Genomic DNA, 279010 nt, shown 5'->3' on the forward strand with positions numbered 1-279010 from the left:
GGCAACCCACATGATTTGCGAATAAAACTGTCAGAAACACAAGCTAGAAAGATCCACAGCACACACGACCACATCTTTTGGAAAAATATTATTGTATTGTGAGGTTTTGAAAAAGGGGGGTGATTTATGTTGTGATTTGACTAAATGGATGTGGTTCACAACCCCGCTGAGGCAATAGATGCCAGTTTACTACTTCACCATCAGTTTAGTTTGTTTTATTCTCCTCATTCTGTGTTGGTTGCATGTTGAGTGTAGTTTGTAACCTGTTTGGCTTGAGGACAAGCCAAAAGTTAGTATGAGGAGGTTGATAGTAGTAGTAAACATTTTCATTTGATCATGTCTCACCTGGGCGTATCGAATTGGCAGGTAAACTGGCTGGAAATCGGAAATCGGAGCAAAGTGTGCCAACAAGAAGTTTCGGGACAGAAGAGACGGCGCTCGGGCGGTGAAATTCTACCGCCCGAGCGCGAGAAGCGACTCAAAGGAGTAAAACTACAGAATATGTGGCGCTCGAGCGGTAATTCTCTACCGCCCGAGCGCCGAAAGATGAACTCCGCACTTGTTTTACAGAATGTGTGGCGCTTGAGCGGTAATTCTCTACCGTCCGAGCGCCACTTAATTTTGGCAAGATTTGGCAGCCGATTTTTTTACCTTATTTTGGGATGGTGGCTGATATGGCAAGGAGAGGGTCGAGATTTGAGGATTATTCAGACATTGTTGAAGATTTAAGACAAGCTTTGGAGAGGATTGAGCGCTTGGATTGAAGATTCGACACTTTCCGGGCACCGTTCTTTGCGTTTTTCGTCGATTCTAGTATTTCTAACTTACTTTTTATTTTCTAAACTTTGTTTTGTTGATTTCAATCATGATTGCTAGTAGCTAACTTTCATATTTGTTGGGATTTGAGGGGATCCTACCCCAAAACGTTGAATTAATTGAATTCAGTTTCGATTTCTGGTTTATTCTTGATTATACTATTGTTTTCTTCGTGTTGTTAGAACATAGCTAATTTTAACAACGTTTTCATATTGCGAGTGAGTTCGAGAGAATAACTTGTGATAGGAACGAGTAGTATAATCCGTGGATCTACAATTTACATAGATATATGAAATTGGATACGCGTCGATAGTCATAGTCCGAAGGGTCGAAAACTAGGGGATTTCATAGATCGAAATGCGATTCACTCTTGATAAATAATTAAAGATATTTAATTACTTCATTGAGTCGAATTAGTTTGGCATAGCTCGAGAGAGTGTGTTCAATTGAATAGGAAATCCTGTCGGAAGCGTAAACCAATATCGAACGAATTAACTAATTAATGAGGGGTAGGTGAATCGATATTCCCAACAAATCCATCTTGTCATTGAATCTTAATCAACCATTTTAGATATTATCTTCGTTTAGCATTTATTGAATCTTTTTATTTGCATTTCTTGTTTAAGAACAGTAGTGTAAAACAATCAAATCAATTTCCGTTGCTAAATGTTCAATAACTGAAAATATTAATTGTTAAATACAGTCTTCAGTGGAACGATACTCGTACTCACGTACATTATACTATTACTTGACATCGTACACTTGCGATTAAATTTGAGCATACAAAACCATATTTTTATTAAGGATTTCACAGTGCAAGTTTTGCTCGATCAATAACTTTTTATTTTTTTTAAGAGACAAAATTTTTTGAATTTGGGCAAAATTTTCGAAAGATAAATTTATTAATATTTTAAAAATAAATAATTTTCTAAATCATTGGTCGGCTCAAATTCATTAATTTTTTTTAAAAAAATTAGATCAATACACATGCACAACTTCTTCTTTAAAAAAAAAACTATTCAACATATATTTAAGTAAATAAAAGATTGATTTTAAAAATAAAAAATTACAAATTTAAAAAAATTTATAAATTAATTAATATTTTACAAATAAATACTTTTTTTGAAAAAAAAATTGGATGACAGCTCATCATTTAAAATGATCTATTTTTAAAATTATTGAACTTGAGTTTCAACTCTATTTTTTGTATGTAGTATTCATATCTTTATTATAAGATATGTGTCTAAATTAATATGAGTTTCAACTCTATTTATAAGATATTGTAATGACCCATTACAGGCCCAGTGGACTGCCCATACAGCCCACTGCCCCGATCGACCCAAGGCTAATATATGTGGATCGATTGGTACCAGGACTCTTGATATCAATGTACTTATCCTATAGGTCATGGGATCGAGTCCTGGGGAGGTGAAAGAAACCCCTTGGTAGGGAGGGGGAGATCCTATGAGTAACCCGTACGACGCCTATGGAAAGCCCGTGAGGGAAAAGGCCCCTTGAGGGAGCCCAAGATCGTGATAGCCTTGGGTCGATCGGGACAGTGGGCTGTATGGGCAGTCCACTGGGCCTGTAATGGGTCGTTACAACCTCAATCACTTCTATTTATAGGCGTTTCTCATACCATCAACGAGAAAAATCGTGAGTCTGAATGTCAAAAGAAGAGGCGCATGCATTTTCAATTGTCAAAAATTTGAGGCTGCATGTACTGTTCGTAAAAAATGGTAGGTTTTTTGGCCGTCGTCAATTCCTACACGCTACTTCTTTTAATATGTGTCATATTTCTTACATTCTCCCACTTGACACATATATCTCATTTACCATATGAAAAAATAAAATACATGAATCATGGCGATAGGTCATCTAAAAACGATTATTATCTTCTATGTATCACAATATATTATATCTCTCAAATAACTTAATGAATATACCTTATGTTTATTCGAGATTCAACTTTATTGATATTTATCGAATTAATGAATATGTGCACAACAAATATGAGAAAATATCACATCATAGTTTCATTAAATTTGTTCTTACAACAAAATTACATAAAGGAACCAAGTCTCATTCTTTCTGTATGATCCTTAAATTTCAATGGTTGCATGCCCTTAGTCAAAGGATCTGCAATCATCAATTCAATGCTAATGTGTTCGATAAGTAACTTCTTATCTTTAACACGTTCTCGTATGGCAAAATACTTAATGTCGATGTGCTTGCTTTGACTACCACTTTTGTTATTTTTAGCCATAAAAACAGCAGTTGAATTGTCACAATATATTCTTAATGGCCTAGATATAGAATCCATAATTCCAAGCCTCGAAATGAAACTCTTCAACCATACACCATGAGAGGTTGCCTCAAAACAAACTACGAACTCAGCTTCCATAGTGGAAGTAGCAGTCAATGTCTGCTTTACACTTCTCCAAGATACAGCTCCACCAGATAGCATGAAAATACATCATAGAGTGGGTTTTCGTGAACCAATGCAGCCAGCGTAGTCTGAATCAGAGTAGCCAATTATTTCCAAATTCTCAGTTCGTCTGAACATAAGCATATAATCTTTGGTCCCTTGAAGGTACCTCATGAGTTTCTTTGCAGCTTTCCAGCTATCTAAACCTGGATTACTCTGATATCTTCCCAACATCCCAACAATAAATGCAATGTCAGGTCTATTGCAAACCTGAGCATACATTAAGCTTCCGACAGCAGAAGCATAATGAATGTTTTTGATCATTTGTTCCCGCTCTAGATAATTCTTTGGGCATTGGCTCAAATTGAATTTATCGCTTTCACAACGGGAGCTATACTTGGTGCACAATTTTTCATATGATATCTCTCTAAAACTTTGTTGATATAAATTTCTTGAGAGAGACCTAGAATACCTCGAATTTTGTCTCTATGTATCTTAATGCCAATGACATAAGATGCATCGCCCATATCTTTCACATCAAAGTGTTTAGAGAGGAATTGTTTTACTTCATATAACATACACTTATCATTGGTTGCAAGTAATATATCATCCACATATAGAATAAGGAAACAATTCTTGCTCCCACTGACCTTCTGGTATATACATTGATCCATGGGGTTCTCAACGAATCCGAATGAAGAGATAACATCATCAAATTTTAAATACCATTGACGGGAAGTTTGTTTCAATCCATATATTGATTTCTTAAGCTTACAAATAGAGGTGTCAAAATTAGACACGACCCACCAACCCGACACCATTCAACCCAAAAAAATTAGGTTTGGGTTTGGGGTTTTCGGGTTCTGGTCAGATCGGGTTGGACCCGATAGCTGACCTGAAAAAAATGATCGGGTTGGGTTGGGCTGAGTTGTCTCAAAAATTTTAAATTTTTTTTAAAAAAATATAATTAATAAATATTGCATACATTTTTATATATTGTATGTTTGAAAAAATATTTATTAATATTTATATCATAAATTTTCATAATTTAATAATTATTTTGAACATTTTTTATTTTCTAAACAAATGTTTATTTTATTTAGTAAATATATTTTATTTTTCTACAATTATATTTTCAAATTTAAATCATATATATGATGGAGATTTTGTTATTATTGTTTAAATTAAAATATTTTTTTTGAATTTTATTTAATTTTCTTTATAAAAATTTAAAAAAATCGAAATCAGGTTAATCGGGTTGATCAGATTGATTCGAGTTGGGGTTCGGGTTGTAAATCTTTAAAAAAAAAAAGTTAAGTTTCTTAATATTATTACGTCCAATCTTTAAACTTCAAGTTTCTTACGTAAAACTTAAATTTTTTTCCAAACTTTCATGATATCCGATTTTCAGAAAATAAAAAAACAAATATTTTCAAGGTAGAGGTATTACGTCTTTGATACCAAATGTTAGATATTTTTTTCAAAATCATGTTTTTGCACATATATAAACATGATAATCAATATGCTGAAATAGATCGAGCATTACATCCGGCCATTGAATAATTTGTAATTATTCTGATTTTTCTCTGATTGAAGTTTTCTAAACACTTACGCTCTCTGTAGATGATGTATATTTCTTATGAGATGTGTGACCTTAATCACATTTATTTATAGGCATTTCTCATACCATCAACGAGAAAAGTCGGGAGTCTGAATGTCAAAAGAAGAGGCGCATGCCGTCTCAATTGTCAAAAATTTGAGGATGCATGTACTGTTCGTAAAAAATAGTAGGCTTCTTGGTCGTCGCCAATTACTACACGCTACTTCTTTTAATATGTGTTATATTTCTTACAATAATAATATATATAAAAACAATAAATAAATGATAGAAAAATCTATCCCGATTTGGATCATCCGTCGAGTAACAATGTGTCACATTCAATTTTCATGGGGTTGTTTTGTCAAACGTATTAGTAATGTTGTACTGGCGTTACATTTTATAACATATTCGTTCATTGAAAAAGAATCCATGTGATATTTTTTTATACACTAAAACTTTTATGAGATCGTCTCACGGCGTAATTTTCTGAGATATATATCTTATCTGACTTGATTCATGAAAATATATAATTTTTTATATTAAAAATAATATTTTTGACTCTAAATATGGATCGAGTCGACTATTGAGTATGTTCGATTTAAATATTATTGAACCATTCGAAATCTTACGTCCATATTCCTACTCCTTCCTTACATAAGCTTTGATAAAAAGTAATTACGTAGAAACTAAAAAGACTCCAACAATCACTTTCCTTGCGTATATATTATTAATTATCTCATGTCCTATCACTAATTAAGATACATTAGTGTCCCATTGTATGTAAATTTTGTATGTTTACGTTGAAATATTTATCTAAATATGTTAATTTTTGTTATTTCCGATCTCTCATGAGACAATACTCTCATTAATATATATCTGTCAGACGGGTCGATCTGGTCAATATCTATAGCGAAAATAATATTTTTGACGTAAAAAAGTAATAATTTTTCATATGTTGGATTGAATCGGAGATTCGTCAAACAAAATTGATATGTGAGCCGATTTCATAGAAGTTTTTGTGATTTTGAAATTAATATTTTTTCTATATATATATATATTTTTATTAAGAATGATAGATTATCTAAAATTTTAAAAATATACATAAAGATATAATTGAAGATTTAAAAATAATGATTATTTTGAGAAAATAAACAAATTATTTCATCAATAAAGTATAACTCATTTATTTATTTTATTTTTTATTTTTTTATTTTTGGAAAAATAATTTATTTATATGGATATGATAAGATCTAAATCTAAAATAATAAAATTTGCAAACGTAATAAGATTATTTTCCCCTGTTGAAGATAAGTCATATTCGAAGTCTGCTGCGCTTGTCGTTCATCGGTTTTCTATATATACTCCATTCGCACCTCTTCTGGAACCCTACCAAATCAAATTTACAAAACCCAGATAAAAAATTGAAAGATGGAAGGTATTCCATCTGCTACGGATCAGCAGATTATGGTGTCCTCGTTTCTCGAGATCGCCGTTGGGCAGACCGCCGAGACGGCTCGCCAGTTCCTTCAGGTGAATGGGGTTTTGGTTCAGTTGTTTGCGATTGCAGTTAATGTGGGATTGTTGATGTATGATTGAATTTCGCAATTTACTGATTGGTTCCTGGCCCATTGCGTTCTTTGCTACTTGCTATGTATGGTTATGCTTCTCAGAGGGGAGGTCTGCGTGCTAACTTCTGGTGCTTACTGCTAAATTATGAAACAGGCTTGTTATGAATTATTATGACTCTAAGATACGGATTTGACTCTGTATTTGCATTGGAAAATGAATGGGATTGGGAAAATACTTTAATTATCATGTTTTCATTAAGTGTTTACATAGCTAGTTTTTGGAACCATATGCTTATAATTTTTACCATAGCTACTCTACAATACTGCTGAATTGATTATTAATTTTACTACAAATGAAAGCACGTGTCAAGACTAAATTTTGCCTTAGAGATCAAATATTCGTTTTGGCCGTGAAAGAAGAACTATAAGAACTATAAACGCGTGTTCAAATTTGGAGCTTTGTTGGATGGCCCAATGACTGGGATTCCTTCAATTGAAATGAGACGGAAAGACGATAATTGTATCACTGCATTCGATTTCGAATTAAATAGGAAAGAGATGGATAAAAAAGTCCATCGCTAATTTTGGCGAAAGAATAACATAAAGACTTTATGAATCTTTTCTAACCTTTTAATTTACAGGGAGTTTCTATTGTGCAATTTTTGAGAAACCAGGGTTATTACCTGAACTTCTAATAGCGAGAGAGTACAAATTGGTTTGCTGTGTTCCTATCAATCGTTGGGACTGAGAGCTAACCTTATAACTTAAAAAGCACAATTTGTGATGGTGGAGGTATTTTTGTTTTAAGTAAGTCTATTATTTGTAAAGCAGTAGCGACTGGAGGCTAACCAACCTAACCTTGATGTGATTTAAAAGCACAGTTTCGTGGGGTGAAAGTTTTTGTGGTTATTACTTTACATAGTTTTCTCCCTCTCGAATCATGGTTTACTGTAGGATGGCCAACTGCTGTTCATCGATGGGTTTGTTTGACATCTTAAAAATATTGGATCTAAATCCTTAAATTATGAAATGTTATGTAATGTCTATATGATGCAGGCCTCTAGCTGGAGGCTTGAAGAAGCCATTCAACTTTTTTATGTGGGAAATGATGGTGGAACAACTGCATCTTCAGTATATTCTCCACCTGTGGAAAATGATCTCCCACCCCATGACTCAAACTTAAGGTATGTCATTCATATGAATGTTTTAAAAAAAAATTATTTTAGTTTTTTGTATGTTCCAGTCATGCCTTACTTTTTTCATGTTGGAAACCACAGTGATTGGGATAAAGATTTGACAGATCAAGATTGGGGACAAGGTGAAGGAGATAACATACGACCACCTTTACCTGTGAAAAGGGATGTTCTTTATGACAGTCCCTCTGTCTATGGGTATAGTACTCTCGTGCTACACTTTTAAACTAGGCTACAGTTATAACTTTGCGTTTAAAGAAAAAAATTATCCGTTTCAAAATGTATCATGTATTAGAGGCAAACAAAAATGCACTAGATTTCCGGCTTAATAGTTAATGGCACATGTGTGGGAGTACAAATTAGGACTTTCTAACACTATGAAATTAAGTTATCTTACGATCTTTCTGTTCTAACTGTGGGGACAGCTAACTTTGTGAATTCTCTTTGGTTGAATTTTGAATGTTTTTAATTGAGTGGACAATCCATTATCCTCTATGTATCCTGTCATCAATTTATGGTTTTCTGACAAATCTTTCGTATTCAACCTACATATTCTGGAAATATCAAGTTCCTTCATTTGAAACTAGCTCAAGGCTTGTTAACCTGATTATGACTTACGGGACAAATATTTTTTGTCAGTTTGCCCCTATTCACTTTTTTATGCTCTTATTTACTGTTGATTATCGATTGCAATTTATTGTCGTTAAAGCTTATTTTGTCATATTCACCAGAACAATGAGGATGGGTGGTTCATCGCATGGAACTCATTCTGTAGTCCCCTTCCGCAATTTTGAGGAGGAAATGAAACGTCCTAGAGTCTGGGAATCAGAACAAGGCTCATCCTCTTCTGTAATTAATAAAACACAGGATAACCTTGCATCTTTGTACAGGCCTCCATTTGCTCTGATGTTTCATGGACCATTTGAAAAGGTACGTCATGTAGGTATATAATTTGGAAAATATTGTGCTATCCTGTGAAAGAACTCTGGTATGCTGACCGTCTCCTTCTGATTTTCTCTATCAAGAAATTGCTAGGCCGCCTTGGTGTACCTTTACATTTGTCTTTGTTTGAATTGCTTTCTGTTTCCATTGTCATTGATCTCTGTTGACATGTATTGATTTGCTTGTTAAGAGATAATTGCAGCAGCAGACGAGCTAGATTTTTTACGTATGTTTTGTTCTTGAAACTTGGTGGGAGGATATATCATTTGCTAATCGGAACTAATGAAAATATCCTACTTTCCTTCTCTCTCATGTTCTTCAACTTTGAAACCTCCATACTTTTTTCCTCAATGTTGCACTTATTTTTTCTTGTGATCTTCTCTGTAATTGAATGAAGATGCTTATATGCTTGTTTTTATTCCGGTGACATCTTTAAGATCGATAAAGCAAAAGCTAAAAAATCACGTTGAGGGTTCCTTGTTAAAAAATAATAATTAGTGGGATTGATGCACATGAATTGATTTATTTATTTTTACTATGTTTTCACCATGAATTCAAATAATTACTTCCATTACTTGTTTTTTTAATGCCAGGCTAAAGATCATGCAAAAATACAGAATAAATGGCTCCTTGTAAACATGCAGTCAACCAAGGAATTTAGCTCCCATATGGTATTATTTATTTCTCTCTTTCATGCAGCAATAGCTTAAAAATTAAAACAACTTTGCTATCAACAAAAGTTTGATTCTATGTAATACCAAAATAACAAACCCATGGAACTGATAAAATTATTGATTTTGCTGCCTTCTATGTGAACCTAGTAAACATTGATCGTTGATTGTCCAAGTTTATTTCCAAGTTAAGTTTGTCCAAATTTGAGCTCAGGACTGAAAACTCGCGTGTTAATCTAATTTATACTCATCTTCTAATGGACGATAATCTAATAAAAACCTGGACAATATGTCTGCTTCATGTGTCCCAGATGACTGAGTGACAAACATCCCTTGCCAATAGAAATAAAAAATTAAGTACAATGCTACCAATTTAGAATAACTACACAAACTCCTTTTTGTTTAGAGTGCCTTTTCTCAATCACTGAACGTCCCTAATTTTAGCGTCTAGCTGTCCCAAATGTTTTCTGAATGGCCCAACTATTGCGTTACATTGCACAACTATTTTTGATCAAAAGACCATCACCTTTCTCACCATATAGGCTTCAAACTGTATTTTCTTGGTTGTATCTCTCTCTCGTGTGCTTTGTCTGATAAAAATTTTCTCAGGTTATTGCATCACATTGCACACTTGTTTCTCATCAAAACACCCCCTCTTTTCTCGCCATATAGACTTGTAATGTTTTTTCTTGGTTGTGCACCTCTCTCTCTCTCTCTCTCTCTCTCTCTCTCTCTCATTTGCTTTGATTGACAAGTTTTCTCAGCACATGTCCTGACTTTCTCTTGAACTGTCTTTGCTGCTTTGAAGCTAAACCGTGACACATGGGCAAATGAAGCTGTTGCTCAAACCATCAAAACGAACTTCATCTTCTGGCAGGTTTGTATTATTCTGCTGCTGACTGTCTATATTATTATGATTGTTGTGATGATTTTTGTTCATTGTGTTGATATTTCAATCATATGTGCTATAGGCATATGATGATACAGAAGAGGGCAGCAAAGTTTGTACCTATTACAAATTAGACTCTGTCCCTATCATCCTTGTGATTGATTCAATAACGGGTCAGAAATTGCGCTCTTGGAGTGGAATGGTTCAACCAGAAAGTTTGCTGGAGGTATATGAGCTGTTCATGCTAAATGCAATTGCACTGAAATATGCATTGTTTGTTTATTCGTTTTCAATATCAATGCACACTTTCACCTGAAAGATTTCAACTTTTAGTTTACTAAAAATTCTTTCATATCTCCTGACAAGTCTTTCTTCCTTCTGCTCTAGGATCTGTTACCATTTATGGACGGAAGCCCCTCAGATCATCATATTAGTCTATCTCATAAACGTCCCAGAGAAAGTTCTAAGACACCAGTTTCTCATGTTCATTACATACCAGGTTTTTCCCCATATTTCTGGGACTGCTTGGCTCTATAGCTCTTTCTTGTTTAGCTAATTCCACTTCTGACACTTCAACTTATACGAGAGGCAATATAAATTCATAAGGCAAAAAACCCAGTGGCTTATATTGAACTTGGAGTTCAGGCATTTATTTGGCATACTCTTAAATTTCTTTTGGCTACTAAATGGCAATGAAAGCCCTTGTGCACAATAAGATATATGTGTGGTAAATGACCTTTGAAATAACACACAGGTGCTTGATAATTTCATCACCTAGTATGACTTGGTATTGCTTCATTTTTTAATAGTACTGTTTTCTTCCTTCACCTTCAATTTTTTATTATCAGCGACTTGCTCAACTCTGAAAATGACATGGTTGTCTCACATGATTTTAATTTTAAAAATGCTTAATTGGATGCAGATGAAAGTAATGACGAGGATGAAGAATTGCAGCGAGCACTTGCAGCCTCGATGGAGAATAATGAGTTCGATGGAGGTGCCGTGACTGAAGCAAATGATGCCAATGTCGAGGATAAAGTGAAGAAGCCTGCTTATTTACATTTACCCGAAGAACCCAAGGGCGATAAAAATCTGCTTTGCCGGGTTGGAGTTCGTCTCCCTGATGGGCGCCGAGTTCAGAGGAATTTCCTTCGGAGTGACTCAGTTCAGGTATAAATGCCTTCTGATCATTTTCTGTACTTGCTTGTAGATTAAGTTGAGATTTACTCTCTAAAGAAGGAAATTGCAGGCATTAATATTATGCGGTGGGGAAATGATGTAAAACTGGTCTTTGATGTAAGAGCTAAACAGTTTTTTCCTCAAAAAGAAAAGAAACCCCATTCTTCCTAGATCCCATCTCTGCTAAATCGATGAAGAAAGTCATAATTATGGGATTTTTCAAGGAACTATATTTCTTGCTGCCCGTATCTAATGCATTTTTATTTACAGCTGTTGTGGTCATTCTGCCATTCCGAGCTGGAGAAAGATGGCAAAGGCACGCAGGCATTTCGCCTGACTCAAGCTATTCCAGGCGCTTCGAAAACTTTAGACTCTGGTTCGAATTCAACATTCGAGGAATCGGGTCTTGGCAACACAATGGTATCCGTTACCTGGGAATGAAGATGAGTTGCTGCTGTATTCGGATTGCGGAATTTTCATCTCAACTGCAGCAAAACAGTATTTATGCCCCTTTTCTTGTCTGTTTTTTTTAGGGGTGGAAGAAGGCAAGAAAACATGATACTTGCTCAACTCATCTATCATATCTTGTATATATTATACCATGAACTACATTTTACCGTTGGCAACTATGTAATTGGAAGCCTTTTTTTTTTTTTTTTGGGTTTTCAAGATTAATTTCAATCTTTATTTTGTTATTCTCACTTTTATTTTTATAGCAAAATCTGTCTAGTACGGGATAATTCAGCACATATAGCTTTATACTTTTATACCAATTTTTTGATAATTTATTTTTACTCTTTATTTTCTCGTTGTATTAATAATTACTAAATTTCGATTTTTTATTCTAGGGTATTATTTATACCTCATTTTGGTTAATAATCTCCCACCTTTAACTTTTACTATTGTACTGAGGTTTGTATAATATTTTTATAATTCATTTGATTTATATTTAAATAATGATTAAAATATAATTATAAAAAATAATGAGATATTATATTGTAATTTTGATACATGAATTAAAAAAATAAATAGAAAAAAGAAAAAGAAAAAATGATCAAAGTATGAATTAAACTTATNATTAATATAATAACAATATTTGTTTTAAAAAAATAAACAATATCATAATAAGTAAAAATTTGTGTGAGACGGTCTCACGAGTCGTAGTTTGTGAGACGGATCTCTTATTTGGGTCATCCATAAAAAAAATATTACTTTACTAAAAATATTATTTTTTTATTATGAATATCGTTAGAGTTGATTGATTTTACGGATAAACAAACAATATATTTATTCGTGCAAAATGGGTGTGATTTGAATTTTATAGTTACCACAACACTGCCCTTTCGTCCTCCTTCTGCTAAGCCTCCGTGTAGGGCCAATTCCAAGGCCGGCAACCGCAACCGCAATCGCCGCCGCCGCCGCCTCCGCATCCATTGTTTCCGCTCAGACCAGATTCAACCCCCGTACTTCCATTTCTCCATCTACAATCGTGGAATCTCCATGGCAACCCTTTACACTTGCTGCAGCTCTTGTTACAATTCCACAAGCAGAGTTTCTCGTTCGATCAATTCCCGTGCATTGTTTCCCAAATCCTCGTCCCCTTTTCTCATTTCATTGTTGAGAACGAAACCCAATCGTTCTTTGATGGCGAAAGCATCCCGAAACAAGTCTAACAACACCAGTATTCCCACTAAGAAGAATGAACTGGCAAAGGAGGAGGAAGAGGAAGTAGAGGAGGAGCTGCCATGGATACAGGATAAGGCTCTGGATTTGGTGGAATTCACTGGCTCCGTCACTCAGGCCATTCCAGGTCCGCGTGTCGGCAGTAGCACCCTTCCATGGATACTGGCTGTTCCCTTGGCTTATGTCGGCATCACTTTTGTAATTGCCTTTGTTAAGACTGTCCGGAAGTTCAATTCCCCGCGGGAGAAGCGCCGCAAATTGGTCAGTTTTCTCATCCCCCCGCCCCCCCGCAACCAAAAAAAAAAAAAACTCTGTAGGTTTTTTCCAGACTGTTCCTTGCTCTGATTTTGTGGATTATATGTGTTGGAGCATTCATGATTGTGCTTTAATGTTGAAATAGTACATTAAGAATGATATGAGACTAATGAGAGGAAACTTTTGACATACTTTCGTCATTGTTCAATTCGCTTTTTGTTGAATTCGCTATAATGGCCTCTATTTGGTCTGAATGAAAGTTTCCCTGTTCAGAATTGAAACAGGGATGGTGATGTAGGAATTACAAGCGTTATATGATACCCGAGTAGCACAAAATATTGATGCCGCTAGTTACAGTTTTTGATAAATATGCTGAGTTTCCTAATGTGTTTTTATGGCCCCGAAATAAGTTTAAACCCACACAAAAATACATTTTTGGTGACTGGACGAGTTAAATTTTTTTCAGGTCAATAAAAATGCTGTGCTTTGCAAATCTATAGATGAGCTGTTTGAGAAGGGAATCAATGAAGCAGGCCCATCAGTTTTAGTGGAACTGGCACAAAAGGTGAGTTATACATTAACCTCTGTTTCTCTTTTGATGATAATCTTGGAATAACTCACGCTATGGAGTCATAAGTTTTATTAGAGATTTTTTAGCTTCACTCTACCCAGGCATCTTAATAGGTTTGACGTTGTAGAGTTTGATCAATGGCATGTCATCTTGCTCCAAGTTTTGTGGAAAAAATGTTCTACTGTAAACCATTTTACTGGCGGTATATTGCAAAATTTTCTATTAAAAATGCTTCTCAGGTAAACTTTCATGGTGAAATTGTATGAAATATATAGATTTGAATTGTTGGAAATATTTGTTCTCTTCAGCAGTGCATTTTTTGATTTCTTTCAGAATTATTTGGTGCGGCATTTAATATGGTAGCATCTATTTGGGAAAGATGAAGTCATGATTTTATAATTTTGTGAAAAGATTTGGGGTGTACAGATTTGATCATCCTTCTATTTAAAAAATTGAGGGGAAAAAATAGAAAAATCGATTATTTATTACTGCATATATGCACACCATTAATTGTTGGGAGAGGCAGCGGGTAGAGGAATAGGGTTGTTAGAAGATATCACTTCTGAGATGCTGCTAGAGGATTAGGAGTGATTCCTGTACCACAATTCGACAAAGTTTAGTAATCCATCAATTTATACTTTCCATTGGTTCTTGCTAGCAGCAGTTGCTTGATTCTCACTTTGTTGATTTATACCGTGTGGCATGTGTTTCCTTTTTGACTCTTTCCTTTTGTTCCTTGTAGATTGAATGAATTGTCTTCATGCAACTTGATCTGACCACGTTGTTCTATTTCCAGACAGGTTTTAACATGGAGGAGATATTGCGCAAATACATTCGGTACGTGTTGAATGAGAAGCCTTTTAATCCAGATCTGATAGCAAATTTGATCCAGCTCAGGGAAAAATCAATGTTGGATGATTCCCAAGTGGATGGAATTTTGAATGAGATTTCAAAAAGAATCGTGGCAGAAAAAGGTAGCTCAGAAATCTTATCAATTACTTTGGTTAAAAACATCCTCCTATAGTAAAACCAGTTGATTCTTAATATTTCGTATAATTTCATTAAATTATTCTTAAATGCAAACTATGCAACGTGAAGATGTGAATGCCGCAATTTAATGGTTCGTGTACACGATCTCACATTTTGTGTAGAAGATAAAATTGCCTTAAGCAACTTGAATGACTGGTCAACAACTGAGCTAATTTACTTGTGTAATCGAAGATAAAAATTCTTTTAAGCAATTGAATCACTGATTGAAAAATAAGAACTAATTTTAAGAAATATATCTAGCGGGTTTACTCACTGATATGGAACGTGCCTGCATTTTTAGGTCCTGTTGTCATGGATATGTCTGGATATTCTGAAAAGGGGTTCAAAAGAAAACTCGCTGTACAAGCTCTTTTTGGAAAGATTTTTTATCTGGCTGAGGTATGGACAGCACTGATTGCAAATGTTATTTTATTTTATTCTTTTGAATATTGAATGATTTGTTGTTTAGAGTTTATGCATTTATTTTGTCAAGCGTTTCCTGATGGTTGTTGAATAAAACAATGTTGTATCTAGGGTTCGGGGAATTTTTCTGTCAACTGAAAATGTCTCCCTACTTGTATTCTGAATCAAAATAATGAGCATTTACATTATATCTCCTCTTGTACCTGTGTTCAAGTGAGTATATTTTTTGCTTCCATATTTTTACAAATGTTCTTCATGTCTCACTTAATTCTCTCGTGCTCTAATGATTCTACTGGTCTGTACATTTGACATGAGAATTGCAAACAATCTGCTGCATCAAATTTCCTCTTCTTGATATGTGTTTTGCCATTATGGACAATAGTATTATTTTTAATATGCATAGTGGCTTTGCTTGCATATATAGTTCGTAGACAGAAAATGCATGAATATAAGTTTCCACATCATTTTTCAACCAAATAAGTTCCACTTAGTATGCCACAGCCCTTTGCTCAGATTTTGCATTTGACCCAGATAAATTCGATTTAGTTACAAAGCTATGATTGTGCCATAGTATACATGTATAATTTCGGAGATATGGAGTTGATGTAACTGAATGGGCTTGGGTGATATTCTTTGATGCTCATTATTATCATTGCTAGAATTTCAGTTGATCTCTGTTATTATTGATGAGCATTGCTGATTTTAACATTAGTATATATTTTGTTATTTGATATTTATTATTAAAGACCTCAATTATGTCTCATGGAAGATTCCAATTATATAGTTGATTTATTGTTGAAAAGATCACCTCCCTGGAGCCTCCTCAATGACAGTATAGTACTAAGCTAGAAGGTGGCCTGTGTAGATTATTCAACACTAAACCCATGATCTATTCGGCTTAGTACTGTAGCTTTTAAATTTTTTGTTGTACTGTTCTTTTGACTATTGTCTATTGTCTTCTAAGTCTTGGAATCCTTGCTGAACGCTTCCCTTTTGATGAAGTTTACTGTATATTTGTGTTAAAGTTGTGAAATGTGCTCAAGTATTGTTGGCGCCATGTTGTTGTGGGTGAGTTGGCTTCGGTTAGTTTCTTCCTTTGATTTCACAAAACTCAACGCGGACTCAGAAAGCCGTCATCTGAAAACACCCTTTTTATGTTCTGCTGAATATTCGATGAGAAGGTTTCATGTGTGAAGTAATGAACTATTTACTAAACTTCTCTGGTTAACATATTTTAGTATCTTAATGCATTTCTTGATAAGTTCTTTTCTTGTAATGAACTAGCTACCCGAATTCTGTGCAAAGGATAGCTCCCTCACCGTTAAAGAAATTTTTGGAGTAGCAGAGTAAGTTCTATTATTCACAACATCATTGACGATTGATGCTTTATGCAATCTTCACAGGTCACCAGGTGACTCATTTTGTTGTTTAAATATTTTTCAGTGAGGATGCTGAGAAGCTTAGGTTACACACAGTTTCAGATGTCGGGGATCTGGATTCATTAGAGAAGATGATTGACGACGATTCAGATGAAGAGGATGTGAACAATGAGTCGTCTGAAGTGCCTTGATACAACATCTAGCGTGATAAAGAAATACCCGAGACAAAGTAATGTAGGTGACATCAAGTTTGATTCGGATATGTAGCATACACCATCTGTGAGATCAGTTTTTGTACCTCATTTCCTGGGGAATGTTTTGTCTGAGGATTCTTTAGTTCTTGTTCATCAAGTTCTTTGCAGCTGTATCTTAGAATCCAAGCTTGATCTGCTGATTTATAAATAAATTTTTTTGACGGTCTCCCAACAATAATTTGGTGTTTAAAGTTTGGTCCAAATTTGAATAATGCGAGATTGTAACTTCGCTAATCGGCTTCAATTTAAGATTTCCAATTAAAAAAACCATTACCTATTGCATGAGTAAATTGCAATAATTTGCTCGAAAGTTTTTTTTTTCCAAACAATAAAGTCAGGAGACTATATTAAGCTAAGAAAGCATTAGTCTTTTAGTTATCATTAATGTTATAATAATTTAATATTTTTAAAAACATGATTGATTATTTTCTTCGATATGAAATTCATGCATTTAATTGTAAATTTATTATGCTAATACATTATTATTTTATCTATTATTTAACTCTGAATATTTTTTTAAGGGCAATATTTTATTTATATTACAAATTAAATACACATTATACAAGCTTTAGAAAATTTGTCGATTACTTAAGTACTTCTTTTGTACTAAATATAGGGGTGGACATTTATTTTCGGGTATCGGGTACTCGATCCGATCCGGTCGGGTCGGGTATTTTTTTAAAAAATCGGGTTCGTCGGGTACCCGCCATTATCGGGTTCGCGTTCGGGTTCGAGTTCGGGTAATTTTATCGATACTCGATCGGGTATCGGGTACCCGGATTATTTTTTACTTTTTTTTATGGGTCTATCCGTCTATTCAATTAAAAAATATATATATATTTTTTGTGGCTAATCATAACAGTATATAATGACAAATGAGTAATCATAAAATGATGATATGACATGATTTTTTATGAAATTTGAAAAATACATGTGTTTTTTTAATTTAATAGTCATAATATGATATAATGACTAACCATAACTCGATATAATGACATGATTTTTTGTGAAATATGAAAAATACATATATTTTTACAAAAAAAAAGTAAAAATTTTTTTTAATATGTTTTATTTTCAGGTACCCGAAAATAAACGAAAATTTCGGTCGGGTATTGACATGATCAGGTTGGTGTCGGGTAGTACCCGACTTGCAACTAAATTTAGAAAATGAATAAATAATTAAGAAGTAATATTCAAGTCTTGAAATGAATTATAACGATACCCAGTACGAAGAGTACAGGCGACGGAGATTCCAACGGCTGGAACCCACATCGCTGCCTCGACTCTTCCGCCATAAATCTTGTTTTAGCTTGCATTTCAGCTCGATTTCGTATCATTTGAGCGAAACCCAATCCCAAAAATGATGCACCAATGTATCTTCAAGACCCCTTCATCTCCCCTGTTCACGTTCAAAACTGCGCATCATCATTCAACGAAACCGAAATCTCATAATTCTACGATTCGGTGCGAATCCCAGGTCGAACCAAGGCCTAAATCGATGACCCTTCACACGGGAAGAGACCCGAATGTGAAGAAGCCCGAATGGCTAAGGCAGAAGGCGCCGCAGGGGGAGAAGTACGAGGAGGTGAAGGAATCTCTATCAAGGCTCAAATTAAACACCGTCTGTGAGGAAGCTCAGTGTCCCAATATCGGGGAATGCTGGAATGGTGGCGGCGATGGCGTTGCCACCGCTACGATTATGTTGCTAGGTGACACTTGTACTCGCGGGTGCCGGTTTTGTGCTGTGAAGACTAGTAGGAACCCTGCCCCGCCTGATCCGATGGAGCCTTACAACACCGCGGAGGCTATTGCCAGCTGGGGGTAGAATTTGCCATTTCCTTTGCAGTTCTTTTATTTACCTTGCTTTTTTAAATTAATTTATTGCAGAAAGTTGGTTCATTCTTATGATTTGGGAATTGCTTTAAATTTGGTAGCTGATTATGTGAGTTAATGTTGAACACACTACAAGATGAGCCATGATAATCAAGAAATTATGAGCATTGCTGCGATATAAGCTTATTTACTTACAATTGGCGGTGTTCTATGGTCATGTCCTGAGAGAAAGGGGAGCTTTAAGGTTGCTGTGCCGAGAGCAAAAAGATTTTGTGTAGGCTGAAAAATCTAATCGATGACAGCTAAAGAAAACTTGAATCATGACATAATCAAGAGTATTCTGATTAAGTCTAATAGTCTTTTGATGTAACATTTTTCTGTGACATTCTCTGCTTGCTGGTCTCTCTTGAGAGCATAATCAATAGAATATACCACATGCAAAAACGTTAGAATAATCAATTATGAAAGCAGTGACTTAGATCACATTACTGTCTAAGAGGAGAATTAATGGCAGTTTATCTTCGGCTGTTTATTTTTGTTTACATTTTGCAGCGTGGATTATATTGTCCTGACCAGTGTTGACCGTGATGATATACCAGATGGTGGCAGCGGTCACTTTGCTGAAACAGTCAAAGCCATGAAGGTTATTTATTAATCTTGAAACTTGATTTCTTCTCTGTCTAGACTGAGATACTTTTCAGATGTATGTATGCTTAAATGCGTCTTTTACTCCTTGAAAAGTTTTGGATTATTTTATTGTCTAAAACTCAAGCATGGACACATTTATGTCTGTGCCACGATGACGGTAGTTACCTCATCTAACTTATTATGAACTTCTGTTGGCAGAGGCTGAAACCTGATATCATGGTCGAGTGTTTAACTTCAGATTTCCGAGGTGACTTAAAGGCTGTCTCCACTCTGGTTCACTCAGGCTTAGATGTTTTTGCTCACAATGTTGAAACTGTAAAACGACTGCAGCGCATTGTTAGAGATCCTAGGGCTGGGTAAGTTGTTCGAAGACGGGACTGCTGTTCATTTCAACAGTTGCAATGATTTTAAGCCTGTGCTGTTTAATCACTCAGGAAGAGTACTAGAATATCTAAAATGACTTTTACTTGTTGAAGGTATCAATTAAATCTCTTTCCTGTGAAATTTTATGGTTTAGTGCTTGTGCTGACCGGAAATCTTCCATATTTAAACATCTCTTGTTTCAATTAACTTTTTTGTTGGAAAACTTTGATGGCTGTTTTTCAGAAGTCATTGAGGGGCTGAGAACATTTTCCATGAGGCGGACATTCAAAAGTATTAAACTTAGTAAAAATGTCATGCATGAATTACCTCTGATATTAGCTGGACATGCAAACTATATCACAAGTTCGATAAAATAAAAATTTGTATCTCTATTAAACACAAGAAGCATATGCCATCAGTTTCTTTATTGTCATGCCAATCTTTGGAAACCTGCTGATTTTCATGTAATTGAATTTTCAGTATTTAGGTCCCTTTTTGTTTTTAAAAAACCTGGTACGCAGGAGATATGAGGCAAATTTGACCTTCAGGCTCTTCTTGAGTGCTGTTTGGTTCCTTGATACAGGTATGATCAAAGTTTGTCTGTTCTGAAGCATGCTAAGACAAGCAAGAAAGGGATGATAACAAAATCATCTATTATGTTGGGACTTGGCGAAACTGATGATGAGCTGAAGGAAACCATGGCTGATTTAAGGACCATAGATGTTGACATTTTGACTCTAGGACAGTATTTACAGGTGAGTTTTTACGAATTGTGCTTTTGTGACAATGAGCTTTTGGAATTGAATTAACGTGCCCAAATTTTTGTAATCATTTCCTAATCCCATCCGACAATATTAACCTTTTCATTTTAGAATTTTATGATATCGACATTTTCATTTGGCCTTGCAAATTGTATTATCTGATGAAGAATCATATCCCCTAAAGAAGGAAAAACCAATATTTTTCTTTTTCTTTTTCTTCTATGAGGGTTTTACCTCAGATTCAGTCAGTTATTTTCTTTTATGAAGCAAGTAAAAATTTCTAATAATCTTAATTGACTTGTTTCCATCTATTACATATGCAGCCAACTCCTTTGCATCTTACTGTCAAAGAGTACGTGAACCCTGAAAAATTTGCTTTCTGGAAGGAATATGGCGAGTCCATTGGTTTCCGCTACGTAGCCAGTGGACCCTTGGTGAACTTCTCTTCCTAACTACTTTCCAAGTTTCTTAAATATGTGGAAGTCGTGTTCTCCACAGAATTCGGGACTGTAATTTTTTGTTTGGATTCATTCGGCTCTGTTTTCAGGTCCGATCTTCGTACAGAGCTGGCGAACTGTTTGTTAAGACTATGGTGAAAGAGATGGCAAGTAACACGTCTTGACGTTCATAAGAAAATGCACGGTATAAGAAATTTCATTGCTATGGTCATCCGATGCGACGGTGACTTTCTCCACAGGAGTTCCATTTATCAAATACGAATTTAAACTCTATAATCCATTCTAAAATCTCGTGTATTCAAGAGAAAGGGGTTCATTTTTTGGGGACAAAGAGATACCTATATATTAATTTATTGATTGATAAAATTAGTTGTTACACTTGTAGACATGAAATTTAACCTTGTATCAAGATGTTACGTATCTTTCCTCCTTGTTAGGCAAATTTAGTCAGAAAGTCAGGCAACTGTGAAGGGATCTTACAGTCAAAAGAAATACGCAAGGGCAAAAAATTTGTATGTGCAATTTAACCTTATTTTCATGTCCTGTGGACTATGCATGTGCTCGTGGCCCAAGTATCCGAGTCTCACAAGTCACAACAATAACTTGTACGTGTTGGTGAGTAAATAACCAAATCTGAACCAAAGTATTCGAAAGAGAAGGCAAAAAAACTGTTCATTGGGGAGGAAGGAGCTGGTTTGTCTAGATGAAATTCCAACGACTAAAGCAATTTTTCGACATTTCTAATCGAGGGTCGTTACTTGTCCAATTTCACCATTTATGGCACAGGGGAGTGTGTTCAACACCACATCAGATTCTGCAGAAAGTTCAAGTTCTCAACAAAGGGATAAACGTGAATTATGACTCAACAACTTTAACTCCCTCTATATTGCATGATCCCAATAGTTAAGATCCACGACGGACTGAAGCGAAGCGGAATTTGGAAACAACTAAGTTTGCAGTTTCGAATTATGAACTCAGTCAAGCATCTCTTCCCCTTCCCATGCCAAATTCGATTCACCATCCAACACAAGAAATGTCAAGATAGTCTCCGAACTTATAACATCATTGAAAGTGGTTTTTATCAATTAATCGAAATTTTTATCTCTTACCCAAAATCAATTGAACAAAACAGGAAACACAACCCACACATAAGGAGGAATTAAACATGTAACCAGATTAAGATTCACTAACATGCATTAACAAATGCCAGCAATCTAAATTCTAAAATGCTAGAGAAGGGATGCATATTTGGGTTAAACCATCATCAAGATCTTAGCTTTAGAATGTGATGATAACTTCTAGCCAAAATGGATTACCGTTCCACCCTCAATAATCTTTCCAACAATAATCATCGTCTCCGATTCGAAGTCATCCCTTCTCCTTTCTGGCAGATTCTTGAAGCAATCCACCTCTCTTGCTCTTATTCCCAACAACTAAGTCTATCTTATCATCGTCTGTCACCAACGCAGGCTGATAACTCGTAAATAGGCAGCGCCACGGAGTCGGAAAACTTCAAATGAAAGCATTTGATCCCACCCCATTTCTTTGGAACAATCTCTATCAAACCATCAACAGCTTGAAACACATTTTCGACAATATCATCTCTCTCCATAACACCCCATCTCCCAACTCTAACAGCACTGCAAGTCCCACCACTCAAACACAGTAAACTAGAGGAAAATGCCTTCTCCATCTCCTCCTTCCAATCACCATCAACTCTCAAGTCTACTGGTACAGGAATCTTCTTCTTTTTATTGTAAAATACCCGTCCTAACACCTTGGGAAGTAAAGGGATCACACCCTTTACCGCGAAAAACACATCGAATGAATCGTAAAGCTTTTTCTTGGAATCAAATGATTTATAATCAGACTTGAGCTTCGAGAGCTTAATAACCTGTGATATGGGTATGCCTTGAGATTCCAAAATCTTGTGGGCACCTTCGGAAGTGATTCTTTTCCCGTCGATAATGAGGCAGGTGTTCGATAGGGAAGATCCATCGTGCGCGAAAAGAGAGTGGCGAAGACGGATTCTATGAGGTGAGAGAGTTAGGGATTCAGGTAGGACTTTTCTCAGGGTCATGGAGAGGTACATAAAATCATCGGTTTCTCCTTCTCCTCCTTCTTCGTCTTCGGCATTTTGCTGCGATTTTAGTTGCAGATTCTTCCACTTCAGAAGGGCTTTCACTGCCTTTAGAACAGTTTCTTCTTCGATTCTCTTCGTAGAAGCAGCAGCCGCCATAGCCGGAGAGCTGAGCGAGTTCGGGGAGAGACGCTGTGTCTGGTGGTAGGCTTAAAAATCAATCGCGGCCCAAACCCAGAGACACTTGGGTCCTCCAGGTCGAAGGCCCATTTACAGCCCATATANCCTTTTCCCTCATTTATGTTGTTTTCTGCATTAAATTGTATTTATATATGCTATCTATATTATTATACTACTTACTATCAAGTAAAATTAAAATAACTTATTGATATGCTGGTGAAATTTTTTATATTTTCAAATTATAATTTAATAATCAAACTTTATATGTTTTGTTTCTCTTTTCATCCTAATTTTCTTCAATTATTTTAATTTCAAAAATTGATAACTTTTATTTTAAATTTTAAAAATATTTGCTTCTTACTGCATTTTTTTATACGGACCCACTCATCGTATGTGCTACAACTCATTGGTTATTATAATATATGAACTTATTAGGATAACCCAAAAACTCATATGAATCTAACTAACAGATCAAATTGTTAGACGGGTTTCCGACCCTATCCGACCCGACACATTCAAAATATTTTTTTTATTAAAGTATTATTTTTACTATACATATGAATCGGATTGACCAGTTTCATGAGAAATTTTTTCTTAGGATAAATGTTTTTGGTATGACATGTGACACCAATTTTGTATTCCAATTTTTCGTACATTATGTTTTGATATAGATATTTAAATTTCATTGTGTGTGTAAGTAACTTGACAATATCTCATCAATTTTTTTCCCACTTTGTTTTTGCTAACTATTAAAAATAAAATAAATAAAATTTAATATATTTATCATAATATTATATAAATAAAAACCATAATTAATTCAAATATTTGAGACAATCTTTATTTTATAAAATATCAAACTAATTGACTTGTTTGGGAAAAAAATAATGTTCATAAATAACTTGATATATGTTATATTATCATAGTCGTGATCCTAGATGTGAAAAAATATATTTTAAGGAAAAATACTTGTTATTTTATATATTTTTACGATTATATAATATTTGATCACTTTAGAGTAACTGTTTTGGTATGTGACACTAAAGTTTATTTCAAATTTTACTCATTTATAATTTTTTTTAATGTAATTTCGATGGTGTGAGAGTTTATTTAGAAAATCTTAATACTTTTCTCCAATATTTTCCTTTTTTTTGTCTTTTCTAAATTCTCTTTATTTTATTTCAAAGTTCACATGTTTATTTTTTTATATATATAAAAAGGTTTAATTTATTTCAAAATATAATTAAATTATGTAAGCAAGTGAGAACTTTGTGTGATGGTTACTAGTAAGATTAAAAATTAGATGCATGCTTAATACTAAAAAGATCATTATCTTATCTTATATTAGTCAAATATTTGTGCATGTGTGGTAATATATTGCAACTTTGAATTTGAATTGTTTTCTTGACAAATTAGAAGTGCTTGATAACTATATAAAATATTATTATTTATTTGCATGAAGTTAAAAAATTGACCGGGATTGAACAAAGATGTACCAATTAATTAAGCTAAATAATAAAAATTAAAGATAATTAGATTCATATCACCAAAATTTCGTCATGATTACAAAAAAATCCAACGCCAATTAAATATTACATATATTGTTGAAATATTTCATGTTTGCAATCTTGATTTTGATGTTAACAAAACTTGTTATTGTATTTCAAACATATTATTCACGTGTGAAGTTGCAAACACTCTAAATTTAGCCAAACTGAATTTCTGGGAAGTTTTAGTATTTTGATGATATCTCTCATTTGGATGATTCAAATAACAATCCTCCAACTTGAATGATCAGAAAACTCAATTTGGGACAAGTCATATTTCACGTCAGTTGGGCGAAATCGGATGTTATCTAGGCCAAACCGTTCGCCGAATGACCAAACTGATTATACGAAAACAGCAAACAGTTGGGTATGAGATGTTGTGGTGTTTTGGTCATATTTCTCAGCTCGGTTATTAGAATAAAGTGATTCAGTATGCATTGGAAAGATAAGACGATGATCTACAAATCATCTTTGAAAAATCAAAGTCTGAATCGAAGCTTAAAATGCTGATAAATCAATATGAAACTACATGTTTTGCACAAAGTGAAATCAGCAAGACTGATTTCAGCACACCGATCGAACTGTTGAGCAGATTTTGCTGCTGACCGGTTGAACTGCTGAGCAGATTGAACTGCTAACCGGTTGAACTGCTGATCGGTTCAGATGCTGATTAGTTGACCAAATTTGACCAGTTGAAACTCAGGAAAATGTCCAGCTAGTCAAATTTGATAGTTGCAATTTCAGAAACAGTACAGAAACTTTCCAAACGGTCATATTCTTGTGTCTGACGTATATATCATTGTTAGGGCCTATAAATACAACATCTTGAAGATCAAACAAAATTTTTTGAAGTGGAATCAAAGCATGGGCAGTTGGCATGAAGAAATCAGCTAGTTGAAAACAGAAGCACTTGTATGAGGATACATTTGAGATGAACACTGTAAATGATAAATTCCTCACACACAATCACTCACACATATACAAGAGAGTTGAACTTCAAATTTTAGTTGAGTGAGTCTTCACACAAAGACATTGAAGATTGTGTTTGTAGTTTTGGCATAAGAGACGTTAAACATCATGTGGATTGTGAGGTTGCGGCCTACAATCGAGAGTGTGCTAAGAGTTTCAATTAGGCAAGAAATAAGTTCTAAGTTGAAATAGGTTTGTACAAGATGTTGTATAAATCAAAGTCTTCTAGTAGATCATTCCAAAAGAAAGAAATGGTGACGTAGGAGTTGTTAATCTCCAAACATCCATAAACAAATTCGTGTCTATTTATTTGTTGCATTTACTTATCCTTTCCATTGTTTTTAAAGATACATCATTGAAAGATTTTATGTGTTCTCCAAATACCAAAATATTGTATACCAAATGTTTGATAAAATACTTCAACCAAAATATTTTTTACTCATTCAACTTGCATATATTTAAAATGCATTACAAAATATTTAATCGGTTTTTACGAATGATTATTTTGAGTATCTTTCGCTTGGTTTGAAATCAAACTCGATTTAATTCATCAGTATTCAATATTTCAAAAATCTAGTTATTGTAGCTCAACAATAATCCTCTCGATCGATCCTGTCATATACATCTCTTAAAATTTGTAAAAAAAATTAAAAAATAAATCCGATAATTTCTAAAATCACACTTTCCTCCAACTTCTTCCCATTTTTTCTTTAAATTCTCTTTATTTTATTTCAAAGTTGACATGTTTGTTTTATTTTAAAAAAAAAGTTTAATGGTGGATTCTTGTAAGTTTGGAATAAAAAATAAAAAATAAATCCGTCAACTTCTAAAATTACACTTTTATATATTAAAATAAGCTAAATCGAAAGTGAGTGGATACTTGTAAGTTTAGAATTAACTGGATATTTTTGTTATTATTCACAAACCTAATGGAGGTATTTGTAATATTTAAATATAATTATATTTTTCTATACAAATTTGTTGTTTGATAAATAGTTTGTGTAAGGAAAAATTTTTTACTCAAGAATTTATTATATTGTTCAATATTTTTCTTTTATTACATTTATTATTTCCATCTTATCTTATCTTACCATTCAAGTGAACCACAAATGTTGCTTTTTTCTCGTGTGGTCTGCCAAAATTAATTAATGATCACTCTTTTCCCCATTTTCAGAGTGAAATATTTAAATGTCATTACTGCTTTTTAAAACTGTCTTTATTATTATAGCCTGTAGCCATGCATGTCTCATGAATTTTTTTAATATACAAAATAAATTATAATATAAGTCATTTAAATCATGCTCTTTTATTCAATTCCCCCCAAACAATTAAAAAAAAAAATAGGAAAATTTCAAGATTGCATTTATTTTTTCATGTTAGAGCATCCACTACAATGGTGAGTTTTACAGGTTTTTGCATAACTTGGGACTGGTTTATCTCCTAGCTCGCCTTTTTTGAGGATTCAGATATTACCGACTCAACTCAACTATTTTAGGTGACGGAGCTGTGTAGGTTGGGTTTGTCATTTGGTAGTTGAGAAATTGTCAACCCAACCCACTTATTTTTATATGGAGTAGGTTTCTTGTGAGACGGTCTCACGAATCTTTATTTGTAAGACGGGTCAACTCTACCGATATTCACAATAAAAAGTAATACTCTTAGCATAAAAAGTAATATTTTTTCATGGATGACCCAAATAAGATATCTGTCTCACAAAATACGATTCGTGAGATCGTCTCACATAAGTTTTTACCTTTTATATGATAGGAAAAGGAGACCATATTAGCACGTGTTTAACTCATTTTTTATGTATCTACTTAGGGCAATATCTCGAAGATCTAAAAGTGAATATTTATCCTCAAGTGTGAGTCCATTGAAAAAAATATGGACATCACATATAGTAATAAATCCGAAGAATTATTATTAAACAACATAAATTATTATTTAAATATTATTACTTATTTGAATAAAATATTACTTATAATGTTTTAGAAGTGGCTAAAATCATCATACTTAGATAATTCTTTTCATTTAATTATCAAACAATCTTACAAAATGTATTTTCCAAAGTTTTAATCTTAAAATCATCCCTTGATTTTTACAGAAAATTAATTAACACCAAAAAATGTTATATACGAAAATGCAATTTAATACGCACAAAATGTGTAGATCGGGATAATATGCTTATTTCGTCACGGAACATGACGGATGTAGTTAATTCATACATTTTGTTGTAATTTTTTTATTCATTATTTATCTCACGTTAAACGATAAAAAATAATATTATTATAAATTATATATTTTATTTTATTTATCTTCATTTATGGTTGAAAAAAATATAATTATTTCAAATTCAATTAATCAAACCAAATATATTATAATTTTTATATAATATTTAATATCTTACTCATATGTTGTAATAATTACAGTATAATTTATCTACTTAGTCCTATTAATCCATTTAAACATACCTTTATATGATATAAATATATCGCAGAAAGGGTATATTATAATTTTTTGAAAACCCACTTCAACAACCTTTCGAGCTGAAACTTCTAGAAACTAGTCAAAAACTTCAATATGTTTAGAAATGAGATTTATGACAGTTTCAAACTTTCTCACTACAAATCAGCTTAGTTATGCAAAATATCAATGGGAATAAACAAGTGCACCATATGATCCTAAACCGATATGATAGACTTTAAGCGTGTGCAAATCAGCTTGAATATATAACTTGAGAGATGTTGATATAGATTCAGAAATTCTCGTCACTATGTAAGATTCAAAGTAAAAGTTGTTTTTGACATTTCTTATGCATTCTCCTTTTTAGATCATAGTTCCAACGACAATCTTGCAAAGAATGTCAAATTTCATTATAGTATTTCCAAATATAGTACCGAGCAATTAATTTACTTGGACACTAGCTATATAAGACAACCAACATATTTTATTATGTTACATAGAGATAATGCTCGTCATTGCTTATCGAATTTTAGGACCGAGTGTTTGTTGTTTTATCAAAAGTTATAGCTGTTGGTAACCGTGTAACTCAAATATTTTAAACCATAAAACAGTTCAAGCACCACGTTTCGATTGATCTACCTAACAAGAACAATTATTGTACCCAATAATCTACATCTCAACAATTACACTAATCAATGGAAATCAATATTGTTCAACGTACATTAGTTCAATACTTCAAATTAGATTTATTCCGTGGAAGATATGTGTCTAATAGTCTAGTCTTACCGAATCATTTTTGTTTTAATCATCAAAACTTAAGTCCAAATTTTATCTTGATAAATTAACAAGATAATAATTTTTTGTAAGATTTTATATACATATATAGTCGCATCAATATCACAAATAAATAATTATCTAAAATTATAAATATAACTAGGACAATTTAGTAAAATATGATTATAATGTTGTTTTGTCCTCAAAATTTAAATATTATTGGATTCATCTATAATTTTTTCTCATTACATCCAAAAGCTCAGAAATTGGTTCTCAAATTGCACCAAAAATTTGTGAAGAATTATTATTTCATGACTCCAACATATGTTGATCTGAACTGATTTGTGGATCAGTCTGTTCACCCGCATCAATTTGAATATGTTCGTGTTAGGTAAACGGTTTTTTCGTGTCAAAAACGCAGCGAAAGTTTAAAAATTTTATTTTGACATTCAAAATATTATCTTGGAAAGTCGTATGGTTTAAAATAAAAGAACATATATAGGGAGTTTATAATTTACCTTTAGTGACTAAATCAATCGGCACCAACTACTCTGGTATTAGCGGATGTAGCTCTTGTTGAATTTTCTACAAACTTTCTTCAAAATTTTCTTTCTTCAATCTCCTAATCTAGTCCACGATTGGATTACTTGTTCCTCTTTTAACTTGCTTTAGAAAGTATAGAAGATATTTTTCATATTGGAGAGCAAAAACTCAAAGGGTAGCTCAAACACTTGAAATTATTCAAGGTGTGGTCGAAATCTTGAGAGAGAATGGAGAGGAAGGATTTCAAAATCATGCAACAAGATTAATGGAGTCTTACTTGGAGGCTAGGGTTATGGCTCTATTACCTTAAAACAAAAGCCATAACCTAATTTCTGTAATTCAATATTTAGGTTCCATAACTAACATTAATGACTTGATTAATTAATTTGACTAATTCAACTAATTTATTTAATTATATCAAAGTTCATTAAGAATTTTAATTATTTAATATGTTGGACTTGTACTCCTACAAGCCCATTAAACATACTTCTCATTATATTTAATTTAATAAACTCAATTTTTGAGTTAAATAAATTAAATTCTAAAATTTTATAAATTCAACCATTTGAATTTATTCTGTCCAAATTTTAAATATCATACATTTATCTCCTTGAATTTACTATCTCATAAATTCAACTCCTTGAATTTATTTTCTCAAAATTTAATTAACATAAATTCAACTCCTTGAATTTAATATCTCATAATTATATATAAATTCAACTTCTTGAATTTATTCTCTCAACGGGAACAAATGATCAAGTGTTTGTGTGACCTTCAATGGTTCAGGGATACAGCTAACCGTTTGTTCACAACTCTTTGTGATTTAGGAAAATTTTTTTTTATTCGGGTTTACCCTAATTCGCCCACATTCCATGCACCAACATTTGATCATGAGAATGCCATAAACTATTTTTCTGATTAAACCCATCGAATCATGGTAAGATCGTCTAATATGATTCCCTAGGTATCATTGGTAGTGCCTGCAAGAACCAGTCGGTTATGATTAACGTATATTACGGTCCCTTCATCTCATATAACACGATCGAATCTGCAACCATTGGTTCATCAAGGGTTACATATTAGATTCGATAGCTATGTGATACAATCATGAAATATTCATAGTATCATCGCATGCACAACTAGGGAACTCTTTCCCTAATGTACATCTCACACTCTTGCCACCTTGTGATCCTCGCGGAGTCGGTAAACGAGTCAAAACACAATCCTAGTATGTAGAGCCTCAGCGTTGTCCCGGGTCGTAAGGACTAATCACGTACAATCACAACCACAGACTTTTCCTCTCGATGAATTATAACCACTTGAAAAGTTCGAGGGAGGGTTGTTCGGTACAATTATCTATCTGTATGATTGGACATCTCTATATCCTTATCATGAAACATGATACACAACATCACAGATGCTAGTCTCAATCTCAAGCTCAAGCTCAAGCGGCATTTATACTTATTTTTGGCAGCTGAATCGACTAGAAACGAATTTAGAATATTCAATGTGTTGGATCGTGTTCTCGGCACCGAAGGTGTTTCAAATAAATATTCTCCATGAGATGCAGTAGCTCGTGTTCTAAGAATGTATAGACCGATGAATTAGATCGAGTTTGATTTGCAAACCAAGCGGAAGGCACTCGAAATAATCCTTCGTTAAGAAAACTGATATATTTTATATACTGTGCAACTGAATAACTGAAAAAAGTTAGATTAGTTTTTGCATTCACCAATTCAGTTATGGTGACAACTGAACTGATGAATACCCTTGCTAATCCAGTTAGTTTGAAAACAACAGTTGATCAGTTAAATACAAAAGATATGTTTATGGATGTTCAGAGACTTCAACTGCTCCTACCTAACTGAACTCCTATACTAGACTGAAGGCAGCACCTTCCAGCCAACACTTCTTTAACGTCTATGTGAGAAAGACTACATACACAAGTTTATTGTCTTTGTGCAACATTTTATTTGAGTGGTGGTGTGTGTGCGTGTGTGTGAGAACTGAACAATAAATATACCCGAAGGGTGTTCTCACACACTAAGGGAAAATAGCTTCTGTACTAAGCTGATATCTCTTGAATTATTCTCTCGCAACTGGGCGTAATGCTTCTTGAAAGCTGATGAATAATAAGCGTGCCCTTCTTGTTTTTCACACTCTCTCTAATTCTTTGCTGATGGTCTTGGCCTGTATTTATAGCAGCAAGATGACTGTATGCCAAGACTCAGCGCATATGACCGTTTCAGCTTGAATGTGTTCCTTGGAGTTTGTGTCTCGTATTTTTCCGACATCTCTTCTGGAACAACTTGTCTTTACGCTTAGCTGCTCGGTCCATTATTGTATTTTGACTGGACAAAAGCTTATGTACCTTTGCGCACAGCTGGATTCCAATAATGTTGACTGTCGTGTTCCGCAACTGATTGCTCCTGACTGAATTTCTGAACTAGTTAGTTGAACTGGTCCGCATTTGAAGAGGTGAAATCAGTTGGTTCATCAGCTGAACTGATTTCACCGGTTCAGTTGAACTGATCAGCTGGGATCTTCATCAGTTGAACACTTCATCAGCTGGCCGAGCTTCTGAAGGTTTCCTGCTGAACTACCTTTCAGCTGGTTAGTCAGTTGAACTGATTTAAGATACATCAGTTGGATTTTGTTCATTTCATAAGATCAGTTGGTGCGCTCAGTTGGCGTATCCGATAGTCTTCAATTTGGGTTGACAACTTATTATTTCAGTTCCAGTTTTTTGTGCACTTAAGGTAGATTATTAGAAATACAATAACAAGTTTTGTTAACATCAAAATCAAGTAAATATTGCGAACATGAAATGTTCCAACACAATGTTTACAAATGAGTTTCAAGATCGAATTACGAATCATTTGTATTAAAACATAATCAATGACTTTATCTATTCTGATTGCATGGGTATACAGATAAAGTAAAATGAAACCATAAAAAGTTAAATTATATTAAAATAAAGATTGATTATTACACTTGAGTCAATAAATTCATTAGCCAACCATTGGCTTGCAGGGCATCTACCCTAACAGTTCGAAGTGGGGTGGCTGATATGATTGGAAGAGATTGCCAAACCTATCTTCAAATCTTGTTTCTTGTTGCTGAGGAGAGTTGCGTTGTACGGGATCTTCAGATATCTCTGCAGATTCAATCAGATGAGGAGCAAGAGAGACAATATCAATAGATTCAGTTGTCTCAAGAGAAAAAATGCGAGCCACTTCAGGGACAACAACACTCTCCAAGATGTCAACATTTCAGCAGTAAAAGTAATAGGAACTTTTGGAAGCTTATCCAAATGAATTGGATCTGAGATTGATTGAGACACGTGCAACGTTTTAGTTTGGGCATATGTCTGAATTTATTCTTGAGGAGACTGTTCAGAAGAAGCTATTGGAGTCAATCAGGTTGGTATGGATCTAGCTAAGCAATTTGATCTTCCAGATCGAACTGATCTGGGTAAGATCGAACTGATCTGGTTTATCAAGTGTCGGTTCTATCAGAGCCAGAGGCAATTGGAGATATTTTCTCATGGTTTTTACTTTCATAGAAAGCCCAAGAGCACCCATCTCGAGTTGACATATCACAGTAGCATCATCTCGTACTGAAAGACTGTGGCGATTAAAGTTTTCCCTCTTCTTGTTCATCAAAATCCTCAAAGTGCTCTTACGCATCATCATTGCTATGAATTCTCTTCTTTCCAATGCTTCGAAGATGAGATATATTTCAGTACATTTTAGGTATTGATTTTCAAGATTTGTCATTGTTTCCAACTTTTTCATAGTCTTGATATGTGAAAAATGAAAAAGTCTTATGTGACCAACCCATTTATCAAACTTCTTTAGTTTGATTTGAACCCTTCGTTCCACCTCTTGTAGAGTCAGTGTGGCTTCCCAAATCTTGTCGCATAATCATACAATATGTGACATAATATGTGTATAAATTTTATTTCTACTACATAATAATATAATACATATACGACAAAATAATACAAACAATACATTATTTACATAATTGTATTAGAGACAATATAATAATTACACAATACATAACTCGAATACTACAATAAACTATATTGCCTTTGTCTACTATAAACTACATGACTTCTTTGAATATACATACTTAGTATTTCTTCTATATCATGTCTCAGTACTAGTCTTATAATGGCCCGAAAATTCGTGTTTGAAAATTTACGGAAAAATTAAAAATTTTCTTTTTAAATAATTAAAATGCCTCATTCACCAAATAATCTGATAAATCAAGTTTAATGTTTAAAAATAGCAGCGGAAGAAATCATTACTCGCCAAAATAACAAGTTAAAGTATCCAACAACTGATAAAATTGTTTGAACATAAAAATGGCAAGTGCTGTAAATGAGGTCCTCGGGTTCCACTACTGCCGACCCAAGCTAGCTCACTGGTCCCCACCCTCGGCCCTGACATCATTCGTACCTACAACAATCAAGTCTAGTGAGCCTAAAGACTCAGCATGCATATATCGTGAATAACGAATAAATAATATAATAAAGTTGCATGGGAATAAAAATATCATGTCATGAGGCATAATGTGAAAATAACTTGTCATGAGCAATTATAATACGTGCATAACTGACTAAAAATCATAAATGAAATGCTTGCTCAACCGAGCTCTGTCATAAATAACATGTCATACATTTTCTGTTGAGATTATGGTCTACGCAAGTAGCCCCTACACTGAACTGAAGTGACCGGTAACTGACGACCTGACCGGTAACTGGCGACCGGGTGAAGTAATGATTTGAACCATGGCTAAGGGCCCTAGGCTAGCCACAATTCGCATCACACCCTAACTCAACCGAGAGTCACACCCGAGAGCACCCTTGCATGCGTGTGGTGTTTTGCTACGTTTGCTGTCATGGATCGTCCCAGTGGCTATTTTATTGACCATGGCACAATATAGACTTCATGGGGCATGGTGTGAACCGTGGCTAATGGCTAAAGAGCCAACCAAGATCCACACTAACACCATACAACTCAACTACACTTGCTGGAAAATAAAAGGGGCTGAGAAAGGGGAAGGGCTGTTCTAGTGTTTTGATTTTAAAACCGATGCAACCATGGACCAAGCCTCAAAAGGGCGACTTGGTCACAACTTAGACATGATAGGGAGGTGTTCAAACCAGGGTTACAGGCCCAAGAGCCAACCAAGGTTCGATCCATCCATAGACAAGCAAAAACGGAATTTTCGAACCCAATTTCTGCACTTATGGGGAGGTTGCTGTCATTTTGATTTCCAGCAAGCATGGGGCCAAACTAATAGACCAACATGGTCCTAAACCATTCTAGTACATGTCTAGGAGTCGCCTTGGGAGCCTGGAATCGAACCAATACCTGAAACCATCAGAAACGGGCAAACCGTGAAGCATGAAATGGAATGAAACCGAAAATCTGCACCTCCTTTTTCGAAAATAATATGGAAGGATTTCGGTTTTTAGCTTAAATAAATCATGAGTATGATGTTTTAAAATACTAATATGGCTTGATTGAAGAGTCAACAAAATATAAACATGCCTGGTTTCGTTTTGAAAGAAAAACGAACGAGGCGACGACGCGGCGCGGAAGAGACGGAGCGTTTTCTTTTCTTGCTAACTACTCGATTTTTCTCTATATTTATTGGCTACGTGGCTCACGATTTTTGCCTCTGAAATGCTCTCAATTCGGTGATGGGGGAGAAGGAAATGGTGGTTAAGAGAGTGAGGAGAAAAGGTAGCAATATAGGTGGGGGGTAGCAAGACCAAGTCTCCTCTCTTTTGAAATTTGAATTTGGTTTTCTATCAAATCTTCTTGGGGGAAATGAGGTGACCGATTTTTACATGCTAGATGTAGGTTGATTATGATCTAATATTAATTAATTAAGGATGAATAATAAATGAAAAGGTTAACATGCTAAGGGATGGCAAGGAAAAGGTCAAAGGTGAGTTGGCATAGAATTTATTAATCACCTAAGGGGCCGAAATTTTAACAATTAAATGGAGGGAAAATATTGTTTAGTTAGTTAATTTAGAACCTTAAGAGCCTTACCTATCCTTTAAATAATTTAGTGAATTAACCCCAAAAATTAAGGAACCTAAATGGACTTATTTCCTACTTACCTCAAGTTGCTTAAATAATTCCTTAAACCTCCTTTTAACTTAAATCAACTTATTAGCTAGCTAAATTAAACTCTGGAAATGATTTCTTAATCTTAAATTTTATCTCAAAACTCCAACTCCAGTCCGGCCTCACTGAAATAACTGTAAAGATAAAGATTAAACTACTACGTAAAATAATTAAATTTAAATACTCATGCAATAAAAAAATAATTTTAATTTAAAATACTAGAATTTTGCATGGCTTATACGTAGTCTAATTTACGGGTTCTACAAGTCTTATAATATGTCTAACAAAAACAACCCACAAATGATGAGTATACGTAACACACATCACCACAATAAAAATCAGTTATATGAAGAACAATATAAAATATAATTGAAATCATAACAAGAATACTACATTCTCTGTTTTTGGACAATGTTTCTGGACAAATATCGATATCACAACAAACAATATAAACAAATCGCTCCTCTACTATTGCGACAAAAAACATCGACAATACTTCGTTCCCCTAATACTACGAAAAACATCATCAATAATACGTTGCTCTCCTACTATTGCGACAAACATCATCAATAATACGTCACTCCCCTACTACTACGATAAATCATATCAACAAAGTCGCTCCCCAACAACTGCGACAAAACAGCAAATCACTATTTAGTAACCGACAGCCAACAACATCAATAATAATAAATAACATCACATATAATATCAGATCACTCATTTTCAGTGATTTATCATCGTTCAACATAACATTATTCATCGATACTAAAAAATAACAACATATACTCGTACGTATTCACATACCTAATAATCGGGTATATAATAATCTGACTATTTCTTTGATCCCGAAGATTGTAACGTATCTAAATAATTCAACAATAATTATCATATGATCATCACCACATCAACACATTCATAACAGCCTCAATATACAACATCAAATAGCCCAACAACAATTAATTCACCAAAAAATAAAACTCGATTATAAATATAAATCGCAACAATTAATATCCTTGTGTGTTTAGTTCACAATACTAACATCAAATACATCTTAAATAAATTAAATTCAAATAATAGACTATATCAAAATATTCGTTAAATTACAAAAACTCTATATCAAATGATAGCATATACTTCGTAGACTCCGAATATATAATCTGATTTAATAACACTCGAAAAACAACGCCCCAATTTCAATTTAACGGTGAAAATTTCTCGTTATAATAAATCGAGAAAATTCCAAATAACTCAACTATAATTTTTAATTATTCGTTAAAATCATATCTCAAATCGAGAACCTCGTGCCAACGATATCAGACCTAAAGTCGGTTTATCGATTGGATAAACCTATAAGCTACAAAGTCGATAAGAAAATCAAACCCTATTTAATTATATTATATTATATTATGTTATATAATATAATATGTTTAACATTTTAAATACCGATATATCCATCTAGACCACTAAAACGATCATATTTGTAAAAATTCAAAATATAAAACTTTTTATATTTGTAAGTTTTCTTCTTCCTCTACAAATTTCAATTCATTTGAACTTTAGTCGGGTTTAGAAACTCTAACAATCTTGATTTTGATGAGAACAAAATTTATTATTGTGTTTCTAATATATTTACTCAAGTGTGAAGTTGTTAATTCAACATGGAAGCTGAAACTTGAATTTAGCCAAACTGAAAATCTGGTAAGCTTCGGTATTTTAATTCTATCTCACATATCAGTGATCCAAATGACCAGCAACTAACATGACTAAACAGGAAACCCAATTTGGAATAAGTCGTATTTTACGTCAGTTGGGCTAAATCGGATGTTATCTAGGCAAACCGATAGTTGAAAGACCAAACTGATAGCACGAAAACATCAATAAGTTGGACATGAGCAGTTGCGGTATTATTCAGCTTGATCAGCCTGGTTATCCAAATAAAACGATTCAGTATGCGTTACAAAGTTAAGATGATGATCTATAACTCATATTCACAAGTCAAACTATGAATCAGAGTTTAAAATGCTGATAAATGATGACAAAACTACTGGTTCTGCGTAGACTGATTTCAACATACCCCATCGGTTTAGTTCAGTTGAGCAGTTTCAGTTGAGCGTGTTAAGTTTACCAGTTGACCAGAACTGGACCAGTTGAGCAGACCAGAACAGGACCAGTTGATCAGTTGACTAGGAGCAAAACTTAATACATGTTTAAGCTGGAGAAAATGTCCAGCAAGGTGAATTTGATCGTTGTAATTTCAGAAATAGTACATAAACTTTTCAAAAGGTCATATTCTTGTGTCTAACGTATATATCATTGTTGGAGCCTATAAATACAACATCTTGAATATCAAACAAAGGCTTTTGAAGGAGATTCATTGAATGTGCAGTTAGCATGAAGAAATCTGCTAGTTGAGAGCACAAGCCCTTGTGTGAGGATGCATTTAAGATGTACACTGTAAATGATAAATTTCTCACACACAATCATTCACACATATACAAGAGAGTTGAACTTCAAATATTAGATTAGTGAGTCTTACACAAAGACGTAAAACAATGTGTTTGTAGTCTTTGCATATGAGAAGTTAAACAATATGCTGATTGTGAGGTTCTGCTTCCAATCTTGAGTGTTAAGAGTTCTAGTTAGGTGTTGTTCTTCTGGATCAGGTTTGTACAAAGAGTTGTATGAATCAAAGTCTTCTAGTAAATCTTTCCCAAATAGAAGAAGGGATGACGTATGAGTTGTTAATCTCTGAACATCCATAAACAAATTCGTGTTTATTTGGTTATTGCGTTTACTTATCATTTACATTGTTTCAAAGATGCATTGTTAAAGTATTTTATGTGTTCTTCAAATAACAAAATATTGCATATCAAGTGCTTGATAAAATGGTTCAACCAAAATGTTTTTACTCATTCAACATGCATATATTTAAAATGCTTTACAAAATGTTTAATCGATTTCTACGAAGGATTATTTTGAGTGTCTTCCGCTTGGTTTGAAATAAAATTCGATTTACTTCATCGGTATTCAATATTTCAAGAACCGAGCTATAGTAGCTCAACAATTATCCCCCAAATCGATCATATTAGATTAGTTAATACAATATAATATTGTTTAGTTATTACAAAATAAATATCATTTACTTATTTTTATAAATAAATATGAAATGAGTTTTGTTTTTTATATTAATTTGTGATATGATACTTAAATTAGTAAATCATAATTATTTTTTATATAATTAAATTCATTTTTACTGACCCGAAAAAATAATCTTTAAAATAATAAATTAATAATTTATCGATTAATCAATTATAGAGCTTTTACTCTCCTTTATCGATGTATTATAGGGTTTTTTTAAAATAATTGAATTTTAAAAAATTAATTCAAAAATAATTTATAAAAAAAATATGGCAAAACTACTGCAATTCGCGCTTGGTAAACGCGGAAGCTGGTCCATGTGTACAGAGTCCGTGCTTCGTAAGCACGGACTTTGTATATTATATTATTTTTTTTAAAAATTTTTCGATTTTTGTTAGCCGTTCGTTTATTTCGCTTTATTACGTTTCCTGACGAATTCACGTGAAAACTTAACATCTGAAAATTCACGTGAAACATGAACTTCAATAATTCAAACAGTATTCACAAATTCTCCTACATAACAAATGCAAAATTGAACGAATGAGTTATCAATTTTCTCATATATTTTCTCTCAATTTTCGTTGGCAAAATGTCTAACATCGACGTACTCTTATATTTTGATGGTCATGTAGTTAGCGATAATGGATCGGTTGAACATAGCATTCCATTTGTTAGACCAATACGAGTATTACGATCTATTAATTTGATGGTGTTAGTTGAAGTTGTGCATAAAATGTTAGCAATCGATCCAGCGAATTTTTCTCTGAAGATGTCAACAAAGTATTCGTTCATGGAGAGAGCATCTTGGCATGAAATTCAAGTCAATCTTGTTGATGACAATGCTTTACAGTTTATAATGCAATGTGACAATATGCATATTTTACATCTGTACGTTGAAGCAAATTCAATTGAGCATCATGTTGGATTTGATGATCCTGAATCCTACGTTCCACATGCATCCGATTCCGGTTTCTATAACCAACCCGGTACGTCTACATATGGTGGTTTGCAGGAACAAGAATCTTATGTTCCACAGGTTACTGAAGGACTCGGTAATATGAGTTTCGATTATGTAAGTGGGCCTTGGGATCAATATATAAATGTTTCGTTGGAACAAAATAATGCTCCATATTGGCCGAATCCAACATTAGATACGAGTGCTCGTTGTCCTGATCAGGCCAATAATAATGATCTTTGGAGGACTGATTCTGAACCCGATATGTCATACAGCGAGTCTGAAGAAGAAGAAGTGAATGTTGATGATGAAGTGAATACTTTTACAAATCCTGATGAGGGGACATCATCTCGACAACCATCACGCGACACATTACAGAGGCAGACTGTGCCATTTCTTTCAAACACTTCTGAAATGCCATCATTTTTCAATAAATTTTTTGGGGAAGAGCCTCCTGATTCTGCCGATGTTCCTTGTGGAGTGCAATGAAGCTATTACAATCCGGATAGAGGTGAATTATGCGTTAATATGTTATTTAAATATAAGAATGATCTTATTGCATCTGTGAAGGATTATTCAGTAAGAGTTGTCATGCGTGAGTACCGTGTCGTGGATAGCACACACAGTTTGTGAAAGTTACGTTGTAAAAATAATTCTTCTACGATCATTTGTCGATGGGGACTTCGCGCTTCTTTGAAGGCCAAGACTGGTTATTGGAAAAGAACAAAATATGGCGGGCCTCACACATTTATATCTACCTCTGTTCGTATAGACCATAAGAATTTGAACAGTGATATGGTGACACATACGCTATTGGGAGTTGTTCGTTGTGATCCTTTGTATGAAATTAAGTATATCATCGAAAATGTGAAAGATAAATATGGATATCAAATCTCGTACACGAAGGCATGGCGAAGTTTGAAACGTGCTATGGAAATTGCTTATGGTACATGGGAGAGCTTCGTTAAATTGCTTCCAAAATATATATGTGTTTTGTCCAAATATAATCCGGGAACAGCTGTGGAGTGGAAGCATATCAGAGCCAACACTGAAATTTGTAAGACACTGAACTATGTTTTCTGGACATTCAAGCCGTGTGTTGATGGGTTTCGGCATTGTCGGAAAATAATAAGTGTTGATGGTACACACTTGTACACAAATACAAGCATAAAATGTTGATCGGTGTCACTCTGGATGCGAACAATCAGGTTCTACCGCTAGAATTTGCTATTGTGGATGAAGAGACAATAGATTCTTGGAAATGGTTCTTGGAGAACCTAGGAAGACATGTTGTTCGTGGTGAAAATGGTGTGTGTCTTATTTCTGATAGACATAAGAGAATCGTGCGAGCAACTGAAGATCTACCATATTTTCAACCTCCTGACGGTGTGCATCATTTTTGTTTGAGACATGTGTGTTCAAACTTTAACGCTAAATTCAAAGACGTGCATTTGAAATATTTATGCTTGGCGGCAGGCACACAAAATCAAATTTGTAAGTTTGAAGCAATAATGGAGGCAATCAAGCAAAAAAACATTTTGGCGCACTGATATTTGGCTGGAATTGCTAAAGAAAAATGGATTTTGGATCATGACGGTGGTTGGCGTCGTGGGGTGATAACAACCAAATATGTCGGATTGTTTAAACAGTGTGTTGAAGGGTGCTCGTAGATTTCCTATATCTGCCATAGTACACTTGACACTTCTGAGGTGCGTGCAATATTTCATTGAACGTGTGACAAGAGGTGGTCGTATGGTTCAGGAAAATCTGCTGTGGTAAGATTATGCATGTCGGAAATATGAGAAATGGGCGAGAAAATCTAGTGAACATCGTGTTTCCAAATACGATGTACGTGAGCTAACTGCTTCTGTTGCAACGGTAGGAAGACCAAGTCGCGGCCGACATATGCAGGTCGTCAACTTATCAACGAGTGATTGTTCATGTGGTAAATGGACGATTTTTGGCATCCCATGTTCCCATGCTATTTGCACAGCTAAGTGGCACTCCTTGGATCCCACGACACTTGTGCTGCCATAGTATAACATATCTGAGTACTTAGCAACGTACGAGGGCAGATTTCAACCTCTTGCAGATGAGCGATACTGGGATCCTGCAAATTTTGAGTTGCGCCACAACCCGGTTAGACGTGAAAGAAGAATAGTTGGTAGAGACAGAACAACTCGAATTAGAAATGAGATGGACACACCGGGTTTAAGAGAGAGAAAATAACGCTGAAGCCTTTTTTTTAATTTGTATTAACGTCTGATATGTAATCAACTTATTTGTTAACAAAAAAAGAGTTGAAAAAAATTCTTCTTATTTATCGCGTTTGCGTTAAAAAAATTTTTTATATAGGGTGACTGGCGCCGAGACGCTCATACAAAAGCGCCTCGGTGCCAGATTCGCCTCAGCGCTAATGTGCGCCTCAGCGCTAGATTTGCGAAAATCTGGCGCCGAGGCGCTAATGTATGAGCGCCTCGGCGCCAGTCACCCAAGGATCTAGGTCGATCCTTAAAAAAAAAAACCCCCCTCTCCCCACACTCATTCCTCATCCTTAACATCACCAAATCCTCTCACTTTCTCCTCCTACCAAAAAAAAAATCAACTTCCACAAGTCGATCCCGGTCGAAGTGCAATACAATTTCGGTTCTAACATAAGGTAACATTATTCGTGTTATGAATCATTCATCAATTTCATGTCAACTTTTGAATTAGCAAGCAATGTTATAGAGTTTGTGTATATAACGTGTTCGATAAAATGCTTCAATCAGGTAGTTGCAATTAATATGTGGATTTTTGCCTTGTACGTACTAGGGCAATTTATGTGTTTGCTATGTTTTCGTTTCTGACAAGTTCTAGGTTATTAGCGCGATTTTAAAAATGCCGTCGAGGAAGAAAAGCAAGCAAGTTCAGTCTGGGGATGGTCAGTCGTCTAATGCTGGTTTTGATAGACGACGTTTCTGGGATGCAGTTGCAGTTGAAAATTATACTAAATTACAAGAGAAAAACATGCAGCGAGAAAGAGGGATGGATCAGAGTCCCCAGGGTTGTGACACATTAAATCTGGCTCGTTATTTGCATTGGGCTGAGTTTGTGAAGCCACCACCTGATGCTGTGATGTCAGTTGTCCGGGAGTTCTACGCTAACTTGATGGTTAGGCATGAGGACTATCACGTCAGAGTAAGGGGGCATATGATTGCCTTTGATAGCAGGACTATTGACTCGTTGTACTCCATGCCTGACTACGAAAACGACGATTACACAAGATTTATGAGACAACCCTATCCCTATGAGACGATAATCAACACACTTTGTGACCCGGGCACGGTTTGAAAGCTAAATAATCAACGAGCTCCGGTCACATTTCCTGCGACATGCATGCGTAGGGAGGCATATAACTGGTACCATTTTGTCGCAACGCGGTTGATGCCATCTGGTCATGTTTATGATGTCACAAAAACGAAAGCAACATTGGTGTATTGCATCATCACCGGGAAGAAAGAGGATGCAGGTCGGGTGATTATGAATTCGATTCTGCATGCGGCACGGGGCACATCCACAGTTAGCATGCCCCATTCTTCGACCATCACGGAGCTCTGCCGCCTAGCTGCGGTTATATGGGATGATAGTGAGCCAGTCTTGCACAAAAAAGGCGATATTTTAATTTACGGAAAGATCGCGAGAGATAAAAGACGAAGGCAGATTCAGAGTGGTCCGGGCAAGGCTTCAGGGAGTGGAGCACAGCCACAGCCCGCCAGAGATGCACCACGCGCAGGACAGGGACGTGCAAAGAGGGGACAGACTGCACACCAGCGTCTTGATGACCTAGAGCGCATGATGAGGAGACAATGGCAGATGCCACGCGAGCAGTGGGATTACGTGCATGATTTTAATCGTGTGCTTGCGCAGCGCTTCCCTGCGACTAGCGCCTCCGAAGAGCCATTTCCACACCACCACCACCCCCAGCATTTTAACATCGATCCGTCGAGGATGATTTTGAGTATGATGAGGATGACGAGGTTGAGCAGTCAGGCGAGGACAGCAAGTCCTGATGCATTTTCTGATTTGGCATCTTACCTTTTCGTTTCTGTAATTTATTGTTTTGCAATGTGAAATTCTTCAAACATTTGACATTTCAAACTTTCGTTTAAATTTTGTTATTAAATAATATTATGGATCACATGTTTTGTATGACACGATGAGTTAAGGTGTATGTTTTTATTATTGAATTTCGTTATGGTTTAACTATGTTTATTTTTCATGCTATATCTCAATCGATAGAAACAACTTGTATAGATAAAACAATTTAGACTATGCAACAATGCAAACTGTACAACAATAGAAATTATATAGTTACAATTAAGTTGATGAATCATCGTCATAATTAAAATGAAAAAAATGGCTCCCTGTTCCACAATCAGGTGGATTGGGTCTTCTCGTCCCTCTACGCAATCCTACATTTTCGGGAATTTCCTTATTTGAGTAACCTGGATAAGTGATAGGTGAAATAACATTCTTCTGTGGTCGAGTATCATGCACAATATGCTGAGGTCCAACATTAAGCAAATTCGTAAAACTTTAAGTGCTCGACCAATAAGGAGTTTGAAAACCCGGCTGACCAAACGAACATAAGTCAGCAAATCCTGAATCACTGGAAAAACCAGGTTGAGTACTAGAGGTTCCTGCAATATTCAATTCAGCTGACGTAATAATAGTAGAGGTTCCTGCAAACCCAGTTGATTGCGTAACCATGTCACCTCCCCACCCGAGCGATGACTGATGTGAAAATGGAGAAGGCGTACTGAAATTTTGTTGAACATTAAATTGTCCAACAAACGTATCGTACGGATATGGTTGAACACCAACGACAGAAACAACAGGTGATATGGTGCGCACAGTTATTCGATTATACCATTGGAAGTAGTCTTCATCAGTTTGGATCGATCGCCCGTGTCGCACCCCTTTAGAAACATATCTCAGCCTATTATTCCACAACTCAATTGAATTTCTATGATAATCTCTCCAATCGATGTTTCGTGTCCTATTCTCGTGATATTATGCATATCGTCATTGTCAACGGCAGACCCTGAAATTGATTGTCGTCTTCCAAATTGTCGCATTACCCGATTAGGATGATGCATCTCCACGATGTCAAAGCATATAAGGGGACAAACACATCGCCATATTTTGTTGTCGTATGAATCAATAATGATCTTCATATCTATGTCATTCTTCTAGTAAACGATCCAATTAAACTGTACAAATTAAATATGTTAAAATTAAATATTAAATTAATCAAAACAAAATAGTCTTCATTTAATCACTATTAAATATTAAAATTCTATAATACCTCATTATTATTCATACGATCTAGAGAATCTCTTATAATTCTTACAGCATGTGTTGGCGAATGTGTGTAACTAAATCCAAATTTCCACCTACAATTATAAAAAAAAATTATATGTAAAGAAAATCTACAAGATATATATGATATTACCAAAATAATTTTTAAATATTACTGTACACTATATGGAGAAACTGGAATAAAAACATCCGTATCAACGGGAGGTACAACTAATGTTAACCCATCTCGATTAGGGTTAACACATTTAATCCTGCTTCATGCCCATATCTGCTTATAATAATTAAAATTGTTCAACAAATTTAACAAAAAAATTGTGTTAAATAATTACATCATATTAATGATACCTGCAGGATATATAAAGGTCCAGCCATTGTAGTCTTCTCTATACGTGATGCGTACACAACTCACGGTATAGAAATGCTAAAACTACGCTATCCCAACTATAAGACTTCACGTTATCAACATCTCGTAGCAGTTGCAAAAATATTAGTTTAGCAGAGCCTCCTTGATAGTCAGGGAACATTATTCTTCCAATAATCATTAACGCAACACAATGAGAAAATTTCACAACATCTACTTCTGAAGTATTATCATTAACAAGGTTAGACATGTAATGATCGTGTAATGCAGTCATAGACAGATGACCACCTTTCAAATGTTTTGATGCTGGCAAAAATCCCAACATATCCAAACATATGTGTTGACATTCCTCAACTTTATGTGACACATCTACTCCATTTACTGCTTCACCATCAATTGTTAGACCCCAAATTATTGAAACATCCTGTAACGTGACTGTTGCTTCACCACATGTAAAATGAAACGTGTGTGTCTCGCGTCGCCAACGTTCAACAAGCGCAGTAATCAAATGATTATCATAAACTTGTGAGCCACATTCTAAAACTCCATAAAAACACATATGATTTAAATATGCCAGCACACGACTGTGTAAGTAATTATCAGTATATAACTTCCAAATCAAATTATCTGACCTCTTCACTTTGACAATATCATCAACGGTTAAGGAAGAAACTTTTGATGACATATGTGTTGCTTGTAAATAGAGGACACTGGGATCTTCTAGATTTCGATTATGTGTCATTCTGAATTATGTTGTAGATCTTCTCAACTTCGTCTCAAAAAATTTTCGGTGAGGAAAGGAGAAACTGAGAAATACAAAAATGAGACGGCAAAGAAAAGAGGAGGAAAGAAGAAGAGGAGGAAAGAAGAAGGGGAATCGAGGAGATAAGGATCCGACGAATGGAGAAGCTCCATATGAAGCGTCCGTGTTTGGTAAGCGCGGACGCTCCTACGTGAGCACCGTCTGTGTTTACTAAGCGCGGATTGCAGTAGTTTTGCCATCTTTTTTAAAAAAAAAATTATTTTTGAATTACTTTTTTAAAATTAAATTAATTTAAAAAAACCCATGTATTATATTTTGGAAATTTTAAATATCTACTCGTAAATATCAATCACACGAGGATCACTATTAAAATAATTTAATAATATCGATCAAATCAACATATATTAAAATGATAAATTATATATATCTCTCCTGGGTTTTATCATAATTACAAAAAAAAAAAACTCAACCAACTTTGAAAGTTACATATATTTCTCATCAGGTTTGTAGCAAGCTTATATTTACACTTTTTAATTTTAAAATTACATGTATCTCATCTGAAATATATATCAATGTTACAATTTACATAAAATATGAATATTCAAGAAATAAGTTTAATTAGTTTTATATTCAATATATTTAAGTAAAATGTTTACAAAAAATTAAAATAAAAGCAAACAACAAATTAAAAATTCTATATAAATATATTTTGCTTTATTTTTATTAATTTTAAAATACATAGATTAAAGTATAATTTTTTGAATTTTGACATTTATAACCAAAATAAAGAATTTCATTTGGGTTTAACTTTATTTTATATTAATTTTTTGTACCTTTTTTTATTAAATTAACTTTTAAATGTTCAAACTCTTTAATATTTTTGATATGCTGCACACCTACCGTGCACACTTATGTGAGCACCGATGAGGTGTCACTCACCTATTGGATGTGATGAAATATAGAAAAATTACGCATCCAATAGGTGAGTGACACATCATCGGTGCTCACATAAGTGTGCACGGTTGGTGTGCATCATATCTTACTCGAAATATATATATATATATTTATTTATTTTTATTTTTTTTTCGAGTAAGATATATATATTTACTAAATTGTTGAGCGCAATACCGAAAAAATTATAAAAATTAATAAATTAAACATTATAGAAAAATAAAAAAAAAATATTAGAAACAATTTATGATGATGTCATTATACAACAAAAAATCATCAACTTTATAATAATAATTTTTTTCATTCTATTCAACTAATATTATTCAGTAAAAATATATTAAATAACTTAAAAATCATATATGTAGTATTAATTTAATCGATATCTTAATCAAGCAAAAAATTTCTTCCGTATCTCTTTCATTCTATTCAAGTGTCAAATTCTCCGTTAGGAAATTGTCATCAAGAAAGAAAGTGAAAAAGAAATAAGAAAACTAAAAAGTTATATTTGTCAGTCAAGCCTGAGCCAATTCACGTGATATTTTTTCAGGCTTGGGTAAGAAATTCAAGAAAACCCCATTAATATCCTTGCCTTTCTAGCTCCCATTTCTCTGATGACGATGGAGAGAGAGAAACAGTTGAGTTCACAGCTCTCTTTAATGAAGAAAAAGGAGAAATAAACTTCATTACTGAAAATACACAGTGAGTAGACGAGTTGTCATAAATTATTCTCCAATAATCTAGACTCTTGGTATGGTGTCTTTGTCTCTTTGCATTTCTTTCCTATTTCCTTGAAGAACCTGTCTCAATAAAACACATATATTTGGTCAGAATTATAGGCGTTGATAGGGACACTAATTGGCGCCTACTTTACATTTTTCATTGGTCATAATGATTCACATTTAATCTTATGTTACCTCTTTTCCATTGATGGCTCTAGATCTGGAGATTTGTGTTGTGAAACCGACTGTGTTGAGGCTGAAGACAGAAGCCCGTTTGTAATTTGGATGTCCCAGCTTTCAAGATTCTTGTAAGTGTTAAGTAATGATCAATGCTGACCCTTGTCGGCCTTTTTCGAGAATGGGAACGGAATAAGACTCCACTTTTGGTTTTCTAGTTGTTTGTTTTCTCTTCTAGATTTCAAATTTGGGGTATAAAATTGTAGAACTGTGGTTGTTGACTTCATCAATGGGGAAGATTGCTCTGTTGTGTAGGCACAACGTGTTCTTGTTTCCATGTTTAGTTTTAGTTTTCGGTGCATTTCCACGAGTAAGATCAGGAGATGCTGAGTCTCTTTTAGCGTTGAAAGCATCAACAGACCCATCGGATTTGCTTCAATGGGGGAGAGGAAGCGATGTGTGCGAATGGGTAGGTGTTAAACAATGCCTTAATGGTAGAGTTATGAAGCTTGTGGTTGAAAATTTTAACTTAAGTGGCACGTTAGATGGGAAAAGCTTGAATCTTTTGGATCAGTTAAGGGTTTTAAGTTTCAAGGAAAACTCACTTTCTGGGCAAATCCCAGAACTCTCTGGCCTCAAGAACCTCAAGTCTTTGTTCCTCAGTGATAACAGGTTTTCAGGTGGAATCCCGACTAATCTTGCTCTCCTGCATCGCCTAAAAATCATTGACGTATCTGGTAACCGAATATCAGGTCAGATTCCGAGGTCCTTAGTTGATTTGCCTCGATTATACATGCTTTATTTGCAAGATAATCAATTGATTGGTGATGTTCCGGCCTTTGATCAGAATAGTTTGAGATTCTTTAATGTGTCTAATAATGCACTCACCGGGGAAATCCCGAATACCTCATCATTGTTGAAGTTCAATAACTCTTCTTTCAGTGCTAACATAAATTTATGTGGCCAACAAATTCAAAAACCTTGTAATACAAGTCCATCTCCTAGTCCGTCAAGCCCGATTGCACCAACCAATACTTCAAAGCATCATAAGAAGAGGAAGAAGCTTATCTTGATAATTGTTTTGAGTGTTGGTGGATTTGCCATGTTATGTATTGTTACTGTACTGTTGATATTCTGTTTGAGGAAGGGAAGTAAGGAAACCGAGTCGGGAAATAAGGTGGTTTCACGAGGGGTGGAGGAGACAGCTACTAGTGTGGATAGGGACGATAATAATAATAGCAAACAAGGGGGTTTATCATGGGATCAAGGGGGTGATGGACTTGGGAATTTGGTGTTTCTTGGACCCGGTGATCAGCAAATGAGTTATAGCTTAGAGGATTTGTTGAAGGCCTCGGCCGAGACGTTGGGAAGGGGGACTATGGGGAGCACTTATAAGGCGGTGATGGAGTCGGGATACATTGTCACTGTTAAGAGATTAAAGGAGTCTAGGTATCCGAGGATGGAGGAGTTCGGGCGACACATTGAGATTGTTGGTAGATTAAGGCATCCAAACTTGGTTCCACTCAGGGCCTATTTTCAAGCCAAGGAAGAACGCCTACTTGTATACGATTATTTTCCGAATGGAAGTCTCTTCTCTCTCGTGCATGGTACGCCATTTTGGCATTTTGTAAACTGTTTCCATGTTTACTTGTGCTAACGCCTAATGCTGATAAGTTTTTATTTTGTCATCTTTAGTTGAATTTTTGGTGAAATTTTTGACTTGATTTAAGTACGAGGGAGAATTCAATAGCATCATACCATGAACTTTTATTTCTTAAATTTTAGATGATAGATTCTGATCAGGAGATAAGAAACGCCAGAAACTTCTCCTTTTCATCTAAATCTCACAAGATAGGATAGCTTTCCACAAAGTCCGTCCTTGCGTTTCGATAATGGTCATAACAGCCTTAGATAGCTAATCCTCTTCGGGTTTGGCTCCATCGTGTTTTGTGCAGTGCCTCACATATGTCTGGTTCTTTTACTAAAAAATGATACAAATGTAAATAACTTCGTGTTATAGTTTTGGTTCAGCCTGTAGATGGGTCAGGCCCATTCTTTTTATATTGCCTTTTTTGTTGCAAGTTAAAATTCGGAACTTGAACTACACATTGAGATGTTTTTAAAACCGTTCAATGTGTTACAGAATGCGTTTACAGGTCTTCTTTCTGTTCAACATATACATTTTAGAAATCTTAACTTGTACGCATCAAACAAGTTAGGGAATAAACATTTTTCTATCGAATACCAGAAGGAAGTTAGTTTGTACTTTCAGTTTAGTTTTTTTTTAAAAAGGTTCCCCAAATTTAATGTCATAAAACAATGTGGTTATTTTTTAACATAATAATGACAGGGTCAAGAGGTTCAGCTGGTTCAAAGCCGCTTCACTGGACATCTTGCCTAAAAATAGCAGAGGACTTGGCCACGGGACTACATTACATACACCAGAATCCTGGTCTAACTCATGGGAACTTGAAATCCACCAATGTCTTGTTAGGGCCGAATTTCGAGTCATGCCTGATCGATTATGGACTGACCCCATTCAGGAATCCCGAGTCACTCGAAGAATCAAGTGCCGCTTCCCTTTTCTACCGAGCCCCCGAATGTCGTGATTTACGAAGGCCAACAACACAACAAGCTGATGTCTATAGTTATGGAGTCCTCCTCTTGGAACTTCTGACTGGTAAGACTCCATTTCAAGATCTTGTCCAAGAATACGGCTCAGACATACCAAGGTGGGTGAAATCTGTCCGAGCAGAGACGACAGACTCAGGTGACGAACCAGTATCAAGTAACGAGGAAAAAATGAACGCTCTTTTGAACATTGCTGTAACATGTGTTTCTGTCACGCCCGAGAGTCGTCCTGTAATGGGGGAACTTCTGAAGATGATAAGAGAGGCAAGAACAGAAGCTCAGGTGTCTTCAAACAGCAGTGACCATTCCCCTGGACGATGGTCGGATACTGTGCAGAGCTTGCCAAGGGAAGGATATGTGAGTATATGAAGAATCGAATGCAAGTGTTTGTGAGTAGCGCAACTATCACATTTTTTTCCCTTTTCTTCGTGTATTATTATTTTTTCTCTTTCAAATAAGTACAAGTTATTGATTGCTCAAGAATTCTACATCGATTAAGAATTTTTTATGTTTTGTGGTTGATTATTTATTTATTATTTATTTTTATAATTATGAGACTCACGTTAAGTTGACACGGTAACTTGTAAATCATGTAAGTTAGGTTGTTTTCAAATTTTAATTGGTGTAGCATACATAGATTGTACAAGGTCTTAAGTATGAGTATGTCTCTTGTCAGACGGTCTCACGAGTCTTTATCTGTGAGATAATTCAGCTTTATCGATATTCAAAATAAAAAGTAACACTCTTACCATAAAAAGTAATATTTTTTCATAAATGACCCAAATAAGATATCTGTCTCGCAAAATACGAAATGTGAGATCGTCTCACATAAGTTTTTGTATTTAAGTATCATGTCACTTTGTTAAGAAAGGACGTTTAATGTGGTAAATTTGACTGTAAAAAATGGGGAAAAAATTGCCATAATATGTGAGGGTGAACAACTATAATCTGAATAACATTTGTAATATTGTGATATTTTTATGACCAGATCATTGTTAATTAATTTTTAATATATATTTCACGGATTATTTTTTAAGTTAAAATAAGTAGTTAATTTACTGAAAATTTTTAGTGTTTCATTTACTGATTTTGTCAACCATCATTCAACGGTGCAAATATCAATGAATCAAATTTAATAATTAAAGCTTCCACTAAAAAAAATTTGATTTCTTTGTCTTATTGTGTCCTTTTATATAATTAATTCCTTGCATTTATTAAAAGACATACAGTCGACAATTTCAAGGGAATATAATATATTTTAAAATATTTCTTGGGGTCAAATGAAGCTAATTAAATTGCTTGGCAGATCCAATTCCACATTCTAGACAATTGATTAATTTGATTGTTGATTTATAAGATTATCATCTCATCTACAAGTTAGGGATTTCACCTAAAAGTTTGGGATTCAATCTAAAAGTTTCCATAATTAATATGTTAACATCAGTATAATTTTATTTTAGTATTTTACTATATGACTTTGGAATGGATTGAAAATATGAGTTATGTTAGCTTATTTTCCCAAAAATACTTCGTTTTCTCATAGAAAACAATCAATATTTAAGTTGTGTTTCGATTAGTACATTTGATTTAGATAAATGGATTTGACTTGGAAAAATATTTTGAAGATGAATTCAATTGACACTTTTTTTTAACTTTGAGAACTTGCAGTCCCTATCTTTGATGTGTCTTGGTAAACCCATAACGTCAACACATGTGATTGTAAATTACGCTGATCAAGTAAACTTTATTGGACAAGTCTTGTATGGAAGGTTCAAAGCTGAGATGGAAGAAGCAAAGAGGGCTGAACTCATGACCTCTTGGTAGGGGTCGATTGACATTTATTTTGAATATATTTAAAATCTATAAAATAATTGTTGGTCTCAGGTTCGTCATCTTGAGATAATAATATGAAAATAAAGTATAAAATCGGACACCGAGATTAACGTGAAAATCTCTAAAAAATATTTCGGTAAAAACCACGGGTAAGATGAAAAGAATTCAACTATAATATTTTATGATGTACAATCACTTACTGTGTTTCCAAAAAGAATGAATTCTCTCTTAATACAGGAGAATAAACACCTAACAAATATTGTAGAAATAAGAACTAAAATATATGAAATGAGATAAATGAGCTTAGAATAAAATGTTCAGGATGCTTCGAGTGATGAGAGGAAACACCTATATATAGGTGCTTTCTCATGTCTGAATGAAAAAAATCATGTCCTTCGGCCAAATTTGCAGCCAATTTGACAAACATCTTGCCAACACTTTTTTACTAAATAAATGTGCTCGTTGACAACCACCCATCATTCACATTCTCTCACTTGGAGATTTGATTGAGAGTCAAATATATCTCCACACATATTTTCAATCTTGTCATTCCATGTTGCTTACGTTTTTGCTAGGCCGCTTGAGGATCTACATCATTCAAATTTATTAGTGTTCACTGGTTTGATAAGAATATCAGCTATGTTATATTTTGTATGGATATTTTGTATATCCACACTTCCTTTCTTTACTACATCTCGGACAATGTGAAACCGGACTCCAATGTATTTAGTCTTGGAATGAAAGGCATGATTCATTGCAATGTGCAAGACACTCTGACTATTACAAAACAAAGGAACCTTATCTTGTTTGTGCTCAATCTCCTCTAATAATCTTTTAATACATATTTTCTCCTTGTAAGTTTGAGTGGTTGTCATATACTCTACTTCTATTACAGATAACACCACAACTGTTTGTAGCTTTGAAACCCAACTTACTGTTCACCCTGCAAGTGTAAACACTTAACAAATACTAGATTTTATCTTATCAGGATCGCCTGCAAAATCTGAATCGACACAGTCTTTGAGTGTAAAATCTGTTTCTCCATAACATAATGTAGCATTTGAGGTACCCTTAATGTATCTAAGGATCCTCTTTATAGTGCTCCAATGCTCTCATCTAGGATTCGCCTCCCACTTCTTGAGCAATGTCTGGTCTTGTACAGATCATGTGAACATCAAACTTCCCACTACTGATGCATATGGTACTCGAGACATCTTCATCCTTTCATCTTCACTACTAAGACGTATTTCAGAAGATAACTTGAATTAATAGGAAGAAGGGTCGAGATTGGCTTACTATCTTGCATGTTGAAATGTTGCAAGACTTTCTTCACATAATGTTCTGGGAAAGCCAAATCTTTCTGTTACTCCTGTCTCGTTACTTGCATTCCTAGAATTATGTTTGTTGGTCTCAAATCCTTCATATTAAATTCCCTAGTCAATCATGCCTTCAGTTTTTGAACCTGATCTTTTTAGGGTTATCTACCTACATGTCGTCTACATAAAACAGCAAAATGATTAATCATCACCAGACCTCTTGAAATATGTAAAAGGGTATGCACTAACTGTTGTATCCAAGGCTCGTGATAGAAGAATCAAATCTCTTGTACCGACACCTCGGTGCCTGTTTGAGACCGTACAGAGATTTGTTCAACCTGCAAACCAAGTTTTTTTGTCTTTTTCAACAAAACTTTCTGGCTGGAGCATATAGATTTCTCCTTTAAAATCACCATGAAGAAATGTCGTTTTCACATCTAGTTGTTCTAGACGTAGGTCAAACTTCATATACAATGCTAACACTACTTTGACCGTTGTAAATCAAACCACGAGAGAAAATATCTCATTAAAGTCGATGATTTCTTTTTTAGCATACCTTTTTACCACCAATCTAGCACGATACCACTCTACTTGTTTATTGTCATCAGCTTGATCTTATAGACACATATGTTACCATTGGCTTTCGTTCCTCGTGGTAGTGTAACAAGATATCAAGTTTTATTCGTGTCTAATGCTTCCAATTCTTCCAGCTTTGCTATCATCCATAGGGATACATCTGAGCTTTGAGTAGCCTCATAGAAACTCGATGGCTCATCATCTTCTGCTAAGAGACAATATGCAATATTGCTTTTAGAGACATAATCTGAATGCCTGAGTTGACTGCCTTACTTTGGAAACCTTAGAGTCAACATCTTCTTATTCTTCGTGCTCTGGTGCTGCTTCACAAGAAATCTGATCTTCGTCTGTCTTATTTTCCACCTAAAATATAGTAGTTTCTGAATCCAGCGTGTATTTTTGTCTTCTTTTACTTTATCTTCTTCGAAGATAACATTCATGCTGATGACAAGTTTGTGGACAGTAGGATCCCACAAGCGAAACTCCTTTATTCCATCAGCATAACCCAAGAAGATACATTTATTGAATTTTGAATCCAACTTTAATCTTTCTTGCTCTTGTGTAGAACGTACACAAGACTTCGAAATGTATGCAAATGAGAATAATCAGTCAACTTCTCAGCCCACATCTCCATCGAATTCTTCAGATCAGTCGTCACTGAAAAAGAACGATTGATAATATAACATACAGTTTTGACTGCTTCCGCCCAAAATGATTTTTCTAGACTCGCATAGGGATGTAAACGATTCAAACCAAACCAAACAGTATCAGGCTTAAGCTTGGTTTGTTTAAGATTGTTTGAGGCTCGAGTTCGAGCTCGAGCTCGATTCGAGCTTCTATTATCAGGTTCGAGCTCGATTTGTATTGAAATTACTGAGCTCGAGAAAAGCTTGAGCTTGACTCGTTAAAAGCTCGTTTAGCATGTTAATCAAGCCAGGTTCGAGCTTGATTCATTAATAGCTTGTTTAGCATATTTAACAAGCATGGCTTGAGCTCGTCTCGTTTTCGAGCTCGATAAGCATAGAATTAAGCTCGAGTTTGAGTTTGAATCGGGCTTGTTAAAAATTAAATATATCTATAAAATAATTTTAAATCAGACATAAAAATGTAAATTCATTCATAAATAACCAAAACGACACAAATAATAGCTAAAAAACATAAATCAGTATATTATTGAACATTCTAAAATCATACATCTAGAATATTCATTATATACTGATATCACCAAAATCATACATCTAGAATATTCATTAAATATAGTAGATCGAAGACAGCACATCATTATGAAATGAATTCGACATAATTAACTTAAATTATTTATTAATGTCAAATGACATATAAGTTTAGCATGTAAAATTTTTAATTAACCTTCATAGACTAATAGTAAAGTTACTCAAATTGTATATGACTTGGTTATGTAAATTTTTAGGGAAAAAGAATAAGTTGATGTATTTCTGTTAATTTATTTTATTTATTGTATTTTAAAGAACATTTTAGTATAATGATATACAAATAAGATTAAAAAGATAATTGTGACTAAATGGTGTGAATTCATCATTTTTTTAAACATGTCTTGTATTCAATTCCTTTCATTGACATTAGTACTAATATTTTTATTTGTCAACTCAACAAATGAGCCAAGTTCAAGCTTACGAGCCACATAAACGACTCGAGCTTGAGCTCGAGCTTATGAGCCACCTAAACGAGCCTAGCTCGAGCTCGAGCTCGCGAGCCTATTATCGAACATGTTTGCGAGCTCACGAGCCGAATATCCTTATGCTTGATCTTGGTTTGATTAAATTTTCTAGCTCAAAATCGAGCTTGGGCTTGGTTTGATATGATTAACAAACAAACTCAAACGAGCTTTTTATCGAGCCGAGCTTCGAATAGCTCGCAAACGGTTTGGTTCATTTACATCCCTAGACTCGCAGTCCTCAACATAGCTCTTGTTCTGTCCAAAAAGATTATGTTCATCCGCTGTGTCACTCCATTCTGTTGAGGTGCGTAAGCTGTCGTAAATTGTTTTTTGATGCCTTCATATTGACAAAATGCATCAAATACTTCATTGGTATGTTCTATTCCATTGTCAGTCTTTAGACACTTGATTTTCTTTTCAGAATCAAGTTCAACCAGCGCTTTCAAATCTTTGAAAATCTGGAAAACATCTGATTTTTTCTTGATTGGATACATCCAGCATCTCTTAGAGAAATAATCAATGAACGAGACAAAGTATCTCGCTCTTTCTAGGGATACAACCAGTGCTTGTCAAACATCCGAATGAATTAGCTCCAATATGCTTTTGCTTTTGGAAGTGGAAGTGTCAAACTTTAATCTGTGTTTTTTACTGGTAACACAATGCTCACAAAAGGGTAGAAACACTTTCTTAAGTCGCGACAGGAGCTTCTGTTCTTAAAGAATTTTCAACCCTCGTTCTAACATATCTCCGAGCTTTCTGTGCCATAACTTTGTTAATTCTTCTCTTGAACTAATCGATGCAACAACTAGTTCAGTCTCTTTGTGTTTGTATCCCAAAAATATATACATATTTGCAACATTTTCCGCATTTATAACCACAAGTGTGCCCTTCACAATTTTTATGATCTAGTTCTTAATACGGATTTTGCATCCAATATCATTCAATTGCTCCAAGGACAAAAGATTCTTCTCAGTTCCTTCACATCACCCGTCATTTCCCTCGGTCTATCTCAAATAGTGTCAATCAATTCTCCTTTATTAAAAATGCTTGTATCTTTATTTTCCACAACAAAAAATTGCCCTCGTTGAACTTTGTTATCTCGTACTTGCCTGTCATTATGTTTACAACAATTTAATAGACAGAACAAAATAATATCGTCTTAATAAAAAATATTAAAAAATTTTGATGTGGAAGATCAGTCTAGGCTTCAACGATAGAGCATACTCATAATTTTAAGAAATTTTAAATAAAAACTCTTATACAAGTTATTAGTCTCAGGTGCAACATCTGAAGATAGTAATATATAAAAAAGTATAAAACTGGATACCGATATTTACGTGAAAAATTCTTTAAAATTATTTGGGTAAAAACCACGGACAAGATGAAAAGAATTCGACTGTAATATTTTATGGTATACAAACTCTCACTGTGTTTCCAAAAAGAACACACTCTCTTAATACAAAAGAACAAGCATATCACAAATATTATAAAACTAAGAACTCAAATACATGAGATGAGATAAATGAGCTTAAAATGAGATGCTCGGGATACTTTGAATGATTAGAAGAAACACCTATTTGTAGATGATTTCTCATATCTGAATGCAAAAATTCATCGTGTCATTCGACCAAATTTGCAGCCAAATTTGACAAACATTCTGCCAACTTTTTTGACTAAATAAATGTATTCGTCAACAGTCATCCACCATTCACAGTAATTACAATTGAATTGTATGATTTGATACGAAATCGATTTGAAAATCACTTCGATTTTTTCTATTCAAGTATGCCTAGAAATTTGAAATCAATCGATCCAATTACAAATATTATTTAAAAATTTTGTTGTACAAATACATCTTCTTCCATTTTTTAAAATCCTACACATATCAATGACTTTAAATTAAGAAAAAGACCCTTATAATAAATAATTTTGATGTATTCGACAAACCCTTTTTTTTAATCTAAAATTCCCCATTGTTCTAAATTTCTCTCCTATTATAAATGATTAAAGATGAATACCTATTTTCATAATCCATAATTTATAATTTCCCCTTATTTCTTTATAATTTTATATTATATGTTTTTTAGTAATTATCTTTTCTTTTTTTTCCAATTCATATTACATTATATTTCATCCATAATTTTTCGAGTATTTCTGTTCAGACTTTGCGTCAGATCCCCCCAGCATGCATTTTACTCTTTAGCCGGGAGCCAATGAGAAACTACTAACACTAGTGACTAAACAAGCTGGCTCTGCATCAGGTCTCCCCAGCATGCCGTTATTCTTTTCATGATATTTAGTGAGAGTAAAAAATGCAAAAATGCTAAGAGCAACATTCGAATTTTTGACTTCAAAGTTTAGCAAACTTTAAGCAGAACCAAATCTTGAGGAGTGTGCACGTATATAACCAGATTGAACCTCAAGAGATGTGGAATCGACTTGCTTGGTATTAAAATTCCACATTCCACTCAATGCAATTGACTTCAAAGTCTATACTGCAAAGGAATGGAGGCTTTAAGATAAGTGAGAAATTCTTGAAAAGGATGAATCAAGTTCCAAATTTAGCATCCACTCAAACTGGTTTCTGTGCTGTAAATTTACATTCGAAAGGTAGCAAATAAATTTAGCATTTCAAGTGTCTTTGCTGGTGCCTACTTCAGCAAACAATTCAGCTTTTCCAAAAATGACATCCGGGGGGGACAATCACCATGAGGGATGGAGACAAGACTCTGAACTGGAAAAGGAGCAAGCTTCTTGCCCCATTACAGCAGAATTTCAATACTTACAGGGACCAGACTCGTGTGATTAAAGTTAAGAATTGCAATCAGCACCTCGGCTCCTGCTTCATACATAAGATACTTGACGACCCAAACATCATGGGCTGCAGCACGAAGAGAAAACAATAAAGGGGAAAAATAGTAACAACCATTACAAATGGAGTAATAAGTAAGACAAGTTCAGCACATCTAAATATAATTTGAGATGTTCCTTGATTCGATATGGTAAGGGCGAGTTCATTGTTGGCGGGACATGATATAAATTTGTATGAGAAAATGACATAACTACAAGTGCACGAACAAGAACGTCCAGAGAAATAGAAAACTTTCATTCACAGAGCAAAATAAAAAGGTGAAAGGAGCTCAGCTGAGGGCACACACTTATATGCCAATCCAAGTCAAATTAATCACAGTAGCTGTATTGCCCTTCAGATACACTAGCATAAAAAACAAATGCACACGAGAATACTCTGTGTTGCCTACTTGGGTTGTTATAGAGAGATTTCAAGTTAAATCAGCTCCCATCCTTATCAAGGATGTCAAAGTTTGTCTACAGCGACAAGCATAATGCAAGTACTACTAATTTATCACTGCAAATATGTATGAAATGAATACCAGCATCTATTACATTCCATTTCATTATAGAGATTTTATTTAAGAATTCAAAACTATGTCCATATGTTATATAGAAAATATCTTTCAATTCTTAATCTTTAAGATATTCATAATTCAACACCCGATCTTCACCAATGGTAGCAAAGGAAGTCATATGGGACTTGGTCTCCTTGTATGTAGATTTTGACGAGGTTTAGACAAATATTTAGGTTCCTAAAGTCTCCAACTGAAATCATCTTGTGATTTTTTCAATAGGGAATTTGTTATCCATTATTATATCCATACAGCATTCCACGACATTCTTTGCACAAATCCAAAGATACATGAATTTTTATATTTAAAAAGTGAACTGGAACATACCGTCAATTGCTGAAATTACTTTAGACCAAGAACAAGCCATACCTGAGACGAACGAGGAAAAACACTACTTGCAAGTTCCTCATTTAATAGCACAGGAAGAGGTGGCATTCGGCTCATAATCCCAGGCATGTTACTCATGCTATAAAAGTAAAACAGATCCGCTAAATAAGACATGATGAAGTGCAAAAGAAATGTCGGTAGATTGATAACCACAACATACTCATTCAATATTGTAGTTATGTTGTTCCGTGTATGAAAAAAGAGATTAACATTCTCCTGCAACTGATAATAGAACGACAAGATCAGAAGAGGCAAACGTATGCAAAGATTATCAAGGAAAATTAGGTAAACAAAGGGCAACAATTTGCTAAGAGAGGAAGAGAAATGTATATATCATGTCAAACAAGGTCATCTAGTTAGACCAAGTTTCTTCCAGTGTATCATTATTGGATTTGTCTACTTCTCCAACAGTCCTTGATCAAATTTACTTATTTAACGTGGGTTTACCCTCGTCAACTAAAATTCTCCTTACAACAACCAATGTTGCTGTGTGATTTCAATGTAGCTCAAGTGACCGTGTTTTGTCATGTCATTTAGTTTAATAAAATAAATTAAACCAAAGATCAATCAGCTTATTTCTTAGCCATAGTTTAAATATCTCTGTGAGAACAACAAACACATATAACATGTCCAATCTAAATTCTAATCTCACCATGTTGCATACTGAAAACCACATAAAGATCATTTCATGTCAAAAAGCATTATATTGTTTCTTCAGTAATAAAAGATGTTAAAAAATAATATCAAGGTGCTTCATGTGGATCATGACTCCTCTCTAGTACGGTCATTAGGGTACTTGCAGGACAGGCACGATATATTTCACATTACAAATGCAGGGACTTCTCTCGCCTACTTCAATATTTAAGTTCCCGTGGAATATAAGTTTTATAACTTTGAAGGTTAACCACCTTCTCCATAGGAATCAAATATTCAAGATCTTGTTTTCGAAAGCAGACCACTGCGATTTCAAATCTGTTTGTGGTATCCTGATTGTTACAGATATCTTGGTGAAACAAACTTTCAAGAGTCATGACATTGAGTACACAGAAAATAAGAAAATCACTTTTGAGGATTGATAAACCAAGGTCCTTACATCTTCATCAAAGATGCACACATGCTCAATTAAGAGGGCCAGCTTTTCGAGTTCAGATATATTTGTATCTTCCCGTAATTTCAGATGGCCAATTTTTTAGTGTATATACTTGATTTCTCCGCACATACAAGAGGATAGCATGAAGTTGATTCAAAATACACTTTTGAGCAGTAACATTACTTGTTAAGGGATTGATCAAATGAAAAATGTTAAAAGATGAAAAATGTTAAAAGATTCAGCTACAAGATCGTAACCACTAATATTGTTTATAATAAATTATATATTTGTTCATAACTTTTCTGGCCTTTTATACAGGGATTTGAATTGTTTTGTGTACAAACCACAATAAGAGGTGAGAAATTCCTAGCCGGTTAGAATCAGACACACCTATGCTCTTAAGATTACACGCTTCACACAAATTATTTGGATGGAAATTTATTTAGATTTTTCTGATAGTTAAGAGCTTTTTAATAAGCTTTCCTGCTTTATTCCTAATACTTGACAACAATATACAGGGGATCATATCCTGCAAGTCTGCGCGTTAATTTCTCTATCCTCTCTAGAATTCTTTTATTCACCTTATGCCAAAATGTTCTCTTCGGAAACTCATAACTCGTGTCACCTACGAATGATACCTTCAATCGAAAAGGAAGAAATGTGTGTTCACATACGTCTAAAATAATTTAGCAATTTAGAACAAGCTAGCTCTAGTTTCCTCCTGGAATTACCTTGAGAGCTGAAAGATTAGCAGAAATTTGACCAAAAGCTTGCTTATTTTCTTCCAAGAGATGTCTGGCTGTACCACTCAGTGCTGAAAGATATATAGAATCAGTTCGCAATAGTAATATATTCCCTTAAAATAGATAAAAGGGCATCTGAATCAGCCCCTCTAGACACAAAAATGAACAAGTGTGCTGAGTAGTGATTGTTAGGGAAAGAAGCAAAAGAGAAAATTTGATTAATCCCAAAAGTTAGGGAGCCAAACCTTCTGAAAACATTAAGTTATTTTGATTGTGATGGTTTGAAATGAAAGAACATGAAGCAGCATTCATTGATGAAGCTGGAGACATATTATTCCTAAAAGATGAGTCAATCAATTTATCCTGGAAAAATAGGTGTTAGAGCAAGAGTTTTTCCAAAACAGGGAGAATAATTATGAATTGTGGATATTCACACAAAAACAAAACATCTATAAGCTCAATAACAAATATCCACGCTCTTTTGCTGATCAGTTGATAAAACAAACATAGAATCATTAAAACTTGATATGTACAATATAGTGATTGCTCACAGCAACTTAATCATCGGCATGGCTAGGTCAGAGAAGAATGAGATTCAGCACCAAGCGAGGGTAACACTTGCCAAAACAACTAAAAGGTAAGGAAAAGGTACACCAATTGATAAGACCTAGTATTTCAAGCATTGATGCTTCTCTCAATCAGTGATTTGCAAAACCAAAATTTTCATTTTCCAACTGTAATGTCGCTATTTCACAAACAATTCACCTGACCAAGACCCAATCATATCCTATCAACAACAAGATCCAACTGGGATCAAACCACTGCTACCACCACTTTGCACCCTGCTAAAGCCCCCAACTCCACCCCCTCCAAACCAAAAAGGGGATATTACACCACCTCGCCACCATAGTACCAATAAGATATCCTACCAATAGACAATTGCAATCGTGCTAATGCTACAATCAATAAATTAATGAGCTTCCATAAAAGCTACAGTAAGCAACTCACTCCACATCTCCTGTGTGCTTGCCAATCGCCAGTAACACTTGATACTCTCTCTTCAGCTTCTACCAAATCTTGTCTCATATATCCATCGCTAGATCCGGCTTAAACCCTCAAAGACAATCCCAGACAACAGATTATAGGAAATTCAAAAGCACAATATAACCAGTATTCCTAAAGTTCACTACCACATCTGTCATGATAGAGCCATAAGTTTCTACTGATACAGGGTGATATGAAGTCAAATATGAATGTCAACTTAAACCAGCGTTGGTTATGAAACACTATATCCATTCAAGAGCATGTTTCAAAGATTCTAAAATCTGATTCAAATATTCAAAAATAGAGAAATTAATTAAATCTCATACGATCAGCTTCGATTTCAGATGCAGTGTTTAATCATCTAGTTTTAGGCAGCAGTAGATCGGCATAATTGAACACACCAATTGACTGCCATGGCTAAGAAGGTTCTAAACAGCCTAGTTTTTCAGTGATGATTAATTTAATTAGATTAGAAAAACAAACTTTGCTGAAAGTTTAGAAATCACACCACAGCCAACCAATGTCAAAAACTGAGTTAGTTAATGTACTGTAAGCAAACCTAAGAAAACATTACCCTCTGATCCTTCACTTTCTTCACCAAGCTCTGATCCTCATGTTTTCTTCGCTTGCTCTGACAAGACAATGTAAAATCATCGAAAACAAATAGGCAAACATTCTAGGGAAACATTCTTCCACATAAAATTAAGCAGAACAGTACATATTATTATTAGATGCAATCTCTACAAGAATTATGAACTCACCGCCATCCATCTACATCGAAGAGCAACGTCCCGTACAGTTTTGTCGCCAAGAGAGGCGGCAATCTTAATATACATCAGAATTTTGGGTTCATTAGCATACCTTCAAGCAGGAATCAACCATGTGAAAACAGGGTCAAGCTTTTGGAAACTAATAGCAAACAATTGGAATGCAAGATAAGCTCCAGATGTAAGATCTGGACAAGTTACACCACAAGTCACAAATTGTAAAGAAGTCCACATGACGTGGGAAGAAAATCAAGGCTGAAATAAACAATCAGGCTAACTAGAAATTAATAAGAATTTTGTGACTAGGTGACTAAAATGCAATGTTGTCATAGAAGCACTACCATGAATCCATATTCTAAAGAAATGGATGAATACATGAGAGTACAGGAGTTGAATGACAGATGATCAGAGGCTTTAAACTTGCTTAAAGAAAAGACAATGATCCCTTTGATAACTGCATAGAATTTTTTCATCAACAGCTGCCAATTGCAGTAATGATCCACGTTTAATTATCCTTTTTACACAGCCATTTAAAAGATTCACACCTTTGGATTTTAAAAGTGAAATTTACAGGCACTACAATTCCCATTTGTATTTGAGTAATAGCAACTGATGCAAAAATCTCACCAAACAAATATTGCCATACAGTGTGTTACCTAAAAGTCTACATGCTTCTACGAGGCAACTAGATTATTGTGAATCCAGTTTCCAAACCCCAAGAAAACTTTATTTCCATTACGAAATATGTAGACAATAAATAAAAGCCTAACTCAAACAATGAAAATGACATTTATGGATCATAAACTTCTTTAACGGCGACTTACGCCATACAAACTACCATATTGACTTAGAATGAAAAGCCCCAGCATACACAAAAGACGTTGGAACAAACAGCTCTCATTTCTATTCTACTTATGCAGAAAGCTTGAGGACTCAATAATTTGGCTGTTAGTTTGAGAATCGTGTCGTGTTAGTTTGATCAATAGTTTTGATTTAACAATTATATCCTTATGCTGGGAGGTTCTTTCACGTGCTATAGCAAAATAGGGACTTTCTTGTATATTTGAGCTCTGTAATTGCAGAAAATAGCAGTACTCTTATAACCTGGCGTGGATTACCGAGTGCCGATAAAATCGGTCATTTATAGTTCTCTCTCTCAAATCCTCTATACCTATGCCTACATCCTCAATCTCTCTGTCACTCCAAAAGCTTTAGCAGCTGTTAGTTTCTCGGACCATAGACAAGCTATGAGCACATGGTACAACAAAGTTTCCCGGATTACACTTCCGCGAGCAGCAATATGATCACACAATAAAATTCAAGTAAATAAACAAATATATATTTACTGATTTCCCACGATAAGAAAGAAAGTACCAACATTTGAAGCCCTTCCTCCAGCTTGTACTGCTCCTCAATGCCCCATTCGACAGCCAACCCCGTATCGTGCTTCAACCCAGGAACCGAATCAAGCAGAAGCGTCGAAGAACTCAAAGAATTCGGCGAACCCCCAGATGAGAAAACCATCCCTCCTCCCGTAGCCCCATCACTGACAGCTAAATTCATAATTCCCCCAGGATTTCCATAATAATGTCCCATGGAAATCATTTCACATCCCCCCGAACCGCTGCTGCTGCTGCTCGTCACGCCTCTGGATTTGAACATTACGCCCTGCTGATGGTAATGGTGGTGAAACCCGGCGTTCGATTCAGATGTCATACTTTTTATTGCTGCATAAATAGGCACAATTACATCACTTCCAGAACCAAAATTGCTTTTAACTTTCCGAAAGTCTGCTGCCAGAGGCTTCGGTCTATGAAATTCTTCGCATTACTGAGCACTTGGACTTCAGCAAATAGGTGAACGAATCCAGGGGAAATTGCTGGGAGATAAAGGCGGTGAGCAGTAGAAAGACAATCGTTTGTGAATTGAAAATTATGGCGAGGAGGATGATGGTGGTGCTGTAGCTTTATAAAGTGGGAGATATTTTTATTTTTATTTTTATTTTTTTGGTTTCCTTCTTTTTTTCCTTCAAAAAATAAAAAAAATATCATTTTAGTCATATAAATTGATTTGTGTTGAGCTTAAATTCTGTAAAATACCAAATTTTAGTTTTCTTCAAGTAACCTGTATTTATTTTGGTCTAAAATCACTAAATCTATATTTATTTAGCATTGATGTTATTGTATATAATACATGTGACAAAGATGTAACTTATATATGACACACATTAAAAACGCTCTCAATAATTCAAAACGACATGAAAAAGTTTGTGGTTTCGTTTTATTTTGTTTAGATAGATTTTAATTTGTATAATATTGTTTCTCACGAAAGTTTGTGTGCGTGCCAGGTACATGATCGTGCAGAATATGAAATGATCAGATTTCTTTATCAAACGGTGTGTGTTCCGATTCGATCGTTAGTTATAATTCCTTTGGTATGGCTTCAAAGCGAAAAATATAGACCGAAGAATATGATGCAATTGTAGATAAAATTCATGAACAATATCAAATTTAATTTTGTTGTTATGAACATGAACGATATTTTTACGATAAAGTTGAAGGAATATGCTAAAATCTAAACAAACTATAATGCTGGAAATTGAAAAATATAAAGATAAACTATTGAGAGAAATTGAAAAAATTTTGATGTTGCTTTTTATTGAATGTTTTTTGTGATTTTTCATCTCAGCTTTTGTTCCACTCCACCGAACAGTTTAGTCATCTTTCACGATCCATGATGGACCAACTCCTCCTATTGTGGTCTTCAACTGACTCTTTCTTGGGCTTGTCTACTGGACTTCTCACATTATGTGGGCTTCTATTGTTAGTGGGCGTCAAAGATTTGGGCTAAACAAATATATTATTTATTTTTATCGCATGAGCAAAGTACGAGAACATCGGTGTTGAGTAAACAATATTTGTTGATTCAATGATTCCATACAAAAAAAAAATATCAAAAAAATTATTGGATGAGAACAAATGTCTTCAAATTAGATGACTATAACTAAAAAAATATCAATTTACATAACTTAAATTCCAATTTTACTTTATTCCATTATATATATAAATTTTTTTACAGGAAATTGGATTGGTTTCGGTTGTTAGCTACTTTAAAATTATTGAACTGAGTTTTTCAAGACATTTATTCAGATTTGATTGAGATACAATATTGATGTGACTTCGTTGAAATGGATGAGCCGGGTAAGGAGTTCCAACGGGTCAAATCAATAATTTATAGTTTTTAGGGAATTTGAATGAAGATAATGGCTTCAATAGCACCTGCAAACAATGAAAGGAACTCGTAAATGGGCGCCAGAGGGGTGTTCGACGTGGCCACTCCGATGCTTAAGTCAGCAGGTTGAAGATGAGCAAAAGCAATATTTGGTAGAAAATATGTATAATGCTTAAGAGTTCAAAGATTTCAGAATCTGTAAATGACATTAATACCTGCTATTTATAGTAGAAGATGAGGTAGGTACCTCGATTCCAGTGCTACCTATTAAGTATGGCAAGTCGGCTGCCCATACCCTATCTTCTGATGACTTCTAGGACACTCCAAGCCCAAGTTGTTCTGACAGATTAGACGTCCTGTATCAATCATACTCGAGTGTGGTTCAATTCTCGAGGTGGCCCGGGCAATTGGTTACTCGGGTACTTGTATGAGAGCCCGGGCTGTTCGGAGAATACTTGGGAAAGATGTAGTGCTCGGGCTCTTGATGGTGTGCGGGTCATCAGCGACCCGGATCCTTATGGGGGTATCACCACCTATCCCTAAAATAGTCGGGCTAGAGCTTGACTCGTTGTCCCGATCAGTCCAAGATAATTAACAATGTACAACATCGGAGCCTTCAAATATCCTAGAGATGAGATGAAATGCTGAGACCTCTTATCCCCCGGACTCATAATAACTTATTGTCTAACATTCTTGGGCCATGTCGTTATTACACGATGACATGTGTCATAGCATGAATTCCCGCCTAAAGGACGTTTCGCATTCCGAGAAGTGGATAAGTCTGACGCCTCGATAACCGTACACGTCTTTTCACCTCTTGGCACCATTTCCAAAAACGCATCCTAGACGTTCGTGCATTTATAGATCAATGGCTGTGATTATATCCTTCCTCCTATACATAGCCACTCACCCACTTTTCAATCATATTAACAAATTGTCATCCAGGAAACACAATGGCTAGTGCAATCAGTTCGAAAACTCCGAGTATGACCGAAGCCTTCAAGGATTCTGCTCTAGAGATTCGAAAATCTACTATGGAAGATGAAGTGTTTCACGAAATTCTTGACTACTGGGAAGAGCTTCAGGGGCTGAAGCTTCTTTATGACTCTGGAGAAGCTATCACTCCTAGCCTGGTAGCTAAACTGAGGAGAGTGCGAGAGCACTTGCATGTAGCTGAGTGGGTAGACATCTTTACAGATGGTCGTATCTATCAATTAATGCTTCGGAAAGAAATAAAGATCCTTAAGCGCATTGCCGATTCAGACAGCTTCCTGAAGACTTCCACCGGGCCTTTAGCTGCTTGGTTGAAAATATGGATAATTGCTGTAGAAGAAGAATATCATGATGTAGTACGTGCTAATGTCTATGGTTGAATAAAATATTAATTCTAGCCTGTCTTTGTCGTTACTTTGTTGTAATTCTTTAAGTTTATCAGTTGATACATATATATCGCGAGTTAAACAAGATTAATTGATAAATTATAATGCCAAGCCTTAACATCTCCTGGGCTTTCCTTGAAATGTCGGGGCCACATGCCTCCCGGGTTCTGAATACGGTGCTTTATCGGTTATTCTTCTCGGGTATTCCAAGAGACGTCATTAGGACACACGCTTCGCATTCATATCATTCCATGTTCCAAGAATCTGGTAATTCCGATACATTGATATCTGTAGCTCCGTCTTTCTTCATAAATAAAAAACGTTTAGACTAGCTCACGGCTTTCCACCTTCTTTAGCATTAAATACCACCTGTCTATAAATAAGAAGATGAAAGTGAAATAAGAGCAATAATCCAATATGCCGAGCTCGAGCGAGTCCACCGTTTGTAGCCGCACGCATGTCCAGGCGCCTTCCCCGATATGTCCTCATCTGGAGGAACTGAAGAGGACCATTGAGGAATATGTTCTGGTGAAGGTCATGTCCACCCTTTATAAGATTCAAGACCTTCTGTATGCACACCAGAATGGCTTGGCTTTTACTCGACCGCAAAGAGCAGTGGCGAGGAAATACAAGCGGGAATTTCACGTACATTATGTTGCAGAGCTGGCCACTGATCAAGTTCTGCTGCAGGCGATGCTATGGAAGGAATGACATCAGCTAAACAAGATTGCTACTACCGGGCCTTTCGCCAACCTCCGAATCCCCGAATTGACTAATTGGATATCGGAGTGGCGAGATTCTGTAGGCTCTAGAATGACAGCTGTAATATGGCGTCGATTCCATTAATAATATTTTAACTTGCGTACTTTGTTTCTTCACTTTTCTGCAACTAAATTAATATGAACTAAGCCATATATAACTTGATAAATAAAAATAATGTGTCAGGATCTAATGTGTCCTGATCTCCAATATAACGTGCCGGGTTTTAAATAAAGTACCGGGGCCTCAAATCTCCCGGGCTGATAATAAGATTCCGGGGCTTGATATCATCCGGTCTTGTAGTATAATATGCCGGGGCTTCGTATCTCCCGGGATGATAATAAGATGTCGGGGCTTGATACCATCCGATCTTGTAGTATTTTGTCGTTTAGCTTTTCCGGGCCATGAATGCGATGTTATAATGACGTGTGCCCTTCCATTCCAACGGTCGGGAACGTTTCGCATTCCGAGGAGCCGATAAGCCTGACACATTATTTTTTATTCGTTCTTTCGTCTACTGGCACAATTTTCGAGGCGCATCCTGATCGTCCACGTGTGCTTGGATCAACGGCCTAGATTTGTTCCCACCGCCTAAATATATTAGGCCTCTTGTTTTCGAAAAAACACTTTCAAATTTGAAACTTCGGCGAAGCCCTTGCGAATTTTCTCCCTGAAGCTCCTCCGCGCAAAATCACTTAGCTCCAACGATCCTCGACCATCCTCCTCCCAAAAACTCGTAAGTTTCTCCTTCATACTATGTCAAATTCAACCTCTGGAGCGAATGCGCGAGGCTCTCCCAGTGACGAGTCCACCGCGATGCGCTCCGATTCCCCTCCGTCTCCTCCTCTCCGCTCTATCACCCAACCTTCCAAAAAACCCTCCGCTCACCAAACTAAACCAATTTCTTCTAGACCCTCCTCTTCTAGCCATGCCCGAGCTCTTGCAAAGAGCAAGGGTAAGGGTAAAGCCCGGGCCTCGAGCCCTCCTTCTAACGAGACCCCGGGAGCTCCCTGGTTCTCCTCCATGAGCAGCACCCTGCGCTCGGGGGCAGAAGAGGAGCTTCGGGCTCTGGGTTGTATCCCCTCTACTTTTTCCATCCTGATCCCTGGTCCTTCTGATCGGGCAGACCGCCCTCCACCCGGATATACTACATTTTTCCGGGATCAAGTTAGAAATGGTCTCCTGTTCCCCCTCCCTTCTTTCTATATCGAGGTTGTCAAATTTTTTGGTGTGCCTGTTAATCAACTTCATCCCAACTCTTTCAGGATTATGGCCTCGACCTATGTCCTTTTTAAAATGAACAACCTTCTCATCACCCCCATCATCCTTCATTATTACTTTACTTGTCGGCTCGGGGATAATGCATTTTCCCTGACTGCCCGGCTAAACGCCAAATTCCTTGATGATATCCCCTCTTCTCAGAAGGGTTGGAAAGGAAAGTATTTCTTTATCCAACTTTCGGGCCCCCTCCCCTGTCTTACCGGTTTTATTCCTTCTTTACCCCCTCAACCTAGCCTTCCCAAGGCCTATAAATATGAAGAACCCTATCTAATGAGCCAGCAATTAGTAGAGGGTAAAAAATACCCCTCCACTACCCTTATCTCCACTGATAACCTCATAGCATACGGGTTGAGCGCCCGGGCCGAGGACCCCCTGGACCGGGTAATCAACGAAGTTGCAGGCGCGGGTTCTCAACCCGGTAATGCATCTCTCTTCCCTTCTATTATCTTTTATTCTTTGCTTATCCTTATTTAATTTCTCATAACCCTGTCTCTCTTTATACAGATAACTCCGAGATGCATGCGGCCTTTGCCAAGAAGCGGGCAGCTGAGAAGGTGGCCCGAGAGAAGGAAATGGCAGCTCGCCGAGCAGCTGTTGAGGAGGAAAAGAGGCGGGTGGAGGAGGAGGCAGCCCTGAGGGATGAAGCGGCCCAGGATAATACTTCCCGGGATCAAGAAAAGAGCAGAGTCAGGGCTGCGGCCGAGCTTTCAGAAGATGCTGAAGATCTCATTCCTCTCAGGCAGAGGAAAAGAAAAGCTGCCATAGTACCTGAGCCGATCATTCTGGAAGATGTTCCCGAGGCTGGCCAGGGCTCTTCTCGGTCTGCGCAATCAACTCCCTCTCGTCAACAAAATGAACCTGGTCAAGAGCTTCCTCGAACTAACCAGCCTACCCAGGCTAATATCTTTTTTGAGGGGGCCACTGCTACTGGCGTTATGCGCTTTAAGCAGGTACTCAACTCTGCAGAAGAGGCACTTCTGAGGAGCAATCCTGCCAGTGTTAGATTCCTGGAGGGATCAAACCGACTTTTATCTGTAAGTTCTATCCTTATTTTTTCTTCTTTTGCTGGTATTTACTAAGTGTTTGAATTATATATTATTATTATTATTATTATTATGATTATATATATATATATATATATATAGATATATAAATTTAGGCAGCTCATATGATCATCTCGGCTTTTGAGGAGGTAGCTGCAGTGGCCACTAAAAAAGGTCAGCAAGCCCGGGCAGCTCAGGAAATACATGACCAACTCCAAGGAGAGATTGCTCGGGCTCGTAAGTCTCACGAGGAGAAAACCGCCGGTCTCCAAGCTTCCCTGGAGAGGGCCAATCAACAATTGGCCTTATCTCAGACTGCCCGAGATGAAGCCCTGGCTCGGGAGGAGGCCTTTGAGAGGCGGATTGCATTCCTGGAGTCCCGAGTTGGCTATCTTGAGGATGAAGCCAGCACTCAACAGCATCGGGCTGTTGCTGCCGAGGATAAGCTAAGGCTCCTTCAAATGACTCAAGAGGAATGGCAGACTGTCTTCCTCCAATCTTCCGAATTCCAAGCGACTGTTGAAGACAAATCTTACAAATACTTCAAAGTCGGCTTCAACAAATGCCAAGAGCAATTTGAGGAAGAAGGCCTTATCCCGGCAGACAAGGAGGGCTTCTCGGACATAGATAAAGCCATCGATTCCCTTCCCNTTTCCCAAGGATGATGCTGCTGACCAGGAAGTTGAAAAGGTTCCTGAAGAGCCTGGGGAGCAATCCTCTCTAGTAAATTTAGAATAGGATTGCAATTTCTTTTTTTTTTTTTTTGTAATTCCTGCCCTCGGGACTTTAATGAACAAATTCTTTCCTTCAATAGTGTCTCGATTAATCTCTTGATAGCCAAGTAATACCATTGTTTTTTATGCAAACATCAAGAAAATATTTCAAGTGTTGAGAACTAACCGGGACCTTTTAGTAAACAATTGAGATAAGAGAAAAACATATTTCCGTAACGAATGAATGTCCCTAGCATGGATCCTGCCAGGTTAAGAATAATCAAGGCGTGTGGCCAAAGAACACGTCTCGGGACTTATGAATGGTAGAGGTGTGGTTCCTCGAGNCTGGGCTTTTAGAGCCAAGGTGCGGAGCCTTGGGCCGGGGAACATGTCCCGGGACTTGTGAATGGTCGAGGTGTGGTTCCCCGAGCCAGGGTGTAGTGCCCTGGGCTTTTAGATCCAAGGTGCGGAGCCTTGGGCCGGGAACATGTCCCGGGACTTGTGAATGGTCGAGGTGTGGTTCCCCGAGCCAGGGTGTAGTGCCCTGGGCTTTTTAGATACGACAAATAATATGATACTTCTTGCTGAGAAAAACAGATCTTTCATTATATCTTCAACCAATCAATTACACCTGCTAAGCATAGTACTGCTTTAAATTAAATACATTCCAAGGCCTTTTGAGAGAGCGTCCTTGCGCGTCTTCTAAATAAAAAGATCCTGAGCTTACTTTCCGGATGATTTTATAAGGTCCTTCCCACCGAGCTTCTAATTTCCCAACATCCCCGGCAGGATTAACTTTCTTCATGACTAGATCCCCTATTTGAAAATCTCGAAGTCGGACCTTTTTATTATATGATTTCATGACACGGCCTCGGTATGCTTCCATTCGAATTATTGCTCGATCTCTTTTCTCTTCTACCAAATCAAATTCCATGGCCCGACTTTGATCATTGCTGTCTGGGTAAGATTCTACTCGGGAAGAAGTTTGCCCAATTTCAACAGGAAGGACTGCTTCAGAACCATATACCAGGTTGAAGGGAGTTTCTTGAGTAGGTGCTCGGGGAGTAGTTCTGTACGCCCAGAGAACACTGGGTAATTCTTCCACCCAGTCTTTTCCCTTGCCTTGTAGCCTGGTTTTCAATGATTGTACAATAATTCTGTTAATAACTTCTGTTTGACCATTATCTTGAGGGTAGGCAACAGAAGTAAAAGACTGAGTGATTTTCATTTCATGACACCAAGATGTAATTCCTTTGCCCTGAAATTGTCTCCCATTATCTGAGATTAGTCTTCGGGGCACTCCAAACCGGCACACAATGTTCTTCCACAAAAATTTCAATATTTCATGTTCAGTGATTTTAGCCAATGGCTCGGCTTCTACCCATTTGGAAAAGTAATCCACAGCCACCAGCAAGAACTTCTTTTGAGCCCGGGCAGTTGGGAAAGGGCCGACAATATCCATGCCCCATTGATCAAAGGGGCCAGATGCCCAGATAGGCTTCATGGGAGTGGCCGGACTGTGCTGGAAGTTTGAGTGATGTTGACATCTCTCACAAGCCTGGAACACTCGAGCAGAATTTTGGCTAAGAGTTGGCCACCAGAATCCGGCAAGCATTGTCTTCCGGGCCAAAGCCATTCCTCCGAGATGCTCAGCACAACATCCCTCATGTATTTCTCGGAGGACATAATCCACTTCTCCTTCAGATAAGCATTTTAGCAAAGGTCCCTGGAATGATCTTCTGTATAAGATTTTATTTAAGAGAACAAACCTGGGAGCTTGTCTCTTGATTTTTTGAGCCCGAGTCCTGTCTTCAGGTAATTCATTTGTTGTAATGAATTTGATCAATGGCGTCATCCAGGAGTCCTCGGGCACTGGTAATATTTCTTCCTCGGTGGACAGGACCAAATAGGAAACATGCAAAATTTCTCGGGTGTTGACTTCTGATAATGAAGCAGCCATTTTTGCTAGAGCGTCTGCATCTCCATTCTCCTCCCGGGGTATTTGTTCGATACTCCAATCCACAAAGATTGCTGCCTGGGTTTTTATGAGCTGTAAATATTTGAGCGTCCTGTCATCTTTAGCTTCATAAGCACCTTTATCTGCTGAGTGATTAATTGTTAATCAGAATACAAAATAACACGGGAAGCTCCAATCTCTTGAGCAGCTCGGATTCCAGCAAGGACAGCTTCATACTCAGCTTCATTGTTAGTTACCCGGGAATCAATTCTTAAAGCCAATTTAATCTTCTCTCCTGGAGGAGATATTACGACAACACCTACTCCACACCCTGCAAGGCTAGACGCCCCATCCACAAACACCCTCCATACTTTATCTTCATCGGGTTGTACCATCTTGGACAAAAAGTCTGATAAGGCTTGTGCTTTGATGGCCACCCGGGGTTTGTATGCGATATCATACTCTCCTAATTCCACTGCTCATTTGATCATTCGCCCAGATACTTCAGAATGAGTCATGATCCTGCATAAAGGACTATTAGTCAGGACAATTATTCGATGCGACAGGAAGTAAGGCCTTAGCTTCCGGGCAGTCATGATCAAGACCAGAGCAATTTTCTCCACTTCACTGTACCGGAGCTCGGGTACTCTCAGAGCATGGCTGACATAATAAACAGGCTTTTGATCGGAGCCTTCTGCTTTTATTAGAACCGAGCTGACAGCATACTCTGTGGTCGATAGATAAACAAATAATTTTTCCCCGGGCTCTGGTTTCACCAACACAGGGAGCTCTGCCAGATGAATCTTCAAGTCCCAGAAGGCCTGTTCACATTTGTCATCCCATCCGAATTGTCGGGCCTTCCTCAATACTTGAAAGAAAGGATAACTCCTGTGTGCTGATCGGGAAATAAATCGAGAGAGGGAAGCAATCCTCCCGGTCAGCTTCTGTACGTCTTTGACAGATCGGGGAGATGGCATGCTCAGCACATATTTGACTTTTTCCTGATTCACCTCGATCCCTCGATCTGTCACTAAGAATCCCAAGAATTTGCCACTCTTTACGCCAAAAATGCACTTGGCCGGGTTACGCTTGATTCCGTAATGCACGAGAGTGGCAAAAGTTTCTTCTAAATCGTCAATAAAGCTGGCAACCTCCCGGGTCTTGCCCAGGATATCATCCACATAGACTTCCACGTTTCGTCCCAGCTGTTTCTCGAAGACTTTGTTCATCAGACGCTGGTAAATAGCCCCTGCATTCTTTAACCCGAAAGGCATTACAATATAACAAAATGTACCTCCCGAGGTAATGAAGCTGGCTTTATCCTGATCACTCTTGGCCAGGGGGATTTGATGATATCCCTGGTATGCGTCCATGAAACTTAACAATTCGAAGCCTGAGGTGGAATTCACCAATTGATCAATACGGGGCAAAGGATAATGATCCTTGGGACAGGCCTTATTGAGATCGCGAAAGTCCACACACATGCGCCACTTCCCTGTTGATTTAGGCACTAATACCACATTCGAGAGCCAAGTAGGGAATTGAATTTCCCGAATGTGACCGGCTTTCAAAAGCTCTTTTACTTGTTCATCAATAACTTTGTCCTTTTTAGGACCAAAGTGCCTCTTTTTCTGCTTTATCGGGTGAGATCCCGGAAGAATATTCAGTTGGTGCTCCGATATCAGGGGAGAGATTCCCGTCAACTCCTGTTAGGACCAAGCAGAAACATGAATATTAGCTTTTAAACAGTTAAGTAGACTGACCCAGGTGGATATATTAAGATCTCGGTCCATCCGGATCTGCTGGCCTGGTCCAATCTCCACAACTTCCTGCTCCTCTTCTACCACGAAATGCACCTCTCCCTTCTCAACTGCTCTTCCACCTACTTCATCAGTTCGGGCCTTCTTCCCTTCCTTCTTAGCTATGCTCTGATCTACCCGGACAGCTTCTACATAACATTTCCGGGAGGAAGGTTGGTCTCCCCGGACTTCACCCACTTACTACCAACTAGGAACTTAATCTTTTGGTGATAGGTAGATGCCACGGCTTTTAATTCATTCATAGCTGGCCTCCCCAGAATGATATTATATGATGAAGGGGAGTCTACCACAGTAAAAGTAGTCATCACCGTTTTCTTGAGATACTGGGAGCCCAGGGTTAATGGTAGGACAATTTCCCCTTCCGGGTAGACCACATGGCCAGCAAAGCCAAAGAGGGTAGTTTCCACGGCTTCCAAATGGTAACCCTGCAAATCCATCTGCACAAAGGCATCTTTAAAAATTACATTTACAGAGCTGTCCGAGTCAACAAAGACTCTCAGAATGTCATAATTTGTCACCCGGGCTTGGATAACCAGAGCATCATTCTGGGGTAAATTCACCCCCTTTAAATCTTCTGGGCCAAAACTGATTACTGTCTCGCTCCTTCTCATTCCATCTACCTCCATACACTCCCTCCTACTCATCGACTTCCTCACCCGGTTGGAGTCTCCATCAGTAGAGCCTCCTGATATCATTTTTATCAACCCCGTAGTAGGGGGTGAATTCTTTTTTGTCTCAAGCTCGGGCTCTCTTCTCCTCCCGGGCTCTCCTCTCGGTATACTCCTCATACCTCCTCCTCGAGCGCTGGACCCTAGCTGTGGAGATGTCCATGACAATCTCGGTCTCTTATTGGCTTGACTTTGTTCCGGGACGGAAGGGGAGAAATAGTTTCCCTTCAATGTTTTGCAATCCTCGGTGTTGTGATAACACACCTTATGGAGAGTACAAAATCCTCTTTTCTCAGGCCGGCATAATTGATGGTCCGGGGCCAGATCCCTACTGCACTCCTGGACCTCTCTGTCCCGGGCAATCTTAAGAGGCACATGGTGGGAGAAGTGTCCTGGATTATTCCTTCTCTGTCCTTTCTCCCCGGGCCTAGCTACCCGGTCTCCTCTTTCTTTCCTTACAGCTTCCCTCTTCTGCTTCTGGGCTTCCTCCATGTTGATGTATTTTTCTGCCCGGGATAATAAGTCTTCGAAATCCCCGGGCACTTTTTTGGTCAACGATTTGAAAAATTCACCCTCCCTCAAGCCTTGTGTGAATGCCGTAGTTTTTGTTTCAGTAGCGCAAGTAGGTACATCCAAAGCCACTCTATTAAATCTTTTGATATAAGCCCTCAAACTTTCATCCAGGCTCTGTTTGACTTCGAAAAGACTAAAAGCAGTCTTCTTGTATTTCTTGCTGCTACTGAAGTGGTGTAGGAACACCTTCTGGAAGTCTTTAAATGAATCAATACTCTTAGGAGTCAGTCCTTCGAACCACCTTTGAGCTGAGTCCACCAAGGTAGTAAGGAACACCTTACACTTGATTCGATCTGTATAACAGTGTAACATAGCCATGTTCTCAAACCGGGCTAAGTGCTCATCAGGATCCGCATTGCCATCGTAATCTTTGACTTTGGCGGACTTGAAATTCCCGGGAAGAGGTTCCCAGACAATGATATCAGTAAATGGGAAACCCTTAGCAGTAGCTCGAGAAATGCTACGACTCTCCAACTGCCCTTCCAGAACTTTCGTTTTCTTAATTCAAACAACTCCTCAACCACGGTAGGTGATTTGGATCCAGCACTAGACTCATCATCCTCTCCTCTCACTTCTTCCTCCCTCCACTCTTGCTCTTGCTCCTGCTCCTGCTCATTACTTTTCCCCCCTCCCGGTGGTGTAACTTGATGAGAAGTTTCTCTCCTGGCCACAGCTTTCTCCACCGCTTCGGAGATTATTCTAGCCAACTCCTCCGGGGTCATGGTAATAAGATTGGGTCCTGTAGGAGGAACACCGCCACCCTGCCCCGAAGCACGCGTATTATCCCCATGAGCCCGGGAATTATCTTGGTTAGTTCTTCGAGTATGAGCCATATCCACGCCTTAATCTCAAGTTTCCCACAGACGGCGCCAATGATGTGACTTCGTTGAAATGGATGAGCTGGGTAAGGAGCTCCAACGGGTCAAATCAATAATTTATAGTTTTTAGGGAATTTGAATGAAGATAATGGCTTCAATAGCACCTGCAAACAATGAAAAAAACTCGTAAATAGGCGTCGGAGGGGTGTCCGATGTGGCCACTCCGATGCTTAAGTCAGCAGGTTGAAGATGAGCAAAAGCAATATTTGGTAGAAAATATGTATAATGCTTAAGAGTTCAAAGATTTCAGAATCTGTAAATGACATTAATACCTGCTATTTATAGTAGAAGATGAGGTAGGTACCTCGATTCCAGTGCTACCTATTAAGTATGGCAAGTCGGCTGCCCATACCCTATCTTCTTATGACTTCTAGGACACTCCAAGCCCAAGTTGTTCTGACAGATTAGACGTCCTGTATCAATCATACTCGAGTGTGGTTCAATTCTCGAGGTGACCCGGGCAATTGGTTACCCGGGTACTTGTATGAGAGCCCGGGCTGTTCGGAGAATACTTGGAAAATATGTAGTGCTCGTGCTCTTGATGGTGTCCGGGTCATCAGCGACCCGGATCCTTATGGGGGTATCAAATACTAAAGCTTAGAGTTGGAACAAATTTCCGAGTAGTTTTAAAATCGATAGTTTTGTTTCCTATAAAATGTAGAATCGGAACCGAATGTTCGAATACCATTTCATTAAGATCCGGTTCTTATTGATTTCAGTTTTATTTTAAATCGATTTTAAATATAAAAAAATTCTTTAAAAATTAATTATCCAAGAAATAAAGAAATACTTCATAACACCGTCAAACTTATTAAAGTTAATCATATGATAAATATTGTGAATATTTACTAAAATCTATTTAAAAAAGGATAAGTTTAGTTTGTATCTGTTAAGTTGTTTAATAATTTAAATTATGTTGTTTTATTTATACTTCAAAACTTTAAAAGTTTAAGATTAATTTATATTTCAATCATGGTTCCACGCAATTCAATTTGGCTTGGTAGATGCTATCCATATAGATAATGTTCTCATCCACTCAACACATGATATGTGTGCTGAGAGTGATGAATCATAACAACTCATCCATAAATCACGATTGAATGAGCGATTATGATTTATCTATTGAGTAGACATGTCATTATTGAATGGATAAAGACACTACTCATGTGGCTAGCATGAACAAAAAGGTTCAATTTACATGTCTTTATTTTTAAGAATCATGACCGCTGTAGTTTATGATTCCAAAGGAGCCGTTGTCGACACTCTCAAATGTATTTCATTCTATCTGAATTTAAAATTGATTGTAACAATTCGTCTCGAATTTGTAAAATCATTAAATATCTAAAACGTCGAGTGTCAACCGCTCTTCTAAATGAGACAATCACTTCTTTTATTATTATTTTTTATTGTGTTATGAAAACCCACCATCAGTATATTAATTCGGTATACATTGAGTAAATCTTCGGTCAATAGCATGACTCGAAGCAAGACCCATGGGCCTCGCCTAAGGCCAGCAAGTCTAGGGGCCCCAAAAATTTTTTATAGGGTATATGTTAGTGTCTAACAGGGCCGGACAAATTGTGGCCATTTTTTTTATACACACAACGAATGGGTCTTTAACTTCGATATTTGTTTATTTGTTCTTATTTTAGTGTACAATTTTTAATAATAATATATATATTTATTCAATGGGATTGAGTAGTAGAATTGTAAAGGTGTAGGACGATTTGTTTTTTTCAAAAAATTGAATCTACAAATCCCAATTTATTAAATATCTCGCGATGATGTCAAAAAGATTTATAGGAGTATACGTAATTAAAATAATAATTACTATATTTTTTTGTAACAAAAGGAAGAATAAATACGAAATATAATTAAAAAAGTATGTGAAAATACTGATGATACCCCATAAGAGTTCGGGTTATTGATGACCGGGAAAACTAAGGGGATAGTCCAAATCAGAAGCAATATGCATAATATTTTCCTTAGCAGTCGGGCATGGTGATGCCCGGGATTTTTTTTCCTCGGGCTCTCATGCAAACTCCCGAGAACTTCAACCCGGACTACCTCGAAAAGCGCACCATACTCGAGTGTATCGGTATGGGCAATCTTATCTGTCAGAACGACATGGGTTTGGCATATCAAAGAAGTCATCAGAAACAAGGTATGGGCAGCCACCTTACCATACTTAGCAGGTGGGCACTGAAAACAAAGTAATGATGAGATCTCCTCCTATAAATAGCAGATATCATTCTCATTTACAGATTCTGGAATTTTCAATTCTCAAGCACTCATACATATTCACATATATAAGCCATTCTATCTTTTATTTCACCTGCTGACTTAAGCATCGCAGTAGCTACGCTGGACACTCCTCCGGTGCCCATTCACGAGTTTCGTTCCTTGTTTTCAGGTCACAGTTGAAGCCATTATTCTTGCTCAAATTTCCTAACGCAAAATTATCATCACTATCCGGTGGATTGCCCACATATTGCATACCTGATTCACGCGGATAACATCAACTGAGTTATATTATCATGTTTTCGGTGATATGTAAAATATTAATTTTTAATTTATAAAATTAATTTATATGTTGAATGCACGATTTATGGCTTGATATAATAAGAATAATAATTTCAATGGATTTAAATATATATATTTTTTAACATTTAAGTGGCTATGGTGAGAACTTTCACAATGCCATTTGATCTTGTTACATATATTTTACACGTTATATGTTATTTGATGTTTTATTTTATATTCTACATTGTTTTTTATTTATAAATAAATGATTTTTTTTTATACACTAATTTGTTTAATCTTGGATTTTGGTAATAAGTTTTAGTTTGGTTTTGGTAAACTAAATTTTGATTTTTTGTTATTTTTGTCCAATCGCTGACATGATATCAGATGAGTCAAGATTTCCAAGTCACATTAATATTTTTCGGTTTCATGTCAGCAATTCGACTAAAATGACTGAAAATTAAAAGTTTTAGTACTAAAATCAAATTTGAAAACTTAATGTACCAAAGTTCAAAATTGAACAAGTTAATTGACATAAAACTGTTTTCCCTTTAAAAAATAGCACATTATAATATATTAATCATACTTCATGTTTTGAGGGGTTCAATTTATAAAATTCGAGTCAGACCCAGAAATTATCAGGCACGACCTTGATCTAATGCAGTAGTTTGCAAAACATGTTAGCTAGGTAAATTATACTAAGAAAGCACCGTGCGACAGCTCGTCCGATAAAGTAGTTTGCAAAACATGTTAGCTAGGTAAACTATACTAAGAAAGCACCGTGCGACATCTCGTCCGATAAAGTATTGGTTAGAAAATCAAACTTTTGATAACAAATCAAGTGGTCACTTGTTCTACAAACTCAGACACCCTGTCCACATATATATGAGACGATTTTACATCCCAACACATATAATTTCAAACAAATTGTGATCTAGTCCACGTAAAAAAAAAAAAAAAAAACTTATGTCTCTTTAATCATGACATACAATATTGAATATCCCTTAATTTGTCTCTCCATTCAGGGAATTTGAAGATCAAATGATCAATAAATTTTCCACATCATAATTGTATTTGTGTCCGGTCTCTGTTAGACAAATGTTTTTTTTTTCAGTATCTGATTCACACAAAAATGTTCATGCACTCCATATGCCCTTAATTGTTTTGTCATATGAAGTTCGGTACAAAACATTAAAAATCTAGTATTAATATATGATATTTGGTACATAATGTTTTTGATCTGAAACTAATATATGATTTTCGAGTACTCGAACATATATAACAAATATTGATATTAGACGCGTATTTTCTCGCATAGAAATCGGTACAAATTAGTAAAAACATGTTACTAACATGTGATATTCAAATACAAAATATTTCATATATGATTTTTGAGTACCCGAACATGTATAACAAATACCGATATTAATGACTCATGTATTTTTTCATATGAAAATTGGTACAAAATATTTTACTAATATATGATATTTGAGCACACAACAAATATAATAAATGTTGATATTAATATAGTTGTTTTAATTTTATACTCATAATTTTTTTTATATTAGATCTAAAACAATTATTATTCAAATATCATACATTAGTTTCAAATTTTAAATGTTTTGTACTTAATTTTATATGAAGAAACAAGTGTGATATCATAAAATGCAAAAACATTTTTTTTTGGATAAGGGATTACAGTTAAATTTTTGGTTTGACAGAAATCGAATACAAATATAACTAGAAAAAACTCATTGGGATAAAAATCATAGTAAGAAAAAAAGAGTACAGTCACGTAAACTCTTCCTCATTTTAACACGAACGATTCTTCACAAATTTCGTAGATTGCGCATCCCAATTTTATATATATTCTTTCTGAATATTGTCGTAGGAAGTGCATTTGTGAACAAATCTGATGAGTTTTTACTTGATTGGATGTAACGAATATCAATATCTTTATTCTTCTCAAGCTCTTGGGTGAATGCGAAGAACTTAGGGGGAATATGTTAACTTCTGTCGCTTTTTATATATACTTCATTCATTTGAGCAATATATGCAGCATTATCTTCATATAGTATCACATGCTTCTTGTCGAATGTTAATCCGCATGAGATTTGAATATGTTCGGTCATTGATTTTAGCCACACACATTCACGGGTTACTTCATGTAGTGCAATAATCTCGGCTTGATTTGATGAAGTTGTTACAAGTATTTGTTTTTGTGAACTGTAACGCCCCGAAAAATTTTAAGGTCCACGCGAACCACATGCATGCAATAATTAAATTCTCCTGTATTTTAATTAAATGTTTTAATTGCATAAATTAATTATGTTGTGCATATTTGCATGTTTAAAATATATTTTTCTACATGATTGCATTAAAATATATTTTTAAAAGGTTATTCGAGTTGCGATCGAGGAACGGAGACCGATGGCTGAAAAATAGAAAATGTTCTTATTAAATAATTATTTTTAATTATTTAATATATGGGTGATGCTTTTTATTATTTTTGAAAATAAGGGGTTTTGAGGTGATTTTATACGTCGGGACGTAAATTTTATCGGTGTTGGATTTTTAACAAAAATGCAAAAGTTTTGGCAATCCGGCTATTAAATTCACAAACTTATTTAAACAAAATAATTTTTAGTATTTAATTCAAGACTATTGGACCTAATTAAATCCTTAATAAGCCCAATACTTGATTAGTTTTAATTAAACTATATAATATACGATTAAACCCCATAACCCACCCCATAATCCCTAATACACACGCCTCACTTTCCCCTACAATTACAAATTCTCTCCAAAACTCTTTTCTCCCACCCCACTCACGGCACACACAAGTTTGAAGATGAAAGCATCAAAGTTGCTAGAGTTTTCAAGCGTCGTCCCTCGTCGTCGTTCTTCAATCGTCAACGTTTTTATCGTGCGTTTAAAACGCAAAGGCATGCCATATTTCTTTCTTTTCTCATCTTTCACACCATATTAATTATTTAAAATTGTTTTGCATGAAAAATAAGTGCATCATGAAACAATTTCGTTTTGCATAATATGTGAATTTTTAAGGCATGTATTTGATCCAAAATCATGAATATTATGATGTTAAGGGGCTGCCATGGATAGGGTAATAATATGGATTGGTTTATAGCCAAATCATGATAATTATTGAAGGGCAATACACTGGAAACCGTAGGCAAAGAATAAAATAACAACCGTGAGTTTGGGGAGGGCCTTGTGTGCAGGCTATGGTTCTAGGGGATTGTTGGTTTTGCATGGGGTCATGGGGCTGGCCAGGGCTGGTTGGGGGCTTGGCCAGGGTCAGGTTCGAAGTCTGGGTTGGGTCCTAGGGTGGCTAGGTTATGGGCTTGAGGCTGGGGAAGAGTCCACGTGAAGTGGGACTCTCCCCCATGTGCTGATCGCGCGAGTGTGTGGGAGGGAGAGCAACCAAAGAGGGCGTGCTGCTGGGGCTTGGGCGAGCTAGGAAGGTCCTATAGGGTCTAAGGATTTTGGGTAAGGGCTGGGTCAGGGGCTGGAGTGGCTGGGCTGGCTGCTGGTTCAAGGCAGCGTGAGAGGCAGTAGCGCACATGAGTGTTGTTCTTAGCTTCAGGAGCTTCGCTGCTGGGTCCAGGGGTTGGGTCGGTCTAGGCTTTGTCTGGACATGGTCTATGGAAGGTTAGGGTCATGAGGGGTCAAGTGGTTATGGGGTGGAAGTGTCCTAATTGAGTTAGGAGTCCAAGACACACAAGGAGACTCACACACACACCCACATGCAATCGGGTCTCAGTTCCAGGAGGATTTTCAGCAAGCCAGGGCTGGTATTTCGGGTTGGGCTTGGTCAGTAGGGTCCCTAGGTGAGTTGGTTAGGTTTTGGCTTAAGGTGGCTTGGGCGTGGCTCGAGTAAATCGGGAGATGGTTCGGGTGGTTCAATAACGTGTCAAAAACAAAAATTAAAGAACTAAAATTGAATCCAAGGGTCAACGGGTGTGGCTCATGACTTGGAAGGGTAGAATAAATCATAAAAAGGTTATGTTAAAAATTTGGGATCAAAATAACGAGTTTTGGATTTATTCGGGATTTAATCGCCGCACAAAACGCTAATTAACGAGTTAATTGAAAAGCCTAGTTTTAGGCATTATAAAATTATGAAAAATTATATTTAAGCTCAAATAATTATTAAAAGTCTAAGTTTTCAGTTTGAGAATTTTATATTAAGGTTTGGTTTAATTCGGGATTAAAACGCAGTAATACGTCTTATTTAAAGATTAATTTAAAAGTCATCGATTAAGCCAAATAAAAATATGAGAAAATTAACGTAGGCTTAAATAATTATTTGGGACGTGTTAGAGTCAATGGAATTATGAAAAAGTCAAAAACGTGAAATTTTATGTCTAGGGGTAAAACGGTCTTTTTACACCTAAAAATTAGTAAACGTCATAGCAGTGCCCTGAATGCTGTTTTATGTGCTAATATGATTATTTTCTATAGTTATGGATGTTGATGAAATTTTATATGTTAAAATGATATTTTAAACGTTTATGGGATTTTATATGTTAAAATGATATTTTAAATGTTCAGGGAATTTTATATGTCTATGATTTAATATGTCAAAATGTTATTTTAAATGTTTTGAGGTTAAAATGATTATTTTCAAATGTTTATGAGTTTTTACATGATTAAATAATGATTTTTAAATGTCCATGGATTTTTATGATTTAAAGGTTGACATTTAAAATACATGTTGCATGCTTGGTTTCAAAAAAATGAAAAATGTTATGTTATTCATGATTTTCATAAAGTAATGTGAATGAAAAATGTTGAAGGAAGTGAAGTGATTGTGACTAATTCGTTAATAATGGCGATGTCGTGAGGGTGACGGTCTAAGTGGGAGCCCGACGATCGTGTTTCCATTATTGCGAATATGAGGTTATGAGGTTTGAGGAAGAATGAGAATATCGTGAGGGGAGAAGGCCCCAGAGGGAGCCCATTTATGGGAGAAGGCCCCAGAGGGAGCCCCGACGATCGTATTTCTATTCGATCGTGTTAGGCCAAGGCTCAGTTGACCGGTGAGAGCGTCGCCGATACTGTTGTTATATGTAGATGGATCCATCTTTCATGTCATGTCATGTCAGGAAAGTCACAATTAACGATCTGAATTCAACAAAGGAAAAGGAAAAGGAAAATGTTTATGATCATGAAAAATGTTTTATGTTATGTCATGTTGATGGAAAAAGAAAAGGTTAAGGTTTATGTTATGTATGTCATGAAAATGATTTTATTTAAATTTTATGTATCTTGAAAATGTTTATGAAAATGTTATTTTAAATACAAGTATTTTTCAGTGTTATATGTTAATTGTATTACGTATTACTTGTTATCAAAGATATGATGTGTTGAGTCTTTAGACTTACTAGGTGTGTATGATGCAGGTGATATTAATAATTATGATGTTGGAGGACTTGATATGTGACTTTGCTGGACTGACGTTGCACATAACCCGAGGACCAGCGCTTCTATTTTCCGCATTTAAGTTTAAGATTTTAAGTTTAAAATTTTTACGTTTTTATTTACGCTTTTGAGTGTTTTTTGAGAGAATTATAGTATGGGCTGTATTTCTCAAATATATAGTTGGTTGTTTTAATTTTAAAATGGTTCTAAAATATTTTTATGCAAATGTGTATGATTCGGCCGATGATATGTAATGGTTAAAAAAAATTCTAGTACTTTTAAAGCAATAAAAAGGGCAGGACGTTTCACGAACACCAAGAAATTACAGTGCCTCTACGAGTAAATACATTTCTTGTTTGGGAACATACTTTGTGTGGATCAGATAAATACTCAGCATCAGCATAACCAATTATGCTTTGATTGGTATCTTTTGAATACAAAAGTCTCAAGTCTATCGATCCTCGTAGATAACGGAATATATTTTAATTCCGTTCCAGTGTTTTTTTGTTGGATATGAGCTAAATCTTGTCAATAAATTTACAGCAAAAGATATATCAGGTCTTGTGCAATTTGCCAGATACATAAGGGCACCAATAACATTTAGATATTGTATTTCTGGATCAAGAATAACTTCATCATTTTTACATGGACGGAATATATATTTTTCTATGTTTAATGATCTAACAATCATTGGAGTACTTAAAGAATTTGATTTATCCATATTAAAACGTTTAAGGACCTTTTCTTTATAATTTGACTTGTGAACAAATATTCCACATTCTCTTTGTTCAATTTGCAAACCCAGGCAATACTTTGTTTTTCCAAGGTCCTTTATTTCAAATTATTCATTCAAGTACGACACAATTTTTTGAATTTCCTTATTTGTTCTAATGATGTTTAAATCATCAACATATACATCAATAATTAGGCATCCGGATGTTGTTTTCTTAATGAAAATGCAAGGGCATATTGAATTGTTTACATATCCCTTTTTCATTAAGTGTTCACTCAGCTGATTATATCACATTCGACCCGATTGCTTTAACCCATATAATGATCTTTGCAATTTCACAGAATAACATTATATGGGTTTTGAACTTTGTGCTTCAAGCATCTTAAATTCTTAAGGGATTTTCATATATCGAGTGATTCGTATGCCAAATGTAAACTGCAATGGAGAGTATTTATGATATGCACTTGGTCTGATGCGAATTAATGCAGCAGCATGTAAAATTGCATGTCCCCATATAGAGACATGGGGTTTTGTTTTCATAATCATTGATCTAGCAATTAGTTGTAGACGTTTAATCAATGATTCAACTAAACTATTTTGTGTATGTACATGAGCAACATGATGCTCCACAGTGATTCCTATTGACATAAAATAATTATTGAAAGTCTGGGAAGTAAATTCACCAGCATTATCAAGTCTAATTTTCTTGATTTTATGATCAGAAAATTGATTCCACAATTTTATTATTTGAACAAGTAATCTTGCAAATACCACATTCTGAGTTGATAATAAACATACATGTGACCATCTGCCAGAGACATCGATCAATACCATAAAATATCTAAATGGTCCACATGGCGGCTGATATGGCCCACAAATATCACCCTGAATACGTTCAAGAAACATAAGTGATTCAGTTTAAATTTTAGCTGGTGATGGTCTTATAATAAGTTTTCAAAGAAAACATGTTTTGCATTGAAACTTATTATTTTGAAAGATCTTCAGGTCTTTCAGCGGATGACCATGCGTATTTTCTATAATTCTTCTCATCATTGTTGAACCAAGATGTCCTAATCGATCATGTCAATTGCTCAGTATTGAAGAATTATCAACTACTATGTTTGATTCAATTGGACTTATATATGTATAATGCAATCCAGTAGGGAGCATTGCTAGTTTTTCAACTACATATTTCTTTCCTAATTTATATGTTGTAAGACACATATATTTCTAATTTTCTTTATTTATTGTCTGAGTATCATACCCATGAGAAAATATGTCATTAAAACTCAACAAATTTCTTTTCGATTGTGGTGAATACAAAGCATCATTTATCAGAAATTTTGTACCATCAGGTAACAAAAAATGTGCTTTACCACAACCTTTTATCAAGTCTACAGGACCTGATATTGTATTAATCATTGTTTTTGTTGATTTTAGTTCCAAGAAATATCTTTTATCTTTAAGAAAGTGTACGTTGTACCACTATCAAGTATGCAAACTTCTATGGGATTAGTTCTTTGTTTAGCTTTGTTCATAGCAGTTTTCATATTTGAACTTAAAAAAAAATATGCAATGAAAAAAAATTTACTGACAATACATATGTAATTTATTGAAAATTATAACACAAATCATATTTATACAATAAAACATTATCATATGAGTACATGAAAAATAAATTATTTTACATTTATATTCCACCAATATATTGTTCATTTTCAGAGAAATCGTTGAGAAAATCTGTAGTATCAATATTTTTCATTTCCATTCCACCGGCATATTGATCATTTCCAGAGAAATCGTTCAGCAAATCTGCAGCATCAAAATGAGTTGAATCACTCATACGGCCACTGTGTTCAGTGAAGTTGGTCTTTTTTCTTTTCCCTTTATCGATTCTTTATAGAGCTTGCAAAGGTATTCGGGGGCTCGATAAATACGAGACCAATGTCCAGGAGTGCCGCCACTAAAGCAAGAACTTTCAGATCGTTTTTAGTGATTTTCATTAACGCTCATATTCTCATGGTGCCTTTTCAGTGTGTGGGCCGTGACGTCCTTTTTAGATGAGTTATAGAAATAACTATCTCGATTGTTTTCAAAACAACGGCCGTGACCACGACCACGACCACGACCACGACCTCAACCTCAACCAAAACCTTGTCTCTGAATTTGATTTTGGTTTCCAGGTTTAAATTCATTTTTACTTACAACATTTACTTCTGGAAATGCTGTTGATCCAGTGGGTCGGGAGTCATGATTTCTCATTAGCAGCTCATTGTTCTTTTCCGTCACAAGAAGACATGCGATAAGTTCAGAATATTTCGCAAATCCACGCACTCTATATTGTTGCCGCAGAGTTATATTTGATGCGTGAAACATGAAAAATGTTTTTTCAAACATTTCTGATTCCGTAATCTCATGTCCACAAAATTTTAATTGCGAGATTATTCGATACATCGCCGAATTGTAATCAGTGACTTTCTTAAAATCTTGAAATCTTAACATATTCCATTCATCACGGGCGGTTGGAAGTATAACTTCTCTTATATGTTCAAATCTTTCTTTTAATCTTTTTCACAGAGCCATGAGATCTTTTTCGATAAGATATTCACATTTTAAACATTCATCAAGACGTCGTCGCAAAAATATTATAACTTTTGCTTTTTCTTGTGATGAAGATATACCATTTTCTTTAATGGTCTCGCTTAGACCCAATAACTCAAGATGCATTTCTACATCAAGAGTCCATGACATATAATTTTTTCCTGTAATGTCGAGCGCAACAAATTAAAGATTTGCCAAATTTGACACGGTGGTACTAGAAAAATAACAATGCATTTTATTAGTTAAGTTATAAATTTATTAAAATGGTAATACAAAGTAAAAGATAAATTATAATTATAAGCATGCTTAAAAATAAAGAAAAAACGAGTGGAGGATATTCTCCGATAAATAAAGACTAGTGAGTATAATAACTATATAATTATACAAAATAACCTTGAAAGAGTTATCTTCTTCTTTTTCAAAAATTTTGATGAAGCAAAATTTTAGGGGAGGAAGAGTAAGTTTGGAGTGATTGAATGTGTTTGTGAATTCATATTTATATTGTAAAAACTAGCCGTTTATTACCGTTTATGACCGTTACAAAATAAAAAAAAATAAATGTATGTATATGTAAATTTATGGTAATAATATGATGTATATAATGTTAATCATGTTTAAATAATTATGTATATCATATCACAATATTATAATGAGGTGTCAGAGACTCCTTTTATATAATACTGTGACATTATACAAATATATATAATTATTATATAACACAATAAAAATATATAAACAGTGAAATAATCACGTCACATTATTATAATGAGGTGTCATAAACTCCTTTTATATAATAACATGGAATTATTCAAATATATATATACAATAAATAAATAGAAATCACAATAAAATTATATAAGCAATGTGATAATATAATCACACCACGTTATTATAATGAGGTGTCATAGACTCCTTTTATATAATAACATGATGTTATATATTAAATATATACACAATAAAAATAAATAAACAGTAAAATAAATATTCTTACTTTTGAATATTGTTATTTTTTCTTGTGTTTTGGAGCTTAGAAAAATATGGAGAACCGAACCTTCGAGTATCGTGCTGATAACATGTTAAAAGTAAAAATTTACGGTAAAAAGTAAAAATCTCAAAACTCTCAATATATTAAACTACACACTTTATAAAATTTTCTCTCTACTCGATTGTGATTTTCTTCACAAATTCAGAAACCTATTTATAGAATTTCTTTGGAATTAATCCAAATATAAATACATCATTATATACATCATCACACACTAATTTTTAATATTTACAATTCTTATTTTCAACATTCAACTTTCTTATTTTCAACATTTAAATATTTCAACTCATATTTTTCAATATATTGTATTTAATTCAATTTGCAAGCAGGATAGTTGAAAAATAAAGAACTACAATAAGATAATATAAATATATAATATATAAATTAAATGAGGTTAATTAATCTAAATTCTAATTAGGTGATCTAAAAATACAAAATTTAGATTAGGTAAATGCAATTTACTAGGACTACAACAAGAGTCCATGATGTGGTTAACAAACCAAATTTTTAATAATATTATTATGTCTTATGCACAAAAATAGTGTTTTATTAATATATAATATTTTACAGATTCACAAGATATATGAATCGAAATATAATTTTTCAGATCTACACAATAATGTATGAGTAAATATCAACTCAATATTCGGTTTTACATTAGTTTATTAACCACAACACCAACGCGTGTTCAAAAAATAACGATTTTAAGAGTTGATCATGTAATTTTCATGATATATTTAATTTTCATTAATTATTTCTTGTTTAGATATTTAATTAATAATTTTCAATTTAATCACATAGCAGCAGCTCTACAGACTTGTTCAGCGAAGGCCATTTCGAAAGGACTCCCAAGAGGCAACCTTCAAAATCCCAGCGGCCAGGCAGCAAACCTCATTCTCCGATCAATCTCAGCACCCTATCGCCGCCGTCTCCTTCGTGATTCGCCTCGCAATGCGGTCACCTTTTGACATCGGCATTGAAATTGGTAGGTTCAGCATTTCAAATTTCCTCATAGGCTACTGAAAATTTCGCTCAAGGTCTACTAACAGGAAAAAGTGAAAAAGATAGCGGCCATAAGCGTTTGTGATTAGTTCATCGGGAAACCTCAGCAACCTAAACCCCGGTGACCGTAGCTATTCGTGGGGTGCAACCTAAACCCCGGCGACCGTAGTTATTCGTGGGGAGCACGAAAGCAACTTCCAATTCGCGATTTCTATAAAAGAAGCTCAGTCCATAAACCTAAGCGTCTCTATGTCTCTGTCCAGGTTTCTCGTGTTTTATCTCTTCTCGTGCTTGTTCAACGGCATGAAATAGAATTGGAAAACAAAAAGTGGACGGGGAAAAACAGAAACCATGTTTGAAGGGTTGGTGAGGCAGTTGATATTGGGATATCTGGGACTATACATCAAAGATATCCAAAAGGAGCAGCTCAAGATTACCCTCTGGAATGGTAATCTTCTTTCACTCGGTCTCTCAGTTGGTTTTTTATCGATGTATTTACTTCTGGTTTATTGGTCTATTTAGTAACAAAGACAACGTAATTTCGATCCATGGTTTCTCAGAACGGCTGCCACAGTCGCATAGGCTTCCATTCTAGCCACAATGGTTAAACAATTCTTCTTTTTAGCATTATCAATCTTAAAACTTGTGGATATTGCTAAAATTTGTCTGAGTAGCCTAATCAACAAGATTTTAAACTTGAAGAGAATGTTTCAAATGGAGGTCAGAAAGGCCACAAATGAATCTCAACTAACAGGTTGAAAACCTGAAATATATATGGCTTCACAGTGCCACGTTTTAAAGTCAAGCTTCATTGAAGAATGTATTACATAACATAAATGTATTATAAGTCACACCACCATCGTATAAAAACCACAACGTGGCTAATATCATTTTTAAATGAAAGGAGAATCATAATTATGAAAATGTGACTAATCCCCAGTTAATCCAATGTTTGTGCCATTCTAGTGCCACTTGGGTGTAGCAGCTGTTATACTGTTTTACTGCTGTCCCATAATTTATTTGCACAAAATTTTATCATAGACTGGAGTTACATAATGTAGCCTTTTTAGTCTGTTACCTCGCACACAGTCCTGCTACATTGTTGTCATTTTGGCAAGTCAAGCTTGAGATCCCATAAAAATGCGTGATTTCACTTTTCTACGTATGAATCTGTTACATCCAGCCTCCAGGACAAATTTTTGAATCACTTGCTACCATATAGTGATATTTGGAGAGAAATTTTTGATATGTAGTCGGTATATGTATGCAGAGGAAGTTTTACTTGAAAATGTGGAGTTGATTCTTGAAGCTTTTGACTACCTAAGGTTGCCGCTTGTTCTCAAACAAGGTAGATATTCAAGTCAATTCACTGATAGATTACATATGTTTGGATTTTGATTTTATTCAATAGAAATCATATAGTATTGGACATAATTTCTAATGCATTTGGTATGTAGTTCTTTTGTTTGTCAAGCTTCTCTTGATTGTTCAGCATGGTTGCATGATATACCTGTTGTATTTATTACATCACTGAATATTGCATATCTCAAGTGGAACATAAATGAATATGTTATTTCATTCTGCTAAGAAGCGAAATATCTTACTGGCTTTGCTTGAGGAGAATATTTGTTAAAGAAGAAACAACATATCCCGAGTTGTAGTTAGAAGATGTTTCTTCGAAAAGAAAAATATCTCACTGCCTTATATCGAGGGGAATAGTTGTTAAAAGAAGAAGGAACAAATGCAAAGCAGTTGATTTTCTGGGGCTAAAAAGTCGCATATAGTAGAAATGGAATCACTTTAAAGAGTTTGATTTTGAGAATGCTTCCACAAGACCATTTTCTAATTACTTTTATTTTTCCGACAAACTCTGGCCCATAATGGGATAAATTCTTATTTATTTATTTTTTATATTTGTGTTAGATTCCTCATGTTTGTTGATGAATTACAAAGTGATTTGATTCCAGCTACACTTTTACTTAGACTACATTATATTAGATTAGCTACTGACTGTTTTCTTCTAGCTAGAGGCTTTGGGGTTTATGGTTTTACTATGTTGCTCCCTCTTTCGTTTTCATATGCTAGTCATAAACTAAAAAAACAATCTTTCCTTAGTTTTTGACGTTTGACTCTTTTCATTAGTGGCACACACTTAAATTTCTAAAGCCTAGGGCTGCAGTTTTGGTTTTCTTCTCTCTGATTGAGTAATTTGAAATGGATGTTTTGAGCACTTCGAGTTTATATCATTTGCTGATTCATGATGTGTTAGATGTGAATTTCCAAGTGAGAAGTATTCTAGATGCCTTGGGTTTCTCGTTCATGCAGTTCTATTGGTTTAGTACACATGCTAAAACATGGAAGGGAATACATATTCCGAATTTCACACATTGGATTACTACTTCAGCAAGTAACTCAGTCAACCTTACTGGTAGTTATGGACTATATTATTTCATGCTAAGCTTACTTGAGTACTATTTGTCAGGGATAGTGCTAAAGACGTCTGCTTGACTGACATTGTGAGTTTGCTACAATTTGTGTACGAGAAGATAATTGCATACAGTACAGTCCCAATATGATCATAATCGCCTCAATATGCATTGTAAGGGTGAAATTGGGATGTATTATCAAGAAAGTGAGAGAAATGCCAAATTTAGGTAAAGATGAGAGGTCATATGGTCTAGATATGGATAAAACAATACAGAAAACTTTCGGAACTTACTGATATAGAAAACTGAGTTATCTTTGCAGGGGTAAAAAAGCATGACTCAGCAGTCAGTTGTGACAAGAATTTCATTATATTTAAGAACTTGGAGTTGAGTAAGAAGACTCTAAAAAATGTTTGTATGATGAACTTCAGGCGATGAAGGATGGTATAAATATTAAACATAAGAACTATCAGTACTTGAGACCACTGTTTTTAGAACCGGTCCTGACCAGCCGGTTCGACCGGGAACCAGCCATGCCCAAAAATCGTTTTACCGGTAAAAACCTGTCGGACCTGTTCACCTTTTCTTTAATTTATTTTAGAATTCAATTATTTCTTATATTTATTTTAGTAGTATTAGAGCTTATTTGATTTATTTTTTTGTTTAAAAAATATATATACTTAAATTTGATATTTTGATTATATGTATGTACTGGTTCACCTTTTTTTTAAATTTTTCTAGAATTCAATAATTTCTTATATTTATTTTAGTAGTATTAGAGCTTATTTGATTTATTTATTTTTGTTTAAAAAATATATGTACTTATATTCGATAGCTGGTCCTGTTGATTCACTATTTTAAGATAGATCGCTTCGATAATCGGTCTGCTTATGAAAACATTGCTTGAGACATGCGATTTTGTCAATATGGAAAATTACATCGCATTAGGTTTTAAAGACGTGTGAAAAACCACAAAATTCAAGAAAAACATACCATTTGAGTGTCCATGTCTCCTAACTATTGATGGCATGGTCAGTTGGAGCTTGAAACTTCTTTAATTCAACAAGAAAATGCCGGTGAATTAAAGCTATTGACATTCCTCTTTGGAGGAAATGTTCTAATTTCTATAATGAACTAGTGTCATCAGCCGGTACTGGGAGATGTGAAATATAATAACAGGATATATTTTACCCTGTTTAAGAGAACTGAGATTGTAGCAGCCCCTATGCTCCTTACAGGCTCATGGCTATTTGTAACATGACTAGGTGAAACAGTCGAACATTGTACAAGGAAGTTTTTTGAGGGTGATCTATGTAGGAAAGAGTACAAGGTCAATGGACGTGTCCATGTATGCTTTTGTGCCATGAATTGCTGTACTGGCAATGATGTAGTTTGAAGCAATGAATGATGATGGCTTCATTACCAAGGACCTTGAGGGAAATCGTCAGGGAATGTATGAATTAATTTATTGTTGTGGCAGTTTGTTGATAGAACATACAACTTTTGGTGTAAAAATAGTTAATGCGATTTGGGTGATCTGGTTTATCAAGTCAAATTACAAAATTGGATTTCTCGAGATTTGAGAGATGAGAAAAAACATTGTTAAAAGATTAACATTTGTACTTGGAATCCATATTATATTTTAATAATTTATTGGGAAACTGATGTTGGTATGCTTACAGATTTGAAGTTCTGCTACATTATCCAGTGTATGGCCTTGAAAATTGAGTTTGTTTACATGATTTATGCTTGCTAGCTGTGCTCTTCAAGATTGGGACATGTTTATTCTAATTTTTTTTCATGTTTTTAGTTGACTTTTTCATTCTATATCTGCGTTGCTAACAAGACCTCAACGAATTCATCTTCTAGGTCGGATTGGGAAGTTGAGCATCAAAATTCCATGGAAGAAACTTGGTTGGGATCCTGTCATTATCATATTAGAGGATATATATATTTGTGTCAGCCAACGTGAAGACAAAGATGTAATTCTGTCTTAGCATCATGTATATTGAATTAGTCTCTGAGACTGTTATTCCATAAATGTGTAAAATGCAATTTATCTGGTAATTGTCTCATTGAGAACATATAACACCCCCCCCCCCCCCCCCCCACTTTATCGTTGCCATTCTCTTACCCTTTTTGACGGTCAGTGATGGGATCCTAAGGTCGTTAATGACTATATTTTCTGCCAGTCATTAGGCAGTTTCTTTCACTACCCTTTGGATGACCACTTCTAATTTTTTTACTCTGAACAGTGGTGCATGGATGCTGTTGAAAGAAGAGAATTTGCTAGCAAAAAGGCGCAACTTGCTGCGGCAGAACTTGCTAAGTTATCGCGACGTGTATGTGGTGAGCATTTTCATTTTTGATTCTATGTTCCTTATCTTGTATTTATTGAACATCATTGTTGTCATTTTTGCATTGAAATTGACATAGAAATATAGTTTGCAGAGCATGAACAGCTGCGGGAGTCATTTTGTAATTTGAGTTTTCCGTTTCTCAATAATATTTTCATCATTGAAAGACAGCCACCATCACCCCATCATCATTTTTTATTTACAAACACACGCTATTACTAGACCTTTAGAAGATGCCAAATACATTTTTTTTTGATTGAAAACTATGATTTTATTATAATAATAGAGAAGTTTACAAAGACAGTGGATGAGCGATCCACAAGACACCACACAAATCAGGGAACTACAATATCGTTGGTAACAAATAAATTTCCAATCTCTTACTAGATCCGATATTGGCAGGTGATTAAACTGTGGCATCTTAGTCATCCAACTCGCAACTCTGAATTTAATCTTCTCCCATGCGTCGTCCAAGGACTCCGATATATCAGTGAATACACTACTGTTGCGCTCCAATCAAATTGACGAAAAGATACAATGAACTACGAAGTACCAAAAGTTCCTAATGCGTTTCCCGGTAAGGAATCCCGGCTCCATGAGAAACATGTCTTGTGATCTGCTTGGAAAAGTCCATTCAAAACCCAACTCTTGCATAACTTTAATCCAAATACGAGTCTTGAAGGAACAATGCAACAATAGATGTTCTTGATTCTCCTCATTTTCCCTGCATAAGCTACACCATTGTGGGCATAAGGCATAGCCGGACCAGCGTTTTTGCAAAGCATCACAAGTCTGCAATTTCCCCAAAGCCACGATCCACGAGAAAACTTGAACTTTATGTGGGATAGGTACTCGCCAAATGTTAGAATAGTAAATGATAAAGGAAAATTGGTAACCAGAAAGAAGGAAGTGCATAGAGAACTAACAGAAAAAACACCAGAAGGCTCCCCCAATCAAACCCGAATGTCCTCTGTGCCCAAACTCAATCTAAGACCCCTAAAAGAGTGCTGAACTCTCCCAATTCGACATCGTTTAACGCTATTCTGAAACGAACATCCCATTGAATGCTGACCCTGAATATCGACGACAGAGAAGAATGGGCTAATCGGTTTGTTGATATTGGAGGAGATGAGAAAAAGATATGGAGAACGCTCTTTGAACGACAAAGCTCCCGCCCACCTATCCTCCTAGAAACGAATGAGATTCCCCCCTTTGAGCACCACTCTAATCAACTGATGACAAGCCGTGTAAGAACAAGAGATAAACTTCCAAGGACTTCTAATAGTTGAGTTCCTAGCCATCCTTACATCTCACTCATTATCTTGAAGTCCATAAATGCTTACCAAACTTTTTTCCACGAAGAGGCTCTTTCCACCGAGCATCTCCACCACCATTTCCCTAAAAGCGCCTTATTCCTCAGACAAATATTTCCCAATCCTAGACCTCCTCTGTCTTTAGGTTTGCAAACTTGTTCCCAAACAACGACATGGCAATGTGCCTCCCCATAGGCTCCGTCCCACAGAAAATTCCTCATCAATTTTTCCATTTGTTTTGCCACCCAGGTTGGAACTTTAAAGAGAGACATAAAATATGTTGGCATCGCGCTTAACACCGACTTTATCAGTGTAAGACGACCGCCTCGTGAGAGAAATGCCTTCTTCCAACTTGCGAGTTTTTTTGACATTTTTGAAACCACGGGTTCCCAAAATTCAAGATTTCTCGGGTTGCCTCCCTACGTTGCCCCGAGATACTTAATAGCCACTGCTCTTTTTTGCACCCAATTGCTAACGCCAAACCATCGACCTCCGCATCTGAAAAATTTAATCCCAACACAACGCTTTTTTCCAAGTTGATTGTCAAGCCCGATTTGATGCCGAACAATTTTATTATTTCCACCAAAGCCATCGTATGCCTATCAGATTGGACAAAAAACATGGTATCGTCTACGAATTGAATGTGTGAAATTTCTATTTTATGTCTCCCAACTTCAAGTCCTCTCACAACATTCTCTGTTATGATAGAGTAGATTACAAATACGCCCCATCATAATTAAAATTATGTTCTGGTACTTTTCTTTTCTTCCCTTTTTGGGATGACCTTTTTTTCATGGTAGAATTGAAAATCTGTATGGAAACGATTAATTTGCAAATTAACTTCAAAAAAACTTCACTGATGTGAGTGGTGAACAGTGAAAATTTACAAGCATAAATATATGATTTTGATGAATCACTCTCTTTTTTTCTTGAACTTTCTTGTGTGCCTTTTTTGGATCCCTATCCTTAATCAAAGATTGAGGATAGAACAGTTGCTGGAGTATTTTTCTATAATATTTGGTATTTACTTCAAAAGTAATATTTGTTTTGTTCTGTGGATGATTGTTTTTCCATTGGGTCACGAAAGGTTTCTTTCTTGCAGATAATCAAACGGGAAAATCGTTTAGCTCATACATCACAGCCAAGGTAATGCATAGGCACAAGCTGCTCATTGTAATTCTTATGTTGATGATGAAAATACTTTGAACCTATTTGTTCCTTTTACCACTTTTTATCTAGCAAAAAGGTGAAGTTCGCTATCTTAATAATTGTATCACGTTTGAATGAGACAATGGGAGTGTATTTAATCATTCTTCACCCTTCAAGAGAGATAATAATTACAACTAAATTTCTCAACAAAATCCATAAAACCTTTAATGTTACATTGTTATATTTCTTATGCGGCTTATTCATGCGACAGCTCATCATATGGGCGAGTAATATTTATTGTCTTTGAAGCTGGTTATTGTCTGGCTTCTTAGCTACAAGAAATCGGTTTTCAGTATCTCCTCATTATGTTATCTTATTGCAGATCTTTCAAGCCTTGGCAGTATCTGTTTAAACAAAACTGCCATGTGCTTTCTTTATTCGGTGTCATTAACTCATGACTGCTGTATGCGTTCACACATGCGCCTATCCTCACAAACATACACACAATTTCTGCCCTTAACCTTCTTTCTGTCTCATCTTTACCTGTACACCCTCCCTCACAAAACACTACAGTCTAACTCTTGCACTTGTTGTTGGTGCTGCAACTACCTCCATTTCTTAATCCGTGCACATCATATCTCCTTCTCATGGCAAATGGTTTTCTTTATTCAAGCAGTCACCTAGTCCACTCTGTCACGCTTGTCGAATGTGATGCGACCTCCACTTCTTCAATCGGCTATATGTATCATGATATCTATTGGAAATAACTCTGTAGAGGACATGATCAGTTATTTGATCATAAAGGAAAATATAAGGAAATGCTTGTATTAGTAATTTTTAGTATTGCTTTTGCTAATTATACTTTCAGTTTCTTATTTTGTCCTATGTAGAAAAATGTGAGTAAAATCTGTTTCATCTTTTTCTTTTCACTTTATTTTTCAGAATCCTGAATCCAAACACGTGGCAAAGGAATTTGATTGTTTTATCAGATAAAAAAGCATAGGTTTGAATGATGATGATGATAGATGGTTATTCTTTCAAAAAAAAATTGATGCCGCATTTTCTTGTGCCGACGACATCTAGATTTATAGGTAGGAGCAGTAGATTGTAATTATTTTGAGTTGATCTCTTTTGATCTTGTCTGCAAAAGTTTGTTGTGGCTAGGAAGTACACGGATTATCATGGCTTTTGCCAAATTAAATAGGTACTTTGTAGTCACACATTTGTCTTTGCATGGCCTAATTTTTAATGATGACTTGGCTATGCTTTTGGTTGTGTGATATTATAAGTTTTGTAATCAAATTGGCAGTACTTTCTTTAGGCGTTGATGAAATTTGATTTTACCCCACATGATTGAAATCCCTATAAATAGTGGCATCAGTCATGTCCTGCACCACTGGAAGCAGATATATTACTTTTTGTGGGAAAGAAGATAAATTTTAATCAGTATGTATAACTAGTACAAGGCAGTAGATTTTACCTAACCGGGGCTCTTTTCTCTGCTGCCTTGTGCTTCCTGACCAGATTCTTGATAGCATTCAATTGTCGATCAGAAATGTTCATGTTCTCTATCGTGATTCACTAACCGCAAGGGTATGTTTGCTTCCACTCCTAAAATTTTGCTCGTGTACTTGATGTTGATGAAATTTTGTGTTATTATAAGTATATGGAGGTTGTAACCTATACCTTTGTTGCTTCATCTATTCCCCAAACAATTATCTTTTGAACAAAAATATTTGCTTTAAAGATTACCCTATCAAGCATTTCTTCCTTGCATATTAAAAATATGCGAGGGCATTGAAGTTGTTTTCCTATGGATGTGTGTTTCTTGGTTCTCTTGCTCTGGGAGTTGTTATTATGATCCCTTCACCATGATGTTGAATTTTTTTACAAGATATTGGTGTTATGCTGTTGAATTTTTCGCAAGATTTCTGCATACTTTATTGAAAAATTAATGAAAGTATATTTATTGTACATTCTGGATTTTTTCAGGAAGAAGTTCTATTTGGTTTGAAGTTTTCAAGTTTGACGATTATGAAACAAATTGTTAATGGGTATTGTTTCTTATGCTCTTGATCTTGTTGCCTCCTATTTTACTTGTTCAATTTTTTGTATCACATGGCTTGTACTTTCTCCTCATTTACGTGGAAGTTAAGTATCTTGCATATTCTGAATTGAAAAATTATTTAATGTTTTGTTACTCCTAGAAGTATATTATGAGAACCGCAAGATCATAATTTTGGAGAACAAAGCCATCGAGTAGGAAAAGAAACGATTGAAAGTTGAACTATACATAACTTGAGAAGTGTTCTCTACCTTATCTTACAAAGTCCCAACATTAATCAAAATAATGTAGCCAAATAGTCTATGAATCACCAGACGCATGAGAATATTTATTATTTTTTTATAAGAAACGATATTTTATTAGAATATTTAGTTAGTTGATAAGTAAACTAGAACTATAAATGCCCACTTCATTTTTTTGATATGAAACTAAACTTTATTAAAATAATAAACCGGATTACAAATGAGAGTAATCCTCATTGCCTTGTTACAAAATGTAAATGTCCATTTCTAAAGTAAGATTAGCAGCAGACAAACTTCCAATCTCTAACCAAATCAGAAATAAATAAATGACTGAACTCCGGCAGTATTGTGGTCCAATTCGCAACCCTGAATTTGATTTTTTCCCATACGTCGTCCAAAGAGTCGGCGCAGTCTGTGAATATTCTATTGTTTCTCTCCAACCGTAGCGACCAAAAAATGACGTGGACCACCAGAAACCAAAAACTCTTATTCTTTCTTCCGGTGTGGAACACTGTCTCCATAATAAATAAGTCCCGGGCCTTTTTTGGAAAGGTCCATTCGAAACCCAACTCTTGTAGATCTTTTGCCCAAATTCCCCTTGAGAATGAGAAGTGTAACAATATATGGTCTTGACTTTCCTCCTGAGAATGAGCAGTGTAACAAAATATGGTCTTGACTCTCCTCCTGTTGCGGGCATAAACTGCACCATTGCTGGCTTAAAGCACAAGTAGACCACCGTTTTTGCAATGAGTCTGAAGTTGGGAGTTTCCCCAACGCCACTATCCACGAGAAGACTTGAACCTTGTACGGGACCGGTATCTTCCAAATATTATAGTAGTACGGGAATGAAATGGATGCTGAAACGGGGTAGAGAAAAGCATAGAAAGACCGAACAGAAAAAACCCTGACGAATCCCCCAACCAAAACCTAAAATCATCTATCCCTCTCTCCAACCTAACCGTATCCAATGCCACTAATACTAAATTCATTCAGTTCTACCTCATTTAAAGTTCTTCTGAAACGCACATCCCAATGATAAATAGTACTAACTCCAGTATCTGTGTGATCTAAGAAAGAGCTGATTGGTTTATTAACGGAGTTGGAGATGTGAAACAGAGATGGAAAACGCTCTTTGAATGACAAGACCCCTCCCGCCCAAATATCTTCCCAAAAACGAATTTTATTCCCCCCTTTTAGCACTGCCCTAATCAACAGATGAAAAGTCGAGTAAGACCGAGAGATAAATTTCCATGGGCATTTAAATGTTGTGTTCGTGGCCAACCTCAAGTCCCACCCGTTGTCTTGTAGACCATAAATACTCCTGATTACTCTTTTCCACAATGGTTCCTTTTCCACTGAACATCTCCACCACCACTTCCCTAGAAGTGCCTTGTTCGTCAAACAAACATTTCCCAACCCCAGTCCTCCCCTCTCCTTTGGTCAGCATACTTGATTCCACCCAACTACATGGCAATGGGTCTCCCCATCTGCTCCATCCCACAAGAAATCCCTCATCAATTTTTCCATCTTTTTTGCCACAGTAACTGGCACTCTGAAAAGAGACATGTAGTAGGTCGGCGTCGCACTTAACACAGTTTTAATCAACTTAAGTCTACCTCCCCTCGAGAGAAGATTTCTTCCAACTTGCTAGTTTCTTGGACATTTTGGATATTACTGGTTCCCAAAAGTCGAGAGACTTAGGATCACCTCCCAACGGAACCCCGAGATACTTAATCGGCTAATTCTGTCTTTTACATCCAATTGCTAGTGCCAAACCATCAACTTCCTCTTGTAAAACATTTAAACCCAAAACCACACTTTTTTCCAAATTGATTTTCAATCCCGATTTGAGGCTGAAGTTGTTGAGGATTTCCACTAGGGCCAGTAGATGCGTATCAGACTGGACAAAAAACAAAGTGTCATCCGCAGACTGGATATGTGAAATTTCAATTTTGTCTCTCCCTACTTCCAATCTTCTTATTTGATTCACTGTCTTGGCCCTATTGACCAATCGCCCCAATCCATTGATCACTAAATTAAAGAGGAAAGGAGATTGTGGATACCCTTGTCGAATGCCTCTCTCCCCCTTGAATTTTCCCCGTGGTCTACCATTAATAAAGATCGAGAATGAGACATTCGAGACACACCCCTTGATCCACGACCTCCATCTTGACCCAAATCCTTTCTTTTGCAACACAAAATCTAGAAATCTCCAATCCACGTTGTCATATGCCTTTTCCAGATCAACTTTAAACACCAATCCTTTTTTTTTTCCTTCAGTATTCCTCTACTATTTCATTCGCAATCAGGCAGCAATCCATGAAGTAAGAATCATTTCAATTTCAATAGAATCAGGTTAGAGGACATTCTTGGGAAAATATCCCGTCTTTGTAGAAAAGAAGGGTTGATGGATCGTAGTTAGAAGCATGCTTGGAAAATAATCTAGTTGAAAACATAATGGAACAAACTGGTATTTAATAAAGTTGGAGCCGTGAAATCGAATTTCAAGTTTAGTTTGTGTAAGGATGTAGATGCTAAATATAAAAAATGTAGATGCTAAATCGAAACAATTTTATAATTTCATAGAAAGGCCTAGACAATGATATTTAAGTTGATTACTTTAGAAGTTCTAGTAGTGTTTTACCAAGTGATTATATTCCTTACGAGGTAGGAGTTTCTTAGGTGTCTAGGGCTTAAAAGAGGACCCCAACCTCCTCAATTCAAGCAGAAGAGCTGGAGAAACATTTTTTTACAAGTGGCAATATTCAATTTTATGGCAATAAGAGATTATAGCTTGGCGTGTTCACTCTTGAGATCGATCTTTCAAGAAGGTTGGGAATTGTATCTCATAAAATGTGATCTATCGAACATAATCAGTGAATTTTATTCAGATGGACTCATCAACAAAATCACAAATTGAGACTTACTGTTAAGATCGGTAGGGGGTTAGAAAAAGGTTGATTAAACACCACTGAAAATTTTAAGATTTTGCAAACAGCAAGCTTGATTTCAGCTAGGTTAGCTATTGAAAATTTGAAATAAGGATTCTCAATTAGCTGGGCTTCATAGATAACTTTAAAATGATTTTAATGATGTGCAGAAAGAATCTTAGTGAAAGGCGCTAAGCTGATGGCTAAGTAATCAAGTAATAATAAAAATGTTATAATGTAAATAAGTCCATGTTCAAGGAAGTTTAAAGGAAATCCTTTGACATCCCTCCTTCCTCTGCAGGAAGATATCCCTAGAAATTTTGGAGAATACAACAACTTGTACATACCACTTCAGTTGGGTCTACCCACACTCAAGCTAAAACTCTTAGTATTCACAAATCTCACAAATCTGTTTAGATATTACTGTCTGATAGTTACTGTAAAATGAAATGAGAAAAGTTATTTGATTTCTCTGATCATGAAAACAAAACAAAGGTGTTCAACATATTACATTAGACTTGTAATTATCTCCACCAACCTAGGGATGTGAAAAGATACAAAAAGATATAAATCAATCCTATCTATCTATAAATAGATAAATCTCTGTTTCTACACCCTCCAAGATGGTGCATAGATATTGATCATGCCCATGCCTAACTTGTCAATGAATGCTTCAGATTTGGGTTTGAAATGGCCTTTTGTGCCTAAAGATATAGCGGAGTTGATGGAGAAGATTTCAAGAAACTTTTTATGGGATGGAGCGGGTGGAGATGTACATAGCCACTTGGTCGCGTGGGAACATGCGTGCAAACCTAAGGAAAAAGGCAGATTGGGTGTTGGGAATATTATCTTGAGAAACAAGGTCATGTTGGGGAAGTGGTGGTGGAGATTTTATGCGGAAAATGGGACGTTGTGGAAGAAAATAATTGTAAGTATATATGGTTTACAAGAGAATGGGTGAGATGCGGGGTAAGCAAGAAACGTTACGTTCAGGTGCCCATGGAAGTTTATTTCCCGAATATACCTGACTTTTCAGCAGCGCGTTTCAATAAAGGTGAGAGGAGGTAACACGGCTAGATTTTCGGTAAAATCTTTCTATGATTATTTTTTCCCGATCGGTGCCTTTCCTTCATTTCCATATTATGATAATATCTGGAAGGTACCTGTTCCAGAAAAGGTTCAAATTTTCTCATGGATCGTGGCTTTGGGGAAACTCCCCACTTGTGATTCGGTGCAAAGAAGGTGGCCGCTTTGTGTTTTGTGCCCGCACTGGTGCAGTTTATGTCGGAAGCAAGGAGAAAATCAAGATCATTTACCGTTACATTGCTCTTTCTCTACCCGTATCTGGTCAAAAGTGTTGCAAGACCTGGGTTTCGTTTGGGCGTTTCCGCATAGGGCACATGATCCGTTTGTCTTCGAGCAAGGTGGTCCAACAATCAAAAGTTATCACAGATTCTTGTTAGTGGTGATACATTGCACATTTTGGTCTATTTGGTTGGAGAGGAACAACAGAATATTCGTAGACCAGTCAGAGAATGTGGAAGAAGTTTGGGAGAAAATTAAATTCAGAGTTGCAAACTGGACGACTAGGCTCACTGAGTTTAAATATCTCTCGATTTCAGATTTGGTTAGGGATTGGAATTTTATATGGGTTTGAACATGTTTTTTAATGTCGTAGTCAGTTATCGACTGATTTAGTACTACTGCTGCGGATTACTTATCCGCATCTATTGTAAAATTTTAAGTATTAATAAAGTTATGTTTTTGATAAAAAAAAAAAAAATAATGCCACGTTTACTCAATCATGGGATTTTCATTTTAGAAGGGCTGTTAGAGATGTAGAGCTTTTTGTAGTTGTCCGAGTTGTTAGGTGTGTTAGAGAGAACTAGGTTGATTGAAGGGGTAGATGATTTTCGTGTGTGGAGAGGTTATTTTTGTGGTATTTTCTCAATCAAATCCTTCTTCGAGTCTTTTTTCCCCACACTTGTTTCCCCGTTTTTCCTCTTTTCCATCATATTTGGAAGGTTCTGGTTCCAAAAAAGATTCAAGTATTTTCGTGGACAGCGACTCAGGGTACGATACCGACATCGGAGATGATGCAAAAAAGGTGGCCCTCAATTGCTATGTGCCCAAATTGGTGTATGTTGTGTAGAAATGAAACAGAAACTCAGGATCATATGCTCATCCATTGTCCATTCATGACCGGATTGTGGGCTACAGCTTTGCAAGAACTTGGATTGGTTTGGGTGATGCCGAAGTCAACGAGGGATTTATTGTCTTTGGATTTAGGACAACTAACCGGTACGAGGGGAATAATTTTTTGGCAAGTCGTGGTTCATTGCATATGCTGGATAGTATGGCTGGAAAGAAATGGAAGAATTTTTGATGATAAGAAAAAAACTAGAGAACATTGCCGGGAAAAAATTAATATCAAAGTTGCTATGTAGATCGGCAATCATGATGACTTCAAGAATGTCTCCGTATGAGATATATTGCGAGATTGGGCTTATGTGTATCATTAATACAACTTTGATATTATGTACTTCATGATGAAAGTGGACCACTAGTCCACTGATGAAATGAGTTCTTATCATATCATTAATAAAATAACGTTTCTTATAAAAAACAAATTTCCAGTCAATCTCAATGTGATTTGTACGATGGACATGATTGTTTGCAATACTTATAGGTGATAACTTTGAGTCTCAGCTCTTCAAGAATTCCCTTTATCCATAGCACTTCGCACACTCCATCTACCACGGCTCGAAACTCAGCTTCTGTACTGCTCCAGTCAACAACATTTTGTTTCTTGCTTCGCCAAGTAACAAGGTTTCCCCACACAAAGGTGCAATAATTAGATGTTGATCTCCTATCAGAAACCGATCTTGCCCAATCCGCGTCAGTCAATGCTTCCACGCTTATTTGATCATTTTTCTTGAATCACAAATCTTTCCCGGGAGAACCTTTTGAGTATCTCATGATTTTATGCACTGCTCCCTAGTTTTTTTATTATGGTGAATGAATATATCAACTCACAACTCCCACAACATATGTAACATCAAGTCTTGTATAGGACAAATAGATGAAATTCCGTACAAGACGTTGATATTGACTCTTGTCCACATGAACACCATTTGATATTTCTCTTAACTTTTGATTTGGATCCATGGGTGTATCACTGGGCCTTCAACTAATCATCCATGTCTCTTTTAAAAGATCCAACACATACTTTCTTTGTGACGCCGAAATTCCTTTTCTTGATCTGGCAACCTCCATTCCCACGAAATAGCGCAAGGGACCCAAGTCTTTTATTTCAAACTCTGACGCCATACTTTTCTTCAACCTGCGTATTTCTTTGCCATCATTCCATAGCACAAGGGACCCAAGTCTTTTATTTCAAACTCTGACGCCAGACTTTTCTTCAACCTGCATATTTCTTTGCCATGATTCCAGTGAGTATTATGTCATCAACACATACAATCAAGAAAGCTATTTTCCCACATTTTTATGTCATATAAACATCATATGATCAGATTGACCTTGATTGTACTTTTTATTTGATAAACTTTGTAAATCTTTCAGACCAAGCACATGGGGTTGCTTTAGTCCACAGATGGACTTTTTGAACTTACAAACTTTCCCTTCAAAATTATTTCCAAAACCATGAGGTGCATCCATATAAACTTCTTTTTTCTAATTCTCCATTAATAAAGGCATTCTTCATGTAAAGTTGATATAATGCATAGTTGTCAAAGACGAGCGCCTCTCGCCTCTCGCCGCCACCAGACGAGAACCTGCCAGATGCAACGATTCACTAAGACGAGCACAGATGCTTGCCTGGCCTAGCCTTGGAAGTTTACTTAGATGCGTTTTTTAAAACAAAAAACCCAAAATCTAGCAATCCAACGCTCCAACGCTGGAATCAAAAGTAGAGAGCGCTGAACAGAAGAACGAGTTGATGGCATCTACATCTAAAACAACCAGAAAAAGACCGATTTCACATCTTTTGGATTAAGATGATGAAGAAATTAATGTTGATCAAGATAATTATGAAGACCAAGAAGAATACAAGTCTGAAAGTTTTGGGGACTCTGATGATTCGATGGAAGAAGACGAACTTGATTTGGATGATTGAAAAATTTTCATAATGTCCCTAATTACTATGAACTTATTAATTATTTTTTGTTTTGAGTGACATGGTGATTTAATTATTTCATATTTTAATATATTTATTCTAACATAAATATTTTTTAAAAAATTTAAAAACGTGCGCCTTGCTTCGGTAAGGCGCGTGTCTCGCATTGCGCCTCAGGCTCCGTGGCGCTTATGCACCTTGCTAAATTTTGCAGTTAATGGGAGGAGAACGCAAATGGTGTTCAATTTTGCTATTGGTGCAAAGGTTAATTGGTGGTCAACCCGAACATCTGTGTGAACCCCTTTGCAACAAGTCGAGCTTTGTATCGTTTTAATGATCCATCTGAGTTGAACTTTACTGTAAATACCCATTTATAGCCAACTACAACTTTTCCTTCAGGTAAGTGAAATTTTTCCCACGTCCCATATTTTTCCATAGCCTCCATTTCTTCCTAATAGTTCTTCTCCATTCAGGAACCTTTAGTGCTTCTTGTATAGACTTAGGTGCATCTACGATTCTACACCAGACAATTGTGAGATGAAATAATGATACGATGAGGACAGGTTTTGGCATGACACAAAATTTGAAAGAGGATGTTGAGTGCAAGATCTAATACCTTTCCTAAGTGCAATGGCGAGGTCTAAAGATTCAGAAGTGATACCTCAAGTGTCGGGCTCGGTGATTTTCAGGCTTGGCTCCTGATTAGATTCTTGACTGTGCAAAGGTGCAAACAAGGTTCTAAAATTCGCTAGGCGCTCGTCGTGTGCTAGACCAGCGCCTAGGCTGCCTAGGCAGGGACTAGTCGAGTTCATGATAACAAGTAATAAATCTGTTTTTAATGATTAAGAATCGGAAGTATGTTTAATATTTTAGTCATTGGGGATAAGATCCATTTATAATTCATTAATTTGGCTCAGAATTAAAAAAAATGATAGTTTTTTCTATTGTCCTAGCCGCCACTTTTTCATGCCATTTTCATTCATCCTTTTCTTAACCCATTTTCTCCCGTTTTCATCGTTTATCATGCCTACAATCTCATCGGCTACAGAAATTCCAGAAAACCATCACCGCCGAAATCTTCAACGTTATTCGTCAACTCGACCTGCGCAGCCGAAGCCACAACCAGAGTCCTATATCCCTGAGGCCGCTAGGCCGGCTGACTAGCACCGTTTCGATTGAACTAGGAAGATAAAACTCTATAAATAAGTGTCTTGTACTCTTTACTTTTAACCCTTATAAACCTGTTTTTCTCAGCCTATGTTTTTTTACGTCTAGTTGATATAGCGGCCATTCCAAATTTGTTTCCCTTGAGGCACTAATGTTATCTCTGATGTTTTATTTTTCACTGAGGCATTCACCTCCTCAATGATAGCCTTTTACCATTCTGTAACATTTAAAGCTTCCTTTATAGTGTTAGGAATATCCACATTATTTAATTCTGAGATAAAGCTGTAATATGATTTAGATTGGCTTTTGTAAGGCATATGGTTAGGCACCAGTTGTTAAGAACATGCCTGACAGTTTTTCAAAGAGCCATAGAAAGATCTAAAGGAGCCGAAGAATTTGGTTTAATAGAAAGTGGCTCGGGAATATTGCCTGGAATTGAAGAGGTTGTGGCATTTGGATCTATTATCATGTCAGACTCCTGGTCATGCGGAAGCATGGCGTTTTGTTTGCGTTGAAGTCGTCGTGCTTAATCTTTCTCTACAAGAATATAGGAAACTTGTTTCTTAGAGAAAAAGTTTGCAAAATCAAAGAACAGAAGGCATAGATATTAGAGGCTTGAAGTAAGGCTCAACTTTGCTAGTGGTCAAAGAGAACTTTGCCTTATCTTGGAACATTAGTTTCTCTATAAGAGAGATCATGCTCATAGTCTTCTAAAATTTGAGAGGCAGGTAGCTCCACCTTCTCCTCTTATAAGCTCTTCGCTTCGCTTGGAAGAACTCGATTATTACCAAACTAAACGTCTACTATATATGACCTCCAAAAAACTAAGATTGTTATGAGGCTATGAATGACCTCCAAAAAACCAAGATTATTACGAAGCTGGGTTTTTGTGTATAATTAGTTGAACATCGACTATATGTGACCTCCATAAAACTAAGTTTATGATGAGGGTATGAATGACATTTTTGTCTGTATTAGGCTCACGGGGTGTATTTGATTGAGATTTGATGAGATTCAGGTTTCAAAGGGGGATAATTTAAAAGTGTTAACACATTCACAGGAGATGCAGTGTAACCATGCAAAGGTCTTAAAGAACCCAATTTATTAAATTGCATGGTTGATGACAACCTGTAATGATCTAGATCAACAGTCAAGTTCTCTTTATGAACATATTGTACTTGAGTTGGGTGATTAGATTATATTTTTGAAAGTTTTTTGGAGGATTTTTTTAATATTTAATTGTACAACTCCAAAATTGTACTTTTTTATGTTTATTAATGAATTTGTTTCTTTTCGATGAAAACAATTTAAGTGCGAGTGAATTATTTACATTTTCTTCTAGTTAAAAGACTTGAGAATTGAAATCATTCTTTTCCCGAGTACGAAGCTTAAGTTAAGATGGCCATGTAAATGGATTGAAACACACTTGTTGTACCATCTAATTTCATTTTCTTTCAGAATTTATCGTGCAATGCATGAATTGGCATTTTGATACTTATATAACCATCCAGATCTGCTGCTGCTGTGAAAGTTAAAAGTGGTCAAGTCAACAAATGGATTGAAATTCAAGGTTTAGAACTTTATTGCAGTACTTTTCAAGGAAATAATGATTTAAGTAGGCAGATTGTGGTGGATTCCAAGAATAATGAAGGCGAAAGTTTTGATGTTCACAAGTGTTTCTCTATGTTGGCTCCCCTAAATGTGTCATTGTCCCTATCGGTGAGCATATTTCCCCTTGTTTTACTGCCTTCAAGTTTTGATGCTCACAAGTGTTCCTCTATGTTGGCTCCCCTAAATGTGTTACTGTCCCTATAGGTGAGCATATTTCCCCTTGTTTTACTGTCCAAGATAAACCTTGCTATGCATATTGAGCATCATTGCGTAATAATGTTGATATTGGATATTACACAAATTAATTTGAGGTGCTGCAATTTATAAATATATGATTCTTGATAAATAAGGTTAGACTTCCCACAATCCTAGTTTGAAATTTTTGCCATGTGAACTGAAACTTGTCGATATACATATATATTTTATTATTAGAAACAATATGTTATTTATGATAAAGTAGGAATAAGTTTACAAAAAGGCGGACAAGATATCTGCAAGTACTAAAAGGATAAAAACGATTGGATCACAACGTCAACAAATAGAGCTCAATTCCTTAACCAAATATGAAATCGATGAATGATTAACATCTGAAAGTTTCCTAGTCCAAACCGCAGCCCTAAATATGATATTTTCCCAATATTCGTCAGTCGACTCTGCTTAATTAACGAAGATCCTTCTGTTTCGCTCCAACCAGATCGACCAAAAAATACAATGTATTGCCACGTTCCAAAAAGTACCACATTTCTTCCCAAGATGACAATCTATAATTAAAACAAACATATCACGCGCATCTCAGAGCAACCCACACGAAACCCAATTCGTTCAGAGTTTTAGACCAGATACAAACTGTCTAGGAACAATGCAAAAGCAAATGACCTCGAGTCTCCTCCTCATCCCGGCAAAGGAAACACCAATTCGGGTAGAGTGCACATTGAGGTCATCTTTTTTACAACATATAATGTCTCGATATTTGATATATTGCGAAATTGGGCTTTTGTGTATCATTAAAACAATTTCATGTTATGTACTTCATGATAGTGGACCACTAGTCCACTGATGTAATTTGTTCTTAACATATCATTAATAAAATATCATTTCTTATAAAAAAAAAAGAATGAAAGAAAGGGAACAGAGGAAAAATTATTGATTGGGAAAACATAGCAACATTATTGATGGGAAAAAAATACTCATTGAAAGATTTAACGGGGAAGTCCTTGAAGAATCCCTTTCCCAAACCCTATCCCGAATGTTCTCTCATATAAACATTGATCTATAGAATATTTTCTTGCTCTTCACTACCAACCGTTCTTCGATAATTTTGAATCTCCACCCAAGCCTTCATTTCCACCACCGCTCAAATTTTGTGTGGCTTTGGAACTCCATACATAAGAGAAAAAGCAAACCCACCAAAAACTGCACCGCTTCTTTGGGGTCTTCCGCGTCCCATCATCAATCAAGCTGCAAGAAGCATGATTTTAATAATATTTTATTAAAATGCCAGTGCTCTTATTTTATTTATCTCAAGTTCTCATAGAACATATTAAACGTTTTGATTCAATTTAGATCTAGCTGTGGCGCCTTGCCGATACAGGCATCCCAAATCTGTGCATGCCTAATCTCGAGCAAGATTGAAGATACAGTTTACGAAATGAAACCGACTTTTACTTATATAAACTCAACCAAATCTCTCTCAACTGAATGAGTAGCAGATACAATATGCAACACATTGAACGGAATGGTTGAGGTGCCTTTGAACATTTTTTAAATACAAACGGTAATAAGATTTGAAATATTAGTACATAAAAATGAATCTTAGTACATCAAATGGATTATTACATAATGGAATTTTTTACTCCTCCAAAATCAAAACTACTGTATGTCCAATGTTCCTTAGCACGTTACATCTCATTGCTAAGAGATAGCTGGTGTTATCTTTTGTTTTTTTCGACAACAAAAACAACTTCTATTGTCAATCTCAGAACGAATGCTTTGAAGCATATTGCATTAAAGCTTATCCTTGCTTCTCTAACAACATATCTAAAATACAAACATATTTCATGAAAGAGGTTGAGTTTCAAATTTAGAAACTCAAAATATCTGATTGCTTAAAACTATTAGTTTTCAAAAAACAATTAGTTTTTCAAAGTACGTATTATAACTGCTTAAAACTGAATATATCAGGAAAAAAACACAACTGAGTAGGTATACAATACTAATTTTAAGTTGGCTCCTTATTTCACAATTGATTATGCCATGAATATTTGTTTCAATCTACTTATTGAGAGGTGTATGGTGAATACGCCTGTAACACCCTTTTTCTATGCTTGGCGTAATTAATGATCATTACGCTCATAATTAAAATAGAGTTTGATATTTGTACCTGTAATACATGAGCTACGTGAGTTTATAAAACTCAATAAGTTGGCATTTATACGTATCAATATGCATAGAAGGGACATACATATCAAATCGTGATCAACAATGAATTCTTAAATCATTTCATATCATATATTCATTCATAACATGTAAACAGGTTCTTTTTTGTACTTGAGCACCATTTGTTGACCTTTACTACTGTGCTTGCTTTATTATATAGATACTACTGTGATGACCGTCAGAGTGCCCTGTGACAACCCCAGGATCCATGAACATATATTGGCCAATAGGTTGGTGGGCTTAAAACCATCCATGATGTCAATGAGCTCGTACATCATATAATAACCCGTTTCATTCGTTTAGTACCATTTTCATGTTCATGACATAGCAACTCTCTTGAACATTCATGATCTTTCATATCTAATGCATAACAATGATATATGGTGCTATGTTTTCATCAATAAACATATTAACAAAGTACATATGACAATAATCAATAGAAAACATTTGAAACTCATAATTTTACTCATGTATTACTTCAAAAACATGCCAACTTACTTTCCAAACGTATGAACACCGGTCGAATAAGTTCCTTGGTCCTATGCTGTAAAATACATCAATAATTCAATCACTACCTTCATACTTAAGCATATGGTTGAAAGTTACTCTATCTGATCCTCTACATATGAAAACCAACATTTCATAGGTGAATTACTTGCAACCCTATGATGCTCTTGTGGTGAAGAGCTCAATTCTAGCTTCAATTTGAGGAAGAAGAAAAGATGGAGGATCACTTGAGGGAAGAACTTGGCAAACCCTTCTTTTCTCTCTTGTTTTCTCCTTGAGATTTGATGGTAGAATGGTGAAAAAAGATGGTGGAATGGTGAAAAATGGCTGAAGACTTGATACTTATACATTTCCATGACAAAATCTTGTTGCTAACTCACAATTTTGTCCAGGCGGCGCTCGAGCGGTAACATTTTACAGCTCGGGCGCGGACCATTCTGTTGAAACACCAAAATTTCGGTACAGGGGTGCTCGGGCGGTAAAATGTGACCGCTCGGGCACGCTTCTGCACGCAGCCTCGTCAATATTTACTAAAAACGAACATCTTCCTTTCATAATTTGGAAAAGTGGTCAACATGAAAGCTGTAGCTCTATGTCTTGGCTTTCATCTTCAATTGGCCTCATGTCATTTGAATATCTGAATAAAGAGTTATGTTCATTCTACCAAAATGTGTCAGTGATAGAACGACGATACACACGACACACTTCGAGGTGCTTTTGGCTTGTCTTCCACAATGATTTGGACAAAACCCAAAACATGAAAGTTGTAGCCTTATATCTTAGCTTTCTAATGGTTGTGGCCTCACCCAATTTGGATCAATATCCCAATCATTATGCTAAAACCCGTAAGAACTGCCATATTTTCATCCCATTTCTTGCATCTCAATACCAACTTTCATTACACTACTTTATCTACACATCTTACTATCACTATTTAGACCTATATTCATTCTCAATACACAATGGACAATATAGAAATCATATTCAATCTCAATATCAATATATTAATCGATGTCAATAGGTCCATATGTATAATACAAGGAGCACTAGCGGTATCATTCATGTTTTTTTTTTTTGATAAAACACTAATTTTATTATAATAATTAGAGATTACAAGATAATGCGGATGAGTAATCCGCGATCAATTCGAACTACTACTCAGACAATACAAATTTCCAGTCCCTAACTAAGTCTGATATACTTAAATGATTAAATTCTTTGAAGCTCGACGTCCATGATGCAATCCTGAATTTTATTTTCTCCCATATTTGATCAACTGTTTCGTGCGCATCTTCAAAGATTCTTCTATTCCTTTCCAACCATAAGGACCATAATACGCCGTGAAGTATCATGCACCAGAATTCCTTATATTTCGGTGGTAAGGGGCAATCTGAATCGGAACAGAATAGTTCTTTAGCCTGGCTTGGAAGGACCCATTGAATGCCCATTTCTCTTTGAACTTTAATCCAGATGCTTCTGGAGTATGAGCAGTGCAGAAGAATGTGATCCTTATGCTCTTCATCCTGACGACATAAACAACACCACTGAGGCCTTAGAACGCAGTCCCTCCACCTTTTTTGCACGATGTCACACGTAGGCAACTTTCCCAATACCACAATCCACGAGAAAATCTTTACCTTATGCGGGACGTGCACTTTCCAGATTTTTGGAAGTAATTGAATTGTGGAAAATCAGATGAATGGAAGAAGGAGTTATAAAAAGATTTAACAGAGAAAAGCCCTGACGAATCCCCCAACCAAACCCTATAATCCTGAGAACCCAACTGCAATCTAACTCTCTCTAAAACTCCTAACAGAATGGTAAACTCATCTAACTCTTCCTCTGATAAATCCCTCCTAAACCTCACATCCCAAGTGATAGAAGACGAACCACCAGAATTAGCGACATGAACAAAATGGCAAATAGGTTTGTTTCTTGTGGTACAAACACGAAACAAGGCAGGAAATCTAGACCTAAACGACACCCCTCCCTCCCAGACATCCTCCCAGAAACGAATGATGTTTCCCTGATTTGGCACCACCCTAATAAGTTGATGAAAAGCCTGGTAAGATCGAGAGATAAATTTCCAAGGACTTCTAAAAGTTTTCCTTTCCGCCAACCCCAGATCCCACCCGTTTTCCTGTAACCCATATATGCTTTTGATAACTTTTTTCCACAGCGTCCCCCTCTCCACCGAACATCTCCACCACCATTTGCCGAGAAGAGCCTTATTTCTGAGACAAATATTCCCCAATCCCAAACCACCTTTTTCCTTTGGTTTACACACTTGCTTCCAACCGACCACGTGGCAATGTTTCTCCCCTTCGGCTCCATCCCACAAAAAATCTCTCATTATTTTTTCCATTTTTGCGGCCTCTTTGCTAGGAACTCTGAAAAGGGACATGAAGTAAGACGGCAATGCACAAAGTACCGCATTTATCAAAATTAGGCGACCTCCTAGATAGAAACGACTTTCTCCAACTAGCTAGTTTCTTAGCCATTTTCGAAATAACCGGTTCCCAAAACTCCGATTTTGTGGGATTACCTCCCAATGGTAACCCTAGATACTTGATTGGCCACGTCTCTTTTTTGCCCCCGAAAGCGATTGCCATTTCATCTACTTCATCTTCCGAGAAATTCAATCCCAGCACAACACTCTTCCCCAAATTAATTTTCAGCCCTGAATGTTTAGCAAATTTTTTGAGTATATCCACTATTATCATCACATCATTCTTTGAATCCGCAAAGAACAAAGCATAGTCTGGAAATTGTAAATGCGCGATTTGTAGCTTGTCTTTTCCTATTTCCAGCCCCTTTAACTCATTATCTTGCCTTGATTTATCCACAATTCTCCCCAACACATCGACAACTAAGTTAAAAAGAAAAGGTGATAATGGATCGCCTTGTCTTAGCCCTCTATCCCCTCTTATTTTCCCACATGGTCTTCCATTTATAAAAATCGAGAATGAAACGTTAGAAACGCATCCTCTAATCCACCTCCTCCATCTCTCACCGAATCTTTTATTTTGTAGCACTAGGTCTAAAAATTGCCAGTCGACATTATCGTAAGCTTTTTCCAAGTCAATTTTCAGCACCCATCCCTTCTTTTTCTTCCTGCGATATTCTTCCACAATCTCATTAGCAATGAGGCAACAATCCAATATATGTCTTCCTTTGATAAATGCGCATTGGTTCTCCGCAATTGTGTTACCCAAAGCCTTCTTCAATCTGTTAACCAATACCTTTGCCAATATCTTATACAAGCTCGTAACCAAACTAATTGGTCGAAAATCGTTTATCTTTCGCGCATCATTTTTCTTTGGAATGAGACAAATGTAAGTTTCATTAGTAATTCCATTGATAATTCCATCATTAAAGAATTCAGCGAACACTTTTAACAGATCCACTCGCAATGTATCCCAGTTCTTTTGAAAGAATGCCAAAGTGAATCCATCCGGCCCCGGCGCTTTTGTCCCATCACAATCAAACACAGCTTTTTTAATCTCTTCCTCCTCAAAATGTTTTTCCAACTCCTCTGCATCGTCTCTCTGTATCGGTGCCCAATCCAGCCCATTAATACCCCTCCCCGGCTCAGCCGAACTCTCCCTCTCCCCCTCTGCCTTCCTAAACAACTTCTGGTAAAAATTGATAATTTCGTGCTCAATTTGTTTTTCCTCGGTAACCACTCGACCATCATCCAATTCCACTCTTTCAATCAATGCTCTATTTCTTCTGCTATTCAATAGTGCATGAAAGAACTTTGTGTTTTGATCCCCTTGTTGTAACCATTTGAGTTTTGCTTTTTGGCTTTGTATTTGAAAATTTGCAAAGGATATTTTTTCCAGTTCCCACCTTGCTTCCTTCCTCTCTTGGTTCAACTCTTCCGACCATAGTCCAGTAGCCTCAATCCCATCCAAATGCTTAATCTTATTCTTCAGCTCATATAATCTGACACGGGCATCACCATACACTTCTTTATTCCATTCCGATACATCTTTTTTGATCATTTTCAGCTTTTGCATAAATTTGTATCCTTCCCACCCCTGAATACCCCCTCTGTTCCACCATGTCCTCACTAGATCTTTGAATTTGTGATGTGACAACCAAACATTTTCAAATCTGAATGGAGTTGGACCCCATCTCAATCTGGATGTGTCAAACAAGACAGGGCAGTGGTCAGATGTAAGTCTTGGAAGCACCGTTTGTCTATAATTGGGGAATAAGATCCTCCATCCCGCCGAAAATAAGAATCTGTCCAGCCGACTGCAAATTGGCACCGATCTAAAATTGGACCAAGTGAATTTTGCATTCAAAAGTGGTGGGTCAAAGAGCTCCAACTCCTCTATTAAAGCATCGAAACAGGACATGCTAGTAGTTAAAGACTGACTATTAAGTTTTTCTCCCAAATTCCGCACAACATTGAAATCACCTCCAAGACACCAAGCCTCCCCACAGTTTACTTTCAACCCCGCTAATTCATCCCAAAATAAATCTCTCAATCTCGGTTGGACTGGCCCATAAATGGCTGAAAACCACCAATTATCCTCGTCATTCCCAGCAATCTCGATTGACACCGAGAATTCCCCAATCAGATTATTGTTCACTTGCACCACTCGGGGGTCCCACATGACAAGAATTCCCCCAGACCTTCCAACCGATGGCAAGCAAACCCAATCTACAAATCTTGATTTCCAAACACTTGCGACAAAATTTTTTTCCACCTTTTCACATTTTGTTTCCAAGAGAACCACAATGTCTGGCTTTTCATTTTGAAATACTGTCCGGACCAAGTGTCTTTTCCTCGCCGCCCCACCACCTCTTATATTCCAAACGCAAATCTTCATTTAAACGGATTGGAACCCCTCGAAGTGGAGCTTCTGTCATAGCTGATTCCACATTGTAATCTGTACAACTCCCTCTTTAACTGAATTGTTTTTCCCTTTAACTTATCTCCATTTCTGTCATCTATGCCTACCTCTTTCACTTGCTGTTCATCAAAATCCTTATCCTCCCCCACTTTCCCTGGTGATATATCTCTCTCATTACAAGGCTTTTCATCATCTATACTTAACCCTCCTCCTAACAAACCACTGGACATACCCAAGACATTAAAAGAACACGGTAAAATCGAATTTAACGAGAAAGAATGATTTAGAAAGGTTTTCTGAATACCGTTAAGTACCTGTCCCACAAAAGGTTTTGTAGTTTCTCGAAGATATGCGTTTGTGTTGGTCTTTGTATTTGTTCCTGGTGAGAACAACACATCCAAAGCTGGTTCAAAATCTTCAACCGTATCAGAATTTTCAGAACCAATGTAGCCAACACTTTCTGACTCAGCGGAGTCAATCTCCCCTTCTAGCAGGTCATCTTGTGAATCTTCGAACTCGATCTCATCTAAGTCTTCCTTCTCAACCCCTGCTTCATTGATGCGCAATCCCGTGTCATGAATGCAATGAACTCCTTTTTCCGAGTATCTTGTTCTTCATCTCCCACATAGTTTTCTTTTTTACTTCTTCGGCAATATGTTTTCCAGAGATGTTCCGTTGTGATGTTATTTCTATCACTTCCCACCCGATTATCTTGAGCCTCGGTCTGCTTGCTATTCATGGATCCAATAGAGGAACTTCTAAATTTTGATGCATGCTTTGGATCGATATTCCTCAAAATCTTCAGCACCTTCACATCAAGCGAATGTTTCGGTGATTCAGTCTTCCTTTCTGAATTATTTGGTATTCCTTTTGATGACACTGGCCCCTGACTCTCTTCCAAACTTCCATTTCTGCTCATTGAATCACATCTTTCTCTGAATCCTGCCGAATATTTCCCTTGGACGTGTAGCTCCCCCTGTACTGTTTTTCCTTTGTTGTAGATGTTCAAGACTTCCTCATTTCTTGCTAAAGTGTTATAAATATTATTGTTTCCCCAGCCCGCCAATATCTTCTTACCATTCACAACCACTTGAGCATAAGTCTGCTTTGCATATGTTTCATAACCCTTATGATCGAATGTTTCTACTCTTATGCTGATCTCTATAGATCTCCCTTCCAGTGAAATCTTCATCTTATTTTGAATAAAGCCTCCTTCTGTTCCCTTAACCTTAATCTTCGCTGCTCCGAGCCTCCTGAAGTGTAGTGTGTCTGGGTTAATGGCCAACAGTCCCCCACAAAGATCGCCAATAGTTTTAAAAGAATTTGTCGTCCAAAGATCCCATGGTAACCCGCAAATCCATATCCAGCTATTGCAGCAACTATCAACCGAGTCCAAAGTGTTGATGTCTTTAGACCATCCTCCAAACTCCAAGGACACACCAAAATCAAAGAATCCTTTCTTTAAATTGATGTAGAAGGAAAAATCATCAGCATTTGAAGGCCACCATAAAGCTTTGTTAGCTTGAAAAGGAAAGAGTTCTATTTTACTGTTCGTGGCTTTCCCGAGAACTCCTTCAATTATCTCCCATGAAGATGTTACTCTGCCTCTAGTGATGATTATGGATTCACTCCATTTCTTTTTTGCCCGCAGCATGTTACTATCATCCGTCGATGACAGAAGCCCTTTTTTACTTCTCCTCTCCACCAAATCCTTGTCCTGTGGAATTTCACTAGATTTGGAATGAACTTTTCCTTGGATGGGAAAATGTCGTGAAAATTCCCTCTGATAACTCCCCGAAATCAGCTTATCCACTGCACTGGATAGCTTAATCCACCCAATTGCGTTGACACCGCTAGGCACAATAGTGGTCAGCTTTTTTCCTTGCTTATTGAATTTAGACAATTCTAGATATCTTCCTCGTTTGTTTGCAAAACTCTGTATTGTGTACACTGCATTCATGCCTCTGTAGCGTCGAAAAGACGAGCCTGATTGTGTTGAGTAGATGTAGTCTCTAATCGTGAGGCTAATCCAACGTGCCTCCTCGCAACTGAAATCCAGCATGTAGCATGATGTCCTGGTTTTTTCTGACCACCAAATCGACCTGCCGTCAATTCCCAATCTCAAAATGAACGTTTTAAATTCGATCCTAATCGTCTCATCCCTAATATGTGACCCAGGTTTAGAAAATCCACCCCGAAAATTCCGGTTACTGTGTGCATTCATGACGGTTCAACAATGACGAACTAATAGCAAGAACCAAATAAGAACTGGCGGCGCCTGAGTGTCGATGAGCGGCAAAAGACCATCCCGTTAAAGATGATATGGATTGTCGAGATTGATCGGCTTTGAAGGATAAGAGTGGCGGAAGTTAAAGGCTGCTGGCGGAAAGTATTACAGTGGACAGAAACCAAGACAATCGGTCTCAAGAGAACCCGGCCGCTGGTACGGATGGACGTGTTCGAAAATGGTCGGTGATGGACGGCGACGAACGGCGGAGGTCACTTCCTGCGGGCCGGCGACCGGCTGAAGTCACAAGCGGGAAGAATAGACATTTTCAAAATATTCTCTAGCTGCAGATTCAGTTTACTAGACAGTATGATGCTTCCAAATTCTACTTCACAAGTTCAGCAGATTCAGTGGTGCACGAGCAATCTACCCTGGAAACATTTATAACACTTCATGTAAGTCATAATGAATCGATAAGCGCATAAAAAACGACATAAACATTAGTCATTTTTACGAGCAACCGGGCATTACAACGCCCTTCTTTACCATGGGTTAGACATGTGCTTGTTTTACCTGGTCTCAAATATGTAGACGGAATTACCCTCACCGCTACCAGTTTAAAATAGACATTAAATCGCCATTGACGTTCTGAACGTTTTAATTCTCTACAGAACTTATAATAATATCTGAGCACCAGACAACACCTTATTATGCAAAATATGGTTAAAACATTGCTTGGAATTGCATATATCGTTTTAAAAGTAACTGGAACTTTTCTTGTCAAAGCATAGCATCAAGGTGGTTGTTACAAAAAAAAGCTATTTTCACAAGATTTTACAGACTTATGGACTATCTGCTTAAGAAACTTTAGAAAAATAAACCCTAATGGTTTTAAGTGCTTACTTGTTATTACATTTCACGATACTGTTCCAAACTCCGCTTGTCCATGTATACCTGAGTTCACTAGAAAAGCTAATGCTGTAGATGTGATGTACACACATGGTCATCACGTGCTAGTGTCAGAGTCGATAATCTTTCTGCCGTACTTGTCCATACCATCCTCATGTCTGTACCAGCCACTTGTGTCTGTTGGCTTGCTTATTTGTTATCCTTTTCCTTATGTATCTCCTACTGGCTCGTCCGCTGGTTTTCCTCTGTGAAATTGAACTTGTAACAAAAATTTTATTATTATTATTATTATTTTTTTGATAGGAAACAATAGTTTTATATAATATTATCATTAATATATTATGTTTCTTATCAAAAAAAAAAAAAACTTAAGATTTTGGTTAAACAAAATTTGGGTCCTCACGCAATGATTCACCTACAGTACTGAAAATATATTATCAGCAACGTCGAGTGTGTAATACAAGTTCAAATGCCAATAGACTTGAGTTAATTGGAAAAAATGAAGTACATTGAGATGGATTTTTGAGAACTAATGTGATGCATTAGAATATTATTGTTAGAGAGAGTTAGGTTGATTGAGGGGTAGATGATTTCCGAGTGTGGCGAGGGTCTAATTCATCTGGGGTTTTTACAGTCAAATCATTTTTCGAGTCTTTTTTCCAAAGTTCTACCTTTCCACTTTTTCCTCTACTTAATCAAATTTGGAGGGTTCCGGTCCCCAAAAAAAATCAGGTATTCTCATGGATAGCTGCTCAGGGTAAGCTATCGACCTCGGAGATGATGCAAATAAAGTGGCCCTAAATTGCTATTTGTCGAAGTTGGTGTGTTTTGTGTCGAAATGACTCAGAGAGTCAGGATCATATGCTCATCCATTGTCCATTCACGAGAGGTTTGTGGGCTAAGGCGTTGCAAGAACTTGAGTTGATATGGGTGATGGCGGAATCAACAAGGGATTTATTTGCTATGGATCTAGGACAGCTGACAGGCACCAGAGGAATAACTTTTTGGTGTGTCGTGGTTCAGTGCATTTGTTGGTTTGTATGGCTGGAAAGAAATAGAAAAATTTTTGAAGACAAGGAAGAAACAAGAGAACAATGTTGGGAAAGAATAAGATATCAGTGGCCATGTGGATCGGCACTCATGAAGATTTCAAGAATGTCTCCATATTTGATATAATGCGAGATTGGGTTTTTGTTTATCATTAAAATGTAACGTGTCGTGTACTTTTCCATATAGTGGATCACTAGTCCACTAATGTAATTTGACACAATATTATTAATAAAGATATCGTTTCTTATAAAAAAAATATATTTTGGATGCTTCATGACAAATTATTTTATATATTTATATTTTAGATTTTATTTATTAGTGCGCCTTGCTTCAATGAAGCGCACATCTCGCCTTGTGCCTTGCGCTTAAGCTCCAAGGCGTCCATGCGCATTAGATTTTAAGAAACAATGGTTTCTCTTATCCTGGTCTGATAGATAGCTTTCTTATAACAAACTCTGCGAATTGATATGGCTATCTATATTTCAGTTACTTCAGTTTGCAGCTATCCTCATGCAGGTAAAAAGATCAGGGAAGCTATTAAAGGATGCTCCACAGTATGCTATCAATATTGAGCTTTCCAGCATGGTGAAATAAGTGTTCTACAGCCTTTTTTCAGCTGATAAGTTCTTACTCATCTTTGAGATAAACATGTTGATTGATGTTTTAACTGTGTTTGACAGGCAATATCAATGAATGAGGTTCAGATGCAGCAGATCTTGTCTATCTACGATTATCTGTCTTTATGTCGATTGAGAGAGATGTAAGTTCTGTATGGTCTGTTATATTAGGTCTTGGTGCTTGATTTAGCAGAGGCTTATGATAATGCTTTGTGAAACCATAATCATGTTGAAAATTCTTTCCTTTTTTTATTGGTTAATGTCATTATTTGAAAATATTTTGATGATGCAGATACTGTTAGCTGGCTGTGTGATTAAAATTTGGTTTCCACTATCTTAATTCCCGAATGCCTTGATGACAGTGTGGATGTGTTATTTTTTTACTTTTTCTTTCATTTGATACTGGATCATGTTTATTTTATTATAATATTTGCTATGCGCTATGACAACATTTATAAGATGTAGATGTCACTGAATGGCTTAGTTCAATTTAATTAATGTAGATATGGACGTTATCGTCCTTGGTGGTTCCCTTTGGAGAAAAGACTCGAAGGATGGCAAAGAGCGTGGTGGTGGTATGCTCAAGAATCTGTTCTTTCTGATATTCGAAAGAAGTTGAGGAAAACTTCTTGGAAGTACTTTGGCGAGAGGCTGTAAGTTGATTTACAAAAAATCATTTTATCTGCCAGAATGCTGAAAACTAGATAAAAACACATCTATATCTTTATTTAATATTGTGTTGTTCAATCTGTGTGATTGTGCAAAATTTGATTTACCTTTTCTCTTACAGATTTGTTCACTTTCCCTGCAGTTCTCTCATGATATTTTTCATATGAAGGCCTTAAAATTGCACGCTACTTATTTCGATTTTCTCCATTCAGAATGAACCTTCTACTTGATAACTATTTTGCCAATTAATTTTTGAATTATACCTGTTGACTTTCTAGTTTTTTATTGATTTGTGGGGGGTGATGTAGCAAGTTGATGCAAAAAGAAAGGGTCGAATTAATTGTTTCAGATGTGGACTTTGGTGATTCCACTACCAAGACTTAGAAAAATCAGTAATTTTTATATTGATGCAAACTTCACAGTTACAGAATTCATCTCACATGCAGTGTTCATTTACTCAAGACAATTTCAAGTTGGAAACATGTCCTCCATCTATTCGTGAATGGATTTCGAGGTCATTCTTTGATAAAGATTAAGATAATAAGCATATCTCTTAAATCACATTTTGAAAAGTTTGACTGAATAGTATTGAATGTATTTTGATATTTGTCAGAATGGTCAGTGGGTCCCAACAGCTATAGCAGCAAATCTTCATATGCTAGCTTTCGATCAATAATTAGAAAAGTGACTCAAATAATTGAGTTATTTGTGTTAATTTTACGCAGTCCGTATCAAAGGTACTTGAATCATGGCCTACCTGGATATAAGATGCAGTTGTATCAATTATTACCGATGTATCGTTGGTTCTATTGGCTATTATAATAAATTCATAGTTTCCTTTAAAAAAAAAAGATATTTGCTATTTCCTGAGGATGCCCTACTTGTACAAAACTCTTTTTACCTTATTTTAATGGTGTTATTCATTAAAAAAAAAAATAATGATGTATACAAAACAAGTATATTTGGACAAGCATGATATTGCAAGCTAGGACTATATTATGGCATTTGTTTTGCTAACTTATGGTGGAAGCTGGAAAACAATTGTGGAGGTGAGTGTTAGTCCAAAGAAAATGGGCCCAACAAGGGAAGATATCAGGCCCATTATCAAACAAGTTTACTAGAAGGAATTCGAAGGCCCATCAACAGAAGGAGAATAATATATGAGAGTGAGAGAGAGTTAATTAGGTATCCTGTTTGTTACAATCATTATTGTTACGTAAGGACTGACTATTAGCCCTAGCTATTAGCTAGGGAGAGTATGGGATATTTGTACAAAGGAAACTCAGGGTCTTTCTTTTTCATTCAACGCATTTCCATTTCATTATATCAATTCAATACAAATTACATTTCCTTTCTGGTTTGTTCATTTATCATTTGTCGAATTATAACAGTGACATTTGGCTATGAAGTTGATTCAGGATCTATTGTTGCATTGTTCCTTCACGACTCGTATTTGGATTAACGCTATGCAAGAGTTGGGTTTTGAATGGACTTTTCTGAGCAGATCACAAGACATGTTTCTCATGGACCCGGGATTTTTTACTGGGAAAGCCCTTAGGAACTTTTGGTACTTCGTAGTTCATTGTATCTTTTGGTCGATTTGGTTAGAGCGCAACAATAGAATATTCACTGATTTATCGGAGTCGTTGGATGAAGTATGGGAGAAGATTAAATTCAGAGTTGCGACTTGGCCGACTAAGATGCCACAGTTTAATCACCTGCTAATATCAAACCTAGCTACGGATTGGAAATTTATTTGTTATTAATGATATTGTAGTTCCCTGAATTGTGTGGCGTCTCGTGGATCGCTCATCCACTATCTTGTAAACTTCTCTATTATTATAATAAAATCATAGTTTTCGATCAAAAAAAAAAAAAGAGGTTGGCGCTTCTAGGGCTCTCATTCACCTGCCTACATTCTTACCTACCTATTAACATAGAAAAACAAACACATTAACAGATTCCCCACAACGTGAATTAAGTAATGAAGTTCTATGTATTAATGTGCCTATATTGTAGGTATGTTTACATCAGGTACCTAGTTGTTTTGATCAGTACCTCTTTTTATGCTGGGAATGAGCCAGAACATCGACCGTGAGAAAATAAGGTTTTATGAGTAAAAAGTGAGAAACGTCAATTGTGTATATTTTCAGTAGATCTATTATTTTTACTTTATTCCATTTCTTTATGTGAAGCTAAATGTGTTCATTGTATGTAAAATCCTGCCACTGTTCCGTGATAGACTGACACACGATTGCAATTTTAATGTTTCTGATTTTCTTTTCTTCCTAAGTTGGAATATTGATACTCATGTTTGACTTTGTAATGGCAGCAACTCTCGCCGAAAGTATGTGAACCTGTACAAGACGAAGTTGAAAAGCCTTCGGCATGATGAGGTGAGACAGTTTCTTGTAGTGGAATTTATGTCCTGTGAGCTTTAGCTTATACCGAAGAGTTGCAGCTACACATAGTAAATCTATATGTAAAGATGATTCACAGTATAGTGAACTCTATGATTTTAAAGTTTCATGATACGGAAAAGATAATCAGGTTTGGTTAATATGTTTCTCTTAACAATTTTCTTTGGCCTTTTAATATTATTAATTAATAATAATAATAGTTCTTTTCTTAAAAACAACATTTAGAGAGAGGATTAAACTTTTGTACTCAAAATTTTATGATGTGTTGAATGTCATGGGAGTCCGACACTTATCTCTTTGGATCGCTAGAAGAAGGCCATTGAAGTACGTTAGAGCTGCTCCTACGGTCCTACCATTTGCGCTGTAGGATAGTTCCTCCTCGAGGGGTAGTGCAGAAGATTATATATAAATGAAACATTCTTATCCTTATTTGCTTGTATTTGTTCCTTGTTTACTCTCTTAACTCTCTTTCTTTGTTAAATTTCATCACAATCATCAGGTTATAGAAGTAGACGTTCTGCATGAGTTGGAGGATTTGGAGAAAGAAACCGATATAGATGACATTTTAAATTACAGATCTGTTGCTGAACGTGAACTGGAGGTAAAACTTGTGTAATATATTGCAGCTTGTACTTAATGGATCTCTTCTGAAATTATCGTCCATCAAATTTCAATCCAGCCGTATTTACCTGCTATTATTCCTTTTTGTTCTACATTGCAGTGACTTCAATTAATTTCTGCACTCCTAAAACCGATTGAGATATGTGTGTGTCTCTCTCTATATTATATGTGTGTGTATAATATGTATGCGACTGATTGATTGAGAGAGGAAAATGATATTTATCATCGAATAGGATTTAGAGCATATTGGGATTTGACTACATGGTTTCTTTTGTAGGATTTCTTGGTAAACTCTTCTTCTAGCCATAGAATTAATGGTGGAAATATTGATAAGTCTATCGAGGATAATCATCCCTCTAACAAGTCGCGTGGATGGCTGAACTGGCTCTCCTATGGAATGCTTGGAGCCGGAGGAACAGATGATTCTAGTCAATTTTCTGGTGTCATTTCAGATGATGTGATCAAGGTATCCAATTTCGTTTGATCATAAAAATCTATCAAAGATGTTATATTCAGTAAAGTTTATGTAGAATTGTATTTGAATTATGTTTCGCCCGCTTGAATTATCTTTGTGCAGGATATATATGAGGCAACAAAATTCCATCCTTCTTCCACGCTACTTGGCGATTTCTCTCTGATGGATGAAGTTTACTTTTCTTCAGTGAAGATAAACATTTCTGAAATTTGTACCACTCTTCAAAGCATGTATGAGATTTATTTATATTTTTATTAGTGAAACTAGTGACAACTTACAAAGCTTGGAGGTGTTTTTTTGCATTATTACCTGTAGAGGTTGCCATTGCATAATTTGTACGAGTTGTTTATTATTGGGATTTTTTTAGCAAGAACATAGGCTTACATTGGAAAATTTTCTGAATCTTCTTTATGTTAGTGCACTGCTAACTCTAAAGTGGTTATTACCTTTCTTAAAAAGAGCTGTTTTTGGTTTACCTTCAACTTACTGAACCCTAGTGTTAATGTAGTTAAGGAAAAATATAGGCTGAGAATAGCAGATTTATTAGGGTTAAAAATAAGAGTACAAGACATTTATAGAATTCTATATCCCTAGTTCACTAGAACAAGGACTCCTAGTTCACTTGGACAAGGACTCTTATCCTACTAGAGACCTAATCAAATACGAATATTGATCTATCCTATCTATCTAAATATTTGAGCTCAATACTCCCCCTCCAGCTGGGTCGTAGATGTTGATCGTGCCTAGCTTGGAACTCAAGTCTTCAAAACACAGTCTATGAAGTGCCTTAGTCAATATATCTGCAGTTTGCATGTGAGTGGGGATGTAGCTGAGATCAACGACTTTATTCTCAATCTTCTCGCTTATAAAATGTCGATCTACTTCCATGTGCTTTGTGCGATCATGGTGAACAAGATTCTTGGCTATACTTGTAGTTGCTTGATTGTCACACTTTACTTCCACTGGTCGTCGAACTCCAAGCTTTAATTTAGTGAGTAGTCTTTTCAGCCACATACCTTCGCATGTCCCATTAGCTAGAACTTGATATTCTGCTTTTGCGTTGCTGCGTGCCACCAGAGGTTGCTTTTTGCTTCTCTAGTTCACCAAATTCCCCCACAAAATGTACAATAGCCTGATGTAGAACGCCTATCAGCTTGAGATTCAGTCCAGTCAACAACGTTATGATGTGTGTCAATTGTCTAAAAATATACACAACTCTTTCTCACCACAACCATATAAGCCATCTCAGCTTTCTCTCTGAGTCACAGTGACATCTGGGGTCTTTTCTATATGAAAAATGTAGTGGATTCTTGTTGGTTTCTGCTCCTTGTTGGGGATCATACACGAGTCTTGTGGATTTTCTTAATGAAGGATAAATTTGAAACCTCCCACTTGTTTCAATAATTCCATCTCAGACACATCCAAGTTTTAAAATCTGATCGTGCCAGGGACTACTTTAATTCTGTTATGGGAGCTTACCTCCAAAGTCCAAGGATAGTCCATCAAAGTTCTTGTGTCGATACATCCCAACAGAATGGTGTCGCCGAGCTTAAGAATCGTCATTTACTGGAGGTGGCTCTCGATCCTTACACTTTTCACCAACAGTGTTCCCTAGCATTTTTGGGGTGATACTATCCTCTCCGCTACCTACTTGATCAACCAAATGCCTTCTCGTGTCCTCCAACATAAGACTCCCATTCAATGTTTCCCTACTTCACACATGTTTCATGGTATTCCCCACAAAATTTTTGGTTGCTCGGTGCATGTTCACATTCACCAACATCACCGCAATAAACTGGATCCCCGTGCTATCATGTGCATTTTCCTTGGTTATTTTGCAAATCAAAAGGGGTATTAGTGCTGCTCACTCGTCACCAAGAAAGTCTACTCACCCATCACCAAGAAAGTCTACTCTGTGGATGTCACTTTCCTTGAACATGAGCCCTTCTGTCCCAATTCTTTGATTCAGAGGGAGCCAGCACTACAAGAATCTCATCCCTGGGAACTAGAAACACCTGCCTTACCACAATTGGAACCCACTTTCACTCAATGCTCTGATACCATGTAGTTAAAGACGGAAAAATATAGGCTGAGAAGAGCATATTTATCAGATATGTTTCCATTCAGAAACCAGCTTCAAGTAGATGCCAACCATGTATTTACAAAGGCGCTTAAAGTCGCATCTAGGATGAGGAAAGGGAAGAGAGAAACATTAGGCATTCCCCTTCACAGATCTGGAATGTTTAGGAGGAGCTTAAGCTAGAAAGCTGTGAAAATTTCCCACTGAATTTGGACTTTGAGTGTCTTAAGGGCATTTTCTATACATGGGGAACTAAATGGCCAATGTTCATGCTCATAATTAGGAATTGCTGAAGGATACTGCTTAGTGCTTTTATAACCTAATCTGGCTCAATATTAAATCCATGCCCATAAGGTTTTCTCAAAATATAAATTCATTACCATGATTGACATACCTTTATCATATGTGGCGACTTATTCTGAATCAATGCTCATTGCTCTACCATACAATAATAATTTCTGATAGTCATGGTCTACGTTAAATTTATTAACATTCTGGCCTTAACTTTAGGGAGCTGGGTAGGTCTATTGCCAATTTGATTCTCGAAGATATTTCGATCAAGGCTAAGGTCTGGGAGAAATCTGCAACCATCACTGCCTCAATCAACTCTGCCAAAATGCTTAATCCATTGAACAGTCGAGTGATTTTATTAACAAAAAAGGTTTGTACATTTTACTTAAGTCAAATAAAGGACTTGTTTTGGAACTTCTTTGGTGTATGGGAAATGCTCACTGGATATTGTTTATGTAATTGTTTCTAAAATCAGGAATCTTAGTGTCTCGATTTGTAGCGAAATAGATTATACTCAGATGGACTTGATTGCTTTCAGGTCAATTATGGAGATAATGTTCTTGAGAAACAGCACCCTACTCTAAATATCAAAGTTGATTGCTCCCCTTCAACCATTGATATTGATTTATTAGTGAAGGTCTGTGATATTTTTCATCTCGTACGTTCATTTAAGTTGTCCAAACTCTGACTTCATTGTTTTTAAGCTACAACATGGTCATTTTTTACCTGGAGATTGGTCATATGCTGGTGATGGTGACTTGTAGTGTTTGCATCCAGATTATACTTAATCCGACAGAACTGTATTGTGATTCAGAATTTATGAAGAACATCGTGGAGTTTTTCCATGATTTGCAACAGTTCATCTTTCAGCATCAAAGGGTAATAATACAATTCATCTGTACATTTTACATCTCACTCGTTTCGCCCTTTTGGTGTCTGTATGTTGGTTTATCTTCTTTTGATATTTTTTTTATTATAGTAATAATTAATTTGCTCATGGCATCTTCGATCAATTTCTTGCCATTATAGTTGTTTCATCTCTTACAACGTGATGTAGCTCGATGATATTCCATGTTCTGTTTATGGGATTTTTCTAACACAATGTATACTAATAGTTTATTATTTTAATATTATATTGTTTAAATCATTATTTTCAAGCGCATAAATTAATACTTTTATTTTTGACTGACTTTAATTGTAATTCTGTCATCTTATTATTGATATTGTGTAATTTGATCGATATGATAATGGAATATAAGCGATGATCAAGTTCTATCCTGATACTTGAATAGTGGAACCATTGTTTAATGATATAAAAGTGGTTACATCAATTTTCAGTACTGTTAGTTGAAGTATCAGACAGAATGAATGACATGCCTTAGGTGAATTGGCTTCATGTTCCCTCGCAACTAAGTTTTTATCTCATTATTTCTATAATTTTCAATCTTTTTCTGAGTGTTACCTCTCTGTTTCTCTCAAGTTCTCAGCTCTTTGTTTCTCCATAAATTAATACGGCAACAAGTTCGTGTTAGTTTCAACTTGATTTCCCAGCTCAAGCCTGGTCTAGTCATTGTAAGGGAATTTCGTCTACTCATTGTAAGATAATTTGGTTGTGCAACCCATGGAATTGTAAAATTATTAGGCAACAAGTTAATATATAATTTAGGAAGAATAATTTCTTATTTTTCTGTATAGAGTAGTCTATTTATTTTTGTATGCTGAGAAGAGTTCTGTATCAATGAAAAATTTACTTATTTTCAGCATAATTTGGGAGTCAAGTCACGTTGTACAGAATTTTTTGGGTGCCATAAATCCTTGCTAGTAATATTTTCTGCACAAGGGTGGGAGAAAAAAGGCACACTGAGATGATCGATGATTGGATTTATGCTGTTCTAAAGCATATTGTATTAAACTGTAACTTGAAACCGTAAACCATCTATTATTTCTGATTTAACATTTGATCAATTAGTTGTATGCATTTGTAGAATGCAAATTTGGGGTTCGAGCTTCCAAGCAGTGAGAGAATTATTTGAAATGCTCTTTCCCTCGTTTACCATCGTAGCTTTAGGGCTCCTCCACTGTCCATTCGGCTTTTTCACCTCCTGAGTTTTGTCGATCGTTTTTCCCTTTGTCACCGACGACGGCCGTCGGTGGCATCTCCCTTCTCACTTTTTCGCGTCTGTTGGGCTGAAAGTGATTCGTTCCTTGCTCGCTTATTTTGCTGGAAGCCATTATCTTGTCCGAAGACCCAGTTGCACCTCAGTTTATCAACGAACCTGCAATGGTTGTAAGCATCTCAAGGAATCGCTGGCATGGAGTACCTGTAGCCAGGCCAGAGAAATGGGAAGAATCGATTAAGATAGAATTTAAAATTTTCACGCTGCGGTTGGGGAACGATGGTCGGTCTATCTTGTGGGCCGAAAGAACTAGGAAAGCAACTTTTATGATGGATTTCGAAGGCGAGGAGGCGCGATGGTTCAGTCTTAGGATTAAAGAACACATTGACTCACCTAACGCAGGCTCGGTTTTTCAACGTTTTAGAGGCAGAAATGCAGTACTCATTCTACAGAAAATTGCTAACAAACGTGGAAGATTTTTAGAGTTGTCCAAATTCAACAAGCATGGCAGAAAGCAGACTACAATTGTACCTAGTGGACTCCATTACAAAAGGTGGATTAATATATCAAGAAAATTGGATAAGTTGACGACGGGAGGTTACCAGAGGAGATCAGTACAGAGCATACAGAGCATCACTTCTCATGGTGCTGTCCAGTCGAAGCAATACATAGCCCCTCAACACGAGAGATTTTTGGCGAGGAATGTTAACAATGGGATGAAGACATCTTCGGAGGACAATGACAAGCTGCGGGTTCAGAAGAATTGGAAAGAGGCAATCAGCGTCACCAGAACTAGAGTAAATGCTTCATGGGAGACTATCGAAGGAGTTCTACGGAAATCATCAAACATAAAAGTTGAATTATTTCCGTTTCAGGCGAATAAAGCGTTATGGTGGCCCTCTAATGCGGATGAAGCGGCTTTCTATGTCAATTTGAAAAGGGCTTCTTTGATTCTGGTGTGACCTTAATTTTTGAAGGATGGACGGAAAATGTCAATACTTTGGACACGGTAGAAAATTGTTGCAATAGTTGGATATCCATCTGTGGATTACCGTGGGAGCTATGGTCGCCGATGACATTCACAACCATTGGCGAGCAATGCGGGGGTCTGTTGGCCATTAGTGCGGACACACTACACTTCCGAGTACTCGAAGCAGCGAAGATAAAGGTGAAAGGTACTGAAGGAGGTTTTATTAATACGATGATAATTCTATTGCAAGGGAAAAATACAGAGATCAGAATTAAGGTCGAAACATTTGATCCTAATGGCTACGAGAAGTATGAAAGGCAGACTTACGCTCAAGCGGTAGTGTATGGAAAGAAAATCCTTGCGGGGTGGGGCAATAATAACATCTACAGGACACTATCAGGGAAGGTGGGCCATTCAAGCAGGAATGTTGAAGAAAAGGTGGTTCAGGGGGTACAATCTGTACAAGAGACAAACAAGACATTTGACAGGATAGGAAGGGGAGCAGGAAGTTTGGGTGACAAGGTGGAAGAGAAACATGGATCCGCATCTTCTAAGGATCAATCGGAAATTTCAACTACGAGGAATGAGTCAACGAAACATCCACTTGGGGGAAAGGTGCTTAAGATATTGAGGAATATTCATCCAAAAGATCCAAGTAGATACAGAAACTCCTCTATTGAATCCATGAATAGCAAGCAAGACGAAGCCCAATCCATCAGCGAGGGATCAGATAAGAATAGAATAATATTTAATAAGTTTGGGAAAACTTATTACAGAAGAAGGACAAAAGTTGTTGATGAGGCAAACAAAAACAAAGAAATATGGGGGAGATCGGAGAATAAAATTCATGACATGGGGATTTGCAGGAAGACGGAGGCTGCTGATGATGAAGACTTAGAGGAGATTGAATTTGAAGATTCACAAGACGATCTCATTGAAGAAGAGATTGATTCCTCGGACATGACAGTGTGGGATTCATTAGTTCTGAAGTTTCAGAAACAATTGAAGATGAAGTAACAGACCTGGACGGATTATTTTCATCACCGGAGGGAACTAAGATCGTTACAAGAGGCCTTACACTAGAAAATTCGAAACCTTTTGTGGGACATGTTATTAATGGCATTCATTCTACTTTTCTCAATCATTCTTTTTCTTTAAACTGTATTCAACCATCTTCTTTTTCAGCTTTGGGTCTGTCTAGTGGTTTTTTAGGTGGTGGGTTAGGAAGAGTTGATGAAAAGCCGGGTAAAGTCAGAGATATACTTTCAGAGAATGTGGGGAAAGAAAAGATTGTTATAGAAGAAGAGGTGGAAGAAGAGGTGGTTGTCAGAGATGGCAAGTGCGGAAAAGGGGCTGAGCCGATGAATGGCTGTTTAAAGAAGGAAATGTATAGGTTACACAGTGGGATAAACTATGAAAGAGGCTCTAAATCGAAGGGTTCCAACGTGTACATATGAAAATTTTTTCTTGGAATAGAAGAGGTGGAGGGGCTGTAAGAAGAAGACAGTTGGTTAGGACAATTATTTGTAAAGAAAAACCAGACATCGTGGTTCTTTTGGAAACCAAACTTGAGAAGGTGGACAGAAAATTTGTGGGCAGTGTGTGGAAGTCAAGATTTGTTGATTGGATTTGTTTACCATCTGTTGGAAGGTCTGGGGGCATTGTTGTGATGTGGGATCCAAGAGAGGTGACAATTATCAATTACTTAATTGGGGAATTCTCGGTGTCAATCGAAATTAGTGGGAATGATGATTTAACTTGGTGGTTTTCAGCCATTTATGGACCGGTGAAGCCGAGAGTAAGAGAATACTTTTGGGATGAGATAGCGGGACTGAAATCGATTTGCGGGGAAAGCTGGTGTCTAGGAGGAGATTTCAATGTTGTAAGGAATTCGGGAGAAAAATTAAATAGTCAGTCTTTGACTACAAGCATGGCATGTTTCGATGTTTTGATAGAAGAGTTGGAACTCATATATCCTCCTCTGCTGAATGCTAAGTTCACTTGGTCTAATTTCAGATCGGTACCTATTTGTTGCCGATTGGACAGATTCTTTTTCTCCGGGGGATGGTCAAATTTATTCCCCGATTACAGACAAACGGTGCTACCAAGAATCACGTCGGACCATTGCCCCATTGTGGTTGACACCACAAAGACGCGATGGGGGCCGCCTCCTTTCAGATTTGAGAATGCATGGTTGTCACATAGAAATTTCAAAAAGTTGGTGAGCAGCTGGTGGTCCAAGGGGGGAAACCAAGGATGGGAAGGATACAAATTTATGCAAAAATCAAGAGTGATCAAATCAGAGGTTTGCAAGTGGAACAAAGAGGTGTTTGGAGACGTGGGAATGAGATTTTCAGAGTTGAGCAACAGGATTATTCAGCTGGATGGGATGGAGGCAGATGGAATGTGGTCGGAAACGCTATACGAAGAAAGGAAGGAACTAAGATGTGAAATGGCTGATTTGTCGTTTAAAAAATTCAAAATAAAAAGCTAGAAAGCAAAAATTAAATGGCTCAAAGAAGGGGACCAAAATTCAAAGTTTTTTCACTCTTTGTTGAATAGCAGGAGGAACAAAGCATTGATAGACAAAGTGGTATCGGACGATGGAAGAGTGGTCGTGGAGAAAAATCAGATTGAACAAGAGATTTTAAAATTTACGGGGAATTGTTCAAGAAATCGGATAAAGATGGGGGGAACTTTGAAGAGGTAGGGAGGGGACTCCACGGGATGGATTGGAGTCCTATACAGAGGATAGATGCAGACGAGTTGGAAAAACCTTTCGAGGAGGATGAGATTAAAAAAGCGGTTTTTGATTGCGATGGTAACAAAGCTCCGGGACCGGATGGTTTCACCATGGCTTTCTTTCAGAAAAATTGGGATACGATCAAGGCGGACTTGCTTAAGGTGTTTGCTGAATTTTTTGAAGATGAGATTGTCAATGGAATCCCAAATGAAACTTACATATGTCTTATTCCGAAGAAAAAAGATGCTCGACGGATCAACGATTTCAGACCAATAAGCTTGATAACGAGTTTATATAAGATATTGGCTAAGGTCTTGATTAGCCGAATGAAGAAAGTCATGTGTGATACCGTAGCGGAGAATTAATGTGCTTTTATTAAAGGAAGACATATACTGGATTGTTGACTCATTGCGAATGAAATTGTGCAAGAATATCGCCGGAAAAGAAAGAAGGAATGGGTACTCAAAATTGACTTGGAAAAGGCGTATGACAATGTCGATTCTCGATTTTTGGATTTCGTGATGCATAAAAAAGGATTCGGTGATAGATGGAAGAAGTGGATAAGAGGATGTGTTTCTAATGTCTCTTTTTCAATATTTATTAATGGTAGGTCATGTGGGAAAATAAAAGGAGAGAGAGGATTACGACAAGGAGATCTATTAGCACCATTTCTATTCAATTTAGTTGTCGATGTGTTGGGGAGGATGGTGGATAAGGCAAGGGCAGTAGATGCAGTCAAGGGACTCGAAGTAGGGAAAGATAAAATAGAAATAACGCATTTACAGTTTGCGGATGACACTTTGTTCTTCGCAAAATCGAGAAACGATGTGTTGGCGATAGTTGATTTATTGAAAGTGTTTGGAACAAATTCTGGGTTGAAAATTAATTTGAGCAAAAGTGTGGTGTTGGGATTGAATTGTTTGGAGGAGGAAGTAGAGGCTATGGCAACAACTTTTGGGTGCAAAAAAGAAAGGTGGCCTATTAAGTATCTTGGGTTACCGTTGGGAGGTAATCCCACAAAGATAGATTTTTGGGAACCCGTTCTTTCAAAAATGAATAAGAAATTAGCAACTTGGAAAAAGTCTTTCCTGTCAAGGGGGGGGGGGGATTTACGTTGATAAAGGCCGTGATTTGTGCCATGCTATCTTATTTCATGTCACTGTTCAAGGTGCCAATTAGGGTGGCAAATAAGATGGAAAAAATGATGAGGGATTTTTTGTGGGATGGTGGTGATGGGGAGAATCATTGCCATGTGGTAAGATGGAAGCAGGTATGCAAACCAAAGGATAAAGGTGGCTTGGGATTGGGAAATGTTATACTCAGGAATAAGGCTCTTCTTGGTAAATGGTGGTGGGGATGTTCAGTGGAAAGGGAGTCGTTGTGGAAAAAAATTATTAAGAGCATCTATGGGCCTCAGGATAACGGGTGGGACTTGGGCTTGGCGGAGAAGGCGACATTCAGAAGTCCTTGGAAGTGTATATCTCGGTCTTATCAGGATTTTCATCAACTGGTCAGGGGAGTGCCAAAACAAGGTAATATCATTCGCTTTTGGGAGGATGTTTGGGAGGGAGAGTCTTCGTTTAAAGTCCGTTTTCCATCTTTGTTTTGCATTTCCATTTCTACCAATAAACCTATACGTCATTTCGTAGAAGTCGTCAATAGTGGGAGCAGTTTTTCTTTAATCTGGGATGTGAGATTCAGGAGAGATCTTACTGAGAGAGAGTTACTTGAGTTCATTAATTTGTTGCGAGTTCTAGAGAATGTCAGATTGCAGCCGGGTTTCGAGGATTGTAGAGTGTGGTTGGGGGATGCTTCAGGTTCGTTCACTGTTAGATCTTTCTACGATTCCTTCTTCCATTCTTCAAATTTCCCTTCTTTCAGTTTTTTTAATAACATTTGGAAAGTTGATGTCCCACAAAAGATTAGGATTTTCTCGTGGATCGTGGCCTTGGGAAAGTTGCCTACATGTGATTCGGTCAAGAGAAGGTGGAGGGAGTGTGTTTTGAGACCCAGTGGTGGTGTTTATGCCAAAATCATGAAGAGGATCAAGATCATTTACTTTTGCATTGTTCCTTTGCGAGAGGAATTTGGTTCAAAGTGTTAGAAGAACTGGGAATTCAATGGGCTTTCCCAAGGCAAGCTAAAGACTTATTTCTTGTCAACTCAGGGTGTCCCTTCGTGAACAAATTCAAAATCTTCTGGGCCATGATAATTCATTGCATATTTTGGTCCATTTGGTTGGAAAGAAATAGCAGAATTTTTCAGGATGTGTCCGAGTCTATCGATCAAGTATGAGAGAAAATAAAATTTAGGGTCGCATCGTGGACGATCAACTTGGATCAATTCAATCATTTAAGTGTTTCAGATTTAGTGAGGAATTGGAATTTTGTATGGGCATAAGTATTGTATGTTGTTCTCTTTGAGGACTTCCTTATGTTAGTAGTCTTGTTACTGTACTGCGGAATTCTCATCCGCACATAATATGTAATCTTTATTTATTTATTCTAATGAAATTAGTTTCCTATCAAAAACAAATTAGTTGTATGCATTTAGTGAGAATAGAGGTGAAGGGATTGCACAGTGAGTGATTTCATTTGAAGCCAAATTATTTGTAGGAGTCAGAGGACCTGAATTAGAAGTAAGGTAGTTTAAGGATGAGTTATTTCTAGGAGTTTTTAGTTTTAACTATTTTGGTTGGAGGACCTGAATTGGGAGTAAAACTAGCACACCTAGGACTAGGAGTCAAACTAGAAGTATTACAGAATTCTGGGAGAAGAAAATGAGAGAGTAGCTCATGGAGTGTCTCAAGGAGTCTACTTTTCTGTGTTTGTGTACCAATAAATTTATAATTCGCACTGTTTTTTTGTCGTGATGATGCTTTGATTATTTGAGTGATGATTTGATTATTGGTTATTGCAGATCCTGCTGTCTCTTAATGGCATTGGCGACCTTAAAACGCGGCTTCTGTCAAAAATTGAGTATGTTCTATGTGTCAGGATGTTTAGCGGGTCTTCTTGTCGTTCTTAATATTTGTACCTATACTGCCCCTTATTTACCACTGTTTTTTATTCCCATATTTGGGCTGTATAGTAAAGTATATCTACTTTTTTTTGGCAGCTACATCTTATCTAGCCGCAAGAAGACAGTGTGGGATGCCAAAATTTTCAATCCTGTCATCGTTATGCCATGGGAAAATGCACATATCGAAGAACATAATAAGATAGTACGTACTTTTCATGCAACCGCTCACATATTGCAAATTTTACTTTTTACTTTTTCCTTTCCCTTTTTCTTTGTGTGTGTATACTTTGCTTGATGTTTGTCATTGGTTCTGCAATCAGGTGAACATGTTAAATTTTTTCCTTTTCCGTGCTGCATATTTTTCGTATCACAGTTGCAATTTCTAGCTATTCACAACACCTCGCTCCCCTCCCATAGTCCCATGTGATGCTCTCCTTATTCGAAGGAGAACAAGAGTGATGTTTCCATTTTATCCCAGCTCCATTTTCTACTTGTACCTTTGCCGTTCAGAGTTTGAGCTTTCAAACAAAAATGTGAACTTCATGAAAAAATCGTAGCCTTTTGATAAACAAGAAATAGAAAAAAAACAATATTAAAGAAATGAAGAACAAGAGCTTGTTTAACGACATGTTTGGACAAAGATTTTTGAAAATTGATCTTTTCATTTATTTATTTTTTTGGTTTTCCAAAGTTTCAGTGAACACATTTTCGTGAAGTTCAAGTAAACTCTTCCAAACATTTTATCTTCCCATACAAGTATTACTCAACCTCACTGTAATATAAAATCCTTCAAGTTTCAAAATTGATATCCAAATACTATTTTAAAAATATTTTGAAAAATTGATAAAATTATTCTTCCAATTTTCGTGTCGAAAATAAGTGATTATTCAACCACATACCACCTTAAAATTGGTAGTTATGAGTCGAGGAGCCTCTTGCTGGAAAATTTTCTTCTATAATCTCATAGGACTTATCCACTTGAACCGTAAATCATCCAAGATTATTTTTAACCACATAAACTCTCATATTCCGAGCACCATTGATCTAAATTCAGACTCCACACATGACCTTGCTACTACACCCAAAAATGTGTAGTAGCCCGAGGTTGATTTTCTATCAACTAGAGAACTCGCATAGTCCACATCAGTGTAGGCTTCCAATGTCATGTTTTCCCATTTCAAGTCCTTTCCTACCTGTTCCTTTAAATATCTTAGAATTATGAGAACAAATTTGAGATGCATTTCCTATGGATTATGCATGAACTAGCTGGATAGATTTACAACACAACTAATGTCGGGTCTTGTGCGAGTTAAATAAATCAACCTTCCTACAAGTTTTTGGTACTAATTCCTATCCACTTTTGCGCCTTCTGATGCATTACATAGTCCTTGCCTCGACTGGCGTCTCAGCTAGCTTACATCCCAACATCCTTGTTTCGGTCAATAAATCCACATCATATATCTGTTGTGATATAAAAATTCCGTGGTTCGAATGAGCCACCTGAATTCCCCAGAAAATACTTTAGTCTACCAAGTTCGTTGATGTCGAATTCCTTTCTAGGCACCATAGTTGTCAATTGCTCGTAGCGCCCCGTAGCGCAAAGGTTACCCGTGGCTATAGCGCATAGCGAATAGCGTAGCGAAATCTATTTGAAAGTTAAGCGCCATAAGTATATAAATATATAATATAAAGCATATGCTAACTTAATTCAATTGTTCATGCTTAAATAATAAATATACGAGTTCAAAGCATATGAAACCTCAATTCTAAAACTAGAAAAACATAATCTAAAATTCATCTTCTTCATCAAGATTGAGACCATCTTTTTCATTTGAATTTTTTTTTGGATATGAAACTAAACTTTATTATAATAATAAAAGTGTTAAAATAGAGCGGATGAGTAATCCGCAGAACGAGTTATAGTTGAAATCGAAAAAGACTACCACACTATCGTCATGACCATATAAATTTCCAATCCCTAACTAAGTCTGAAATAGATAAGTGATTAAACTCTGTCAGCTTAGTTGTCCAATTCGCAACTCTGAATTTGATCTTCTCCCAGACGTCATCCATGGACTCTGACAAATGTGCAAATATTCTGTTGTTCCTCTCCAGCCATATTGACCAAGAAATGCAATGGCTTACCAGATACCAGAAGCTCGTAAATCTTCTCCCGGTGGGAGGCCCGGCTCCATAATGAACATGTCTTGTTCCTTACTCGGAAAAGTCCATTCAAAGCCCAACTCTTGCAACACTTTTATCCATATACCACTCGAAAAAGAACAATACACCAATAGATGATCCTTGTTCTCCTCTTGCTTCCGACATAAGCTACACCATTGTGGGCATAAGACACAGACAGACCACCTTCTTTGCACCGAGTCACAAGTGGAAAGTTTCCCCAAAGCCACAATCCACTAGAAAACTTGAACTTTTTGTGGGACATGTACGTTCCAGATATTATAGTAATAGGAGAATAATGGGAAGCTAGAAATCGAAAAGAAGGAATCGTAAAAAAGATCGAACAGAAAACAAACCGGAAGAATCGCCCAACCAAACTCGAAATCCTCCGTGCCCAACTCGAACCTAGTTGCAACTAAGACCCCTAAAAGATTAGTAAACTCACCTAGTTCGACCTCATTTAAAGCTTTTCTAAAACGCACATCCCATTTCGTTTTCATTGAAATTGCATTGTGTTCGGCATCATTCTCTTCTTCACTTTCTTCATCAAAGTCGAATTCATCCTCTTCATCTACAAGATTAAGTGTAGTAGACGTTCCTATTGGCCTTTTCTCTCTAGACTTAGATGTAGCCGCCTTCGAGCTTCCTGTAGGTGTAGATGTTCTTATTTACCCGCGACGACATGAAGTAAGTCCAGCGGCCGACAGCCCGATGTCCGGCGAGCCACGTGCAACAAAAGAGGAGAAGCAGTGGAGAATGATAGGTTTACGTAAGGATTGATTGGGAGAAATGGAGAAGATTGAATTAGAAGAGGATAAGAAGCGATGATTTCATATATTATTGGGCCTAAAAATTGTGCAAAATGGGCCCAAAAAATTCTGCATTATTTTTAAAAAATGTCCTACATCTTTTCTTTTTTATAACGACGCTATCGCCTCAAACGCTATCGCGTTGATAGCGACGATAGCGCTCGCTACCTCGAAGTGTAATGCGCTTAGCGGCCCTGTAGCTGCATGACTTCTCTTCGCCTCGCTACGCGCAATAGCAAGCGCTACACTCGTTATCGACAGCTATGCTAGGCACTGTCTGAATCTTTGAATTTCTTCAGCATCATTCTCGTTTACAATGATATCATCCACGTATACAAGCGAAATGTGCTTACATTAAATAAGATGATAGATTTACCAAATTATTTCATGACTTGATCAAACAGAATAACAAGCGTAATGCCATTGTGTCCCTCATTGCTTCCGATGTGAATACTACTACAAATTCTGATGTTGTTGTTATAGAATTTGTGAGGTTCTATAAACATTTGTTGGGTACTAAGGAGAATAGGGTGACTCTGAACTAGGATGCTCTCTGTCATGGCCTTCGTGTTTCGAGTGCGTATATGGAGGGGTTGACTGTACTAATGTTGATGAAATGAGGGATGCCTTGTTCGATATTAACAATGACAAGGCATCTGGCTCAGATGGTTTTGGTTCTCATTTCTTTAAATCATCTTGGAACATTGTTGGTTTGGATGTTTATGCTCATTAGCTGAATTCTTTCATAGTGGGAGGTTACTGAAGCAATGGAATCATGCGGTTATTGTTCTTGTCCCGAAATCACCACAAACAAATTCGGTTAGTGACTTCCATCCCATATATTATTGTACGGTATTTTACAACACGGAAGGTTATTTGTGGATAAGCTTACACTCTTTGCATATGCGGATTTACTTCTATTCCCAAAAGGGGATATTAGCAGTGTTTCTATGATGATGGATTGCTTGACTCGTTTTGGTAATACGGCGAGCTTGAGAGTGAATTTGATGAAGTCGAACATATGTATGACTGACATGAATGATTGTGCGAGGGAGTCCATTTTGGATATGGCAGGTTTTAATGCTGGCCACCTTCCGTTTCGATTCCTCTGTATTCCTCTTGCATCTAGGAAGCTTCACACCTCATATTATAGCCTACTTGTGGATGCGATTGGGGCTAAAATTAGCTCTTGGCCGAGACAGTCACTATTATATGCCTGGAAGATCAAGTTGATTCGGTCGGTACTTCAAGGGGTGGAATGCCTCTGGTTATCTATTCCACCACTCTCTTCTAAATTCTAATATCGTGGATGACATTTACAGGATTTGTAGGAAGTTTGTGTAGCCCTTCAAGCACATTCTTATCTTGTGGAACATGTTTTGTAGACCAAAGGAAGATGGAAGCATGAGGCTTAAAAATTCATTGGTTTGGAACAATGCTTTGATTGCGAAATGTTACGGAAAATTCATATGAAGAAGGATAGCCAGTGGGTGAAATTGGGTGAATGAGATCCATGTACTGTGTGGTATTGTTTGGGAAGGAAATGGAACAAAGATGAATCTCTTTTGTTTAAACAAATTTTGAGAATTCGAGATGTTATTCTACTTAGACAACCCTTGGCTGAGAGTTTAGAGATGTTGCTGGAGAGTTACTTCGGCTGTCATGGTGGTCTTGCTCGAGCTTATGATTTCTTTGTTAAAAAAAAGGCCATGGCCATGGAAACCTATCATTTGGAAACATTGCATGCCCCCCAAGCATCGTTTTTTTAAACAAAATTTTATTAAAATAGAAAACTAGAAAACAGGGAGGCAGATAAGGTATCCGCAAAAACCACAAGAAAGAAAAAAACTATTGCACGCTCGTCAATAACATAGAAATTTTCAATCCCACACTAGATTTGAGATAGATAAATGATTGCACTCTCGTCAATAACATAGAAATTTTCAATCCCTCACTAGATTTGAGATAGATAGATGATTAAACTCTGCCAACTTTCTCGTCCAACTAGTAATTCTGAATTTGATCTTCTCCCAAAGCATCGATTTGACATATGGTTGTTTGCACATGGTGAATTCCTAACTAAAGATGAACAACAATATATTAAGAACAAGATGTGTGTACTTTGTAATAACTGTGAGGAATCAGGTGGTCATCTTTTCTTTGTTTGCGATGTGTTGAGATTTGGAATGGCATCAAAGAATGGCTAGACATGCGTAAAATCATGGGATCTGCAACATCAGTTCTGAAAGCTTTTCGAGGTGTCTGTATAGGTAATTCTGCATTATTCAAGTTGAGATGTATTGCAGTGGCAACATGTGTCTACAACATTTGGAATGCAAGCAATCAAGCTATTTTTGAGGAAGAAATGCCATGGCCCAAGGATATCATTGGGAAAATCAAGATCCTTACTCTTCGATGTTCGCAAAGTCATCTGGATATAGGCTCTTGATTCTATTGTTATTATTATGTTGTGTGGATATGATCATCTTTGCTTGTTTGTAGAACATGGGTATTCCCCATGTAGTTGGTGATTGTATCGTTGGTTCTATTGGTTCGTTATTTGTTATCTCATGGGATGCTCAATGTACTTGTACAAAATTCTTTTTACCTTATTTTAATGGGTGTTATTCATTAATTAAAAAAATAATGAAGTCACTCCCCTTATCTTTGAATGCTGCACAAACAATGTATGATCCCCTTGACTTTGCTTATAACGGTGCAATCATTATGTTTGTAAACCTTCCAAACCAGACCCTTGGAAACTTTTTAAGTCCATATAGGGCCTAGTTCAACTTGCAAGCCATCCCATCTTGGATTTAAAACCTGGGGGATGGAGTGAAGATTGGTAAGAAAGGCTCTATGGCTTTGTGATAAATTTTGGTAGGATAGGAAATAATGCAATGGATGTTTGGTACAGGCTCTAACTTTCTTCATAAGTACTATTGGTAAGTCAAATAATTTGGAACTGTAAGTATGGGTTGGTTCCACGGGGATTGGTGATATTACGGTTGCTTCCTTAGTAGGATTAATGGTTGGTTCTTGTTCAACTATCTTGTGGTGAATTTTAGGTGATTGAAACGTAGCTTGAATAGCAGAAGATCGAACATTCTTGGGTAAAGTTTCAAGTCTTGGCCTCCTTGAATAAACTTGTAGTGGCTGCGTAGTGTCTTGAGTTCCTTAATCATTTCATCAGGATTTGGATTATCAATGGATGTTGATGACATAGTGATAGAGTTAGATAGACTAGGAAATTCAAAGGAAAACTTTTAATGTTCTTTATCTTCACTTAAAATTTCCCTATGAAGATAGGTATTTGGAAAGTTAAAAGTAGGATGTTGATTCATCAAATGTGACATCCGTGGAGACTATTTTTTGTGGGAAGATGAAAACATTTGTTTTTTTTTTATAGGAAACTAAACTTTATTATAAAAATAAAAATTTTACGATAGTAGCGGATGAGTAATCCGCAAAACGAGTGCTGTTACAATCGAGAAAACACTACCACACTATCGTCAAAACTTTTAATGTTCTTTATCTTCACCCAAAATTTCCCTAACTAAGTCTGAAATAGATAAATGATCAAGCTCTGTCAGCTTAGTCGTCCAATTCGCAACTCTGAATTTGATCTTCTCCCAGACGTCATCTATGGTCTCCGATAAGATGAACGCTTGTCTTTAGCAAGCTCACATTCGGTGCAATGAAAATTCTTGACCAAAAACTCATTAACCAACGTTGGAAACATAAATTCAGAATATGAATTGACGGATGGCCTAAGCGACGGTGATTAAGCCAAACTTTATCTTTATCTAGAATGGTAGAAAAAACAATAAAGGAGAGGAACTCGCAACTCTGGCAGCATGCACACAACTTTCTTCCAGATGGTAAAGACCTTTTCTTTCACTAGCACGTCCAATCTTCGTCTTCGTGCCCGGTTCCTGAAATATTCAATGTGATGGGTAGAAAATCACATTACAGTTAGAATATTTGGTGAATCTTTTTATAGAGACTAAGTTGGCAAGGAGTCTGGGAACATGAAGAACATTCTAAGGGTGAGATTATCATTTATGTAAATATCTTCTCGGCCAGCAACTGTGATGGTGGATTCATTTGCTACTGTGATTTTCTTTTGGCTAGGGCAGAGGTTCTAAGTGATGAATTTGTTAGAGCAAAAGTCATATGGTCTGTGGCCCCTAAATCCATCACTCATATGTTGAGATTTGAAGCATTAGGATGACAAGAGTGGCTTTTCAGTCGATATGTAGTGTGAATATTGCAAATCACTCATCGAAACAATGGTTGAATGCTCAAACAGATTGGTTTGCCTACATATATATGACATTGGATTAAGTGTTATGATATAACACATTGAAAATTGGAGGTGGCGGCAGTCAGTGAGAACATTCAAAACCCTATATAGGTCTCGAGTGGCTTTTGTTTCCTACAGCCCGATCAATTTGCAGGTGTACGCTTTGGATATAAAATTCTGTGCATTTTTTTCCCAATCACCTGCTTACACACGTAGTGCAAATTAAAATATAAAATTATTGATTATGCCGCCTTACGTGTTCTCTAGCTTTTGGAACAAGTGGTCTTCAACAATATTTATGGTGACAAATTGAATTATTACTTTTGTGGTATACCATATACCTTAAACATAATGTTTTATGTTTTACTCGTTTTGCAGGTGTTAGAAGCTGGATCTGTTTCCGTTGTATCCAGAGCTGAAACAGTATTTATCGGTTTTGACGAGGGAAATCAGTTTCATCTTCTGAATGGAATAATGAATTCTGGCGTTGGTCCCACGAAAGATATTTTAACAGGGTTTCAGCTTCAGGATTTGTATGATTTCTTTGAAATCCAGATAAGTGATATGCAGGTTAGTGGATGTCTTTTCTAAATTGATTATTTTGCCAAGGGTTACATTCAAAATGTGATGTCCTGCAGATGAAATTATTGACTCCTTCGGCCACAGTTCCTCTTTTTGAGAAATTTAATGCTTCTACGAGCTTGGCATCCTGTATTTTACTCGATGAACCAGTACTCAAAACATTGGAGGTAGGTGTAAACCCTCCAGTATCTTCATTTAAAGCATATTTTCATGAAGCGTACAAAACAAAATATGCTATTCTAAATATTATTATTGTTAAGAAATTGTGCACCTCAAGAACCACCATTTTTGTGATCCCGTTTAAGAGATATGATCAATAATCAACTGACACAATGATCTTTTTGGGAAAATATTGCTGTATAGTAATTACTTTTCAGATTTCTAGAAGTATATTAGTTTATGGATTTATTAATCTCACTAGGATCATGGGATTGATAGGTATAGGTTTTTTTTAACCCTCTTTTTTAGTTAAGTGTATATCTTTATATTGTCCTCCGTCACTTTGCCAAAAAAAAAGAGACTTTGGATTTGCGCAACCACGCGTTAAATGCAAGTGTATGTTTCACGACTGTAATAAAGTGATAAAATTGAACATTCCCACGATGCTTAGTTAAATAGTTAATTGCTAAAATTATATCTTCTATAACTTTATTTGAACTACAAAATAGAGTGATTAATTACTAAAATTATATCTTCTATACATTTATTTTAACTACAAAATGGAGCGAAGGTTTAGTTAACTAAACTAAAATAAACAGTAAGGCAAACAAGATTTGAAGATTCAATGAGATCAAGACAATTTACTTTCTTCCCTCATCAATCTTGTGTCTAGCCTACTCTCTTTTAGTTGATTTTGTCAATTAAAGATGTATTTCATGCTGGAAAAGAAAACAACAGCCATGGAGTTATATTACTTCTATATCGTTTATAGAAAATGGTATAAGTGTCTCTTATTTATAACCTACTGCTAGCATACTTGAAGCTATAGGACTCTCCTTAAATCTAGAAACAAACTATCTCAATCACAGTAATCTAATCCTATAAGTATGTTTTTACAAAACTGATAAGATAACAACTCATTATCATTTTGTGATACATTTTATCACTCCCGAGGTTGTTCATTCCAGCAGACTTAGAAGTCCTTTGGTCATAACATCAGCTAGTTGTACTTTGGTCGAAATGTAAGGTGTACAAATGAGGCCACTTTCTAGCTTCTCTTTGATAAGTTCCCACCTAAAAATACGCAAAAACCAGTTGTTGATCTCCTATCTTATACTGATCGATCCCGCATAATCTGCGTCCATGCAAGCTTCTAAGCTTATGTTTTCTCCTCTTTTGAATAACAGCCCTCCAACCAGTGTTCTAAATGGTGGCAGCCTAGGCGGGAGGTGGCCATCGACCGCACACACACCTTTACCTTAGGAAGTTTTGTAGGCGGTTGAAGATGAGCCGGGGTGGGCAGGAGGCAATCAAAAGTCAAAAAAAATTTAAAAAGCCTTAATATTAATACATCATACACTTAACCTTTAAAACAAAATAGCCAACCCAATCACCTACAAGTGCCACAAACCCCGCCGCGAACCGCCTGCAACCATTTAGAACTTCCAATCTTTATTAATTGTCTTGATAGTTGCATTTTTAGAACTAGGGATTGGTGTTTTATTTGTTCTTGACTTGATCCTAGATTTAATTTCTAGTCGTGGATGTGGATCACTCATCCAATTTGCATTGTAACCTTTCATATTTATTATTAATATATTAGTTTCTTATCAAAAAAAAAGATAGTTGCCTTTTTATATTTATTTCCACATTGTATAAATTGTATTATATTGTATGAAGATTATTTATGCATAAACATCATTTAATTTATGCATATTTTGCTTGATTATATATAATTATGTATAAAAAAATAATAAAAAAGTTCAACGGCCTGACTGACCTCCCTGCCACCACCTACTGTCATTTACAACACTGCATCTACCTGGACAAGCCTTTGAATACTTCAGAACCCTATACACTGCCATTAAGTGAGCCTTCCTTGGATTGTGCATTGATTGACTTATGAAACTTACTTCATAAGTGATGTCGGGTGAGTGTGATAGATAAATCAATCTCCCCACTAGTCTTTGATATTGTTCTTTGTCTACGGGTGCATCCTCGGTTGCTTCGCCTAATTTTTTATCGATGTCTATTGGGATGTCACTGGTTTGCTTCCAATCTGCCTGTCTCTTCTAGTAAATCTAACACATTTCTGTTGAGACACTAAAATACCTTCCCGCACAATGCATCAATACGCATAGAAACATCTATATCGAAGTATAGAATGATAAACTGAACAATGCCTGAATCGACTACTATTTATTCGAAACTAATCTGTGTAATAAAGAATAAAAACAGATGTCGGCATGTGCAGTTTTTATGTTTAAATCTCTTTTACCTCTTATTTTTTATTTGTTGGTTTTTTCAGATATGTGTTCGAGTCCCATCTGTTACTGCCCACTTCTCTGCTCTCACTTGTGGGACAATTCTGGGATTAGTTGAACAGTTTAAGCTGCCTCATCCTTCATCAGACTCTACTGTTTCACTTGACCTTAGGTCAAATGGCCAGGATATCTCAATTTATTTCGGGTGGTTGTCTATCAATGCTAGTTTGGGTTTCATTAATCTGCTAGTTAATCTCGAAGATGATGTACCTGATGGCTGCACCATGAAGCTCCTTTGTCACATGCTTGATGTTCGGTAAATCGCTTTCTTCCCCTGTTCTCCATGATCAAGCAAACAAAGTAACTGATATTTGTGCAGTTTTTTCTAGCATGTGATCCGTATTTATGGTGAAACAAAAAGTAATTCTTGGTTTTTCTTCAGATGTTTCAGTTGACTTTTCATTCTTTTTAGGGATTGTACCTATGCTTGGCCATTCATAAGCATGCGTTAGTTCTCAAAAGCTTCTACTCCTGTGAAATGCTTTATTTTTCCTCAGTACATCAACCTGTGTTAAATGTTTTTATTTTTGATCTTACTGAGAATTATTACATTTGGTCAAAAGTTTGTTGCATTATGGTATTGGGTGTCAAATCTGCATGAAAGAGTGAAATTATTGAATTAGAAACAAATAACAAATGATAGCAATGCGATTAAGATAGAAGGATTTACTCGATAATTTCATTTCCTAGCACCAACTTAAATATCTATTTACTGCTTAATCTTATACCTCATATGCTTAATACATAATCAATATATGAGTTTATGAAATAAAGAAAAATGTATAGTTGTTGAAGATCTGGGATATTTTAGATAAGATAATTAGGATATTTATTTAAGTTAAACTTTAAATTTAGATAGAGATAAGGATCTAGTTTTCTTTATATATATCGATTCATGCACATTCAATTATAATAAGAATTTTATTTTACCAAACTACATGGTATCAAAGCCTAGGAAAAAACCCTAGCCGCCATGACTAAATACGGCCACATGGCCTCGTCGTCGGAATCCGAGAAGCCACCATTGGCTCCGTTGCTTTCAACCATACCCGATCTCTCTCCACTTCAATCCATCACGTGTCACAAACTCAATGGCCAGAATTATTTACAATGGTCCGAGCCCGTCATGATGTTTATATGCGGCAAGGGAAAGGAAGATCTCATCTCTGGCTCCTCCAAACGTCCGGCCACGATGGATGGAAGATTTAAATCCTGGAACGCCAAGAATAACATGCTCATGTCTTGGCTTATCAATTTCATGGTCCCAAACATTGGAGAGAATTTCCTCCTATATATGGAACTTTGTGTATCCTTGGAAGCTATATTCAAATTGGCCTAGAGTGAGAAAATTTTGAAAATGCTCTCTCCCTCGTTCAAACCTCAATCTCTCGGCTTCTTCCTCTGTTCAATCACCAACTTCATTTCCTGAGTTCTGTCGATCGTCCTTACCTCAGTTACCGGCGCCGGCGGCATCCACTTCCTCATTTTTTCTCGCATTCCTTTACGGAAATGCGTCGCTCCATGCTTTTATCCTTAATGGCAGTCATATCGGCATTTTATATTCTCCGAGTACTTGGGTCCTCCCCGATTCGAACTGAACTCTTTTGAATTTCTACCGCCTTTTCATTTGCCAAAAATCTACCAACCTATCCGATAGCCATTACAGTATCCACAGCAAAATCATCACATGAACAGAGGGATGAATCGTAATAGCTTCAGGGAAGCTTGTGAGGTTAAAATAGAGCAAAAACTGTTTCTTATAAGCAGTGGTAGGAGGGGATTTTCTCTGTGTGTGATGGAGAGAACTAGAAATGCAAGCTATGAGTTGGAAGTGGATTTCGAAAGTTTAGATTAGATATTGAAGAAATTATGGGAATACAGCAACAAACCTCAATCATGTCCTAAGTTTAATAGATTCAGAGGAAGAGAAGCTGTAATCTCTATGCAGAAAATTGTGAATGGACGAGGAAGCTATCTCGAAGTCTCCAAAATTGTATGGAAAGGAAAGAAGCAGCGTATCATCATACCAAGTGGCCGTTTTGATTGGGGCTTGAAAAGGGTGGCATATAATATGTCCATATTTTTGAAGACAAGACAGGATTATGGAATGCGCATTACTGATGGAAGGAAACCTATGGAACAATCAAAAAATATTGCAAAATTGTGTCCGAATCCAGTTAAACAAGGGGCTACAGACACTGATACATACGATCAACTACCACCATGTTTGGTTAAGGATTGGAGTAAAGCTCTTATCATCTCAAGAGAATGTGTCTAACACATCGTGGGATTTGGTGCGCCTCACTCTTGGGAAGGCGGTCCAGAGGAGGGTTGAAATATTTCCATTTCAAGCCAACAAGGCAATATGGTGGCCCCACAACGAAGAGGATGCTTCATTTTATCTGAGAATGAAGAAATGCTTTCTGGAAAAAAAAGTCACTTTGTCATTTGAGAGATGGAGGCAGCAAATCAATTGTGAAGATGATGTGTTTGAATGTTGTAATAGTTGGGTGCGATTATTGGGATTACCGTGGGACTTATGGACTACTGATCTCTTCAAAAGTATAGGGGAGCAATGTGGAGGCTTGTTGAGCATTAGTCAAGATACTATACAACTCAAAGACCTGTCAGCGGCAAAAATCAAAGTGGTGGGACTTGAAGGCAGGTTCATCAAGAGCAATATGAAGATCTCAACTGAAAGAAGACCTATGGATATTCGCATTATAGTGGATTCTGTCAACATAGCAGCGTATGAAACTTATGAAATAAGATCTTATGCTCAAGTGGTGGTTAACGGAGCCAGAGTGTTGGTGGGATGGGGTACAACGACAAGATTCAATGGGAACGCTAGCTACGTAGCACCTAAAAGTAACGATGGTATAATGGATTCGGAAAAACTCAAACATCAGCAGATAACAAACAAAGGAGGAGAAATTAAGAATAAAGCTCACAAATTGAGTTCGGATTTCACAGGTCATTCCAAAGGACTTGAGAGTGAGGGCACATTACAGAATTCAGATGGAAGAGGTTGTGCTTCTGAACCATGGCATCGAGAGCGGCAAATCAAGATTCTTAAGAAATTAATGCCGAAAGGAGAGGGTGATTTTATGAAAGGGACTATCAACAATACGGAGGAGGAGATAGCCCAAAAGAAAGAAATTTTGAGTTTGTTTATCAAAGAAAAATTCTGAAGCCAAAAAAACAATCAATTCACTCCAGACAGCAAGGAATTCCTAACCATACACTCAACGAGGATGGGGTACAAACAATGGGGGGAGCTGAGGGGATTTGGGAACATAAATTATTAAAAGAACAAATGGATGACAACTCGGATGAAGGATGCGACAACAGTGAATGCGACAGTCATATTTCTGAAACTTCAGATGAGTCCACTCCGCATTCAATGGATCTCGAAGATTTAGGGGGCTTTTTTGAATTATCTCCGAGGAAGGTTTGCACTGTACCCAATTCTATTCATCTTGATCAAAATTCTTTTTATTCTATGCCTGTGTCAGTCTCAAATGTTGGGTTGGTGAGAGAGGTAGAGAATAAAGGAGGGGTGGGAAATTCACCATTAGTTGAAAAGTCGGGTATCTCGGGGAACAATTCCTTAGGGCAGCAAGTTAGAAGTGATGCAGGAGGAAGTTCCGAGGGACTCGATATGATGAATAATGAGTGGGCGATCGAGAATGAGTGTCTATCGAAGATGGGTGTGGAAAAAGTGGATTTTTTGGAATTACAGGAAGAGAGGAATGATGGTGGCAGACAACAGTGTAGGCTCAGAGACATTGCGAGGGCTGAGGATGTGAAGATATGAAAGTTTTTTCATGGAATATTAGGGGTGGGGGCTCAGCTAGACGTAGGGTTTTGATACATGCAATCCTTGTTAAAGAAAAGCCAGATTTAATTGTGATGCAGGAAATTAAAAGAGAGGTGGTAGACAGGAGATTTATTGCAAGTATATAGAAATCAAGGTTTGTGGAGTGGGTTACATTACTTGTAGTTGGCCGGTCTGGGGGTATTTTGATCATGTGGGATCCAAGGTTCATTTCAGTTGAGGATAATTTGATAGGGGAATTTTCGGTTTCAGTCCATATTCAAAAAGATGAGCACATTGATTGGTGGTTTACAGCTGTATATGGGCCATTAACCCAAGTTTGAGAAATAATTTATGGGATGAATTGGCCGGGTTGAGGTTTTGTGTGGAGATAGATGGTGTTTGGGAAGAGATTTCAATGTGGTCAGAACATCAAGTCAGAAAATGAATAGTCGATCACAGACTTCGAGCATGCTTTGCTTTGATACATTGATACAAGAATTGGAGTTGTGTGATCCACCGTTACTGAATGGAAAGTTCATGTGGTCGAATTTAAGGGATACACCGATTTGTTGCAGATTAGACAGATTTTTGTTCACGGCTGGATGGACTGTAATCTATCCATTTTATAGGCAAACAATTTTGCCAAGAATCACCTCAGATCATTTTCCAGTGGTTTTGGACTTGGAAAAATGTAAGTGGGGTCCGACACCATTTAGATTCGAGAACTTGTGGTTGAAGGACAAAAGTTTTAAAACTCTTGCAGCATCGTGGTGGAACAATGCGGAGACTCAAGGATGGGAGGGATACAGATTTATCATGAAACTCAAGGCGATGAAGGGTGAGATAAAAAGATGGAACGAGGACGTCTATGGAATGATGGAAATGAAAGAAGTGGAGTTAAGACGAAAAATCAGCTTACTTGATGAGTTAGAGAGTGAGGGGTTGGGATTTGAACAAGTATCGACTGAAAGAAAAGAAAAAAAATGGTTGTTAGAAGAGCTAAATTGTCGTAAGAATCAAATCAACCATCAAAAAAGCAAGATCAAATGGATTAAAGAGGGGGATCAAAATTCAAATTTTTTCCACTCGCTATTGAATCACCGGAGGAGTAAGGCCACCATTAACAGATTGGAAAGGGATGATGGATCGATTACGAGTGACGAAGATGAAATTGTCTCCATTATCTTGAATTTTTTTAAGGAGTTGTATGATGTGACAGATGAGAGAAGTTGGGGGATTGCAAGAGTGGATTGGTGCCCCATTGGTGATGCATTGAGCCGAGAATTGGAGAGACAATTTTCTGAAGATGAGATAAAAATAGCAGTTTTTCAATGTGATGGTGGTAAGAGTCCAGGGGCTGATGGGTTTACCTTGGCTTTTTTTCAAGAATGTTGGGAAATAGTCAAAAGAGATTTAATGATGGTTTTCGATGAGTTCTTTCGAACCGGAATCATAAATGGTGTTACCAACGAAACCTATATTTGTTTGATCCGGAAAAAAAGTGAATCTATCAAAGTTAAGGATTTCAGACCGATAAGCCTCACAACAAGTTTGTATAAAATAATAGCAAAAGTCTTAACCGCAAGGATCAGGAATGTCATATCAGAGACAATATCAGAATCTCAGAATGCTTTTGTGGAGGGAAGACAGATTCTCGACTGTGGCCTTATAGCGAATGAACTTGTTGAAGAGGGAAGGAGAAAGAGAAAAAAGGATGGGTGCTTAAGGTAGATTTTGAAAAGGCTTACGACAATGTGAATTGGGATTTCCTTGATTTTGTTTTGATGAAAAAAGTGTTTGGAGATAGATGAAGAAAATGGATCTCAAAGGATGGGTGTCGAACGTAACATTCTCGGTTTTGATTAACGGGAGACCGAGGGGTAAAATTAAGGCGCATAAAGGCCTTAGACTGGGAGATCCATTGTCTCCTTTTTTGTTCAATCTGGTTGTGGATGTATTGGAGAGATTGATTGATAAAGCTAAAGGAAGAAATTTTATAAAAGGAATTGAGGTGGGTAGAGACAAAGTAGAGATATCTCACATTCAGTTTGCGGACGACACACTATTCTTTGTGTGGAATGAGGACCACATCAGGTTCTTGGTTCAAGTGGTGATATCATTTTGCCGTATGTCTGGATTAAGAATCAATTGGGAAAAAATGCGCTTTTGGGTATTCATTGTGATCAAAGGGAAGTTGACATGTTGGCACAACAAATTGGATGTGGTTTTGAGTGTTGGCCAATTACTTATTTGGGAATGCCTTTAGGTGGAAAGCCGTTAAAAGCTTCATTTTGGGAACCCATTGTGGCTAAAATGTCGAAAAAATTGGCGAGTTGGAAAAATGCTTTTTTGTCATGAGGGGGAAGATTAACATTGATATCATCGGTTTTAAATTCAATTCCGATATATTATGTCTCTTTTTAGAGTTCCAAAAGGTATAGTAGAGTTGATGGAGAAGATTTCAAGAAATATTTTTAGGGATGGAACGGATGGAGATTTGCATAGTCATTTGGTCGCGTGGAAACATGTGTGCAAACCTAAGGGAAAAGGTGGATTGGGTGTGGGCAATATTATTTTGAGAAACAAGGCCATGTTGGGGAAGTGGTGGTGGAAATTTTGTGTGGAAGATGGGACACTTTGGAAGAAAATTATTGTAGGTTTATATAGTTTACAAGAGAATGGGTGGGATGCAGGGTTGGCAAGGAACGTTACATTCAAGTGCCCTTGGAAGTTTATTTCCCGAATATACCCGACTTTTCAACAGCTTGTCTTAATTGAGGTGAGAGGGGGAAATAAGGCGAGATTTTGGGAAGATAGGTGGGTGGGGGAGTCGTCTTTCAAAGAGATTTTTCCATCTTTATTTCAGTTATCAACAGTTCATAATTTTCCTATTTCATAATTTGTGTCGTTCGATAATGCAATTTCTACTCATTCTGGGGACTTTCATTTTAGGAGGGCAGTCAGCGATCATGAACTTCTTTAGTTGTCCGAGCTATTACGTGTGTTAGAGTCAATTAGGTTGATTGAAGGGGTAGATGATTTAAGAGTCTGGAGAGGGGATTCTTCTGGTCTTTTTTCGGTTAAATCATTCTTCGAGTCTTTTTATCCTCTTACACGTTTTCCGATTTTTACTCATCACGATCAAATTTGGAAAGTACCGGTTCCAAAAAAAATTCAAGTTTTCTCGTGGACTGCAACTTTGGGTAAGCTACCGACCTCAGAGACGATACAAAAAAAGTGGCCCTCAATTGCTAATTGCCCAAATTGGTGTGTGTTGTGTAGAAATGACAACGAAACTCAGGATCATACAATCATACATTGTCCTTTCACGATCGGATTGTGGGCTAAAGCTTTGCAAGAACTTGGATTATTTTGGGTATTGCCGAAGTCAACAAAGGATTTATTTGGTATGGATTTGGGGCGATTGACTGGAAAGAGGGGAAGAACTTTTTGGCAAGTCGTGGTTCATTGCATATGCTGGACAGTATGGTTGGAAAGAAATAGAAGAATTTTTGATGAAATAGCAGGAAATAGAGAACATTGCTGGGAAAGAATCAAGATAACAGTAGCTACGTGGATCGGAACTCTTGATGACTTCAAGAATGTCTCCATCTTTGATCTATTGCGAGATTGGGCTTTTGTGTTTCATTAAATCAAATTAGTGATATGTACTTCATGATAGTGGACCTATAGTCCACTGATGTAATTGTTCTTATCATATCAATAATAAAATATCGTTTCTTAAAAAAAAAAAAAAAAGAATTTCCTCCTATATTCTTCTGCCAAAGAAATATGGGATGCAGTCTGGGATACGTACTCTGCCCGAGACAACACTTCCCCCACGGGTCGGGGCCCCGCGAGGAAAACCCGAAATTGGGACGGAGATCCCGATTTTTTCAGGTTCGGGTTCGGGGATTTTTTAAAATCCTTAAAGTAGTTCGGGGCGGATATGAGATCACTATCCCCATCCTCGAATCCACCCCGAAAATAATATCAATAAAATAATAATGTTATTAATATTAATAATATAATCTGTCTGAATTATTCAGCATGGAAAACAACCTTCATGACGTCCGCCAAGGTGAGGACACGGTCACAACTTATTTCACCGCGCTCACAAAACTTTGGCAGCAGCTAGATCTGTTCGAATCACACGACTGGAAGTGTGCATTGGACCAAGCACAATTCAGGGAAATTGTCGAGACCAAACATGTATTCAAGTTTTTTCTGGGCCTTGATACATCTCTCGATGAAGTATGTGGTCGTATCTTGGCCACTAAACTGCTGCCAGGACTCTGTGCTGTCTTCTCCAAGGTTCGTCACGAGGAAAGTCGTCAAAAGTTGATGTTGGTGCACGCCTCCTAGCGATGCTTCTGCCCACCTCCTAGCGATGCGCGTCTCTCGCCCGCCTCCTAGCGATGCTTCTGCCCTTGCGACCGCTCGACCATCATTTCCTTCCTTCTCCGACAATGGTGCGTGCCATTCGCCACACACGATATCCATTATCAGTCCTCATGTACGGAATGGTTGACTTTGGTGTGATAAGTTCAAGAAACTGAACCATATAGTGGACACCTGTTGGCGCATCCATGGCAGACCGGCGGATTGGAAACCAAATAGGGAACGCCGTGCTTATTCAGCTACTGTCTCTACGTGGCTTCTCCTGTCTCGCAACAGCCTTTCACCCAGCAACAGCTTGATGCTCTGCAACGCCCGTTCAGCCAAATTTCTGCTCAATCAACGACATTTTTGAGTACGGGCAATGCGGTAAACCAAGGTGATTTTCCCATCGCACTTGCTTTGAATAGGTTTTGTCTTCTACATAGATTGTAGACTCGGTCACCTCTGATCGTATGATGGGTAGTCTTTCAATCTTTAGCTCTTACAAGCCGTGTGCGGACTCTCGTTCTGTACGAATTGCTAATGGTTCCAGTTCAAAGGCCTTGGGTGTTGGTTCTACACAACTTTCCCGTGACATTTGCTTACACTCTGTGCTTTTCGTCCCTGATCTTACTGTTAATTTACTATCCGTGAGCAAGATTAATGCCGCCCTCCACTGCACTACTAAATTCTATGGTAATTTTTGTCTCTTTCAGGAATTGGCATCAGGGAAGACGATTGATAGTGCTGAACTTTGTGCTGGATTGTTTCTCTTCTAAATGGAGCCTACCTTCAAGACTGCACCATTGAGTATCCCAAGGCCGCCTTTTCCAATTTCTTGTTATAGTTTTAATTCCAATAAAGAGAGTGATATTCTTATATGTCACTATAGACTAGGTAATCCGAACTCTGTACTTAGCAAAATTGTTTCCATTCTTATTTCGTAATAATAAATCGTCTTTACTTCAGTGTGATGTTTGTCAAGTTTCCAAACACACTCATAGCCCTTTCAAGCCACAACGGTACAAACCATCAAAGCCCTTCTCCCTCATCCACGGTGACATCTGGGGTCCATCAAAAATAAAAAACGTGACATGTACTCGTTGGTTCCTTTTGTTTGTGGATGATCATACTCGCGTTTCATGGGTATTCCTCATGAAAGACAAGTCCGAAACAACTTCCTTGTTCAAATATTTTATTCAATGATTCAAAGTTAGTTCTCTGCTCAAATACAAGTCCTCCGCACTGATCGTGCTCGTGACTACTTTAATTATGTGTTGGGTCAGGGGATTGTCCATTAAAGTTCCTGTGTCAACACACCTCAACAAAACATGGTTTCTGAACGGAAAAATCGCTACCTTCTCGAAGTTACCCGTTATCTTCTGTTTACACATAGTCCCTCGCCATTTTTGGGGTGATGCGGTACTCACTGCCACTTACCTAATTAATTGTATGCCTTCCCGTGTCCTCAACTACAAACCCCTATTGAGGTTTTTCTTGAATATCTTCCTCAAACACGTCCTAAACTCTATTCCCCTCAAAGTCTTTGGGTGTTCTGCCTTCGTCCATATCCATTCCCAACATCGTGGGGAACTCGACCCGCGAGCTATCAAATGCATTTTTCTTGGGTACTCTCCCCACCAGAAAGGCTACAAATGCTATTGCCCGATCACCAAAAAGTTTTATCTTTCTCTTGATGTCACTTTCTTCGAAAACAAACCCTTATATCCCTATTTATCCATTCAGGGGGAGAGCAACATCAATGGTGAAAGTTGAAATGAATCTCTAAATTGGGATCCCAATTCATTTGCCGACTCAATCTCTGTCAATCAAGAACCTAAACACCTATCAACTTCCTCAGACACACCCCTCAAGGTTTATTCAAGAAGGAAGTTTATCTAAATGGACAGACAACAAGACACAACACCTAGTCAGCCAGTCAAAGACTCCTCTACGAGACCAATTCCCAATGTAAAAGACCAAGGTACTGCTGAACTTGACATTAGTTCTCCCATAATTGATAAATGTGACATTGATGACAGACCTGTTGCATTGAGAAAGGGAACTAGAACATGTACCTAACACCCGATATGTAATTTTGTTTCATTTAAATCATTATATCCTGCGTATCACGTGTTTGTGTCCAGTTTAGATCAAGTTCAAGTGGAAGTTTGCGGCCATCGATGAAATCAAAGCACTAGAAAAGAACAATACATGGCATATTACTGAACTTCTCTCGGGAAACGAACGGTTGGGTGCAAATAGATATTCACAGTGAAGCATAAGGCTTCATTGAACGATATAAAGCAAGACTTATTGCTAAGGGATACACTCAGTATTACGGAATAGATTATCAAGAGACATTTGCTCTGGTAGCAAGACTCAACACCGTCAGGGTACTCTTATCAATTGATGTCAATCTTGATTGGCTACTATTCCAACTGAATCTTAAAAATGCATTCCTCAACGTGGAAATGGAGGAAGAGGTATACATACATGGATATTCACTCAGGGTTTGTGAAAGAAGTAGCGAAACACAAAGTGTGCAAGTTAAAAAAGTCCCTATATTGTCTTAAACCGTCACCTCCAGCCTGGTTTCATTGGTTTACCAATGTGTTGACTAAAGAAGGGTATTTACAGTGTCAAATAGATCACACATTATTCGTCAAGCACACCGAAGGAAGGACTACCGCTCTCATTGTCTACGTTGATTATATCGTTCTCACAGGGGAGAGTGAACCAGAAATGACTCGCATAAAAGGAATTCTCTCAAGGGAATTTGAAATGAAAGATCTTGGAAAACTTAAATTTTTTTGTGGTTGGAATTTGCAAGATCATCTCATGGAATTTCAATCTTGCACCAAAAATATGTTCTAGATTTACTGAGAGAGACTGGAATGTTGGGGTGCAAACCAGTTGACACTCTAATGGAACCAAATGTGAAAATGGGTATGAATCAAGATCACGTGTTTGTTGACAAAGGAAGATACCAGCGATTGGTCGGAAAATTGATCTACCTATCATCCACTCGACCTGACATAGGATACACCATAAATGTTGTCATTCAGTACATGTCTAAACATACTGAAGAACACATGGAGACGGTATACCGAGTGCTGCAGTACTTGAAGGGAACACCTGGAAAAAGATTGCTCTGTTGGAAGACTACAATCAGAAATGTTACAGTCTACAGTGAGATTTTTCGATCTATCGATTCATGTACATTGACTTGATCTAGGTTTTGTTTATATATATCGATTCATGTACATTCAATAATAATAAGAATTTTATTTCACCAAACTACAATAGTATTTGTTTTGAGAGAGATTTTTCGATTAAAAATGCTGAGTTTTTATGATATGCATACCGGAATTAGCAATATAGGAGATTGACGAATAGCACAGCAAGGAAAAGCATAAAAAGTCTACGAGTGACTCTTACCCACTTTTCGTTCCTACTTTAGAGAAGCTAGACTTCACTTATATAAAGTCATGTATCTACTCTTTAGATTAAAATTAATCTAAATTTAATTGGAATGATTGTCAAAAGTGAAATAATTGTTGAAGATTACAACATAATTTAAGAATAGTGATAGAAAACTCTATGATCAAGATCATCCATTTCCTTATATGGTGTTAGCCTGTCATACTATGCCTTGTAGACAGAAATGTTGAAAGCAAAAGTGTAGTTGGTCATCCACGTAGGGTTTGTTTCTAGTTCCATTGAAATCTCCAGCACCCTTTTCTGCTGACATCAGATGCCGAAATTATTTAAATTATTATCTTTGGACTCTGAAAACCATTTGATGCAAAGACAGCTTAGCAACTCAATACCACAACATATGAAACTTCATTTCCTTCTATTGCAGAAGCTATTCAGCATTAGAATAAGTATTTTGCTGCATTAGAGACCCTGTATTGAAATGCATTTTTCTTTGAGGTTTCCCCTTGCACTTCTGCCAGCATAAAATTACCACAATCAGTAAAATTAAATATTGTAAAATTGCTACGGAGTTGATCTTGAAATCTCATTTAACATCTATTTTGATATGCCTGCTTTATGTGATAATTTTGTATTAGCAAATCCAGTATGAAGAAGATTCTTACATGATTTTTATCATTAAGGTAAATTTCAAATGTTCATTTAATTCATGCTTCTGAGCTTGTGGGTTTGGATTTGTGTAGCAATAACTGTGAACTTAAATGGTTGTCAACGAGTTTAATGGTGGTATTTAAATACATTGCATGGAATGTTTTTAGTTCCTGAATCTACATAATAAGTCCACACACATAAAAAGAAATTGGATCAATCATTAATTTGATTCACGCTTGAAATTATTCAAAATGGGCTTTTAGGTGAGAGATTTTCACCTTAATGTCATGCTTCATAACTTGAGGGCTGGAGGGGTCAAATTGAAACCAAAATTATGTAAAGAGAGTAGGTTTTTAGAATTCCTTAGAAAGATGTGCTTGACGAACATCCCATTTAAATAAATCTATTTTTACCATTTAAACTCCCACTGAATTTCAGGTACGATCAACGAGATTTTCCTGAGTGTTGGGTCTGTGTGAAAGCGTGTAGGATAACTACTAGGTTGATGACAGATGATTGTGAAACTAACATCCTTTGCTCAGCTGGAAGTATGGAAGGTTGTGATTCTGTGAGTCCAAACAACTTGGGTGTAAGTCTTGATGGTCAAATTGGACATTTGGTTGATCAAAGTTCAGTTGTTGATGGTTGCATTGTTCTGCATTATGAGGCTCACAGAAATGAGCACAGGTATTCAATAAGCTCAAGTGATCTTGAGATTCATTGCCATCCCTTCTTTGTCGGGCGATTGATTGGATTTATGGAAAAAATCGCAGTCAGTGGAACATCTATTGAGGATAGGACGCCAGATCCAGAAGATGCAAATGTCTCATCAAGCCAAAGTTCGAATCTTCGACACTATGGTCTTTCGAACACCTATGACAGTTCTTTTGAGCCAGCACTTATCTCACTTAATCGTTCTCCTTTGCACACCATTGATAATCTTAGGCCTCTCTCTAATCTGGAGAATAGAGCTGATGGTATGTGGCCTAAAATGAGTACAGTCCTATGTTTAGAAGACCAGAAGAACAGGGACCCAAAATTAAGTGTTACAGGCGAAGCAAAACTTCTTTCAGCTCCGCTGATTAACTGTGGGCTTGATGCTGATTGTTCACTACTAACTTCAGTTGTTGATTTACTTCTTGTCACGTTGAATCTTGGCAGTGTCACTGTGCATTTTCATGATTCCTCATGCATTGTCGGAACTATTATGGTGCCCTTAGCAAAATCTGTAATTCACATTTCTCCAGACTTTTTGGACATAGTTTGTTCTACTGATGGAATGACTCTTTCTTCGATATGGTGCTCTCAATTAATCAATGAATTTCTTTGGGGGCCCTTGTCACCAGATCTTTCTCCAATTCTAAACTTGCATCTGAATAAAGGAAATGTCAATGCTCAAAATTCACAGCTTGAGTTAAGCTTTAACATCCAGAAAGTATCCTGCATGTTGCCACCTGAGTTTCTGGCGATAGTTATTGGCTATTTTTCACTTCCTGATTGGAGTTCTTATGCAAACAAACAGCTTGCTGTTGACACGAGTTGTGAAAACCCCAGTACAATTACGTATAAGTTTGAGATAGTAAATTGCAATGTGCTTACACCTTCTAACGGTGATTACTCCGAGTTCCTAAAGGTTAATATTTCCCAACTTTGTATTATCTTTTCAGAAAACTGTGCTGGGAGTTCTGCAACAAGGGATATTCCGTCTGCAAGCTGTATAAGTGCTAGCAAGTTTGCCGACAGAAATAATTGTTTAGACTTCTATGGATGTGATCTATTTTTAACACTTTTAATACTGGAAAGTGATATAGACAATTCTTCAAGTAGATATCGAACTGTGACTTTGATAGCACCACTCAGCGCAGATGTATGGATAAGAATACCTCAAAATAATGAAATTTCCGATTTCGCATCTTCTTATCCAATATGTATCATGGCTATGGTCAATAACTGCCAGCTTGATGTTGAAGGTATGGAATTTTAATATTTTTGTGGTAGTTAATTTTCATGTTACTTTTTGTAGCATCTCTTAATTGTTGTGCCTTTTCCTTTACAGAAGTATGTGCAATCTCCGGAATCAAGGGATTGGGCTATGTTTTCGATCAATTTTCATTGGTTGGCGAAGAATCCCAGATTTTTTCATCTGATGTTCCTCATTTTTTAAGGACGAAGAAACAACTCCATGAAACTGCTACATTCTTTTCTGAAGCATCGAGTACGACCTTAAATGAGATGCGGTTCTGTGTAAGGTCATTGTCATTAAGATTGCATCAACTGAAAAACGTCCTACCCTGTTCTGAACTCATGGCAGAGGCTGAAATGGAGTTTGTGTGTTCTATATCATTAGAGAATGGCAGACTGTATTTTTTGGATATTTCATTCTCTTCTCTAGCACTATTTTCATTGGTGAACTGTGTGATGCTTGCCAAATGCAGTTGTCCTGGCTTTGGTTCATCAGTTCTTGATTTAATTATATCAATGTCAGATGGTAGTGAAAATCATCTTGTTGTGTCCCTTCCTTGTTTGAATGTGTGGCTATACTGGTTTGACTGGAATGAGGTCATTGATCTACTTCATCTATACAACGAACAACTGGCAAAAGTGTTCAAGTCAAGCGCATTGACAGAAATTGTGACCGACATTCCTAGTGATGCTCATAAGTATGTATTTGGCGATGGCTCAAATCATGATGCATCACCAAATATGAATAAAATTTCTGGTTTTCCTTCTGTAACGTTGGATCATATTGGCCTGGAATTTCATTTTCCTGCTCGTGTTAACACAGCAGCCTACAACTCCTTTATTCATCCCTACATTCACAATAAGCAAACTTTGGACAATCACCTCCGATTGTTATCTGAAATTCAGAATTGCTTTCTTTCCGTTAGCCTGGAAAGCAGAAGCATAGAAGTGGCTGTTAATGGTAAAACTGTGATATTGACAATGAGTTCTGGAAATTTGAGTGGGATGCTGAGACTATTTGTGGATGACAATGCACAAACTTGGCCCCTTTTTCTACTGTCTAAAATTCAGATTGAGGTAGAAATTTATGAATATGAGATGGAGAATGTGATAATCAAAATGGTTGTTCTATGCGACAACGTGGATTTTTCGCTCTCAAATAAAATATTGTACCTTTCATACTTTGCACGGTTCCAAAGATCTGAAGAAATGTCGCCACAATCTATTTTCAAGAAGATGAACATTCAAGTGCAATTAAGGAAAGTTTCTGTTCTTTTAACTGATTGGAAGGTAATCTAGTTCTTTTGAAGCGTCATTTCTTCCATATTAGGAAGGGGCAGTAGCCTAGCCAGACATTTCCTTTACTTTTGTTTTAGCTTTGCTATGTTTGACTACAACACATTTATGAACGCCATATAAGTGATATCAAAATTTAAACAATAATCAGATGACATCATAAAGAATCAAGATTAAGTGGAATAAAGTAATCTAAGCAAGTATGTGAAGTGGACTATAATTTTTTGGGCTCACATCAGCATATAATAGTTTATTTGTTGCTATTATTTTAGTTGTGGAGATATTTTTTGTAATATGTTTGTTCCTTATTGTTTTTATGTATTGTACCTGGGTAAGGTAGATCTTCTGTTTTATTGTAGGTCGTGCTAATGGTCCGTTTTGTGTTTTGTAAAATATTTTAGTTCATTAATACACTATAGGACACAGTATACCCCTTATGCATCCTAATGGTGTTTTTTCAAAAAATTGGATAAAATAGCTTTCGAGTTTTGCTTCTTGATCCACTTGGATCATTGCAAAATTCAAGGTTGAGTTGATTTTCTTCTCTTTTTAAATTATAAAACTTCATATCTTGTACTTATGTTGGTTTGATCATTTGGTGTATTGGAGTTTGGGCTTGTGATTTGTAAAAGTATTTTAGTTCATTAATACACTGTAGACGTGACATAACCCATGTATCGTAACTGTGTTTTCTCAACAGATTAGGAAATAAGCTTTTAGGTTTTTCTTCTTGATCCGTTGTGATCAATTTAAATTGATGTTGAATATAGTTTCTTTTCTGGAACAGCCTATGTAAAATTCATTTCTGAAAGGGTTCAGACTAGAAAAGCTTGCTGTTTTTTAATCTTTTTCTACAGATTGTTGTAGTAGGATATTTCATAACCAAGTAATTTATGTGGGATACAGAATGAAAATCCATATGAAGGTGAAACTTCTCTTTCATTCAAAAAGAACATTTTCTGATACGTTTGTGTGAATAGTTGATAAATTTGGTCAGTGCTTCTAATGACTTGACATTTCTGAATTTTTTTATTTGTCTCTTTGTATTATCTCAGCAGACTTCTAGTGGACCGTTGCTGGAATTTCTCGTGAGAAACTTTACTTTTTTGTCTAATGTTACTGAGGACGAAACTGAAGGATCAGTTATGTGTGAACTCCAAGTGAACTACTACAATATTGACAAGGTAATACCGAAGAAAATATCATAATCTATTAGCTCTTGATATGTTGTTAAACTGTGGTGCTATTTGTTTATAAAATTCTATTAGGTCTCGTGGGAGCCTTTTGTGGAACCTTGGAGTTTTTGGTTAAGCGTGATCAGAAAGCATGATGAAAGTGCTCTCTTCAATAATGCTATCATGACAGACATCAATCTCGAATCTAAAGCTCGTCTCAATTTGAATATCAATGAAACACTCATTGAGGTATTCATCTTTTTATTCTTGTGGGAAAAGTTTTAATTGTTTCTTTAAACTCGTGGATACATTGAGTTGTTTATAGTAGTGATTGTTCATGAAAATGTGTCATTTTAACTAGGCTTGCAAACTCAAGTTGGTCGTTGATTTACTGTCTTCCTGTGCTTCTGTTTTCCTTTTAAAGTTTTCACTCTTCATAATGTTTAGATGTAGTCGCATTCAAGTGTTCGACTGATGCGCTCAATGTTGTCACTTAAAGGTTATCTCAAGAGCACTTGAAATGATCAAGGATGCATGGGGCCTCATTGAAATGACGGAAAGCCGAGATCTCTCAAATTCTCCGATAAGAAAGAATCCAGAAACAGCAAGATATGCTCCATACATGCTGCAAAATTTAACCAGTTTGCCCCTAGTATTTTATGTCTGCCAATGGCAACTTGGGGCTAATGAGTTGGATGTGTCCCCATCAGAAGGTGTCCTGCAGCCTGGTTCTTCTGTTCTTGTTTACATCAATGAATCACCTGAGAAATTACTTTTGCGTTGTAGACCAACACAGTCTTCTGACAGACTTAACGACAATCAATCACTTGAAGCAGCACAACGATATGTTATTTTCCAATTAGAGGGTACATCTATGCCATCTATGCCTATTTCAATGGACCTTGTTGGTCGCAGATACTTTGATTTAGACTTTTCAAAATCATCACATTCAGAAATTAATGGTGATGCAAATACCATGAAAAAAAACGTTCCAACAGACATGGGCACAAATGCAGTTAAAGGATTTGTTATTCCTGTAGTAGTTGATGTTTCTGTACAGCACTATACAAAGTTGATGCGATTATATTCGACGGTACGTATCAAGCCTGACATCGATTTGGATGTTTTTGGTTCATGCTAGCCTCTTAGAAACTATTTATTTTTTCAGGTTGTAATTTTGAATGCGACTTCTGTATCACTTGAACTTCGGTTTGACATTCCACTTGGTGTGTCTCCAAAGGTAATCTGATGAATTTATTTTCTCTCTCAAACACACATGCACACACACAGATATTTAGTGGTTGGAGGGCAGTAGGGGGAATCCTTGTGCATTGTTGTCGGTTTTAGGTTCCTAATACCTCTTTTTTATTCAGATTTTGGGTCCTATATATCCCGGTCAAGAGTTTCCTCTTCCCCTTCATTTGGCTGAAGCAGGCTGTATTCGATGGCGTCCTCTTGGTGACATGTACCTATGGAGTGAATCTTATAATATCTCAAGTATTATCTCTCAAGAAGTTAGGATTGGGTTTTCGCGGTCCTTTGTTTGCTATCCTTCTCACCCTAGTTGTGAGGCATTTCGCTGTTGCATTTCTGTGCATGATCAGAGCTTGCCTCCAATTGGAAAATTAAAGAGAGTTTGTAGCTCAATTGATCTTGTTTGTGGCCACCGGTCTTTGAATTATCTGAGTCAATCCATGATTAATTTGGAGATACCAAAAAATCGGTTTCTATATCAAGTGATGCTGACTAGTCCATTAGTTTTGAAGAACTATCTCATGAAGTCAATGTCTTTGACATTAGAAAATGCTGGTGTCAAGCGTAATGCCATCCTTTCAGAGGTCTGGTGCATATTTCTGCTTGAAATTATGCATTGATATAATGGAATTTGTGGTTTCTTGTGCTTTTGTAAAATTTCTACTTGGAACTTCTGTTTGACTTTAAATGTACTGGTTATTTTCAGGTTGAAACTTCTCTCTTTCATATTGATTCATCGCATGACTTATCTTTAACATTCAAAATGCGTGGATTTAGGCCTTCAGTTCTAAAGCTTCCTCGTGCTGAATCATTTAGCACAATGGCTAGGTTCGGTGGGACAAAGTTCTCTTTATCAGAAGTAATTAGATTTGATCCTGAGTTTTCAGATGGTAATGTTATTTTTAGTGTTTATCAGCCAAGAATTTTTGTATCAATAGATCTTTTGTTAAGATGCATAGTTGATTATTTTAATTTGTTAGGACCACTATATGTTACCATGGAGAAGATGATGGACACGTTCTCTGGAGCTCGTGAAATATTAATATCTGTTCCCTTTTTGCTCTATAACTGCACTGGATTTTCTCTAGCTCTTTCAAACTCTTTCAGTGAAACAAATGGATATAGCTGCATTCCTTCATGCTATAATTTGGACGAGCAAAGGATGCTTGTCAAAAAGAAAGATGGTCTAGGTCTTATCTGTCCTAGCCAGGAATTACCTGCAACAGGTGATAGCTGGATGATAAAAAAAATTGCTGTTGAAATCACGCAACATATTTTTCACATTCGTCTACTATTTTTCCCAGGATCTACCCGTGAACCAAATTCAAGTATACCTGATTTTGTTGGGAGTGATTGTATGAAGGTCAATGCCTACTTGTTTTCTCCTGATCCCAATTCATATTCTGGAGATATTCTGGTCAAGCTAGGAAGGTGCTTTCCTCCTGTTCAGGATGGTTACCCCAAGTGTTCATGGTCTGCCCCATTTTCACTAGTCCCTCCTGCTGGTTCAACTGATGTTCTTGTTCCTCAACCCTTCTCGACATCGGGGTATGTGATATCTGTTTGCGCTGTGGCTGCACCATTTTCCGGGAGGACAAAAATTATCACTTTCCAACCTAGGTATTTTCTTGAAATCGTTGTGTTTCAGTTGATTACGAGCTTAAGCACCTGCTTAGTTAATTTCCTGGCTATTTGTTATTTCAAATGGCGTATTTGTTTGCTAATATGACAGATATGTGATTGCTAATGCATGCACCAAGAATTTATGTTATAAGCAGAAGGGAACAAATTATCCTTTCATTTTGGAAGCTGGACAGCATTCCCATATTCAGTGGATAGATACAACAAGGTTTGCTGTGTTATGCTACTCATGAAGAAAAGTTTTGCCTTTCCATTTGGACGCCATTAGTTTGGATTATGCACATCCTTTTCGGCTGCATTTCAATTTTGATATTAATTACAGTTTTGGCTTTGATGGATAAATAAATTTGTGTCCGTACGAATTTACCAAGGATACATTAATTTTCAATTCATTTTCAACGTCACAACTTCAGTTTTTCTCAATTTCATAGGTTTGATCACATGGCATGAGGAGTAAATTCATGTATTGTGTACCTCACATGCTCCTTGTTGGTAATCCACTTTCTGCCTTGCCTTTTAGGGAATTACTGCTGTGTGTTCGCTTTGACGGCCCAGGTTGGGAATGGTCTGGATGCTTCACACCTGAGCAGTTAGGCGAGACTCAAGTTAAAGTACGCAACTATATGACAACTGCTGCGAGGATGATACGTGTGGTAGCTCGGCGTGCTGACATTTCTGTTGGGGAAGAAACAATTGTTGGGAGCTTGAGTGGAAACTCTGACACAAACTTGATTCTTTTGTCGGATGATGATTCAGGCTTTATGCCATATAGAATTGATAACATCTCGAGGGAGGTTAGTGATTTTTTTTTTTTGGTTTTTGCGTTTGTTGGCGGTCTCTCCATATATAATTGTATTTTTTACTTTAATTGCTGAACTTAGGGTTACCATCCTAAAGGCTTGGAAAAATCTATTATTTTCTCTCCCTGGTATTTAATGTACTAAATAATAATGCTCTTGACATTTATTTATTAAGCATGGTTGTTTTATAAGTGGAAGTTGATACCTCTTTTATACCTTCAGAGGTTGCGGGTATACCAGCCCAAGTGTGAATCTTTTGAGACAGTGATTCACCCTTACACATCTTCCCCTTTTGCTTGGGATGAACCTTGCTATCCACATATTCTCAATGTTGAGGTATGATTATTTTGACTGTCTTAGCTAATCACTTTTAGGGGTAAATTTCTTTTTGAGGTTTTGTCAGGTACCTGGTGAACGTATTTTAGGATCATTTGCCATTGATGAGCCATCTCCAGATTCACATGTGTACCTGCCTACGACTTTAGAGGTACTATTTTATGTACTCTAATATTTATCCTCTGTTAAAATTGGCTTTTTTCTTTACACAAGGTAATGCAAATTGTTAGAAATGTTGTCATTTAGGAAATCATGCAACCTTTTTTTATCATTGCTATCCTTCACACTAAATTGACATTTATGTAAATACTGCACACGTAAACAAATAACTATTATGTTTACGTTTCTATGTTTACATTTCTATTAGCTTTATTTAATCTTATCAGCAAAATGATGAATGGTTGATGTTAAGAATGCACTCAAAAGCTACTTGATCCAAATGCTTTTGAACTCAAATTTTAATTTGTGAAGAAAGATCCGCCATTTTGAAAGAGAAAAAAAAGCTCTAGGAGATCCCATGTTGTCCACGTTGTGTTCTGCACATATGGATTATCATCCATTCGATCGAGTATAAGATATTAACACGATATCGGCAAAGCTTTATCATGGATTTCCAGGAATTTTTGCTTGAGTGTGAGATGTTAACTAAAATATGTTGCTGTTGCCGGATGAATATTTTTTGGCTATCGGTCGATTTGGTGTTGTAATAAAGGAATGGATTCTATGGTCATTGAAAGAAGATTTCGGTTGGGATTAAACTAGCAAGAAAACTAGATCAAGTAATAGTAAATTGGAGTAAATCCATGTCGTACCCACAAGGGTTATTATGTAATTACTAGGATATAAATTATTTAATTTAATCTATACTAAATAAATTAAGTGAACTTTTCAAATTATTAATCTAATTGGAATATAATAAATTAAATTCGAATAAACTTTGCAACTAAATCAATTGAAGGCAAGATTAAATTAGGGTACAATTAAATTTCAAGAAATGACCAAGATATGCAACAGTACCAAACTTTCAATTATTGCCACATATTAGATTCAAGCAAGCATGAATGATTCAAAGTCACGACAAAATTCTTTATCTTAACTATAAACCATTTCTAGAACTAATACTCATTGACGTGAATAGAGCAATAGGGCAAATGAGAATGAGACAATCTTATTCCTTAACAAATGAAAATATACGGCGCAAATTTATAGAGAATTATCCTACCAAACCTGCCTAGGTAAATTATTACTACCCGATAAACTCTTTCCATTTGTTATTCAGTTAGATTATTCATAAATTGACTAATAACGTTAACAACAAATCCAATATTTGGTCGTATGTGCGACAAATCTTTAGTTTGCCAACTAATCGTTGATATCTTCCCTTGTCAACTTGAGGTCAATCATTTCTCATGCCAAGCTTGACGTTTGGATCCTTTGGAGTCTCTACCAGTCGGCACCCTAGCATACATGTTTCCTTCAAGAGGTTTTGTGCATACTTTCTTTGAGATATTGATATTCGAAGGGCTGATCTGGGTACTTCCATTCCCGGAAAATACTTTAAATGCCTCAGGTCCTTCATCTCACATTCTTTTGAGAGCAAAATTTTGATGCGAGCAATTTCTTCCTCATTATTTTCTGTAAGGACATTATCATCAACATAAACATGATCACAGTAATTTTACCTCCTTCTCAATGTTTAACAAACAGGGTGTGGTGAAACTGACACTGGGTGTATCCATCTCCTTTTTGAACAGAGGTGTACTTGATAAACCAAGCTCGAGGCGACTGTTTGAGACCATATAGTGACTTTCCTAGCTTACACACTTTGTTGATCATTGTTTCTTATTCAAATCTTGGTGGAATATCCATATAGACTTTCTCCTCAAGATCTCCATTAAAAATTGCATTCTTCATATCAAGTGATACAACTGCCAATCTAAGTTTGTTGCCACTGACAAAAGTACTTGGATGGTGTTGAGTCTAGCAACAGGGGCAAAAGTCTCTTGGTAGTCAATCCCATAAGACTGTGTGTATCATTTGAAACGTTCAATACTTCCGTCGGCTTTGTATTTAACTGTGAATATCCATTTGCATCCTATAGTACTATTTCTTTGTGGAAGCTCGGTGATCTCCAAAGTTTTGTTCTTTTCAAGTGCTTGTATTTCATCATGAGTGGCGGCTTTCCAATTTGGGTCTTGGAATGCTTCTTCAATAGAAGATGGAATCTGAACTTGATCCATCCTGGATACAAAAACTTGATATGCAGGTGATAAATGTTCAACGGAAACAAAGTTACATATCAGATGTTTTGTACAAGTTCTAGCTCTTTTTCTTAGTGCAATATGTCTATCATCTGGATCATTGTGTTCAAATACATGAGAGTCATTGTCAAGTTCAGTAGTACCTTTATTGTTCTCGCAAGAAACTGGCAGTGTAGAAATGTTATTGGCTGGCTGTAATCCGAAAGAAATTTATTGTGAGCAAATATGAGTTACATGATAACGGTTGGGACGCAGGTTTACCAAGATATTGTATATTTAGAATTTTGTGGAAGTTTATTTCAAGAATTTATCTGGTTTTTCATCAATCTACGAGGGTAGTGGTTAGATGGGGTAATAGGGTAAGGTTATGGGAGGATAGGTGGTTGGGGGATTCTTCTTTTCTTGATCTTTATCTTATTATATTTCAGCTTTTGTCGGTTCATAACGAGACTATTTTTAATTTTGTCCAGGTGGAGGAATATTCTCCACTTCCTTCTTATCTTGGGACTTGGATATGCAGAGAGATCTCTGAGGAACGAGGAATTGAACGAGTTGAGTTCCTTGTTAGGATCTTTAGAGAGTGTCTGATTGGTTGAAGGGGTTGATGATACTATGGTTTGGGAAGGGGATCCTTCAGGAGTTTTCTCAGTCAAATCTTTTCCGATCAGTGATTTTCTATTATTTCACGCGTGTCGGATACCTCAAAATCCGTGTCGTTGACTTTGTGTAGGGTTGACCAGCCGGATATGTTTTGGACACGGCGAGGACACGCCATGGATACGGAGTGGATACGTTTTTCGGATACGTTTGGTCAAAATTGCAAATATTTAAAAGTTTAAGGGGTTAATTAAAAAAATTAAAATTTCTAAAGACTAAAAACAAAATAATTTAAAATAAATTGGGCTGGGCTTTTAAATCCCTAAATACATTTTTCCGTCTCTTTCATTCTATTTCTGCTCAATACTAAATTTATATAAATATAAATATATATATTTTGTAATGATTGTCGTATCCTAGCCGTATCGTGTCTTATATTTTCAAAATTTGACGTGTCGCCGTATCCGTATCGTATTCGATACGATACTCGTACCCGTATCCATGCAACATAGCCTCTCTTTCATGTCATTTGGAAAAGTCCGATCCCAACAAAGGTTCGAGTCTTTCTCGTGGACTACAATGTTGGGTAAACTGTCTACTTGTTAAATGATGCAAAAGAAATGGCATTCGTGTGCGCTGTGTCCAAATTAGTGTCTTGTGCCGGAAGGAGATGGAGAATCAAGATCATCTACTTATTTAGTGTTTTTTCACGAGTGTTCTTTGGAGGAGATAAATTTGGTATGGGTAGCTCCAAGATCTCTGCCCGAGCTATTTGAGGCAGATCTCGGACGAGATATAGCTAAGAGGGGTATAATTTTTTGTACAGTAATAGTTCATTGTATTTGTCGGTCAGTATGGTTGGAGTGGAATAGACGGATTTTTGACGGTTTAGAAGACTTGGCCGAAGTTTGTTAGGACAAGATTAAGATTCGGACATCTGCTTGGACAGGGAAGTATGTAGAATTTAAGAACTTCTCGATTTCAGATTTAGTGAGAAGTTGGAGTTTTATATGTTTTTGAGTTGAGTATGATTTTTCTTGCTGCGCGGATATCCGCTCTTTGTAATTTGTGCTTCTAATTAATGAATATATTATAGTTTCCTATAAAAAAAAAAAAAAATCACGTCCAAGGTGGCTGGGATTCTTCATCTGATTTCTTCTTTCAGTATCGTGATCTTACGTAGAATCTTGATATCTTCTTGTGTCATGCATAACTTGAGCTCTGATTTGATTGACCTACACGCCTCCTTACTTGATTCTTGCCTTGCTCTTTGTGTGATTCTTGTACTTCTCACTCGTTCTTCTCCTTCTCAGCCTCCAATTTTACTGGTGTACTCACGAAAACAATGTACGGGGCATTGAATATGTTGACTTTTCTTAATTTTTTATTCTTCCTCCAATATTTCAGTCAATTCTACAGCCCAATTAAATGAAAAAAAAGTGAAATCAGAAGCATTATTGCCGTATAAGCATGAATACGATAATTAAATTAATACAAAACATTACAAATTGTGCTTATCAATCATTATATTCATCCATTATTTGCATGCCTTTAAAATTCAGAGTATTATCTACTCAACTACTGTTCCTTCTTCCACGATTTCCATGCCGAAAGAGCTTTATTATTTAGTTCAAGTACTTCAGAAACTTTTGCTGCACCGGGAGCCAGATTTTTAGTTATATATAATCACTATGCCTATTTGTTTTGATTTTTTTCAGAAGCCTGAAAGAAATTTGCTTATTTCTGTCCACTCCGAAGGAGCAATCAAGGTCTGCAAATTAAATTTGTAAGAAGAATTTAAATTATGCCATAGGATTTGGTTTAACTGTTTATGTTCAATCAGGTTCTCAGCATAATTGATTCAAATTACCATGTTTTGAATGATCTGAAGAATCTACATGTACCTCTGTTGAAAGATAATAGTAAACAAACTCAGAAGGATGGCTCTTCTATTGTGTACAAGGAAAAATTATCTGTGGACATCCCCTTTATTGGAGTCTCTTTGATGAATTCTCATCCTGAGGTATCCTTGTCATAGAATATTACGATATCGAATTTTCCTTTTATTATAATCATTTTGATTTGTGGTAATATTTTTCTTTTGAAGGAGATACTCTTTGCATGTGCTAAGAACACAACCGTTAGTTTTGTACAGAGTTTGGATCAACAACAGTTTTCCTTGCAAATTGCATCATTGCAAGTAGATAACCAGTTACATTCCACACCATACCCAGTCATCCTGTCTTTTAACCATGGAAACAGGATTAATATCGTTAACCATTTGAAGTCTAAAGGCAATAGCACAAATCTCATTGGTGGAAAAATGGGCCAAACCGTGTCTACAAACTTGAATGAACCAGTGTTCTTGTTAACTGTTGCCAAGTGGAGAAACAGTGATACATCATTGGTTTCATTTGAATCTATAAGTCTCAGGTTTGTAACATATTTCTTTAGAGAATGCCTAAAATTCATTTTGCCAGGGCACTTCTTGATGAATTACCCTATTCTCGCAGGATTTCCAATTTTTATCTTCAGATTGAACTAGAAATCGGATTGAGGTTGTTTGAATTTTTCAAGACCGTCTCTTCAAGGTTGCAAAGTAGAGTTTTCCAACCTGTGGATTCCTTTCTGCATCAACTGATTCCTGACTCTGTCTTAACTGGGGATACCTCTGGAAGTACTCAGTTTTCTTTAAGATTGCATGAGAAACACCCCACGTTAACTAGCTCTAGTCTGCATAACAAAAAACACACAAGCTGTTTGCTACCTCACATGGTCCCGATTGGAGCTCCTTGGCAGAAAATTCACCTTTCTGACCAAAAGCAGAAGAAAATATATGTAGAACACTTTGATATGGCACCGATTAAGTTGACGTTGAGGTTAGCAACTTGTTGGGTCCTGAAATTTCTTGTGAATCTCATAATAATTTTCCTGACATGAACCGTTTGCTTCTTCTTGCAGTTTTTCCAGCAGTCCACGGATGCTTAGGAATGGTGTTCTTATGTCTGGAGACTCTTTTATTCATGTACGTATGCAGTCTCAAGGAAAACTGAGTAGAGTCTCTCCATGATGTGAATTATTGAACCTGTTGACCTAAGTTTTTATCTCAACTGGCTGGGCGAAGAGGAAAGAAGATATTGGTGGTTCAGGAACAAGGGGAGAGGGCTCGTAGCCCTCCGCTCTCTTTTTCCCAGCCTCGGAGAGATGCTGAAATCTTTTTTCGTAAAAAAAAAAATCGATAGAGTCATGATACATTTAAGTGTAATGAGAAGTCGGACATAATAATATTAGTATTTATATGAAACTTCTCCAAGTAGCCAAAAAATGTGAATCCTTTCTTTTCTTCCTTTTGTCCCTCTTTGGGGATCTGCTTACTCTTGCTTCCTCAATTGTTGTAGAGAGGGCTTATGGCTCTTGCTGATGTGGAGGGTGCAAAAATTCATTTCAAACAGTTAATCCTTTTCCACCAGATAGCTAGCTGGGAATCCATTCAAGAAATCCTTGTTAGTCACTACACCCGACAATTTCTACATGAGATGTATAAGGTAACCTTTCTGTTGATTTTTCTCACTTTATTATGTACAAATTTTTAGATTCAAAATCATATGAAAATTCAGTTTCTCAATATTTTGGCCCAGATTATTAATTCTTCAATTGAGTTTGCTACACTTCACTTATGCTATAATTTCTCATGTAGCATGAACTGGTGATGTGTAAGATTATGAAATTCATGAAAAGACTGAAGGTTTAATCAATTTATCTTTGTTTATTCTTCACTGCGGCACAGATACCTAACTTTCCAAATTTCCTTTTCATGTGTCATTTCAGAATTTAAGATTAAGGTTTGATGGTTCTAGTATTACTAGCTGTTACAGCTGATCCATATCGCATCTTTGGTCGCAATATTCATTTTATTTTCAATCTTTGGAAAAATTATGCTTTCTATGTTACAAACTCTCAAGTTCACTTTATTTTTTTGTTAATGGTGATTTTCACGTTGAAAAATGCAATTTCCTGAAAATATTTATGCCTGTGTGATGTCTTCTATCAGGACGATCAAATTATGACCGAGTGGTTGATATTCATATGATGACAACCTAACTAATTGTTTATTGTCACATCCTAAAAATCTTTTTGTCTATGCTATTGCCATGCTTTACTCCTAATTGTGCTAAAGCCTAAAAGTTTATGTTATTTAATCTTACAAAGTGCGTCTTTACAAATGTTTACCGCGCTTATCTAAACTAATAACCTACGACTTATGGTAAGATGGAGTCTTCAATGCAGTTTATAGGTCTTTGCTGAACCCTCTCTTTTTTTCCTTCTGAGATTCAGGGTTTATAGGGCCTCAATGCAGTTCTAGAAAGGTCAAGTTATAATTTCATTTGGAAAATAACTATGCAGGTGTTTGGTTCTGCGGGCGTCATAGGAAATCCTTTGGGATTTGCACGGAGTTTAGGCCTTGGGATTAGAGATTTCTTCTCCCTTCCTATCTGGAGTGTTTTCCAGGTATACCGCCCTTGATTAATTCCCTTTGATTTTTCAGGAAAAAAATTATTTAAATAATTTTATTTCCAGAGCCCTGCTGGACTTATTACCGGTATGGCCCAAGGTACCACAAGTCTTGTCAGCAACACTGTCTATGCCATAAGTGATGCTACCACTCAGTTCAGCAAAGCCGCTCATAAGGTAGTTGGTTTTCTATCAACATTACTACAAACCTCGGCCATGTTTGCTTGAACTTTAAAGTGGGTCATAACTTCCAGGGCATTGTTGCATTTACATTTGACGACCAACCTGGAACAATGATGGAAAAGCAGCAGAGAGGAGTGTCTTCAAAAAATAAAGGAGTGATAAATGAATTCCTTCAGGTATTTGTTATTTTCGGGTGATCTTCCTAGATCTATGTCTATATGAGCACCTATACTTGTGTGGATGGCCGCCTGTCTGATTTTTATTTTTACAGTTCAGTGAAAATCTCGTCTTTTACTTTTTGTCGGTTTGCAGGGACTTACGGGTGTTCTTCAATCTCCTATTGAAGGTGCTGAAAAACATGGTCTGCCGGGAGTCCTTTCAGGTATAGCTGTGGGTGTTACAGGACTTGTTGCAAGGCCAGCGGCTAGTATCCTTGAGGTCACTGGAAAAACTGCACAGAGCATCAGAAATCGTAGTAGAATCCACCAGATGGGATATCAATGTTTTCGACTCCGTTTACCGAGGCCTCTAAGTCGAGAACTTCCCTTAAAGCCATACTCTTGGGAAGATGCTGTTGGAACACATGTACTACTCTCGCAAAGGGAAGACGAGACATTAGTCATGTGCAAATCACTTGAACAATGTGGCAAGTATGCATTGATCACTGAAAAGCTTATCTTAGTATTCAGCTGCTCCAGTTTGATTGACTTGGGTAAGCCCGAATTTGAAGGGGTTCCCGCTGATCCAAGTTGGGTCATGCAATCAGAAATCAGATTGGATAGCGTAATTCTGGCTGATAATGAGAGAGAGGTGGTACACATTGTTGGAAGTGATTCAGATGCTTCATTTACAAAAAACCAAAACCAGCAGCAGAAAAGGAGAAATGGAGGAGCAAAGGGAAAATTGTGGAATTTTCACACACCGCTCCCTCTTTTCCAAACAAACTTGGAATTTATGAGTCCAGAAGATGCCGATGAGTTCTTGAAAGTGCTCATGTCTATAATTGAGCGAGGAAAAGAACGAGGCTGGAGTTCTGTACATATTTTGCATCAGAGCAACATTAAGTAGTTTTAGGAAACGAAGGAAGGAAAAAATCAAAATATTCCACATGATGTGTTAATAGAGTCTGATTTGGTGACGCTGCTTCGTTTCCTCAAGCACTCCATACATAAATGAGGTTTTTGCCTTGTGATATATACATTAATCACTTTACCGATGACAAATATAGGGAATACTTCAATTTATATTACTCACAAATTATTGCACGTACATCAATTTGATGTCGTGTCTCCAAATAGGGTCAAAAGGAAAGATATGTCATGTACTTATTAGCTTTCAACTTTTTACCATCAAGTATGCAATGCTATGCTCCGAGTGGCTAGAACAGGAATCAGTCGCATCATTACTGTAGAGTGCCATCAAACGTTATTAAAGCACAAATAAAAATTAATTTTATGCCTACCTGAACTAACCAGATTATACGTGTATTTTATTCACATATATTCATTTTACTAATGGATTTCAAATCAATTTTCGCCCCACCTTATAAAAAACGATTCCAAAATTCAGTTGACTTTATTTTTTTAATTATAGTTTTTATCATTTTCTAATTTAGCTAAAAAAAGTGATGAAAACAGTAAGATATCAATGATTCATGGTACAAGATGTTTGGTTTGCGTCTGGGAGGGAAACAACAAATCCAGCCTAGCAAAGGAGATTCAATACATAAAAAAAGAAGGCATATAATGATGGGGTACATGAGCGGAGGTTTAAATCACCTCTACTTCTGATCTCAAAGTCGAAACCAATAGAGCATAATATGCCAGTTCAACGCAAAGATGAAACCTATAAAGACCAGATAAGAACCAGTAAAAGCCATAAAAAGTCTTTTAATTTCAAGAATACATGACTCCCATCTTCTTTGCAAAGTCATCGTCATCGTCGTCCAGGTATTCCCCGTCAGCATCTCCATTCTCACCATCATACATGTCAAAGCTCTCCCCACCCACTTCCTCATAATCAGATTCCCCATCTTGATCCACAGGATTAATACCTTCAGCTTCTATCCTGCTCGAAACAGGCTGCTGGCTGGAAGAGTTGTCTTCTGTTTTGTCTACTGATACAGGCTTGTAAACATCCTTATTACTCTCAATAGAAGCTTTTGTCTTATTGTCAAATGTAGACGAAACAAAATCTGGAGTCAATGGAATTTTGGCCATGCCATTTCCTTCTTTTTCATTATTTTCTTCAGTGACACCATCAGAGTTGAATGATTTCTTTATACTCAACGTTTCAATAGTTTCACCTCTCTTCCGCTTTAAAATCTCTTCTAGGGGCATAGGCCCATCAAATGAAAGATCATCGCCAATTTGTTGAATGCTAGCTTGTTGATTTCCATCTGGCATCAGATGTTTTCGTTTACCAAGTGATTGTTGATTGGTCACATGCTGTCCACTAGGTTGAGGATATTTTTGGTTCTTCAACTCTGCGAGACTTTTTGGACCAGTAAAATCAGTAACATCAGCAACCATGTCTCTTCTGAAGTGCGGACCACGGTGGTTCTTCACACCATTATGGAAATCTTCGTCCACCTTCCCCTTTATTCTGTCTTGGACCCTTCCCTGCTGAGAAGAGAAATTTGTCCTTGCCGGAGATAACCTACTGCGATCAGGACCCAATAGAATTGCATCCCTCTCGCTCGGAGGAGATGATCCACCAGGAAGCCTAATCCTTCCTCTAAAGTGACTGCTAAGGGAATTCTCATGCAAGGGAACATACTGCTCGTCTCTATTGGAACCTGGATATCTTCGCTCTTCCACGTGCCTCTCACGGGCATGTTCATGGCTAATGACAGACCTCAAACCATTTACCTTCTTACGCTTATTTAAACGATGTCTTAAATCTAAATCTTCAACCTGGTTAATGCTATCAGCTCTAGCATATGGCTTCCTATCGAAATAAGAGCCCCCTAACACCCTCTCAGATGAGGCTCTCCGCTGCTCCAAAGCATGCCGACCCTTACGGAGCTCATTTAAGTCATACCCATGAGGATCCTTAAATCTTTCACCATCAATATCAGCAAACTTATTGAAATCAGTGGCACGATCGATGTCATATTCATTCCCCACTTCATGTTCCCCTGGCATTCCATAATGATCTTCACTGGGATAGTATTCAGAATCTCTTCGCTCATCATCTACAAGGACATCAAATCCAGGAGAGGGCTCCCTTGAAACCTCTTCTACATCCTTATTGTTCATGGCCCCAAGTTCACCTGGTAAGTGAGGACGCTCGGACCAACTGAATGGGTTTCCATTGGTGACGGAATACCCCGGTAAATCATCGACTCCTGACATGTGGGCTATTCTCCTATTCATTGAAAACTCTTTCCTATGGGGAGTAGGTTCTGTTTCAACAGCAGGTTTTACCTTTTCGGAAAGTTTGACGGAATTAACTGTATCTATGGGTGGGACCTTTTTAGCGTGCTCAAACTTTTCATGACCACCTAAAGCCTTCTTAAAAGTTGTGGGTTCAGCAGCAGAGGCTGTTCCTGGCACCACTGAGGTTTTGTTATTCACCGAATTTGGTGTGTGGAGAAAGGGACACCAATCACCTTTTAAACAAAGCCCTTTCTGGAAAAACACGCAGGGAACTGTTTGTTTGTTTGAGGCGTTTGGAATGTGTGAAGTTGATGTTGTCACATTCTGTGATTGAGTTGCGGGTTGGCCAGTGGGCGTTGGTGTCTGTGTTGACAGCAATCCATCAAGAGGCTGAAGAACCAAACAAAAGATAATTGACTAAAATATGATGTGTAGACGAGCTGACAATACTTTATACTATTAAATAATAAAATAATGTGTCTTAACCAGCATCATGAAACTAAAATTTAACCAAGCTAATTAAACATGCAAGTGAACATGCTATCTATCAAGACAAATATGGACTGACCGGATGCCGAAATCCACACTTTGGATTTAAGCAATTACTGTGCAACCAGAACCAACAGTCCCTTGGATTTACTCGTGCAATGTCACTATGACGATATTCGCATTCACTTCCCTGAGGATAGACAACAAAATTAGAAAATAAATATCACTGGTCATAGAAATGATGAAACAAGCATCTAGCAACTGAAATTACTGCACCATATTACTAGCCATCACTGATTAATAGAGTATACGTTTGGATACAATGAATTGTAACCTTCAAATGTAATCGATGAAAAACCAATTCAAATTCGAAAAATATATAAACCAGTCTCAAAAAGCTTGAGTTCCTTGATACTAAGAGCAGCAATAATAAATTCAAACATTTGGAAAGGAAACACTTACATGATTACTAAGAAATTCAATAAAAAGCTTCAAACATAGCACCAAAAGACATCACGCACATTCTATGTGCAAAGTATCTCAATTGTTGGCCGGCTCAGCAGAAATAATTCTCATCGATGGCAGTAAAATTGAACAAATATCCCATGTGATACACCAATATATAGAATACATTGAATATGCATAAATTGCCCCAAAAAATCAAACGACACTAGCTTACATCACCATGTCTAGTAGCATATAATACAAAGCACTCAAAACTCACAAATGTGAACAAGGATTTTCATTAGTGGAACTTGTGTGTAAATTTCTCCAGGTTCCAGCTCAAAGAACATAATTAGATACAAAAATCGGCCAATGTAGGAAAAGAACCCAGAAGGGAAGAAAAGTTTAGCAATATATAGTGCAAAATCAAACCTTGAGATACCCTACAAATCAAAATAAATAGCAGAAAGAAATCCAAATCCAAACCCTAAACTTAAAGGCAGGAAAAATACCAACACGTCTCTATGAGCATATCAAATTTCACACTACCCTACCAGCAAAACTAATAGTAAGGGAAATAATCAAACCCCAACTCTTGAAGCTTCTAGCTGGAGAAAAAAAAGAGAGCATAATTTTTATAATCTCAAGGCTCAAATTAAATCAATATTTACAATCCCACATAAAGATCCGATCCCCACAGCAGCAAGATGTAAGCTAATCAAAAACGAAAAAAAGGACCTTTTTGCAAGTTAACGGAGAAGCCAGAAAGTAAACGCAATCTGTGTTCCTCTTGACGGCTTCTTCCTCAGCAAGTGAAGGGCCCGCCATCTTCCGAAGCTTCAAAAAATCGACAAAATAAACAAATATGGGTGAGGATCTAGGGATTAACAAGGATGGGAGAATTAGAGAGACGAATAAATACAGAGATTCAGAAGAGGTCGCCCAGTCACAGTGTGTGTGTGTGTGTGTGTGTGTGTGTGTGTTATATTTATATAATAGGGATAGATAGAGCTTGCTATAGCCTACAGCTCTTCTTCAATTTTGTTTTTTATTTTCTTTAATAAAAATTGATTAATTACAGATAAGAACCTGTACTTCCAATAATTTTCAATTTACACCCCAAGCCCTAACAGATATCATTATATATATATATATTTATTTTATTTTATTTTATTAAAGTTGAGGACATGATAGTAACCACCTAAGAAGGACACCAACTTTTTTTTTCTAATTTTACCCTTATATGATACTAATATTACACTTTTGTTTTTTTTTTTAATTTTAACACACTTTTATTTTTATTTTTTTATTTCGACAATTCAAATATCAATTTAGTCCCTTCATAATTTGTTAAATTTCAGTTTAGTCCATCGATAATGATAAAAAAAATTGTACACACACGCATCGTGTGTGCAGAGTAACTACTATATATTATCTTTTAGTGAATATATAACATAATATTTTCAGAACATTCTTTTAGTTGTGAAAGGTACATATAGATATTAAAATTTCACCCACGAGTTCGGAGTTATTTATTGGGTACAAGTTCGGGGAAAACTCAAATTGCCATAGTGAGAATGAGACTGAGATGGGAAATTTTTTTAAAAAAAGATTTCAATAAGTTAGGTTAAATTGCATACAACTTCTTTGTGAAATCTCAAAATAATTGATAGTTCTATGTGAAAAATAAATAGATGTCAGTTTAACCCTTATGTGTTTTAAAAAGAAGTACTTCAAATAACTTCAATTTCAAAATTTTAAATGTAATGTGCTTTTAATACTTCCGACAATGTATAATTCATATTTTATGTGTTTGAATGGACGGAAATTGTCATTAAAAAACCATACAACTAATGTTTTTTTATAGTTAAAATGTAATAATTTTGCAACATGACAATATAAAATGATCAAACAAAAATAAAATTAAAATATCACAACTGGATTAAAAAAAAAACAAAAACAAAATATTTGTACTGATTAGAATTTGAATTATGTGCTGAGAAATTATGTTCTATACAACAAAATGGCTTTGAACCATATTAATATTTTTATAGTGGATCTATGAACATCTTTTTTTTAAAAAAAAAAACATATATGACTAAACATTTATTTATTTTTTAATTTAGTCTAATAAGTTATTAAATCAATGGAAAAAACTTGTGTGAGACGGTCTCACATGTCATATTTTGTGAGACGGATATTTTATTTGGGTCATCAATGAAAAATTATTACTTTTTGAGCTCAAAATATTACTTTTTATTGTGAATATCGATAGGGTTGACTCGTATCACATATAAAGATTCGTGAGACCGTCTCACATATGACCTACTCTAAATCAATATAATGATTTGTGTTCCATTTTAACTTCTCCAGTTGGCTAAAGAATTAAATTAGGTTATTCATAGAGTTATTTTGTGAATATACATACATACTTTAACACCTCATTCTACATCACTTATCTATTATGATATATTGATGATAGAGGCACATACGATATATATGATTGGTAAATTTTGGTTTTTAGAAAATTAGTTTTCGAAACTTTTGTAACGGTTTTCCATATAAATTTGTGGCTGAAGTTTTTTTTCCCTTTTTTGATATTTCTTATTAATATTTGCATGTAGTTTAGTGAGAGTCGGAACACTATACATGTAAAGTTGTTTGATATCATATATGAAAAGAATATTCTACTTCTTTATTATTTTGCTAAATTGATATTATTAATTTAAGATTTTGTCTTTTTAGATTATTAAAATCTTGCTTGATGTAATACTAAATAATAATATCTTAGTTTACTTATCTCTAGATACTATAAGATTTGATTTTAATATGGTATTTATCTCTAAGATATTTTATCCTAGTTTGAAAGAGTTTTATGCATATTAAACTCTTGTTTCCATGTTTGTAGGATTGATTTTATGAGAAGACTATGTGGCCAAGATATTGTTGCATATATATGGAATATAGAGATGAGAATTAAAAAGACTTGGAGAGGAGAAGAGAGTTGCTGGAGTTTTTCTCTAAACACACTCATATTTCAGAGTTGAAGATTTTCGTGTGAAATTTTTTAATGATTGATTCACATATAATGTGTTGCTGATTGGTGTTGACGACACTCAAGAACAACACTGACACAGAGTGTTGATTAAAGAGTGGTTTCGTTTGGTTTTAAGCAATACGTTTTTATGCATCTAGTATTTACGTTAGGTTTTTGGATGCATGTTAATTCCTTAGGAGTGTCAAGGAATTTAGTTTTATTACACTCACTATTAGTTTTTTGGCGTAAACGATTTACATAATTTTCTAGTGATTTTTTGTAATGAGGCATTGCACAAGTATTCGTACTTGTGCATAATTCCAGTTCGGTGTTTATTTATTAAAAGTTTTGGTGTGTGTTAAATAATCAATTTCCGCTGCATGTTGTGTCCTCGTGTTGTCAACACCCGAGCACAAAACTATATTCTGGTACACACACATTAATTTATTTCATGTACGTTTATGATCAACAGCTCCCTTTCAAGTGGTATCAGAGCCAATGCTTGATACACTAAGTGATTGATTCTGGTCATCTACTGTTTTTACAGGAAACATACTAATAGCTTGATGGATAATTTGCTTCAAGTGCTGCCTTTAGACCACGGGTCTTGGATGGATCAAATTATGCGTTTTGGAAGGTTAAGATGTGGATGTGGATGTACATAAAGTCTATCGAAGAAAGAACTTGGCAACGGGTTTTGGATGGTTGGTCACCACCTAGAATTGTGGATGTTGACGGTGACAGTCGAGTCAAACCTGAGAGTGCATGGTCTAATGATGAGGTTCAGATCTCAAATTTCAATTCTGAGGCACTCAATACCATCTTTACCTCGGTTGATGTCAACATGTTCAGCCTTATTACAAACTGCATATTCGCGAAAGAAGCATGTGACATTCTCCAAAAGCACTGCGAAGGATCTGAAAGTGTCCGCAGAACCAAACTAAGAATGCTGACCTCAAAATTTGAGAGCCTGAGGATGGAAGATAATGAGACAATTGTTGAATATGATCGAAGACTCCGAGATAATGCCAATGAAGCTTTTAGCCTCGGTGACCCCATGTCAAACGAAAGGTTTGTCAGTAAGGTACTAAGATCTCTTCCTAAGCGGTTTAACATCAAGATTTGTGCCATTGATTAATCAAAGGACACGTCTACGCTAAATCTGGAAGAATTGATAAGCTCTCTCAGAACTTTTGAGATGAACCTGGATATTCAGAAACAAGATAAAGGAAAATCCATTGCATTACAAGCTACTGATGACTCTGTCAATATTCTCATTCAAGAAGCAAATGAATCTGATCTCGGTGAGGAGTCAATCTCCTTGATTACTAAGAAGTTCGGTGATTCCTTGAAGAAAATGAGAGATAAAAAGAAAATCATGTCAAAACCGAAAATTTCTTCAGTCCCTTTAGAGAGAAATAAAATGTTTACACCTAATCAAGGGAACTCTAAACCGAGAAATGAAGTGATGACTCGACCTGAAACTGAAAAATTGGATTCCGTACAATGTATAGAGTGTTCTGGATATGGACATTATGTAAATGAATGTACCAATCGACTTCGCATAAATAAAAGCATGGCAGTTTTCTTGAGTGATGAAGATACTGATGAAGAGCTTGAAACCAGTAAAGGAGGTGATTTCACCTCACTGTCTGCCATGTTGAAGAATTCATGACGACTGCAAGTCAACCCACTTGGTGTTGCAACACCAGGACGCAACACCATTGCAAAGTCAGTATGTCTCAATGTAAATCTCTTGGGAACCTAGACGTCGATGAAATCCAGGAATCTGATCAGGAAGAGCTTACTATAGAGACTGTCCAGATGATGTATGAATAATTGTACGATGATTGGCTTAAAAGAAATGAGACAAATTCTGTGCTCTCAAAGGAAAATACTGAATTAAGGAGCAGTTTATCTCGTCTTGAAGTTTTATTGAGTAGAAAGGATCTCGAACTGTGCAAAATCAAGGATGATCTTGAGAAAGCTTCAAGGACTCTTGCTAAATTCAACTCAAGTTTATCAAAACTTGACTCAATGCTAACTATGGGAAAGGATAGCAGGACTAGCCTTGGATATGTTGAAAGCGTATACGAACATGGTGAATCTTCCAACTCTGGATCAAAATCAACTGTGTTTGTAAAGGGAAGTGAAGACTGTTCTGTTCTCTTATTAGTAAACCCTACTCTGAAGACTTTGCCAATCACACAACAAGCCTATGAACAAGCGCTGAAACAAAACAGAGCATCTTCCTCGCCTTTGAAAGTTGACTCGTCAGTAAAGATGTCTAAAAACAAGATGCCAACGTCAACTTCTAAATCGAAGCAAAGAAAGCGCCGCTTTATTTGCCACTACTGTCATAAGCCAGGTCACATCAAACCTTTTTGTTTTAAGCTGAGAAACGACTACCTGAATTGGCATTCGAATCAAGTGTTTCACAAGGTGTTTCCCAACACCGAGCACAACACTGCAGTCAAGAAATCTTCCTCTAGAAAAATATGAGTACCCAGAACTGTTACTCGATGCAATGTCATTTATACTTCTTTAAAAACTAACATTGCATGTGTATGGTATTTTGATAGTGGGTGCTCTCGCCACATGACCAAATCCAAAGAACACCTCACAGAGTATGTTGAAGTAAACAGTGGGCGTGTAACCTATGATGGTGGTGCCAAAGAAAGAATTGTAGGAAAAAGAACCCTGAATATTGATGGGATTCCTGAACTTCATAATGTTCTACACGTTGAAGGACTTAATTCGAACATAGTAAGCATAAGTCAACTCTGTGATGATGATTTACATGTTAGGTTCAACAAAAATAATTGTGGAGTTTTTAATGATGCCAATGTTTGTGTAATGTCAGGTGCTCGATCTGCTTGCAATTGTTATCAGCTGGGAGAAGTTGATGATTGTCGTAGTGCCAAGGTGAGTGATCTAGACCTCTGGCATAAAAAACTGGGACATGTAAGCTTCAAGACCTTAAAGAAGCTGTGTAAGTTTGATGTTGTAAAAGTTATGTCAAACTTGAGTTCTGGTCCTACTTATGTCTGTGGACCATGTCAGAAAGGTAAGAAAACCCGTGTTTCACACTTGGTGTTGCAACACTTTGGGACAATATGGTGCCTTGAACTCTTACACATGGATCTAATTGGTCCGATGGAAGTAGAGAGCTTGGGTGGTAAGAGATACTCATTTGTGTGTGTTGATGATTTTTCGCGTTTCACTTGGGTGAGTTTTCTTAGAGAAAAATCTGATACATTTGATGTTTTTAAGAAGTTGCATGATAGAATAACAAATTTGCATGGAATGAGGGTGGTTAAAAGAAGAACTGATCATGATAAAGAGTTCGAAAATTCTTATTTTAATTCTTTGTGTGAAAAGAAAGGAATCTCTCATGAATTTTCAGCTCCAAAGACCCCTCAACAAAATGGAATAGCTGAAAGGAATGGCTCGAGTTATGCTAAGCTCAAAGAATTTGTCGAAATGTTTTTGGGCCGAAACCTTGAATACAGCATGTCACATTTCCAACCGAGTATTTTTAAAGAGTGGATCTACCATGACTTCCTATGAAACCATCATGGGGAAGAAACAAAACCTCAAATACTTTCATATCTTCGGTTGTGTTTGTTATGTTTTAAATGATCGTGATCATCTTGAAAAATTTGATTCCAAAAGTGATAAGTGCCTATTTCTCGGATATTCAATGAATAGTCGAGCTTATTGTGCGTTTAACTTGAGAACTAGGACAACTATTGAATCTATTAATGTTGTGTTTGATGATTTTGCATATCTAACAGGAAAAACCATGGAGGATTGTACTGAAGGACGGCTGGACGCAAGTGAGTCACTGACCAAAAACATTATTGAGACCAATGAGGCAACACCCAGCACAACACCAACAGAAACAGTGGAAAATGAAGAAGACAATGATTATGGGGTTAATAATGAAGGGAATGATATTCCAAGCAAGATTCAAAAGAACCATCAATCATCACAGATCATTGGTGAGGTGCATGATGAAGTTCAAACAAGAAAGAAAGAAAAAGTGGACTACCGTAAAATGATTGGTCTGGTATGCATGAGCTCCAAATTTTCCCAGGTAAGTCACTCTTGTTTTGTATCTCAAATTGAACACAAGAACATTAATGATGTATTAAAAGATGAATTCTGGGTCAATGCAATGCAGGAAGAACTTGAACACTTTGTACGCAGTGATGTTTGGGATTTGGTCCCTAGACCATCGAATACCAATGTTATTGGAACAAAATGGATTTTCAAAAATAAAACAGACGAATATGGTAACATTGTTCGAAACAAGACTCGGTTGGTAGCTAAAGGATATACACAAGTTGAGGGGATGTATTTTGATGAAACCTTCTCTCTTGTAGCCCGAATTGAGTCAGTCTGACTACTACTTGCAATAGCATTCCATATGTGTATCAAATTGTATCAAATGTATGTAAAGAGTGTCTTTTCAAATGTAATTTTGAATGAGGAAGCATATATAAGTCAAGCGAAAGAATTTGAAGATCCTCATCACATGGAGCATGTATACAAGCTGAAGAAGGCTCTATATAGACTGAAACAGGCTCCACGAGCATGGTATGATAGGTTGGCTGATTACTTAATCAACTTGGGCTTAAACGTGGTGAGGTTGATAAAACCTTCTTTATTAAAAAATTGAAGCATGATATTTTGATTTGCAAAGTTTATGTAGATGACATTGTCTTTGGTGCTTCATCACAAAAGCTTGTTGATAACTTTGTTGAGTGCATTGTTGGAACTTTTCAAGTTCGCAATCTTGATTTTGATGTTATCAAAACTTGTTAATTTGTGTTACTAATAATCTATCTTAGTATGCAGAAGCTAGGATCAGTCACGAGCTGTTTACATCACAAACTGAAGACCTAAATGATCGCACAAACTGAATCGGTCTAACTGTTACGTCAATTGAGCAGTCCAGCTAATTGTCCAGTTCATAGGTGGTTCAGCAAGAGAACCTCAGAAGCCTAACCAGCCGAAAGAGTGTTCAACTGATGAAGAAACACAGCTGATCAATTCAACTGAACGACAGTGAAATCAGTTCAAATGACTTGTCAACTGATTTCACCAGCTCAACTGAAGATCAGTTCTGATGACCAGTCCGAAGGATCAGACAGAATTTTTCAGTTGTAGATGAAGACCAACTCTTTCAGTGGATTCCAGCTGTGCGTGAAGGTACAAAGCCATTGTCCAGACAAAGGACAATAATGGACGTTGCATCAGAGCATTAAAGACAAAACGTTTCAGAATGGCAGTCGAAAAGTCGAGATACAAAGTTCAAGAAACAAATTCAAGATGAAACGGATACAATAAATGAGTCTCACTGTACGATCAGTTTTTTCCGCCTATATAAAGAGAAGATCAGTGAAGACTCAATAACAACAACACAACAACAACATAAATAAGAGAGAAAAGAAAGGGCACATACATTACAAATCAGCTTTCAGAAGCAATCAGCCCAGAGGGACACTTTAACGTGTTATCAGCTTAGTATAGAAGCTTTCATCCCTCAGTGTGTGAGAACATCTTTGTTCAGTTCTCACACACAAACACTCTCAACCACCCAAATACCGTCCTGCACAAAGACGTTAAACTTGTGTATGTAGTCTTTGACACATAGACGTTAAAGAAGTGTTGGCTAGAAGGTGTTGCCTTCAGTCGTAGCTAGGAGTTCAGTTTAGGCAGTAGTGTATGTCCTAGCTGAGTGGGTTTGTACAAAGTGTTGTATAAATCAAAGTCTTTTAGTGGATCCTACCCATTGTGGTAGAAGGGGTGACGTAGGAGCAGTTGAAGTCTCCGAACATCCATAAATATATCTTGTGTATTCAGCTGATTAACTGCTGTTTTCAAATTGTTTTGATCAGTTAGAGTATCCGTCAGTTCAGTTGTCACCATAACTGAACTGAAGAATGCAAAAACTAATCTACCCTTTCTCAGTTATTCAGTTTATACAAGTTAAAATATTTTTTAATAACAGTCTTCTTTACGAAAGATTACTTCGAGTTTCTTCCGCTTGGTTTTAAACCAAACTCGATTTTATTCATCGGTGTTAATATTTTTAGAACACGAGCTATTGCAGCTCATTGAAGAATATAGTGTTCGAAATGCCTTCGAAAGCACTAGCACACTCGATCCTTCATGCATGTCTTCACAATTTGAAATGAGCATGGTAGAAGAGTTGAATTTCTTCCTTGGATTACAAGTTAAACAACTTCATGATGGTATATTTCTGTGTCAATCTAAGTATGCTAAGAATCTGCTTAAAAAGTTCTCAAATGATAATTCTAAGCATATGAAAACTCTCATGGGGTCAAGTGAAAAACTGTCGAAAGATGATGTTGTCGACTGTGTTGATAACACATTGTACTGCATCATCATCGGTAGTCTTTTGTATTTAACTGCTACTCACCCCGATATCATGTTCAATGTGTGTTTGTGTGCTAGGTACCAAGCAAATCCAAAAATATCACACCTAAAAGCTGTGAAACGTATACTTAGATACATTGCAGGTACACTAGAATTAGGATTGTGGTATACACAAGAAACAAACATAAATTTGGTAGGTTTTTCTGATGCTGACTGGGCCGGAGACCTAGATGATAGGAAGACCACATCGGGTGGGTGTTTTTACCTAGGGAATAACCTTGTGTCTTGGTACAATAAGAAGCAAAATTGTGTGTCCTTGTCCACAGCAGAGTCTGAGTATGTAGCTGGTGCTAGTTGTTGCTCACAACTTGTTTGGATGAATCAAATGATTGATGATTATGGTTTTCACAGTGACATCATGATGGTATATTGTGACAACTCCAGTTCTATAGACATTTCTAAGAATCATGTTCAACAATCTCGAACAAAATACATAGACATAAGACATCACTTTATTCAAGATTTGGTTGAAAAGGCTTAATTCGACTGGAATTTATTAGGACTGAGAATCAACAGACTGATAAATTCACGAAACCACATGACTTTGAGAGATTTTCAAATCTTCGGAAGTCTCTCAGCATGTGCGTACAATGATCACACACACATGTTGTCATTAGTGTTAGCAACACCAGTGACAACACCATTTTTGCATGTCCATTTTAGGATGCTAAGCATACTGCATAATCAGAATTATCCTATTTGGTTGTGCTATGTATACTAATGCTGGTAATTACCTCAGTGTGTACCCTGACTGAGTAAAATCTTCCAATCAAAGTGCGTAAGTACTTTATTCTCAATCTCAGCCATAAAAAAATTGAGGATTTATCAAGAATCTCTTGAACATGTCCAATACGAAAAAAATGAACTGAGGAACTTGAGGTTTTTGGAGAAAAACAGAAAAAAAAGAAAAAATTAAAATTGTTAGATTAGAAGAAAATTAAAAAAGCTACCTAGAAGAATCTTTTGAAGACCGTTCTTCTAGTGTGGGAGCTACCACTTCTAAGCTAAAATAGAGATGAAAAAAGCTACCTAGAGGAGTCATTTGAAGACCGTTCTTCTAGTGTGAGAGCTACCATGTCTAAACCAAAATTTTTTATGGAATGATTGACTCATAACCAATGTTGTTTCACTATGGTGTTGCCAACACGAAGTTCCAACACAACACAATCTTTACATTGCCTGACATTTTGACATTTCATCCTATCAAAGGCATATTTAGGACATGCATATTTTTTTATCGTGAATTTATTATGTATAGTGATAAATCAGTACTTGAACTTTAAAAGTTGATGAAAACTTTAATTACCAAAATTTTGAATTTGTGTGACAAAATTATGTCAGTGGGTTATAATCGACGTGGGTTTTTAATGGATAATCTTCGGGAAATGTTGGAGCGAATCAATGTTCCTGTTGAACTTAGGGGTAAAATTGTGATTAGTGGTTCGGATAAAATTCCGAAATATTACCGTTGGAGCAGGGAGAGTTTGTTACAGGATTGCGAGTTTTGTGTTTTTTTTACCGTTGCACTGTGTGGTTATTTATGATGGTATGACATTTCGATTCAAGCTCATTTCACTCTCAACTCCTTCGTACACTTAAACCCTCCTGATTACTCTGAAGTGCTAACCCTAAATTTGTTTTTATCCTTCGTCAACAGATACAAATGGATAAATTTGATCCTTCGGATATTCGCAACGAAATGGCTGCTAGCCGTGGTGTTCCCCCTACTGTATCAACACCACCAGCAACACCAACAGCACCTCCTACCGAGAATCCATTGTAGATTGTTATTGCTGCTCTTGAGGCAGTTCCATTGGAAATTATTGCTCCTGGTGAGCCAAGGAATCCACTGGATATCAATAATCCACCGGATTTTGAGGCCTATCAGAGGGCATTTCCCCTATAACCTCAAACTGTACAAAGACGTTCAAAGCGACAAGCGGGATATAGCCCTGATTTTTCTCCAGCGAAGAAACCCCGATCTACCTCATTTATTCTGGATCCTAACTTCTCGTCAGGGGATGACTCGGATGATGATGATTTCGAATTGGTTGCAAGACCACGTCACTCTGCTACATCTAATCACTATACTGCTGCCTCCTCCTCCACAACACCACCGACCGTGACTGAGCCACAGGAAGGCCCAGGTGAATCCAGTTTTTCTTCGGAAGATGAGGAATCTTTGGCCGAATTCTTAATCGTCTAAGAGAAAAAAAGAATGTAGATATCGAGGCCTATGAAAGGTATAACTTAATCTCATTCCTCACAAATCGCCGCTTACTCGCAACAGTGACCTCAGTAATGCCCTATCCAAAGAGGCATGTGCGAGAATTCTACGGCAATCTGACTGCTGCTAGGCAATGTGAATTTCGTCCACTTCGGATGAGTGTTTGTGCGCGATTCCATTTACCAGTTCTCTCCTGAAGTTATCAACGAACACTATGGCACACCGAGTTCTACTGAGGATGCTCCTCCAGCTAACATTGATGAAATCACCACCGTGCTGACTGGGGGTGTTATCACCAAGTTTCCAGTCCGTCCTCATCGCCTTGCTGCTGCTACTTTAACTTCTTTCTATTCGGAACTGCACAAGAAAACATTCAAAAATTGGACTCCTTCCTCAAACACCACGGTGTTAACTAGGCCACATGCCTCTATCTTTTTTGACATTAGTACTGATCGCTCTTTCGATTTCGGACAATTGGAGTTCAACACTGTCATGCAATTTTTCGAAGGAGGATTGAAGTCGACAAAGCTCCCCTTTCCATATCTGATGTATGGAATTCTAGAATTACAGGAGTTTGTCAAGGAAGAAGATGAACACTTGGTGGAAATAGGGGAATCACTGAAAATTTCCCCAGCCTACTTCAAGGGTAATCGGAAATTAGGTCTTCCCTGGTATGCTCCTGATGTTGCCCCTGATGATGGCAACATGGCCTCTTCATCCATCTCAACCCCTAAAGGGTATGTTGTGCTTTCGGCTTCCCATCTTCAAGCACAAATTGATTTTGGTCTACAACAGATTCAAAAGGCCAAGGAGATCTTTGCATATTATGAGGACCTAGTGGCAGAATATAGACTAATTCTGATTGTTGGCCTGCATTCTGGTCAAAAAGAGAGAGTAGGAAGTTTGCCAAAAATGACAAAAACAGATGATGATGCGGTTACCTCAGCCCCAGCAGGAGCTAATACAGACACAGAAGAAGAACAAGACTAGTTGTCTTTGTTTCTCTTGTTTCTTTGCACCCATCGCTAAGTCTTTATGTTTTTGTTGCTCCTATACTTTGTTTCTTCTTAATGAATCCCCGTTTCATGTGCTTTCGTATGATTTCTAGTGTTCTAGGTTGGTGTCGACAACACCAATAGTCTAACATGTTTAATTCAAGGGGAGACGAACTTTACCGAAGAGGGAGAAATACTCTTTCTCTCAGAAGGAGCTTAACTCACTTAACTAGCTTAACGAGCTTAACCGACTGAAATGCTTGTCAAGATTATCATTTTTGAATGTTTTTTCTAGAAAGGCAAAAAGAGGGAGATTGAAAGGAATATTTTATTCTTTTATTATTTTGCTAAATTGATATTATCAATTTAAGATTTTGTCTTTCTAGATTATTAAAATCTTGCTTGATGTAATTCTAAATAATAATATCTTGGTTTACTTATCTCTAGATACTATAAGATTTGATTTTAATATGGTATTTATCTCTAAGATATTTTATCCTAATTTGAAAGACTTTTATGCATATTAAACTCTTGTTTCCATGTTTGTAGGATTGATTTTATGAGAAGATAATGTGGCCAAGATATTGTTGCATATATACGGAATATAGAGATGAGAATTAAAAAGACTTGGAGAGGAGAAGAGAGTTGCTGGAGTTTTTCTCTGAACACACTCATATTTCAGAGTTGAAGATTTTCGTGTGAACACTTTGAGTGATTTCATTAATATTTGTAAGGATGATAACTTTCATTTATCAGGTCAAACGCAAATAATTATAGCAAAGACGAGAACTCAGATGAAGAAGATTTTGGATTAATAGATGGTAACTCAAATATTTGTTTTTCATTATTCTATAGCTATGTATGTTATCTTGATCAAGTAATCGAAAAAATTTATTGTGTTTTGTCTTCTGCTGAAGGATGACGGAGCTGATGACATCAAAGAAACCAGCAAACCTGATGATGCACCACAGTGAGGATAGTCGCCTACATAGAGTCATCTCTTCTCCATTGTGTTTTTTTATTTGGTGAAGTTTATTTGTAATTTTCTCCCCCTTGTTTTGTCTTTATGGATTAAATCTTTTTTAATACAACGCGAACGCTCGTGTGTGTGCTGTCCAAATTTAAATATGTATACATATGGTGTTTTTAAGTACAATTTGAATGTTTTGTCCAATCGATAATGCATAGAATAAGGAAAATGAGAAATGACATAAAAAGTGGTGGTTGCTAGCAAAAGTCTAAATACAGGAAAAAAAGAATGGAGAATGGGCATGAAACAGACTTAGAAAACAAACCCAAAATGAACAAAATCCACACTAGGAGAACTCGACTATCTAGAATGGACATGGGCAATATATTTAATCATGGTCACTAATTTGTAGATATTTCAAATTCTCTTGTATCTTTTCCAAATTCTTCTTTATCTCATCCAAGTTATGTTCTATCCCTTGCAACTTGTTTATTTGTTCGGGCTGCGAAACTTTTCCCTTTGTATTTGAACTTAAAGATGTAGGTGAACTTGAACTTTCATTTGCACTTGATTTGGAGAAAGTACTTGCAGCGTGTTTCACTAGAAATGTACCATAAGCTCTTTCTGTTTCCTCTCTATTTTTGAAAGACTGGTGGACCACACCCTTATGTCCGTTAACTTTAGAAGATGCTTCTCCCCACGTGTCATAAATATTTGGTTCACGTACAACAAAGACGACATATGTTTTCCCCTATAGTGTACAAAAAATCACAAACTTTATCAACATGCAGCAAAAGAAGATTAAAACTACAAACAATTACAAGTTAAACAACTCACCATTGTTAAAACTCAACAACACAAGTATAGCACTGATGCAGGTCCTAGGCATTAATCAATGAGTTGGAACAACAACATTATAAGAAAAATGAATTGCATGGTACAAAGAATTTTATAAACTCACCTTTGGTAATGAATGTATCGGCTTTAGCGGATTTAAGCATGGACAGTAGCAGATGATTAAGAAAAGAATATGAACAAAGCTTGCTGCATAAGTAGAAGAAAAGAGAAACAAAACATTTCACACAACAAATGCATCAAATATTTATAGACCTAAATCGAATTTCGAATTTCACTATGAGATTCAAACTAAATTATCATGTTTCAATCCATCAAAGTTAAAAAGCATCAGTATTTGCATATGCACATGCTCAATAAATTCCCATAACACTTACACATACATGGAAAAAAAAATTTCCTAATCCCAATCTCGTAACGAATAGAAACGGAAACAGGTAATCGCGGGTAAAGATCCTAATTTTTCGACTCCCTTGAAAAAATGACTAGTAAACTGGGATAAAAAACCAAATCCTTATATTCCAAACAGTCAAATTTTTTTAAAGGTGGAATCAAAAGCTACAGCGCCTCAACTTCATGCAGAAACAATTCAAAATTTAACTTTTTTCTACAAAGTTATTGCAGGTTCCATCTGTACTATCAGTAACGAGGGTTCGATTTCGTGTTTGTGCGCGTACTCAGTGGGTGTGAACATGAGAATTTAGTTTGTTGGAATTTCAGAAAAATCATATTACATACCTCTTTTGATGTTACATACCAGTTTTGATTTAAGAATCGTGGATCTTTTTTCAACGGAAAAACTCGGTCGAGTAGCTTTTCATCCTTCGGTGCTTGAATTGAGTCTTCGGGGTCTGCCCTATCCTTTACTGAAATTTGAGCGTGAGTGAAGGGATGTACATACAAAGACAAAAATTTTTTCTGGCACAATTTTTCTCATGAAATGAAATCCCAATCATTCATACCACACCCAAGATCGAACGAACGCCTTCTGTTTAATTTATTGTTTTTATTTTAAAAAAAATATTGAAAAAAGACAGCTGGCCTATGTCGCCCATAATATATTATCTTTTATTTAATATATTTTTATATAAAACCTTCAAATATAAAGTATAAATGGATTAGACAAATAATAAACTAAAAATCAATAAAAATATTACTTAATTCTCTAAATATCATTTTATAGAATGTACATAAATCTAAATAAAATTATTCTATATGATTAAATTTTGGTTTTTTCGGTTGGCTCGTTTTACATATGTTATCCAAAAACGACTCATATAAACTTCGATTTTACTATTTATATATATAAAAGAAATCAATTTTTGGTTCAATTCGGTTTCCAATTTTTTAGGTTCGGATTTCAGGTTTATTCGGTTTAAATCAAAATTTGAACACCCGAATATGTGAGGGAACGAGAGGGAAGAAAATTTCAGGAAAGTTTGGCCATTTTTCAAATCCAAAGTAAAATGTGAAACGAAAGGATGTAAAAATGTGTACATCCACTTGACTGAATATGTTATATTTGCTTGTTTATAAATATCATTATATACGTTTTGATACTTCTTACGATCCTAACATTTCTTGAAAATATATAAATAGTTTTCCTTCTATTAAAGAAAAAGAAATTAAATCGCATATTGTGTTCAAAGATTTCCCATTTCAATAAAAATTCCATTACGAAAGGGAAAACACATTATCAAAGTAAAAGGTAAACATTTGCCCACTCAACAATAAGGAAATATTTGTTATCAAACGAGAGTGAAATATAAGACTCTAAAAGCTAGACATTCAAGAGAACTACATCTTACATAATCAAATACATTCAAGGAGTGCTTGAAACTCACACCAAGCCCGTAAAGACGGCTCTGTAAATGGTCAGTCTGAGCTTGCACCTAGACCCAAAAGTTGGGCGTAATGCACCTTGAGCCTAGCCACGTGTCTAGCTAAAGCCTTCTCATAACTATGATCTTTACCAGATCAACATTATTTCAGTCTAACTTCACAAGTATGAATCAAGCATTTCGCCTGAAAACTATTTCTTCATTCTTCTTCAAGGCCATATGAGAGTCGCGAGCCCTTGAACGTCATTTTATTGTCCATATGGTTCATCAACTTCAGTAGTTTCAGCTCTTTGAAACTGTGAGAGAGGAAGAAATCAGCGAGCATAGCTTGAAACAACTAATCAATATATATTGTGACAAAGAGTCTACTACTGTTTTCAGAGTATTTCACATTTAGTTTGAAATTTTACCAAAATAAAACCAATTGCAATGATTCTTTAGGCAAACCAATACGTCGTCACAGTAGGTCGTGTTAGTACTACTATGACAAAAATACACTAAAAACGAGTGAGGTAAAAAAAAAAAACAAAAGATATCTGAGTTCAAGATTTATAAAAAGCACAGATGCACAAAACCAATGCACGCAAACCAGACAATTGCTTCGAACAACAAAAATAAAGTAATATCAGAAATTCAAGCTAGCGTGGATCAATACATGGTTGCTAGCGTTGGCAATTTTTACAGTAAAATTATGGTGGTCAGAAGTGATATGCCATGCAGAACTCGACTATAATGGTGGTCACGATTCTTTCTAGTATGATAATCGAAACGAATAAAGCATTACAACTTGAAGTTTCAAAAAAGTTTACTATGTAGGAAAGATAAAGTGAAATTAAGTCAATAATGGCTACACAAGTGAGACCGTGCAGTGTGACAGACCAGCTTGTGTGGGTGATAGTATGTAAGTAAACCCTGGCATGCATGTAATTATTCTTCGGAATAAAATGTAAAGAGCAGATACTAACTAAAACAATTTGAGAATTGCTTTAACACTACAATTTACTTTTAATTAAAATTACGTGAAATAACATAATGAACAACTAATATGTACAGAAACAATTTCTTTACAATTTAGTCCAATCCAAATCAAAATCAAGACCTCAGCTAAGGTGGTCTGTGTTTCCCTATGATCACTGCTGAAAAAGTAAACCATTATTTCTATATGTCCAACCTGAAATCTTTGAAACAGTTGTAGCGTAGTATTTCTTGACGCCTTGGAAATGCAGTTCAAAATGCATAAATAGCATTTGCTCATGCTAAGGACTCATATAAATGCTGGTAAATCCAAGTCCTTTGTAATACAGAACTATTTTTGTGCAGGTCAAAGACGGTTGTTTTGCCAGAAATGCTAAAGTGAGCTTACCCGTCGAAAGAGTAAGTTCCATAGAGATCCAAGGTGGCAACTTCGCATTTTTAACCCGTGGCAAGCACAATTAAACCTGCATAATCGAAAGATATAACCTAGAACAAGGTCACACTTCAGGATAAGAGAAGTAAAACATTCATACGAGGAGATAATATTATTTATTTTTCTTCACATGACAGCAGCAGGTTAAATTAAAACTATTGGCGTGACTGCGCGGTTGTTTAAAAAAAATTAAAACTATTTGCTTTCTAACACCGACTGATAACGATAATGAGTTGTTCCCATGAGGTAAAATAAAAACGATCGAATGGAGAGGCAAAATACAAGTATAGTCTTGGCAACATCAAGGGGTCACACATTTCCCTTTCCAACCTTAGTTAGATCATGATATGATTCAAAACAATAATGACGGTCTAAGTGTTTTTACTGCACGCATATTATCATTAACTATTTGTACCAATTATGTTAATAAGGCAAAGAGATCCTATTAAGATCGATCAGGTTTGCTGATAGGTTGTAACTCATAACTAAAGCTGCCAAGGGAATATTTACTGGACACCTAAATATAAACTCGTTGAGCTTATAATATTTTTACAGTCCCAAGTTCAACTTGATGATAACTGGAGCGGCTAATCAGATCTCAAATGATGGTTCCAACATTGAGAAAATGTTCGATTACAAGGATGAAAGGAGGAAACACTGAAACAGTGGATAGTAAAGGTGACAAAGATTAAACACGAGATACTATCAACTCCTCCCTAGTTTTAGGAACAGATGACTAAATGTGACCGCGTTATTAGATTGGACTTCTAATGTGATCCAATTAGCATTATCTGAACACAACTGGATTACCATCATGCTAAGCACATGATGTAAATGGCATATTTCTATAATGAAATGTGATTGATGGAATTTGTTTTTAGATAATTCATATATTTTCTAACTTAAAAAGTTATCATCATCTCAATTCCAGTGGCTGTAAGAAGATGATAAAAATCGGTAAAAGAATGCTCTTTCTGTTTACCCATGTCAAAATACAATGCCACCGTCCAGTCTCCAAAATATACGCCTTTGAAATACAATCATCTCCATCTTTTGCAGCAATATGAAAAACACTGAGCAGTTCTTCCAGTTGATATATTCTGCATCTGATAAACAGAAAATAAAAAGAGAAATGAGGTCAACCTCGATCTGCTTTTAAATGTAAAACATAAACCATACAGATAAGGAGGCTATCATATATTACCATTTACCAGATAAACAATTGTTACATCCGCAACATGATAATACTAAAATGATAAACAAATAACTAAAAAATTGTGGGGAGGTGTAGGGTGTCTAATTTTTACCATTCACAGTTATTTGGGAAGTTGAGACACTTTTGTGGGGAACGACATTCAACTCTCTTGTCTCAAGCTCGTGCTTCAAGTAGGAGAGGTCGGTCAATGCAGCACAATAACCACAAAATTAGGCCAACTTGGGTTCATAGACATTAATGGGAGCATACCCTCTTTCCAACATTTCATTAAGCAAGGCATTAGCCTCTTCCCTATTGCCGATCTCGAAATACTTACGTATAAGGCAACCATAAACAACTTCATCAGGTTGAACACCTTTCTCAATCATCTCATAAAGCAGACCCCTGGCTCGCTGAAGTTGACCACATCTAGAGAGTCCATATATCAAACATGTATAGGCATAAAGATCAAACTCCACCCCACTTTGAGACATTGCATTTACCAGATCTAAGGCATCCTCGATGTTCCCATGCTTAAAGTTTCCATCAATCAAGGATGTATAAGCAATTTTATCGGGAAATAAGCCCTCGTCAAGCATCGCCAGATACAGCTTTTTTGCGGCATCGATATGGTTGTTTTTCCAGAGACCGTGAATTAGTGATGTATAAATAACAATATTAGGTAGCAAACCATTGCTTTTCATCAAATTAAAATAATCAATGGCCTCTTGGACAAATCCCAATCTGCATAAACCATTAATTAACGAGCAATATGTCACAATGGTTGGAGGTGTTCCTCTTTCTTGCATTTTGTTTAGCAGATTCCTTGCCTCTCCATCTTTACCTGCCTTCAAATATGCATCAATAAGTGATGTGTATATCACATCACTGACCTTTATATTACGCCCATTCATTTCATCCAACAAAACATTCACATCTTCAAACCTGCCCTTGTTGCAAAGTCCCCAGATTAGAGTTCCGTAGAGTAATAAATCAGCTTGTATATTGTTCTCTTTCATTTTTCCCACAATGCCCATTGCGTCATCCATCCTGTTTGCTTTTAGATACCCATGAATAAAAGCTGTATAGATTCTCTCGTTAGGTACCACCTCATTTTCTAGCATTGCTCTAAATACTTCTTCAGCTTCTTTTATCTTCCCTTCTTCGCATAGGCCATCAACCAATGCTGTATAGGTGACAATATTTAGCTTCACAGTGGCTTCCAACATCTCTTTTACAAGCTTCAATGCATTGTCAATATTTCCCACTTTAAAATTAGCATCAATTAAAGAAGTATAGGTGTATTCATTAGGTGTGAGACCAACTCGCCTCATGTCTACAAAAAATTTTATTGCCTGTTCCAACATTCCTTCCTTACAAAAAGCATCTATGAATGTGCTATATGTTACAACATTAGGCTTAAGAAGTCTTTCCTTCATCTCCCTAAGATAGTTGAATGCCAGAGGCATGTTCTCAAATTTACAAAAACAATTAATCAATGTATTATATGTAATTATGTCAGGATTACAACCTGCTTCTATCATCTCCTCGTAAAAACTAATCATATGATCCAACTCGCCGAGTTTACCATGAGCGTCTATGAAAGAGTTGTAAGTGACAACATCAGGAAGAATACCCATGCCCTTCATTTTGTCAAGCAAGCTTTTTGCAGCTAGCAAGTTCCCCTCTTTACAAAAATAACCAATAACTATGTTATAGGTATAGACAGATTGTGCTATTCCAGCCCCGACCATATCACTAAAAAACTTCTTCACCAAAACTCCATCTGTCACCTTGGAACACTTATGCAAAAGAATATTACAAGACCTCACTTTCGGGACAATTCTAAAGTTTCTCATCCTCAAGAAACACTCCCTAGCTTCCTCTAGCAATCCCAACTCAACAAGTACACTAAATAGCGCATCAAACACCCCATAGCCTGGTCTGCAGACGTTCCTTGTCAACCACAAAACATCTAATATACTACTGCAAGGAGATTGTTTGTTACCATTTTCACCAAGTTTCTTCACCCTAACCAATTGTGTCAGAACATCGTGGGCATCATGGTACATTCTCGAACCGAACAAAATGTGAGCAGCTACGCAGTAATTCTCCACCGTATGCAAAAATCCATTTTGTGATTGAGCCCACTTAAACCACTTCAAAGCTAATAAAGGATCTTGCTTCAGTTCAAGCAAGATTCTGGACACCCAATTGGGGGCTAAAGCTGACTCAAAGAATCCAACTAACCTACAATCATCCCATCTCCCTTCACTCACAATTTTCTTTATCGTTCCTCTATCGAACAGCCCATCAAATCTACTTAAATCTGGAGTTGTAGAAAAGGGGTATCGACAAACACAAGAAAAATGAGTTGCCCAAATGAACGCCTTTCCTGAAAACACATAATATGAAGAAATCGGTAGAGATGTTCTACAAGCAGCATCATAGCGACATCTTGTGATCCCGCGGAACAGAAAAAACATGGCTAGACCAACAGCAAGGATACATGAGACGAATTTGAAACTCAGCTCCATTTGAAATCAGAAACCGATTCAATCATTGCTATCTCATGAAACAACGAAAATGTTTGCAGAAGATTGTTGTTTGAGCGGAGTGATGTGTTACGAAGGAGGATTTGTGTAGGGTTTTTGGCAGAGGTTTAGAAATGCCACCCATTTCATTTTTATGACTGGCTCCATTTTTTTTAATTAAAAATCATTGATATAATATGAAAGGCAAAAACTTGTGGAAGAAGATCTCACGGGTCGTATCTGTGAGACGAGTCTCTTATTTGGGTCATCCATGAAAAAGTATTACTTTTTATGCTAAGAGTATTACTTTTTATTGTGAATATGGGTAGGGTTAACCCGTGTCACAGATTAAGATCCGTGAGACGGTCTCACATGAGACTTACTCAATCTGAAATAATGATTTGTTGCGAGGGGGTATTTGCAAATATGACCTCCCCACAACAAAATTTAAAGGTCAAAGGTCTCATATAGTTTTTTTTTTTTTTTTTTTTGTCAATAGGTCTTCTTTAAATTAAAAGTTAATCAAAATATTAATTAATAGGGTTTGTGGGTTAATTGAGAAACATCACCCAAATCACCGTAAGGTTCTCATCTCTCCTTCCTCTCTTCTCTTCATTTCTTCCTTCCATCGCATCTTGCCCATTTTTCTCTCATTTTTATCATTCTCCTTCATTTCATTTCTAACTTTTTTAACCTCTTCATTTTCTCTTCTCCAAAAAAATATAAATTAGAATCAAATATTAATGACATTTGCATTCTCATGCAATACGTGTTTTCATAGGATTATTGGAATATCAGTATAAAGTATTTTATTTGGATATTTATGTTTTCATGTGTGTGGATTATCAGCTACTCAAGTAATTTGATTTCTCATTCAGTTTGTTAAAACATTTATTTCAGTCGGTTAAATTATATATTTCAGTCAGTCAATAGCATTCAGTCGGTTTGTTAAATCATATATTATAGTCAGTCGGTCAGTTAAATCATATATTAAAGTCGCTTAATATCATTCAGTCAGTCGGTTCATATTCAGTAGGTTGAAACATTTATTTACGTAGGTTAAGTTATGCATTTCAGTCGATCAATATCATTCAATCAGTCGGTTATAGTTATATATTTCCAACTCTCTTACATCCATTATTTATACTGTTTATTTAGATTGTGTGGACATCAATATGATTCAAATCTTAATTAATTTTGATAGTGAATGGAAGGTTGACGGTGAACATAAATATTCATGGTGTGATGGAAGTAATTCGGGATGGCATGCTATATCTATTGATGATAGTAATGTAAGTATTGAAGATGTTGAAGATGCAATTTTTGAGACACTTCATTTGGATAGACATGATATGGTATTGAAGCTAAGTTACTTGCCGAAATTTGAGGCATGTAATCCAAGACCAATATATATAAAAAGCTCAAGAGCATTGACAACATATCTGTCTTTTGGGGTTTCAAATGTTAGACCTTTGCTTCATGTTGAAATTATCAAAACAAGTGGCTTTGAAACAAGTTATGAAAAAACTGACAATGCTAAAGATTTTGAAGTTTGTATAGATCATAATGATGAGATGGTCGACAGTTGTGAAACTGAAGTATATGGTGGTAATGAGAGAACATATGATGAATATGTTGATGGAGTATTTTTTGAGAATGACTTAGACAATGAAATGAATGAGCATGAGAATGGGGTGGATGAAATAACAAGTATTGATAATGTGGTAACAGAAATTGTTGAGAATGAATCTGTTGTGAATGAATAGAAACATGTTGAAGAGCTTACATTGTATACAACACATAATACACAAGTTGAATTTTCTTATCCTGAACAAGATGTGCAAGATTCTACATTATTAGCCACAGTATGAGATGCTGAAGGGAATGTGACTTATTCTTTTAATGATTTGTCTAATTTTTTTGTCGGTCAAGAGTTTGAGAGTAAAGATGAATTTCAAATAGAATTGTTTAAGATTTGTTTAAATGCGTCCTTTGAAATAGATGTTCGAAAATCCAACAAAAAAATTTATGATGTTAGATGTGTTACATCGAGTTGCAGTTGGAAAATACGTGCATCACAAACAGAGAATTCATCACGATTCTCTATACGTGTTTATCATAACACACATATTTGTGACCTTTCATATCAGAGGAAAATGCATCGACAAGCAACATCAGACTTTGTAGCAAAGATTTTGGTTGAAAATTTTATAGGACAACTCAGTTTGTTTGAACCAAAAAATATAATTACAATGATGCAAAATAAAGGTGTTGAAATTAGTTACTTCAAAGCATGGAGGGGAAGACAACTTGCTTTGGATAAGTTACTTGGCAGTCCTGAAGAGAGTTATCGAATTATGCCTTCATATTTGTACATGATTGAACAAGTGAACAGAGGCTTGAAAACTGATTTGGCGACAGATTCAACAGGTAGATTTAAATATATATTTCTGGCATACGGGACATGAATTGATGTATTTCGTAGAATGAGAAAAGTTATATATGTCGATGGAACATTTTTAAAATGCAAATATAGAGGTTGTTTACTTGTTGCTACAGCCCAAGATGGTGACTTTCATCAATTTCCTATAGCATGGGCCATTGTTGACTCTGAGAATGATGATTCATGGACTTGGTTTTTGCAGAAGTTGAAGGAGTTTATTAATGATGATCCTAACTTGGTAATCATTTCTGACAGACATATATCTATTATTAATGTTGTTCGTACTGTATATGAGCATGCATCACATGTACATTGCTCGTGGCATCTTTCACAGAACCTTAAAAGAGTGTCTGGAGGAAAAGGTGGGATTGATTTGTTTATGAAAACAACATATGCATACAAAGTGTCTGAATTTGATGAGTTGTACGGATGTTTGAAAGAGAGGTATTCCAACATTGCATCGTATCTTGAAATGCATTCAACTCCTGACAAATGGTCTAGAGCTTATTCCCCTGGTGCTAGATACAATATAATGATGACAAATGGGGTAGAGTCAATAAATGCAAAACTTAAGACTGAAATCGAGATACATATTGTAGCATTGTTGGATGCAATTCATAAATTAACTTCAAAGTGGTTCAACAAGCATCGAAATGCAGCAGGTTCAGCTACGACGACACTTACTCCATCGACAGAGGCTATCTTGAGAGCTAATTTTACATTGTCACAACGGTTAAAAGCATCTCAACTCAATGCATTTGAGTATCACGTATACGGTGATGGGAATGATGAAGTTGTTAATTTATCTAATAGATCTTGTAGTTGTCGAGTGTTTCAAATTGATAAAATTCCATGCGCTCATGCAATTGCAGCAATTTATGGCGCAAAATTAGATTTGTATGAATTTTGCTCGCCCTACTACTCATCACAAATGTGGGCCCTCGCTTATGCTGATACCATATATCCGGTGCCCATTGCAAATGAATGGAACATTCCAGATCATTTTAAATACAATGAACTTCCCCTGGATGTCAAGAGGAAACGTGGTAGAGCACAAAAGGAAAGAATTCCTTCTATTGGGGAGTTTGGTCGGAAGAGAACTAAAAAATGTGGTGTATGTCATGAATCTGGCCATTGTCGAAAAAAATGCCCTAAGAGACAGACTGATGTGTAGACGAGTTGTTCAATTTTTTGTTTACGATGTTGTATTTGCATGTTGATTAGTTTTGTCAAGTTTGTTGTTTGAACAGGTTGTGCATGCAGATATAATTTGAATTGTCATTTACTGGTTTAATGCATATATATTCAGCAAGTTCAATGTGTTTAATCAATCGGTTACTGTATGTAGTTCAGTCAGTTCAATGTGTTTCAGACTGATGTGTATTAGTTTTTGTCAAGTTTGTTGTATGAACATGTTGTGTATGCAGATATAATTTGAATTGCCATTTAGTGGTTTAATGCATATATATTCGGTCTGTTCAATGTGTTTAATCAGTCGGTTAAATGTATATATATATGTTGATTCAATGTTTTTAATCAGTCTGTTGCTGAATATATTTCAGTCGGTTCAATGCAAATATATTTCAGTGTTTAATCATTCAGTTAATGCATATATTTCAGTCAGTTCAATGTGTTCAATCAGTCAGTTAATGCAAATATATCAGTCGGTTCAAAGTGTTTAAAATCATTTGGTTTAAAAGCATACATTTCAATTAACGTATAGCGTTTCAGTGGGAGACACTCTTTATTTCGGTCGGTTATACCATACATTGCGGTCGGTTATACCATGTATTTCAGTCAGTTCAACGTGTTTAATCATTTGGTTATTGTAAATATATCAGTTGGCCAAATGTAAAATCGGTCGGCTTATGAAAATATATCGGTCGGTTAATGCAAAAATATCAGTCGGTTAATGAATATAGTTACTAAATCAATCGATATAATTACTAAATGTCATATAACTCTAATAGTCTATCTGATAGTCAGTATAATCGACTGAAATTGTATGTTATATATAGAGTATAGTTACTAAATGCCATACAACCCTAATTGGGTATAACAAATCAATCACATATAGAGTATAGTTACTAAATGTCATATAACTCTAATGGTCTATGAGAGAGTCAGATGATTTATAAGGTTGAAATGACATTCTCATGGATTGCTCATTACAAATCAATCATATACAGAGTATAGTTACTAAATGTCATATTTTAGTCGGTTAATGAAACTTTAGTTGGTTTAGTGTGTTTAATCAGTCGGTCAAAGCATATGTTTCAGTCGGTTATTAAAAGATTTCAGTTGGTTCAATGTGTTTAATTAGTCAGTTAATGAATATATTTTAGTCGGTTAAAAAATATATTTGGACATTTGGATTCTTGAACTTATCTAATCGCTTGAACATACTTAATACTCCGTCTTCAATCACCATCAAAGCTGTACGATCGAGTATAGTTACTAAATCAATCACATATAGAGTATAGTTACTAAATGTCATATAACTCTAATGGTCTATGAGAGAGTCAGATGATTTATAAGGTTGAAATGACATTCTCATTGATTGCTCATTACAAATCAATTATATACAGAGTATAGTTACTAAATTTCATTAACCAGTCGGTCAAAGCATATGTTTCAGTCGGTTGTTAAAAGATTTCAGTTGGTTCAATGTGTTTAATCAGTCAGTTAATGAATATATTTCAGTTGAAATTTCGAGGACGAAATTTTTATAAGGAGGGGAGATTGTAACACTCCGAATATTTCTAATGGCTTGTATGTGTGTTATGTTAATGCTAATGAAGTTCAAAAGCATGATTATGGTTATGAGAACATGGAATGAAAGTTTGTTGAAGTATTTGTTTGTTTGGTTGGTTCGAATTGTGGTGGTAGTTACGGGTTTTAGCATAAATATTTGGATATTGATTCAAATGATATGAGGTTTCTTCCATTAGATAACTAAAATATAATACTACAACTTTCCTTACCTGGGGTCTGTGTATTTAATTTTTGTTAGCCGTAATGGCACGGACCCTTACCCAGGATCCGTGTTTGTGCAATTTTTCCAAAAAAAAAGGGATGATATTTCAGTAAGTTCAATGTGTTTAATCGGTCGGTTATTGCATATGTTTCAGTCGGTTAAAAAAATATTTCAGTTGGTTCTGTGGGTTTTATCAGTCGGTTAATTCATTTGTTTCAGTCGATTAATAAAATATTTCAGTTGGTTCCGTGGGTTTTATTAGTCGGTTAATAAACCCTAAAATATTTCAGTCAGTCCAACACATCCACAAAATCCAACACACCCACAAAATCATTCAACCATACATCACTTCGACAAACCCATTTCAAATCTATTACATTTGAGAGACCATCACATCAACATAAATCCGAGAGACTCACATCATACAAAATCATTGCAACTTTATAAAATACATTCACCAAACGATACAGATGTTGCTAAATATTTTCTATATGAATTCACAATCTGATCATTCAATGAATATGGAGACTGCTGAGACAACTCCACCTCAAATGTCTTGATCATCCATGCACCGCAATCAAAACTGTAAAATTAATTATTTTAAACTCATAAAAATATATCGAGATCAAATTATATAGTAGATCGTGTATTCTTTTTTATAAAAATCCAAAAATTCAAAAGCATACCTGCTGGCATTTTGCGGAAAATCTTTGGGTCGTGCTACTATCCAAATGTCTGGAATCTTGACCTTGCAATAATGTAGAAGATGTTGAACTACATCTTCTACCGGCTCAATATAAACATTCATTTCAGCATCTGTGTAGCAACTATGATTGCAATCATACATAGTAATGATTCCATCTTTCACGTTCACTACAACTGCTACCCAATGTATAAGCAAATTTAATGGAATCAATATGAAAGATGCATTTGCCCATGGTACTGAACTCCAATGATGACAATATCCATCAACATAGCGAAATAAATTCTTCCACTTGCTATTTTCAAATCATTAGGAGCATTACGATATACGAAGACTATATCTTGAGAAAAATATGGATCCATTATGGCAACATCCTGTTTTACCAAATGTGGGTATGTCTTCTACAACACAGATAGACCGTACATGCTCTCTTGTATGTGCTGCACATGTTGGACGCATGTTATATATATAATATTATGATTAGAACATAAATAGAACACAAAATCCTACTCACGCTTTGATCGAGCCAGTGCCTCGGATTGAGAAGGTCCGTAAACCACGACTTGTAATATGATCCAAACACACCTACTTTAAATAGATCATTCAATCTACTTATTTCTTTAGTAACAATTGGCAATACTTTCTTAATGGAAACACATTGCACCGGTTCAAATGAACCATTGTAAGGACCGATATAACCAAGTGCTGCCAAAGCAGGTGTCTCTGGTAGCTGTACATATGGAGAGAGATAAAATTGAGATTTCGTACTCTTCCGAGCATCTACATATGTAATGCATGTGTTGTAGATACTAGTACATATCGTCAAATCATAATTCCAAAAAATAAGAATAAAGTACAACACATACCCTTGTGAACTACGAGAGATGGTGTGATTTCCTATGGTAATGGCTTATCGTTAACAAACATAGTTGCTACATCACCAGCACCAACTAGGCTAGCATGTGCAGCTTCTTTATCACCACATTCAAAGATAGAGGTCTTTTGTAGCTCACCTACAACTAAAATAAAGTATTGTATCATAATAAAATAAAGGATTATTTCAAATATATAATTTACAAACACTTAACACATATTACTATTCTTTTTCTTGGACCGTGCATAGAAAATAATTCGTTCTCCAAATCGTTGTCGTTTGGTGGAAGGTGGTTCATCTACGATTCAACAAATAAATCAAGTTAAATAAAAATATGTAAAAATTTAAATTAAAATTTGAAAATCAAGCGTACGATGATGGGTGGCGTTGTTAAGTAGATCAAACACTTCTTCCTCTCACCTCATTCTTTCATTCAAGTCTCGATTGATAGAAGTTACCTCTTTGACCGTGTTATCTATGATTTAACAAATTAAATATCATTAGTGAAATAAAAAAGCATACCACAAACTGGATTTAAAAGAAAATATACCAAGATGTGTAAGAGGAGATATGAATGGTTCAACAATCGCCTATTGTCCAAGAGTCACTCCTTGATTGGAAACAGTTATCCCTGGCTCACCTACAATTAAAAAAAACATATTATTATAATTAGATAAATAATTATCTCTAACATTTTAAAACTCACAGAGCTTACATTTTTCATGGGTATTCTTTTTCTTAGATTGTGCAAAGACTTGAAATGTTCAAAACTTCCATTATACATTCAAGTTTGCTATCCAAATTTGAAACCATATCTTTCAACTCCACAAAGTTTCTGTCCACGTGCTCTTGTAAAGCTTTAACTTGTCCACTAGTATCTGATTTGCCGAAGACATCATCTCGTTCGACTTGATGGGATTGTTTTTCTAGTACTTTCTTGGCTAGACAAAGTTTAGAAGACCTCTTTGACTTATTTTTGGGACAAAGTTTCCTTTCATGGACTTCTTCTTTGGATTGAATGGTCTCTTTAGATTCAAAAAGAGTGAGATTCTTAGTGCAGTACACAGATTTTCCCTTCAACAACAATGAATTAATATAGGACAAATGGGAATCTGTACAAGAATCTTCAATGAAAATATTTCTAATAAAAGGAGCAATAGATTCTCGATCTATAGGTGACAAAATACTCCTAAAAATATGTAAATTTAACATATTTTAAAATTAGTAATACACAAATAGAAAATATATTAATAAACTAAATTATATGCTAAATACACTAACCTTTTTTACCACTCTTTGATGCATCTAAAATGTCAATATATCTAGGAGATCCTTTTTTTGACCAGTTGTTGGAAATCCATTGGCACATGCGTGGAAGAGATGTATTGTCTCCTTCTTTTTGTTTCGCAAAACGCTCCCCAATACCACGAACGCATTCGTATGCAAGAATCTAAATTCAAAAATTATAAAAACACATATAATCAACCATATTTGAATCATATGGAAAAATTCAAAAAAAAATTTAATTACTTGTAGCGGATTGATGAATCCAACCATATCACGGGTTCCAGTGTTCTAAAACTTATCGTTTTCTGTTTTTTGCTCAACACAACTTCTTTTTTCTTCAAATCAATCTTCAAATCACAAACAGCTCCTTTGAAAGCTATTGTACCCCAAGGGTACTTATTAAAAACATCAAAATCATCAATCAGGCTAAAAATCTCTTTATCAACTTGAGGATTCTTAATTGGAGCTATAAGCCGTAGTACACCACAGACGAAGTACAATTAAACCAGCTTCACTCTCTCTATACTCAACAACTCATCCACACTTTTCAAATCCTTCAACTTCATTTCAACTTCCTTCACAGATACTTTATCACTACCTTGAAAATATCTATCACAAAAGTCTGAAACTTCTACTACTTCATCAGGAAAATTATCAGAACAATCTAACCCTGTTATCAATGCATACTCCATTCTAGAAAACCTGACTGGTCTATCATTTACAACAAACCACATTTCATCTTCGTCTGTTGCATACACTTGTCTCATCACCATAAACCATGAAATTTGACTATATAAATTATAATCCGCAGCATACTTAATCAGATTGCCAAATTGTGTGTTTTCAACCATGAAGTCTATGTCCTGCTCATTCAAGCAATCTAATATAAATTCACTGACTTTTTGATATTTGGAATGTACACTTAACTTGCAACTAAAATACTTCTCCTCTGATATTTGAGTTGAAGATTAACCTGAAAAAAATTAATCAAGTCAACTAGTAGTATCAATAAATTAAATACTCAATTATGTGAAATTCATGAAATTTATATGAAATTTAAATAGCAATGCAAAAAAAAAATATTTTTCAAAACAAAAATGAACATACCCAAATCTTTTGTGCAACCATCTCCGACATTCTTCGTTCTACCAACAAGAAGTTTCAAAGAGAAGAGATCTTGATCGAAAAAAATAATCAACTTTAAAATTCATAGATTACATGAAATCTTTGATATTAAAAGATTGAGACAAAGTCAATCAATAATATCAACAACTCAATCTTTTCAATCTACAGACATGCTTATTGGTTAATTCATTAACAAACTGAATATGTTAAAATTCATGAAATTTCTAAAGCAATAATGAACATACCTAAATTTTGTGTGCAACCATTTCCGATTTTTTTTCTCCTTTAGGAATTTCAGTTGGTTGATGCCTTTAGTTGGATATAGACATGGATAGTATACTTAATCCATCCAAAAACTGACAGGGATTTCAAGTGGATACAGTGGAATAGAGGGAAATCCAAATGCGAGATCATGGATTGAGGCAAAATATCCAGCTTTATTGTTCAAGCAACATCTAACAGCCTGTGTATAGAAATCAAAAGAATCATAAATAAAAATCGATTGAGACTTGAGAATAGCAGTTCTGGGAAAAAAATAATATATTCTTGCCAGAATACTGTTATAGTGAATTAGTTGATAAAATATCCCAAGTGAAAAGTGTCAAGTAATTAATCGGAAAATGCTATTGTCATAGTAAGCTGTAAAAGCTATTTTTCGGTGTGCACCGGGTAAACCTCCTGAGAAATGTTTTTGCAAATATAGAGGAGGGAACGTACCGTCATTGACTTTAAATTTTTTTATTTGGAGACTATTATTTGCAAATGGCCCGTGACATTCTCCCTTGTATCCCCACAATAATCTTAAGAATTTCTATGATAGATGACACAAGCTAATCAATCCAATACATTTTCTGGCAAGGTTTATTCACATACATTCTTGTTAAAATAGACTGGAATATGAAGTAAACAAATCTTACGTAATAAGATAAAGAAAGAGAATAACCTAGCCCCATTCAAGTATGAAGTTGTTATGATGTAACCCCCACATCTTCTTTTGCTTTGAGTGCTTGAGCAATAGAAAAAGCCCTCATCCTGCATCTAGTTTAACAAAACATTGATACTAAGAACCCTAAATTACACGCACATATACATGAATGCAGAAAAGGCAAAACTCAGACAAGATATTATTGTGCAAAGAAAAAGAATGCAGTTTTTGATTTTTCCGTTGGTATGAGGGAATAAGGAAGCAGACCGAGTTGAAGAAAAAAATGGAATGAAATGGTCGAGAACTAATGGAAAGAGAAGAGGGGCTGGGGAGAATATTAGCGATTAAGTGATAGATTAAGTGATATATTAGGTTTTTTATTATTTAAAATAATAATTTAAAGAGGGGCAAGAATGACATTTGTAGTGAGAGGACTATTTTCTTAAATGACTTTTTGATAGAGTCTAATTTCCTAAATTTTCCCCCAAATCACCGTAAGGTTCTCATCTCTCTCTTCCTCTCTTCTCTTCATTTCTTCCTTCCATCGCATCTTGTCCATTTTTCTCCCATTTTTATCATTCTCCATCTTCATTTCATTTCTAACTTTTTTAACCTCTTCATTTTCTCTTCTCCAAAAAAATATAAATTAGAATCAAAGATTAATGACATTTTCATTCTCATGCAATACGGGTTTTCATAGGATTATTGGAATATCAGTATAACATATTTTATTTGGCCATTTATGTTTTCATGTGTATGGATTATCAGCTACTCAAGTAATTTGATTTCTCATTCAGTTTGTTAAAACATTTATTTCAGTCGGTTAAATTATATATTTCAATCGGTCAATAGCATTCAGTCGGTTGGTTAAATCATATATTACAGTCTGTCGGTCGGTTAAATCATATATCACAGTCGCTTAATATCATTCAGTCAGTCGGTCTCATATCATTCAATCAATCGGTTATAGTTATATATTTCCAACTCCCTTACATCCATTATTCATATATTTTTTTTTTCAGATTGTGTGGACAACGATATGATTCAAATCTTAATTAATTTTGATGGTGAATGGAAGGTTGACAGTGAACATAAATATTCATGGTGTGATGGAAGTAATTCGGGATGACATGCTATATCTATTGATGATAGTAATATAAGTATTGAAGATGTTGAAGATGCAATTTTTGAGACACTTCATTGGGATAGACATGATATGGTATTGAAGCTAAGTTACTTGCCAAAATTTGAGGCATGTAATCCAAGGCCAATATATATAAAAAGCTCAAGAGCATTGACAACATATCTGTCTTTTGGGGTTTCAAATGTTTGACATTTGCTTCATGTTGAAATTATCAAAACAAGTGGCTTTGAAACAAGTTATGAAAAAACTGACAATGCTAAAGATTTTGAAGTTTGTATAGATCATAATGATGAGATGGTTGACAATTGTGAAACTGAAGTATATGGTGGTAATGAGAGAACATATGATGAATATGTTGATGGAGTATTTTTTGAGAATGACTTAGACAATGAAATGAATGAGCATGAGAATGGGGTGAATGAAATAACAAGTATTCATAATATGGTAACAGAAATTGTTGAGAATGAATTTGTTGTGAATGAAGAGAATCATGTTGAAGAGTCTCATGTTGAAGAGCTTACATTGTGTACAACACATAATACACAAGTTGAATTTTCTTATCCTGAACAAGATGTGCAAGATTCTACATTATTAGCCACAGTATGAGATGCTGAAGCGAATGTGACTTATTCTTTTAATGATTTGTCTAATTTTTTTGTCGGTCAAGAGTTTGAGAGTAAAGATGAATTTCAAATAGAATTGTTTAATATTTGTTTAAATGCGTCCTTTGAAATAGATGTTCGAAAATCCAACAAAAAAATTTATGATGTTAAATGTGTTACACCGAGTTGCAGTTGGAAAATACGTGCATCACAAATAGAGAATTCATCACGATTCTCTATACGTGTTTATCATAACACACATATATCCTAACTTGGAGTTTATTAATGATGATCCTAACTTGGTAATCATTTCTGACAGACATATATCTATTATTGGATAGGCACGATATGTTATTGAAGCTAAGTTACTTGCCAAAATTTGAGGTATGTAATCCAAGACCAATATATATAAAAAGCTCACGAGCATTGACAACATATCTGTCTTTTGGCGTTTCAAATGTTAGTCCTTTGCTTCATGTTGAAATTATCAAAACAAATGGCTTCGGAACCAGTTATGAATAAAATGAAAATTCTAGAGATATTGAAATTTGCAAAGATGATGTGAAACTGAAATATATGGTGGTAATGAGAGAACATATGATGAATATTTTGATGGGGCATTTTTTGAGAATAACTTAGACGATAAAATGAATGAGCATGAAAATATGGTGGATGAAATAGCAAAGATTGATAATGTGGTAACTGAAATAATTGATGATGAATTTGTTGCGAATGAATAGAATCATGTTGATGAGCTTATATTGTGTACAACACAGAATATACAAGTTGAATTTTATTGTCCTGGACAAGATGTACAAGATTCTACATTATTAGCTGCGGTAGAAGATATTGAAAGGAATGTGACATATTCTTTTAATGATTTGTCTAACTTTTTTGTCGGTCAAGAGTTTGAGAGCAAGAATGAATTTCAAACAGAGTTTTTTAAGATTTGTTTAAATGCGTCCTTTGAAATAGATGTTCGAAAATCCAACAAAAAAATTTATGATGTTAAATGTGTGACACCGAGTTGCAGCTGGAAAATACGTGCATCACAAATAAAGAATTCATCGCAATTTTCTATACGTGTTTATCGTAACACACATACTTGTGACCTATCATATCGGAGGAAAATGCATCGACAAGCAACTTTAGACTTTGTAGCAAAGATTTTGGTTGAAAATTTTAAAGGACAACTCAGGTTGCCTGAACCAAAAACCATAATTACGATGATGCAAAATAAAAGTGTTGAAATTAATTACTTCAAAGCATGGAAGGGAAGACAAGTTGCTTTGGATAAGTTACTTGGAAGTCCTGAAGAGAGTTATAGAATTATGCCTTCATATTTGCACATGATTAAACAGGTGAATAAAGGCTCGAAAACTGATTTGGTGAAAGATTGTTAACTCACTAGCACAATAGATGTTTTAAAATTATTTTACGCAAATATTCATTGCAAAAACGACAATCAGTATCTCAAATATTTTTCTTCTTTTTCAAGTGATGATTTTTTTAGGATAAATGAGGAAGATATTAGAATAATAAATTTTAAACAGATTTCTAACACACAAAGATCACAAATATGCAACAAAAATGAGATTTTGACCTAGGGTTTACCATTCAAATATATGGTTCAGGACTGAGGAATTCACATGCAATCAAGAAATCAATCTGCCCAGTCCATCGGCTTCTGCGCTTTTGAGAAAGAAGGAGAGTCTAAGAAAAAAACTGAGAAAACTGGAATGTGAGCTGTTGAAGGAAGGGAAGAAAAATCTTCTGTTTAAGCGTTTAAGTATTTTCTTTTACTTAAATAATGGTTTTAAATTAGTTAATAAAGGGGTAAATTGAGAATTTGACAAACAAGGGCTATTTTCTTAAATGGGATTGTGAGGAGGGCTATTTTCCTAAATTTTTCGTTGCGAGGTGAGTCGGCCGTATATAAGATATAAAATAGAAATTATTGACTTTTGAATTTGAAATAACAAAAAAAATATTTGATAGAAAAATGAATGAGAAATAATTTTATAGTGGTTTAAACATTTGGAAATAAAAAGGTCTTATTGGAATCATAAAAAATTTCACTAAAATACCAAAAGTTAGTTATTTTAGATATTTAATTTTAGTTAATCATTGTTGGAACATGTTAAGTTTTGACGATTGAATAAGTTTGTTGATCTAAAGAATAATTACAGAACCTAATCGAACTGAATTCAATGAGGGAAACTGAACTAAGAAGCTTAACTGATTACAAAATCAGACTGATAAAACATAAGAAGGATATTGATAGCCAAACCGATTCTAGGTCGACTGATGAAGCCCAACTAACAATCTATCTAGTTGATCAATCAGACCAAATCCATATATTTCCTATAGAATTAGAATGATCAGTAATTAAGGATCAGAGCCTAGCTGAAATATCAGATAAAACTTTTCGTACTACCAGTCACTGAACCTTTAACAGAATTTCAGGTTTCGGTGCACTACTAGAACACGTCAGAAAGGACGATGACATGTCAACAACGACATCTGCATTTGGAAACAGATATATTTTGAAAATATTACCGTTGCAGATTAGAGGTATAAATAGATCAATTGAACAAGATCTAAGTTAAACAGTTATACCATCAATCTTTGGATTATAAAAGCAAACTGATCTTCTCTGTAAAAGCTTTTCGAGAGTCAAATTGAAATAGTCAGCACACGTTGATATATCATTATCTGATCATTTTGATGATCAAATTTGTGCTTATAATTTTTCTGTCATATATGTGTAATTGAGAGCAAGAAGTCTTACTACTCAAAGTATTTAGATTGAAGTTTTACTAAGAGTTTCAGTTAGGTATCATTAAGTGCTAGTAAAGTTGATGATTTCAAATTACTTGTAACCGTTTAGTACAACCCTTCCGTGAGCAAGAAAGGGTGACATAGGAGTTTTGAATGAAGTATTGTTCAGCAGCAGCAACCCCAACGAGCTCTTCAGTTACGCTTGATAAAGATGAAGGGGAAATATCAGTCGAGATAACATTGCATCGAGGTTTGATAGGTTCACTATTAGACTTAACTGTCAGTCGATCAGGTGTCATGTTTGCTGTTTGTATGTGTACACGTTTTCAGACTGATCCAAAACAATCTCATTGCTTAGCAGCTAAATGAATTCTTAAATATCTTAAAAGAACTCAAAATGGTTGATTATGGTATGTTAAAGACTCATTGTTCAATCTAGTTGGATATTCTAATGCAGACTATGCAGGGTGTAAGCTTGACAAGAAAAGTACAAGCAGATCATGTCAGTTTCTTGGAGACCGACTGATTTCTCGGTTAAGTAAGAAGTAAACATCAATTCCCACTTCTACTGCATAAGTTGAATACCTAGCTGCTGGGAGCTGTTGTGCCCAACTGCTATAGATTCAACAATAACCGAAAGACTATGGAATTGATGCCAATGAGTCACCAATTTTCGACGATAATGCAAGTGCAATAGTCATCACATACAATTCGGTTTTGCACTCTCAGACTAAGCATATTGACATTTGTCATCACTTTATTCAAGATCATGTAATGAAGAGGGATATTAGATTGAAATATATTTCAACTGAACAATAAGCAACAGATATTTTCACCAAACCACTCTTAGAGAATAAGTTTTTCTATTTCAGAAATATTTTAGGACTTATTAATTTATCATAAATGCATGAATTTAGGGGGGATACTGAATCATAAAGCCCTACTGATAAGACAGTCGTCAGTTAGTCTTGTATTAAACTAACAGTTAGTATCACAACATAACTGATAGAAAGTGATCTCAATCTAACTGATCTTATCATTCAGTAGTGTAATTCATTTAAATTCGTTTATTAATATTTATGAGCGACTTAATTACTTAGTTTTTTTTAAAAAAAGGTTTTCCATACAATGAACTTATTATCTTTCTAAATTTAAAAAATTCTCATCAATAGAATAACACGTGTCTCATCTGTTACCAGATTAAAAATCGCACATGTTAAATGATTGAAATCCCTAAATTTTTTAGTTTACCTTTGCATCTTCTTATTCAAAGCATATCTACTCTCAAACTCCTTGCTGTCTTTCACCTCCAAAATCATCTAATTTCTATATCAAGAATTTTTTCAGATGGACTTCTTCAAATATCGTAAACATTCTTGCAGTTGATTTTGAATCAATTTATTCTATAGAAGATGCTGATGTCTCTCAAGTCTTCATAGTTGTTGAGTCATCTGGACTTAGGAATTTTCTCGCTTCTTCGTTGGACATTGATAGCCGAAAATTTTCTACGCAAGAAGGATAATAGCTGAAGATGAGAAGATATTGATTCCTCTGGGAGAGGATTGTCTATTAATCGAGCATGATTATTTCTCTGCACTATTTCAGTTGCCTATTCAAGGGTTAATTGACTTCTCTCTAGTACCTCAGCAAGTAGCTAAGGATATGAAGATGAAGTTTTCTGCATCCGGTGATAGTATCAAGACCTCTGAAAAGAACAAAAAGATGAAATTGGAGTATCAACTTCTGGCTGACGTCGTGGCCAAGCCAATTCTGGCTAAGGTAGGCTCTTTTGATGCTACACTACATAGAAATTTTTGTTGATGACATCCTTTGTCACATGAATCAAATTTAACCATCCAGTCATCATGTTATAGATTCTCGAGGCAATGATTATAAATGAGAAACAATCAGTTGGATTTGCTTTCCCCTTGAAGAAACTGTTTGATGACTCAGGAGCCTTACTGAGAAACTCTATAACTTTGCACAAGTTCAAGGCTTTTACGGCAACAAACATCATTTCTCTTAGCCCTAAAGGACAAGCACTAAATATCTATTGATTCTTTATGGAATATATGGATTTGGTTTGACTGATCAACTAGATAGACTGTCAGTTGGCTTCATCAGTCGTCCTAGAATCAGTTTGGCTATCAGTAACCTTCTTATGTTTTATCTGTCTGTCTTTGTAATCAGTTAGACTTCTTAGTTCAAATTTCCTCCTTGAATTCAGTTCAATTAGGTTCTATAATTAACTTTTAGATCAACAACTTTATTCAATCACCAAAACTTAACATGTTCCAATAATTTTCCTCTTTTGGAGTTTGACAAAATTATGTAAAAAAACTGAATTCATTTATCTTTGACAATATATACAACTGAGCTGCCTAACTAACTAAATAGGTATTGTTCTTCATGTATCATATTCTAAGCTGACTAGAGTGTTTATCAATAGATTTCTTCTGCGCATCAGTAGATTTAGGTTAATTGGAACTAGTTGACTTCTTTTCTTCTCTCTTTTTGTCAACGCCGGATGGTGACTTTAGGTAGGCAAGAATATAGAGTAACTGAGAACCGACGCCTTCAATTTTGACATTAAAGTTTGCTTGAACTTCCTCTATCTTGTTACAAATTTGAAATTTATTGGCTTGAATTTGCCCACCAAGATGAGTAGGAGTGGCTGCCTGGTCTTTTTTTATATGCTCCAACCGATTAAATATGTCGATCATACCCTGGATAGATCTAACACTTCTCTGAGCATTTTATTTTTGAAATTTCTAAGGTTTCCTCAATATTCAGATTACTTCTTTTCAGAACTGTTTAGCATAGGAGATTCCAGTGAGACTTGAGCTGATCTGATCCAATGTTGTTTCATCAGTTAAGTCGAAACTATTCTGGGTAGTTCTTTGGATGTAGTAACTGTTAGTCCAAGAGCATCAATGCTAAAAGACCTTGCTTGTTAGATCATTAAGATTCTTGATTCAGAGGTGGAGAGGTGATAGGATTTGACTGAGTGGCCATTTTGGCTTCTTTTGAGTCAGTATCAGTTGGCTTCTCAGAGACAGATTGAACTGAATAACCACATACTTTCTGTTCCTAGGTATCCACTGGCTCAAAAAATTTGCGATCATTATCCCAGAATTTGACCTTCATTTGCATGGTGACCAGTTCCATATCTAGTTGATTTGTCATAGCTATATCATCAAATGTAGTTGGGCAAGAAATATCATAATTGGATCTTTATTTGGAACAAATTGTAGTCAGCTTTTGAATCTTTAGAAGATTCAGGAGATAATGTTGTCGTTGAAGAGCTTCAGCTATGACCATAGTATTGACTTGTTGTAGAACAAAATTTTCTAATGCTATGTACCTCTTCAGCACATTTTTTTTCTTCAATTTTGATGCAAAGATGACTGTCTTGAATGCCACCCATTCATCAAAGAATTTGATCTTTCTGCAGCGAATTTATTCACTTCATCCATCAATAGGTATATTTGGGTCTGGATAGCTGATATTGGTTCTGAGCCATGAACTTCAGCTACCTTATATTTTTCTTTCCTTGTGGTTGAGAAGAAGGGAGAGACCAGCCCTGACTTGGTGGATTGGATGGTATCTCAGATGATTACTCTTTTTGTTGGTCTTGGAGGAGGGAAAGCCGTTGGCATATTGATTTTTTCGGTGCAACTGCCACCGCTATCAGTTTCAATTTTTCGACTAGCTAGTTAGTAGCCTTGTTTTTAGTGTCCTCGGCCATTTGTATATGAAAGATATGTATTGCCTTGATTGGTGTAGGTATTAGTCTAGTTTTTGTTGTTGTTACCTTTTCAGAAGATTATAAGGAGTTGTTACCTCAGATTCACTAGATTGTAGAATGATTTTCCTCTTTGACTTGGATCCAGTTATCTTGATTCCTTTCTTATTAATTGGTTTCTTTTCAGTTACCATTTCTTTTCCGATTTCTTTCTTGATGACCAACATCCCAGCAAAAGTAATTTGTTCAACCAGTTTCATTAAACTTACTTCCGCACGGTTCATATTGATTGATTACTGACCAATTGACAGGAACAAAATTTCATTGTTGCTAATCCAACTGAATATTTTTTTGAGATAAATTTGTTTATTCGTTTTAAATTCATTTTCGATCCTAACAATCATATAGATAGATTTAGCCCGCGTAAACTTTTATAAAGGAAGATTGTATATAAGTTAATATTGTGATAATAGTCGAGTAATGAAACGTTCAAAAATGTATAAAAAATTTTAATTTAACCTTAGTTTGATCATAATTTTAATATATAACCTTTTAAATTGTTATAGTTTGTTTAATAAGAATTTCTCGCGTGTTTCGACCGAATTTACTAATTTAACCCTCCTTTGAGAAATTATTGATAAAAGATTCCACGATCTTTCCTTCCATACTTTTCTATCAGTATCAATTATGGTGTAAAATATATTTATATTGCTATTGTAATATTGTATTAACATTGTAATCGTGAAATATAAATATTTGTCAATAAAAAGATATTTCAATTTCTTTCTTAATACTCCCTTGTCTCTTCCATTCTCTTTATCTTCAAACAATGCAACCCTTTACGTCCATATGTATCTCTGTAGTCTATACATATTTATTCGAAGATTAATTTGTATATTTGACAAGGTTATTGTAACCATTCAAGAGAAAAACATCTTTGGGAAAGAGAGGTTCATAACGAGAAATAGTCAATTTTATGAAACGAATCTCCAATCCGACCCGACTCATGGGAAAATATTACTTTTATGTCAAACATATTATTTTTTTATTACACATATAAATCAGATCGACTGGTCTCACAACCGTCTCAAAATTCATAAGAGACCTTTTTTAGGAATAGAAAAAAGAAGAAGAGAAAAGAGCGATCACTAAGAAAAATCCATCACAAAACAATCCCATTTTGGGAGAAGAGAGTGTTCAAGAACCAACACATCCTTGGATGAACAATTTTCATTTCAAAAGTTTCAACTGCATACTGACTGGTAATTTAAACTATTACACTGTCATTATTTATCACACAATCACTTAAAACCAACATATTACTTATCATATCTAAGTTTTAAAACCTATTTCCAAAAATATAAAATTTGAAAGTAGGTCAAAGCTCCATCAAATCTCTCGTCAAAACAGATACCAAAAAACCCCAAACCTCGCACGAATCCTCACCTCGTGACTTTGATAGTGAATCAAGTCACGAGGAAACAAATGAAGAAGCGAAAAATAACAAGGAACAATAAATTTTTAAGTGTCCAAGCCAACTGCTGCTTCAATTTCAAGTTCAAGTGGGAGTAAAATTTTAAAATAAAGAACAAGGATAAAGGAAGATGATGAAACAAAACTTAGGATCATCAATAGCCACCAAAGCCTGTGTACACTCCTGGAGCGAAAGAATGCTGACCGAAAAAATATAATCTTAAATTGCTCGAAAAGTTTACCCCTATATTTGTGCATGTCATGATCAGACAGAGTGCCATCTTGAGGTCAATTACGTCTTGCAGCACAGATCTGGTGCCTACAGCAAGTATATCAATAAGGAACCGAAATCTGCAAAAGTCAAATCGAACAGATGCCATGTATCTTTCCGTTACGTTCTGGAGTTCAATTTTTGGGAGCTTTGGAAATAAATCGGAAGAAACTACTGCTTCATTCACCGCATAACTGATTCTTTGACGAAAAAACAACCATTTGATCTGCCAGAAGGTAAAAATCACCATCAATGTATCATCATGAAGATTATATGATTATAGAAGCAAACAAAGATAATTTTTTTACTTACGCATATTCTAGATGAATATTCATGAACCGGGGATTTTCTTTGCTTTGAGATAGAGTCACAGAGCCTTCAATAAGCTGATCTTGTTCCACCTCAATTGGATCATAGAAGTAGACTAATGTCTGCAAATTCCATGGATTGAATCTGACGACTAAATAAGCAGGACGAGGTGGTCTTTTTTATCACAATCGCAGAGTCATGATAGAGTTCAGCATAAGGATAACAAACTTAGCCAGAGGCAGCTTAGGATTTTTAGGGAGGAGGAGCAAGACTGAGAAGGTACATCTCAACAGAATTAGGGGAGGAAAACTTGATTTTTTTTTAAAAAGAGATAAAATTTAAAAAAATTCGATTTAAGGGGGGCGACTGCCTGCATTGGGTCTGCCTATGAAAGCTAATAGCTAGTCATGTTTCTAAATATTGGAGGTTCAAAGCACGTGTTTGCATATTACTACCATGCAACAAAAAGAAAAGGTTAAATGTTGAGAGTATGCAAGACACCTGCTGCCAATGAGTAGGAGCTTCCTCAGGGGATGTAGATAGCACAAGGGTGTCATTGGGATTGGAGCGTTTCTTTTTTTGAGAGGAATCTGTAACACGACCACCAGGATTCTCCACAGATGCAGATTGTTCAATATTGTCACAAGAGGACATTACAGGCGCACCAAATTCAACATCAAACCAGAAAGCGAATCCGTGAAATGGTGCTAGAATGATTAACAAGATAAGGACTTCAATGAAAATAATCATCTCTGGCATCATACGAACTGTTAAGGTAAACAGAAAAAACTACGAGCTGCCAAGAGCCATAGTATCATTTGGCACAGTCTCTCTTACCAGTTATTCTCCCTCCCCACAATTGTATTAAAAAAAATATGAGCTCATGAATGATAAGTGAATAAAGAAACAAAAAACGGGAAGAAAAATAGCAAGAATATGCACCTCGAGGGAACAAAATTAGGGGCACAGTAGTATGCAAGCATGCATGAAAGAGATGGATGAATACACATACTGACTCACAAGGGCTAGAGATGTATCATGGATGGGAAGTACTTTACCTCTCATCATTGACGCGAACTTAAATTTTGTAGAAACGCATTCTAGCTCATGAATTGTTACAGTACTACAGTCCACATGCTTTACCTGTCACAGGAGTTTGGAATCAAGTTCAAAAAGTCAAATGCTAGTAAAATGCATAATGTATAACTGCAAATTGAACATGTTACTACTGTATAAGGGAAATAATTAAAAATAGTTTGTAACGGAGAAATTAATGGGTATTGAATGGCAATCAAATACTAATGCACAATGAGGAGACTAAAATGCAGTAAACTGTTATTCTGCGACTTCTCAGATCATTTTAAATTCTCAAAGAACGCAAAGTATTCACATAGAACTTTGAAACCAATCGCTGGAAATCCATGGTTTATCTGTCATTGCCTTGGTGTTCCCCATAAATAAACTGATGTTCAAAACCGACCAAGAGATTATTGTCTTAGATCAATAGACCCAAATCCCATCTCTGAGCCCAAATAGACAAATACTAATGTACAGAACCTAACATACACGTATTATATAGTCACCATGTGTTTGTCATTAAGCTTTAATATTTTTTGTTGTATAATTTCATGTCATCATCTACAGTTTCTGCACCTTTTTTCCCCCACTTTTTCACTGCCAAGCAACAACAGGATTTCATCTTTCCACCCCGAATGCAGTAAAAGTATCACCTACTCATGAAATCATAATTCTCATCCTCCATTAAAAAAATTACAGCAAACCAGCGCATCTACAATGCTCGATTTTGATATATCTCATGATTTTCTTAAAATTTCAGAAAATTCTTAAAGTTCCGATGACAAATTTTGTTTAGAAAAATTGAAAGTTGAAAATGTTTCGGTAGGTTAGGAATTTCAAAATTCTAGTAGAGAATTCTGAAATCTCTAAGGACATTAGAACAATACCATCGAATAATTGTGGAGATATAATTTTTTTCATCTGTATTTCATTTGCGTAAGTTTTGGTATAATATTACAGAAAATTTCAATAGATTTTGGAAAATTTTCACCATATCTCCAGATTTTCGGTGGAAGTTTGCAAAAAAGAACTTCAAGTGAGACTTCGTTTTTGTGGGATAAAACCCCAACAAAAACCCAAAATTCGGGATATTTGAGTAAATTTAATACCATAGTCACGGCGTACCCCTAAATCACCACCAAAAAAAGAAAGAGATGGAGACAAGAAAACAAAAACAATAGGATAATAAATAAAATGAACAGGTAAAAACAAAACAAATGACAAAAGTGGAAATTAAGAGCCAAAAGGATCCCAAACAGTGCAGTTGTCCTGGTAAAGGCTATACCCAGTAGCCATGGAATAATCTTAAAAGCACAACATGTAATGCTGAAAGCTTTCTAGAAACAAACTAAATTCAGCAAGAGGTGCCAAATAACCTTACAGCAATAAAGAATAATTCATACAGCACACAAAAATGAAAAGGTTTTGGACGAATGAATACGAGTTAAAAAGACAGAATATTATGTGTATAGTGGATGAAAAAATAAAGATCTTAAATACATGGACTTACCACATTAGGCCATGTCAATACATTTTCACCAGAGATTAACTCAACAGAAGGCTCTTCAAATGCACACTGTTTTGCTAACGGCATCACGACAGACACTACACATAACCACAATACATCAACTATTGCAATGAAAAGTTAGAATGCGAAAGAGACAACTGGAAAATGGCCAATGCAGCAGTTAAGTGAAAAATCTTATGCCAATTATTTATTGACTACTGTGAAACCGTAAGTGTAACGCCCCGAAAATTTAAAGGTCCACGCAAACCACATGCATGCAATTATTAAATTCTCTTGTATTTTAATTAAATGTTTTAATTCCATGGATTAATTATGTTGTGCATATTTACATGTTTAAAAATATATTTTCTACATTGTTGCATACCGAGGACTGAAAAACGTAAACTGTTTTAATTAAATAATTGTTTTTAATTATTTAAATTATGGGTGATGCTTTTTCTTATTTTTGAAAATAAGGAGGCTTTGAGGTGATTTTATACGCCGGGACGTAATTTTTATCGGTGTTGGATTTTCAATAAAAACTTGAACGTATTAGCAACCCGGCTAATAAATTCACAACTTTCCTAAACAAAATTATTTTAAAATCCTAATTAAGCACTAATGGGCCTAATTGGGTGCTTAATGGGCCTAATCTTAATTAAAGAAATATTAAACTATATAATATGTAAACCACCTCAAACCCTCACAATTTCCTACGCCTCAAATCAGAATTTTTGCTCTCCCAAACTAACCATATACACGACACACACACACAAAATTTTGAAGGAAAAAGGCATCAAGTTTGCTAGAGTTTTCAAGCCGTCGTCCCACGTCGTCGTTCTTCAAATCGTCAACGATAATTCGCGCGTTTTACACGCAAAGGCACGCCATATTCTCCTTTTACTCATCATCACACCATATTATGTATTTAAGTTTGAATTTGCATGAAAACAAAGCACACAAGTTTTATTTTCGTAACTATGTGCATATATGCTTTAAACATGTGTTATTTGATTCCAAAATCATGTTTTTATATGTTTTAGAGGGCTGCCATGATTAGGACTTGATCAAGCATGAATTCACGTGAGTTTAGAGTCCTAAGAACACACCAAAACGCTGAACAACCACAGCACACACAAGCTGGAACCAAAATTCTGTCATGGTGTATGTAGGGCTCGGTTGTAAGGGCTGTGATGCATGGCTTGGCTTGGGCCACGGCTGGGGCTTGGCCTGGGTCAAGGGAAGAGTCCTAGCCACGCTAGGACTCGAGTCAGGATGGCTGGGGAGGAGTCCTAGCAAGCTAGGACTCCCACCCGAGAAGCACAAGGATAGCGTAGGTTGTTGCTGTGGTGCAGGGAAGAGAGGGGCTCGGCCAGGGGGTCTGGGCTGGGCTAGGTTAGGTCCTTAGGGTCCTAAGAGGGTGCACTAGGGTCTGGGCAAGGGCTGGTGCGGCTTGGGTGCGCTGTGGCTCGAAGGAACATGATGAAGTGCATGGGCAGCTTGTACGCACGAGGCTGCTGTCAATGCTTCAATGGTTTGCTGCTCACGTCCAGGGCTTGGGTTGGTCTGGGTATGGGCTGGGCGTGGTCCAGGGAAGGTTAGGGTCATGAGGGGTCAAGTGGTTAAGGGCTGGAAGGGGTCCTAGCCTAGATAGGAGTCCTAAGGTCCCTAGGATACACATGCACAACACATGCAGAATATTGGGTCGAGTTCTAGGAGCTTTTCGAGCGGGCCAAGGCTGGTTTGACGGGCTGGGCTTGGTCAGTAGGGTCCCTAGGTGGGTTGGCTAGGTTTTGGCTCAAGGTGGCTCGGGCGTGGCTCGAGTAAATTAGGAGATGGCTCAGTGTGTTCGATAACGTGTCAATTTCGAAAATTTAAGAACAAAAATTGAATCCATGGGTCCACGGCTGTGGCTCATGACTTGGAAGGGTAGAATAAATACTAAAAATGATATGTTTAAAATTTGGGGTCAAAATAACAAGTTTTGGATTTAATCGGGATTTAATCGCCTCACGGAACGCTAATTAACGAGTTAATTGAAACGCCTAGTTTTAAGCTTTATAAAATTATGGAAAATTAGGTTTAAGCTTAAATAATTATTAAAAGTCTAAGTTTTTAATTTTGGAATTTTATATTAAAGTTTGGTTTAATTCGGGATTAAAACGCGTTAATAAGTCTTATTTAAATATTAATTTAAAAGTCATCGATTTAAGCCAAATAAAAATATGAGAAAATTCATGTAAGCTTAAATAAATATTTGGGACATGTTAGAGTCAATGGAATTAAGAAAATGTCAAAAACGTGAAATTTTACGTCCAGGGGTAAAACGGTCTTTTTACACCTAGAAATTAGTAAACGTCATGACAGTGTCCTGAATGCTGTTTTATGTGCTAATATGATTATTTTCAATGATTATGAATTCTTATATGTTAATATGTCAATTTTAAATGTTTATGCAATTTTTATGTTTATGGATTTTTACGTTAAAATGTTTATTTTAAACGTTTATGATGTTAAAATGTTTATTTTAAAATGTTTATGGCTTTTTATGATTTTTATAAGCTAAAACGTTTATTTTAAATGTTTATGGATTTTATGATTTAACGTGGACATCTAAAAGACATGTTGCATGCTTGGTTTAAAAAGAAAAACGTTATATGCAAGTTTAAATTTCATTAAGTGATGAGAATATAAAACGTTGAAGGAAGTGAAGTAATTGTGACTAATACGATGATATGTTGGAAATGTCGTGAGGGTGATGGTCCCAGGGGGAGCCCGACGATCGTGTTTCCTTGGATACGGATATGTATATGTATACGATAATATGTTAATACGTAAGGTCAAGGCCCAGTTGACCGGTGAGAGTGTTGCTGGTGTCCCCGCCGCCCAGTACTGTGGTTACATGTAGATGGATCAATCACCCAACACGTAGACGTAGATGAACACGAAAGTCACAATTAACGATCTAAATTCAACGAAAAGAAAAAAGAATATGTATATGTTGATGATAATATGAATACGTATATGTTGATTATGATATGAATATGAATATGTTTATGATGGTATGAAAACGTTTATGCAAAAGTTTATGATAAAGTTTATGAAAATGTTTATGTTTAAAGATGATGCATCATTTTGAAAATGTTTTTATTTAAAGTTTATGCATCATGAAAATGTTTTTGTTTAAAGTTTCTGCATCTTCATGAAAACGATATTTTAAGTACAAGTATTTTTCACTATTGTATTTGATTTTTATACGTATTATTTGGTATCAAGAATATGATGTGTTGAGTCTTTAGACTCACTAGGTGTGATTGATGCAGGTGGTTATGGAGGTCTTGATGGTTGACTTTGCTGGACTGAAGGTGCACATAACCCGAGGACCGACGCTAGTTTTCCGCACTAGTTATGATTAATGATTTTAAGTGATGCTAAAGATATTTTTACGACGATTTAATGAGGAGTGGTTTTTGAGAGATTATAGTATGGGCTGTATTTCTCAAATATATAGTTGGTTGTGTTTATTTTAAAATGATGTCCAAAATATTTTATGTACTTTTTGTGGTTCGGCCGATGCTAGGGAGGTTTAAAAAAAAAAAATTCTAGCACATTTTAAGAAAAAGAAAGACAGACGTTTCAGTAAGAGACAAGGAAGTGGTCTCTAGGTTCGAGCAAGCTCTACAAGGCACATACCAGTAAGGGGGCAACGCGAGTAGAATTTCCTTTCTTTATAAAACACGGATCATATATTTGTTAAGCTTTTGATTACATTTTCTCAAACCTTGACGGGTTTCAAGGCTTTCTTCGAGAAAAGAATTTGTAGGGGGAAGGACAGGGTCATTCATAAAAAAAAGACAAGGTGGCTTGCAAGAAAGGGAAATGGACCTTTCCAACCACATCAACAGTTAACTCGTCTCTGGACAAGGTCAGAGGAAAATCTACTTCCTCAACATCCCTATGGGAGGGTGACCGACTTCCTAAAGCAAAGATTCCACAACACAACAATATTATCATCGATTGTGAAGCCGTTTTAAATTGGATGCACAATAAAATAAGAGACATTTATTGTTTGGTACATTCAACATGAAGTGAAAGCAATAATGGATTTAAAAGTAATGACAACTTAGTGTGTCAAAAAGTCCAAATAGAGGCTAAAGAGTAACAAAATTGGTAAAACAACACAATTCTTGGCACCAAGTTCCGCCAAAATTTAAAACTCAATAGAGTCAGAAAATAGACTACTACAATAATGACATCATTCCTAATCAACATTATTTTGACTGGAAACCACGAAAAGTGTAGCTAGTACCTGTATTTCTCAGTATTAATGCCATAGAATTTCTACAATGATTGGAATCCACGATAGAACAAACTTTTAAGTCCATCTAATCTAATCAATAAATAAAACATTTATGTGATAGGATATATTTCTGAACTAGAAAAGAAAGATAATACAAAATCTCATTCCCAGGCAATGCAGCTCAATAATTTCAAGAAATATAACTAACAGGATTCTCAGACGAATACTCACTATCGATTCCATAGACATTACGCCAAAAGTCAACACTTTCACCATATCGGCATGGATGTGAGACAGGGGCCATGTACAACTGCATAATGTATAAAGGATGACATTATGTGCACCAGATATTAGCTATTAAATGCTCTGGATAGAATCATGACTAAATGGTTTTGTATCCAATACCCAACTATGTAACAAAGAGATTAAACTTTGATATCAAGTAACATGGAGCTGGTCAGCTAAATAGCGAATTCAGTACAGCAGCCTCTACAGTTGGACAAATAGCATAATATGCGTGCTAAAAACTAGAAGCGATTAAGAGAAGGGAATAACTGATCTATACCGTGGCATTTGAGGGAAGTATAAGGCCTCCAGGTTTCAACCAACGGTCTCTAGCAGAAATGACACTCCCCAGCATGCTCTAGTAGGATGTCAAAAAGTCCATAAGGTGAAATAACAAGGAAAGAAGCCAATGCTCGAACCAGAGAAAAATGTAGTAATCCAAAATATTCACAAGAAAACGCATCAAGCAAACAGTTATGCTTCCATTTAAGACTATTGGCTATCATGTATCAAAACTTACCTCATACAGAAGCATGTAACCCATCCATTCCGAAATTATAACATCAACTTCCTCATCGATTTCAACATCCTGAGACCAGAAAACAGTTATTCTTCTATTCTTAATAATGAAAATACATCAACTTGTACTTTATAAAGAAGATCTGAAGTACATATAATAGTCACAATAAAAACCATGGTCAAAATGCTGGTTACAGTACTCTGACGCAGGTGTGATAGTCAGTCATTCCCCCACACCCCTTTCCCAAAATATTATTCTATTCTGCAAAAAAATAAAGTGAATTTTTGGTGTATAAAACCAGTTTCACCACCTACAGCCACCACCGCCAAAAAAAAAAAAAAGAGAACAGTTGAACCTTATCCCACTGACCGACACAATGTAACATCAAGGTCTACAAAGAATCTGATGTGAAGAAGTATTCAACACATAACTTCCAAAAGCAAACTCGAGAAGAGTCAACAGGTCATAATTATAGAGAGCACATTATTCTTAACAACATTACAATTGTTTTCGGGCAAAAACGTATTCTCACACCCATGAATTATTACTTATTTCAAAGAACATAGCCTTTTGCACTGTGCCTTTAGCCTTTTCAGGTAACAGGAAATTTTAACCGCGTCCACTCCTCATGGCTGCCACACACAAATCCACTCTTGATAGTCTCTGAACAAATCTAATAATTTCAAGTAAGATATGATGGGTAAACTAATTTGATACAATTGCGAAAATTGTCAAATTAAAAAATTCAGAACATAGAGGATGATATGTTTTCCTCTTGAAAATCAAATTATAGATAAAGTACCGGTGAAAAATAGATAATCTTGCTGAGAGAATTGGGAATTGATAAAGAGGCAACCTCTACACGGCCATGCAGAACAGTGATGGTATCAGATAAGTTGTTTGCCTTGACTACTTCATTTGCCTGCGGTAATATTTCAAAACAACACCACCTATCAAAACTATGTTACAACACAAACTACCAAAATTGATATCCCATTTCTCACAAGGAGGATTAACAATGCCATAATAACTATTTTACCAAATTCTCCAGTCTGAATCAAGAAAGGCACAATACTTATTAATTCCTGTATGCTGTCTCATTTTCATATCAACTCAAAGGGTTTTAACAAAGAAGGACATGCTTAGTTCATTATTTTACCGTTTCCATGACTGAGCTATGTTTATGGTTTTCACGTGTAAATCAAATGACATTCTACATATCCTAAGAAGATTTGAAACCAGATCACTGCATACCTGAACTGCAATATTACTGGCATCCACTGCATACACCTGATAGTAAAATGACTAGAGATCAATACAATCTATCTATCCTAAATTGAGAAAGAAGGAAAATAGTTATAAAGACATACATGTCACATGACTCGACAACTAAAATACACATGAAATATACCAATTTTTGTTGTAATTTGTAAAATTAACTCTAACCATCCCATGCCCCAAACATTCCATTCCAGAAAGTCGAGCTTTCATTTTCTAAATACTTTTATCTGTTTGAATGATAAATATTCGGGATGGCTAGACCAGCAAAATATCAAGTGTCACATAACAATAAGAAAAGAAAAAAAAACTTTCACAAATAAATAACTCATTTTTGCTCCTCTTAGATTGTTCACATTCTCCAGGGTGATGGCCTCTATAAAAGTACAGAATGCTCAGATCAGGTTGCGATACAAAACATTTACAAATTGAGTGGTGGAAGAATATGAAATCATCAACATAAATAGAAGAATAGTGGCCTAAATGAATGAGGTTAGAACATTAAAATATTTAAATAAAAGTAACTGAATAAGTGTGGTAATCATGCAATTTAAAAGTCACGATTCATTTCAATGCAGAATATTTATATATTAGCAAAAGAATGTTGGAACCATGTTGGGAATATGTAGACTGAACTGAGAGGTCAGTAAACTGTAACAGCATCTCACCCGTCGTGCCCCGGCCTGAGCACAAAAAATAGATAGTATTCCAGTGCCACAACCGACATCAACTACCACCTGAGATGAGAGAGTCAAAACTCAACAGCTAATAATAAAATCAATATTTAGAAATTTAGCCACAACTGACTAGGAAATAGTTGCATTCTATCTTACTTTCTATTTTTTAACCGACAGCAAACATCAAATAACATCCACGTGGGCTCAAATTCTAATTAAAGCACAGACCATAGTAGCAGCTAAAGTATGGAGGTATCTTTGTACACGGAACAGTTACCTGAAATTGAAATTAAATTGAAACTACCAACCGTCTATACAAATGCTTACTTTTCCTTCAATACGATCTTGATGCTGGAAAATTGCATTTCTGTAAGTTTCCGTGCGCACACGATCCTGTGTAAATGAAAAGACAAGTTCACGCATGATCACCAAAACTTTACAATTCAACTAAAAGCAACACATCTATCTCCTTTAATCAAATCTGGTTTGAGAAATGACGAGGGTAAAATTCCTAGACCTCATCAACACCAGCACTGCACAACTAGGAAATCCTCAAGCACCTGATGCTGACCAGGAGCTACCTAAGGCTTTGTAAACTAGCGACTCGACTCTCTGCCTACGGAGAAACAAGTACCGCACCTTTATCATTTCTTCATGAATGCCGAGGTGAGCGTAGGAGTGAAAATAGGCCACGTCGAAGTCCGTACACGGAAGCGGAGCTTTATCTTTCTCCTGACGCGGATGTGGAGCCCTAGGATCGGATCCACCGCCGGAATCACGTGATCTGCGGTTGCTCCTTCGAATTCGTCTTCCAATCGAGTGAACGCCACCACCGTGGTGGTTGCCGTTCCCGTAAACTTCGCCGTCTCCACCACCAATCGCCTGCGACATAGCTCCGTAGCCGGCGGACAGGAAGGTACAAATGCTTAGCCTGAGAAGAAATTGAATTTGGTGGTAACAAGCGTAATGGCAACGGAAGCTGAAGTCTGAAGAAACAGTGAGGACTACTCTGGTACATATATTGGTCTATTTTGTTCCCTAGAATAGAATATAAAAATTGAAATTTTTTTTTAAATATTTCTTATTTTTTTTACAAATTAAAATATATTTTATATATAGGTTTTACATTTGCCATGTTTTTATGTGTATTTTCTTTTTTCCAGGAAATTCTTAGTTCAATCATATACGTTTTGTCTTTTTCTAGGTTCAGTCCCAAACGATTTGCTCGAGTCAAAATAGTCCCAAATGTTACAATTTTTTTAATAAAAATTGGTCAATTTATTAGCCTAGGAATATGACGAAATTATCGCATCGTTCAGCAGAAAGAGAAGTATTGAGGGGTTTTGTGAAATGAAACAATGAAGTGTAGAATGAAATTATGGCTTCTATTTGGGATGAATAAGTCTCTTGTGAGATATCCGTAATATGGGTCGACTCGATCCATATCTAGAGTTGAAAGTTATACTTTTGACATAAAAAGTAATATTTTTTTATGGATCAGGTCGGGTAAGAGATTCATCTTATAAAATGGACATGTGAGACGAATATGGTGTGCAACTCAAGTGCATGACGAAAAGACCAATTTGACAACTGAAAGGAATATTTTATTCCTTTAGAATTTTTGCTAAACTGATATTATCAATTTAAGATTTTGCCTTTTTAGATTAAAAGATATAGCTTGATTTATTTTTAGATGATAAGACATTGGTTGACTTCTCTCTAGATATTATAAGATTTGATTTTAATATAGTATTTATCTCTAAAATATTTTATCGTAGTTTGAAATAGTTTTATGCATATTAAACTCTTGTTTCCAGGTTTGTAGGATATTGTTGCATATATATGGAATATTGAGACAAAAATGGGATGAGAATTTTCAGACGAGAGCTGCTGGAGTTTTTCTCTGAACACACTCATATTTCAGAGTTGAAGATTTTCGTGTGAAGACTTCGAGTGATTGATTCACGTTTATGCCGTGTTGCTGATTGGTGTTGAAGACACGTGAAGAACAACACTGACGCAGAGTGTTGATCGAAGAGTGTTATTCTATTATTTGCTTTTAAACAACTTCGGTTTATGAATCTAATTTTGAGTTTGGTTGATTTTGATGCATTTTAATTCCTTGGAGAGTCAAGTAATTTGATTTTGTTAATTTTTCACTAGTATTGTTTTGTGTAAACAAATTACATATTTTCCTAGTAAAATTTTTGCCATGAGACAATGCACAAGTTTTTATACTTGTGCATAATTTAAATCTGATGTTTATTTATTAAAGTTTACGTGTGTGTTTAATAATCAATTTCCGCTGCATGTTGTGTAGTCAACACCAGAGCACAACACTAACATCTGATACACACAATATAATTTATTTCATGTCCGTTTATGATCAACAGTCCTTTCAATTGGTATCAGAGTCATCGCTTGATACACTAAGTGATTGATTCTGGTTTTCTGTTGTGTTTGTAGGAAATATATTAATAGATCAATGGATGCATTGACTTCAAGTGCTGCTTTTAGACCACCGGTCTTGGATATATCGAATTATGCGTTCTGGAAGGTCAAGATGAGGATGTACATAAAGTCCATCGAGGAAAGAGCTTGGCAACAGGTTCTGGATGATTGGTCACCACCTAGAATTGTGGATGTTGACGGTGATAGCCGAGTCCAACCTGAGAGTGCATGGTCTCATGATGAGGTTCACACCTCAAATTTCAATTCTAAGGCACTCAATGTCATTTTTACCTCTGTTGATGTCAACATGTTCAGTCTTATCACAAATTGCACATCTGCCAAAGACGCTTGGGATATTTTACAAAAACACTGTGAAGGATTAGAAAGTGTTCGTAGAACCAAGCTGAGGATGCTGACCTCCAAATTTGAGAGCCTCAGGATGGAGGAAAATGAGACCATTATTGAATATGATCGAAGACTTCGGGACATAGCTAATGAAGCATTCAGCATCGATGACCCTTTGTTGAATGAGAGGCTTGTCAGCAAAGTATTAAGATCTCTTCCTGAACGATTTAACATCAAGATATGTGCCATTGATGAATCAAATGACACGTCTACTCTGAATCTGGAAGATTTAATAAGCTCTCTTAGGACTTTTGAGATGAATTTGGATATACAAAAAAGAGATAAAGGGAAGGCCATTGCATTGCAAGCTACTGATGACTCCGTCAACAATCTAATTCAAGAAGCTACTAAATCTGATCTCGGTGAGGAGTCAATATCCTTGATTACTAAAAAGTTCGTTGATTACTTGAAGAGAATGAGAGACAAGAAGAAAAACATGTCAACACCGAAACCTTTTTTTGTCTCTTTTGAGAGAAATAAAGTGTCTACACCTACTCAAGGGAATTTTAAACCAAGAAATGAAGTGATGGCTCGACCCGAATCTTGGATTCCGAACAATGTAGAGAGTACTCTGGATATGGACATTATGCAAATGAGTGTGCCAATCGACTTCGCAGAAATAAAAGCATGGCGGTTTCTTTGAGTGATCAAGACTCTGATGAAGAAATTGAATCCAACAAAGGAGATGATTTCACCTCTCTGTCTGCCATCTTGAATAGTTCACGCCAACTGCAAGTCAATCCACTTGGTGTTGCCACTGGTGTTGCAACACCAGGCCACAACACCCTCTCAATGTCTATGTCTCAATGCTAAATCTCTGGAGAACTCCAACTTTGATGAAATCCAGGGATCTGATCAACAAGAGTTTACTGTAGATACTGCCCAAACAATGTATGAAGAGCTTTATGATGACTGGCTCAAAAGAAATGAGACAAACTCGATGCTTTCAAAAGAAAATACTGAGCTAAAAAGCAGCTTATCGCAGCTTATCTCGACTTGAAATCCTACTGAGTTGAAAGAATCTTGAACTGTGAAAAGTCAAGGATGATCTTGAGAAGGCCTCAAACACTCTTGCTAAATTCAAGTCAAGTTCATCGAAACTTGATCAATGCTAACAATGGGGAATGATAGCAGAACTGGTCTTGAATATGTTGAAAGTGTATATGAACATGGTGAATCTTCCAACTCCGGATCAAAATCAATTGTGTTTGTAAAAGTAAGTGAAGACGATTTTATCCCCTTAATAGTGAACCCACCTATGAAGACTCTGCCAATCTCAAAGCTAGCCTCGGCACAAAAGCTGAAACAAAATAGAGCGTTTTGGAACATTTCATGTTCGCAATCTTGATTTTGATGTTAACAAAAGTTGTTATTGTATTTCTAACATATTTATTCATGTGTGAAGTTGCAAACACAAGAAGCAAACTGAAACTGAATTTCTGGCGAGCTTCGGTGTTTTGATGATATCTCCCAGTTGTATGATTCAAATGACAATCCACCAAAACTGATCAGAAAACTCAATTTGAAACAAATCGTATTTCACGTCAGTTAGGCAAAATCGGATGTTATCTAGGTCAAACCGATCGTAACTGATCACACAAAGACAGCAATCAGTTTGGTTTGAGCAGCTGCGGTATTTTGGTCATATCTTTCAGCTCGGTTATCAAAATGAAACGATTCAGTATGCGTTGAAAAGATAAGACAATGATCTACAAATTGTCTTCAAAAGTCAAAGTCTGAATCGAAGCTTAAGATGCTGATAAATGATGATGAACTACTGGTTCTGCACAAACTGAAATCAGCTAGGCTGATTTCAGCACACCAGCTGAACTGAACTAAACCAGCAGCTGACCAGCTGAAATGAACTGAACTGAACCAACTGCTGACCAACTGAATTGAACTGAACCAGCTGCTGACTAGCTGAACTGAACTGAAGTGAACCAGTTGCTGACCAGCTGAACTGAACAACCAGCTGAGTTGACTAGAGTTGACCAGTCGGGAAAATGTCCAAAAAGGCGAATTTGACCGTTGCAATTTCAGAAATAGCACAGAAACTTTCCAAACGGTCATATTCTTGTGTCTAACGTATATATCATTGTTGGGCTTTATAAATACAACATCGTGAAAATCAAACAAGAGCTTTTGAAGGGGATTCAAAGCATGGGCAGTTAGCATGAAGAAATCAGCTAGTTGAGATCACAAGTCCTTGTGTGAGGATACATTTGAGATGTACACTGTAAAGGATAAATTCCTCACACACAGTCACTCACACATATACAAGAGAGTTGAACTTCAAAGATTAGTTGAGTGAGTGTTGCACAAAGACAATAAACTTGTGTATGTAGTCTTTGCATATGAGACATTAAACAATATGCTGATTGTGAGGTGCTGCCCACAATCTTGAGAGCTAGGAGTTCAGTTAGGCAGTAGTCTAAGTCCTAAGTTGAGTAGGTTTGTACAAAGAGTTGTATAAATCAAAGTTTTCTAGTGAATCCTTCCCAAGGAGAACAAAGGGTGACGTAGGAGCATTTGAAGTATCCGAACATCCATAAACAAATTCGTGTCTATTTTTTATTGCATTTACTTATCATTTTCATTGCTTTTAAAGATGCATTGTTGAAGTATTTTACGTGTTATTCAAATACCAAAATATTGCATACAAAGTGTTTGATAAAATGCTTCAACCAAAATATTTTTACTCATTCAACTTGCATATATTTTAAATGATTTACAAAATATTTAATCGGTTTCTACGAAGGATTATTTTATGTGTATTCCGCTTGGTTTGAACACCAAACTCGATTTAATTCATCAATGTTCAATATTTCAAGAACTGAGCTATTGTAGCTCAACTATTTCCCCCAAACCGATCCTAACAGAGCATCTTCCTCTCCTTTGAGAGTTGACCCGCCAGTGAAGATGTCACAAACCAAAAAACCAGTATCAACTTCTAAATCAAAACAAAGAAAGCGACATTTTATCTGCCACTACTGCCATAAGCCTATGCACATCAAACCATTCTGCTACAAACTAAGAAATGACTACCTGAATTGGAATCAAATCGAGTGTTGCACAAGGTGTTGCACAACACCAAGCACAACACAGTCAAAACTTCTTCCACAAAGAAAATATGGGTACCCAAAACTGTTATTCGATGCAATGTCATTTATACTTCTTTACAAACTAACAGTGCAGGAACATGGTGCTTTGACAATGGGTACTCATACCATATGACTGGATCCAAAGAACACCTCACGGATTATGTTGAAGTAAAAAGTGAGTGTGTAACCCATGGTGGTGGTGCCAAAAAATGAATTGTAGGCAAAAGAACCCTGAATGTTGATGGGCTTCTTGAACTTCATAATGTTCTACACGTTGAAGGACTTAATTCGAACATAATAAGCATAAGTCAACTCTGTGATGATGATTTACATGTTAGGTTCAACAAAAAAAATTGTGGAGTTTTTAACGATGCTAATGTTTGTGTAATGTCAGGTGCTCGATCTGCTGACAATTGTTATCAGTTGGGAGAAGTTGATGATTGCCGTAGTGTCAAGGTCAGTGATTTAGACCTCTGACATAAAAAATTGGGGCATGTGAGCTTCAAGACTTTGAAGAATATATATAAGTTTGATGCTGTGAGAGGTATGCCAAATTTGAGTTCAGGTAATGCTTATGTCTGTGAACCTTGTCAGAAAGGTAAACAAACTTGTGTTGCACACCCGATGTTGCAACACTTTGGGACAACATGGTGCCTTGAACTCTAGCACATGGATCTAATGGATCCAATGGATGTTGAGAGCTTGGGTGGTAAGAAATACTCATTTGTATATGTTGATGATTATTCATGTTTTACTTGGGCAAGTTTCCTTATAGAAAAATCTGACTTTTTTGATGTTTTTAAGAAGTTGCATGCTAGAATAACAAACTTGCATGAAATTAGGGTGGTTAAAATAAGAACTGATCATGGTAAAAAGTTCGAAAAATTTTCATTTTACTTCTTTGTGCGAAAAGAAAGGAATCACTCATGAATTTTCAGCTCCAAAAACCCCTCACTAAAATGGAATAGCTGAAAGGAAGAATCGAACCTCGCAAGAAATGGCTCGGGTAATGCTAAGTTCCAAGAATGTGTCAAAACGATTTTGGGCCGAAGCCTTGAATATAGCATGTCATATTTCAAACCGTGTATTTTTAAGGAGTTGATCAACCATGACATCGTATGATACATCATGGGAAAGAAACCAAACCTCAAATACTTTCATATCTTTGGTTGTGTCTGCTATGTTCTAAATGATCGAGATCATCTTACAAAATTTGACTCAAAAAGTGATAAAATCCTATTTCTTGGATACTCAATGAATAGTCGGGCCTATCATGTATTTAATTTGAAAACTAGAATAACTATTGAATCAATTAATGTTGTGTTTGATGATTTTGCAGACCTAACAGGAAAAACCAAGGAGGACGACACTGAAGGACTGCTGGATGTATGTGAGCCTTTGAACAAAAATGGTGTTGAGTCTGGTGTTGAGACCTGTGAGACAACATCCAGCACAACATCGGCACTGAACCGAACAGAAACACTAGATGATGAAGACAATGATGATGGAGTTAATAATTACGGAAGGACATTCCCAGTAAGATTCAGAAAAATAACCCATCATCTCAAATCATTGGGGAAGTGCATGATGACGTTCAAACAAGGAAGAAAGAAAAGTGGACTACCGCAAAATGATTGGATTAGTTTGCATGAGCTCCACGTTATCCCAGGTAAGGCACTCTTGTTTTGTGTCTCAAATTGAACCCTAGAATATTAATGATGCATTAAAAGATGAATTCTAGGTCAATGCAATGCATGAAGAACTTGAACAATTTGTGCGCAATAATGTATGTGATTTGGTTCATAGACCATCGAATACCAATGTTAATGGAACAAGGCTCGGTTGGTAGCTCAAGGGTATACGCAGGTTGAGGTGGTGGACTTCCATGAAACCTTCGCTCCTATAGTCCAAATTGAGTCAGTCCGGCTATTGCTAGCCATAGCATGTCATATGCGTATCAAATGGATGTAAAGAGTGCTTTTTTAAATGGAATTTTGAATGAGGAAGCATTTGTTAGTCAACCTAAAGGATTTGAAGATCCTCATCACATGAAACGTGTCTACAAGATGAAGAAGGCTCTATATGGACTGAAACAGGCTCCACGAGCATGGTATGGTAGGTTGACTGATTATTTGATCAACTTGGGCTGTAAACAAGGTGAGGTTGATAAAACCCTTTTTATTCAAAAATCGAAGCATGATATTTTGATTTGCCAGGTCTATGTAGATGACATTATCTTTGGTGCTTCATCACAGAAACTTGTTGATAACTTTGTTGAGTTCATGTCCTCACAATTTGAAATGATCATGATAGGAGAGTTGCATTTCTTACTTGGATTGCAGGTTAAACAACTGCATGATGATATATTTCTGTGTCAATCAAAGTATGCTAAGAATCTGCTTAAAAAAATTTCAAATGATAATTCCAAGTATATGAAAACTCCCATGGGGTCAAGTGAAAAACTTTCTAAAGATGATGTTGCCGACGGTGTTGACAACACCATGTACCGCAACATCATGGATAGTCTTTTGTACTTAACTTTTACTCGCCCCGATATCATGTTCAGTGTGTGTTTGTGTGCTAGATACCAAGAAAATCCAAAAACATCACACCTAAAAGCTGTGAAACTTATACTTAGATACATTGCAGGTACACTAGAATTAGGATTGTCGTACACACAAGAGACAAACACAAATTTGGTAGGTTTTTCTGATGCTGACTGGGCCGGAGACCTAAATGATAGGAAGAGCACATCGGGTGGGTGTTTTTACCTAAGGAATAATCTTGTGTCCTAGTATAGTAAGAAACAAAATTGTGTGTCCCTATCCACGGCTGAGTCTGAATATGTAGTAGCTGCTAGTTGCTGCTCACAACTTGTTTGGATGAATCAAATGATTGAGGATTATGGTTTTCATAGTGACATCATGATTGTATATTGTGACAACTCCAGTAATATAGACATTTCCAAGAATCATGTTCAACACTCTCGAACAAAACACATAGACATAAGACATCACTTTATTCGAGATTTGGTTGAAAGATGCATAATTCGACTGGCATTTGTTAGGACTGAAAACCAGCTGGCTGATATATTCACGAAACCTTTGGTACTTTGAGAGATTCTCCAATCTTCAGAAGTCTCTCAGCATGTGTGTACATTAATCATATATCCATGTTGTCATTGGTGTTGCAACACCAGTGACAACACCTTCATGCATGTCCTTTTTTAGGATGATAGGCATACTGAATAATCATAATCATCATATTTTATTGTGTTATGCGTACTAATGATGGTAATCTCGTAAGTGTACACCCTGACTGAGTACAATCTTCCAATAAAGTTGTGTAAATGCTTTATTCTCAATCTCAATCTCAACCTTCAAACAATTGAGGAATTTTCAAGAATCTCTTGAACATGTCCAATACAAAAGAGGTAAATTGAGGAACTTGAGTTTTTTGGTGAAAACAGAAAAGATGGAAAAATTAAAATTATCAGATTAGAAGAAAATGGAAAAGCTACCTAGAGGAGTTCTTTGAAGACAGTTCTTCTAGTGTGAGAGCTACCACTTCTAAGTCAAAATAGAGATGGAAAAAGCTACCTAGAGAAGCCCTTTGAAGACTGTTCTTCTAGTGTGGGAGCTACCATGTCTAAACCAAACCAATTTTATGGAAGAATTGACTTATAACCAGTGGTGTTGCCAACACGAAGTTCCAACATAGCACAATCTATACATTGCCTGACATTTCGATATTTTATCATATCTGAGGCATATTTAGGACATGCATATTGATTTTTGTTTCGTGAATTCATCTTCTATAGTGACATATCAGTATCTAGCCTATGACAGCTGATGAAAAATTGATTACCCAAACTTTGAATTTAAGAGACTAATTATGTCAGTGGGTTATAATCGACGTGGGTTTTATTGGTATAATTTTCTGCAATCGTCGTAAAACAAAGTTGAAATCAATTTTATCGTTAGATGAAGATGCGGAGGGCAAAAACTGAAAATCAAGCCTGCAAATTATTACCGCTACTATGCGGATTTTTGGGAACAGAAAGATTGTATCAGTGTGATTTTTTTACCATTATATTAAGAGCATATATACATTGTTACCGTTGAACTCTTGTTAATTACTCTTGCTTATTTTCACTGATCACTCTCAATCGTTCCTTGCTTTTGTTTGCTTTCTCTGCGTAATTCTTGAATTCTCTCGTAACCTCCTCTCACATTTTACAGATGGCCGATAATCAATTCGACCCATTAGATATTCAAAGCGAGATGGCTGCTAGCAGTGGTGTTCCTTCCGGTGTGGAAATACCGTCCTTAACACCACCAACAGTACTCCCCATGGAGAATCCACTACAAATGGTCGTTGTTGCTTCGGAGGTCGTTCCACTGGAAACCATTGCTCCTGGTGAGCTGGGAAATACAGTTGATATTGACAATCCTCCAGATTACGAGGCTGAGGGCATTTCCCCCTCAACCTATGCGGAGACGCTCCAAAAAACAAGCAGGGTATGACCCTGACTTTGCACCTGCGAAGAAGCCTCGCTCTGCCTTCTTTACAACAAACATTCTAGACCCTGACTTCTCATCTGGAGATGACTCCGGTGACGAAGATTTCTAGTTGGTCGCAAGACCATGCCCCTCTGTTGCAGCAAAGGATACTTCAACTTCCTCCTCTGCAGTTCCATCACCGACCATTGCTGAGCCAAAGGATTCTTCGGGTGATCCCAGTTTTTCTTCTGAAGACGAGCAATCATTGGCCGAATTCTTCTCTCGTCTAAAAGAAAAAAAGGCTGCAAGGAAAATTCTCTCTGATGAAAATGAACCCGAGGAAGAAATGGTGCAAGAGTTCGAGGAAAATCGAGCTGAGTTATCTGGGAGCTCTTCGTCTGAATCTGATTCTGACTCAAAAGAACCTGAGTACTGATGAAGAAGCTGAGTCTGATGCAGATGTTTCGGGTAATGAGCCCGGTGTTGTCAACACGCAAGACAACACCGACTCTAACGATTATGATTTGACTGCCTCCTTCTCGACCAAATTCTACTCTGAGTCGGCTGTGTACCAATGGTCACTCTATGCCCACAGAGAATTCATCGAATAGAGAAATATTTACGGTGAGGCTTATGGAAGGTACAATCTGATTGATTTCCTTCATGCTCGAGGATTAAGTTCAAGAGTAGACTCTGTGATGCCCTACGCAAGAAGCCAATACTTGAATTCTACTGCAATCTTGTTTCCAGCATTGGTGACAGGAGTTCTGCCAAGTATGGGCGCTTGTTTGTGCGAGACGCCATCTACGACTTCTCTCCCTATGCCATCAATGAATTTTATCACACTCCGATAGAAGGTGAGGAGGATGATATTCCTGATATTGACACCATCACGTTCGTGCTCACAAGTGGCCTAATCATAATCATCATCATCCTCATCAAGAATATGATCAATTAAGAACATTTAGGCACCATATGAACCCTATTAGAACCAGTGCCCCATCTTATTTAGTTTTTCCTCCTGATGCATCTAATTTCAACTTTAAACCTCAAATTATTCAACTTTTACCAAATTTTCATGGTTTAGATTCTGAAAATCCATATTTACATCTCAGAGAATTTGAAGAAGTTTGTAACACTTATAATGATCAAAATTGTAGTATGGATATAGTTCGATTAAATCTTTTTCCTTTTTCTTTAAAAGATAAAGCTAAAACATGGCTACAAAATTTGAGATCAAGTTCAATAAGATAATGGGAAGAAATGCAACAACAATTTCTCAAAAAGTTTTTCCCTTCCCATAGAACAAACTCTTTTAAAAGAAAAATTACAACTTTTTCTTAAAACTAAAAAGAAACATTTTATCAATTTTGGGATATATATAAAGAATTACTTAATACATGCCCACATCATGGTTTTGAAACATGGAGAATAGTTTCTCACTTTTATGAAAGTCTAATACCTAAAGATAGAAAAATGATAGATTTATGTGTAATGGAACTTTTGAAGATAAAAACCCAAATGAAGCTATGGACTATTTGAATTCATAAGGAGAAAATGCTCAACATTGGGATAATATAGGTACAATAGAACCACCAACAACTAAAATCAATAATTCAACAAATGGGGGTGGTATCTATAATCTTAAAGATGATATAGATATTCAAGCTAAACTTGCATCTTTAGCAAGAAAAATTGAGTTATTAGAAATGAAAAAGAGTGGTCAATTAAAAAGTATTCAAGAAATTGTTTGTCATATATGTGATACACATGATCATTCAACAAAAGATTGTCCAACATTACCTTCATTTAAAGAATGTCTCCATGAACAAGAAAATTATGTTAACAATTATAAAAAACCAATATTAGATCCTTTCTCACAATCATATAATCTTGTATGGGAAAATCATCCTAATTTTAGTTGGAGAAATGATAATAATGCACAACCTTTACAACAACATTTTCAAAATAACCAAAGTCATCAAGGTTATATTCCCTATGTTACACCTCCAAGAAGAAACTTTGAAGACGTAATTCATGCATTTATCCGAAAGCAAGAGTCTATCAATATTCAAAACAGTCAATCTATGAGTGATTTGAAAGAAACTCTTGCAAAATTTGCATCTGCACTTAATATTCATGAAAAAAGAAAATTTCCATCTCAACCTCAACCTAATCCTAAAAATAAAAATCAAGAATTAAATAATATTGATCGATCAAATAAAATCTGTTATTACCCTTAGAAGTGGTAAAATAGTTAATGATCCATATAGCAATGAAAACAAGAATCATTTAAATTCAAAGAGTAAGGATGTTAGTCCTGATACTTCTGAAAATGATGATACCTTAAATTCTAGAAATAAGATGGTGAATGATAAATCATCTGGAATAGTAAATGAGTCAAATAAACCTCCCCCCATTTCCTCACGCATTAACAAATCATAAAAAACAAAAGAATGATTCTGATATTTATGAAGTTTTTAAACAAGTAAAGATAAATATTTCATTATTAAATGCTATTAAACAAGTACCTTCGTATGCAAAATTTTTAAAAGACTTACGTACTGTGAAGAGAAAATTGTATGTGAAGAAGAAAGCATTCTTGGCTGAACAAGTAAGTTCTATTCTTCAAAACAATTCTAGTTTAAAATATAAAGATCCTGGTTGTCCAAAAATTTCATGTATTATTGGAGAAAATAAAATTAAAAAAGCTTTGTTAGATTTGGGAGCAAGTGTGAATTTACTTCCTTATGGTGTTTATGAAAAACTTAATTTAGGAGAATTAAAACCCACTTATGTTACTCTCTTACTGGCGAATAGGTCAATCAAAATACCTAGAGGTATTGTAGAAGATGTGTTGGTTCAAGTTGATAAATTCATGTATCCTGTAGATTTTATTGTTTTGGATACACAACCAATAGAAGTACATGATGAAATTCTAGTAATATTGGGACGACCATTTCTAGCAACTTCAAATGCTTTAATTAATTGTCGAAATGGAATAATGAAATTATATTTTGGAAATATAACTCTAGAACTTAATGTGTTCAATTTATGTAAACAACCAAGTATTAAAGAAAATGAATATGATAATGAAATTGAAACAATTATGGAAGAAAATATACAAGAAGAAAACTTAAATCAACAATCTGAATTTTTTTCAATAGAAAGTTTTGAGTCTGAAAATAATTTAAAGAAGATGATAATACAAAACTTGAATTAAAAGTTTTACTATTAGAATTGAAATATGTATTTCTTGGTGAAAATAAAATATTTCTCGTTGTAATTTATTCCACTCTTCTACCAAATCAAGAAGAAGATTTAATTAAATTACTTAAAAAAATATAAAAATGCAATTGGATGGACTTTGAAAAATATAAAAGGTGTAAATCCTTTAATTTGCACACATATAATTCACTTGGAAGAAAATGCTAAAACATATCAACAACCACAAAGAAGGTTAAATCCACATATGAAGAAAGTTGTTAAGAATGAAGTATTAAAACTATTAGACGCGAGAATTATCTATCCAATCTCAGACAGTAAATGGGTAAGTCCAACACAAGTAGTACCTAAAAATTCAGGCATCATTGTTATAAAAAATGAAAAGGGAGAGTTATTAGAAGCTAGGATTCCATCTAGTTGGCGTATGTGTATTGATTATAGAAAATTAAATGATGCAACTAGAAAAGATCATTTCCCACTACCATTTTTAGATCAAATTATAGAAAAAGTAGCAGGTAATTCTTATTACTGTTTTCTTGATGAGTATTCGGGGTATTATCAAATACCTATATCATTAGAAGATCAAGAAAAAACTACTTTCACTTGTCCTTTCGGAACTTTTGCATTTAAAAGAATGCAATTTGGTTTATGTAATGCTCCGGCTACTTTTCAAAGATGCATGTTAAGTATTTTCAGTGATATGATTGAAAAATTTGTAGAAGTTTTTATGGATGATATAACTGTTTTTCGAAACTCATTTGAAAATTGTCTTAAAAACTTAGAAGAAGTATTAAAAAGATGTGAAGAAAAAATCTTGTTTTAAATTAAGAAAAATGTCATTATATGGTTAAATCTGGAATTGTTTTAGGACATTTGATATCTGAAAAAGAAATTGAAGTTGATAAAACGAAATTTGATGTTATTGCTAATTTAACATCACCAAAAACGGTCAAAGAAGTTCGATCATTCTTGGGTCATGCAGGATTTTATAGAAGGTTTATAAAAAATTTCAGCATAGTATCTAAACCAATTTCAAATCTTTTAACAAAAGATACACAATTTGAATGGACTCAAAAATGTGAAAATGCTTTTAAAAAAATAATTTATCTTTAATTACATCACCTATTTTACAACCTCCAGATTGATCATTACCATTTGAATTAATGTGTGATGCAAGTAATTCTGCTATAGGAGCTGTGTTAGGACAAAAGAAAGAAGGAAAACCTTATGCAATCTATTATGCTAGTAGAACCTTAAATAGTGCCCAAATCAATTATTCAACTCCTGAAAAAGAATTACTTTTAGTAGTATTTGCTTTAGATAAGTTTCGATCTTATTTAATTGGTTCTACTACTATTGTTTACACTGATCATTCTGCCGTAAAATATTTATCAAATAAACAAGATGCTAAACCAAGATTAATACGGTGGATTTTATTGTTACAAGAATTTGATATTATAATTAAAGATAAAAAAGGAAAAGAAAATGTCGTAGCCGATCATTTATCTAGAATAATGACTGAATCATCTCATAATGATATACCAATAAATGAAAATTTTCCAGATGATCAGTTGTTTTATGCTACTATTATGCTATGGTTTGCTAACATTGTAAATTTTCTTGTGACAAATAAAATGTCTTCTCATTGGAATTCACAGGATAAGAATAAATTCTTGATAGAAGTTAAAAAATTTTATTGGGATGATCCTTACTTGTTTAAGTATTGTCCCGACCAAATTTTTCGACGATGCATACCCGACAATGAAGTAAGTAATGTTATTAAAATTTGTCATTTTGAAGCATGTGGAGGTCATTTTTCATCCAATAAAACAGGTACAAAAATCTTACAATGTGGATTTTATTGGCCGTCTTTATTCAAAGATACGCATTTATTTCGCAAATCTTGTGAAAACTGTTAGAAGATGGGATCAATTTCAAAACGAAACATGATGCCTTTAAATCCAATCATAATTATTGAAATATTTGATAGTTGGAGGATAGATTTTATGGGTCCATTTCCATTATCTTTTGGATATACGTACATTTTAGTCGCTGTTGATTATGTTTCAAAATGGATTGAAGCAATTGCATGTAGAACTAATGATCACAAAGTTGTTATAAAATTTTGAAATTAAAATATTTTTAGGCGATTTGGAATACCTAGAGCAATAATTAGTGATATGAGAAGTCATTTTATAAATAAATCATTTTCTTCTTTATTAACAAAATATATCATTACACATAAAGTTTCTACTCCATATCATCCTCAAAGTAATGGTCACGTTGAATTTTCAAATAGAGAAATAAAACAAATTTTAGAAAAAACAGTTAATCCAAATAGAAAAAATTGGTCTTTAAGATTAACTGATACATTATGTGTTAGAGTAGGTGCACGTCGAGCCAAGTGTTGGCCGAGTGTTCACAATGAAACTCTATGTATAAACAGTCTTTATTTTAATAATATTTGAAATTATTGTTTTGGCACTTCTTTATCTGTATACCCATGCTAGTTGCATAGATAAAGTCCTTGAATATACAAATAGTAGAAAGAATATGAGATGCTCATGTGATGAGTATCATGAAACTCATATTTGGAATACTGTATATTCTAAACAGTTCCTAGTCGATTTAGCCGCCGCTAAGAAGGATATAGGCCGCTCGAGTTCGAGACTAGTATCTGCGATGTGAGTACCATGTTTCATTGGTAGGGGACATTGTGATGTCCGAGCATGCAGATAGGTGCTCCTTGTAGAGTGCACTGAACAACCCTCCATAAAGGATTTTCCAAGTGGTTCTCACTTATCGAGTGGAAAAGTCCTAGTTTATGGTTGTACACCATTAGTCCTTATGACCCGGGACAACATTGAGACTCTATGTGCTAGAATTACACTTTGACTTGTTTACCGACTCTCAAGGGGTCATCAGGTGGCAAGGTTGGGTGTTCTGTCGAAACATATAGGAGTCGATGCATTGTAGTCGGGGATTCACCGCTTACCTACGGGTATGGATATCCTATGTGTTTTTCATGTATATGTAGTTTGAAATCTCTGATCAGAGTATGGTGGTAATTATGAAAGGGGTTTCATAGATTACACCATCGATGCAACTACGACATGACACATAGTATCGATTCATTGACAACTCTCGATAAACCAATGGTTGTCGAATCGGTCGGGATATATGAGTTGAAGGGACCGTACTGTACGCTAACCATAATTGAATGGTTCTTGCAGGCACTATCATTTGATACCTAGGGAATCATGTAAGCGATGCTGCTAGGCGTTTAACATGATTGGTTGGGTACTATCAGACTTGAGTTCTGACGTTCTTATTATCAAGGAGTTGATAAGTAAGAATGGAGCAATTGGGGTATGCTCGAATAAGGACATGTTTAGTCCGAATCACATGGAGATGTGAACCCGCGGCTAGTTGTATCAATGAACCATTGAGGGCCACACAAGTACTAGCTTTCTAGATCCCGATGAGAAGTAAAATAGTTCAATGTGTTGAACGGCTTATAAATGAGTTTATAAGCGTAAAGAAAATGGAAGTATGACTTCTATGAGAGAAATGTAAATTTTAATTTATGGAAGTGTTCCTAAATTAAAATTTGGCCAAGTAAATAATGTATTTGAAAATTGTGATTTTCATAAACATTATTATGGACTAAATTAAATTAATTCAAGTGTTGAATTAATTAAACACTAGTGGACCTAGTAGAGTCCAAATAATTAAATTAATTCAAGTGTTGGATTAATTAAATCATATGGAGTCTTGTAGAGCTCAATTAAAATAATTATTTAACTAGTGGGACTTGGGTAAATTCAAGTAATGTTTAATTAGTCTCAAATATGTTTGAGATAATTAAATTTAGTCCATGGTTTTTAATTTGATTAAAAACCATATAATATACATGCATGGGAGGTGAAAGGTTGGGAGACTACTTTTTGTGTTTTCAAGGCATGGCATGCAACTTTTGTTTTTGCTTTTCTCACAACCAAGACAAGAAAATTAAGACACACTCCTTCCCTCCCACTCTCCACCTTGGCCGAAATTTTCAATTTTTCTCTCCAAGTTTTTCTCTCATTTTTCTTCTTCAAGTGTTGAGGAAGAAATATTCTTCTCATTGAAAAATCTTCTTGTTTTTCTAGTGCAAAACAAGAAGGGATTTACCTAGCAAGTGGTGGGCCTAATTTTGAAGGTTGGAAGCTTGTAGATTAGTCATCCTTTGAAGAGCTAAGGTGTTTACACCTTAGTTGGAGCCATACATCAATCCTTGTGATTGATAGGTACATTTCTTAACACACTATGAATGTCATTTTATGTTTATTGTATTTGCTACACAAGAATGTTGGTGGCCGAAAATTTTATGCTAAAATCAAAATTTTTGTGCTTCCGTTGCGCTTCCGGTCACCGTAACCGATCCCCTTTCAAGTGGTATCAGAGCTATGGTTACGATTTTGTGTAGCATTTGCAAGATATTATATTGAGATTGATTTCTAACCGCATGAGTGTAATTTTTGCAACCAAAACCGAGGCATTTTGTGGGGTGTTTCGGGCAGCATGTTGCTGCCCGTTTCGGGCAGCTCGGGCTGCCCATAGTGCTGCCCGTTTCGGGAAGCAAGGGCAGCCCGAGGGGCTGCCCGAACAGCCCCTTTATATTTAAAAAAAAAAATAAAAATTTTTGGCATGTTGGCCGGAATCCGGCGACGGAGCTCCGGCGACGGCGATGACGACTAGGGTTTTCAAAATGTGTTTTGAAATATCAAAGTGTCACGGGCCTTGAGTTGTTGGACCATTGGATGGCTAACACATTTGTGAAATTTTAAATGGGCCAAAATGTTTTTGGTGAAAAATGAATTTTTGGGCCCTTAAGTTTAAATTTACAAAAGTTGCAAATATTTTCTCATGAAATAAATAATTTAAGTTGGACTTTAATTATTTATAGTAAATGGTGATTTACAAGAAATTCGGTTATAAATAAATTAATTTGAAAGTAGACAAAGGTGTTTGTATACTTTGTTAATTTAGTTTATAATCGTGGCGGTTAGTGATTGGATCAAGATATATAATATTGGATCAATTAATTATTGTGATAATTAATTGATGGTGTATGATATGTGATATTATGCATGAAGGATGATCAAAAGCCCAAGCCCAATTTGCTAGGTGTATGCTAGGATATTTTGTGTTGAATGATTGTAATAATTATCAAATTTATAAAGTGGGCTTGGTTTATGGCCCGTTCCCACCCCATGAGATGTATCCCTATTTGCCATGGATATTTATTTGTAAATATTAGTATAGTGGATGATCAAGATTGGAAGATGGTGGCCATGATGATTATGAAGATCGAAGACATGTAAATATTGGAAGCTAATGTAATAGTTGCATTTGCATCCCGTGCATTTCCCTAGGATTGGACCTAGGCCCGTGTTTAGCTCACACGGGCCATTAGTGTTGGGGCGATTGATCATCCTTATTTTGTTTACTGTTTATAATATATGCATGATATGTTATAAATAATGAGTATGTGCGTTATTATTATGATAATAACAAAGTTGCATGAATCCGGCAAACATACGATCAAACATGGCGAGCTTTTAAATAAAATTAATGATGAGACCTTTCAAAATTAAAAACCCTCATTTTGAATAAGATTCAAAATTAATATCAAGCCCGAAAAGGGGAATTATAAATTTGTTTATAATTTCCATGTCTTCCATCGACAATGGGTGCATGATGAACGCTACCCGTGCTCGGGGCTCGGCTCATATTATTGGGGGGGCCTTGGGTGCCGGAAAGCTGTGACATCCATTGACATGGTGATGTGAACTACGTGGAACTCCCATGATTTCGGCTCATATTATTGAGGGAACTCATGGCGACCGTCCATTAAGGTTCAATATCGATGGGTTAGGCTTGACACGTGAAGATGAACGACGTCATATTATTGGGTCCTAATCAAACGTGAGACAAAAGTTTACGTAGAGGGTTGCATGGAGATGCAATTGGAAACTACCTTTTAGGAATTGTGATTGGCTGATATTATTCGGGATCATAATTCGCTAATTGGACCTTACGTACCTACTGAGGAAAGGAGTTTCCCGTTTTCACTAGAGGGTAGTGAAAGATGTCAAAACAGTGGGAGCGAAAATTTATAAAGTAAAAGTCCAAACTTTATATCTTACTAAATATTTTAAAATAGTCATTAACATTTATCTGTTTTCACTTTTCAGTACACTTTGACAATGTCTTAGATACGCAACCCGCTATCCGCTATACTCGAAAAACATGTGTTAACCGGACCTAACTATCTCACTTGGCTAAGAAATCTGAAAATCGTCCTAAATTCGGAAAGGATTGCATATACACTGACTGAGTCGCCCCCTGCTGAGGCTTCGACTGACAGCACTCCCGAGGAATTGCAGACCTACAAGGAATGGTGTGACCATGACTTGAAGGCGAAGTGTTATATACAGGCTTCTATGAACGATGAGCTGCAGAGGCGTTTCGAGGATGCAAAGAATGCTGCTGACATTCATTTGCACCTCAAGGAGCTCTTTGGTGAGCAAACTCGGCCTCTTAGGCATGCTACCGTCAAGGAGCTAATCACTTTGCGCATGCGAGATGGGGCTTCGGTCCATGAGCATGGCCTAAAGCTGATTGGGCTCGTGGATAAGCTTGTGGGCATGGATCTTGCATTGCCATCGGAGCTGACCACCGACGTGTTGCTTTTGTCGCTGCCTAGCTTGTTTGATCCTTTTGTGGTGAACTTCAACATGAACAAGATGGAGCCGACCCTTGAGGAGTTGGTGAACATGCTTGTGACTTTTGAGTCCACTATCAAGAAAGAGAAGCCGGTTCTTTTTGTGGGCTCTTCATCTGGTACGAAGACCGGTCCACCTGGGAAGGGAAAGAAGCGTTCTTTCCAACGTCCCAAGAAGAACGTGCCCTTGAAGAGGCAGTCTCCGAGTCCCGCTGTGGCAGCCACACCAGTGAAGGCTGACAAGACTGTTGACATCTGTCATCACTGCAAGAAGCCTGGACATTGGAGGCGTAACTGCTGGGAATATCTTGCCCAGAAGGGTTCTGGAAATGGTATGTTCTTTATCGAAGTAAACATTTCAATTAACTCTACTTCTTGGGTATTAGATACCGGCTGTGGCTCACATCTCTGTAATGAGTTGCAGGTGATGGGAAGAAGTAGGAGGCTCAAGGAAGGTGAGACCTTCTTGAGAATGGGCAATGGAGCAAGAGTTGCTGCCAAGACCTTAAGAGATGTTTACTTATTGTTGAACAATGATTTTAAGTTATTTTTAAGAGATGTTTTGTTTGTACCTGATTTGGTAAGAAAACATTGTTTCCATTTCTATGTTGATAAAGATGGATATTCTTGTTTATTTGGCAAAGGTGTTTGCAATATTTACAAGAATGAATGTTTGATTGGTACTGGTGAACTTGAAGACGATCTCTATAACTTAAAATTGAAAGATATTCCACTAAATGTCCATTTAAAGGCAGACACCATATGAGATATGGATGAGTAAGTCTCCCAAATATTCTTGTCTTAGAATATGGGGGCCCTGCTTATGTGAAGCAGGTAGTGGGAGATAAAATTGGATTGTTGATCCATTTTATGTAACTTTGTGGGATATCCAAGGAATTAAGTTGGATATTGTTTCTATCATCCCCAAGAAACAAAGGTGTTTGTTTCTAAGAATGCAACCTTTTTGGAAAAGGAATTTCTATTGGATAGAAAAGGGGAGATGATAGAACTCGAAGAGGTTCGAGAGACACCCACAATTGTAGAACCCACACCCGAAGAGCCAAGAGAGGAGATACAAGCTCCTAGAAGATACGAGAGAGTCTCGAGACCACCTATGAGGTATGGTCTGCTTCTTGAAGAGGGCCATGATGAGCCTATTCATGGATGTGATCCAAGGACCTTCAAGGAAGCGTTATCTGATGCCGATTCATCCAAGTGGCTTGAAGCAATGGAATCTGAGATGAATTCCATGCATTCGAACCAAGTGTGGGATCTTATGGATCCACCTGAGGGAACGGTTCCCATAGGGACTTGGGGCGGATGGGAAGGTATTGACCTTCAAGGAGCGATTGGTGGCAAAAGGATATACTCAAAGACAAGGAGTTGACTTTGAGGAAACCTTTTCTCCAATTGCAATGTTCAAGTCTATAAGGATATTGCTAGCCATGGCTGCATGGTATGACCATGAGATATGGCAGATGGATGTCAAGACAGTCTTTCTTAATAGGGATTTTAAGAAAGTGATTTACATGTCTCAACCTGAAAGATTTACATCTATCGGAAGTGAGCATATGGTATGCAAACTTCAGAGATCTATTTATGGTCTAAAGCAGGCATCTAGGAGTTGGAACCTCATATTCGATAATACAATCAAAGAGTTTGGTTTTACTAAGAATCCTGAGGAACCCTGTGTGTATAAGAAGGTCAGTGGGAGTGTGGTGACATTCCTTGTGCTTTATGTTGATGACATTCTACTCATTGGGAATGATGTAGGAATGTTGCAATCAACTAAGATATGGTTAGCGAGTAAGTTCTCGATGCAGGACTTGGGTGAAGCATCTTTTGTATTGGGAATACAGATCTATAGAGATAGTTCAAGAAGATTGCTTGGTCTCACCCAGTCCACATACATGATACCATCGTGAAGCGGTTCTCGATGGATGAGTCCTAGAGAGGACATCTACCAATGTGTCATGGCGTGTCCCTATCCATGTCTATGTCTCCCAAGACTGATGCAGAGATAGCGGCGATGACGAGCATTCCTTATGCATCTGCGATTGGTAGCATCATGTATGGGATGATATCTACACGTCCTGACGTGGTTTTAGCACTAAGTGTAGTGTATAGATATCAATCGAACCCTGGTCTTCCACACTTGAAAACTGTGAAAGACATCCTCAAGTAATTGAGAAGGACCAGTAAGTTGTTATTGGTCTATGGGGTGGAGAACTGAAATTGGAAGGCTATACCGACTCTAGCTTCCAAAGCGATATCGATGACTCAAAGTCAACCTCTAGGTTCGTATTCATGCTCATTGGTGCTGCTGTCTCTTGGAAGAGTTCCAAGCGAGACAGTACTGCGGATTCCACCACTGAGGCCGAATACATTGCTGCATCGGATGCAGCAAAGGAGGCTGTTTGGATAAGGAATTTCGTCCAAGCGTTGGACGTCATTCCTAATGGAGTTGCTCCTATCCCGGTGTTTTGTGAAACACGGGAGCCATAGCTCAGGCAAAGGAGCCAAGGTCTCATCAGAAATCCAAACAAGTATTGAGAAAGTACCACATCCTCGGAGAGATTGTGGAAAGAGAAGTGTCTATCGACTAAGTCGGCTCCGCAGATAATGTTGCTGATCCACTAGCTAAGCCTTTACCTGAACCATTATTCGAGATGCATCGCGAATCAATTGGTTTGAAGTATATGGGTAGTTGGCTCTAGTGCAAGTGGGAGATTGTTAGAGTAGGTGCACGTCGAGCCAAGTGTTGGCCGAGTGTTCACAATGAAACTCTATGTATAAGCAATCTTTATTTTAATAATATTTGAAATTATTGTTTTGGCACATCTTTATCTGTATACCCATGCTAGTTGCATAGATAAAGCCCTTGAATATACAAATAGTAGAAAGAATATGAGATGCTCATATGATGAGTATCATGAAACTCATATTTGGAATACTGTATATTCTAAACGGTTCCTAGTCGATTCAGCCGCCGCTAAGAAGGATATAGGCCGCTCGAGCTTGAGACTAGTATCTGCGATGTGAGTACCATGTTTCATTGGTAGGGGACATTGTGATGTCCGAGCATGCAGATAGGTGCTCCTGGTAGAGTGCACTGAACAACCCTCCATTAAAGGACTTTCCAAGTGGTTCTCACTTATCGAGTGGAAAAGTCCTAGTTTATGGTTGTACACCATTAGTCCTTATGACCCGGGACAACATTGAGACTCTATGTGCTAGAATTACACTTTGACTTGTTTACCGACTCTCATGGGGTCATCAGGTGGCAAGGTTGGGTGTTCTGTCGAAACATATAGGAGTCGATGCATTGTAGTCGGGGATTCACCGCTTACCTACGGGTATGGATATCCTATGTGTTTTTCATGTATATGTAGTTTGAAATCTCTGATCAGAGTATGGTGGTAATTATGAAAGGGGTTTCATAGATTACACCATCGATGCAACTACGACATGACACATAGTATCGATTCATTGACAACTCTCGATAAACCAATGGTTGTCGAATCGGTCGGGATATATGAGATGAAGGGACCGTACTGTACGCTAACCATAATTGAATGGTTCTTGCAGGCACTATCATTTGATACCTAGGGAATCATGTAAGCGATGCTGCTAGACGTTTAACATGATTGGTTGGGTACTATCAGACTTGAGTTCTGACGTTCTTATTATCAAGGAGTTGATAAGTAAGAATGGAGCAATTGGGGTATGCTCGAATAAGGACATGTTTAGTCCGAATCACATGGAGATGTGAACCCGCGGCTAGTTGTATCAATGAACCATTGAGGGCCACACAAGTACTAGCTTTCTAGATCCCGATGAGAAGTAAAATAGTTCAATGTGTTGAACGGCTTATAAATGAGTTTATAAGCGTAAAGAAAATGGAAGTATGACTTCTATGAGAGAAATGTAAATTTTAATTTATGGAAGTGTTCCTAAATTAAAATTTGGCCAAGTGAATAATGTATTTGAAAATTGTGATTTTCATAAACATTATTATGGACTAAATTAAATTAATTCAAGTGTTGAATTAATTAAACACTAGTGGACCTAGTAGAGTCCAAATAATTAAATTAATTCAAGTGTTGGATTAATTAAATCATATTGAGTCTTGTAGAGCTCAATTAAAATAATTATTTAACTAGTGGGACTTGGGTAAATTCAAGTAATGTTTAATTAGTCTCAAATATGTTTGAGATAATTAAATTTAGTCCATGGTTTTTAATTTGATTAAAAACCATATAATATACATGCATGGGAGGTGAAAGGTTGGGAGACTAATTTTTGTGTTTTCAAGGCATGGCATGCAACTTTTGCTTTCAACTTTTTGCATGTCCAAGACAAGTCTCCCTTCCCCCCATGAGACACACCTTGGCCGAAATTCCTTGACAATTTTCTCTCCAAGTTTTTCTCTCATTTTTCTTCTTCAAGTGTTGAGGGAGAAATATTCTTCTCATTGAAAAATCTTCTTGTTTTTCTAGTGCAAAACAAGAAGGGATTTACCTAGCAAGTGGTGGGCCTAATTTTGAAGGAGGAGGAAGCTTGTAGATCTTCATCCATTCAAGAGCCAAGTTGTTTACAACTTGGTTGGTGCCATTCATCAACCTCAAGAGGTTGATAGGTATAATTTTTCTAAACACACTATGTATGACATTTTGTTGTTTTGTATTTGCTACACCAAGATATGGAGGTGGCCGAATTTTTTACATAAAATTTGATTTTTAAACTTCCGTTGCGCTTCCGGTCACCGTAACCGATCCCCTTTCATTATGGGCATATAGAACTGCATTTAAAATATCATTAGGCATGTCACCATATAGGTTAGTTTTTGGTAAGCATTGTCATTTGCCGGTTGAACTTGAACATAAAGCTTATTGGGCAATTAAAGCATTTAATATTAATTTAGATGATGTATCTAAATTGAGAAAATTGCAATTAAATGAACTTGAAGAATTAAGAAATGATGCATATGAAAATTCAAAGATTTATAAAGATAAAACTAAAGCCTTTCATGATAAAAATATTATGAGAAAGTCATTTGAAATTGGACAAAAAATTTTACTTTATAATTCTCGTTTGCATTTATTTCCAGAAAAAATAAGATCGAGATGGTCAGGACCATTTATTGTTAAATTTGTTTATCCTCATGGTGCTGTTGATATTGAAAATCCTAAAAATAATGATGTGTTTAAAGTTAATGACCAAAGATTTAAGACTTTTATAGAAAGTGAAATTCTTATTGATGAGTTTATGCATTTATATGATCCACAATAGTTTTTGATATTTTCATTTTGTTTTTGCAGATTCTAGTTCCTTTCTCGGTTAAGTGACGGATAACGGTACTCAGTGACTGTTTAAATCGGTTTCTTCAGTTTTCCCAAAATAATAAAAATAATAATAATAATAATNAATAATAATAATAATAATAATAATAATAATAATATGGATGCTTGTATCGTGAATCTTCGTAAATATTTTGCTTGTTTACCTGATAATGCGTTGAAAAAAATTTATAAAGCTAGATGTGAGCCACTAAGGTTGATGATGCCATATAGCATACCGAATTATATCCGTTTGATAATTGAATCAAAAGTCCGATTGGTTGGGGAAGCAAGTGAAATAATAATAAGACATATGCCAGGATTTGGTAAAAGCACATATGCCAAAAAGCGAAGAGCTAAAATGTAACGTACCGTACTTTCACTACTTAAAATTTGCGGAAAAATTTAAAATTTTCTTAAATAAAAAGTGAACATTCAAAATTCGATAAAAGAAGTAAAACTGTACGTCTCTCAAGTTGTTGCAACAAAAGATTTGAAATTTAAAGTTTGACATAAGAAATACATGTTTTCATAAAACTTAAAACATGGCGGTCCTCGGGTTTAGCCTCCCGCTCAGTCCAAGCCTGCTCCTTGGTCCCCACCTCCAGCCTCCTCATAAACATCCTCGCCTGCATCGATCAAGTCTAGTGAGTCTAAAAACTCAACACGTATAAACCGGAAGTAACGAATAATACGTAATAAAACCACATTCAACTTCAAAATAGATCTTACATACTTGAAACTTGAACTTGCATATCAAAAGCTTGAACATATGTACATACATACATAGACGTTCCATCAACATAAAACTTTTCTTAAACATGCTTTCATTCTTGAACATACATAACTTCATCATTTTCGCATAGAGGCATGTTTCAAAGCAAGTGACCCATACATAATAAGTGCCTGATCAGACAAACCACAGTACTGGGCTGACAGGGACGTATCCACTGCCACATACATGAGATCTCCGTTCATGCTTTAACGGGTGGATTGGTCCCCGTTCATGCTTTAACGCTTTTCAATCCTGATCTAAACCCGTTCATAATTTAACGGGGTGGGTTGGTCCCCGTTCATGATTTAACGCTTTCCAACCCCTTACATAATTTGGTCACAAGACAATTAGCATACCTCAAAAACTTGAAAATATTTTCTTTGCACGTCGAACATACTTACTTGGCGTTGAGGGATTCGTTGGAGCTCGCTTTGGGACCGGTGCCGCACTTACTAACATGAATTCCAATGCTTGATCTTGCATAACTTAGACGTAAATATCATGCTTACTTACGAGCTCGATCAATTCCTTAGGACGTTCTAAAATTCCCATGACTCGACCTTGTAAATCATTGTACTAAACCATGACATCAAACCTCAAAACATACTATAAAATGACGTGTGAACATTTCCCAACAATAAAAGACATGAACTCACTATTTGAACTTGAACATGTGTGGAAACCAAACATTCTCACAGATGGGGTGGCGCTCGGGCGGTAATATGTTACCGCTCGAGCGCCAGGTCTTCTAGAGACCTGCACTCGAACAGAAAGAGTGGCGCTCGGGCGGTAAAACATTACTGCTCGGGCGCCGAGCTTACAAAAATGAAACTCTCAATAGTGAAGGTGGCGCTCGGGCAGTAAGAAATTACCGCTCGGGCGCCGAGTGTACTGGACTCCGCGACTTGCATCTTAATACTCCTAACTAAAATAATACGATTCTTTAACCAATCTATCGAGACTCATCCTAGGACACTATGACACTGACTCGACTCCATAAAAATGTCCCAAATGTTACCAAAGAAACGACGCACCTCACGCAATACAATAAAACCCATAACCTCAAATTTTGACACAAAAATAGTTTTTACGACTACTCGTTCTCCCAAGTGCCTAACAACACGAAACGAAACATCAATAACCATCCAACATCATTAACAATATACCTATACGCAGCAGCGATCACCTGTCGATCCCCAACGAAGCCTGCAACAATAAAACTTCAAAAATTCATCAATAACATATTTTTCGGAAAAACGCAGTTTGAGCAGTCCCACTAAAACGGTCATAACTCACTCAATTTTCATCCAAAATTTTTGAATTTTATATCAAATCGAATCTATCAAAAAGTTATACGATTTTTGTGTTGAAAGTTTTCTCGAAATCATGACCAAAAATTCACAGTATTTAAAAAGACAGCAAAAAAAAAAGTGATTTTAGATCCAAAAACGGTTTCAAAAGTGATCTAAACATAATTGCTCAAACTTCTACACAAAATTCACATGATTTTCATATAAAATACATTGCAATGCATACTATGACATGATCGACGCAGAAAAAAACAATATATACGTGCCTTTTGATGATTAAAATACCGAAACGACGATACCGACGTGGGAACGATGCGAGGCTTGATCCAAAACGATGGTGGCTCGATTTTCTTTGAAGAAAATCAACGAAATTTGCTGGAAAATATAGGGGAGGGGCGGCTGCTGCTCTTGCGAAGGAGAACTCTAGGTTTTCTTTCTTTTAAAAAAAAAGAATCTAAAAATAAGATGTGTAGAGTGTGTTGTGTGTTTTAGTGTTTGTAAAAACGTGTAAGTGTGTGGGGGTTTTTAATTAGGAGAGATTTTTGCTAAAACAACTAATTAAAATGCTAATAAAAAGTTCAACCCACATTAATTTTAAACAAACTCCTAAATCAAAATAACACACCCAAAAATGCTAATTTTAAAAGCTTTAAACTCTTAAATCACTAAATACATAAATAAGGCTTTTAAAAAATGCTAAATTGAATAAATTAGTTAAAATGCCCCATCCTTAACTTAAAAATAAAATACTCCATTAAAATTGCCCAAAATCGTCACCGGGTCTTTTCCTCAACCCCGCTTCGAATAATCGCTTGAAACATGAAACTTGAAAAACATTTTAACGTGCATCATATAACATAAGTAATTTAAAATAATGTATTTAAATAAATCATGCATGGTAAAAAATCAATTAATCAAATGATTTAACAATTAAATAAATGAATGGGTTATACGTGTACAAAATTTGGGCACTACAGTTCCTCCCCCGCTTATAAAAATTTCGTCCTCGAAATTAAATCTTACCAAACAACTCCGGGTAGCGAATCCTCATGTCCACTTCTGACTCTCAAGTGGCTTCCTCCACGGATTGGTTTAGCCATCGGACATTGACCAACTTGGTCACTTTGTTCCGGAGTCTGCGCTCTTGCCTGTCTAGGATCTGGACGGGTCTTTCCTCATAAGACAGGTCTGGAGTAAGCTGTAGCGGCTCATAGCTCAGAATATGCGAAGGATTAGCTAGGTACTTCATCATCATCGAGACGTGGAACACGTTGTGTACCCCGGCCAAATTCGGCGGAAGAGCAATACGATACGCTAGCGTCCCAACTCTGTCAAGAATCTCGAACGGTCCAATAAACCTCGGACTCAGCTTGCCTCTTTTCCCAAATCTCATAATACCTTTCATAGGTGCTATCTTTATAAAAACGTGTCACCCACGGCAAACTCGAGATCTCTCCTCCTTTTGTCAGCATAGCTCTTTTGGCGACTTTGGGCGGTCTTCATCCTATCTCGGATCTTGACCACCACATCTGCAGTTTGCTGAACTATCTCTGGACCAAGTTCTGCTCTCTCACCGACTTCATCCCAATGAATCGGAGATCTGCACTTCCTTCCATACAATGCTTCCTAGGGAGCCATACCAATAGATGCTTGAAAACTGTTGTTGTATGTATACTCCACTAGAGGTAGCTTAGATTCCCAAGTCCCTTGGAAATCGATCATACAGGCTCGCAATAAGTCCTCCAAAATCTGAATCACTCGCTCAGACTGGCCATCTGTCTGCGGGTGAAAAGCTGTACTGAATAGCAAGTTTGTCCCCATGGCTGTATGCAAACTCTTCCAAAAGGATGAAGTAAACCTCGGGTCCCTGTCGGACACAATAGTAACTGGGATTGCCTGCAATCGAATGATCTCCCTGATATAAAGCTCCGCATACTGCGTCATAGAGAAAGTCGTCTTCACTGACAAGAAATGTGCCGACTTAGTGAGTCGATCCACTAGCACCCAAATTGAATTCGATCCTCTGACTGACCTTGGCAAACCAACCACAAAGTCCATTGTAACATTCTCCCCTTTCCACTCTGGGATGGGAAGTGGCTTAACCAATCCTGCTTGTCTCTGATGCTCTGCCTTCACCTGCTGACAAGTGAGGCATTCAGACACAAATCTGCGGATGTCTCTCTTCATCCCTGCCACCAATACAAGATCTGCAGGTCCTTGTACATCTTGGTACCTCCTGGGTGGATTGAATACGGGGATGCATGTGCCTCTGTCAGAATATCCTGTCTGATCGAATTAACACTAGGCACCCACATTCTACCTCTGTATTTTACAATGCCATCTGAAACTGTGTAAAGTACACTGCCCTTAGCTTCATCCTTCAGCCTCCACTTCTGTAATTCCTCATCTGAAGACTGACCTGCTCGGATACGGTCTAGCAAAGAAGATTGGACTGTCAGATTAGACAGCCTCGAAGATCTGCCCTTGTGATAAACTTCTAACCCAAACCTCTGAATCTCATACTAAAGAGGTCTCTGTACTGACAACTGTGCTACGACTGCAACTTTACGGCTCAAGACATCAGCCACAACATTAGCTTTCCCTGGATGGTAGCTAATTTCACAATCGTAGTCTTTTACTAACTCCAACCATCGCCTCTGCCTCATATTCAGTTCTTTCTGTGTGAAGAAGTATTTGAGACTCTTGTGATCTGTGAATATCTGGCATTTCTCGCCATACAAGTAGTGTCTCCAAATCTTCAACGCAAAGACGACTGCGGCTAATTCAAGATCGTGAGTCGCGTAGTTCTTATCGTGCACTTTCAACTGCCTGGAAGCATAAGCTATAACCCGACCATGCTGCATCAATACTGCGCCTAGACCGGGCTTAGATGCATCGGTGTACAACACAAAGTCGCCTTGCCCTGCTGGCATGGCTAATACCGGCGCTGAAATAAGAGCTTGCTTCAATGTATCAAAGCTCTTCTGACATTCATCACTCCACACGAATTTTGCATTCTTCTTTGTCAGTGAAGTGAGTGGCACTGCTATCGAAGAAAATCCCTGAATAAATTTCCTGTAGTAGCCTACTAGGCCTAGGAAACTGCGGATCTCTGAAGCATTCTTCAGCTCAACCCATTTCTTAACGGTTGCTACCTTAGCTGGATCTACCTCAATACCACTGCTAGACACTATATGCCCCAAAAACGCTTCCTTCTCCAACCAAAACTCACACTTACTGAACTTCGCACATAACTTGCGACTCTGCAAGGTCTGTAAAACCGTCCTCGAATGCTGACTGTGCTCCACATGGCTTTTCGAGTAAATAAGGATATCGTCAATAAACACTATGACGAATTTATCAAGATAAGGTTGGAATACTCGGTTCATGAGGTCCATGAAAATTTCTGGGCATTCGTCAGTCCAAATGGCATCACTAAGAATTCGTAATGCCCATATCTGGTTCTGAAGGCTGTCTTGTGAACATCTGCATCTTTCACCTTCAGCTGATAATACCCTGATCGAATATTTATCTTAGAGAACACTGAAGCTCCCTGCAACTGATCGAACAAGTCCTCGATCCTTGGAAGTGGGTATTTGTTCTTGATCGTTATCTTGTTCAGCTCTCGGTAATCGATACACAGCCTCATGCTCCCATCCTTCTTCTTTACGAACATCACTAATGCGTCCCATGGAGAGAAACTAGGGCGAATAAATTCCTTGTCAAGAAGCTCAAGTATCTGCTCTTTAAGTTCTAGCATCTCAGCTGGAGCTAATCGGTACAGTGCCATGGACATTGGCACTGTGCCTGGCATAAGATCAATGGAAAAATCCACCTCTCTATCTAGTGGAAGACCTGTGACGTCGTCAGGAAAGACCTCTGGGAAGTCTCTGACTACCGGCACATCTGATATGGATTGAGTGGGCGCATCAGGTGCCAAAACAATACTGGTCAAGAAAGCCTAACACCCCTCAGAAATAAGTCTCCGTGCCTGCATGCAGGAGATCATACAAGGGAAGCTTCTCCATCTGTCTGGCTCAAATAGAAACTGCTCCATTCCCATCGGTCTGACCAACATTGATCTCTTCTGAAAGTCAATCAGGACTCAGTTCTTCGTCAGCTAGTCCATTCCCAAGATAATGTCGAATTCTGGCATTGGCAATACTATCAGGTCGGCATACACCAGTTGGCCCTGTAGTTCTAGATCAATATCTCTGACCACACTGGTAGCTAACAGTTCTTCTCCTGATGGGACTGTCACTGAATAGTTCACATCAAGGCCGATAGACTTGATGTCTAAATGATTAGCGAATGCCTCCAAGATGAAAGAGTGAGTGGCTCTCGAATCTATCAAGGCCTTCGTGGCTAATCTATTAATGAAGATATTTCCCGTCAACAGTGTAGTGTCTGGGTTCGCCTCCTGAGCATGCATGGCGAATACCCTGCCCTGGGTTGGCTGCTTCCATTGTGGGCACTCCTTCAACATGGGGTCACTTGCTCCACATTTAAAGCACTTGCCTGATCCGTATAAACACTCTCCCGGATGCTGGCGATTGCATTTAGGACACACTGGAAAATTCCCAGGTCTTTGAGGCGCTTTCTGCTGCTGAATAGGACCCTTGCCTTTCGGTGGTCCTTGATAAGGCTTCTTCCCCTGCTGCCCCTGGTAAGGTTTCTTGAACTGGGGCCTCTGATGCTGCTGCTGCTGCTGATGCGGTGGTGCCTGGTAAGGCCTCTTGCCCTGCCTGTCAGCCTCAATATCCCTCTGATCTTGCTCTGCCGCCAAAGCTCTCGATACGGCAACTGAGTAAGTAGCAGGACCAGCAACTCGAAAATCACGGCGCAAGACCGGCCGCAATCCATCCATAAAATGCCTCAACTTTTCCCGGGCATCATTAGCTCTCAGGGGCACAAAGTAACACCCCCTCTCAAACTTCCGGACGAAGTCTGCCACGCTGCTGTCTCCCTGTCGCAGCGACATGAACTCTCTGGCAAGTCTGGATCGTACTTCCTCAGTGAAGTACTTGGCGAAGAATATTTCCTTAAACCCATTCCAAGACAAAGTTGGCAAATTAACTGCCACTGACGCACTATCTCACCAACGCCTGGCATCCCCTGCTAGAAGAAATATGGCACAACGGATGCATCCTGCAGTTCCATGAAATCAAAGATCACTTCGATGGACTTAATCCATCCCTTTGCCACCATCGGGTCCGTAGTTCCCGAAAACTCCTTAGGATTCATCCTTTGAAACCTCTCATACACCGCTTCAGGTCTGGGCCTTGCCCCTGCATTCGCTGCAGCCTGGTTTCCCGCAAACTGCGCGAAGAACTGCATCATACCTGCAAGCATCTGCGCCTGCATATCCGGAGGTGGACGAGGAGGAGTGACCCTCTCCTCATCTCCGGCCTCTCAGTTCACCTCTCTAGCTTCGCGGTTAATCACACGTCTGGGAGGCATACTGTTCCACCAATTTACCCACCACGTAAACCCAATATGCATGAACATGATACTAATGGCATAAGATGCACGTAATTTGAATTAAAAACATGGACATGCCGAAATCATGATTCAATGCTTACTACATACATAATGCAAAACTTTAAAACTTACAGACTTGAGGTGTGACTTCGTGAGCTTCTTGCGACTGGCAGTAGGCGTAACCCTTTACAAGAATACCGCTCTGATACAAACTGTAACGTACCGTACTTTCGCTACTTAAAATTTGCGGAAAAATTTAAAATTTTCTTAAATAAAAAGTGAACATTCAAAATTCGATAAAAGAAGTAAAACTGTACGTCTCTCAAGTTGTTGCAACAAAAGATTTGAAATTTAAAGTTTGACCTAAGAAATAAATGTTTTCATAAAACTTAAAACATGGCGGTTCTCGGGTTTAGCCTCCCGCTCAGTCCAAGCCTGCTCCTTGGTCCCCACCTCCAGCCTCCTCATAAACATCCTCGCCTGCATCGATCAAGTTTAGTGAGTCTAAAAACTCAACACGTATAAACTGGAAGTAACGAATAATACGTAATAAAACCACATTCAACTTCAAAATAGAGCTTACATACTTGAAACTTGAACTTGCATATCAAAAGCTTGAGCATATGTACATACATACATAGACGTGCCATCAACATAAAACTTTTCTTAAACATGCTTGCATACTTGAACATACATAACTTCATCATTTTCGCGTAGAGGCATGTTTCAAAGCAAGTGACCCATACATAATAAATGCCTGATCAGACAAACTACAGTACTGGGCTGACAAGGACGTATCCACTGCCACATACATGAGATCCCCGTTCATGCTTTAACGGGTGGATTGGTCCCCGTTCATGCTTTAACGCTTTCCAATCCTGATCTAAACCCGTTCATAATTTAACGGGGTGGGTTGGTCCCCGTTCATGATTTAACGCTTTCCAACCCCGTACATAATTTGGTCACAAGACAATTAGCATACCTCAAAAACTTGAAAATATTTTCTTTGCACGTCGAACATACTTACTTGGCGTTGAGGGATTCGTTGGAGCTCGCTTTGGGACCGTTGCCGCACTTACTAACATGAATTCCAATGCTTAATCTTGCATAACTTAGACGTAAATATCATGCTTACTTACGAGCTCGATCAATTCCTTAGGACGTTCTAAAATTCCCATGACTCGACCTTGTAAATCATTGTACTAAACCATGACATCAAACCTCAAAGCATACTATAAAATGACGTGTGAACATTTCCCAACAATAAAAGACATGAACTCACTATTTGAACTTGAACATGAGTGGAAACCAAACATTCTCACAGATGGGGTGGCGCTCGGGCGGTAATATGTTACCGCTCGAGCACCAGGTCTTCTGGAGACCTGTACTCGAACAGAAAGAGTGGCGCTCGGGCGGTAAAACATTACCGCTCGGGCGCCGAGCTTACAAAAATGAAACTCTCAACAGTGAAGGTGGCGCTCGGGCGGTAAGAAATTACCGCTCGGGCGCCGAGTGTACTTGACTCCGCGACTTGCATCTTAATACTCCTAACTAAAATAATACGATTCTTTAACCAATCCATCGAGACTCATCCTAGGACACTATGACACTGACTCAACTCCATAAAAATGTCCCAAACGTTACCAAAGAAACGACGCACCTCACGCAATACAATAAAACCCATAACCTCAAATTTTGACACCAAAATAGTTTTTACGACTACTCGTTCTCCCAAGTGCTTAATGACACGAAACGAAACGTCAATAACCATCCCAACATCATTAACAATATGCTTATACGCAGCAGCGATCACCCGTCGATCCCCAACGAAGCCCGCAACAATAAAACTTCAAGAATTCATCAATAACATATTTTTCGGAAAAACGCAGTTTGAGAAGTCCCACTAAAACGGTCATAACTCACTCAATTTTCATCCAAATTTTTTGAATTTTATATCAAATCGAAGGTATCAAAAAGTTCTACGATTTTTTGTTGAAAGTTTTCTCGAAATCATGACCAAAAATTCGCAGTATTTAAAAAGACAGCAAAAAAATATGATTTTAGATCCAAAAACGGTTTCAAAAGTGATCTAAACATAATTACTCAAACTTCTACACAACATTCACATGATTTTCATACAAAATACATTGCAACACATACTATGACATGATCGACGCAGAAAGAAACAGTATATACGTGCCTTTTGATGATTAAAATACCGAAACGACGATACCGACGCGGGAACGATGCGAGGCTTGATCCAAGACGATGGTGGCTCGATTTTCTTTGAAGAAAATCAACGAAATTTGCTGGAAAATATAGGGGAGGGGCGGCTGCTGCTCTTGCGAAGGAGAACTCTAGGTTTTCTTTCTTTTAAAAAAAAAGAATCTGAAAATAAGATGTGTAGAGTGTGTTGTGTGTTTTAGTGTGTGTAAAAACATGTAAGTGTGTGTGGGTTTTTAATTAGGAGAGATTTTTGCTAAAACAACTAATTAAAATGCTAATAAAAAGTTCAACCCACATTAATTTTAAACAAACTCCTAAATCAAAATAACACACCCAAAAATGCTAATTTTAAAAGCTTTAAACTCTTAAATCACTAAATACATAAATAAGGCTTTTAAAAAATGCTAAACTGAATAAATTAGTTAAAATGCCCCATCCTTAACTTAAAAATAAAATACTCCATTAAAATTGCCCAAAATCGTCACTGGGTCTTTTCCTCAACCCCGTCTCGAATAATCGCTTGAAACATGAAACTTAAAAAACATTTTAACGTGCATCATATAACATAAGTAATTTAAAATAATGTATTTAAATAAATCATGCATGGAAAAAATCAATTAATCAAATGATTTAACAATTAAATAAATGAATGGGTTATACGTGCACAGAATTTGGGCACTACATAAACGTATAAGTGGATGTCATAAATGTGCAAGGTGGACTTGTAAGGGGAAATGAAAAAATGTTGGAATGACATCAATGAATAGATAAGATAAAATTTTATTCATTAAGAATGGTCTGAGTAAAGAGCCTTTGGATAATTTTCTAGAGGTTCTTGATACACATTCTAGTGGGTAGGTGCAAAATAAACTTCTTAAACTATGGTGACAATTTCAACATGAGGAATATCAATATGGACGGTGGAATCAGCCTTACAAAGATCCTACCGTAGTAACGCATATCTGTTTAGATAAGTAAATATATACATACAATTTCGTCTTGGGAATCTCATGTTAAAAGACCGTGTTTGTCAATTTATAAGAAAATTGATGGGAAGCATATCCTTGACTCATAGAAGGCGTTGAAGTCATTACTGAATGTAAAATCAGAGGAAGATGTGAGCCACAATCACAACTACGCTGTATATATGTGTTTTAATTTATGTCATTTTTATTTTCTTTTAATAATAATAATTTCATGTTCAAATATTGACTTTTGGCATGTTACGCTTATAAATTCATATCATGTGATCTAAAAATTATAGAAAAAATATTTCTCAGCATGTCAACATCCACAGTAAGTAAAATAAAAAATATTTGTATATTTTGTGGATCTAGTGCAAGAAAAGATTCAATTTATGAAGAAGTAGCAGAAAATCTTGGAATAACACTTGCTAAAAAAAAGATTCATTTGGTATATGGTGGTGGTGAAGTTGGCCTCATGGGAAAAGTTGCAAAAGCTGCGCATACTGGTGGAAGTGAAGTTTTAGGCATTATTCTGACTACTTTAGCCAATCTTACTGGACCAACAATAGGAGAAGAAATGAAAGTGAACAACGTGTATGAACGAATTACTCAAATGATTGAACATTCAGATGCTTTAATTGCTTTGCCAAGAGGTTTCGGTACTTTGGAGGAAATATTTCATACTGATTGCTGGGCACAATTAAATATCCATCATAAGCCAATTTGGATTGTTAAATGTTAACAACTATTATGATAAACTGTTATCGTTTCTTGATGATGTTGTGGAACATGGATTTATTTCATTAGCTTCACGAAGGATATTAGTTTCTGCTACAAGTGAAGGTGAACTTATTGATTTACTGCAAGGATTTAGTCCTGAACTAGATCTATTCTTATCTCAAATTAATTGACCAACATCCAAGAGTAAGAAAAGAAAATTCATGCGATGCTAAACTTGTGATTCAACAATATGTTTTAATGTTTTTTTCAAGGTATGAATAATTTCTTCTTCTTCTCCTCTTATTTTTTTTATTATATGAAAATAAAAATATATACTTATATATAGTAATAATAATAATAATTTTTAGTTCAATTTCGAGTAAGGTGTCAGTAAAATGCACCTGAGACGTATTAGTTAATAATTATTGGAAAATCACAATACGCTAGATTTTAATATTCATTATAATCAAATTACAGATTACAAGAAAAATCAGTTACGTATTAGTTAATAATTATTGGAAAATCACAATACGCTAGATTTTAATATTCATTATATTCAAATTACAGATTACAAGAAAAATCAGTTTTTCATATGTACCAGTTTATATATATATATATATATGTATATATCAACACACATATACCAGAGAAATTAAACAACAGAGGATTTCTCGAAGACAACTTCAGAAACATAAATTCATAAAAATCACCCATGAACGCCTTAAACGCCATCTCTCGGCTAAGCAGGCTGAAGGGCTACAACATGAATTTATGCCTCTTAATTAACTTCGAACCTTGTGTTTACTATTTCCTGGTTCGTCTTTAAACCTTATGTCCAACCATTAACCCTTATATTACATCAAATTCCAAAATTTAAATGAAATCTTTTATCATTTCAATTTAATTCCAAGTTACAAATAAATAAAGATCATGGTTTAGTAATGGGATGATTTAACACAAATGTTTTAGCCTGTCATTCAGGCTAATATATGAAATATAAATATTAAAAACTGTAAATAAAAATAGAAAATAAAAATAACAGTAAACTTACAGAATTGTAATCAGAATAGAAGCCTTGATTCAATAAGTGGAAGCTTTTATTAAGAAGAGGTGTTTACAAGAGAGGAATAGAGGGGAGCAAACTCGACCGTGTTCTTCTAAGAACACCGAATGGTCCTATAAATAGATGGAAGTGCCGGACATGAAACCTCGGATTACAACTAAAAATATAAACAATAAATGCTTTATTAAAGCAAATAGTAACATGGTTACAAAAGTCAAAAATTAAAAGTGATAGACCACCCACTTTTGTCATGATTTCATGGCACGTCTGAGATTCCATCTTTGATGTGATATTTCACCATCCACTGTTTGATAATGCAACATGAGGATTAAAGATGAATATCCTAATCATCATTAATATTGTCTTTTAATGAATTTTTGAGATTTTCAAAAATATCATTGATCTGCGAAAATTGAGGAATATCATCATCTGGATCTTGAGCATCCTGCATTTGCATTAGATGAATAAATTGATTATCACTTGATTCAGAAGCCATAGATTTATCCGATTTTGAATCTGAACATCCAATATTCTTGTAGAGATCTTTCTTCATCTCTTCAATGTAGATTTCTACCATTTTTTCTTTGGAGTAAATTTCTGAATATTTTTTAGTCAAGATTTTAAATGGACTCATTGCATCTTTTTCTTTTTCTTGTTGATGCAGTAGATCTTTCTGATAGGAAGAGATTTTTTCCTCCATTTATATAAGAATATCATGGCCATAGATTTTTCCAGTTTCTGGATCTTCACGTAATAATTTGTCCCAAAATTTGGTAGAGCTGACTCTCCATAGGCAGGGAATACCTTCATCAGTATAACCACATTCTGGTTGCCATTTCCAGATCCATGGAATTCCAAATTCCATAAAGAACAAACATAAAGTCTTTCCGTCAATCCAATGCTCAGCAAAAGATTTTTTAATTCTTGGAGAAATATTTAACCAAGTATTCATTGGTTTTATAAAAACCTCAGGCAAAATTTTTGCTGATGGTCCAAATATTTTCCACCAAATAAAAAACCAATTAGGAATTGGATAATGGAAAACATTTTCACATATTTTCAAAAACCATGTATGTTTTCTTTTTTCATTTTCATAGAATAGAGTTTTATTAAAACTCTCAATATAATCCCAAAAATTGAATTTAAAACTCATTTTATGAGTCTCAGAATAAAATTCTTTTTCAAATAATGGAGATATACCCAATTCTTCAATGGATATTATCTTTTATGGTATCAGAGCCATGGAAATAGTTTTGGTTGATGATTTAACACTGTTTATTCAAATGAATATTTTCAGTATGAAAGAAACTGTTAAAAACAGTTTAAATGAAGAATATGATTTACCTGAAAATTTAGATTTATTAAATAAATGGACTATTCCTAAGATAGAATCTAAAATGATCTATAAATTAGGAACATTTGAAAAAATTGGTTTTAAACAAGTAGTAAAAACTACAGAATCATCAGTACCTTTACATAATGAAGAAATGGTAATTAGACTATTAAATAATAAAGATATTTTGCCTTATAGGAAAAATTATAGATTTATTCATATAGGTTTAATACAAATTGCTTTTAGACCTTTAACTTTAGAAGGTTTACCAGAAAGCTTTATAGCAGCTTTAAGAGATGGTAGAAATTTAAATTGGAAAAAATCCCTTATGGGAATAATTCAATCTAGTCTGGCTCATGGTCCAGTATATTTTGATGTTTATCCAAATTTATCTTTATCTCTGTCTGATATAAATATCTTAGACTCCTTAACATTAAATGTTAAAACTCATGGTTATAATTATACTCCTGGTACAGAAGTTATATGTATCTGTTATCGTATTTATTATAAACCATTGTTTACACTGAATCCTATGTGTAAAAGAATTGATAAAAAATTAAATAAAACAATTCTAATAGAAACTAATTTTAATAGATCTATAAAATAGGAAGAAATATAATTTCCAGAAAATTGGATAATTGAACAAGCTGTTCCTAGAAATCCTATAATAAATAGGGATTTACAGCAAGTTATTCAAAATAATGAAGGATCTGTTCAAAAACAATTTAATAATGAACAAAGAAGATTATTACCCTCTTCTGTTTATGCTAGATCAAGATCTAGTCATTCTTTTATTTCACCTCTAGATTATATGGTGGATATTCCACAAACTTCTAGAGCTTCAACTTCTCAAATACGAGAAGAAGTAGAATCTTCAGCAGAAGATTTAATAATTAATCAAAATAATATTGTACATCAATGTAACTTTCAAAAAGTTAAAGAAACTGATACTGTTTCAGAAATGAATTTTACTATTTAATGGATAGTAAACCAAAAATTGATTTTACTAAAGGATCTTTTGCTAGAGCAAAGATCAATGCAGAATTTTATTTACCCAAATGGAAATCTTTCAGAGATTGGTATTTTAAAAGTTTCTCTGAAGAAGAATTTGAATATATTGTCACAGAATTTTATAAATACTGTGAAAATCAAAATAGATTAATTCATTTTGTTCCTTGGTTTTTTAAAACATTTATTATAGATTATATTTCTATTCTTGAAAGAAATTATAAATTTCCTTCTGGACAGATTCAAAAATCTGTTTATCCTCCTCAACAATCTTTTATTATAGAAAAGAATAATAAAGTTTTGAATTTTACCGCTTTTTCAAGATTATTTGAAAATGATATGTTACAAATAACTGTTAAACATATCAATCAAATTTTGGAAAAACAGAATTATACAAATTTATATCTTACGATAATAGGAGAAGAAATTACTTCTTTCAAAGATCGTATTGATAAAATTATTTTAGCTATTAATCAAATTAAACCAGATGTTCATATAAAAGAACCAGAAACTAATATTGTTTCTATTGCGAGTTCTTCTATTAAATCCCCTCCAGAAATTAAAGATTTTAAATTTAAATCTTCTGTTTCTGATTTAGAAAAATTATTAGAAGAAAAATTTAAAAATCTTAATTTAAATACTCTTAATGAAGAGATTGTTAATAATAATATTTCTGAGGAAGAAATTAATAAAATCAAATGGGCAGATAAACCTACCCAAACTAAATATTATTATGATAGACCTACTCCCATGGATGTTCTTATTGAAGAACAAGAATATATTTTCTCTAATAGTTATAATGGCAAAAATATATATGAATGGAATATTGATGGAATTAGTGATAAACAAATTTATAATACTGCTCACAGAATGCTTATGTATAGTACTGTGTGTAAAACTTCAGGTAATACTGAAAAAAATATTGCTAGAATGATAATAGCAGGATTCACTGGCCAACTTAAAGGTTGGTGGGACAATTATTTAAATGAATTTCAGAAAAATGATATTTTTAATTCAATAAAAATTGAAGATCATATTCAAGTAGAGAATGTTGTTTATTCATTAATAACAACAATGATTGAACACTTTACTGGTAGATACACTGATAATAGTGAACAAATTCGTACTTTATTAAGTAATCTAAAATGTAAAACACTTACTGATTTTAGATGGTATAAAGATACCTTTTTATCTCGAATTTATGAGATACCAGACTGTAATAATAGTCTTTGGAAAGCCAAATTTATAGATGGTTTACCTTTTCTCTTTGCAGAAAGAATTAGAAAAGTATTAAGAAAGGATGATATAAATATTTCCTATGATAGTTATACTTATGGAAAATTAATAAGTATTTGTATTCAAGAGGGTTTAGCTCTCTGTAATGAATTAAAATTAAACAATCAAATTAAAAGACAGAATTTACTTGAGAGAAAACAATTAGGTAAATTTTGTGATCAATTTGGTATGGACCTACCTAATAAAGGTAAAAAGAAAATAATAGATAAAGACGAAAGACCTTATAGGAAGAAAAGACATTTGTCTGATAGACAAAAAGATAGAAAGAAGAAAAGAAAAGAAAGCCGTGAATTACGGAAAGCTGAAAATTATAAAGCTAAAAATAAAATAATTATTTGTAGAAAATGTAAAAAGCCAGGACATTATGCTAATCAATGTTGGGCTAAAAACAAAATTAATAATTTAGATATTGATGAAAATCTTAAAGATAAAATCAATAAAATAATAATGGATTCTAATCAGAATTCAGATAGTGAATCTGATAATAGTTTAGAATCTTATAATTCAGAAGAAATTTTAGATAATGATTACAGTTCTTCAGATCAAGAAGAATGTGATAATTGTATACAAGGAGAATCTTGTATCAATAATTTAAGTGATACTGATAATCAAAATGATGAGTTTTATAAACTTATGTCTCAATTTAAAGATTTAAATATTAATGTTTTAACTAATAATAATCTTTTAGAATTCCTTAAAATGATTAAGGATCCAGTATTAAAATCTACTATCATAGATCAAATGGAAAACACTGCTTCAACAAGTAGTGGAAATAATATAATTGTTAAACAAAAACAAGCTTATTCTATTCAAGAAGTAAAAAATATTTTACAACAAAAATATAGTAAACAGAATCCTGTTACTATACAAGATTTGGTAAAAGAGATTAATAATCTTAAAGAACAAATAAAAATTTTACATCAGAATAATACTCATTTGAGTTATCGAATCTCTGTTATTGAAAATAACAAAGAAGAATCTGATATTATTGATAATAATCAAAATATTTCATTTAATGATGATAATCATTTATCTGTTTTGAGTATGATTATATCTCAAAAATGGTATACAAATATTACTTTGTTAATTGATAATTCTTATAAGAAGAATTTAATTGCTATGATAGATAGTGGTGCAGATTTAAATGTCATACAGGAAGGATTAATTCCTACAAAATATTTTCATAAAACTACTCATTCTCTATCTCATGCAGGAGGAGAACCTTTAGAAATAAACTACAAATTCTCTAAAGCTTATATTTGCAAAAATAAAAACTGTATTCAAACCAGTTTTTTATTAGCAAAAGATATTTCTAGCCAATTAATACTTGGTTTACCTTTTATTTATCAAATATATCCTTTAAAACATGTTGATGAAACAGGTATAATAGGAACTTATCAAGGTAATCCTATTTCTTTTCAGTTTATAACTAAACCTGTTCATTGAATTCTAAATGAATTATAAGAAAAGATTGATAGAAAAACTTTTCAAATTAATTCTTTAAAAGAAGAAGTTAAAATTCTAACTATAGATGATACATTAAAAAATCCTAAATTACAGGATAAGATTAAATTTATTTATAATAAATTTTCTTTATAAATATGTAATGATCTTCCAAATGTTTTTTGGAATAGAAAGAAACATATAATCTCTCTTCCATATGAAGAAGATTTTAAGGAAATCAATATTCCTACCAAAGCTAGACCTTGTCAAATGAATTCTGAATATTTAGAGTTATGTAAAAAAGAAATTCATTCTTTATTAGAAAAAGGTTTAATAACACCTTCTCCATCTCCTTGGTCATGTACTGCTTTTTATGTTAATAAACATTCTGAGCAAGAAAGAGGCGTACCTAGATTAGTAATAAACTATAAGCCCTTAAATATGGTTTTAAAATGGATTAGGCATCTTATTCCTAATAAAAAAGATTTATTAGATAGATTAGTTAATGCAATCATATTTTCAAAATTTGATTTATAATCAGGATTTTGGCAGATTCAAATACAAGAATCTGATAGATATAAAACTGCTTTTAATGTTCCTATAGGACATTATGAATGGACAGTAATGCCATTTGGACTTAAAAATGCCCCTTCAGAATTTCAACAAATTATGAATGATATTTTTTATCAGTATAGCAATTTTATAATTGTTTATATTGATGACATTTTGATATTTTCTAATGATATTGAATCTCATTTTAAACATTTAGAAATGTTTAAACATATTGTTATACAAAATGGTCTTGTTATTTCAAAATCTAAAATGATTTTATTTCAAACTAATATTAGATTTTTAGGTCATATGATTGAAAAAGGGAAAATTATTCCTATTCAAAGAAGCATAGAATTTGGATCAAAATTTCCTGATATAATAACTGATAAAACTCAGTTACAAAGATTTTTAGGAAGTTTAAATTATATTTCTCCTTATATTCAAAATCTTACTAAAGATTCTGCTATCTTATATGATAGACTTAAGAAAAATCCTTTACCCTGGACAGATAAGCATACTAAGGCTGTTCAGATTATAAAAGAAAAGGTTAAAAATCTTCCTTGTCTTATGTTAGCAAATCCCCAATGGGATAAAATTGTTGAAACAGATGCTTCTGATATAGGTTTTGGTGGAATTTTGAAACAAAAAGATCCCCAAACTAAACAGGAATATCTGATTCGTTTTTATTCTGGAAAATGGAATAATGCTCAAAAGAATTATTCTACAGTAGCAAAAGAAATCTTAGCTATTGTTAGATGTATTTTAAAATTTCAAGATGATTTATATAATCAAAAGTTTATTATAAAAACAGATTGCAAATCAGCAAAATTTATGTTTAATAAAGATTTTAAACATGATGTGTCTAAGCAAATGTTTGCAAGATGGCAGGCTCATTTAGCTCCTTTTGATTTTGAAATCATTTATAAAAAAGGTGAAGATAATCATCTACCTGATTTCTTAACTCGTGAATATTTATCTTAATGTCTTTCTTTACAGATATGTATTCTCGAGGAAGAGGAGAGTCCTCTTATAGAGGGCGAGGTGGTAGGGGAAAACCCCCTAATATAATAGCACAGCATGGAAAACAGAGGCTAATAGCCCAGAACTTATCTAGTTCATCAGCCAGTAATACTGAGCCAAATACAGAGTTATACAATGAGTTTCAAGAATTCTTGAAACAAAAACAGAAAAGTCATACTGATTCTCAAGCTTCAGCATCATATGCTAAAATCATTACAGATGATGACAATGATTCAGCTCTTTATACAGAGACAAAACATAAAGAATTAATTCTTCTTATAGAAGAAAAAGATACCCAATGGGAAAAAACTCCATGGACTATCATGGAAAGATACTTAACCAATACATCATATGTATATGGTGCTTATAAGCAAAGAGGATTTTATGAAAATCTTCTGTTATCCACAAAAAGTGTTGATATAACTCACTTTTTTAGTAATACTCAGCAAAAAGGAAGTTATAACTTCTCCAAGTTCATTATCAAAAATATAATATCCATTGAAGAATGGGGTATATCTCCATTATTTGAAAAAGAATTTTATTCTGAGACTCATAAAAT

The 279010-nt window shown here is 36.0% G+C and overlaps 11 protein-coding genes and 3 long non-coding RNA genes across 27 annotated transcripts; 6 read left to right on the forward strand and 8 right to left on the reverse strand.

Moving 5' to 3' along the window:
- The first annotated feature begins 6134 nt into the window (after nucleotides 1–6134).
- On the forward strand, nucleotides 6135–11955 carry LOC140990257 (plant UBX domain-containing protein 7). The gene is made up of 10 exons (XM_073459863.1): nucleotides 6135–6374; nucleotides 7469–7596; nucleotides 7690–7803; nucleotides 8337–8535; nucleotides 9141–9218; nucleotides 10027–10095; nucleotides 10190–10333; nucleotides 10495–10606; nucleotides 11030–11277; nucleotides 11557–11955. The coding sequence occupies exons 1-10, from the start codon at nucleotides 6273–6275 to the stop codon at nucleotides 11725–11727; spliced, it is 1365 nt and encodes a 454-aa protein (XP_073315964.1). The 5' UTR covers nucleotides 6135–6272; the 3' UTR covers nucleotides 11728–11955.
- Nucleotides 11956–12586: 631 nt separating this feature from the next.
- Nucleotides 12587–17050, forward strand: LOC140990609 (uncharacterized). The gene is made up of 6 exons (XM_073460387.1): nucleotides 12587–13230; nucleotides 13691–13789; nucleotides 14592–14769; nucleotides 15126–15223; nucleotides 16532–16593; nucleotides 16691–17050. The coding sequence occupies exons 1-6, from the start codon at nucleotides 12787–12789 to the stop codon at nucleotides 16815–16817; spliced, it is 1008 nt and encodes a 335-aa protein (XP_073316488.1). The 5' UTR covers nucleotides 12587–12786; the 3' UTR covers nucleotides 16818–17050.
- Nucleotides 17051–18083: 1033 nt separating this feature from the next.
- On the forward strand, nucleotides 18084–21365 carry LOC140989171 (lipoyl synthase, chloroplastic). The gene is made up of 6 exons (XM_073458296.1): nucleotides 18084–18701; nucleotides 19266–19356; nucleotides 19560–19717; nucleotides 20308–20479; nucleotides 20809–20919; nucleotides 21033–21365. The coding sequence occupies exons 1-6, from the start codon at nucleotides 18241–18243 to the stop codon at nucleotides 21105–21107; spliced, it is 1068 nt and encodes a 355-aa protein (XP_073314397.1). The 5' UTR covers nucleotides 18084–18240; the 3' UTR covers nucleotides 21108–21365.
- Nucleotides 21366–21977: 612 nt separating this feature from the next.
- Nucleotides 21978–23233, reverse strand: LOC140989252 (uncharacterized). Its single transcript, XM_073458420.1, has 2 exons — nucleotides 22203–23233; nucleotides 21978–22157 (listed from the first exon to the last, which is right to left on the reverse strand). Exon 1 carries the CDS (start codon nucleotides 23180–23182, stop codon nucleotides 22391–22393), a length of 792 nt encoding a protein of 263 aa, XP_073314521.1. The 5' UTR covers nucleotides 23183–23233; the 3' UTR covers nucleotides 21978–22157; nucleotides 22203–22390.
- Nucleotides 23234–47659: 24426 nt separating this feature from the next.
- Nucleotides 47660–51227, forward strand: LOC140989912 (inactive leucine-rich repeat receptor-like serine/threonine-protein kinase At1g60630). 2 transcript variants are annotated; one of them, XM_073459445.1, is made up of 3 exons: nucleotides 47660–47928; nucleotides 48118–49683; nucleotides 50427–51227. In XM_073459445.1, exons 2-3 carry the CDS (start codon nucleotides 48366–48368, stop codon nucleotides 51074–51076), a joined length of 1968 nt encoding a protein of 655 aa, XP_073315546.1. In that variant the 5' UTR covers nucleotides 47660–47928; nucleotides 48118–48365; the 3' UTR covers nucleotides 51077–51227. The 2 variants fall into 2 exon arrangements, with proteins under 2 accessions (XP_073315546.1, XP_073315544.1); XM_073459443.1 differs by having other exon boundaries at nucleotides 47660–47879.
- Nucleotides 51228–58648: 7421 nt separating this feature from the next.
- LOC140989870 (uncharacterized) lies at nucleotides 58649–65564 on the reverse strand. Of its 2 annotated transcripts, none has more exons than XM_073459359.1 (8): nucleotides 64963–65561; nucleotides 63579–63678; nucleotides 63392–63448; nucleotides 62019–62136; nucleotides 61762–61844; nucleotides 60101–60162; nucleotides 59923–60019; nucleotides 58649–59009 (listed from the first exon to the last, which is right to left on the reverse strand). In XM_073459359.1, the coding sequence occupies exons 1-8, from the start codon at nucleotides 65298–65300 to the stop codon at nucleotides 58953–58955; spliced, it is 912 nt and encodes a 303-aa protein (XP_073315460.1). In that variant the 5' UTR covers nucleotides 65301–65561; the 3' UTR covers nucleotides 58649–58952. The 2 variants fall into 2 exon arrangements, with proteins under 2 accessions (XP_073315460.1, XP_073315461.1); XM_073459360.1 differs by lacking the exon at nucleotides 58649–59009 and adding an exon at nucleotides 59218–59455 and having other exon boundaries at nucleotides 64963–65564.
- A 25466-nt stretch (nucleotides 65565–91030) lies between these two features.
- LOC140989807 (intermembrane lipid transfer protein VPS13) lies at nucleotides 91031–178570 on the forward strand. 4 transcript variants are annotated; one of them, XM_073459226.1, is made up of 48 exons: nucleotides 91031–91218; nucleotides 91499–91683; nucleotides 92506–92583; nucleotides 95531–95643; nucleotides 95917–96010; nucleotides 98434–98477; nucleotides 100005–100073; nucleotides 100473–100534; nucleotides 110531–110738; nucleotides 123144–123212; nucleotides 123308–123387; nucleotides 123748–123897; nucleotides 126246–126309; nucleotides 126833–126934; nucleotides 127232–127420; nucleotides 127532–127659; nucleotides 130020–130170; nucleotides 130339–130437; nucleotides 130578–130679; nucleotides 138550–138608; nucleotides 138748–138853; nucleotides 146326–146517; nucleotides 146586–146696; nucleotides 148997–149268; nucleotides 161743–163274; nucleotides 163361–164556; nucleotides 165618–165746; nucleotides 165831–165986; nucleotides 166237–166830; nucleotides 166906–166977; nucleotides 167111–167575; nucleotides 167698–167881; nucleotides 167972–168217; nucleotides 168296–168611; nucleotides 168724–168840; nucleotides 169153–169426; nucleotides 169655–169768; nucleotides 169836–169919; nucleotides 174345–174395; nucleotides 174470–174649; nucleotides 174734–175059; nucleotides 175140–175505; nucleotides 175588–175651; nucleotides 176025–176171; nucleotides 177031–177135; nucleotides 177205–177315; nucleotides 177393–177497; nucleotides 177634–178570. In XM_073459226.1, the coding sequence occupies exons 2-48, from the start codon at nucleotides 91587–91589 to the stop codon at nucleotides 178387–178389; spliced, it is 10329 nt and encodes a 3442-aa protein (XP_073315327.1). In that variant the 5' UTR covers nucleotides 91031–91218; nucleotides 91499–91586; the 3' UTR covers nucleotides 178390–178570. The 4 variants fall into 4 exon arrangements, with proteins under 4 accessions (XP_073315327.1, XP_073315328.1, XP_073315329.1 ...); XM_073459227.1 differs by lacking the exon at nucleotides 91031–91218 and having other exon boundaries at nucleotides 91343–91683; nucleotides 165621–165746; XM_073459228.1 differs by lacking the exons at nucleotides 91031–91218; nucleotides 91499–91683; nucleotides 92506–92583; ... (3 more) ...; nucleotides 100005–100073; nucleotides 100473–100534 and having other exon boundaries at nucleotides 110605–110738; nucleotides 123130–123212.
- LOC140989808 (zinc finger CCCH domain-containing protein 17-like) lies at nucleotides 102262–182650 on the reverse strand. 4 transcript variants are annotated; one of them, XM_073459232.1, is made up of 5 exons: nucleotides 182557–182650; nucleotides 182373–182471; nucleotides 181270–181380; nucleotides 179364–181091; nucleotides 102340–102968 (listed from the first exon to the last, which is right to left on the reverse strand). In XM_073459232.1, the coding sequence occupies exons 2-5, from the start codon at nucleotides 182460–182462 to the stop codon at nucleotides 102819–102821; spliced, it is 2079 nt and encodes a 692-aa protein (XP_073315333.1). In that variant the 5' UTR covers nucleotides 182463–182471; nucleotides 182557–182650; the 3' UTR covers nucleotides 102340–102818. The 4 variants fall into 4 exon arrangements, with proteins under 4 accessions (XP_073315335.1, XP_073315333.1, XP_073315332.1 ...); XM_073459234.1 differs by having other exon boundaries at nucleotides 102262–102968; nucleotides 179364–181064; nucleotides 182373–182623; XM_073459231.1 differs by having other exon boundaries at nucleotides 102425–102968; nucleotides 182373–182622.
- Nucleotides 182651–195551: 12901 nt separating this feature from the next.
- LOC140989615 (uncharacterized) lies at nucleotides 195552–197138 on the reverse strand. The gene is made up of 2 exons (XR_012177527.1): nucleotides 196169–197138; nucleotides 195552–196082 (listed from the first exon to the last, which is right to left on the reverse strand). It is a non-coding gene; the product is annotated as an uncharacterized lncRNA (long non-coding RNA).
- A 715-nt stretch (nucleotides 197139–197853) lies between these two features.
- Nucleotides 197854–203313, reverse strand: LOC140989971 (uncharacterized). Of its 3 annotated transcripts, none has more exons than XM_073459550.1 (4): nucleotides 200743–203313; nucleotides 200418–200541; nucleotides 199199–199488; nucleotides 197854–198218 (listed from the first exon to the last, which is right to left on the reverse strand). In XM_073459550.1, exon 1 carries the CDS (start codon nucleotides 203165–203167, stop codon nucleotides 200861–200863), a length of 2307 nt encoding a protein of 768 aa, XP_073315651.1. In that variant the 5' UTR covers nucleotides 203168–203313; the 3' UTR covers nucleotides 197854–198218; nucleotides 199199–199488; nucleotides 200418–200541; nucleotides 200743–200860. The 3 variants fall into 3 exon arrangements, with proteins under 3 accessions (XP_073315651.1, XP_073315652.1, XP_073315650.1); XM_073459551.1 differs by having other exon boundaries at nucleotides 197856–198218; nucleotides 199391–199488; XM_073459549.1 differs by having other exon boundaries at nucleotides 197860–198323; nucleotides 199391–199488.
- Nucleotides 203314–205416: 2103 nt separating this feature from the next.
- LOC140989386 (uncharacterized) lies at nucleotides 205417–206781 on the forward strand. The gene is made up of 2 exons (XM_073458593.1): nucleotides 205417–205594; nucleotides 205724–206781. Exons 1-2 carry the CDS (start codon nucleotides 205417–205419, stop codon nucleotides 206779–206781), a joined length of 1236 nt encoding a protein of 411 aa, XP_073314694.1.
- Nucleotides 206782–209600: 2819 nt separating this feature from the next.
- On the reverse strand, nucleotides 209601–210579 carry LOC140989188 (uncharacterized). 2 transcript variants are annotated; one of them, XR_012177454.1, is made up of 4 exons: nucleotides 210535–210579; nucleotides 210154–210306; nucleotides 209802–210017; nucleotides 209601–209727 (listed from the first exon to the last, which is right to left on the reverse strand). It is a non-coding gene; the product is annotated as an uncharacterized lncRNA (long non-coding RNA). The 2 variants fall into 2 exon arrangements; XR_012177453.1 differs by having other exon boundaries at nucleotides 209802–210067.
- A 1183-nt stretch (nucleotides 210580–211762) lies between these two features.
- Nucleotides 211763–213977, reverse strand: LOC140990557 (uncharacterized). The gene is made up of 3 exons (XR_012177663.1): nucleotides 213517–213977; nucleotides 212819–213036; nucleotides 211763–212624 (listed from the first exon to the last, which is right to left on the reverse strand). It is a non-coding gene; the product is annotated as an uncharacterized lncRNA (long non-coding RNA).
- A 9380-nt stretch (nucleotides 213978–223357) lies between these two features.
- On the reverse strand, nucleotides 223358–234494 carry LOC140989833 (probable protein arginine N-methyltransferase 6). Of its 3 annotated transcripts, none has more exons than XR_012177581.1 (13): nucleotides 234107–234494; nucleotides 233795–233860; nucleotides 233459–233527; nucleotides 232767–232802; nucleotides 232315–232434; nucleotides 231513–231581; nucleotides 231273–231350; nucleotides 230939–231017; nucleotides 226411–226505; nucleotides 224882–224966; nucleotides 224325–224530; nucleotides 223827–224094; nucleotides 223358–223740 (listed from the first exon to the last, which is right to left on the reverse strand). XR_012177581.1 is itself a non-coding variant. In XM_073459273.1 (13 exons), the coding sequence occupies exons 1-13, from the start codon at nucleotides 234356–234358 to the stop codon at nucleotides 223698–223700; spliced, it is 1263 nt and encodes a 420-aa protein (XP_073315374.1). In that variant the 5' UTR covers nucleotides 234359–234494; the 3' UTR covers nucleotides 223358–223697. The 3 variants fall into 3 exon arrangements, 2 of the variants coding, with proteins under 2 accessions (XP_073315374.1, XP_073315373.1); XM_073459273.1 differs by having other exon boundaries at nucleotides 223827–223945; nucleotides 232369–232434; XM_073459272.1 differs by having other exon boundaries at nucleotides 223827–223945.
- Nucleotides 234495–279010: the final 44516 nt, after the last annotated feature.

This window comes from Primulina huaijiensis, chromosome 12 (genome assembly GCF_012295235.1).
Source record: "Primulina huaijiensis isolate GDHJ02 chromosome 12, ASM1229523v2, whole genome shotgun sequence".
In the NCBI taxonomy this organism is placed as follows: Eukaryota; Viridiplantae; Streptophyta; class Magnoliopsida; order Lamiales; family Gesneriaceae; genus Primulina; species Primulina huaijiensis.

Bases quoted from the DNA above. Each gene is read 5' to 3' on its own strand.
- LOC140989870 (XM_073459359.1), bottom strand. From the start codon at position 65,300: ATGACATCTGAATCGAACGCCGGGTTTCACCACCATTACCATCAGCAG. The intron at 61,845-62,018 runs GTTTGGCTCCCT...TATATCTTTCAG, and splicing joins TAACTTAATGTTTTCAGAAG to CACTGAGTGGTACAGCCAGA. The intron at 60,020-60,100 runs GTATGTTGTGGT...TTACTTTTATAG, and splicing joins ATAACTACAATATTGAATGA to CATGAGTAACATGCCTGGGA.
- LOC140989171 (XM_073458296.1), top strand. From the start codon at position 18,241: ATGATGCACCAATGTATCTTCAAGACCCCTTCATCTCCCCTGTTCACG. The intron at 19,357-19,559 runs GTTATTTATTAA...TTCTGTTGGCAG, and splicing joins AAACAGTCAAAGCCATGAAG to AGGCTGAAACCTGATATCAT. The intron at 19,718-20,307 runs GTAAGTTGTTCG...TCCTTGATACAG, and splicing joins GTTAGAGATCCTAGGGCTGG to GTATGATCAAAGTTTGTCTG.
- LOC140989833 (XM_073459272.1), bottom strand. From the start codon at position 234,358: ATGTCGCAGGCGATTGGTGGTGGAGACGGCGAAGTTTACGGGAACGGC. The intron at 231,018-231,272 runs GTATAGATCAGT...TACATTATGCAG, and splicing joins TACTTCCCTCAAATGCCACG to TTGTACATGGCCCCTGTCTC. The intron at 223,741-223,826 runs GTAAGTAAAAAA...ACCTTCTGGCAG, and splicing joins AATATTCATCTAGAATATGC to ATCAAATGGTTGTTTTTTCG.
- LOC140989252 (XM_073458420.1), bottom strand. From the start codon at position 23,182: ATGGCGGCTGCTGCTTCTACGAAGAGAATCGAAGAAGAAACTGTTCTA.
- LOC140989912 (XM_073459445.1), top strand. From the start codon at position 48,366: ATGGGGAAGATTGCTCTGTTGTGTAGGCACAACGTGTTCTTGTTTCCA. The intron at 49,684-50,426 runs GTACGCCATTTT...TAATAATGACAG, and splicing joins TCTCTTCTCTCTCGTGCATG to GGTCAAGAGGTTCAGCTGGT.
- LOC140989808 (XM_073459232.1), bottom strand. From the start codon at position 182,462: ATGGCGGGCCCTTCACTTGCTGAGGAAGAAGCCGTCAAGAGGAACACA. The intron at 181,381-182,372 runs GTCCTTTTTTTC...GTCTATCCTCAG, and splicing joins CTCCGTTAACTTGCAAAAAG to GGAAGTGAATGCGAATATCG. The intron at 102,969-179,363 runs GTGGATCAAGAT...TGCAAAAGAAAG, and splicing joins AAGCTGAAGGTATTAATCCT to GATTTGGGTCAAGATGGAGG.
- LOC140989386 (XM_073458593.1), top strand. From the start codon at position 205,417: ATGATGCAAAATAAAGGTGTTGAAATTAGTTACTTCAAAGCATGGAGG. The intron at 205,595-205,723 runs GTAGATTTAAAT...TTGTTGCTACAG, and splicing joins TTTGGCGACAGATTCAACAG to CCCAAGATGGTGACTTTCAT.
- LOC140989807 (XM_073459226.1), top strand. From the start codon at position 91,587: ATGTTTGAAGGGTTGGTGAGGCAGTTGATATTGGGATATCTGGGACTA. The intron at 100,074-100,472 runs GTATGTTTGCTT...GGATTTTTTCAG, and splicing joins GTGATTCACTAACCGCAAGG to GAAGAAGTTCTATTTGGTTT. The intron at 146,518-146,585 runs GTTAGTGGATGT...GATGTCCTGCAG, and splicing joins TCCAGATAAGTGATATGCAG to ATGAAATTATTGACTCCTTC.
- LOC140990609 (XM_073460387.1), top strand. From the start codon at position 12,787: ATGGCAACCCTTTACACTTGCTGCAGCTCTTGTTACAATTCCACAAGC. The intron at 13,231-13,690 runs GTCAGTTTTCTC...AATTTTTTTCAG, and splicing joins GGGAGAAGCGCCGCAAATTG to GTCAATAAAAATGCTGTGCT. The intron at 16,594-16,690 runs GTAAGTTCTATT...AATATTTTTCAG, and splicing joins GAAATTTTTGGAGTAGCAGA to TGAGGATGCTGAGAAGCTTA.
- LOC140989971 (XM_073459550.1), bottom strand. From the start codon at position 203,167: ATGGAGCTGAGTTTCAAATTCGTCTCATGTATCCTTGCTGTTGGTCTA.
- LOC140990257 (XM_073459863.1), top strand. From the start codon at position 6,273: ATGGAAGGTATTCCATCTGCTACGGATCAGCAGATTATGGTGTCCTCG. The intron at 8,536-9,140 runs GTACGTCATGTA...TTTTAATGCCAG, and splicing joins TTCATGGACCATTTGAAAAG to GCTAAAGATCATGCAAAAAT. The intron at 11,278-11,556 runs GTATAAATGCCT...TTTTATTTACAG, and splicing joins TTCGGAGTGACTCAGTTCAG to CTGTTGTGGTCATTCTGCCA.